Source organism: Pelophylax lessonae, assembly GCF_965119305.1.
Source record: "Pelophylax lessonae genome assembly, chromosome: 3".
Taxonomy (NCBI): Eukaryota; Metazoa; Chordata; class Amphibia; order Anura; family Ranidae; genus Pelophylax; species Pelophylax lessonae.
Window position 1 is genome coordinate 437,377,072 of NC_138770.1, and position 288,358 is coordinate 437,665,429.

The following is a 288,358-nucleotide window of genomic DNA, read 5'->3' on the forward strand; positions in this document are numbered from 1 at the left end:
ACAGTCCAGTAGGGCCCACAGAGAGTCTGCTAGGAGTATGACTATGTTTGAGAACCACTCCCTCCTGTGCAAATTCAGGGTAATGAAAATCATCGGAATGCCTTTCCTTTTTGTCCTGTGATGCAGATGAGGCAGGAGCTTGAGAAATGCATAATTCAGTTTGACCTGACTCCATGGAATGACTATGACATATTCTCTGAAGGCCTAAGGATCCCTGGACAGAACTTGTCCCGTCTGGACGCCATTAAATCTACATCTGTTGTCCCACTCCAAAGAAAGAGCTGGTAAAACTCCCCCAATGTAGATGGACCACTCTTTTGAATCCAGATGCTAGGAGCTTAGGAAGTCCACTTGCCAATTGTCCATACCTGGAATGTGTACCACGGACAAAATTGAAATACTGAGTTCTGCAAGTCAGAATGATCACTTCTTGAAGAGCAGCTTAACCTTTGGTACCGTCTTGATTTAAGTATGTCACTGCTATGATGGCATTGTCCGACTGGATCATGATTGGCAGTCCCGGAATCAGGGGTGTCTAAAGGAAGATTTGAATCACTTTGAGATCCAGAATGTTTATTAGTATCCAAGCTTCCTCTGATGAACATATCCCCTAAACTAACAGGGGATGCTGGAAGTCTGGCATCCATTGTCAGTACCTTCAAAATTACAGGAAGAAAGGATCTCCCTGAATCCAGCATTGGGTTGGATAACCAAGCACTGATGAAACTGAAATATAGGGAAGTAGAGGTAGGCATTCTTGATATTCACTGAGGCCAGGAAATCTCCCAGACAGAGGGATGGAATTACTGACTTTACAGATTCCATATGAAACTTTTGAATATAAAAAGAACTTATATAAAGTGTTTTAGTTTCAGAACGGACTGCACATTGCCATTTGGCTTGGGCACCCCGAACAGATAACCTCGAAACCTTTCTGATTCTAGAACAGGGGCAATGACCCCTGAGAGTGCAACTGGTCCAGTGCAGCCAACAGGACTGCTTTTTGTGTATGGTGCAAATTGCCAAAATGAGCCACACACATGGTAACCAATGCAGCTTACAGGCTATCCCTGTTTTTCCAATGGGGTCCACATACGGTCAAGGGACTGATTCAGAAAACAGCTGCTGCTATAACACACCAAGGCTCAGCAGAGAAAGACAGTTTAAGTAGAAATCAATGCGTTTAAACAGAAAATGCTCTCTCAGCAAACAGGTTCATCACCTATGGATACTAGCAAAAAATTGAGGCAATGCTAAGAGTGGGAGGGGTTATGCTGAACATTGTCAAGCTTTGATACTTGCCAGTGTCCAATCACCTGGAGGTTGAGCATAAACCAATGGCCTAGGAATTAACACTCCGTGCCTTGCGATGTACGATAAGAAATTCAAAATTATACTGCAATGCTAAGCACTGTTAAGCTTTCATATTTGCCAGTGTTCAATCACCTGGAGCTGGCCCATAACCCAATAGCCAAAGAAATATCTCTCCTGTGTCTTGTGACGTATGATTAAGAAAATTCAACATCATACCTCAAACTGGTGCCTATTATTACAACCTTTCCTCAGGTAAGTGAAAGTACTGCAAAACAGAACACTTAAGCCCATATCCAATTTTCAACAGACTGGGAGAAGATTAGAATCTGTCATTTTTTTTGCTGTCTGTTTCCCTGTTTCGAAGATTATACATTACTTTACATTTGATAGAACAGGAAGTGAGAGAAAATCTACCTACTTCCAGTATATTTGGCACAACAGACATGAAGTGAGGGAAAAACCTCCCCAAGGGACACACATACAGTAATAAACACATTTTCTAGCCAATTGAGGATAGAACCTAACCCTTGGTTGGGGAGTGATTGCTGCCTGATTGCCCTGTTGGCTGTCATACACAAAAAATGAAGGGAAGAGAAATTATCTTTATGAAAAAAACAGAAAGCATTTAAAATCAGACAAAAAAAATAAATAAATCTTAACCACTTGCCGACCGCCCACAGTATATTTACTGCGGCAGTCAGCCCCTCCCGGGCAAAGTAACGTAGTACTACGTCGCTCGCCCAGGAGCCTGCAGGGGGCGAGTGCGCGCTGCCGGAGGCGCGCTCCCGCTCCTGCTCGTTCCCCTGCATCCCTGCGCATGTGACCAGTGGACCCGATGTCCGCCGGTCACTCGCAATCTCCCGGTGGAGAGGGAGAAAGGCAGGCGGCTGATGTAAACAAAGCCGCCTGTCATTCTCCCTGGTGTAACAGCAGAGATCATACGATCCTGCTATATAGGATCGTATGTCTCTGTGGTTACATCAAAAGCCACACCCCTTTATAGTTAGAAACACGCCCCTAGGGACACACTTAATCCCTTGATCACTAATAAAATTAACCCCTTCCCTGCCAGTGTTATTTTTACAGAAAACCGTGCATATGTATAGCACTGGTTACTGTAGTAATGTCACTGGTACCCCTAAAAGTGTCAAAAATGTCAGTCAGGGGTCCGATCTGTCCGCCGCAATGTCGCAGTCCCGCCAAAAAAAAAAAAAAAAAAAAAAAAACAATCGCAGATCGCCGCCATTACTCGTTAAAAAAAAAAAAAAAAAACAATAAAAATGACATAAATCTTTCCCTTAGTTAGTAAACGCAATAACCTTTCCGCAAACCAATCAAAATACGCTTATTTTTTTTACCAAAAATATGTAGCAGAAAACAAATTGTCCTAAAATGTTGAAAAATTTAGATTTTTACATTTTTTTGGGGGGAATTTCATATAAAAAAATGTGAAAAGTATTGTTATTTTTTCAAAATTTTCGCTCTTTTTTGTTTATAGCGCAATAAGTAAAAATCGCACAGGTGATCAAATAGCACCAAAAGAAAGCTCTGTTTGTGGTAAAAAAGGGACGTCAATTTCATTTGGGTACAGCGTCACACGACCGCGCAATTGTCCGTTAAAATCACACAGTGCCGAATCGCAAAATAGGCTCTGGTCTTTGAGCAGCCAAATCCTCTGGGGCTTAAGTGGTTAAAGACACACACAATTATAAAAGTCTGACAAACTTAAGTTTTCTCCAACCTATTCTGACCTATAAACACCTGTAGATCAACATACCTGCCGTTTGCACATTATCAACTTCAAAAGCTATAATTGGATTCCGAGGAAGGTTCTCGATACTGTTCGCTTCATTATTTAGCACATCAAGTTTGGTTGGTTTAGTTCCAACAGGCAAATTGATGATCTCTTCAAAGTTGTTGTTTGGTGTACATAACCCATTTTCATTTGGTTGCTGCTCTGTGCTAAATGGTATAAGAAATAGAAAAAAATGTCAGGGCAATTGAGGCTTTAATTAACACAGCATTTCAAGACCAGACCATGTACATAGCTCTAGTTTAGTGGTTTTCAAGTTCATATACACTGGTGTCCTGCAATTTGGCTGACAGCCCCCCAAAGCAAGGCTTATATTTCTCACAGGGTCTCTGCAGAGGCTGGCAAAAGCCAGAGAGCTGCCACGCTACCATAACTAATTTATTTAGAACCTCTACCAAGTTTTGAGTGCAGCATTCCACCACCCATATTCCAGGAACTTTACTTTAGGGGGTGAAAACTGAATTATAATGTTAATCCTGATCAAAAAAGCTTGGTTTGGCTAAAAATGACAGTAACCTATATATATTTTACATAGGTGTCTCACAATGATGACACAATGAGTCAACAGAAAGAGCAATTCATATAATATTACTGTTTCGTTGGCCGCATCAAAGTTTGGTTATGGGCAGTGCTGTTGGGGGCAGCATGCTTTATGCAGGGCAGGTACCAGCCTTAGAAGTCTCACCTGTCAACAGGTAAAGTCTGTTGAAAAGTAATAATCCTTGGTGAGGAAGTCAAGGATTCTCCATTGCGAGGAGTTTCTTCTGTACCCTGGAGGAACGCAGGTTCTTGTTCCTCTGGTAAAGACGATGATGTGATGGCTGCAAAAAAACAACAACCTACAGTTACCAAGCTGCCTATCTCTGCTACCTGATGTATAATAGTTAAGACTTATATTGAGTTTAAACATGTAAACACATTCTATCTTTGTTTTGAAATGTTCTAGTTATCCTTGCTTTGAAAGTGCAGATTTTATATTTAAAAGAGAAATATGGGGTTTCCTTTTTTTCCCCATTTATACTTACCTAGGTGGATGCAGCATCGGTCGGATGTTGCATTTGTCCCCAAGTGCCTCTACATTGAGAACCGAGCGATCAAACACGCCAATCACTTGGTTCTGACAGCTCCTCAAGCAGAGAGCTGCCGACTATTAGACAGCAGCTCTCTGCTCTGCCCCCTCCTCGCTCATTGGAGCGGTGGGCTGTGAAGGGGCAGAGAGCGGCCAGCTCGGGCTCTTAGCGGTTTGCTGAGAGGCTGAGCCGGGTGCACCTGGCCAATTTCCGGCTTTGTGGTCATGATGACGTGGTGCCTGGACCAACATCTGTGATATCAGCAGAAAGCAGATTTCAGCCTGCTCTCTGCTAAGAACGGGTCACAGGAGCGCAGAACAAACTCCTGTGATTCATAGGAGATGTACAGCCAAACGAGCTTTGGCTGTACATCTCCTTCAATTCAAAAAGAGTTTAAAAAATGTAAAGAAAGTACAGTACTAATGCAATATTTATCTGGCACATCCAACTTTGCATTGTTTATGTGCTTAAGAGGCTACTGAACGCACCCGACTCCACAGCCCAGAAGTTGGCAGGAGGCTGATTCTCCAAGAAGTTAGGACTTATATGCAAGCAAAAAGCTTGGACAACTTAAGCCAGAGGGCTATAGATCAGGTTGTGCCAGAGTACAAGGAGCAAGTTTGTAGTATGTATGGTGATGTAAGCTAAAGTCTATTTCTCTTTAAATAAAATATAAAAATATGCAGTAAATTTAGCAACAACATGAAAACCTTAACTATTTAATTTTCCTTCAACTGAAATTGATTAAGCAATATTGGAGAGCCAAAACAGCTTGTTCAGCTACAATTGTATACCTAACATATATTGAAAATCATATATGACAGATTAACTAGTTACACATGCATTGCTGTTTGTTTACCTTTATATAATTTTGTCCCTTCCTCACTCTGTAGGTAGGAGATGCTCTGTATAGCCAGCCCCACCCTCTTTTCAGCATGTCTTTAGCTTCTGTTCTGAGCACAAGTAAGTGCTGGAGATGGACATACTATGATTTTTTTGACCTATCTGAAGTTCATCTGTGAAGATCTGCACAAGTTTTCGATTTAAGCTGTCTACGATCTGCAAGATGTCTATTGGATGAAGTCACTGTCTGCCAATGCTACTGAGATTGCAAGTTATAGCTCTCCGTGATTTGTCAAAATGGTAAGTCATGGTTACTGGGATGTTAAAATAGCTACCTGTATTCTCTATTGTTTTTGGTATTTCTCCATTACTTTGAACAGTGGATTGCTGAAAAGAAAAAACACAGTTTTATTATTCAGCAAATACTAAATATATTAGCTTAACAAGATTTTCAGATGGAGACCAACATTTCTTATTATAGGCAATGTTTCCTACAGAATGGCAGCACTGAAGGGGAGTGTAATAATTTTTTTATAATACGACAATCTGATTGCTATAGTGAATCGTTTAGTCTGAGGATTGATTAATTTTAACCCATGACAAAGGCAGAAAATACAGAAAAAGAATCATAGGAGAGGACCCAGTGTGGGACTTTGAAGAAGGACCTCTGAATTAAAACACTTTCACAAACTGATAAGGGGAAGGGGTGTTTTTGTTTAAACTACATTTATTTCTAAAACACTAACCCAGTTTTTTCATCACTTTCCATTGGATCATTATGTAATCTTCACTGGGCAGGGGTAGCAACATTCCTACTTTAGAGAGGCAGTGGCGTAGACAAGCTCAGTGACCAATCAGCAACATGGCGTTTTGAGAGAAGAACAGTTTAAAATCTTCTCTCAACTGGCTGGGGATACTGTCATGATAGATATTCAGAGAACTGAGTGGGTACCTATGCACTTACAGTAACCAATTAAGATTCTTGCATGCGTGCTCAACCTGTAGCCCTTCAGCTGTTGCAGAACTACAAGTCCCATCATGCCTTTGCATTTGGGAGCCATGCTTATAACGCCTCATGGCTTGAGGGCCATATGTTGAGCACAGGGCCGTAGATATTTTTTTCTCCTGGGGGGGGTTTCAGCCTTGAGCACCCAGAGAACAATAATTAGCACATCTGCCACGCTGTGACAAATTGTGGTGTGTATATATACAGTATATACAGAGCCCCCAGCAGGCACATCTGTTAATGAAGCAAATAGTAAACATGGCTTCAATGTCAGCTGGGCCCTGCCTGTCAGCCTTGTGGCTAAGACAGGTGGTCTTCCCAGTAGTAGTGTGGCTCCCGCAGCTGATAGGCTACACTAGCCTAGCTGCTGTGAAATTGACCGATGCTCTGGGGGGCTTTGGAGGACCCCCCTGACCCCCCCCCCCTTATCTACGCCTCTGGTTGAGCACCATGGGCAGGAGTGCTTCCACTTCTCAAGGCCCAAGAGCCATAACATTTTTCTATAATATTTGTTAACAGTAAAATGTAGAAAGATTCTCAGTTAGGTTTGACTTCTGTCTGAAAACACAGTGGCAGGTCACCTGCATCTACTGGATGCGCCAAAGGAATACATGGAGAATACAATGGAAACGGGAAGAAGTGCTAAGAGCAATACCATGAATGTCTTCAGGACAGGAAATGAGGAGAACCATCCCAATTGGGACACAAACAGAAATGAGAACAACTTGTAACCCTTCCCACTCTATCCAAAAGTTAAATATAAGTGTTGGATAGAGATCCAATAGAGATTGCTGCAATAAACAACTTCCACAGCACACACGTTCATGGGTTTCCATGACATGCAGCACTCATTGAAAACATAAGTTCCAATAAGGCTATGTGTACATTTTAAGTGAACATTAAAGGTAACAAGTAATCTACATATTCATTTTTTACCCAGAAATTTGAAGCACTGGTATTTTAGCTGGGTCTTTATGTAAAATTATTCTACCTTATCCCCAGGTTCACTTCGTCTCGTTCTCTTCATGATCTCCTCCAGTCGCTGTAGAATAAAACAAAGTAGTCTGGTTAAAAACTCTGAAAATGCCTTCTCAGAATCACTGAATTCTATGAATAATGCCTTCAAAATTAGGCAGTTAAATTTGTGCTTGTAAGTTTACATACCTGTGGCAGAAAACAGGAGTGATCAGACCAAACACATTTCTTTTATTTTTAATGTGATCCAAATTGAATTATTAGGCATCACAGAATAGCACAGTCACAAACCATGGCAATAAAATAAATAAAATGGTTCTCTTCAAAAGTTTACAAACCCATAGTTTTTAATATTCTGTATTGTTGTCTTTAGCACTAAATATGAGCTCCAGTCGTTTTGGTGTTTATTAAAAGTCAGCAGCTACAAAAAGTGTATCTGCGGACTTTTAATAAACACACACTCGCCTGTCCTAGGATCCAGTGATGCGCTCACCAGAGCCATCGCTTCTCTCCCCGGCGCCGGCATTGAAACTGTGGACACCCGGGTGTGACAGCTTGCGGTTTCACAGCTGGGTGTGCACTGCGCATGCACAAGTCGTGCTGCTTGTTCTGAATGGTCCGGCAGTCAAAAATACACAGTTGAGCCATCCACTAACCACCCACCTTAAGCTGCAGAGGACAGGAGTGTTTACATCTGTCACAATGCTCCATGTCCACTGCAAACTTTTACCCGGCATATAGCTACACACTCAAGCAAATGGGTAAAGCAAGTAGTAAGGAGGCATTGTATTGCTTCCCCACCTCCTGTCGGTAACCTCTAAAGCGCGATCTGAATGCGGATCAGGCTTTACAGGAAAGGGAGATTTAGACATACGTCTAAATCTACCTTTAGGGTTCATTAACATGGGCACCAGACTCATAAGCAAGTCAACAGTCTCTTCTCCCAAACAGCCTCTTGTAAACAATAGATAGCCCCTCTAGCAACTGTTGGGGCTCATGTACATGGGCACCAGACTCATTAGCAAGAAAACAGCAGTATAAGGGAAAGCGTCTTGCTTTTGAGTCTCTTCCTGAGACTAAAAAATCTGCTCACCACTGAATTACACACAAATTGGGACATAGTATTCTTCGAGAGATACATTGTGGCAAACATGGTCCCGAGGAGTCTACGTTGGGAAGTTTATCCCCAAAGTGACCTACTGGACATCAATGATTGGTACCAGTTTTTCAATAAAGCAGGGTTGAGCCTTATGAACTTCATGCTATCTAAAAAGAAGCAAAAGTTACTGAAGTTGGATACGGAAATCAATTCTATTAAAGAAAAGCTTAGTGTTTTTAAAGACAAGGAGGAATATAAGAAAAAATCAGATTCTCTAAAGAAACATCTAGAGAAAGAGGAGTTGGAACAAAAAAACAAAAAAAGGAAAAAGTACGCCAGAGATTGTGGGGATTACCAGAATGGTCAGGTTTTTAAATGGCAGCAAAGCAACCTGAATTTGACATCCACTGATGGATGGATGTTACTCCAGCCCCCCCTCCTGTCACCCCCAGGTTGGCTCCTAGTAGGGGAAACCTTGGGGTGTCGCCGGCCCCTAGATCTGGCCATGTGACACACCGAGGCCGCGGGAGAGGTAGGGGTAGGGGTAGAGGCCACCCATCCCAATCTCACAATCAGGGAGGATATCCCTCTGGTGGTAACAGGTTTTCACCTTTGAGAAACTTAGTGGAGCCTGAGAGATAGATATATTACATCTCACCCCTCAGGTCCCAACATGGCCGACAATGGGAGGGGGGACTCGTATTTCTCCCAATACAACAATGGGTATTATCCCCCACGATATAATCAGGAGGAAGATTATAGAAATAGGGCCCCCTCCAATCAGGGTTAGCAACACGAGGATAGACAACAGGTTTTTCCCCGGGGCACCCCGAGATTAAAAAGGCCAAAAAATCACGGAGAGGCACCAGAGGGGGGAGGAGGATCAGAACGAAAAAGAGGGCGATTCTGAAAGACAGTGGACTATTTAACCTAAGTTCTGCGGTCCTTTCTAATGAAGAGAAACACGTTTTAACCCGGGGTCTCAAATTTGCACCCCCAAAGACTCTTAATAAATTCGAAACGTTCATTGATCTTCAGAAATATGTCCGCAAACTTAGTATAAAAAGGTATTTTATTAGTAATCCGATTCGCCCCAGGTTGGAATATACTATGGGGGTAAGGAACACTTCTTTATGCAATTCTTCCACGTTCAACCCCCCGGGTCCTCTGGCCCCTTCATTGTCTGTATTCCGGGACCTTGTGGCGAAGGATTTGGACGAGTTGGTATTAAAGAAACCTAGGGTTACCACCACTTTCCAAAAGGGATTAAACTCACTTAGGGAAAGGAAGGACATAATAGTCCGCCACGCTGCCAAAGGGGGGGGCATCGTGATCTTAGATGCCTCCGCCTATGATAATGAGATGAAACGGCTATTATCGGATCGGAATACTTATGTTCCTTTACCCAAGAATCCCACATTCAGCTATAAGAATGAGCTTCAGGTGTTGGTGGACAGGGATTTTCAGCAAAAACTACTGACCGAGAAGGAAAGGGACTTTTTGGTCCCCTCGGATCCCGGTGATGTATTACCTACCGAAGATCCATAAATATGTGCTGAACCCACCCGGGAGACCTATCATCAGTGGTATCGATTCTATCACCTCCCGGGTGGGTAAATACATTGATAGCTTTTTGCAACCCCTAGTGGTAAAGACACCTTCCTTCTTGCGGGATTCTACACAGGTAATTAATGAACTAGCCCAGATAACATGGAAAGATAGCTACATCTTAGCAACGGCGGATGTGACTTCTTTGTACACTATCATTTCACACCAGCACGGTATGGAGGCAGTTGCCCACTATCTGGGACAGGATACCTTGCTGAGCTTTCAGAGGGAGTTTTTGTTGTCCCTACTAGATTTCGCCATGCAACACAACTATTTCTGTTATGATAACATCTATTACCGGCAATGTCGTGGTGTTGCTATGGGTGCGAAATTCGCGCCCAGTATGGCCAATCTATTTATGGCCAGATGGGAGGAGGATGTTGTCGGTGATGTTCCTGTGCCGGGGTTGGTCCTGTGGCGCAGGTACATCGACGACATCCTCCTCCTATGGGATGGAGATTCCGACTCCCTGAGCCATTTTATGTCCACCCTTAATACCAACGACAGGGGTATCTCCCTACAATTTGAGTCCAGTAGGTCTGAGATACACTTCCTGGATCTCAGAATAAGAGTCCTGGAGGGGCGTTTAGTCACTTCGACCTTTTTTAAAGGAGACTGACAGGAACGGATTTATTGAAACAACCAGCTGCCATCATGCGGCGTGGTTGAAATCCGTTCCTGTCAGTCAATTCCTTAGGTTGAAGCGGAATTGCTCAACGAGGAGTGATTTCCTCAACGAGTCTGTGAGCGAGCGAGCGGTTCTTGGAGAAAGGATACTGCCAGGAGGAGTTGGATAGAGCCTTTCTTAAGGCAGATCAGAGAGAAAGGTCTGATTTGTTGAGACCGAAACCGAAGGCTAAGAATGATGCTTTCCAGCATGCATTTTTTTCCTCGTATTCGGTGCAACATTACTCTGTCAAGAAGATCCTTAGGAGACACTGGCAAGTCTTACGCAATGATAGTGTTTTGGGCCCCTCTCTTCCTGAGGCACCCTCGGTGGTGTTTAGAGGGGTACCGCCATTGCGTTTACAGATAGCGCCAAACATCCAAAACCCACTTTAAAGGTTTCCTTTTTCCAGGAGAGGGGAGGATATTATCCCTGCAGGAAATGTAACATTTGCAAAATAAATATTGCAGGTGGTAGAAGAATTGAGTCCTTTCAATCATCAACTACGCAGGAATCTCATAAAATAAGACCGTTCATCTCCTGTTGTACTACGCATGTAGTATACCTATTGAGGTGTCCATGCGGTAAGGATTATAGGCCGTACCATTCGCCAGCTTCATGTTCGCTTACAAGAGCATGTTGCGAACATAGCCAAAGGGTTCCCGAAACACAGTGTATCCCGTCATTATGACTTATGTCATAATCGGGATCCTAGAGGTACACTGTTTCTGGGGATAGACCGCTTTGAGGCGAATTGGAGAGGTGGTAACAAGACGAGAGGTGTCTCTAAGCTTGAAACCTCCTGGATTTACAGGATGAAGTGCTATGTCCCTTTCGGTTTGAACATCGAGTGGGATTTGAATGCTTTTATTAATAACTCATAGCATCTCCTACTCTGGCGTAATTTTAGTATTTCTTTTTAACACCTCCTTGTGTATATGTTCCTCCATAGAATGTCAACATATGTAGAGTTATTGTGGTTTTAGGTTGAGTATTATGACATCAAGATAGTGTGCTAGTTATTTAGGCACCTAAATCTATTGTTTACAGGCCTCAGGCCATTGGGATGTCATTCTTATAATATGTTAATTATTATTTTTTAATATGTAATACATGTATTTTGTGTTTTTAAAGTAGCGATGCAATGGGTTTCTTGGCCACAAGATGGAGCTGCTTCCCAGTTTTGTGCCTTTTTATTATAAAGAATTCATCCCTAATTTAATTTGGGATGTTTTGTCTATCTGATAATGTTATAAGAGGACCGATATATGGTAAAATGTTGCCATTATCCTTTTTCACTCGTATTTGTCTGCCTTTCGTGGGTATATATAGGCTGCAGACAGCTGGGAGTGATGTCCGGCCTCTATGGTGCCTATGAGAGGCGTCTACTTCCGGGCTAAGTGTCACGTCCGGTTGTCATTAGGCTCCTGTGATGGGCGGACTTCCGGATTACGCCCGATCATCCCGCCTCCCTCTGCTATTTATTGGCGAGCGTCTCGGGCCAAGCCACACCCCTGACGACGTCATCCTCTGACGAAACGCGCCGGGATTGGCTGGTGCCGAGACGCATGCGCAGACGAGGGACGCGGCGGCCATTTTGTCGGTTAGAAACCCACGCTACCGATGTGCGATGTTATACTCATGGAGAATGTAAGCTGCTTTTTTATCGTTTGAAATAAATGTTTGTTGAACATGCTACACCATGAGGGGATTTGTCTCTTGTATTTTCCGAGTACCTAAAGGAGGAATCGGGGGAACCCGGGTGTAAGAGCATTGGAAAGAGGCTTTTGGAAGCGGTCTTCCCTGTCAGTGTCAGCATCTTTATCTGGGCTTGGTTTGACCCTCATGGGTCTATGCAGCTGGTAAGAGTACCCGGTCACTCTGCTCGGTGGTGGTCTTTCTCTGCTTCACATTTTTCATCAATTTAGTAGATGTGGACTCTGCCAGCACTTTTGGGACTCACCTCTTTACATTTATCAGCTTGCTCATCAGCACTGTTGATTATAGACTAGCGCGACACCATTTTATAAAATTGTTTTGAGTTGTCTGGCTTGCTTGTAAATTGCTTTCCAAGTTGCTTATGCATGGATATTTACTTGTATGGGTTAGGCAGTCTGGGTGCAATATCTGCTTATTTATTTGTAGACTGCTATTACCAAATTAAGCCACATGGGAAACATAGCTATTGTACCCACTAAAACCAGGGAATTGGAGAATGGACAAGAGACTATTTTTTTTGTACGTAAAAAGAGAAAAGCTGGTTGCTATTTAAGCTAGAAAATAGGATTTTTGTAATTACCATAAAAAACGTTTTGATGGATTCCATCGAGGGACACAGGAAATCAGTAATTCTAAGACACATTTAAGTTATATGCTACCACCTACAGGAGGTTTGAACACCAGCAAACCAACTATGGCCTCACTGGGGACCCCCAGAAACAAAAGGGTGACCTGTAAAGGTGCTCCATGGGCTGGAGAAAAAAAAATGTATAATAAAAACCATACACAGGTTTGTGTGTGTGCTTCACAGACTGGCTCTGAGGAAGAGGGGATCTCCCCTCGAAACGTGTCAGCCATTTGGAAGGTGCTGGAGGTGCTGCGTGCTGGACATGGTTCCGGTGACCTGGTCACTTAGTGTTCATTGTGGACTGGAAATGCTTTTAAGACTTTTTTGTTTGCGAGTATATTCCTTTTCTCTTTTATCAATAAACACCACTTGGGTAATGCGCAAGGTTGGTGCGCCCTCTTTTTGTTCTTTTTACAGTGTTTCCATTAGGTATCCCCTGACCCTAGGAGGGCAGCAAAATATGTGCATATAACCAGAGCCATAGAGATTCACCGCAGCATCATCACTTTCGAGCGCAGGAGAATTTTTTTGATCTTATTCTAGTAACAAGCAGTGTCAGAAGTATTAAAACTCCATTGAGGGGTGGGTGCTGTGCCGTAAATGAACTCAGAAAATTATTTTATAGAAAGTACAAAAATCCTATTTTCCCTTTCGTTCGTTAAGGGACACAGCGCTCCATATTCAGAACCATAGGGACCTCCCCAAGCAGTGCCAAACATGAGCGGTGGGACAGCAAAAAATCCCAAGGCTAAACAAGAGCAAACCAGGTTTACAGGAGCTGAACAAAGAACAACTGGAGCCCAACCTGAACACTACAACCCCAAAGAGGGAACAGACCCTCTGAACAGCAGCCTGCAAAACCTTGCGGCCAACGGAAACCTCCACAGATGCCAACACATCCACTTTATAGAACTCAGTGAAAGTGTGCACCGATGACCAAGTGGCCACCTTGCAAACCTGGGCCACTGACGCCTGATGACGAAAGGCCCAAGAAGCACTATGCCCCTGAGTAGAGTGCGCCATTACAGGGAAAGGAGGAACCTGACCCTTAATAGAATAGGCCTGAATCACTGTCTGTTCCATCTTGAAATGGTCGCAGAAGAAGGACAGCCCTTTTCTTGGCCTGTCCCTGATCACAAACAGAGAGTCTGATCTCCGTGGCTGCCAGATACACACGGGTTGCTCGAACCACATCCAAGGCATGAAACGCAATTGCTTGGGATGGGTGGGCCTGGGACACAGGGAAGGCAACATGATGTCTTCATTCAAATGGAAGTCAGAGACCACCTGGTGTAGGAACGACAGGAATGGTCGAAGAACCACCTTATCTTTGTGGACCACCAGATAGGAGGTATGATAACACTACCAGTTCCGACACCCTGCGAGCAGAGTTGATAGCCTCCAAAAAAGCTACCTTCTGAGACCGTGTAAGAAGGTGAATCTCCCGAATATTTTCAAAGGGAGGCTTTTAAGAACAGAGCACCAAGTTCAAATCCCATGGCGCTAAAGGGACTGCACCGGTGGAGTCAGGTATTGAACCCCTTGAATAAAAGTACGCACCAATGAATGCGTGGCCAGGGGTCGCTAAAAGAAGACCACCAAAGCAGACACCTGGCTCTTGATGGTACTCAAGGCCAACTTCTGCTCAACCCCTCGTTGAAGGAAGGTCAAAATCCGAGCCACCAAAAAGGAACGAGGGTTTACATGGATCGACTCAAACCACGAAATGTGCGCTTTCCACGTACGATAGTAAATCTTTCTAGAGGTAGACTTCGGAGCCTTCAGCAGTGTCAGGATAACTGACCCAGGCAAACCTCTGACCTTCAGCACCTGGCTTTCAACAGCCAGGCCATCAAAGCCAGCGACTCTAAAGCAGGATGGAAGATTGGTCCTTGGGACAGCAGGTCCTCCCTGAGAGGCAGTCTCCAAGGGACGTTGGTGACCAATCACACTAGGTTGGTGTACCAAGACCGGCGAGGCCAGTCCGGATCCCCCAGAATGACCGGAATCCCTTCGGCCTCGATCCTGCGCAGAAGCCGTGGGACAAGCTTGAGAGGAGGGAAGGCAAAAATCAGATAATACTGGCCCCACACGTCTGTGGCATCCGCCAGAGGATCCCGTGACCTTGCCACAAACCTCAGTACCTTTCTGTTGAGCCAAGACGTCAACAGATCTACCTCCGGGGTGCCCCACAGCAGACATATCAGATTAAACCTGTCCGGATGAAGGGACCACGCCCCTTGGTCTAACACCTGCCGACTGAGATAGTCCGCCTGCCAGTTTTCCACTCCTGGAATGTGTACGGCGGAGAGGGCTGGAACGAATCGTTCTGCCCACCGGAAAATTACGGCTACTTCCAGAGCGGCTAACACACTTTTTGTTCTGCTGTGGTGATTAACATAAGCCACCACTGTGGAATTGTCAGACTGCATCTGTACTAGGAGTCCCCTGGAGCTTATCCGTCCAGTGATCCAGGCACAGACTGATCGCCCGAAGTTCCAAGACATTGATCGGTAGTCTGGACTCCTCTAGCTTCCAACAACCCTGACCGGCGCTCAGTCCCAGGACTCCGCTCCACCCAGACAGACTGGCATCCATAGTGAACATTGTCCAATATAAGAGGAGAAAGGATTTGTCCTGCTGAAGAGCAAAGCCACCAGACCAGGCTCAGTTGAGAATCCGATTGTCCAGAGACCTTGGACATTTGTCCCATTTTACCAGGATCTCCCTTTAGGGCGAGCTCATATGGAACTGTGCAAACAGAACCGCATCTAAGGTCTGGAGGGAGGACCACCTTCTGGACAGCAATAGATGAACTGCAGCATGCAACTTCTGGAGTTTGTCCAGAGGAAGAAACACTCTGGCCAGAGCTGAATCCAGAGTCAGACCCAGGTAATCCAATTTCCTAGACGGACCCAGGGCAGACTTCTGGTAGTTTAGAAGCCAACCAAACTTCTTTGGGGTCTGTATAGGCAGAAGAGGACTCCGCTCGCAAGAGGACATCGTACAGGTAGCCCAGTACTGCAATCACCTGACGTAGCAACCCCGGAACCGGGGCCAACCTTTTTGTAAAGACTCGAGGAGCCGAGGCGAGACCAAAGGATAATGCCACAAACTGACAGTGTTCCTCTCTCACAGCAATGAGGAGGAAACGCTGGTGTTAGGCACATACTGGAATGTGCAAGTAAGCATCTTTGATGTGGATAGAGGCTAAAAAATCCCCCTGATGAATGGACTCCAGTCTGAATTTCTGTACCCAGCAGTTCAGGGCCTTAAGGTCCAGAATTTGACAGACCTTGCCCTCCTTTTTTGGGACCGTAAACAGGTTTGAAAAAAAAAAAAAAAAAACTCTGAGACCAGGACAATCACTCGCGGAAGCAACAGGTACTGCACCGCCCCGAGGAGAGCTTGCAAGTGGTCCGGGGACAGGCGTCCATTGGAGGGGGAAGAACCTTTCCGGAGGTCAATAACGAAATTCTATCTCGTAACCGGACAGGATCACTTAGTGGATCCTTTTGTCGTTTACCAAAGAAGTCCACAGGCCGAAAAAATTTAAGACGTCCCACCCACCCCAGGCATGGATGAGGGTGCACTTTCATGCTGAAGGAACCTTGTTTGCGAGTCTAGAGAATCCCGCTCTTGGCTTGCCAGACCAGGGCTGCTTGGAACCTCACAAGGAGGGCTTGAAAGGTTTTGAACCCTTGTCAGTGGACCCAGAGGGACGCAAAAAGTGTGTGCGCTGAGAAAGAAGGGCCACGTCTGCAACAAGGTTCTTTCTCCTTTCCAGACTGCGGAAGAAAGTTGCTCTATCCCCCCCATGAGACTCTTAATGTCGTCACTAAAGGTAGCCCTAAACAGGCGATCACCTTGAAAGGGTAAATCAGTCAGAGTTTTTTTTTTTTTTTTTTTAGAAGTCTGGTCCGCAGACCAACACTTAAGCCACAAAACACACCTAAGCACCACTGCCGAAGCAGCTTAAAATCAAGGAAGCCACATCCAAAGGGGCATTGCAGACAAACTGAAGCCCCTGGACCAATTGGTCGGAAAACTCAGCAAAGGCAGGAGAGGAATCTGCTCACCCCCCAGATCATGGCGCAAAAGTTTTGCCTACTCAGTTCGTGTTTGCGACACCAGGGCACTGGCCACTACCAGCCTCAGCGCCAAACCAGCAATAGTGAACATATTGTGGGCCACAGACTCCCCCTTTCTGTCAGACAGATCCTTAAAGGCCGGAGATTCCTCTACCGGAATCATGGTTGCCTTGTTTAACCTGGAGGGGGAGGTCCATCACTTGTGGGAAAGTCCACTCCTTGAGGAGTGACTCTTCAAAGGGGTACCTCACCGTAAAGCACAAAGGGGCATTTTGGACTCTCCCAGTCCTTCTAGATAAACCTGTCAAAATAGGATGGATAAGGGAACACTTTTGCTGTGTGAGACGGCTTGTTGGTGCCAAAGAGGATGGCCACCTTCGCAGCAGCTTCAGCTGCATCCTCCATCTTCAAAGTTTCTCCCACGGATGTAATCAGTGCGTCAACCAGCGCCTTCTCGTGAGTGGCTACAGGAGTGGAGGAGTCATCCTCACTATCTGATAGATCAGGGAGCGTGGCTACAGGCCCCAGTGGTGGTCCACGTCCGCCGAGCCAGATTCAGTATCTGACGAGACAGGTGAGGCAGGGACGGCACATTTTGCTATCCCGCCGCCCAAAGACCACCTCTACCTGGGAAACAAAGGCGTCCAGGACCGCCGTCAGTGCATCAATAGGGGCTGGGACCCCAAGGGACCTGCTGCCTCCGAGAGGAGGTCAGATGGGGAAACATGCTCCTGAGACTTCATAAGGTAAAGGAGGAACCCACCAACAAAAAGCGTCTAGCACCGCTAGGGGGCTCATCCACCTAAGGCACTGCACCTGTATCTCCACAGAGGCAAATGAAAGCAGGGCACCACACAACCTGCAGCAGAGAGAAGAAGGGACACCACCAGAACTCGCCACCCCACCAGAGTAGCACCGGTCTGCACCAGAGATAGCTTGTATCAACGTGCGGCGTCAAGAGGAGAAAAAACCCAGGAGTCAGCAACAGGGGAAAAGGAGGAGCCCCCAGAGTCCTTTTCGCCACCCAGAGGCTCAACTGTAATTGCCACTACTTCGGACCAACCAAAAATGACCGCTGGACTACAGAAACATGGCCACCGGCCATAGAGAATCACACAGGCCCCAAAGTAATGGCGCCGACCACAGCAAAATGGCCACCACACACAGCGTCCACAAGGCTTCCAGGGACCCAGGAGGGACCCCGAATCCGAAAAAGAGGGGGGGGGGGAATTCGGGCAGAGGACCATCATAACAGCCAACGACCACCCCAGCCAGGAAGACCATTTCTCCGGTGCCATGACAACCCCCCCCCACAGGTACATAGCAAAAATGGCCAACTTAGGGATCACCACATAAAGGGGGGACTGCAAGGGGGGGTGGAGGGGAACCTACGGGTCAGACCGTCCCAGGCGGGGGTCCCCGTGTCCACCCCAAACCACATCCAGGGGGAGAGGGGGGGGGGACATGTACTCACCATACCAAGAACCAGGTGGGAACCACTCCAGACAGAACCTCCTCACCACCCAAATGGGGGGGGGGGGGGAGGGTGCTATCAGCCAGGAGGAACGCTGGGACTCAGGCCAAGACCTGGGCGTATGCAACCTCACGAGGCATTTAACCCACAGGCCAGCCCCCGTCCAGTGGGGCTATGTCACGGCCGACCCAGTGCTGAACTCTTGTCTGCGTGCGCTTGCTGGCTAGACTTGGGGGGGACCGCTGGATCTAGATATCCAGCCCCTCGCCCAGTCCGGCAGTTGATTGTAGATCTTACAGGAAAGAAACCAGGAGAAAAAAAAAAACATTTAAAAAAGGAAAAATTGCCAGGACCAAGGATCCCCGCATGGAACTAGGTCCTTACTCCTTACCATCTTCCGCACTGTCGGCTCTCACTGCTGTCAGTCTGCAATCGTAACCAGGAAGACTACCCTGCAGTAGAGCAATCTGAAAGTGAGGCAAGAAGCAATCGTGGAAAGTAGTATGGAAGGGTAGACATCAATGGGGGTGCAGAGGATGGTATATGTGGAAAGCTATACCCCCGATGCCTGCATACTTAGATGTGCCTCTTTTAATCATCAACCATGTGAGTTGCTAAATGTTGTACCATCATTAAATGTAACCATATTGCTACACTTGAGACACCTCTCTTTTCTTTTATACGCCGTTGTGACATGAAGCTACTTGTATATCAAGATATCGCTCGTTTATCAAGTCAAAATTTATAAATAAAAAATCTTGCTGGTCTTGCAAAACATTTTTAGACCAAGTTAATCTCAATCGAAAGTTTTACTGTACAAGGAAAAACATATGTGCTTAGGTCACCTGTAGTAGACAGGGGAAGAAAACAGTGTGTGCACAGCACTCCACCTAGCATATGATGTCAGTGCTCAATCCCAAACCCTTACAGCAATGAAAATAATGGAGGTGGGAAATTTTAAAGATGACACCTAAGGGTACAAACTATGAGGTAACTCCTATTGCTTTAACCTGACAAGCCTTGTTCACTAGATTCACTAGAGAGCCTTCTTAGACAGGGTCATCATCCAGCACTCTGCAGTTAACTAACATAGTAGACAAAGGACTGGAAGGCACCATAATGGAGAGCTTGAAGGTAACATTCCAGTCCAAGATACAGCCTCCAAAGCTGTTGCTGAGGATAAGCCAATCCAGACAGCTTCTGTGTAAAGACCAGCTCACACAGCTTTATTATAGTCTTGATTGATGTCACCAAAAACAAAAAATATCTATTTTTGACTTACCATAAAATCCATTTCTCTGATGTTCATTGACGGACACAGTACCCACACCTCTATGGAGTTGTAATACTTCTAACAATGCTTGTAACAAAACTTAATACCTATAGCAGAGAGGGGGAGCACACCTTCTGGGACTGCCCATAGGTGTAGTCAAGTTCTTTTTCTGCCTAATTTCCTACTCCAGTAGGAGCAGTATAACCCAATGGTCAAAAAGATCAGGAGCTGTGTCCGCCAATGAACATCAAAAAGATCAGGAGCTGTGTCCGCCAATGAACATCAGAGAAAGGGAGATTTTACGGTAAGTCGAAAATCCCATTTTTTTCACTGAAACTTAGAGGACTACTAACTATTAAAGTGGTTGTAAACCTGAGAAATTAAATCTGAACAAAGCACATCCTTCTATACGGTGTACGGGTCTCTATCTAGAGCATCAAGTGTGATTTCTCTCTGCTGCCTGGTTTCTGTATTATCTGTATGAGTCACTTCTGACAAGTTTTCTTGACAGCAAGAGGTAAAAAGGTGACAAGGAGGGGGGCTCCAGCACACAGCTTATGATGTATCACCTCAGCTCTGTTCTGTGTGTGTGTGTCCGTACCTTGATCATCCAACCAGTTCTCAGAGCTCTTTTCACTTTAACTTCAGCTCCTCACCCCCTGTTTTCTGGAAGCTGGGACAGGCTGTGTAAATTCTGCACTTTGAATAGATGTAAAGAAGAGATAGCTGCAGATAAACAGTCCGACTCATGATGGAGGATTTGTTTAATCTCTCCGTTTCACCAGAGGCCAGTCACTTCACTCCCTCAGCTTTGAAATTTCAGCAGCAGAAAAGAGGCCTGTCATCACTGCACAGAAGATTTTACCGAGCTTCCACCTGCCTGACAGATATGTGACATACTTCATTACAGGTATGTGGTGCGACTGCAGCTTTAGGAGCAAAATAATTTTTTGACTAAACTTCAAAGGGTTGTAAAGTCAGAAGGTTATCTTAATGCATTCTTTGCATTAAGATAAAAAGCCTTCAGTGTGCAGCAGCCCCCCTAATACTTACCTGAACCCATCTAGATCCAGCGATGTTGCCGGAGTGTCTCGGCTGCCCGAGACTCTCCCTCCTCATTGGCTGAGACAACAGCACAGGGTCATTGGCTCCAGCTGCTGTCAAAGTCAGTCAGCCAATCAAAAGAGAAAGGGGGCGGGACCGGGTCGCAGCTCGTGTCTGAATGGACACACAGAGCTGTGACTTGGCTAGGGTGTCCCCACAAGCTGCTTGCTGTGGGGTCACTCAACAGGAGCACTGAAGAGGGACCCGGGAGAGGAGGATCCGGGCTTCTCTGTGCAAAACCACTGCACAGGGCAGGTAAGTAAGTATAACATTTTTTTTCTTTTTTTTTTTAGTTAAAAATAATAAAGACTTTACAATCACTTTCAGTTTTACAAAATCCTGCTACTGACACACAAGAATCAAAGGCTCCACTTACCTTCTTCCTCTCAGAGCGCTCTTTTTCCTCATTTTGGAAATGTTTTTCACGTTCTAATCTTATGCGATCTGCTTCTTCTTTCTAATTAGATTATAAAGAGACCATTAAACTCTGCCTAGTTTTTGTTTGTACAGAAATAAAAGTATACTATAAGGAAAGATGAAACGTACTACTACCCTACGTTTAAAACCCAACACATCCAAACCACCACCACTACCAAAACATAATCCCTCCCTAAGTACTATATATCAAACCATTAATCCAAAAGCATAAAGTATTAAACACCCTAACCAAAGGTACAAGGGCAGGATGCAGTCTCCTTGTCCCTCTCTGATGCAGATCGGATAGGATACTAATGTATTTTTCACATTTTCTAGGTAGCATTTGAAGCAGATTTTTCCTTATCTCACAAAAATGTTGTTGTTTTCTAGCTAAATCTGATGTGATCAGATCAGTCCTTCAACACTAAGATTTTGGTATTACCCTCTTCAGTCTATTAGTGGGATGAAAGCCTGAAAAGTTTTAAAAATAATCCCAATCAGTGTTATTACAATAAAAAACATTTCTCCTGAACTACAAAAAAAAAAAAAAAAAAAAAAAAAAAAAAGAATTGCAGTCCCATTTCATAGTCAATAACTACTTAAACCTGAGTTGTGGAGAAATATAAAAAGACACTTTTTATTCCCGTTATAGATTCATTTAAAAAAAAAAAAAAAAAACATTATAGGAAATGTAAAGTTGTTCTGTACACAACTCTTCCTTTTGAACCAACTTGTGGAGCTTAAAGCTAATCTCCAGGTTTCCTGTGATTTTAATTGGTGAATTTGGACAAAACTGAGTGGCGCTCAGCCATTCATTAGCAGCTTTGTATTCTGTGAATGAATGTAAAGCTTGCCATGATTGGATGAGGGGGAGGCCGGTGTACCACATAGTGAAAGGAATAGTTCATTTGGAGCTTACATAAAAGATTTAAAGTCACAGGAAACCTGGCGATCACCTTGGCTCTGTTTATTGTTCTCTGATCTCTTAGTTTGCTTCTTTGATATATAGCCTGTTTTATTAACTCAATACCTCAAACTGAAATTTACACACACTAATAAATGATTGGATAAAGAAACGAATCGTCTCTTATCAGATTGCTAAAGTGGAACTTCACTCTCCCAATCAACATTGATTATTTTTAATCCTCATGCTGCTAGCATTAGTAAATAGATAGGAAAGTGTATCATATTTACTTGTTTTAAACTTTTTTTTTTACATTTCTTCAGTTACTTTCTTGTTTCTTGCCTAGGCAAATTATGTCATACATCCCAGGAGTCTTCAGGAGGGAAGGAGAGGAGGAGGGTTTTCTCAGCTAAGCACACTCTCCTGCCTGCATGCTGGAGCTAAAAGCAGATGGATTCCAGTAAAGCCCCGTACACACGCACAGATTGTTGGCCAACTGATCGGCCAACTTTTGTCCAGTGTTGTTTGTTGGTTGAAATGTGCTCTAGACTTGCACTGGACTTTTGTTGGCCAACAAAAACCAACTTCAGAAGTGATGTCATGTTCTGGTTGACTTTCAGTGTGTTTTTTCTTCTCTGAGCATGCCCAGTCTTGCTCATCTGATTTTTGTCTGCCGAAATCTGTACTGACCGAGGAACAATCGGCCGTTCTTTGTTGGCCAACAAAAATTTTATAGCATGCACACTAGATTTTTTTCGGCCGAAAATTTGCAGTTGGTTGTCGGAAGCATCATACCAACAAGTCAACAATCGGCAGATCGGACGTTGGCCAACAATTTATGGCCAACAATCGTGCGTGTGTACGGGGCTTAAGTAAATTCTACATGAATCATTTTCCCTTACTCAAAATGGCCATGGCCAGAAATGCTAGGGGGCTGTGTTTAAAACTGATTTCTAAAAAAAAAAAAAAAAAAAAAGTATAAAGACATTAAATGGATGGAGGAGATTGCTTTGAATATTAAAATAAAATACATAGTGTTTTTGGTTTGTGGTGTTCAAATGCATTGAAGATCCGCTTTAGGTCTGAATATTCAGTCAGCTAAATCATGGCTTGAAAGCAGGTAGCATCAGTTGTGCTATCTATTTAGCTATAGTGCTTTCGGAATCCTTTGTCATGTATTAAATATTTGTAAAAGAAACATGGATCGTAAAATTTGGGTTTAACATGCTTCTGAGAAAAGGTTTTGAAGCCAGCTAAAGTGCAAATTTTCCTGCTTAGGTAAGCATAAACACAAATTCTTTTTTTCATTTTCAAAGAGTTAAGTGTGACCACCTGGCAGCACCCATGGCCTAAATACAGCCATATGGCATTACATGTGACTTATTTCTACTACCCCAACAGAGTCTTTAAAGCTGAAGTAGAGATAAACAGGCAAACTCGCCATTCAGCACTTGGTTACACAATCTATTTCTTTCATAGTAATATAGCTCACAACTCACCCACTGACATATTACGGTATATCTCTGAGAGACTCCAGCTTTCAGATGGGTTCTACCTCCCTCATAGAGGCAATACAACTGCTAAACCTTTGTGTTATTCTGTAGCAGTATTATAGTACACTACATCTTAATCACATATATCCACTGTAATACAAGCATCTAATGTCAGATTAGGCACTTTAGAGTGCCTGCAGCAGGGACGTACTTGTTTCTGCAGACGCTCTGCTTCCTCACGTTCCCTCTGTTCTCGCTCTTCTGCTTGCTGTTTATGAATCTTTTCTCTTTCTTGGAGCTCCTTTTCCTCCTTCTGTTTTCTCTCTTCTTCCTGCTGTCGTGCCTCCTCTTCTCGTTTAGCTCGCTCTTCGGCTTTCCGCCGAGCTAATTCCTCCTTCTTTTGCCTACAAAATTATATTAATTAGTATACATGTTCAATTCATTGATGCCAAAAGAAAAAGTAAAAGAATATTTACCGTTCTTCCTCCTCTTTTTCCCTCTTTTCCTGGTCTTCTCGCTCCCGTTGTTCTCGAGCAAGTCTCCTTTTTTCTGCAAGAATTCTGGTTGCTTCTTCTGGGTTAGTGGTCCCAGCAAATTGCTTATTAGACACTGTAGGTGATGGTGTAACTGGTGTAGATGGCAACGCTGTAGAATGATCAACAGGATCAAAAGGAAAACAGTCACATCTATTATAAAGATATTAGGATTCACTAGTACAATGTTCTTCATAGAGCACTGCAAATTATACGATTTCAAATCCATAAAAAAAAAGTCCATATAAGTGCTGTATTTAAGCTTCTGTGGTGCAGAGACGAATAAACAGAAAATGTTTTTTTCTAATAGGGTCAGTGCAACAAAAAGTGATAGTTTAAGGATAGGTGGAGGTCATTAAAGCGAAAATTCACCCAAAAGGAGGGGGAGTGGGTACCTAGTTTTGAACCGCTACCCTAGGCAATTGAGTCCGCAGACTTGTCACAGGTCCCAGAAGGCAGTGGGACCATACACAAAGCGCATGCACAGTGGGAAGTTGGCTGTGAGGCTGCAAGGAGTCACAGCCAGCTGCCCACAGTTACCAGGCTGGTGTCGGCACCCGAATGGTGGTGAAGCAACTGGTTCGGATGAGGATAGCGCTGGATCCCTGGACAGGTAAGTGTCTGTTTATTAAAAGTCAGCCACTTCACTTTTTGTATCTCATGACATTTCATTTTAAAAGAAATGACTGAAGCCCCTCTTAAGCTACATTCACACTAGCGATTTAAGCTGCGTGAGTGGCTACGTGCAGCCACCGGCCCCACTGATTATTATGACAGTTGGCTGGCGGCCAAAATTATTTGTGGCAGTCCACACAGCCAGCAATCATCCCAGGTAAATGCTGGATGTGCAGAGAGCTGCTAATAGCTGTGGCCGCTGGCCACCTGTCATAGTGAATGGGGCTGGTGGCCGCACCTAGCTGCAGTGGGAATCAGAGGATTCCTTCCATTATAATTCACGCCGTGCCTAAATTGTTAGTTTAAATGTAGCCTTATAGAGCTTAAAACTGGATTTTTATCTTACCGTAAAATCCTTTTCTCTGATGTTCATTGATGGACAAAGCTCCATATCTTCTTGACTTATGGGTTTATGTTGCGCTCCATAGGAGTAGGACACTAGGTGGGAAAAAAATTGTCCACGCCTATAGGGCAGTCCCAGAGGGTATACTCCCACTTCCTGCTATAGGACTTTAGTTTTGTAACGAGCAGTGTCAGAAGAACATAAAACCCAACTCAATAGAGGGGTGGATGCTGTGTCCATCAATGAACATCACAGAAAAGGATTTTACGGTAAGACAAAAATCCAGATTTTTCTTTCGTTCATTGACGGACACAGCTCCATATCTTCTTGACCGATGAGACGTCCCAAAGCAGTGTCAATATGAAGGGGTGGGAATAACACAGCAAGAAAAAACACACACACTTCCCAAAGGCTAAACATGGCCAACCAGGCAAAACAAGAGCTCAACCAGGAACAACTAGAACTCACCTGACAAAAACACACCCTCAAATTGAACTAAACTTCTCCAACAGCGGCCTGCAAAGCCTTGCGGCCGAAAGAAGCATCCGCAGATGCCAACACATCCACCTTCTAACATTTTGTGAAATGTGGCCGCCTTGCATACCTGCATCACTGATGCCTGATGATGGAAGGCCCAGGAGGCACTAAGCGCCCCCGCAGAATGTGCCTTAACAGGGAAAGGAGGATCCTGACCCTTAATGGAATAGGCCTGCACCACCGTTTGTCTGATCCATCTGGAAATGGTCACAGTAGATGTGGCCATACCCTTACAGTTTCCATCCATAAGATCAAACAAAGAATCTGATTTCCAGAACGACTCAGTCACCCCCAGGTACACCCTGATTGCCCAAACCACATCCACAGAATATCTTTAGGATGCTTAGGGACACAGAGAAGGCAACACAATGTCTTCATTTAAATGGAAACCAGAGATGAATTTAGGAAGGAATGACTGACAGGTATGAAGCACCACCTCTGTGAACCACCAGGTAAGGTCAACGACAGGACAATGTAGCCAGCTCCGACACCCTGCGCACAGAAGTAATAGCCACCAAGAAAGCTATCTTATGTGTCAAAGTGAGCAGAGGAATCTCACAATTATTTTCAAAGGGCGATTTCTGAAGAACCGGCAGCACCAAATTGAGGTCCCACAGAGGCAACTGAGACTTCACAGGGGGAGCCAGGTGACGGACCCCCTGAACAAAAGGTTTGAACCAAGGAATTTGTGGCCAACGGGCATTGAAAGAAAATCACCAGTGCCGATATCTGGCCTTTGATGGTACCCAAGGCCAAACGCTGATCTACACCGCTTTGGAGAAACTCCAAGACATGAGACACCGAGAAGGAATGGGAAGAAACCCCCCCCTCCCCCCCCGAGACTCATTCCAAGTAACGTACGCCCTCCAGACTCGATGATGAATTTTCCTAGAAGTAGATTTTCTAGCTTTTAACAATGTAAGAATCGCTGATTCAGACACCCCTCTATGCTTCAACACCTGGCTTTCAATAGCCAGGCCGTCAAAACCATTGACTATAAAGCAGGATGGAAGATCGGTCCTTGAGTTAACAGATCTTTTCTAGGAGGGAGTCTCCAAGAGACATTGGCGACCAGCCGTACTAGGTCTGCGTACCAGGACCTGCAAGGCCAGTCTGGTGCCACTGGGATGACTGGAATCCCTTCTGCCTCGATCCTTCACAAAAGTCTCAGCAGAAGAGTCTGTGGAGGAAATGCGTACATTAGATGATATTTTGCTCCAAGAAGCTACAAAAGCGTTCGTGGCATTGGCCAGTAGATCCCGAGACCTTGCACCTTCCTGTTGAGACGAGAGGTCAACATCGGGAGTCCCCCACCTGAGGCATAGTTCATGAAACACCTCCTGGTGGAGAGACCAGTCTCCCTGATCCAACTTCAATCGACTGAGTTAATCCGCCTGCCAATTTTCCACCCCTGGAAAATGCACGGCAGAGATGGCTGGATTCTGCCCATCTTAGAATGCCGGCTACTTCCCAGGCCGCTAAGGCACTTTTGGTGCCCCCTTGATGACTGACATATTCCACAGCCATGGCATTGTCTGATTAAATCCTCGCCCCTGCAGACGATCCGTCCAATGAATTAGGCAAAGCCTGATTGCCCAAATTTCCAGTATATTGATCGGCAGACTGGACTCCACCCGAGTCCAAACCCCCTGAGCCGGATCCATACCCAAGACACCTCCCCATCTGGAGAGGCTGGCATTCATTATGACCACTATCCAGTACAGGGGAAGAAAGTATTTTACCTGTCAAAACCCCGGAGAGCAGAGCCACCAGATCAGGGATCCACTCGGCTCAACAGGATCAGATTGTCTAGAGACTGTGGATTCTTGTTCAATTTGAGGAGGATCTCCTTCCGTATAGACCTGGTATGGAACTGAGCAAATGGAACTGCCTTGAAGGTGGAGACCATCAGGCCCAGCACTTGCATTACAAGTCCTGAGGGATGTTTGCCGAATGGACAACAGGAGCCGTGTCGCATCCTGTAACTTCTCGGGTTTCACCTCCGGAAGAATCACCTCCGGAAGAAACACCCGGGCTAAGTTCGTGTCCAAGGTCAGGCCCAGATAGTCAAGTTTTGTGGATGGAACTAGACCAGATTTTTGGCAATTCAGTTTTCATCCGAACTCTTGCAAAGTTCACACCGAAATGTCTAGATAGTCTTTCAGGGCATTCGGAGACTCTGCTCACAGAAGGCGATCATCCAGGTACCCCAGCACCGCAATTCCCTTCTGCCTCAGTAAAGCCAACACCGGGGCCAACACTTTTGTAAACACCCGAGGGGCTGAGGCGAGACCAAAGGGTAATGCCACGAATTGATAGTGCTCTTCGTCCACAGCAAAGTGAAGGAAACACTGATAAACGACATATATTGGGATATGAAGGTAAGCGTCCTTGATAAATCGACAAGAGGCCAGGAAATCCCCTTGATGAAGGGATGCTACCACCGTGCGCATGGATTCCAGTCGAAATTTCTTAACCCGCACAAAGCCGTTCAAAGCTTTCAGATCCAGAATGGGAAGGACCTTGCCTTCCTTCCTAGGAACAGTAAACCGGTTTGAATAAAACCTCTGAAAGCATTCCGGAACCGGTACAATGACCCCCTCTGAGAGCAGATCCTGTACCTCCCCAAGAAAACCTTGTAGACTATCTGGGGACAAAGGCAGATTGGAGAGAAAGAACCTTGCTGGAGGCAAGGACTGCAACTCAATCTTGTACCCAGACTGAATCAATTTGTGGACCCATTTATCTTGAACCCAGGAGGTCCACGGATCCAGAAGAAAGTATGCGTGAGGGCGCTCCTTCAGGCAGAAGCAAGCTTGTCTGCAGTCCCGGAAGGACTTGCTGCGGGGTTATGGGTGGATTTTGATGCCTGGTCCTTAGATCCCGAAGAACAAAAGAACAGCTTATGAGCCAAGAAGAAAGGACCACGCTTGCGATGAGTCTCTACTCCTGGCAGACTGCGGAAGCAGAGTACTCTTACTTCCTGTAAGACCCTTAATGATCTCCTCCATGGAAGCACCGAACGAGCAGTCCCCTACAAAAGGGAAATCAGTCAATATCTTCTTGGAAGCCTGGTCCGCAGACCAGTATTTCAGCCATATAATGCGGTGCACTGCCATCACGGACACCCTGCAAGCTAGGGGGGCGGCATCCAGAGAGGCATCACAGATTTACTGCAACCCCTGCACCAACTGGCCTGCCAGCTCCGCCAGGTCATGAGGAGGTTGTCCACCTTCCAAATCCTGGTACAGGAGCTTAGCCCATTCCGTTAATGTCTGTGAAACCAAGGCTATGGCAAACACTGGCCACAGAATAATACTGGCAAAGGTGAAAAGGTATTGTACCAGATATTCAGCTCTCTTGTCAAAGGGGTCTTTAAAGGACGGAGAGTCCTCCACCGGAAGGAGGGTGGCTTTATTCAACCTGAAAACCTGAGAGTCCACCACGGACGGTACTGTCAGTTTCTTTAGCAGGGACTCTTCAAACGGATACCTTCTAGCAAAGCGCTTAGAGACCCAGACAGTGTGTTTGGAGGAACTCCACTGACTTGCGATAATGTTGTCGAAATAGGCGGAAAAGGGAAATACCTTTGCCTGCCTTGGAAGTTCTGCGGACACCAAACTGCACCTTCGCAGCCGACGCAGTAGTAGCTGCGTCCTCCAATTTTAAAGTTTCCCCCAATGATACAATCAATGCATCCACCAGCGCCTTTTCAAGTGCGACTGTAGTGGAAGAGGAATCATCCTCACTATCAGAACATGTGGACGCAGACCCAGTAGGGTGACTCGTGTCCGTGGCAGTCAAATCCACCTCAGAATCTGAGGATGCAGGTGAAGGCAGAGGATGCTTTTTAAGTCCTATTTTGGAGGGCCAAATCTACTTCAGACACCAGTTTCTGCAGGACGGCAGTCATAGCAGACAAGGCGGACTGGGACCCCGCAGGTCCCGCAGCCTCAGAGAGGGGATCAGGTGGTGATACAAGCTCCAGGGACTCCATGGGTTAACCTGGAACCGGCAACAAAATGTGTAAAATTGCTGTGACAAAATACCAACCCACCACTGAACCAGCGGTACTACAAGTCCCAGTGCACCAAAATCGCTATAACAGCAAGACAGAGCTCACCACCCTCATCACAAATGCGGAGTGTCAGGCTGCACGCCATGCGGTGATCAGAGATGAAGAGGAAGTTCATAGAACTGCCACTAGAGGCCCAACGCCGAATCACCTCCCCATAGTCTCAAAAAACATGGCTGCCGCTTGATAGTAATGGGAAACTACAAGAAAATGGCCGCCGGACTACACAAACATGGCCGCCGATAGATACAGCAGCCATCCACAACAAAATGGCGGCTGTATGCGGCACCCACACAGCTCCCGGGACCCTCCAAGGACCACTGGGTCCCCCCCAAAAAAAGCTGCATTTGTGCCACTGGCGGCAACCAGGGGAGAGGGTTGAGAAGGTACGGGTGAATGGTCCTCAGAGGGACCCTGATATGGAGGGGGTGTAAAGTGCGAAGGAAGGGCATTCGGTGCGGGTCCAACCAACCCAGGGAGGGGCTCACGTCTACCCTGAGGGACCATCAGAGGGGTGGGGGGACACTACTTACCACACCATGGGATAAGGTGGGCACCATTCCAGACAGGACACCCTCCATCCTGGCATGGGGGTGCTGCGGGCCAGAGGTACGCTGCGCTCAGGTCATGACCAGGATCGTGACCAGGGCTATGTCTCCTCGCGAGACATTTAACTCGCCGGCCAGTCCCTGTCCAGTGGGGCTATGTTGCGGCCAACCCAGCATGGAGCTAAGGTCGGGTCACGTTCGCTTGCAAGACTGGGAAGACTAGGATATCCAGTCCGTCGCCCAGTCTGGCAGTTGATTATAGTTCTCACAGGAACAGAAAATAATAAAAAGAAAATTATTTCTTAATGGAAAAAATGATAGGGCCAGAAATCCCAGCACAGAACTAGGTCCTTACTCCTGACTAGGCAGAAAAAAAAAAAACTGAAGTCCTATATCAGGAAGTGGGAGTATACCCTCTGGGACTGCCCTATAGGCGTGGTCAAATTTTTTTCCTATGGAGAGCAGCATAAACTCATCGGACAAGAAGATATGGAGCTGCGTTTGTCAATAAAAGAAAGAGAAAACTTAATTAGGGAGATTTCTCGGTTTTAGTTACCAACACTGTTCCTGTTCACAAGGGAATTTGGGGTGTTCCTACCCACCCATGTGTGTTCCAGACTCTCATGGTATATTCTCCATGAAATAAAAAAAAATCAAAAAAAAGAAGAATGGATTGTCTCAGATATCGCACGAACAAGGTTCAAAGCGGTAAAAGAAATTGTCAGGTGGTTTATAGCATTTTTCACAAACGTTATATCCATTTCATGTGGACTGCAATGAATGAAGTTACCTTTTTCCTCTATATAATTCCTGTCATTCTTTTATCACTGACATAATTAGGAAGACATAATTAAAAAGAATCCAAGCATAACAATGGAATATAAACCTCTCATGTATACATGAGAAAAAAAAACAAAAAAAAAAAAACATCCAAACTTTACGTAGGCTGTTTTTGGACATGTAGCCTATTTACACTTTTTTTTTCATTTGTTCCCCATGTGCTCTAATCCTTATGACGACTTTGGAGGTGGGTACGTATGGTAATACACCCGACTATGATTAAGGTAATAGGGCACCTGATAATTCTGGATATGCGAACCAGCAAAGGCAAGGTTTTTTTTCACAGGAGGATTAAACCCAAAAAGAGGAATGGAAAGAAAAGGAGGCACCAGAGGGGGGAGGCGGATCCGCTCAAAAAAGGCGGCGGGTCTGTGGAGCCAGGGCCTTTTTAATCTAAGCTCAGCCCAGTTGTCTTTGGATGAACAATTTGTCTTAAATCACGGTTTGAAATTAACCCCGCCACGACCCCTCAATAAATTTGAGACCTTTATGAACTTTCAAAAGTTCATAAGAAAAATCAATATTAAGCGATTGATTATGATGCCACAAATCCCTTTCGTACTAAGGCTATGGCCTCCACTGAGATGAAATTTACTCCTCTGTCAAATGCTTCAACATTCAATCCCCCTGGGCGGATTGCCCCTTCGGTCACGGTTTTTAGAGACCTAGTGGCTAAGGATATTGAAAATCTAAATATACGGAGGGGAAGAGAGGAGCTCAGCTTTAAGAGAGGTCTTGCATCTCTTAAGGAGAGGTCAGATGTAGTAGTGCATCCTGCCGATAAGGGAGGTGGGGTTGTAGTTATGGATAAGGAGGCCTAAGCAACTTAGATGCAGCGCCTCATTTCTGACACAGATACATACGCACCCCTTGTCGGCAACCCTACTGTTAAATTTAAGAAGGTACTTACTAATTTGGTTGAAGAGGGTTTTTAAGAATAATATCACCAAAAAAGGAGAAGGCATTTCTGGTACCCTCATCACCCAGAGTGCCGATAATTTACTTTTTACCCAAAATTCATAAGGGCCACTCCCCAGGGAGGCCAATAATTAGTGGGATTGACTATTACATCGAGGGCTGGGAAATATATAAATTTTTTCTTACAGCCTCTGGTGTTAAATACTCCCTCTTATTTAAGGGATTCCACGCAAGTGATTTACGGGAAATACAGTGGAGGGAGGATCTCATCTTGGTGACGGCTGATGTTTCCTCCCTTTACACTGTAATTTCCCATGAACACGGATGAGAGGCGGTGGAGTTTTTTTCTTTCGAGAGGTGCTTCATTACACCCTAGGCAATGCCAGTTTATATTGTCTTGGCTTGAGTACTGCATGTCGCGTAGCTTTTTTTGGGTTCGACGGGAAGTACTACTTGCAAATCAAGGGTGTGGCCATGGGCGCCAAGTTGGCACAAAGTATGGCAAACTTGTATATGGCTAAGTGGGAGGAGGATGTCATCTATGGTAACCCCAGACCGATGTGCGTCTGTGGAGGAGGTACAGAGATGATGTCCTCCTCCTATGGGAGGGCACTGTTGACAACCTGCAGGAGTTCTTTTTGGAGCTTAACAACAAAAGTAGGGGTATTGATCTACAGCAGTGATGGGGAACCTTGGCACCCCAGATGTTTTGGAACTACATTTCCCATGATGCTCAGCTACACTGGAGAATGCATGATCATGGGAAATATAGTTCCAAAACATCTGGGGTGCCAAGGTTCCCCATCACTGATCTACAGTATGAAGCTAGTGAGAAAGAGGTGCACTACCTCAACTTAAAAATTAAGATTGAAGGAGGCTCTTTCTCGACATCTACCTTTTTTAAGGAGACGGACAGAAATGGATATTCTGGATACCTCCAACTGTCACCATCCGTCTTGGCTCAGGTCTGTGCCTAAAAGTCAGTTTCTCCGGTTATGCAGAAACTGTACACATTATAATGACTTCCTGAGAAAGTCTGAGGTTTTAAAATCATGATTCTTTGAAAAGGGTATGACCAACAGAAGGTAGATCAGGCCTGTATGGATGCTGGCAGTAGGGACCGTAATGAGTTACTGGACCCCAAAAATAAGGTGATTTATAAGAGCTTTGACTTTTCCTCTCTCATTAATTATTCTAACCAACACTTTGCAGTTAAGAGGATACTGCGCAAACACTGGAATGTGTTGCGGAATGATGTGGTTTTAGGACCACAGCTTCCTGACACCCCTGTGGTCATCTATAGAGGAGCACCCCCACTGAGGCTCCGGGTGGCCCCTATTATTGTTAATCCACCACGTAAACCATCATTTTTCTTCCAGAATTTGATCGTTTTTTCCCGTGCCGGAAATGCCCTATTTGTGTGTTGAACGCATATCGACCTAGAAGGGTTACCTCTTTTGAGTCCTTTTCTACCCGTAAAAAAATATTAATAAACAATTCATTACGTGTATAACTAAGTATGTAGTGTATGTTATCTGTTGCCCTTGTGGCTTAAAATACATTGGCCGTACCAATGTACAAACGTATGTTAACTTAACGAGCACGTTCCCAACATACGTAAGGGTTTGCCTGGCCATAGCCTCTCTAAACATTATGCCCTTTGCCACAATAGGGATCCCAAGGGGACTGTGTTAATTGGAAATGAGAACTTTGTGGTAGATTGGCGCAGGAGTAATATTGGTCAGGGAAATTTCACAGTTAGAGGATGGATCTATAGGGCAAAAACATACGCCCCACACGGTATGAACGTTGAGTGGGACGTAAATGCCTTTATAGCCAATAGTTGATTAATGTTCTTTATATCCTCATTTTTATGTATTCATTTTTATAATATATTTTTATATGTATTCTGTAATTTGCCCTTTTATGGTGCACTCTAATTGATGTTGTATCATTTAAATGGATTTGATTTTTATACTGTTTTTTACTTATTTTATTTATTTTATATATGTATATTTTCACTCGATTTGGTGATACGATCGGATTGGTCAAATGTAATAAAATTTAAGTTTATTTTCTGCAGGAATTGCTTTGGGTTTTTCCTGTAATTATTTATCTTTTTATGTAGCCTATTGATTTGGAACGCTGAGGGGTAATACTGTTTGTCTTCCGGTTTGGAGGCTGGCCGCCTTCGCTGGATGTTCCGCCCCTCGGCTGAAGCCGCTCGTTCCATCCTGTATAAAAAGGAGTGCGACGCGCCCGCAGACCACGCCCCTGACGACGTCATCGTTTGACGAAACGCCACGTCAGGCGGGATCAGGAGTTGACGTCATCGCGCTCGGGACGCAGCGGCCATCTTTTTGGTTAGAAACCAGAGAATTTACATGCGCTGACACTGCTCTGCAAATGTGAGTTTAACAGCCTGTTATTAATAAAATTTTATTTGAGTTCAAATATACTACTCTATGAGCGATTTTTCTATCTTTAGGGCTCCTTCGGATTGTTCTCCTCTGGGAATCTGAATGTCCTCCTTTGGGGATCTGAAAGTTTGGAGTTACCATCTAATCCATGAGAGTTTGATCTGGGATTAAGGATACCAGACGAGCCTGATTTTGGATATGTGAAAATGCTCTAATGACATCGGCCGGATGGTAAGAGGCAGTGTGGTTGGTGGTGTTACTCACTTGCCCGATCAGCTGATCTCTGCCTAAGGACTTCTGGACTGATTGGACTTACCTATAGCGCTGCACCTCCCTTTATTATTCCATGTGCTCTAATGTTTAACATTTGCAAAAGAAATTGCTCTAATTCATTTTTTCAAAGTAAACCAGTAACATTGATATATTATGAGGAATGTATCATAGTTCACCTTCGATATGAATGTTGGGCTTGATCCACATGATCATGAAGAACTGAAAGCATTATGCATACTAACTGGCCCAGGCAGCTGCTCCACTACCAGTTATTAATTACCTGTTAAAAAAATTGTCTCAGTACCTTGTACAGTTTCGTTTGTAACAGGACTTGGGCTGCGAAGCCTTTCCTCCTTGGGTAGCTCTACATCTGCTGTTAAAGGATCCTTAGGCTCTGTGTTTTCCTTAGCTGTTACCTCAGCCTGTTTGTCTTCAGTCTTTTTTTTACTTTCCTTTTTTACTGGTCGGACATTTCCAGGTGATGGTGGGCGCTGAGGGGTAGTTACCACTTTGGAACTGTTAGATAGGGATGGTGCTGGCTTAGCTGCACTAGATAAAGTGACTGATGACTTCTGCGAATGTCTGAAATCAGAAAAATTGAAAAGCCAAAATGCAAAAACCAAAATTTAACATGGTTATTCTAATATTCCTTTAAACCGAACAAAAATACATCAAAATTGTAGCTCCTGTCTCTGCAGTGGTATGCTCAACAGTAACCACCACTGACTGACACATAATTGCTCATGTTATTTAGGAGTGCTTGTGCAAGTGATACACAAACACCTTAATGTAGCTGTCATCTTTTAGGTTGTACCTATGGGGAGGGGGTGCACATGACCTCTCTTGGGGGAAGCAAAAGCAATATGCTGGGGAAAAAAAAAAAAATCAAACTTGGTTGATTGCCTTGGGCTTGGTGTGTCTGCATTTGTTCAGTAGAATTGGTAGACATGCAACCATAAAAGGACTGATGGGAATAATATTGTCTGGATATTTGCCAACCGAAACCGAGGGTACTCGCCTTACATCTGCAATAGCGGTAACATACATAAGATATCTAATGTTTATGGGAAGAAGTAAAATCCTGGCCATGAAGCCAGTGAGGGGAAAAGGTAAAGTACTTTTCCAGTAAAACTCTAAAATAATTTTACTCATTTTTGAAGCAGGATTGTTCAGTAACATACACCACATCTCTCATTATCTATCCTAAGACCTGCTGTTTATTCTACAGATGCCCACAAACCTGAAAATGTATCTATGGCAGTGCTACCCCTAACAAATGGCCTGTCTTAGCATTGCTACTTTTATATAAGAGCTCTGGATTACACACAATCTATGACTGCATAGGGAAATATGACATTGTCGTGTACATTCTAGCCTATGATGCTGATAAAGTGACTTCTATACATTCTTTACAAAAAATGTGCAGATCAGGTGGTATGACCATCATGGAGTGCATATTTGTTCCAGGTCAGTGATTAAGAAAGCATGAGAGGTCTACACCCTTCTCTCCTAAGGAGCCTGAAAATAAAGGGGAGTGGGCTGGGTGTGCTGACATGATCCGACTACCCCTTTGGCACCTGTAAGAAAGGAGTGCTCTATAAACAGGAAAGTTTGGCATGAAACTCCTAATGGAGAGGGGAGTGGGTAGGAAGCACGTATTGATGTGGAATAATACGAATTATCCTAATTTATCCAATTAATGCTACCGGGAAACCATTGCTCAGAACAAGAATTACCAATGTACTGTGTTTACAGCATAACTACAGTGCAGTTCAACCAATGCTTGCCTCTGCAGTCTGTCCTAAAAGATAAACTGAATGCAATACCTGTTCTGCTGGGACTGATTGTATTTATTGTCGGCATCTAGATGGGCATATAGAAAACACTGCAGTTCTGATGAAGCTATTCCTGAGTACTACTGGAAAACACCTTTTAGAGATAAAAATGGTGCTCTTCATTGGGCTAAAGAAGCAGCTCTTCTCCTGCCTTTCAAAAGCACCATTCTAAGTGCAGTTACAAGCAATTTCCTTATTAGCATAGCAGACTGACTATATGCATAACACTAGGAGGCTGCAAGCCAGTTTGCCAAACATACTGATTACCTGCAACACAGGTAATATATTTAACCATTTTGGTAGAGGCTAGACACTGCTAGATATTCTGTAGTGAAGTTTAGTAATCATTTAATGTTGAGTAATGTACATATAACAAAACATCAGGCATGGTGGTCTGGATAAACAAAAAAAAAAAAAATCACAAAGGCTACATTGCCAAAAAGATGCATCTTTCGGACATTTTGCCAAGTGTTTTAGGGCCTGCCTCATGATGGGATTTTACTCGCATCATAGGTTTTTCTCTTCCCACACAAATCAAAGGGAATGCAAAAACAGCAATATAGAAGTTGATGCAGCTTAGAACTAAGTCAAATACAGATTGAATGCACCCATTGATAAACTCCAAAGGATCCTAAACATTCTTCCACCTGATTTAAAATGAAGGCTGAATGCACGTGAAATGCTGAATTTGCCCGTCAACACAAGATGTAAGATCTTCAACACAACAGATGATTACATCTCTTTGCTACTGTGAGATTTACCTACTTGTCCAATACCACATTAACAGACCATTGCTAACAAGTAAACAAACCTCTCAGTCACACACTGAATAGCCAGTGTAGGCTACATTTCACACAGATATGACTGACCAGAATCCCCCTTTTAACAAAATGTTCTCTATAGCTGTACCAACTCAGAGCAAGCAATGTATTGCATTTTTGCTTACATTACTCCCTCTAGATTTAAAGGCATGTGTAGTGTATCTACATACTGATTTCTTAAAGAAAAGTCTTGTTGCTGGTACCCTTATATTTTGAGAGAACCATCTTTCCTCTTATTGAAATATATGGTGGTGTATTTTCAACCCCACCAACACAATTTTTTTTTTTTTTTTTAATGCCCTCTAGACCAAGTGATCATCTAATGCTGTAGCACCCTCAGAGAGCACTGGCCTGTTTATTCTACAGGGCATACAAGAGGATAGTGTTTAGTTTATTAAATCACCCACGCCAGGAATCTGGTTTATGTATTACTGAAGTAATGAATGAGTAAAGCAAAAAAAAAATATAATAATAAACAAGGGGTAAGAGCAGCTGCTGTGACCCAGGCCTGCGAAAGCCAAAAAAAAAAATGAACAGTAGTGAGGAGAAGCGCTTGCTATAGATTTAAGTAGGCATGTGCAATAATGGGTACCAGAACTAATATTGTTAGCTGAATAAGTATCCTCTATATAATGAGGGATATATAAATAGTGGGAGGGGTTGTTGTATTATATTAATAAATAAATTAAGAAAGTAAAAATGGTGGACTAAATCAGTACCCTATAAATAGTCCGAGATATAAGAGTAATGGAGAGAATTATAATGTAAACAATTAGAATATAAAATAAAATTAATGAATGATATATACACCTATAAAAAGGTGCCCACCAATCCAATAAAGTGCAAATGTGCAATAGCAAAAATATACAGCAATATTGAAGAATATATAAATATATAACACCTGTAAAAAAATGTCACCCAAAAAATTTTAAATGCAATGAGTGAAGGCAAAAATACAAAAAATTGTATCCAGCAATGCCAATTGTGACAAAAAGAGTCCAAAGTCTAAATATGGTCCCACTGGATTGGTAAATAGAGTAGTGTAAAGCCCCGTACACACGTACCGATTGTCGGCCGACGACCGATCGGCCGATTGTAGGCTTGTTAGTATGATGCTTCCGACAGCCGACAGCGCATTTTCGGCCGAACAGAATCTGTCGCGCAGGCATTAAAATTTTTGTTGGCCAACACCAGAACGGCCGATTGTTCGCCAGTCAGTACAGATTTCGGCCAACAGACAGCAGATTAGCAAAACTGGGCAGCATGCTCAGAAAAGAAAAAAGACAAGGAAAGTTAACCATCACTTGACATCACTTTTGCAGTCAGCTGTTGTTGGCCGACAAAAAAATGGATTTTTGTAAAATCTTACCATAAAATCCTTTTCTCTTAGCTCATTGACAGACGTAGTCCTCGGTGATTCAGCACCTTCGGGTTATGTCGCCTCCACAGGAGTAGGACTAGACAGGAAATAAAATGCTCTGGCCACACCCTAGGGGCAGTCCCCGAGGGTATATCCTCTCTCTCTCTGCCACAGCAAATCAGTTATGTCACAAAGCAGTGTTTAGAGAATTTAACCCAACCCAACTCCAAAACAGAGGGGCGGGTACTACGTCTGTCAATGAGCTAAGAGAAAAGGATTTTACGGTAAGATTTTACAAAAATCCATTTTTCTCTATCGCTCATTGACAGACGTAGTCCTCTGATTCAGCACCTTCGGGACGTCCCAAAGCAGTACCACAAATGAGGGGTGGGAGAAATGGAAATTAAATCCAATCTAGAAGGCCCAACCGGTGCCAACTAGAAGTTTTACAATGCTCATCCTCAATGATGAGACTCAACAAAAATCTTTCAACAGAAAAAATCCTCGAGGTAGACCTCCGGTCTCCTCAAATTGCGGCCTGCAAAACCTTGCGGCCAAATGAGGCATCCGCCGATGCCATCACATCAATTTTATAAAATTTTGTAAAGGTATGTACTGACGACCAGGTGGCCGCCTTACATACCTGGACCACTGACGCCTGATGGCGAAAGGCCCAGGAAGTACTGAGCGCTCGAGTGGAGTGCGCCCTAACAGGAAACGGAGGACTCCGACCCTTAATAGAATAAGCCTGTACCACCGTCTGTCTAATCCATTTGGCGATAGTCGCGGCAGATGCAGGCAACCCCTTTCTGGGGCCATCCGTGATCACAAAAAGTGAATCCGTCTTACGGAACGATTCCGTAGCCTTCAGGTATACCCTGATTGCCCGAACCACATCCAAGGAATGCAACGCATGTTCCCGATGATGATTGGGCTGAGGACACAAGGAAGGTAGTACAATATCTTCATTCAGATGAAAATCTGAAACCACCTTTGGAAGAAAGGATGGCTTAGGATGAAGTACTACCTTATCCCTATGAATCACTAAGTATGGGGAATGGCATGATAATGCAGCCAGTTCTGACACCCTGAGTGCAGAAGTGATAGCCACCAAGAAGGCTACCTTCTGGGATAAAGCTTCTGAAAGAAGATTGCTAATGCTGAAACTTGACCCTTGATGGTGCTTAAGGCTAGTTTCTGCTCAACCCCTTTTTGCAGAAAGGCCAATATTCGAGTCACCGAATAGGTACGTGGAGGAATCCCTAAAGATTCGCACCACGCGATATAAGTCTTCCATGTGCGATAATAGACCTTGCTGGAAGTCGCTTTCCTTGCTTTAATAAGGGTAGGAATAACTGAAGCTGACAACCCTCTGTCCTTCAGTACCTGGGTCTCAATGGCCAGGCCATTAAAACCAGCGACTGTAAAGCACGATGGAAGATTGGTCCTTGAGACCGCAGACACTCCCTGAGACGAAGTTCCCAAGGAACGTCCGCGACCAGTCTGTCCAAGTCGGCCAGACCGGCTAGACGAGGCCAGCCTAGAATTTCTAGGACCACTGGCGTTGACTGGATCTGAACCAGGCGGCCCTAGAGCTATCTGGCCCCGACCATCAGTCTGCTCATTCTCTGTTCCCACACATTTATCAGACACCCGATTCCTATCAGGAACGGTGATCTCTTCTGGTTGAACTTCCGGGACCGAAGTCACCTGGCTAGAGGCTTCTTGGCCTGTCTGTTCAACCGGATCCGTTTCTTGTGGGGAACTGAGACTAATTTTTGGAAAAGGTAAAGGAAAAGATCTGTTCAGGGAACGGTAACTGCCACTCCCTGTAGTACTTAAATGTTGGAAGGGAAGAATCGCACCGGTAGCAGTGATCGATGCCCGATCCAATGCCCTGAATACCGGTGAAGACGTCCCCCCACCCTCAAACCGGGTGGGGGCGCACCTTCAGGCTGTGTATGCTTCGGGTTTGGCTGAGTCGGTCTTTTGTTTGTCCGATCAGCCCTTCTTGAACCCCCCTGGAGGAGCCTTGCCTTTCCCGCTAGTTCCAGCCGGGCGTACGAACCCTTTATGGGCAGTAAAGAAAGGTCCTCGCTTGTTACGAGGTCCCTTAGCTTTAGCCGCCTGTGGCAAGAAAGTGCTCTTGCCTCCAGTGGCATCCTTAATGATCTCATCTAGGGTGGCCCCAAATAAGCGATTCCCCTGAAAGGGGAGATTCGTTAAGGTCTTTTTGGAACCTAGGTCCGCTGACCAGCACTTCAACCACAGCACACGTCTGAGGATTACCGCTGACATAGATGCATGCCCCAATAGGGGGGTAGCATCCAAGGCTGCATCACAGACAAACTGTAGTCCTTGTATGATTTGTTCCATTAATTCAGATGTTCCCTGGGGGATATCTTTCCCCTTCAGGTCCTGGCGCACCAATCTCGCCCATTCCGTAAGTGTCTGGGAAACTAGACCAATGACAATTACTGGTCTAAATGCTGACCCTATCAGGGAAAAAATAGTGCGGGACTCCGCTTCCACCTTCCGATCCACCGGATCCTTAAAGGACGAAGTGTCCTCTACTGGAATAACCGTGGCTTTATTCAGTCTGGAAATAGGTGGGTCCACCACTGGTGGTACCGTCCATTTCTTAATGAGGGATTCCTCAAACGGATAGCGTCTAGCAATGCGTTTGGAAATAGTAAAGGTACGCTTAGAATGCTCCCATTCTTCTTTAATTTTATTACCAAAACACTTGGGTACAGGAAAAACCTTCACCGTCTTGGTGGGTTTGTTAGTACCAAAGGGAATCTCTGTTTCAGTTGCCTCTGCCGGTGAAACCTCAAGTCTTAAGGTTTCCCGAACCACCACAACTAGCGCGTCCACCAATGCTTCTTCCCGAATTATGGCGGAAGTATTAACGTCCTCCTCACTGTCTGAGGGAACTTTACCTGAGACAACAGCCCTTGCAGAGGGAGCTGCAATGACCATCTCAGACTCTGAGTCTGAAGTGTCCGATAATATAGGGGTAGGCGGGGGTCGCTTTCTTGACCCCCGTCCCTGACAGGCCGTCTCCACCCGAGCCACCAAAGACTCCAAAGCTGCTGTAAATGCATCCATACTCTGTGCACCGGCGGGTCCCGTGGCCCCCTCGAGGGAAACAGGTGGGGGTACTTGTGTGGCAGGGTCCATGATTATTCCAGTAACTACCCGGAAAATTCAATCCAAACTTAAATAAAAAAACTTTTTTTTTTTTTTTTTCCCAGACCCCCAGCGCCACAAAAGCCCCTCAGTGTTACCTGCTAGGGATCCCTATCGAGCGAGAGAGAGAGAGATAGACCCCCAGGCTCACCACTTGATGCTCAGAGTTCACTGCAACAGGTTACAGCACTGTCTCCACAAACAGGAAGTCTTTTGGCTGGCTGCCCGGGAAGAAAGGAGGCGGCTCCGCCCCTCTGCACGCCTTCCGGCGCCTCCCCTAGCTCCACGAGGTGTTTGAGTCACCTCAAACATGGCCGCCCCCATGCTGCAGACACGAGGCTATGCCAAAATGGCGGCCTCGTGCGATCTACGGCGGTCTGTTACAGCATAGCGGCGTCCTGCAGAGTAACTAGGCATCGCAAAATCTTTCTCTCATGGAGATCAGCTTGACCGGCGGTACCGAACCCTGGCGGAACCGCGTGGCCGTCGGGAGACATGCTTCAGCTGGAGGAATGATCTGGCAAGCCGCATACATGTCCTGTGACTTCTGACAGGTAGGATACTTCTATTATCACAGTAAGATTCCAGTGCTGCCACATATTACAATCATTTAAACATACTTTGTAATTAGATTGTCAGCTCCCAAACCAAGCCTGCTGGCTTTTTGTACACACAAATCACACTCAATATAGGGGGATCTGTGCTATGTTATAGGATAGAGGGGAACCCATCCTTACCATTACAGAGAGGGGCCCGCGTTCACCACAAGACCCGTCAGGGGGAAAGGGGGAACATACTACTCACCATACCGGAACCAGGCGGGCGCCAACTCCTGACAGTACCCCTCTCCACCGAAGTTGGAGGGCTGTCGACCAATACGGATGCCATGACTCATGGTCCTTGACGTTTAACTCGCAGGGTCAGTCCCCGTCCAGTGGGACTATGTCGCGGCCGACCCAGCGCGGAGCTATGGCCTGCACGCGCTCGTAGGCTGAACTGGGGTGACCACTGGATCTCAACATCCCGCCCGTCGCCCAGTTCAGCTTTCTTGCTTGAAGATCTCACAGGAACACTGGAGAAAAAAAGCTGTCTAAAAAAATCTTTTCTAAGAAAAAAATCCTGCCAGGACCGAAGATCCCAGCAAGGTATCTAGGTCCTTCTCCTGACTAGACAGAAAAAAACTGATTTGCTGTGGCAGAGAGAGAGAGGATATACCCTCGGGGACTGCCCCTAGGGTGTGGCCAGAGCATTTTATTTCCTGTCTAGTCCTACTCCTGTGGAGGCGACATAACCCGAAGGTGCTGAATCACCGAGGACTACGTCTGTCAATGAGCGATAGAGAAATTCGTGTGCAGTCTTTTGCAGTTTTCAACAGACACGACAGCCCTGGACAAAAGACGGCCGATCGTTCGGCCGACGATCAGTACGTGTGTACAGGGCTTTAATCCCAAAGGAGATAATAAACCATAAGTCCATGCAGGGATTAGAGGCCAGGATTACCAAGTGTGCACGGGAGCTGTAGATCAAACTCACCAAATGAAGTGGATCCTCTCTCGTCTTACTGCAGGGGGATCATTCAGGCTTAGGCGGTCTCTGTGACCAATGAATCTGCGTCCGGGATCGACCTCCCTCTCCTCTTTCCTCTCGTATCCCGGATGGCTCAGTGCATGAATGGAAAAGAATGGATCCTATTCCTTTCCATTCCAAAGGATATATATCTATCTATATATCTATAGATATATATATACACTTATTTAGCTACCCAATACCCAGGTACCCAGGTACCGCTGTATCTGTGGGATAAAGTATATTTACCTTCTCCACACTACTGTTGATACAAGAGGATAGGTTTAAAATCTTGCTCCATTTTTCCCTTTTACAGTGCATCCAGAAAGTATTCACAGCGCTTCACATTTTCCACATTTTATGTTACATCCATATTTCAAAATTGATTAAATTCATCATTTGCCTCAAAATTCGACAAAAAGTACCCCATAAGGACAATGTGAAAGAAGTTTGTTTGAAATTTTTGCAAATTTATCAAAAATAGAAAACCAAAAAAATCACAGGTACATACGTATTCACAGTCTTTGCCATGACACTCAAATTTAAGCTCAGCTACATCCCATTTCCACTGATCACCCTGGAGATGTTTTTAAAACTTAATTGGAGTCCACCTGTGGTAAATTCAGTTTATTGGACATGATTTGGAAAGGCACACACCTGTCTTCATAAGGTCCCACAGTTAAAAGTGCATGTGAGAGCACAAACCAAGCCATGAAGTCCAATGAATTGTCTGTAGATCTCCAAGACAGGATTGTATTGAGGAACAGATCTGGTGAAGGGTAAAGAAAAATTTTGGCAGCATTGAAGGTCCCAATGAGCACAGTGGCCTACATCATTCGTAAATAGAAGTTTGGAACCACCAAGACTCTTACTAGAGCGATCGGAAAAAAAAAAAGGCCTTAGTCAGGGAGGTGCCCAAGAATCCGATGGTCACTCTGACAGAGCTCCAGCGTTTCTCTGTGGAGAGAGGAGAACCCCATAAAACAACAACAATCTCTGCAGCACTCCACAAATCAGGCCTGTATTGTAGAGTGGCCAGACAGAAGCCACTCCTCAGTAAAAGGCACTTTACATTACGCCTGGAATTAGCCAAGAGGCACCTGAAGGACTCACAGACCATGAGTAATAAAGTCCTCATTGGCCGGAATGGCAAGCGCCATGTCTGGAGGAAAACAGGCACCACTCATCACCTGGCCAATACCATCCCTACAGTAAAGCATGGTGGCGGCAGCATCATGCTTTGGGGATGTTTGTCAGCGGCTGGAACTCAGACTAGTCAGGAATGAGGGAAAGATCAATGTAGCAATGTACAGAGACATCCTTAATGAAAACCTGCTCCAGAGCGCTCTGGACCTCAGACTGGAGGGGGTGAAGGTTCATCTTCCAACAGGACAACGACACTAAGCACACAGCCAAGATAACAAAGGAGTGGCTACAGGACAACTCTGTGAATGTCCTCGAGTGGCCCAGCCAGAGCCTATACTTGAACCCGATTGAACATCTCTGAAAATGGCTATGCACCAATGCTCCCCATCTAACCTGATGAAGCCTGAGAGGTCCTGCAAAGAAAAATGGGAGAAACTGCCTAAAAATAGTAATGTCATAAGTCATTTTTATTAAATTTGCAAAGATTTTAAACAAACTTAAACTTCTTTAACATTGTCATCATGGGATATTGTTTGTAGAATTTTGAAGAAAATTATGGATTTAGATAATCCATTTTGGAATAAGGCTGTAACATAACAAAATGTGGAAAGAGTGAAGCACTGTGAATACTTTCCGGATGCAGTGTAGATAAGATGGCACTATGTTACTGGTACGATGGTCTTAGCCGAAAACCAACTACATTTTCAAATTTTTGAAAGGGGGGCACACAATCTGACCATTTTTAGGCAAGAATCGCAGAATGCTGTGACCTAGGGTCTAGTGGCAGCATCACTACACAGTTCACCTAAGGACAACAAACTCGTTTTCTGTGAATGTTGTGACCCCCTAACTCCACAATGCCCCAGTCTTCTACCATTTCCACACCTCCAGCTGCTTCTATGCAGCCACACTTCTTCTAAGCTCTCCTGCTGTCAGTTAGGAAATAACACTGCATAGAAGACCCAGGATGTTGTTGCTTCACTTCATCATGTTTTGTATTCATGAATTTGTGGCACGTCAATGTGGACTGTCTATGTAAAATCTGCACACTTACCCTCCAGATAGAGCTGCTAGTGATTTTGCTCTTGGGATACTAGAATGGACTCTCTTGGTAGTGGAAGTAGGCGTTAATTTATTTTCCTTTTCATCCTCTCGTTTTTCTTTTTTTTCTCTCTATGTTCCAATAAAAATAAAATGTCAGTGTCTTGAATATTGACTGTTTGTTTTTATATATGATAAAATGGTGTTCATGGATTCAGAGAATGCAGCATGTCTATATGGAATAAATGTTTAGATAACTAGATTTGATTTTAATATGGGTCTTGGTCCTTAAAATGGTACTCTATGTATATATTTTCCAAATAAGAATTGTTGACAGTCACATAGCTTAGACACATCTGGATAGTGATTTGTTTACGGTCATCCCTAATATTTTTCAAATATATAAATCTCTTAATTGAAAATGCAGTCTTACTTGACCACAAGAATTTGTGCACAATTATATAACACTTGTTGATCAGACCTAAACTTCTTGATTGTGTACATAGGGGCATCCCACTAGCTGCTATGTACAAGCTGTCTTGCAGATGTAGCAGTTAAGAGTGTTCAGACAAACCATTTAGCAATGACAGCTGTGCTTACTATATATATATATATATATATATATTATATATTATATATATATATATATATATATATATATATATATATATATATAAAAAACAGTTTGCTGTCACTATAATGTGTTGGTTGGGGTTTGGCCTCAATTTCCTAATGTCTTTTTTAAACTGCTTGCTTACCCGCCGCAGTATATATACTGCGACAGGGTGGCTCCTACAGGCACAGGCGGGTTTCAGGTGCCACCTTAACCACACCGACTGGCGCACGACTATTTACGGCGGCAGTCAGCCCCTCACAGGCAGAGTGACGTAGATCTACGTCGCTAGCCTGTGAGAGTCTAGGGAGCGAGCGCGCGCCCCCGGAGGCGCGCTCCCGCGTGGTCACGGACACCCCCCCCGCGTGCGTGTGACCGGCAGACCCGATGTCCGCTGGTCACTCGGCGATCGTCGGTGCAGAGGGAGAAAGGCAGGTGGCTGATGTAAACAAGCCGCCTGTCATTCTCCCCTGTGTAGAAACAGTGATCATACGGTTCTATGTAGGACCGTTGATCACTGTTCCTATACCTCAAGCCACAGCCAATCACAGTTAGAATCACGCCCCTAGGGACACAAACAACCCCTCCCTCTCAAAAAAGTTAACCCCTTCACTGCCAGTGTAATTTTACAGTAACAGTGCATATGTATAGCACTGATTACTGTAGAAATGTCACTGGTAACCCCAAAAGTGTCAAAAATGTCAGTCAAGGGTCCGATCTGTCCGCCGCAATGTCGCAGTACCTCAAAAAAAAAAAAAAAAATCGCAGATCGACGCTATTACGCGTTAAAAAAAAAAAACAAAAATGACAAAAAGCTTTCCCTTTGTTAGTAAACGCGATAACTTTTGCGCAAACCAATCAAAATACGCTTTTTGCGATTTTTTTTACCAAACATATGTAGCATAAAACAAATTGGCCGAAAATGTTAAATTTTGATTTTTACATTTTTTTTTTGGGAAATTTCATATAAAAAAAATGTGAAAAATATTGCTATTTTTGCAAAATTGACGCTATTTTTTTTTTTATAGTGCATGATCAAAAAATCGCACAGGTGATCAAATACCACCAAAAGAAAGCTCTGTTTGTAGGAAAAAAAGGACGTCAAATTCGTTTAGGTACAGCGTCGCACGACCGCGCAATTGTCCGTTAAAGTCACACAGTGCCGAATCGCAAAATAGGCCCTGGTCAGGAAGGGGGTAAAATCTTCCGGGGCTTAAGTGGTTAAGAAACACTTTTTTAATTGAATGTGTTTTATAGCAGAAAGTAAAATGATTATATATATATATATATATATATATATATATATATATATATAGGGGTGCGCTAAACAACAATGATGAGGACCCAAACAATTGGGATGAATAACTAAAAGTTATATGACAATTACAAATGAAAATAAATAGACATCAAGGTTGATAACTGATACAGTGACACAAAAGTGATCCGTGAGTTATATCAACTGGTGCATAAACACAAAAGTTCATGAGTGTCCATTGATGAAGTGATGATTTACACTGAAGATGAAGGAAAATAAACTTGCTTGCAAATCCAAAATAAATCCACCACCAAGTGAAATTTCTCCTTACCGGACAAAAAAAGTAAGGTGCCACTACTAAACATGTGTGCTGAAAAAAACCAATTCCCGTAGTGATCCAAAACCACCTCGTGTGAAAAACCTGAGTTAGCCTCTTACCAGATGGAAATCAATAAACGCTTGAAACTGAAGGAACACTATCTTCCCCGTCTCCTTAGATCCACATATGTCTCTCCAGCAAGCCACACTGCCGATCAATCAGTGCTCTCCGCTGATCTTCATTGTTGTAGGAGGACCCGCACCGTTCTCATGTACCCTACAGTCCTGGTCTTGCATTGTACATGATGATGATGATGAAGAGCTGCGAGGCGCAAGCAGGCATTGGCTTCATGAGTGTAAATCATCACTTCATCAATGGACACTCATGAACTTTTGTGTTTATGCACCAGTTGATATAACTCACGGATCACTTTTGTGTCACTGTATCAGTTATCAACCTTGATGTCTATTTATTTTCATTTGTAATTGTCATATAACTTTTAGTTATTCATCCCAATTGTTTGGGTCCTCATCATTATTGTTGTTTAGCGCACCCCCATACACATTTACTTATATCACATATTCACAAAGCACTGAATACCGGGAGCAGCTTCAACACCCTATAAATGCACCCATCCTCCCTAAAACACACACACACATTATATATATATATATATTTTTTTTTTTTCCCCAGATTTTTGGTCTTTTTTTTTCTATGATATAAAAAGTATAAAACCGAGTGCTGATCAAATACCACCAAAAGAAAATTAGATTTGTGTGAAAAAAAATTATGTGTTTCATTTGGATACAGTGTTGCATGACCGTGCAATTGCCAGGTAAAGTAGCGCAGTGCCAAACAGCAAAACATGCCAGTGTCATGAAGGTGATAAAATCTACTGGAGCTTAAGTGGTTAAATCTGCTAGTACATCCGACACTCCCCTCCCATCAGACTTACAATGTTGCTGTCAAAAGGTGCCTCTGTGCTCCTTCATCCACAGTGTAGACACCCTAATACATTCGGTGCTATTTTAGTCATGAAAAATTACATTAACATAATGCATCCTAGCTGTAAAAAAATCCTCTGAATTATTATGCAAGATGAAATAGCCAAGACAGGAAATTTTTAATTTAACACCAAAAACAGGATTTCTTGAACTTACCATACATTCTTTTTCTTCGCGTTCAATGAGGGGCACAGAAATCAGACATCTGCGTTATACTGCCACCTACAGGAGCATTAGGGCACTGATATACCCCTCCCAGTCCCAGCATGCCTCAGTGTTGAAACAAAGCAGTGACAATAGTAAGACCATAAATGAGTAGGGGGCCTGTGTTCCTCAATGAACTCCCATAAAAAGGATTTTACAGTGAGAACAAAAATCCTATTTTCGCTTGTTCATTGAAGGACACAGGACACTTGGGACATCCAAAAGCAGTCCAAAGGAATACAGAAAAAAAAAAAAAAAAAAAATCACAGCAGGACCACTAATATACAAAATAAAACATAATTATATATATATATATATATATATATACATATACATACATACATACATACATATACATACACACACACACACACACACACACACACACACACAGTGCCTTGCGAAAGTATTCGGCCCCCTTGAACTTTGCAACCTTTTGCCACATTTCAGGCTTCAAACAAAGATATAAAACTGTAATTTTTTGTGAAGAATCAACAAGTGGGACACAATCATGAAGTGGAACGAAATTTATTGGATATTTCAAACTTTTTTAACAAATAAGAAACTGAAAAATTGGGCATGCAAAATTATTCAGCCCCTTTACTTTCAGTGCAGCAAACTCTCTCCAGAAGCTCAGTGAGGATCTCTGAATGATCCAATGTTGACCTAAATGACTAATGATGATAAATAGAATCCACCTGTGTGTAATCAAGTCTCCGTATAAATGCACCTGCACTGTGATAGTCTCAGAGGTCCGTTTAACCACTTTACCACCGGAGGATTTTGCTGTCTTCCGTCCAGGCCACTTTTTGCGATTCGGCGCTGTGCGACTTCAACTGACAATTGCGCGGTCGTGCGACGCCGTACCCAAACGAAATTTACGTCCTTTTTTTCTGATAAACAGAGCTTTCTTTTGGTGGTATTTGATCACCTGTGCGATTTTTACTTTTTGCGCTATAAACAAAAAAAGAGCGTTTATTTTGAAAAAATAACAATATTTTTAACATTTTTTTATATGAAATTCCCCCCAAAAAAGATGTAAAAACCAATTTTTTAAAAATTTTTGGCCAATTTGTTTTCTGCTACCTATGTTTGGTAAAAAAAATCACAATAAGCGTATTTTGATTGGTTTGCGCAAAAGTTATTGCGTTTACTAACAAAGGGAAAGATTTCTGTCATTTTTGGTGTTTTTTTTTTTAACGCGTAATGGCGGCGATCTGCGATTTTTTTTTGTGGGACTGCGACATTGCGGCGGACAGATCGGACCCTTGACTGACATTTTTGACACTTTTGGGGTTACCAGTGACATTACTACAGTAATCAGTGCTATATATATGCACTGTTACTGTAAAAATGACACTGGCAGGGAAGGGGTTAATTTTATTGGAGAGGGAGGGGTTAATGTATGCCTGGTGCTTACTGACGTGTAGGGGGGGAGGGGCCTGAGTGAGTCATGGACAGATCGGATGTCCAGCTATGCTGAACAGTCCGATCTGTCACTATGGAGATCCGCCCGCTGTGTTTACACACAGCGGGCGGATCTCCACACTAGATCCCCGGCGATCGGGGCAGAGCAGCGGCGATCGCCGCTGCTCCTCCCCTGGCCCGACTCCCGCTGTGAATGAAAACAGCGGGAGCGAGCCTCCGGCGGCGCGCAAGCGCCGCCCAGAAGGGGGAGTGTCCAGTCACGTAATACTACGTGACTGGACGATAACGAACCACTTTGCCGCAGTACTATTACCGTACTCGGTCGGCAAGTGGTTAAAGCGCAGAGAGCATCATGAAGAACAAGGAACACACCAGGCAGGTCCGAGATACTGTTGTGGAGAAGTTTAAAGCCGGATTTGGATACAAAAAGATTTCCCAAGCTTTAAACATCCCAAGGAGCACTGTGCAAGCGATAATATTGAAATGGAAGGAGTATCAGACCACTGCAAATCTACGAAGACCTGGCCGTCCCTCTAAACTTTCAGCTCATACAAGGAGAAGACTGATCAGAGATGCAGCCAAGAGGCCCATGATCACTCTGGATGAACTGCAGAGATCTACAGCTGAGGTGGGAGACTCTGTCCATAGGACAACAATCAGTCGTATACTGCACAATTCTGGCCTTTACTGAAGAGTGGCAAGAAGAAAGCCATTTCTTAAAGATATCCATAAAAAGTGTTTAAAGTTTGCCACAAGCCACCTGGGAGACACACCAAAGATGTGGAAGAAGGTGCTCTGGTCAGATGAAACCAAAAATCGAACTTTTTGGCAACAATACAAAACGTTATGTTTGGCGTAAAAGCAACACAGCTCATCACCCTGAACACACCATCCCCACTGTCAAACATGGTGGTGGCAGCATCATGGTTTGGGCCTGCTTTTCTTCAGCAGGGACAGGGAAGATGGTTAAAATTGATGGGAAGATGGATGGAGCCAAATACAGGACCATTCTGGAAGAAAACCTGATGGAGTCTGCAAAAGACCTGAGACTGGGACGGAGATTTGTCTTCCAACAAGACAATGATCCAAAACAAAGCAAAATCTACAATGGAATGGTTCACAAATAAACATATCCAGGTGTTAGAATGGCCAAGTCAAAGTCCAGACCTGAATTCAATCGATAATCTGTGGAAAGAACTGAAAACTGCTGTTCACAAACGCTCTCCATCCAACCTTACTGAGCTCGAGCTGTTTTGCAAGGAGGAATGGGCAAAAATTTCAGTCTCTCGATGTGCAAAACTGATAGAGACATACCCCAAGCGACTTACAGCTGTAATCGCAGCAAAAGGTGGCACTACAAAGTATTAACCTAAGGGGGCTGAATAATTTTGCACGCCCAATTTTTCAGTTTTTTATTTGTTAAAAAAGTTTGAAATATCCAATAAATTTCGTTCCACTTCATGATTGTGTCCCACTTGTTGATTCTTCAAAAAAAAATTACAGTTTTATATCTTTATGTTTGAAGCCTGAAATGTGGCAAAAGGTCGAAAAGTTCCAAGGGGGCTGAATACTTTCGCAAGGCACTGTATATATGTTTATATATAAAAAAAAAAAAATGTGTCCGTGAGTACCGGGAAGCTTGCCAGGGGTCTGGAAGGGGACCACTCCAGCGGGCTGTCAATGGACAGGTCAGCACACAGTCAGTGAGAAAGGGGGTGCCAAGTTAGACCCTGAAGAGTAATCTAAGCGAGAGTACATATTCTTTATTCTTCACTTCAGTGGCAAGGTGAAGCAGTGGCCTTGCCGCATTCTACAGTCAGTTGTCCTCAAGAATTGTGCACAGTTCAAGTCGGGGTATCCCACTCATCCCTTCTCCCATCCAAGTTCCAAATAAAACACAAAAAAGTAAATCCCCTGGACTGTTCATTGTCTGAGCCAAGTGTTTAAGTGATACATTTCTATAGACTGTTGCTACGGGTAACCCAGGGGAATCCAATCTCAGCAGCTCTCTAGGAGGCAGTGCTACACAAGTAAAATAAAAGTACTATTAAAAGTAAAAGTACAGATTTACAGTAGGCTTCTGTTATTGGGAAAATAGGTATATTAGCAGAAAACAGGCAAAGTTTCAAATTAGGATTAGCTTAGAGTGATACTATTGTGTAGAGTTGGCTAAATCTGGGGTTTTATTTAAACAGTAGAGCTAACTCTTTAAGGCTATAAGGCTTAAACAATGGTGGGGACCATATGGCATTACAAAGTAAGAATCTGTTCTTATAAAGAAAGAAGTTGCTGCGAGGTATACACAATTACTCATAAATTCCCTTCTGATGTACTGGAGCCAAAAGAAAAGGGATGGACGGACAATGTCCTGGTTGAAGTCAAATGCTAGGCCTCAGCACTACCTAGTCTCTATGTAAGCCAGAAAAAGTTCAGATACAAGCTTTGTAGAAGTGATGGTAACAATGAAAACAACCTTGTGAGCAACTGCAATATCCTTAATAGGTTCAAAGGGCAGATTTTAAAGTGCTTAAAGAACCACATTTTGATTCTACAGAGAGATGAATGTAGAGGGGAGACACATGGGAGACACCCTGTGAAAGTCTTAAAAAAAAGAATACAAGGCCAGCTGTCTGTGGAACAGACCTGAAAACACTAAACTCTGACTCATGATAGTATTCCGGGCCAGCTGCAGGCTCAAACCAAATTTAAAAAAGCTAAGAACACACCCCAGAAAATATTTTCTAGTGGTGAAAGTTCTTTCTTTGCACCAAGCAAAAACAAGGATCCATGTGTGGTAGTAGAGCTTATGGGAGGTCGAATTGCTAGCTGTTAACATTGTAGTAATCATCAATTCAGAGAGTCGAACAGACCTGGGTTTCAAGAGTCATTCCCCAATAAAGCAAGTGACTGTGGAGCATAACGCAAGCAGGTCCTTGGGATAGAAGACCATGACAATGTGGAAGAGCCCACAGAGCATCTGCCAGGAGTCTGAACAGGTTGCAGCACTACATCCAACTAAGCCATGAGGATCACCAGAATTCCCTCAATCTTAATCCTGCAGAACAGACAAGGAAGTGGTTTTAAGGGGAGGAAAAGCATAGATCAGGCTGTTCCGTTCCAAGAATGCCACCAGAGCATCCACTGCTTCCACTGGATGATCTTTGTACCTGGAGACAAACCTATCCAGGATGTTGTTGAACCTAGAAGCCATAAGGTCCAAAATCCAGCATCCCCTACCTGAGACACAGGTGCTGAACTACCTTCAGGTGTAGGACCCCTTCCCCTGGATCTAGGAGCTGTCGGATGAGGAAATCCACCTGCCAATGCTCCTAACCTGGAATGTTAACGGCATACAAGGATCGGATACGAGGTTCTGCCCAGGACAGAATTCTTTCTACCTTTCTCTGCAGCACGACTTCCGATTGTTGATGTATGACACTATCGTGGCATTGTCTGACAGATGACCCACAAGTCGGAATGTCAAAGGTTGCAGGAGGCTGCCATCAGCCCTATGACACTCATGCAAAAGCGAGGAGTCAGTTGACTCTTGGACATACGAGTCCAATTATACAGGAGAGTATGAAATTCTTCTTAGGGAATACAAAAAATTGCCTGAGCTGTGTCTAGAATAAGGCCCCAGGTATTCTAAGCAATTAGCCGGCTCCAACAATGAATACTGAAAGTTCAGGATATTACCAAACTGTTGTAGGTTTTGAAATGTCCACATTAAATTGCTAGTCCAAACTTGTGCTTCTTCGATATTTTGGAGGTCATCCAAATATTCCACAATAGACATGCTCTGAGAGTGTAACAAGGCAAGCACAGTGGCTAGAATTTTTGTGAACATTCAGTGTGCAGAAGAAAGGCCGAATGGTAGGGCCATGAGCTGACATTGTTGGGTACTGACAGCAATGTGAAAAAACTCATGGAAAAATGTGGACATGCAAGTAGGTGTTCTTGATTTCTACAGAGGCCAGAAGGTCTCTCAGATGGAAGAAGGCTATGACAGACTTAGGGAATTGCATGTGGAACTTTTGGGACTGAAAGAAGACACTTATAACCTTGAGATCCAAAATGTGATGAATACCTGGTTTTGGTTTGGGAACTGCGAAAAGGTTGGGATAAAATCCCTAATACCTTTCTGCTAAAGAAACTGGAGCTATAGCCCCCTGATCCAGCTTGAGGCCTAGGTTTCTATTGCTGGGGTATAGGTGTACTCTTACCCCGCCAGTGACATCCATGTTTAAGGTGTCTCAACGCAGCTCTGCAGAGACAATTACCTTCAAAGCTCATGTGCCGAGGTCTACTCTACAGACCAACATATTAAATAAAGAGTTCTCTGTACACTCAGATAGGAAACTCATTTCGGTAAGAAAGCGGGAAAAAACTACAAAGCAGTCTATGCAGTAGTGTAGGGCAGCCAACAGTAGTGTGGGGCGCTAAGTGCTCTATGAATAGATCAGCAGTATGAAAGGAAACTGGATCATTTCAGGAGTTTAATCCACTCCCAAACGTATGATAGACTAACATCACAGCTACGGCAAGATGCAATGCACTACTAGAGAAAACAAGCTTTTTTTTTTTTTTTTTAAGAAATGTCCAAACGTTTATCTTTGGGATCCTTAAACACTGACACACCCTCTACAGAAACGGTAATGCTTTATTAAGACATGACACTTCTTAAAAAGGCCTCCTCAAGAAAATCCTCCCAAAAATTCTATATTATTTCCGATCCCTTACTATCCCTGCCAAATTTTCATGCAGATAAATTTGAAACCTAAAAATTTCATTTTGATTGGGAAAAAAACCTAGGGTGGCATTTTTAGTACTAACTACCACTAAACCCTCAGGAGGCATTGGATTACCAGATATTAAAAATTATTACTATGCATCTTTATTGGACCATATGAAAACTGGATTTTTGTAAGAACTTACTGTAAAATCCTTTTCTCTGAAGTTCATCGACAGAGGCAGCTCTGCTTAATCAGACTATAGGGTTATGCTCCTCCCACTAGGGATAGGCAATAGGCGGAAAAAAGGCTTGTCCATGCCTATAGGGGCTGCCCCAGCAAGCATAACCCCTCAGGCTCTGCTATACTCAAACAGTTGTGTTGCAAGCAGTGACAGAAAAAGACCCCATACACACAGAAGTAGAGGGGCGGGTGCTGCGTCTGTCGAACTTCAGAGAAAAAGATTTTACGGTAAGTTCTTACAAAAATCCAGTTTTCTCGATCGTTAATCGACAGACGCAGCTCTGCTTAATCATAGACTATAGGGATGTCCCAAAGCAGTAAAAACATGAGGGGTGGGAACAAGACGGGAACAAAAAACCTGAATGCCCCAATGGCAAAACGTAGCCAACCAAGTAAAACAGAGCTCAACCAGAAACAGGAGCTCTCCCGGAATGAACGAACCCTCAAAAGAGAAACCAAAAAAAGGGGGTTCTCTCTTAAACTGCAGCCTGCAAAACCATGCGGCCAAAACACATCTCTACCTTGTAGAATTTTGTAAAGCTATGCACAGATGACCAAGTTGCCGCCTTGCAAACTTGTAGCACCGACGCCTGATGTCGAAAAGCCCAGGAGGCGCTCAGCGCTCTAGTAGAATGCGCCTTCACTGGAAAAGGAGGAATCTGACCCTTCAGTGAATAGGCCTGTACCACCGTCTGTCTGATCCATCTGGAAATGGTTGCAGCAGACGCAGACAGTCCCTTATGAGGTCCATCCGTAAGGACAAAAAAGAGTGTCCGATTTTCTGAAGGACGCAGTGGTCTCCAAGTAAACCCTGATAGCCCGGACCACATCCAAAAAATATAAAGCATATCCCTTAGGATGCGGAGGTTTAGGGAAGGCAGTACAGTGTCTTCATTTAAATGAAAATCAGAAACCACCTTGTGAAGGAACGACTGATTAGGTCGAAGTACCACCAGATAAGGTGAGTGGCAAGACATTGCCGCCAATTCAGATACTCTGCAGACAGAAGTGATCGCCACCAAGAAGGCAACCTTCTGAGACAAAGCAAGCAGCGAAATCTCCCAAATGTTCTCAAAAGGGGGCTTTTGAAGAACAAACCGCAACAAATTGAGATCCCATGGCTGTAACGGGGATCGCCAAATGGCGCACACCTTGAACAAATGTCCGGATAAGGGCCTGCGTAGCTAATGGGCGTTGAAAATAGATAGCCAAAGCCGAAACTTGGCCTTTGATAGTACCCAAGACCAACCGCTGTTCAACCCCTTTCTGTAGAAAAGCCAAAACCCTGGAGATAGAAAACAAGCGAGGGTGCACTTTCAGCGATTCGCACCATGAAATGTACGATTTCCATGTGCGATGATAGATAGATGATGGGGGGGACATGTTACTCACCATACCGCGGTACCAGACGGGCCCCACTCCAAACAGATCACCTCCCACTCAGGATGGGGGTGCTGTTAGCCAAGGGGAGGCTGCGACTCAGAGCGTTCCAGGTCGTCTGCTTCCCAGCAAGATGATCCACTCGCAGGCTCATCCCCATCCATCATCCCCATCCATCGGGGCACTGTCGTGACGAGGCCTAGTACTGGCTTATAACCTGCTCACACTCGATGACCAGGCTGGGAGACCTTAAGGATCTATATTATCTGAAAAAACAGAGCCGGCTGTTGCTTGTAGCTCCTCTGGATCTTGGTCCTCAGGAACTAACTAGAAAAATAAAATCACAAACTTTCCCTGTTACAGCTAAGACCAAAGTCCCAGCAGGAAAACTAGGTCCTATCCCTGTCACTAGGCAGAACAAACTGTTTGAGTATAGCAGAGCCTGAGGGGTTACGTTTGCTGGGACAGCCCCTATAAGCATGGACAAGCCTTTTTTCCGCCTAGTGCCTATCCCTAGTGGGAGGAGCATAACCCTATAGTCTATGATTAAGCAGAGCTGCGTCTGTCGATGAAAGATAGAGAAATTCTGTTTTTCCTCTCCCGAGGCTAAACAGTGAAAGAGAGGTCACCTCAGGCTATGACCTATTTGCCTTATCTATTGCTAGCTAAGTACTTAGCAAAATTAGCACATCTAATTTACAAAGCATCAGATCCACACTAATAGCATGAAAACACATATCTAAAACCAAAGCTAAAAACAAAAACGGAGCCAAGGTATCAATTCCAACAAAAACTATAGACTATTGCAAAATTTTCTTATCAGTGGGAATCTGGATTCAACAAGGTCGTTTTTTTACTTTAAAAGTTTACCAATACAATATATGCGCACAGTATTAAACAAAATTACCAAACACTCCCGCTTAAAAGTGTTTAATCCCCATAACCCCTTAGAAATTCCTCTAGGAATTTGGCAAAATTTTGCTAAAATGAATGAAGTAAAAGAGAAAGGAATCCCCTTTTTTACGAAATATTAGCCTTCCAATCTAGTGAAAGTAAAAAAACACATAATCTAATGGTAGAAAGACCTAGATCAAGAGTTTTCCTGGAACCAAAGGCAAAATACTATAAAGATATCCAGTAAAGCCACCTCATGTATTGTACACTGGGACAACTCACAAAAAATATTAAATAGATGGTATTTGACCCCATACAAACTATCAAAAATAAACCCTTCCACATCTCCTATTTGTTGGAGATGTAATGAACAAACTGGTAACCTTTACCACACTCTATGGAGCTGTAAAAACCTACATAGTTTCTGGATGTCTGTATCTTCCTTCATAGCTACAGAGTTCGTGAGTTTGAAAAAAATACACCAGTTCAGCCTATGATGTGAGTTTGTGTGTGTATTTATGTCAATAGTACATTGAATACCCCTGTATGTTGTGATCGTTAAGGTGCCTGTCATAGTTTTTTGAAACTTTCGATGCTCCCTGCTGATACCACTGCTTGCGGAAGAGAATTGCACATCCTTACCGCTCTGACAGTAAAGAACCCTTTACGCTGTTTAAGGTTAAACCACTTCTCTTCTAATTTCAGTGAATGGCTGTGTGTCTTTAAATTCTCTCTTGCTGAAAAGTTTTTCCCTATGCTAGGGTCACGAGTATGGTGTTTGTACATTGATATCATATCCCATCTGAAGGCTGAATATAACCAGTTTATGGAAATCGAATGACGCACCTAATCTATCAAATGTCATTGCTAGAGTAAATTTCCAAGCACAATATAAAATTATATTAGCTTAAAAAAACTACTCTATCATCACTTAAAAAAAAAGTCAAGCTTTGCTATCTCACCCTAGAGCCTATAAATACTTAAAAGAACATATCCCCGAACATCTCTCTTAGGTCTGAATTTTCGCTGTGATTCATTACCTAACACTACATTCTCTGTTCTCAGCTTGAACCCAATAGGGGTAGGCAGGATTTGGTTATCAAGAATTATATCAACATTTGTTAACCCTTCCTTTGTTGCAAACGGTTCTTACTATATGTGTTTATTCTACCATTAAGACCAATCTTTTATAGTTATAATCTATGTTACCGAATTTTTGTAACGATGTTCATTATAAATAAAAATTTATAGGCCTCCTTAAATGGAAATAAACCTGCAAAATGTTTGGGAAATGTGAGTAGTTTATCATGTGTTTCCCAGTCTCTATACAGAACACCTTGGAGTAGGGTGTCTACCAGAAACATTTTTGAAAGTCTTAGGGCCTCTATGGGATCCCAGGCTAGCAACAGGGCTTGTAGAAGCTACCAGCTTTTTCCCCATTTTTACGTGGCATGCACTGCATCAATAAAAGCCAAAATTGTGTTTCTAAACCTAGGAGCTATGGCAAGATGCCTGCGAATCTTCAAGGACAGTATAATCTAGCAAGGATTTTTTAGACTGTTTTACAGATAGAATGTCTCAGAGCTTAAAGCTGCAGATCCAATGATGATTAGTAGGGGAAGTCACTGAGGTATGCTTACAGCCTCTTCAGTTATAGTCAGCAATCAAAGCTGCAATATATTCCATTACATTCTGCATCACTGTAGTGAAATCCTTCCTGGATAGGGCCAACACTTCACAGAGCTAAGGAAGATTCCAAGGAATGTAGTGACTAAAGCAGGGGATAAGGCCCTTGAGAAAGAGCCCTGCAGACTGCCTCCCGAACTGTTCGTGGATTGTGAGCTAAAGGAAACCAATACAGCAGGACTGCTCCTGTGTTTGGGGTCTGACATGTTGCACTGCTTGGCAGGGAGGGAGAACTTAACGGAGAATACTAGCTAAAATCTGGAGGTACTCACAAATTGGCTGCTAAGGGTAGGAAAGGTTAAAATGACTGGAGGTGACCATGTCGCTGTAGGTGACATCAAGGGTCAACCAAGGTAAAACGGCGTGTCTGTAGCAATTAGGCGCAGTGGTGGCAAATTGCCACCCCACGCTGAATAGCAAAGTGTGGAGCGCATGACACTCCAAATAGTAAGGCTGCACTTAACGTGGAATTGTAGTCTAAAAAAATTCCCTCTTCAATGCAATAAACTTTTATATTAACCGCTTTCTGGATTGCTAAATGCCAGATTGGAAATTGTCCAATCCATACATTCAGCAATCCTCCGCTCTTCCACTGACAATGTCTGCATACAGGCACTTCCTCATACATTTGTCAGTGTTTGTTCTCCCAGCCATGCTCCACCCCCCCCCCCCCCCAATTGGTCAGGTCACCTGCTCTCTCATGAAGGACAAGCGACCTCATTTATGAGAGAACTCCAACAGGGGAATCAGCTCCTCCATTCATCCTAGCCTTGCTTTGGCTTGTGGGAGTGACCGAGAGCCGAAAGTGAGACATGCCCACCGGCTGCTCTCAGGCTCAGAAGGGAGATGTATTGTGGTCATGGACAGGCAAGAAATCACCCGAAATAAAGGTAGGAAAACAGCAATTTTTGTATTTTGGGGCACGTCAGTTAGTTTATATTACATGAATGACCACATTGGAACTATTAGGGTGCTATAAGGGTTTATGAACACTTTAATTCCCCAGAAAATTAGAAAAATATGATTAGTAATTGCGCCCAACGGTTCTAAAGGGAAAAAAAAAAAAAAAAGTATTCCTTGAAGCTCAGCCACACAGTTTACTCATAAATGAGGCAGGGTAAACACCAGATGCAGTTGCACAGCACAGCCCCAGACCTGGGAAAGGCTCTGCATCTAGCACAGTATGCAAAGGACTGAAAAATGCCACAGTGTGCAAAGCCCAGTGCCCAAGGTCAAATAAAAGGCAAGACTTGCAATTGTCCAGTCTAGCAAAGTCCGAGTATGGTCTCAAAAGCTAGAGCTGAGGATTTGCCCATCCAAACAGTTGCATAAAGGTACTAGCTCAAACAGCATGAAGCAAAGAAAAAATTGTCTTAATGGCTAGTTAAAATGGTTTACCACTTCCAGCTGGCCGTACTCATAAATGCGGTCTCTCGCTGGGTGGGCTTTAATGCCGAGAGGCTGCATATACAGTGGGTACGGAAAGTATTCAGACCCCCTTAAATTTTTCACTCTTTGTTATATTGCAGCCATTTGCTAAAATCATTTAAGTTCATTCTTCTTCCTCATGAATGTACACATAGCACCCCATACTAACAGAAAAACACAAAATTGTTGACATTGTTGCAGATTTATTAAAAAAGAAAAACTGAAATATCACATGGTCCTAAGTATTCAGACCCTTTGCTGTGACACTCATATATTTAACTCAGGTGCTTTCCATTTCTTCTGATCATCCTTGAGATGGTTCTACACCTTCATTTGAGTCCAGCTGTGTTTGATTATACTGATTGGACTTGATTAGGAAAGCCACACACCTGTCTATATAAGACCTTCCAGATCACAATGCATGTCAGAGCAAATGAGAATCATGAGGTCAAAGGAACTGCCTGAAGAGCTCAGAGACAGAATTGTGGCAAGGCACAGATCTGGCCAAGGTTACAAAAAGATTTCTGCTGCACTTAAGGTTCCTAAGAGCACAGTGGCCTCCATAATCCTCAAATGGAAGACGTTTGGGATGACCAGAACCCTTCCTAGAGCTGGCCGTCCGGCCAAACTGAGCTATCGGGGGAGAAGAGCCTTGGTGAGAGAGGTAAAGAAGAACCCAAAGATCACTGTGGCTGAGCTCCAGAGATGCAGTCAGGAGATGGGAGAAAGTTGTAGAAAGTCAACCATCACTGCAGCCCTCCACCAGTCGGGCTTTATGGCAGAGTGGCCCGATGGAAGCCTCTCCTCAGTGTAAGACACATGAAAGCCCGCATGGAGTTTGCTAAAAAAACACCTGAAGGACTCCAAGATGGTGAGAAATAAGATTCTCTGGTCTGATGAGACCAAAATAGAACTTTTTGGCCTTAATTCTAAGCGGTATGTGTGGAGAAAACCAGGCACTGCTCATCACCTGTCCAATACAGTCCCAACAGTGAAGCATGGTGGTGGCAGCATCATGCTGTGGGGGTGTTTTTCAGCTGCAGGGACAGGACGACTGGTTGCAATCGAGGGAAAGATGAATGCGGCCAAGTACAGGGATATCCTGGACAAAAACCTTCTCCAGAGTGCTCTGGACCTCAGACTGGGCGGAAGGTTTACCTTCCAACAAGACAATGACCCTAAGCACACAGCTAAAATAACGAAGGAGTGGCTTCACAACAACTCCGTGACTGTTCTTGAATGGCCCAGCCAGAGCCCTGACTTAAACCCAATTGAGCATCTCTGGAGAGACCTAAAAATGGCTGTCCACCAACGTTTACCATCCAACCTGACAGAACTGGAGAGGATCTGCAAGGAGGAATGGCAGAGGATCCCCAAATCCAGGTGTGAAAGACTTGTTGCATCTTTCCCAAAAAGACTCCTGGCTGTATTAGATCAAAAGGGGGCTTCTACTAAATACTGAGCAAAGGGTCTGAATACTTAGGACCATGTGATATTTCAGTTTTTCTTTTTTAATAAATCTGCAACAATGTCAACAATTCTGTGTTTTTCTGTCAGTATGGGGTGCTATGTGTACATTCATGAGGAAGAAGAATGAACCTAAATGATTTTAGCAAATGGCTGCAATATAACAAAGAGTGAAAAATGTAAGGGGGGTCTGAATACTTTCCGTACCCACTGTATGCGAACACTGTGCTGAGAGAGCCCTCCCTGCACGCTCCTAGCACAGTAACTGGCCGGTACCGGAAAGCTCCTGTTGCATACTTGCAATCGGGAGCTTTCTGATCATGTGACCGCTGTGACTCCCAATCACAGCAGTCACATGATCGGAATGCCTGCCTCTGCCTTCAACCATTTAGAGCCTCTTAAATGGGCTGGGAGGGGGCGGGAAGGGGTTAAACTTCTCAGTAGAGAAAATGCGTCAATCCTCCTAGGACACAAGCAAAAAACTGAAGCATGCTAGGAATGAGAGGAGTTATTCCAGGCTGGTCACTCTCATTAGCCAGTGACCAAATCCTCCTGTAAATGGCAGTTAAGTTCTCTGAATCCAATGTAACTCAACATAAGAGAAAAAAAATATTCAAATTCAGTGTATATTGTATTGATCTGAGAAACAGTCTTCTATACTTACACTGCCAGATCCTACCATGTGCGTGGTTCTCCGCCTAGCTACAGCCTCTGGAGTTGTAAAGAAAGTCTTGGGTCTCTCTGAACTTTTAATTGTTGGCGTCTTTTGTGCCTGAGGGCTTATGGGGCTGCAAGATGCTGAACGAGGACAAATGGGGATAACTAGGGTGTTTTTAATAGAACATAGATGGAGATGTATACAATGAATAAGACAACAGCAGGAAGCATGAGGCAGGAGGAAAAGATTGAAAAGAAGAAAGAGAATGAGCCTGTTAATATCAACAGGAAAATGTATTCCAAGCCAAAACCATCACAGTAACCTGTTTTTCTTTCATTTTAATTTTTTTTTTGTCATTTGTAACCTAAAAGCATTGTCAGGGACTAAATATCACTGAATGAGCAGTTAGGTAATAAAACATTTTAGCCAATTGGGAAACATGAAAAAATGCCATGATGCGCAATTTAAGCTCCTTTACAGAATCCCCTCTGCAAAGGATTCTGATTTGCTGAGACGGTAACAAAGTAAAAATGGCATCAATTAGCAGTGATGGATCTGGAACTGCTTTTATAATCACAAACTTTATCCCACAGTAATTACAGAATCACTGACTAGTGAAGGTAGTAATCTCAAAACCTTTTAGATTTTAATGTCTGCCTAAAACTGATATTTTGGTTTATGCAGACATTGGCAGGCTACATCAAACACTTGGTCTTCTGGGGGGCCCTAGCAGCAACACTCTCCCACAGGAATTTATGCTTCTGCCCACTACACCACTATATTCCAGATACCAATTTGAATCTTTCTGCAGCAATCTCCATATAGGAAAACATATGGGGAGTCAAGATTGGAGAATAATCGCCAATGAAATGGCAGCTGCAAATAGGCAGAGTGAGTCACTGCTGGAGTCCACTAGAGATGGGTGATATAACTCACCAACATCAAAGAAAGTAAGTTTTGAGAAGACTTCCTCTTAAAGCATGAAGAGAAGTGAAGAGAGAAAATACTATCTAAAGACCACCATAAACACAGCTATAAAAGTGCAAAGCAGGCAGAAAGGCAGAGCATAAACATGTAAAATACATAATCATTACTGTTTGCTACAAATATAACACTTGTATAATAAAACACATTATACATTTCTAGAATTCCTCAATTCCAAAACAGTTTAGTTAGAAATATGCACAATAAGGTCTCCTTCAAGTGGAACTTTACCCATAGCAGCTTGATGAAAAAAAGAATGTACTTTAGCATGGAACACACATTCCACATTAAGAATTATGCTACCAAAATAAGTGTGTGCTGTAAATTGCCTCCAGCCTTGTTCCTGTGTCTTCTTGCTGGAGGCTGCCATTTTGTTGAAGCCCAGAGCCTCAAAGCAGCAGTAAACCATAAAGCGGAACTAAACTCATTGATTTAATGGTTTCAAAAAACAGTTACATTCCTGGAATACCAGGATTGTTAGATGTCACATTTGCTTTCGTTCTCAACCAAACTGTCAAACGATCAAATGGCTGGTGTCATTACTGATCACATGTGCAGCACCATGGCAGCTGCAGATCAAACAGAAGCAGCTTCCTTGGCTGTAAAGGATAGGAGGGTTTAATTCCGCTTTAAGGCTGTCAGCAGATTGGCCTCTACAAACTCTGCAGTGCCTAAAAATGGAGAGCAACTGAGCATGTGCAGAAAAAGGTGAAACAGTGCATTACTCGGTTTTAAACAGCATAGGCACTTTTTTTTGTTTTACCTTAAAAAAGGTACCAGCCTGAAGTGATCTAGCAGGATTCATTTTCTGACTAAAGTTCCACTTTAAAGAATAAACTTATTAGCCTGCCAATAGATGTTCTGGGCCAGCAAAAGCTCAGGTCAAACCATAAAAACTCAGTGAACAAGTGAGATGGTATAACACACTGCTACCATGTAAGCAGCATATACCCAGATACCCAGTTATCCCTTATTCCATTTACAGAATGGATAATTTCACAGTAATGCATTGAGATATGTTTTTTTTTTAAACAATTTGTTGTTTATTACTTTTTTTCCTTGCTTTCAAGGTTTATAAAATAGTTTTTTGGAAAAATGCATCAGCCATTTAGTAGAAAAAGGAAATTAAATTGTAATCTTTGTTCTTGAAAACATTTTCATAATGTAAAATATTTTTTTTTTCAAATGTATTTTTTTTAAACTTTATTATACAGAAGGTTTTTTTTTCTCAAAAACAAACAACTGTATTTCAGGCATCATTTGAGGGATGAGAGCCAGAACAAAAGATATGACATGCTAGTGGATACACACAGGATACTATTCCATATTATCATTAATTCCTTTTCAAACACAGAAAGGTCAGGTATAATGGAAAATCAATCTAAAAAATGCATGTAGCAAATCCAAACCAAGCTGTATGTTCAAAAACAGAACTTACAGCATGATAGCCCTATCAACAGAGAGTTCAGTGATAAAAGCAGCAATAAAATCAATCAAATAAGATCACGCACCAAGCCATTTGCCTTAACATTTTACCTGCATCTCCAGATAAAGCAGCTGTGCTTTTACTCCTTGCCAAGTATGAATGTGTTGGTGTCAGCAGTCTTGACACCACACTGGACTCCCATGGGCTAAGCTGTGGTCGCCGACCTAGATGACAAGCATAACATCAGACATAAGTCAGATCAATGTAAAAAGCACAGTGACCCATTACACAAGGACACACACTTAATTCTGTCCCAAATTCATGTAAGAAATAGAGTTCTCTAATTAGAAGATGTTACTAATTTTATTACAGTAATTTAAAAATAATTTTATAATAGGACTAGCATTACTTCACTGGGAATTTAAAGATATATCTAGAGAATCCAGCATATTGCAATATGACCTGATATTTGCAAAGTTGTTTACCTGTATTTTAAGGGGCCAGTAAAGCTTATCAGTCCTCAGATTATGTTGCTACGCTAAAGGCAAAACCTAACTAATGGCCCGTACACACGTTCCGAAAATCAGACGAAAAATAACGCTTGTGAAAAGATCGGACGATAATCTGATCGTTAATACACAGCTTACGAGAGGCGATCACGACAGTTCGCCCGATATTATCCGGTCGTGCAAGCATAAAAATTTTGATCGTATTATAACACATCGTACGATAATCGTATTCTCAGTATGTTGTTCGTCCGAAAAAAATGGTGAGCAGTAGACAGCGCATGAGCAGTAGACATCATTTTCCCTCACACGCTACAGCGTGGCCACGAATACACGAAGCTTTTGAATCATCGTCCGAGGAAATTTGTATCGTAAGTATCCTCTCCCATTTGCAAATATAATTGAGAATTCCTAGCAACCAAACAAAAACGGACAGAACGTCGTCCGATTTTCGGATCGTGTGTACTGTGCATTACTCTAAACCTTTTCCCACCCCCATTCTAAACCTAATCTATCTAGCCCTCCGGTCTGGTTCCAGGCTGAGCTGTCAGTGGTGGCTTCAGTGTGTAGGCGAGGCGGCCGACAATTGAAGCCACATAAGTCAATGGGTGAGATCACTTTCCAAGCATTTTCCAGCTGTTGTCAGCTTTCTCCTGCACACAGAAGGTGTCGCTTGAGACCAGACCAGAGCGGCTTCAGAACAAGTATAGCAATCTTTTCTTTACAGGGTTAGATTGATTAGGCTTAGAATGGGGGTGGGAGTAGGTCTAGGTTTTACCTGTACTTCCACTTTAAATTTTCTTTTTTTTCAGGCTGAGGACATGTTTTAGCAAGTACAGAAACCACCCATTGATCTTGTCATGGTCACTTCGAGTGACCCTGACAGAAAACCAAGGACTTTCTTCTTTAGGACTCTGTTACACCAGTGAGTTGCGGGAACGCATGCAATATTGTGCGCTTTCCTGGACCTTAAAAAATTCTTAAGGACACCCTCACGCATATTGCAAGTGCACATATTTTCATGCTCACCAACGCATGGTAATGGAGTACCATGTGGTTTGCTGTGGTGCGATTTTAAAAAACATGAAGGCACCTTTGTTGTGAGTTTCTCGTGCATAGGGCAGTCCACTAAATTGAATGGGCTGCGCTAAACACGACACATGGGAACACACAAAGTAGAGCACGCTTAAACACACCTCCTGGTGTGAACCAAGCCTTGAACTCGTCTTACTATCTAGTACTTATCTCTGCATCTTCAAAGTAATATGGATTTAAAAATCCAGACACATGTAAAGTCCAGCCAGGGTAGCAACCATAGCTTCTTCTACAGCTACAATGGAGAAAACAAAGGAACAGAGCGCACACCGCCCTAGTGTAACACCATTTATTTGAAGTAAATAGAAGTCATAAAAACAGGTACTCACAAACAGATAGGAAGTCATGCATGGAAATAAATATCTCCCGATGATGTTTACAGGGCTCTCTCCTCCTAGCCTCGGCGGCTCAGCTGTTCGTCCTGCACTAGTCAGTGAGTATCGTACGGCTAAGCCAACTGCCTCGGATTACTCAAGGAGACTCGATGTGGTGAGCCTGCGCACGGTCCAGCCGCTGCCGCACACCCTCCAAGAGCCGGATGCTATAGCCGCTCAGAGAAACTGACAATGCGGTTAAGCAGAGGGAGACTCCACGATCGGGACCCAGAGCATGACTTGCATGGGGTTGCTAAGGACAACGTTTCGGAGGCGTAGCCTCCTTCTTCAGATCAGGTCAAGCGTGCAGCTGCCAAGATGCCACTTGCCACCAGTTTGGCCATATTTCAGAGCTGCAACATCACTGGAGTGCCCAAAAGCACAAGGTGTGCAATACTCAGAGACATGGCCAAGGTAAGAAAGGCTGAAAGACGACCACCACTGAACAAGACACACAAGCTGAAATGTCAAGACTGGGCCAAGAAATATCTCAAGACTGATTTTTCAAAGGTTTTATGGACTGATGAAATGAGAGTGAGTCTTGATGGGCCAGATGGATGGGCCCGTGGCTGGATTGGTAAAGGGCAGCGAGCTCCAGTCCGACTCAGACGCCAGCAAGGTGGAGGTGGAGTACTGGTTTGGGATGGTATCATCAAAGATGAGCTTGTGGGGCCTTTTTGGGTTGAGGATGGAGTCAAGCTCAACTCCCAGTCCTACTGCCAGTTTCTGGAAGACACCTTCTTCAAGCAGTGGTACAGGAAGAAGTCTGCATCCTTCAAGAAAAACATGATTTTCATGCAGGACAATGCTCCATCACACGCGTCCAAGTACTCCACAGCGTGGCTGGCAAGAAAAGGTATAAAAGAAGAAAAGCTAATGACACGGCCTCCTTGTTCAGCTGATCTGAACCCCATTGAGAACCTGTGGTCCATCATCAAATGTGAGATTTACAAGGAGGGAAAACAGTACACTTCTCTGAACAGTGTCTGGGAGGCTGTGGTTGCTGCTGCACGCAATGTTGATGGTGAACAGATCAAAACACTGACAGAATCCATGGATGGCAGGCTTTTGAGTGTCCTTGCAAAGAAAGGTGGCTATATTGGTCACTGATTTGTTTTTGTTTTTGAATGTCAGAAATGTATATTTGTGAATGTTGAGATGTTATATTGGTTTCACTGGTAAAAATAAATAATTGAAATGGGTATACTGTATATTTGATTTTTGTTAAGTTGCCTAATAATTATGCACAGTAATAGTCACCTGCACACACAGATATCCCCCTAAAATAGCTAAAACTAAAAACAAACTAAAAACTACTTCCAAAAATAGTCAGCTTTGATATTAATGAGTTTTTTGGGTTCATTGAGAACATGGTTGTTCAATAATAAAATGAATCCTCAAAAATACTCATTTGCCTAATAATTCTGCACTCCCTGTAGTCAGTGTGTGTATGTGCAGCTGTGGGCTGGGAAATGCCTCATTGCCTATAATTGGTGGTGTGCAGTGACAGCTTTCTGGCGGGTACAATTCAAACAGGTCTGAGCCTATCCCTATTTGAAACCTACAAGCTAATGTAACTGAATGCAGACATAGTACCCATTTTGTATGTAAAGTAATTAATAGAATTTTTGTAGAGAAGTGTGTCTTGACCATAAAGGTCACAGGTCTAAATGGGGATTCCCTAAATCCAACTAGCAAAAGTGGAGCAAGGAGCTAGCGCACCCTTGCAAGACCAAGGAATAACAGACTGACAAAAAGAGGCTGTAGCTGAGAAGGCAAACTTGAACAGTGTGTACAAACAATGAAAAGAAATTTCCTTAAAATGCTCAGATGCAGGACATATGGTGAAGATGACAGACCAAAACAACCTTGGGAAGGAAAGAGGCCCTAGGTCTCACAATCACCTTTAATTTTATGCAATAAAAACAAAGGCTCTTTAAAGGACCAGGGCACAAACTCAGAGACTTGGCTTGCAGAGGTGATTACGACCACAAAGGCAATCTACTGAGTAAAGATAGACAGTAAAAAACCCATATGAGGTTCCAAGACTTGTCTTTGAACAACAAAGAAACCAGACTGACATCCTACAGTGTGAGCCACACTCAGTACAAAGGCCCTCACAGCTTCTACAAAATAAATAAGGTCGAAATCTGACCCTTGAGAGTACTCAAGACCAAACGTTCATCTAAACCCGAATGGAGAAAAAATACAGGATTCGCCCCATGGAGTAGTTCTTGGGATGACACCAAGTGAAGTATGCCCTCCAAGTGTGATGATCGAGCTTGCAAGATTCAATTTCACAGCTATTAGCAGCATGGGAATAACCATATCTGATAGGCCCCATTCCCCCAGGGACTGGGACTCGACAGCCAAGCTATCCAAGCCTACAATTGAGTAGCAGGGTGGAAGGTTTTTCCTTGGGACACAAGGGCTTAACAATCAGAAAGGGCCCACAGATAGCCTGCCAGGAGCATCACAATGTCCAAATACCACAGCCTCCTGGGCCAACTTGAATGTAATAATGATCACCAGAACTGCTCTCCATTTTAATGTTGCGAAGGTGACGAGAAAGAAGCTTCAGAGGGGGAATAGCATTAATTGGCTTAACTAACTCCATTTTGAAAGTCCGGGGATCCCTAATTCTAGTGAAAGATATGTTAAGTTGTTTGACCCCAAGAGGTCCATTGCTCCCACTCACAACAGGGAGTCTAAAACTTCCAGGTGAAGAAATCATTCTCTGGAGTCCAGACTGACTACTGAGGAAGTCCCCCTACAATTTTCTTCCTGGGATGTGCACAACAGACAAGCCTGAAATGTGACCTTACACCCAGCCAAGAATCAAGTCTGCTAACTGCGCAACTTCTGGTGCCTTTTGGTGGATGTAGGTCACAACTGTGGGGTTTGACTTTTGGCTTCCTCAAGCGACCATATTCCCTGTACCGAGAGGGCACCCTGGACTCAGGTTGGGCTGACATCGGTCATACGCCCACTCAAACCCCCCGGAGAAAAGATTCTCTGATTCCTGCTTCAAACTGGACAGGCATATGGGGCAATCTACAGAATGTTTTTGTTTGTCCAATGCTGCCAGGTGATTGAGCTGCAACCGTCTGAAGTGAAATTGAGCATACAGGACTGCTGAAAAGGCCATCATTAAGGTCAGAACCTGCATGCAAAAGTGAATGGTTGGGCAGCGTTTGAACCACAAGATCAAAATGTGAGCGCAGAGAAGCTGAGACTTCTCCGGAGGAGATAAAAGACCCTGGACAGGGTCGTATCCAGCACTAGGCATAGGTATTCCAGGTGAGGAGTCTGATCCAACATGAGCTTCTGGAGGTTTGAATCCATCCAAATCTTTACAGAATCTGCACCATCTGTTAAACATTGGCTGACAGAAATTGTGCTGACTGTTCCCTCAGCAAGAGGTTGTCCAGATATCCAATACCAAGAATTCCCTGAGAGCAGAGCAGATGCAGAACAGATCCAGAAGTGGGGCAACCACCTTGATCAACACCCGAGGTGCAGTGGAGAGACCAAGAGAAGAGCAACAAACTAATAATATTGCACTCCCACCACAAAAAATTGATTTTTGTAAAATCTTACCGTAAAATCCTTTTCTCTTAAGCTCATTGACAGACGTAGTCCTCCTTGATTAATATCAACTCGGGTTATACTGCCCTCTACAGGAGTAGGACTAGACAGGAAAGAAAACGTTCTGGCCACACCCTAGGGGCAGTCCCAGAGGGTATATCCTCTCACTTCCTGCTACAGCAAATTAGTTATGTCACAAAGCAGTGTTTAGAGAATTTAACCCAACCCAACTCAAAAACAGAGGGGCGGGTACTACGTCTGTCAATGAGCTTAAGAGAAGAGGATTTTACGGTAAGATTTTACAAAAATCCATTTTTCTCTGTCGCTCATTGACAGACGTAGTCCTCCTTGATTAATATCAACTCGGGACGTCCCAAAGCAGTGCCACAAATGAGGGGTGGGATAATGGAAATCAAAATCCAATCTAGAAGGCCCAACCGGTGCCAACTAGAAGTTTTAAAGGCTCATCAATCACACGATGAGACTCAACTGAAATTCCAACGGAAAAAAACCCTCGAGGTAGACCACCGGTCTCCTCAAATTGCGGCCTGCAAAACCTTGCGGCCAAATGAGGCATCCGCCGATGCCATCACATCAACTTTATAAAATTTTGTAAAGGTATGAACCGACGACCAGGTAGCCGCCTTGCACACCTGGACCACTGACGCCTGATGGCGGTAGGCCCAGGAAGTACTGAGCGCTCGAGTGGAGTGCGCCTTAACAGGGAACGGAGGATTCCGACCCCTAATCGAATAAGCCTGTACCACCGTCTGTCTGATCCATTTGGAGATAGTCGCGGCAGATGCAGGCAACCCCTTTCTGGGACCATCCGTGATCACAAAAAGTGAATCCGTCTTACGGAACGATTCCGTAGCCTTCAGGTATACCCTGATTGCCCGAACCACATCCAAGGAATGCAACGCATATTCCCGAGGATGATTGGGCTGAGGACACAAGGAAGGTAGCACAATATCTTCATTCAGATGAAAGTCTGAAACCACCTTAGGAAGAAAGGATGGCTTCGGATGAAGAACTACCTTATCCCTATGAACCACAAGATATGGGGAATGGCATGATAATGCAGCCAGTTCTGACACCCTGCGTGCAGAAGTGATAGCCACCAAGAAGGCCACCTTCTGGGATAATGTAAGCAAGGGAATCTCCCTGTTATTTTAAAAGGGAGGTTTCTGCAGAACCGACAAAACCAAATTAAGATCCCAGGGCGGTAAGGGCGCGCGCACTGGCGGAGCCAAGTGCCGCACCCCCTGGATGAAATTCCGCACCAAGGAATGAGTAGCCAGCGGCTTCTGAAAGAAGATTGCCAACGCTGAAAACCTGACCCTTGATAGTGCTCAAGGATAGTTTCTGCTCAACCCCCTTTTGCAGAAAAGCCAAAATTCGGGTCACCAAATAGGTACGTGGGGGAAATCCCAACGATTCACACCACGCAATATAAGTCTTCCATGTGCGATAATAGACTTTGCTAGAAGTCGCTTTCCTTGCTTTAATTAGAGTAGGAATAACTGAAGCTGACAATCCCCTGTCCTTCAGTACCTGGGTCTCAATGGCCAGGCCGTTAAAACCAGCGACTGTAAAGCACGATGGAAGATTGGTCCTTGAGACCGCAGATCCTCCCTGAGAAGAAGTCGCCAAGGAGCGTCTGCGACTAGCCTTCCCAAGTCGGCGTACCCGGCTTGACAAGGCCAGCCCGGAATTACCAGGATAACTGGAGTTCCCTCCACCTCTATCCTGCGGAGAAATCTCAGCAGTAACTTGAGAGGGGGAAAGACATACAGTAGCTGATACTTCCCCTACAGGGCTCTCAGCGCGTCTGCTGCGTCCGCTAGAGGATCGCGGGCGCGAGCCCTGTTGAGCCAACCTGCCAACAGATCCATATCCGGGGTGCCCCAATGAAGGGACAGCTGGTGAAATACCTCTGGATGAAGAGACTATTCCTCTTGATCCAGAATCTGACGGCTGAAATAATCTGCCTGTCCACCCCCGTGATAAATATCGCGGAGAGAACTGGAACAACTGTTCCCCCAATAAAGAATGTTGGCCATTTCTATGGCCGCCAGGGCACTCTTGGTGCCCCTTGGTGATTGACATAAGTCATGACCGTGGCATAGTCCGATTGGAGCCGAACCGGACTGCCCTGGAGCTGCTCGGTCCAGTAAATCAGACAAAGTCTGATCGCTCTCAGTTCCAACACCTTTATCAGTAACCTGGAATTTATCAGAAGAAATGACTTCCCCTGGCTGAGCATCGGAGACCGAAGCCACCAGACCAGAGCCTCCCTGGTCTGCTCGCTTAATCGGATCCGATTGTCCAGGGAATCGGGATTCCGATTCCATATGAGAAGAATCTCCTCTTTGGAGAATTCGGGTATGAGACTGGGCAAACGGTACTGCCTCTAAGGAGGCGACCATCAATCCCAGCCAGTTGACGGACAGCAATATCCGAATCATTGACTGAATCTTCTGGAGTTTCTCCGCCTGGAGAAACACTCTTGCCAAGGATATATCCAAAATTAGGCCCAGATAGTTCAGTCTCCTGGTGGGAACCAGGGATGATCTTTGGGAAAAGCAAAGAAAACGCTGATGTCCTGCGAAGATGGGGATATGAAGATAGGCATCCTAAATGTCTATGGACGCCAGGAAATCCCCCTGATGCAGGGAGGCCACCACTGTATGGATGGACTCCATCTCTTCCAAGACCAGAATTGGACGCACCTAGCCCTTTTTCCTGGGCATTGTGAACAGGTTCGACTAGAACTCCTCCAAGGAATGGGAACTACCACTGCTTGTTGCATCAAGCTGTCCCCCGCAAAGCTTTTTAAGCGACCCGGGGATGTCGAATATTGGAAGGGAAGAATCGCACCGGTGAAAGTGATCGAACTCGATCTTGTATCCCGACCATATGACCTTGCGAATCCCTTTATCCGGGATTCTGGAAAGCCCTGGATCCGGAAACCGGTGAAGACGTCCCCCCACCCTAGAGATGGGTGGGGCCCATTCTGTCAATCCAGCGAGATAACAGTGGCTTTATTTAGTCTGGAAATCGGTGAGTCCACTATTGGTGGTACCGTCCATCTTTGTAATGAGGGATTCCTCAAAATGATAGCACCTAGCAATGCGTTTGGAAATCGCAGGGGCTCTTTTACGGACGACCCCATTTGGGCAAGGGAAACCCTTCACCATTTTGGTAGGCTTGCTAGTACCAAAAAAGGAATATGAGTCTCAGCTACCTCTGCCGGTGTAACCTCAAGATTTAAGGTTTCCCGGCAATGACAAGCTCAGAATCCGTATCTGAAGTATCAGATGACATAGAGGTAGGCGGGGGTCGCTCTTCTTGACCCCCGTCCCTGACAGGCTACCTCCACCCGGGATACCAAAGACTCCAAAGCTGCCGATAATGCATCATCACAAGTGGGGTACTGGAGGGTCCTGCGGCCACCCCGAGGGGATCAGGTGGGGATACATGAGTGGCAGGGTTCATGTAACAAGACACTTGCCAGCAAACACAAAAAAATTAATTGCAAGAAAAAAAAAAAAAATTTTTTTTTTTCTTCAACTTAGTCCCCCCGCGCAGTAGCGCCCCTCAGTCTACCTGCCTGGACCCCTCAGAAAGAGAGAGAGAGAGAGAGAGACCCCAAGGCTCACCTGATGCACAGAAGTTTCTTATCAAACTGCTTCCAGCACTGTCTGTTACAGACAAAGTCTTTGGCTTGCTTTCCCTGGGCCAAGGAGGCGGCTCCGCCCCTTTACACGCCTTCCGGCGCCTCCCAATTACTCCACGAGGTGTTTGGTCACCTCAAACATGGCCGCCCCCATGCTGGAGACACGAGGCTACGCCAATATGGCGGCCTCGTGCGATCTGCAGGAAAATGGCGGCGGCCTGTGTAGGATAGCGGCGGCTTGCAAGCTAGCAGCGGCCTGCGGGATGTGTGCATTCGGCCTGTGCGGCCTGCGGAAGTGCCTCGGCCTGCGGGAGGCTGTGTGGCCTGTGGAAGTGACCGGCTTTCTGGAGGGATGGCGATCTGTGGCTGCAGTAACTCAGGCATAGGCATCGGCCTGTGTACACACTAGACAGGTAGGATACCTCTATACCTCAATAGTAATGCCTCTTAGTAGTCTGCCACTGACTTCAGTCACCCTTACAGTCATATAGTGACTTTTAGATAGTCAGCTCCCAAACCAAGCCTCCTGGTTTCTATTCACAAAAATCACACTCAAATTGGGGGATCTGTGACCTGTTATAGGATAGAGGGGAGACCCAGAAAACCGAGTGTCCGACCATGCCAGAGAGGGGCCCGCGTCCACCAACAAACCCGACAGGGGGAGAGGGGGAACATTCTACTCACCATACCGGAACCAGGCGGGCGCCAACTCCTGACAGAACCCCTCTCCACCGGGCCAGGGGGGGCTGTCGACCAATACGGACGCCGTGACTCTGTTGGTCATTGGCGTCCAGGCGAGACGTTTAACTCGCAGGGTCAGTCCCCGTCCAGTGGGACTATGTCGCGGCCTACCCAGCGCGGAGCTATGGCCTGCACGCGCTCGTAGGCTGAACTGGGGTGACCACTGGATCTCAACATCCAGCCCGTCGCCCAGTTTCAGCGTACTTGCTTGAAGATCTCACAGGAACACTGGAGAAAAAAAGCTGTCTAAAAAAGTATTTCTAAAAAAAAATCTTGCCAGGACCGAAGATCCTAGCAAGGAATCTAGGTCCTTACTCCTAACTAGACAGAAAAAAAAACGAATTTGCTGTAGCAGGAAGTGAGAGGATATACCCTCTGGGACTGCCCCTAGGGTGTGGCCAGAACGTTTTCTTTCCTCTCTAGTCCTACTCCTGTAGAGGGCAGTATAACCTGAGTTGATATTAATCAAGGAGGACTACGTCTGTCAATGAGCGACAGAGAAATACAGGTAGCAGTGATGTGCCAGAAAGATGGGAATATCCTTTATGTCCTTAGAGGTCCAAAAATCTCCCTCATGTAGGGAAGCAAATGGAAGTTTTGAGCTTGCAGGTATCTCCTACGGAGATACAAATCCAGAATGGGACAAACATTCCTTTTAAAGCAACAAGATTGATGAGAGGTTGGCAAGTTTGACGGTATCGTGTCAAATTCTCATAAACCACACTGTCCTCTCCTTCCAGGACAAGAAGCTCAATGAGAGGCAGAGTAAGGTCAGGAAGAGACTCTGGAGGAGACATCTAGGGGCTCACTTATGGTCCCTGCAGTCAGAGACCTCTTTTTATCCAGATAGCTTTCCCAAAAACTCAGACACAGTTGGAGAAAATTCCTCACTAGACAAATAGGAGGAGGCAAGTGTCCCTGAAGGAGCAGAGGACAACAGAGAGGCCAACCATACCATGTCAGGATCGCTAAGTAGTGTGATGCAAACTCCCTCTGGATCACTAGGTGAAGGAGAGCCAGCAGATCCTGAAGCCCCAGCTGCCCTGCACTTTTGATCTACCATGCGTCTGAGGGGAATGTCTGAGGGGAATCTCCTTAGGGATGCTCACAACAGAGGTGGCAGCAGGGGAGAGTGCCTTGTGTGCTCAGTAGGGGTCTTAATGCATCTAGAGATCACTTTGACGGTTCTGTGTTCAGTTGCTGGGAATGGAGAGTAGTTGCTCAATGTGTGGGAACCCAGTCAAAATAGCATGCACATGCGCAGAACTGTTACAAGGAGAAAGGCTGTGCAGGTGCCACAGCCTGCGCACAGAGAATGTGCCAAATCCAAATGAATAACTGTACTGAGCTGCTTTCCACTGTTGGTTGGAGCCCAAAAGAGCCGCAGCCACTGCTCTGCATTAACCCAAATAGGCTTTGAGCACAGCAGCACACTGTGCACCAAGGCAGGGCATAAGTCCAACTTGAATCCAGTTTCAGAGACCACAACATGAATAGTGGTAAACTTAAAAAGGACAAGCCCCATGCAAATCGTGGCCTTTGAGGCTCCCCCAAAAAGGGAGGCATCAGGGACAGCTCTCCACCAGCTGATGGACCTTGGACCTGGACCTGTATAGCACCCGGTGGCTAACTCAACATGATGCACTGTGTGCCAAGGTGAGCACCAGATGAAGGATCCAATGCTTGAAGCGATGTTAGAGGCTGGCCAGGCATTCTTTCGGCAGGGGGGCTGGTACTGTCTCCCAACACACTACAGAGGAGTCAACTGACCCAGAAAGCTCCCGAGGGGTGCCAAAATAGGAATGTAGCAGCTAGGGGCTAACCAGAAGGAATCCATTGAGAAAATATGCAGAAAATGGAACAAGCTCTGAGGGAGAGATGTTCACCCCCTGAGGATACTAGAGAAAACTAAAGGCATGCTGGGAGTCAGTCACTGAGGACTTAAAAATCCTTTACATGGACCCACCCCTCATTCCCCCTTTATATTACCCATTAACCCCCCCCCCCCAAACTCAACTGCTTTGGCAATGCTAAAATGTATTTGGTCCTGCCAATAAAGCTTATTTGAATTGAATTGAGATTTAGGTAGAGATGTCTTTCCAGCTTCTACTATGCCAGTGTCAAACCACCTCAAAGTAGCTGCTACACCCATTAAATGCAAAAAGCCAGCACCCATCTGTGGGTTTCTACAATCTTCTTAATAAAATTAAAGGATAAAAACAACGCCACCTCCTTTGGCTGAAATGCATTCGCATGATCCTGTTGTGTTTTTAACCTGTGATTTAATAAAAAAGTTTGTACACACAGATGGGTGCTGGCTTTTACATCAGCTGGAAAGGTTTGCAGACACCTCAGCCGTAGCACCATTATATGCACATGGATATCGGATCCACCTGATAGAGCATGGTCAGTTTCTTTTCTTGGAGATGCTACACTTTTTGGTGAAGGAATTATCAGTCTTTTTTTTTTTTTTTTTTTTTTTTATTATTAAATAAACAAACATGCTATACTTACCTGCTCTGTGCAGTTGGTTTTACACAGGGCAGCCGGAATCCCCCTCTTCTAGGGTCCCTCTTCGCTGCTCCTAGCCCCTCCCTCCTGTCGAGTGCCCCCACAGCAAGCAGCTTGCTATGGGTGCACCCGAGCCGAACTGCAGCACCGTGTGTCCATTCAGACACGGAGCCGTCGTTCGGCCCCGTCCCTCTCTCTCCTGATTGGCTAACTGATTTTGACTGACAGCCACGGGAGCCAATGGCTCCACGGTTGTGTCTCAACCAATCAGGAAAGAGAGTCCCGGGTGGCTGAGGGACTTGTGGACATCGGTGGAAAGAGATGGGGCTCAGGTAAGTAGGGGATGCTGGGGAGGCTGCTACACTCATAAGGTTTTTATCAATGCATAGAATGCATTAAGATAAAAAACCTTCCAACTTTACAACTCCTTTAATTAGCTGATTTGATGTACAGCATGAAATTATGCTATTCTATTTTTCCAAGGTACACATCAACATTTGATAATAACTTGCTCGGATTTGTTACATGTTTGTATCAAAAAAAGCTTATTTTGTACTGGACTGTAAATCCTGACAAAACAACAAACTAAATAATGTGTTGCAACATGACAAATAAATTACTTTGTACAAAGGGATATACGATTTACTTTGGGAAAGGCAGAATCGCACAATACAAAATACATTAAAATACACAACACACATTTATTGCACTCAGATATGAAGCACAATGATAGTAATGGGCACTGTCACAAACAAACACAAAGAAATGCATGGATGAATATGGGAAACGTGTATACAATTTCAAGGACAAGCCATATTGACAAAAAACTGTAGCGTCCTTGGCCCTGGCGATTACGTATATGCAATGTCAACTAGGATACTCTGAATGTACCGAAAATAGTTGTAACCAAGCAATAAACTTTGTTAAAGGGTCACCTATTTTTAACCTCAAACTAAAACTTAAAATCAAAACCTTAACTGCTGTAAAAAAAATTAAACGTTTAATTTAGATACAGGAGCTTTCAAGCAGAACAGTATAGAATAAATGGGGGGAATATTTTCCAATGCACCTGTTCAGTAATTGCACTAAAACAGACTGCTGTCATTTTAGTTGTTCTTCCTAAAATGGCAACCAACTGAGAATAAGGCTGCACATCAAAATTAACTGTCAAATATCTAATTTCTATGTGCATGAATGGTGACTCTTACATGTGTATTCATGAATGCCAATTACAAGGTCTATCCTTTGGGGATACCAAATGTGAGCTAAACGTTTGTAAAAATGTTTTTTGCAGTAAGTTCAAATTATGTTAAAATTATATATAATTAACTTAACACTAAAGTTAGATATTAGACTAGTTATTGGTTGTGGATAACATAAAGAGAACTTTTTCATAGATGCTCCATTATGGCGGATACAATGAAGTTCACCACTACACCATTTTGTTTATGACACTGTACCTCTGTCTGGAGAATTAAGTAATGTTGCGGAAGAGGTGGAGAGTCGCTTGTTAATAACTGGATCAACATGTTTCGAAAGGTTCATTGTTGAAACTGACCTCCTGTCTGGATCTAAAACAAATGGAAATATTGCGAATTGGCAGCACTTCAATAGGTTTTCCAGTAAGGGTAAACTAGGTATGCGAGTACTGTTTCTAAACCTTCTCTAGTCAGACTAGCCGGTATTAAAAATACCATCAGCAAGAAGGATGGCAAACATACTCAAGTTGGGTCACTACTTAGAAAATTATTGTATGGTATACATTTTATCTAACTACTAATTCATTCTCATCCAATACACAATTTATATTCTCAATTAAAAAGACTGGAAAAAAAGGATAAAACACAAAATGTGGCATATATAAATAAGCCTGGGAACTTCGTCAACCAGCACTTTTACAAATCTTTTTTGCCTGGTCAGCTTTTACTATCGACCAGTGACTTTGTCTATCATAGTGGTGGGCCAGCAGTGGAGTGCAGGAGGGGCTCTCGAATGGGGAAGGGGCTTAACATTTGCATACCGGAGTACCCTGGTATTCCGGCCCCTAAGGTGCTCTACAAGAAAGCAGACAATGCATGCAGGCACCTCCAGGTCCTCTACTCTATTATACCAATGTAAAGTTACTTCCGGTAACTTTACCTGGCAGCCAGGTGGTTTTGTTTTTAAATGCTTCTCTTTACCTCCAAATGAACCAATATGGATTGCAACCAAACAGTTTAATTTTCACAGAACCTCAGATATTCGTTCCAAAAAGTCTCCAGTTTATCTAGGTATTGTGGTGCTTACTTTAGATATGCATAGACTAGCATAATGAAACCACAGTAAATTTCCTATTGGTGATTTGGCTTTTTAGTAATAAATGCCAAATATTTTTGTGCATGTAACAATGTACAGTGAAATGGTGCACCACCATTCATGTAACAACTAAAATTCTATTCTTACAGTTTCTCTGCAGTGATGAGTTTCTTGGCCTTACAAAACTTGCCCTTACTTCAAACAGTCCTCCTTATAGGGAAGATTTTAGGGCAGAAGTATACAAGAGCGGATACTGTTTTTGAGGGTGCTTTCATCCTCATCCTTTCTGATGAATCAGCTGAAATTTCTGCAGTAGGTGGCCATGTCTGCTGTCTCCCATCTGTCATCCCTTGGATTAAAAATCAAAGGAGCCAGGTAGAAAAAGCCAAACGGCGGCCATATTCAATCAGGCTTGAAGTTCTCAATGGCGTTGTTGAGTGATATGGTAGTTCATTGATTCTTCCTGTCAGTGTGTATCTGCCTGCCAGGACAATGTACAGGTAGACCGCTTACACTGACATTCTGCAGGAGTACTGCTTGGAATCAGCGATCTGCTTTCCAGGCTCCTAAAAAAATATGTGCATTTATTTTTTTAAAAAGGTGACCTTATCCTTTAACAACTTTAGCCCCGGAAGGTTTTACACCCTTAAGGACCAGGCAATTTTTTTCTATACCGCACTGTGTTATTTTAACTAACAATTGCGTAGTCGTGCGGCGCTGTACCCAAAAATAATTGAAGTCCTTTTTTTCCCCACAAATAGAGCTTTCTTTTGGTGGTATTTTATTACTTCTGCGGTTTTTATTTTTTGCGTTATAAACAAAAAAAAAGAATTTTGAAACAAAAACAATATTTTTTACTTTCTGCTATAAAACATAGCTAATAATAACATGTAATAAAAAATCTAATTTCTTCAACAATTTAGGCCAATATGTAATCTGCTACACATTTTTGGTAAAAAAAATCCCAATAAGCAAATATTGATTGGTTTGCGCAAAAGTTATCGCGTCTACAAACTATGGGATATTTTTATGGCATTTTTATTTACTTTTTTGCTAGTAATGGCAGCGATCAGCGTTTTTTAGTGCGACTGCGATATTGCAGCGGACAAATCAGACAACTGACACTTTTGACGCTCTTTTGGAACCAGTGACATTACTACAGTGATCAGTGTTAAAAATATGCACTGTTACTGTAAGAATGACACTTGCAGGGAAGCAGTTAACATTAGGGGAGATCAAAGGGTTAAGTGTGCTCCTAGCTGGAGCTTGCTAACTGTGGAGGGATGGTCTAACAGGGTGAAGACATAAATCAGTGTTCCTGCTTAGCAGATACACAAGATCTCCATCTTCTTCCCTGTCAGGACTGGGATCAGCCTTGTTTACATAGACAGATCGCCATTCTGCCTCTCTGTGGAACGATTGCGGATGACCAGCGGATATCGGGTCCACTGGACCTGTTGATTGACATCCCTGTTAGCCAATCATGGCGCGATAGCGCCATCTAGTGGTTATTGCACAAAATTACGTACATGTACATAATTTTGCGCAATAGAGTTGACCTGCCACAGTAAATGTTGGTTAGGCGGTTGGCAAGTGGTTAAAGGATAAGTTCACCTTTCATACCATGTTACACATTATACCCATATTCAGGGTGTAACATGTAATATGTTATGAATGCACCAGCCCCATGACCCCCCCCCCCCCCCGATCCCCACTATAACAGCAGACCGGATCTTCTCCCTGTGCCTGCTGCCAAAATGAAAAAAAAAGAGACGCGGCCAGGGGTGGGCTGTGAATGGAAAACTACAAGGTCCGGCAGGCTTTGCAGCTTTTCAATGAACTACCATGGGGCTGTGAGCGCTGTAGTAATTAATGGAGTCTTCCTGTATGAACGTATCAGCTTCCTCGTACGAGGTACAAGCAAGCCAATACACTGACAGATCTGCAAGAGACCTGCATGACATCAGTGATCTGCTGATCGCTGGTACAATGCTTTACAGGCTCCCAAAACAAAAATAATAAATGCACATTTTTTTTACCTGCAAAAAAATGTGCATTATTATTTTTTATCAAAAGGTCAACTTTTCCTTTAAGCTCTAAACTCTATTCTTGAAATGAAGCCCATCAAGCCAATTAAGTTCTGATACAGGGTATCATCATCCAATCACTGATCAACTGGAAGAGTGTCCAAATGTTCATATATGCCACGCTTCGTGTTTAATTCTTTTTGCCAAACTGTTAATTCAATAAGTAAGCTATACAATAAATTGCAGAAAAAGTCTGTTCCCTACAGAGTTTACTTTTTTTGTTCTGGAAAATCAACATAGTATATAATTTGACTAGTAGTGCCCAAACTTTTGTACTTTATTTTTTTTTTCAGTCATTTAGCTTATTCTGCACAACTGAAGGCACCTACTGACCCAGAGAAGAGCTGTAGATATGGGACAAACAACTTTCTATCAATGCTCCATTCCAGGGTGACTAAAACAACCACAATGACAACACAATGCAGGAAAAACAACACATAATGCAGAAGAAAAGGCTAGAGAAGGACTACATCACATTTAATGCAAACTTTTACAATAAAAACTTTTGCAGTTTTTGTGCAAGATTCCACAAAATGATACTGCATAAGGCAACTGCCATTTCAATTTATGCTACGAAATATGAAATACCTATCACAGACCAAGCATATGGACTGTTGCCATAGGTTTGGACTATACACGGTATAAAACATGTTTACCCCTTTGAAATCAATACTAATAAAATGCTTTGAGTGGTTATAAAACAGGTTCTATTTCACAAAATCACAAAAGCAGAGGTAAGGAAAGAAGGGTCACAAAACAGTGGTGTAAGTACCACCTCTTCTAACATAACCCTTGGCTTGGAAATGGAGAGCCAGGTCAGATAAATCGATATTGGTGAAAGATGAGTCAACAAAGTAACCTAGAAACAGAACATGCAGAAATGAAGTAAAGAAAAAAATTAAAATAAAAGGTTTGTAATTGAAGATGGGATGGAAAGAGCAATGAATTTACAGTACCAGCTGAGCACTTTTTGCAGTTCTTGTAAATTTAACATTCACATACTAACAATAAGAAATGTACACTAAAGGAACATGAAAAATCAGATTTATGTAAAAACTGTTGCTAACTTAAGCACTGTGCATGTAAAACACATTACACTTGCTCTATTATGAAGTAGAACAGTACCTTTAATATTCTATCTGTATAGCTCTAATACAACATTAACCCCAATTATCACCAAATAATACAAACAGCATAGCAACAATTTAGCAATCTTAATTACAGGGCTGTACCTATACTATAGAGTAGGAGGCAAAAGCAAACATCTTTCATTTTTCCAGCTGCCAAATCCAATAAAAAGCTGATTGATAGCTATGGTCATGGTTCTGGCAGTCTGGCTTCATTCGGTTTTACCTGAACTACTTATACTTTGGTTGCTTTGCAGAGAGCCTCCCCAAGACCATCTGTTGTTCTTCTGTCTTGGCTTCTGACTCCTTTGTATTGTACGCCTCACTACTGCTTCATGGCGTTCCTTCAAAAGAAAACACAGCAAAGCTAGCGGACATCCTGAAGAAAAGAGGTCAGCAGTAGAAATGCAATGGAAATACAGTAATGAGCACAAAAAGATTTTTGAGATGTGTCTGAGATGTTACAGAATAGGATTTTTGTATTCACCCCAATATCCTTTTCTTGGAGTCCATTGAGGGACACAGGACATTATATACTTTGGGGTTATACTGTCACCTATGGGAGGATTGGACACTGACAAACAGAAAAATCTGTAGGCCAGGATAACCCCTTGTGTTACCAGCACGCCTCAGTTTGTAGCAAGCAGTATCAGGAGCATGACTGTAAACACAGAGGGGTGGGACCTGTGACCTTCAATGGACTACAAGAAAAATATATTATGGCGAGTACAAATAAAGGAATTTTGACTTTGCTGTAAATTCTATATCTTGGAGTACAAGACACAGGCAACTTATTCATACACCATGGGTTATAGGCTAGTACCTTTAGGTGATTAGACACTGGCAAGGTTTTAAAGACACCCACAATATAGAGCAAAGAAGAACAGTTATAGAGGATGTTCTGTACTGTAATTCAAGATATGGATTTCAGAGGCAAGTCAAAATTCCTATTATGCTAATCTCATAGTAAAAGACACTGGGCTCTTATTCATACATCATTGGACATTCCCAAGCAATGAATACAAAGTATGGGCAACTACTAGGTAAATAGATCTATGCCAACAGGCCCAAAAACCAACTGGAGTCAAGGACCCAAGTTCAGAGTGCACCATAAGAGAACCAGAAGGCCAAAAGCTGCATGTGCATAAGCTTGGCTACCACCACAACCTGGTAAAGCTTTGAAGTATGAAGAGAAGACCAGGTGGCAGCCTCACACAGTCGGCAGAGGCTTGGTGCCTAAAAGCCCAGGATACTCCTACAGACCTGATGAAGTGGGCATGCAACCGTGCAGGAGAAGGTTTTTGTTTGCAAGATGTTATGCTTTTAATTATGTTCCTGATCCACCATACCATGGTGGATTTTGAAGCAGGGTCCCCTTTGCGAGGTCCTGAGGAAAGAACAAACAAAGAATCCGTTTGTCTAATGGAAGCAGTAACTTTTAGGAACACTCTAATGGCTCTTACTATGTCCAGGCAATGTAAAGAGAATTATTTTGGATGCTGTGGAGCAGGGTACAAGGATGGTAGAAGAATCTCCTCATTTCGATAGAATGCTGAAACCACCTTTGGGAAGAATGGATGGTCTTGGGTGTTATAACATTGTTGTGAAGTATGTGGAAAGGTTCATTACAGGAAAGGCCTGCCAGTTCAGATACAGATGACATAATGGCCACCAAAAAAGCTACTTTGGTGCCAGGAATCTCCAAGGAAATATCTCTGATGAATTCAGAGTGGCTTTTGCAGGGTAGACCGAAACAAATTAGGGTCCCAGGCAATCACAGGGTGCTGCAAGGGAGGCTTAACAGGAGAAACACCTTTGATAAAGGTTTTCACAAAAGCGTGCAAAGCCAGAGTCCTTAGAAAGCCAGAAGGTGAGTTAAGAGTAATCACTGGTCCTAAATTGACTGCGCTCCCATCAGGCAAAGTAAGATTTATAGGATTGATAACAGATCCTTCCAGAAGTGGCCTTTCTGACTGTCCTTGGACAGTTTTTAGGTGATTTGAAAGAAGAAAGCAATGAGGCAGTAATTTCTGAACTGTATCTTGTGCCCTTTTGAAACCACTGATTGAATCCATAGGTGTGGGATGTCTGTGACCCAGAGGTCTTCCCTTAAAGGGCATACGTGTGAAGCTCTACAGTCAAATTCTGCTATTAAAGCCTTTACCCATAGGATTATGCGCATATGAACAAACTATCCAGTCTAGATATTTGTCTCATGACTTTTTCCAAGGTATCTACTCAAAAAAGCAGAGCAGAAGGCAATTGTAATTTCTCTGTAACAGCACAATCCTTAAAAACAGTGTCATGTTGGTTATTCATTTTCCAGTTAGCTGCAGTTTGAAACACAGATATAGCAGAAAAAGCTGGTTGTCAGGTAAAGAGAGCATTTCAAATTTTCTATCAGCAGAATCTGTGAAAGAAGGAACATCTTCAATAGGTACAGTCATATGTTTGTTTAGAAAAGAGATGACAGGCTCAACCACAGGAATTGCCCACATCTTTGTAAAGGCTTTTCCCACTGGAGAGAGTTAAGCAAAGATTTTTGGAGGAATGAAATTCCTTTCAGGTGTTATCCAATTGTCAGGCTGCACATTCTATCTGTTCGTGAACAGGGGATTTTTTGGAAAGTTTTTGTGTTCTCTTTGTGCTCAAAGTGGAATGAAGAGACAGAGGAAAGTCAATCTGCACAATGCCAAGGCATTTGTAAGCATAGGCAATAAGCTATTCAACGTTAGCAAGCCTATTGTGTGAAGCTCCCTCTTCATTATAGTGACAATGTTGGTGAGAGAAATCTTCTGCAGTTTCCTACAACATCCTCTTTATTCCCTTCTGATTTGGCTTTCTCTGGAACCGGCATACTGGGATCCGACTACAGTTGCAAAATGTAAGAAGGAGAAGCAGGTTTTTTTCTGAGCCCTGGACAAAGATGGCAGTATTAGGGCCATAATATCCCAAGAAATTGTGATAGCTACAGAAAATTATGCTTTTGTCAAGTAGGCTGCTTGTAGCATATCTGAAATAGAGCTAGAATCGGATGCTGAAAGCAACGTTAATACTGGTTCTTGCTTTGGGGCAACGGAACACATCGTCCCTAAAAGATGAATGTTGTGCGGACCTTCAGCAGAGCAAATGTTTGCCTGCTGTTTTGAATTGACTTCTTTTCACCTGGTCTCCGCCATAGCTACAAGTGAGGGGGTTCACCTGTGGAGTTCCCATGGAGTAGAATGCGGGAGATAGGGTAATTGTGTCAGCAAGGAGCAACCCAGGTATAGACCATGGTGCAAAGAATTCGCCTGACGAAAGCACCTGAGTTCCTTACAAGGGCTCTAGGAGGAAGTGGAATTAAAGTGTGCAACCAGTGATGTGATGTAATACTTGGTCAATTCACCTAAAACTGAGCGGAGTGGTTGAAATTTAGCACCAAGTTTGAAACTTTGCACTGTGAAGTGAATATATTCCAAACAAACTGGATGTTGGATTGTATAATGATTTTGAGCTGCATATAAAGTCCAGGCTTTGCCTATCACAGTGGGCATACACCCAAAAGAGATCTTCAAAAACTGGGTTCAACAGCGATGGATCACAGGCCCTGGACCTGTATAGCACCATGTGGCTAACTCAATGCATTGCAACAATTGCCAAGGTAAGCAGCCCATGCAAGATCCAGTGCCCAAATCAATATTACAGGCCATCCCACAGTGTGGGGTACGGATATGGCTCCCAAAGTTTTACCAAGGTTGCACCAATCCCCATAGACTGCTTTTGTGCAGGCATTAGAAGACAGTAAGGGTTAATTAAAGAATAGCAAGAAAAAAAAACACAAAATAATAAAACTAGAGAAGTTTGTTTCTCTGTGAAGTAAAAGAGGTCCATTACCTTCAGACACTAGAAAAAAAATGAGGATTCATGGAGTGGGTTAGGATTAGGGGAGAGGTGCCCTACAGGGGGTTTGCCTTCAAACGCTTGCCTGTGGTCAATCACCTGAAGGTACGAGCCTATCACCCACGGTGTATGAAAAAGTTGTCAGTGTCCTGTACTGTATTATTAAGAAATCCTATTTTTTTTTTTTCATCAAGCGATATAGAAAGTCAAACTTTTAGGACATCCAAAAGCAGAAGCCCCTTAACTGATAATAGGAAAGGCAAGACTAGGTAGTAAGTAAAAATGACATCGCATGGGGGAGAAACCCCAAATCAAAATACCATAATGTAGAAACTGGTCTACCTGATAGAATCAGAAGAGTGGAACACAAAAATTATTTCCCAACAGGGAAGGACTCACAGCCTTAAGTTTGGTCAATAAGTCCTGAACCCCCTTACAGAATCAAGGGTTGATCCCAGGGAGTCAGCATGAACAACGGGGTATGTTACATGGGAGTTTCCTATAACAAGAATCAGGCAGAGGATAGAAGGTAGATTTTCTCCACAAAATTGACAAGAACGAACACAGATTTGATAGAGCTGGTTATCAAGTTTTTCTCCACTCTAACCGCAACAAGGCACCCCTGGGCAAAGCTCTAAAGAAGTTGCCTGAAAAAAAAAACTGTCAATCCTGGATCCTTGCAAAGTCAGAGGACTAGAAATACTCATGATTACCCACAGTCAACAATGCATCAGAATCCATGGAGCAACAATCAAGAATCTTATCAGGACAGCAAAAAAACACTTTATGGGGTAAGCAGAAAGCAAGGACGACTTCCAGAAAGGCTTTCTTCTTGAGTCTACAAAACTATATAGAAGGAAAGGCCTAGACCAAGGTGAATGGATTCCAAAAGCATTCAATACTTTAATGTCAAAGATTTCCTTAGTCAGTAAACTAGCTTGTTTAGCATGCGAATGACCCAAGAAACCATGGGACCCACCGATGATACTCTCCATCTACAGCACTGGATCTGGAAAGCAATTTGGTGCACAGACCACTCTGCTGTGTCCAAAAACAACCAGTAAAAAAAAGAAAAAAAATGATATCCAAAAAAATTGCACTAAAAGGGAGCAAAGTGGAAAGGACTGAAAAGCAAGGTTTAATTCAAATCAGAATTCAAACTATTGTCATTGTCAAAACAAGAACTCCTGTTCCTCCTTGATGGTAATGGCACGCCAGTGCCTAGACACTGTTCAACATATTAACGTGTCCATACCGGGAGAAATGACCAGAGAGTAATTCTGCAATGTAGGAGGAAACGCTGCTTCTGGAACTTCAGGATGTAGCCCAGGAGAAGAATGTTCTTCAATACCAGGATATTCCCCAAGTTGGGGAGAAGTTCTCATCACCCCGGGCATGGCAGACTCATCAGGCCATGAAATACCTGATCCTTATTGGCAGACAAATTAGTCTGCTCAGAAAATGTATCCCTAACAGCAGAAGGAAGGACTAGGATAGTCTAAGAAGAGACATGAGAAAAGGGTGTGGAGCAGCGAGAGGCGGGTAACTTCATGACCAAAGGAATGGACATAAAAGCAAACATGCTGCAGTTCTTTCTACTACAGAAACATACTGGTGTAGATTGTCTGCAGGCAATGAAAAGTTTCCAGCCCCAAATCCTGAAGGAACATGATCCAGTCAAATTTACACCATCAGGAAGACATTGTCCATTAGGGCTTACAGCAACTGTTTTCTCCACATGAGGTCCTCTGAGTGTCCCACATTGGTGAATTCACGAGAAGGCACTAGAGCAAATGCTGGAGCCAGCACCACTTGGAATGATTGGGGTGAAGGGGCAAGACTTCGGAGTCAGAGCCCTGGAGGACAGGGATCGGCAAGTACTTGTCCTAGCTGACTGTGCAGGTTAGAGGGTTTCTCTGGGGAGGGGCAGGGGTGGTGGCATTATTAGATACCAAGCAAAACTGATGGTCTTACATGTCCCATATGAGATAAATGATTGCTCTGGGGAGAGTGTAATGACCAGGAGGAGATACAGCTCCTGAAATCAAACTAGGCCAGAACTAGAACAAGAATCGTTAGGCCCATAAGACCCCAATAGAACAGAGGTAGTACGTCTGCCAATCTGTATAAGGACATAGGCAGGTAGAGCAGCTGGGGAGAGCGGTGGTGGCAAGAGATCAGTCTATAAACACGAAAGGGCACTCTCTGCAGCTGAAAACCTGAAAAGCAGAACAACTCCAGAGCCTGCAAGAATTAAAGGACATCTCCCCACTTGGAAAATTAGGGGTCCACCTTCATGCTGAAGGCTTCCCTGAGGGTTTAGCAGTTTTTTTTATTCCCACTTCTTATGCTGAATTTTGTCGGCTCTCTCTTTATTGTAATAGTCTTGATGAGAACATCAAGGGTAGGTCTGAAAAGAGGTCATGCTTCAAAGACAAAAGAGGTCAGGTGCTCCTTGGATGCATCCTAGCACTTTAACCAGAGTACTGAGCATTTGCAAACACAACAGACCTATACGGGAAACAAATGTAGATTCTTCTAGCAAGTCATCAAAGCTGAAGAGCAGGAATCCAGACATCTGTTTCATATGCTCTATCAGGAAAGGAATAACTGTCACAGTGTAGAGACCATTCCATCCGTTTTGCAAAATTAAGGACACAGCCAGAAAAGGGCCAAGGGCAGAGAGCTCACCAGTGAGAACAGTGTTTTAAGGCAGGATTCTAGCTGTTGGGCAGTAAAATCTCTGAATACCCTCTACTTCTAGAGGAGTCTGTTAAGGCGAGTCACTGGCAGATCCAAAGTGCGTCTAGACCACTAGTCAACATCTTTTCCAAGCAAGAACAAATCCAGCAAGCACTCAGGGGGTGTCCAGGACCCAGCTGCGTGTTCCCAATCACAATAGAATAATGCCTACAAGAAAAAGTATAATGGAAGATCTTTGCAGCTGTAAGAGCTCTGAAAGACCCAAGAATAGAGACAGTAGGCAGATCCAGATGCAGAGTAATACGTGCCACATCAAGAAGAGCTGAAAAGGTCTCTTGCCAATCTGAGGTAATCGCAGAAGACTGCAATTATTCAGAAACAATCTCATTAGGGAGAGACCATCAGGACCCTAAATCAGAGTCAGAGTTGGTCACTGCGACCGATGACCAAGCTGCCTTTAAGGCTGCAGGCAGATCAGAAATTGACTATCTTCAGAAGGCACAGAACAAATGTCCCCGGAACCATTAGGGGAGTGTGAGCTGGGGTTACCTGTTGTAGTGGGACCATCCCCTCTGTGTCTAGGAACAGACACAGTTGTTGTCATCGTGTGGTGGTGATGCAACTACGCTCAGGGTACAAAGCAAGGCCTTAGGCACTCACAAAAATCCAGATGGTTGGTAGTCACTGAGGGTTGGATAGACAGAGGTGACCAAAGTCACTGTAGACAGGCAGTGGGAGTGGAATGGAGTTCTATATGGCTCTTTGCAAAGCAGGAGCAGCACCAGGGAGATGCTTTTTTGATACTGAAAATATAAGAGCACAGAGCGCAAACGCCACTTTTATGGAGTGAAGAAAATTAGTGTTCATTGCTTCAACATTAACCCCTAATGTTGTGAAATTATGGAACAGTGGGAAATAAAAAAAGGTGTTTAGCAAGTGAGTTATCTCACACAGGGCAAGCACTGAGGTAATGCCAATGGCTTTAGACCAGGACAGCACTTTCCGCAGCCAAGATGTTATGAAAACAGGGTCTGGAAAGCATCTAAGCAAGAACTTAATGTCCAAAAGGTCACTTCCAGCCCTGCAGCATCAAGTATGGATAAGGCACTCAAGGTAGCATGAGGAAAGGCCGCTTGGGATAGCTGCAGTTGTAGAGACCACCTCAGGCAGTAAAGCAGCAAAGAAATGTGACTGAGGGGAAAGAAGGAAAAAAATACTAGCAAAAAAATAGAATTTTTGACTGATCAATAAAATCTATTTTTTGGAGAGCAATACGAAACACAAGATCTTTAGTCTTTACCATGGGTTTTATGCAGCTACCTGCAGGTGAAATTTGCTGGAGCATCCCCTCTACATCCCCTATGTAACCCCTGTGTCTTGTGATCCTGTGTCCCGTAATGTATAACTAAGAAAATGGGTTACACTTTTCCCAGCAAAGCTGAGAAGAAAACCTCCATCCTCCCAGGATTTTAGCAAAAAGGCATGCTTGTAGTAGGAGTTATCTTGGGCTGGCTTAAAGATTTTTGGTTTCCCGATGTAGGCAGCACTATAACTCAAATGTATGTGACTTCTATTGTCCCCCCAATGGATGCGAAAAAAATAAATAAATACTTGAAAACTCTGAAAACTAGAGATTTTTAGGCTTACTTAATAACAAAGGTTTCAAATAAGTTTGGGCTCAAACAGCCAAATCTTTTCTTAGTGCGACACCTGAGCATTGATCAGGCCATTTACGGCTATCCGTGGGAGTGATGGTGATCAATTCACAAAGCTTTTCCATACTGTAGAACTCTAGTGACCTGACCGGTCCTTTTTTCAGTGAGAAGAAGGAAATCGTGTATTAATTGTGCATAGACCATTTCAGTGTGTTGGGTGAGTCACAGGACAAACTGTTAGATCCTAGCAATTTGATTATGTAATTCTCTAAAAAAAAGTTCCTCTTAGACAGACCTCAACTGAGAGAAACATTGATAGGATTTGAACAAAATATTTTCTGTAATTTCTCTGTAACTGCATATGTGATCAAGTGCATATTGTCAGACGTCATAATATTGCTGGACTCTAGTAAATGAATAGCAAGAATTTTCAATCACATTGCCAGTATCTGTGTGATCTGGGAGTTGTGAAGCAACAGTGGAGGACATATATAACAATTTGGAGGGTACACATAAAAAGCCTATGGGGTGGACCGCAACAAGACAGCTGCCCTTCAGGACCAATAATTATAAATTTGAACCTATAACAAGCACATTTTTAAGAAAATAAAACACTGTCTGTTAAGCACAATTGTAAAATACAAAAACAATTCAAAAGCAGTTTGAGCTCAGACTTTTTATCATACCCTCAATTGCACCAATATTTATCTGTGACCCACTGTCAGTACTTTCATTGATTAGAACAGGATTGTACAGTACGTTACCAAATCACCTTAAAGTAAAACTGTAGGCAAAACCTTTTTGTTTCATTTTGGATAGTGCAAGGGATTATTAGGTTATGACCTCGATCAGGTTTTTTTCCCCCCCTATCTGTGGCTCATTGGGGAGACTTCCCTTCACTTACTAGTGTCTCCATTGGAGGATTTCCCCTCTATTAAATTTTCCGGGAACAACCCAAAATCTGGGATTTTCTTTTACATTCAATGAAAATGGTAAACTGGAAAAGTAGAGAGGGTGAATCTCGTTAACGGGGGCACAGACAGCAATAAAAACTGACCAACCATCTAATCACTCTCCACTCTTTTCAAAAAAAAAAAAAAAAGAAGTTTTGCCTTTAGTTATACATTAGGCTCCGTTCACATTATAGCGTATGGATCATGGGCAGAACCGCCGCGGTTCCGCCCGCGATCGGGAGATTATTGCAAATCGCGGGACGCCTGTGCGTTGCCCGTTGATTTGCAATAGACCCCCAAACGCTGAGCGATGTTGCCGCGATTACCGCCTGCTGAATCGCGGTAACATCGCGCAAAAAAAATCGCGAGACGCAATACGATCCAAAGAAGCTCTTGTACTTTTTTGGTCGTATTGCGTCCCGCGATTTTTTTTTGCGCGATGTTAGCGCGATTCGGCAGGCGGAAATCGCGGCAACATCGCTCAGCGTTTGGGGGTCTATTGCAAATCAACGGGCAACGCACAGGCGTCCCGCGATTTGCAATAATCTAACGATCGCGGGCGGAACCGCGACGGTTCTGCCCGTGATCCATACGCTATAATGTGAACGGAGCCTAAATGAAACTATGCCGCGTTTACATATATTTCCAAATGTAGTCATATCAATTTTTGAAACTAGAAATTGATTTGGTGTGTACTCTTTATTCATTTGTAGGGTGCATAATGAGGATAATTTATTTTATCGGTTTTCTGTGTCTGTTCTATTTATAGCATTCAACACCAAAAAAAAAAAATTTGAGAAAAGTTTCATGGCAAGCCAAGTGACCTACTTTTTCCTCTTCCAGTCTCTGTCTCCGCTTCTCATCCACAGCGGCGCGCCTTCTTTCTTCTTTGAGCCTCTGTTCCTCTAGTTTTTTCTTGCGTTCCTCCATATGCTTCTCATAGTGCTGCCGTGCTCGAATTTCCTTCTCTAACCATAGATGCTCCCGTGCAGCTAATAATGAAAAGGCATATAATCGGATATGAAAAATGTGCCTAGGTAATACACATTGTTCTGTAACTTCAGACATTTTTCTACTAATTGGTATGATTCACACAGCCGGGTCATTTAGCTGACAGTTTCCTGCAGTTATAGAAAACCTCTAACAAGCACTGCCTCTGCAAAAATAGAAATGCTTTTTTGACTTGAACTGAAATATCTATTTTGGTTCAGCATTTACTTCTGAATGATGGGTGCATATAAGCCACAATGCCTTTTTATTTTGCAGGAGCTTGTTTTGACACAACTTAATAAAGTATTTTTCATATACTGTACAGGGTATATTCAGGACAAATATATCTAAAAAAGTAATGTCTGTTTACCAGACATTAGTGCTACAACATATTTTTCTTTATTCATAAAGCACAAAAACATTAAGGAGCAGTGCTGAGGCTGTCAACCACAGGCTCTGTGCAGGGACCGATGTAAATGCACATAATATATGTAAAGTACTGAATAAAATGACCATGATATACAAGTACCTGTAATAAATAAGTACACACTATAAAGGGATATGCTTTGTTCATAGTTCATGTCTGAGATTTACAACCACTTTAATAGCACATTAAAAATGTTTTTTTTTTCCAGGCCAAAAAGATAAATGGAAAGAAGAAAAGCATAAATGGAAGGGTTAGGTTCATAAGAGTGAGAATTAGAAACTGCTCTCCTAAAACTCACAAGCAATTTACCAACAGCTAAAACCAATTGACACCAATTTGTACTCCTATTTCTGGACCTTTTGGCTGCCTTGGATAGGGTTTACCACCCCCTCCTGCTCAAAAAACTTTACTTCTTTGGTCTCTGTGACTGTATGCTTCACTGGTCCTACTTCTTTGGTCTCTTACTGTATCCTTCACTGGTTCTCATTCTACCTATCCTACAGCACCTTCAGGGTCAATTCCAATTCTACTTCCTTCTCTTTTCTCCCCCCCCCCCCAAGGTTCTGTTTTTGGACCTCTACTATTCTCGATGTACACCTCTTGGAATTTGCAAAAGCCTCCTTTACATTAAAAAAGATTTTAATATTTTGTTGAAATTAATGGTCTGGGTTAATTTAAGGTATTTTTTAGTTTTTGGAACCTGTACTTTTGAAACAGTATGCAAAGTGAGCATTCAGCATTTTCCCTTTACCAAATCAACATCAGTATGTGGTGTAATGGTATAGGCATTGATCAATCTAGACTGGTTCCCACTATATCCGTAGGGTGAGGGTCCCTGGAATTGGCAATATACCTATCCAGTGTAATATTGAATATGGATGCCAGTAGATGCATATCCAGAATCCCTCACCTGTGTCAAAGGAAGTTCAGGTCAGAACTGCGTCCTAGCACAACTGGATAGCATCTTTTGTGAAAACCTTTCAAAATTCAGAAGGAAAAGGTTTCCCCAACTCCAGTGCCACGCTGGAAGTCCAACACTCTAGGGAAAGTAAGCTGTTGGTGGTTAGATGCATAAGGCAGTCCAAGGACTAAGTCCACTTATACAATGCGGCAACCATGAATTGAGGGTTCCTTCTTGGCCTGGAGGGCCCTGGCACGAGAATGAAGGGATAGAAGTTTTTCCTGAGGCAGAAGGGTCCTGGACAGGGGCGTGCCCATCGTCAGAGCCAGTTATCCCGATCTGTGAGATTGCTCCAGTGAGGACTTTGTTTAAGATCCAACTAAAGCTCTGCAGAGTCTCTACTTCCTGTTAGATGCTGGCTAACAGGGAGGACTGGTCCAATAACAGGAGATCATCCAGGTACCTCCACAAAATGAATCCCCCCCCCCCCCACCCGAGAATGGAGCAGAGCCAGAACCAGGGAAAGCACCTTGTTGAAGACAAGCCTAAAATAAGGGCAAAAAATTGGTAATGTTGAGCACCCACTGCAAAACCCAGGTAGTGTTGACAGAAAGATGGGAATGTGCAGACAGGCTGGACGTCTACTGAGGCTGGATATCCCTCGGAAGCAGTGAGCCAATGACCAACCTGTCATTTTCTATTTGAAACTTTTGGACCCATAGGAACAACTGAATTTTGACTTACCGTAAAATCCTTTTCTCTTAAGCTCATTGACAGACGCAGGACTGATATCTTGATATCCGTAGGGTTATACTGCCCCCTACAGGAGTAGGACACTAGGCAGGAAAAAAGTTCTGGCCACACCTATGGGCAGTCCTGGGGGGTATATCCTCTGTCTCCCTGCTATAGGATGTCAGTTATGTAACAAAGCAGTGTCAGAGACTCATACCAACCCAACTCAAAAATAGAGGGGCGGGTACTGCGTCTGTCAAAGAGCTTAAGAGAAAAGGATTTTACGGTAAGTCAAAAATCCAGTTTTCTCTGTCGTTCATTGACAGACGCAGGACTCCTATCTTAATATCCGTAGGGACGTCCCAAAGCAGTGCCATAAATGAGGGGTGGGATAATAGAAATAAAATCCAATCCAGAAGGCCAATACAGAGCCAACCAGAAGAACAGAGGACTCATTGAAACAAGAAGAGGAGACCCACCTGAAAAAAACAAAACCCCCGAGGTAGACCAAAGGTCCCCTCAAACAGCAGCCTGCAAAACCTTGCGGCCAAAAGAGGCATCCGCCGATGCCAGCACATCAACCTTATACAATTTTGTAAAGGTATGCACCGACGACCAGGTAGCCGCCTTGCAAACCTGAAGCACCGACGCCTGATGGCGGAAGGCCCAGGAAGCACTAAGAGCCCGAGTAGAGTGCGCCTTAACAGGGAACCCGACCCTTAATAGAATAAGCCTGCACCACCGTCTGTCTGATCCATCTGGAGATAGTCGTGGCAGACGCAGGCAACCCCTTTCTAGAGCCATCCGTGATCACAAAAAGTGAATCAGCCTTACGAAAAGAGTCAGTAGTAGCCAAGTATACCCTGATCGCCCGAACCACATCCAAGGAGTGTAATGCAAACTCCCGAGGATGACTGGGCTTAGGACACAGGGAAGGTAACACAATATCCTCATTCAAGTGAAAGTCGGAAACCACCTTAGGAAGGAAGGATGGATTCAGACGAAGAACCACCTTATCCCTATGAACCACCAGATAGGGGGAACGACAGGACAACGCAGCCAGTTCCGACACCCTGCGTGCAGAAGTGATAGCCACCAAAAAAGGCCACCTTCTGGGATAAGGTAAGCAAGGGAATCTCCCTAATATTTTCAAAGGGAGATTTCTGGAGAACCGACAACACCAAATTAAGATCCCAGGGCGGCAAGGGCGTGCGCACACCGGAGGAGCCAGGTGCCGCACCCCCTGGATGAAATTCCGCACCAAAGAAAGAGTAGCCAGTGGCCTCTGGAAGAAGATCGCCAATGCTGAAACCTGGCCCTTGATAGTGCTCAAGGTCCCAGGGAGGGGCCCGGGTCCACCCCAGAGTCAGCCATGAGGAGCAGAGGGGGAAGCATTTACTCACCATACCGGAACAGAGCGGGCGCCACTCCAGACAAAACCCCTCACCACCCAGTGGGGGGGGGGGGGGGGTGTCGGCCAAAAGAGACGCTGTGACTCGGCCGTCGACCGGTCGTATGCGACTCGGCAGGACGTTTAACCCGCGGGCCAGTCCCCATCCAGTGGGACTATATCGCGGCCGACCCAGCGCGGAGCTGGGTCTGCACGCGCTCGTAGGCCGGCTGGGGTGACCACTGGATCTCAACATCCAGCCCGTCGCCCAGATCCGGCATAATTGCTTGAAGATCTCACAGGAACAACTGGAGAAAAAAGAGAACTAAAAAAAGATTTATCTAAAAAAGCTTGCCAGGACCAGAGATCCCAGCAAGGAACTTAGGTACTTACTCCTGACTAGGCAGAAAAAAAACTGACATCCTATAGCAGGGAGAGAGAGGATATACCCCCTGGGACTGCCCATAGGTGTGGCCAGAACTTTTTTCCTGCCTAGTGTCCTACTCCTGTAGGGGGCAGTATAACCCTACGGATATCAAGATATCAGTCCTGCGTCTGTCAATGAGCGTCAGAGAAAAGATGATAGCCTACAGATTCAAAATGGGTCCAACTCCTTCATTTGGTTTGGGAATAATTAAAAGGTTTAAGTAGAAATCTTAAAAGCATTCTCCTAGTGGAACTGGGGTAATGGCCCATTGAACAAGAGCTGCGGGCAGCTGAGGCTAGCTGGGAGTGGGAGGGGTTATATAGGGCAGTGTTTCTCAACTCCGGTCCTCGGGGCACACTAACAGGCCAGGTTTGCGAGAAAACTGAAATACATCACAGGTGATATAATTTGCTACTCAGTGATTGCAGTATTCTAGTCTGCATCTCCCCACGGTAATGCTTAAAATCTGACCTGTTAGTGTGCCCTGAGGACCGGAGTTGAGAAACACTGATATAGGGGAATATCCCTGCAGTCTTTTTTTTTTTTGCTAGTGTCCAATCACCTTAAATGTAGCTGTATAAAACTTATACAGTAAAACCTTGGATTGCGAGCATAATTTGTTCCAGAAACGTGCTTGTAATCCACAGCACTCATTTTTCAAAGCAAATTTCCCCATAAGAAATGATGTAAACTCAGATGATTCGTTCTACAACCGTTTATTCATAAGTCCTTCAGTCTATAGTCCATATAAAAAGATTAAAGCAATGTGATGAATTGTGTAACTATAAAATATCCATCCACAAATGGCAGCCTCCACAAGGGGATTAGAAACAGAATCCAGCAGGAGCTACAGAGTATAAAAGAGAAGAGAAGCGCCTCGAAGAGTAGGAAGATGGTTACATTAAATGAAGGTACAACATTTAGCAAGTCACTTGGTTGAGGATTAAAACAGGCACATCTAAGTTTGCAGGCATCCGGGGTAAAGCTTTCTACATAGACCGTCCTGTGCACCGCCGACTCTCACCGCTGTCAGTCTGCAATCGTGACCGGGAAGACTACCCTACAGTAGAACCATCAGAAAGCGAGGCTTGAAGCGCTCGTGGAGGAAGTAATGACATCGATGGTGGTGCGGAGGACCGCCTATTTGGACAGCTTTACCCCAGATGCCCGCATATTTAGATGTGTCTTTTTTAATCATCAACCATGTAAGTTGCTAAATGTTGTACCTTCATTAAAGGTAACCATATTGCTACACTTAGGCGCCTCTCTTCTCTTTTATACTCAGCTGTGAAATGACGCTATTTATAAAATTTATATAAAAAAATTGATCGTCTGTTCAACACTCGCAGATCAAGTTACTCGCAATACACATTTTTACTGTAGTTAAAGAGACTGTATTATGTACTGTATGACTAGGAATATATAATTTTACCAAAACTCTTAATTTTTATGGTCCTACTCTAGTAAAAAAAATAGCAGCTTTACATAAGATAGAAAACATCCAAGAATACATTCCTGTATAAGGTGGCTTTTGGATGTAATACTAAGGCCTCATGCACACTGGTTCACTCTAAACGCTGTTTCTCCTGACAGGAGAAAACCAAAGTTACAAACTCACCTAAGCCGTGTTTTTTTCACACCATTTAGGTGAGTTTAGTAGAGTTTCGTGCTTGGGCGTTTATTTAAATAAGTGTGCCCCAGCTCGCAATGCAGCGGGTTCACACAGGTACGGGGTGGCTGGGGTCTGCATTCCAAAGGGGTCCTGTGCATTTTTGGGCCCGGTCCAGGTGCGAATTCAGGCAAAAATTCTGACCTGATTCGCAACTGAACCATTGAACAAGGACGCACCGGACCCCATGCTGGGACCCATGGCCGCACATGTGTAAACCCAGCCTAAATACTGAAATTTGCACCTAAAACTGTAATTTTGTAACTTTTGGAAATGTCAGTAAAAACTTGGCTGTGCCAGTAAATTTTGGGTGTCGTGTTAGTAAATTTCAATCTGGTAGGTTGGCAACACTGACTTATACCAATATCTTTATAGCATATCTTGATGGTTTTGTGAGATATAGCATATAAAGTTGCAACTGCAATAAACCGTGTACAGTAGTTCCAGTATAGAGCCTGTTCTAGGTTTCAAAACAAATCTGAAGAAAAATCCATGCAAAAGAAACCTACCCATGACTTTTTCCTGTTCCTCTCGACGCTCCCGGGCAAGTCTTTGTCTCTCATCAACCTTCAAGACAAGATGAGGTTCTGGAAAAAGCATGAAAATGCAAATATCTGTCAGCAAACTTCTGTTAATCTATAGCGAATAGAACCTGAAGGGCATATGATTTCAGCTGATGGCCTCTGCACTTGGAAAAATAAACATCTCTGTACATACAGTTTTTTACATCGTAATTTATGCCTAGCATCCTTTTGTAAGACTTGTGATCTCTAGATGTCCAATATTCAGCCAATTCAAGGTAAACACATATATCATTATATAGTTTTACTTAAGCCCTCGTTCACACTGGAGTGACTTGTCGTGCAATTTAACAGGTCAAATCGCATGACAAGTCACATCCTATTGTCGGCAATGGAACTGTTCTATTTGCATCGATTTGAAAAAGTAGTTCCTCCACTACTGTTGGTGATTTCAGGTGCAATTTGCATTGCATAGACATCTGTGCATGAAGCCGCGCAGGTGTATTCCAAGTCGCATTCAATGTGAACGAGGGCTTAGAAAAGTATACAGTTTCCATCTTTGTTTCTCACAGCAAAAAATGTAATTCTATTATTGTTTTTTTTTTTTTAATTCTTTTATTGTTTCTACCTACCTATCAAATGTTGACAAGGTAAATTCTATATGCATGGTTAGTACTTGCTTACTTTGAAATAGAGGATAATCTGTTCCCATTCTTGAGTCATTCATGGCAAAAAATCACAAATTCACAAACATTTTATACCAACTGAATGTGTGCAACAGAAAACAATGGCAACAAGCCTTGTATAACCATTGGCAAAAAATAGTAGGTGGCCAGTCACAGACAACTCTTGTTGATTAACATAACATATAGATTGCCTAACATTCAAAACTGTATGATATGTCCTTGAAGGACATTCCCTTTCCTGTCACTGTCCTGTCTCTTTTTTATGGTTTATTTTTCTCCCAGCCAAAGATAGTCTTCACTCTACATTTTTTTATTTTTGTTTTTTTTTCACTCTATTGGCACCATCTCTTTGGGTATCATCTTTAATTGAATCATATAGGACATTGCGTCTATACCTTGCTTATACACTTTTAATTTATTCTACAGCAGCACATTTGAGATATTTGTTTCTTTGCTGATTTATTAGGGTGTACCCCACAATTCCCAGATGTTTATCCAGTGGTGGTTGTGTTGACCTCCCACCGCAATCTCTTTGCCACAGCTCCCGGAAATGGGTGATATTCCCTATGCACCTTCAATCTACCTCATGCGATTTTTGCAACCTTAGGTACTTTGCAAGTGCCAACAGGTATATCCCCCTCCCCTCTTCCCCCTCTTTTCCCTTCCCCTTCCCCTCCCCCCCCTGGTCTTTTGTTATATTATACTAACAATTATGTATCTTATTATCGACACACACATATTTATACATTTCGCATCTGCTCCTGATGATTGGTTACAACCATGAAACGCGTAGAGCTGTTTTGGATGCCACGTTATGACTATCATGTGTCTACTATCTTTTTATGTATTGCAACAAATTTTAACCCTAAATGTATTAATTTATTATTTATCGTATATGCTGGTGCCAGTCCAGAGTATCTAATAGGACATCATTGACATCATTATGTGCAATCGTATCATGCTATGTTGTAATGGGCTGACTTGTATGCATTTATTAAATGTTATCAACTAGTAATGATGTATCAATGTCATTATGTTGTGATGTAACATGTATATTTATGAATTAAATTAGATATTATATGTTTATACTGCGTTATGAATTTTATGTATATATATATATATATATATATATATATATATATATATATATATATATATATATATATATATATGCGCAATACCTATGTCAGCTCATTGATATATTTATTGATATCTTTTCTTTGATGCAGCCACGTTACATATAAAGTCCAAATTTCCAATTGTTTTATTTCTGTCACTGTACACATCAGAAAGAAAAGTTACAACACTAGATCTTTACAAACATGCCCAATATAGAATGGAACTCCGAACTAAACTTTTTTGCAGTCTTAAGCTGGCCATACACTATACAATTTTCTTATTCAATTTCCTTTAGATTTACCTTAAACTATGTAGTGCAAGGGCCTGCCAGATTGCATACAAATTGAAAGTGTTTAGGTTTGACCCTATATCACATGGTTTTGGTAAATCTTAAGCAAAGTTGAACAAGAAAATTGTATAGTGTATGGCCAGACTTAGGCTCATCATACACGTTACAATCTGACTATGCAATCTATGGACAATCAACAATAGGTCTGGCAAAACGATAAGAATCTATCTATACTATCTAATCAAATTTTATCCAATCAGGTCTACATACAGTACAGTGCCAAAGTTTTAGGCAGGTGTGAAAAAAATGCTGTAAATTAAGAATGCTTTCAGAAATGGAAATGTTAATGTTTTATTTTTATCAATTAACAAAATGGAAAGTAAATGAACAGAAGAGAAACCCAAACCAAATCCATATTTGGCGTGACCACTCTTTGCCTATAAAACAGAATCCATTCTTCTAGGTTTTCGTACATAGTTGAGTCCATAGCAAAATATGAGACAGGACTTAAGTCAGTGTGGCACCGCATCCCAATGTGTCATTTACAAATAAGAGAAAGGTGGCGGGACTTTATAGGTAGCCATTGATAACCCCATTAAAGAACTCAAGTGCTAAATCAGTAAATTATCAGTTTATTGTAACACCATTAAAATGGTATTTACAACCAATTCATGAAACCACATACATGAAAAATACAAAACAATATCTCCCCACTGTGAGAAAAAATCTCCCCAGTAAGAATACAAATACAACAGGGAGACCTGCGAAATTACCCGTTCTAAATGTAAACGCAAATCTTGCAATAGATTTTGGAAGTTATCGGGGTCTCACGGGTATCTCAGATTGCTATTGCTAAAGATTTACAGATCGCTACGTGTTTCGCTTAAAGGTTTATCAGGGAATCCTGTTATTGCTAAATCCCAGAGGTGGCGGGGGGGGCGTGGGGAGAGGAAAGAGCATGGAGCACCCCGGAACCATATAATGGCAAAACAAGGGGGATCCCAGACACACAGACTCCACCCAGAAGAAAGGAAGAGAATGCACACACCACGAATATCTCTTTAAGTCCCGGTTCCCATTTCTACGATGCAGGAACATGGCGAATATACAGCGTGTTCCCGCATGGCATCCGCACCCCTGGCAGTTCACACTGCCATATGCGATATGCTGGGGGTGTCAATTAAAAGTTAACGAAACCCCCAGATCAGATTGCATATCGCAGTGCAATCTGAAAGTTCGCACAGAATCGTATCGCACTAGTGTGAACCACCATGCGATCCGATTCTGCTGCGGACCAAAAAAAGGGTCCTGTGCGTGTTTGGTGCGATTGCGGTGCAAATTCAGCCATACAAACTGTATAGCTGAATTTGCACAGAGATCGCATATAATTTTAGAAGCAGTGCGCTCCGAATTACATGCGATCTCTGTGATCGCACAAATGTGAACCGGCACTTCGATCACTTCAGGAGTGTCATTCTGGAGCCAGTAACACTTTTCAATAATGATTATCTTGGAGTAAACAGATTTCGATTCCACATAGTAGGCGATGATATAGTTATCCTTACAAAGTGCTTCTCTCTAGCAATGTGCTGATCCCTTGCTGCATGATACCTCTCTCCTAGGTGGATCCGGAATGCATCCATTTTGTCTCACAATGGGGAGATATGGTTTTGTATTTTTCATGTATGTATTTTCATAAATTGGTTTTAAATACATTTTTAATGGTGTTACAATAAACGGATATTTTACTTATTTAGCACTTGAGTTCTTAATGGGGTTATCAGTGGCTACCTACAAAGTCCCACCACCTCTCTCTTTTTTCTTCTTTGTACAAAGTTGAGTTGCTTAGCCTTGTTTAAATGTCCTATGCATTAAAACATAGGAACTGGGGAGCAGAAAAGTGGCAGCAGGTGCTCTGGACTGCGAAGTCAAAACTTGAAATATTTTGCTGTAGCAGGGGCCAGTTTGTTCCCTAAAGGGCAGGAGAGTGGCACAATAATGAGTGTCTGCATGCAACAGTGGAGAATGGTGGAGGTTCCTTGTAAGTTTAGGGCTGAATTTCTGCAAATTAAGTTAGAGATTTGGTCAGGATTAATGGCGTCCTCAATGCTGAGAATTGCAGGCAGATATAGTGCATACAGAAAGTATTCACAGCACTTCACTTTTTCCACATTTTGTTATATTACAGTCTTATTCTAAAAGAGATTAAATTCATTATTTAATCTTTTTATATATTCAATACCCCATAATGACAATGTGAAAGAAAATAGTTTGAAATCTTTGAATATTTATTAACCGCTTGCCGACCGCCGAAAGTAGACATACTGCGGCGGTCAGCCCCGGCCAGGCAAAATTACGTATATATACGTCACTAGCCTGTGACCGGTTTGTGAGCCAATAGCGGGCGAGCGCGCGCCCGCCGCGGCTCATTCAGGGAGGAGTCCGCGCGTGTGACCGGCGGACCCGATGTCCGCCGGTCACACTACGATCGTCGGTAGAGCGGGAGAAAGGCGGGCGGCTTATGTAAACAAGCCGCCTGTCATTCTCCCCTGTGTAAAAACGGAGATCAGACGGTTCTACTATGTAGAACCGTTGATCTCTGTTTTTACAATAGGAGACCTGTCCCACTACAGTTAGAATCACACCCCTAGGACACACTTAACCCCTCCCTCTCCAATACAGTTAACCCCTTCCCTGCCAGTGTCATTTTTACAGTAACAGTGCATATGTATAGCACTGATTACTGCAGTAATGTCACTGGTAACCCCAAAAGTGTCAAAAATGTCAGTCAAGGGTCCTATCTGTCTGCCGCAATGTCGCAGTCCCGCAAAAAAAAAAAAAAATCGCAGATCGCCGCCATTACTCGTTAAAAAAAAAACACCAAAAATGACAAAAATCTTTCCCTTTGTTCGTAAACGCGATAACTTTTGCGCAAACCAATCAAAATACGCTTTTTGCGATTTTTTTTTTACCAAACATATGTAGCATAAAACAAATTGGCCGAAAATGTTAAAAAATTTAGATTTTTACATTTTTTTTGTGGGAATTTCATATAAAAAAAAATGGGAAAAATATTGTTATTTTTGCAAAATTTATGCTCTTTTTTTGTTTATAGCGCATGATCAAAAAATCGCACAGGTGATCAAATACCACCAAAAGAAAGCTCTGTGGGGAAAAAAAAGGACGTGAAATTCGTTTAGGTACAGCGTCGCAGGACCACGCAATTGTCCGTTAAAGTCACGCAGTAAAAAAAAAAAAAATCGCAAAAAACCCACTGGTCGGAATGGGGGTAAAATCTTCCGGGGCTTAAGTGGTTAAAAAAATAAAAAACAAAAACAATCAAATGTGCATAAGTAATTACAGCCTTTGAATTGAGCTCAGGTGCATCCTGTGTTCACTGATCATTCTTGAGATGTTTCTACATTATTGGAGTTTACCTGTGGTAAATTCAATGATTGAATGTGATTTGGAAAGGCACACACCAGTCTATATAAAGGTCCTACAGTTAACAGTGCATGTCAAAGCACTAACCAAGCCATGAAGCCCAAGGAATTGTCTGTAGACCTCTGAGACAAGATTGTATCAAGGCACAGAACTGGGGAAGGGTACAGAAAAATATCTGCAGCATTGAAGGTCCTAATGAGCACAGTGGCCTCCATCATCCGTAAATGGAACTTTGAAACCTCCAGAACTCTTCCTAGAGCAGGCCGCCCAGCCAAACTGAGCGATCGGGGGATAAGGGCCTTAGTCAGGAAGGAGACCAAGAACCCGATGATCCCTCTGACAGAGCTCCAGCATTTCTCTGTGGAGAGAGGAGAACTTTCCAGAAGAACAATCATCTCTGCACCACTCCACCAATCGGGCCTGTATGGTAGAGTGGCCAGACAGAAACAACTCCTCAGTAAAAGGCACATGGCAGCCTGCCTGGAGTTTGCTAAAAGGCACCCGAAGGACTCTCAGAAACAAAATTCTCTGGTCTAATGAAACAAAGATTAAACTTTTTGGCATGAATGGCAAGAGTCATTGTCTGAAGGAAACCAGGCACCGCTCATCACCTAGCCCAATACCATCACTACAGTAAAGGATGGTGGCAGCAGGATCATGCTGTGAGGATGTTTTTCAGGGGAAGGAACTGGGAGACTAGTCAGGATCGAGGAAAAGAAATGAATGCAGCAATGTACAGAAACATCCTTGATAAAACCCTGCTCCAGAGCGCTCTGGACGTCAGACCGGGGCGAAGGTTCTTCTTCCAACAGGACAACGATCCTAAAAACACAGCCAAGATAACAAAGGAGTGGCTATGGGACAACTATGTGAATGTCCTTGAGTGGCCCAGCCAGAGCCCAGACTTGAACCCAATTAAACATCTCTGGAGAGATCTGAAAAGGGCTGTTCTCCAAGGAGTCCAGGAAGTGATGATTTGGCCCCCACAGAGCCCTGGTATCAACATCCCATTTGTCTGGGATTAAAAGAAGAGACAGAAGGATTTAAGGAAGCCCACATCCACAGAAGATCTGTGCTTAGTTTCTCAAGATGTTTGGAACAACCTACTTGCCGAGTTCCTTCAAAAAATTTTTGCAAGTATACCTAGAACAATTGATGCTGTTTTGAAGGTAACATTTACTTTCCATCTTGTTAATTGATAAAAATAAATTATAAACTATTTTATTTCTGAAAGCATTCCTAATTAACAGGATTTTTTCACACCTGCCTAACACTTTTGTACAGTACTGTGTATATTATCCAATCAAACGGACCACAAAGGGAGTGAGAAGAAAAAAATCTCCAATAATAATACAGGTAGCAATAAAGAAATAAAAAAACTCAGTGACATTGTAAAACGTCCCCACTCTATGCAGAACTAAATAGATTTTGGTTCAGTTGACAAAAAGAGCAGAGAGGGTGCACAGACCTTGTAAATTAATGGAGACACATTAATTATAATAAAAACATATGCTGTATTTTCAAGGGCAGCAAGGAAATAGCGCTTTCAGTATAGTCAACATATAGTCCAACAGTATAAGACAACTCTCCGTGGCTGGCAGCAGGGCTCATTGTTATAATAAAGGCACTTAGTACACTAAATATTAAAATATTGAAATAATTATAAAACTATTAAACTTGAATAAAAATTCATGAAGGGCCAGTCAGTAAAATTTTCTTCCAGCTGAAGCCTGAATCATTTGTTTGACTCTCAATGGCACCTCTGCACAATCAGAAACGTGGTGCGTTTTTGCAAATGCCACACCACATGGTGCCACAGTACCATGTAGCTTGGTATGGCACAATAAATGAAAAAATAAAAAAAAAAAAAACGGTCAGGGACTTCTTTTTCTGGGTTTTTGCTTTTAAGGCAGCCCTCTGAAATAAATGAGCCGCCTACACACACAACGCTGTATGCAATAATGTGAACCTAGCCTCCAATCCTTCACATCACTATCCTTTTATTACATCAGTGTTCTCAGTCCCCCTGCACATCACCCCCCTTCCACATTACAGTCCTTGTCCCCCTTTATATCACCTTCCTACTTCAAATTGCAGTTCCCAGACACCTTCATATCACCCCCTTCACATTCCTGTCCTCACCCCCTTTATAGCACCCACCCTTCACATTCCTGTCCTCATCCCCTTTATAACACCCCCCTTTACATTCCTGTCCTCTCCCCCTTTATAGCACCCCCCTTCCAATACCTGTCCTTACCCCCTTCATAGCACCCCCTTGACATAACCGTCCTCACCCCTTTATAGCACCCTCTTCACATTCCTGTCCTCATCCCCTTTACATCACCCCCTTCACATAGCCGTCCTCATCTCCATTAGAGCACCCCCCTTCACATAACTGTCCTCACCCCCTTTATAGCACCTTCCATCACATTCCTATCCTCACCCTTTTTAAAGCACCCACCTTCACATTGAAGAACCCAGCCCCTCCTTCACATTCCTGTCCTCACTCCCTTTATAGCACCCCCCCTTGACATTTTTGAACCCCCCTTTACACCGCAGTCCCCAGCCCCCTTTCACATTCCTGTCCTCAAACCTTTTGTAAAACACCATTCCCCTTCATATCACTCCCTTTGCATTCCTGCCGCTTTTATATCACCCCTCCTCCTTCATATTACAGTTTCTGATCCTACCTTTACATCGTGCCTAGATTCCTTCATAACAATAACAGTGCCCTCTTCCCTGTCCTACGTTACACAGGGCGGAGGCACAACAACTGACATCCGAAGTGCAGCAAAGCAATGGACGGAGTGGCGGGACCTGCCCTAGTTAACTGATAGATTAACTATGGTTGCTAAAATGCAGGGCCGTTCTAGAAACCAATCAGTTAACTGGGCTAAGCCCTGCCCTCTGTCCATCGCTGTGCTGCTGATGTCAGATCTGCAAAAACAGGGCTAGCGGCAGCTGGGGGTAAAAAGCTGATCCTAAATGGCACGACCGTAGCGGGTCTGGACAAAACATTGACTCGGTCCAGACTCTGCCCAGACTTGGTCGCCGCGGTCCGCCATTTAGTGGTGCCTGCACTAAAGCCTAGTACAAACAATGATATTAAAGGGCGAATGATCGTCTGTTTTTATTTTGCATGCTAGTCTCCAGATCGAAAATAAGGAGGTTACTAAAGTACGAAAATTCTTGTACGAAGAAAAAAAAAAAAAAAAAAAATCGGAAGTATTGTCATGTGTTGTGTTATTTTTATTGTATTTTCGGACAAAAACTGTACTGATGAAACAAAAATCGTACCATCTGGTATTGTATGAGAAAATTTTCATGTTTGTCCCTTCAGAAAATTTTGGACAAAAGCTGTGTCCTAACAATCAGAATATCATACGATCGCTTGGAAAGCGGTATTTTTTGTATGATTTTCTGATCGTGTGTACGGGCCTCAAGTCTGTGCATCCTCTCTGCTATTTGATTTATAATACTTTTCTCTTCCACTGGGAGAAAAAAAAAATAATAAATTTACCAGATTTTGATAAAGCATGGTCTTTTCTAGGACGACTCAACCCCGCCTTCTTCTCTTGGCTTTTACCATGAGAACTATCAGAATCTGAAAAGCACATAAAAGTGTGAAAGAGACATTAAAATGTATAGTAAGCAACTGTCAATATCAAAAGTACACAAACTCCATTTGATCAATAGAAGGAATACACAGTGGGACAGTAGGGGGTTTTTTTTTTTCCCCATCACAGACACTTGTAGAATAGCCACAAGAAGGAACTTTGTATTTTACCACAATTGCTCACCTTTCCTGCTTAGAATGGCAGAAAACCCCCAATCCATGTGTGCAAAGCTTGTCACGTCATACCCAAAAAGACTCAAGGCTGCAATTGCAGCCAAAGGTGCTTCAACAAAGTACTGAGTAAAGGTTCTGAATACCTAAAGTGTAAGTTCACCCTAACACTAAAATCCCTACATCTACAGACATCTCCGATCAAAGTCTAACCTACTGTATCTAGCCCTGTAAAAAAGAAATCAGTATATATAGCCGATCCAATCTAGTCTCCAGCAGCATAAAATCTGCAGAGGAGATAGCCGACAATAGATGTGAAATGGGAAGTGACATCACCCATACACTTATTATGAGGCTTCCGTTGTCGGTTGTGTCCTCTGCAGCGAAGCCGTGGCTGACGGCTCAGCGTGGGATCGGGTCGGATCGGCTTCAAAAAAGGTAAAGATTTCTTCTTTACAGGGCTAGATAGGTTAGTGTTATATTGTTGATGTCTATAGATGCAGGGATTTAAGTGTTAGGGTGGACTTCTTTAAGTTGATGTGATATTTCAGTTTTTTCTTAATAAATTTAGACATTTCTAAAACTCTGTTTTCATTTTGTAATTATGGGGTACGGAGTGTAGATTAATGAGAGAAAAAAAGAAAAATCAACAACTGTAGTATCAAACTGCAGCATAACAATGAAAAACTGAAGGAGGTCTGAATACTTTATGAATGCACTGTATACACAAACATCAGCACACACTAATTATTATTATTATACAGGATTTATATAGCGCCAACAGTTTGCGCAGCGCTTAACAAAACGAGGGCAGACATTACAGTTACACTACAATTTGGAACAAGAGGAATCAGAGGGCCCTGCTCCTTAGAGCTTACAATCTAAAAGGGAGGGTCAATTGATACAAAAGGTAATAGCTGTGGGGGATGAGCTGATGGAAAAAGTGAAACAGTGTTATTAGTTAGTAGCCGGGTAGGCTTCTTTAAAGAGAAGGGTTTTCAGGGATCGTCTAAAGATGGATAGATTAGGGGACAGTTGGACAGATTGGGGTAGAGAGTTCCAAACAATAGGAGAAGCTCTGGAGAAATCCTGGAGGCGAGCATGGGAAGAGGTGACAAGGGAGCTAGAGAGTAGGAGGTCTTGGGAGGACCGAAGAGAGCGGCTTGGTTGATATTTTGAGATCAGGTTAGTGATGTAGCTGGGGGCAGAGTTGTGGATGGCTTTGTAAACTATTGTTAGCACTTTGAATTTTATTCGTTGGGTGAGTGGAAGCCAGTGAAGGGATTGGCAGAGAGGGGTGGAGGTCACTGAACGGTTGGTAAAGTGGATAAGTCTTGCAGCAGCATTCATTATGGATTGAAGGGATAATCTATGTAAGGGTAATCCAATGAGGAGGGAGTTGCAATAGTCGAGGCGAGAGATAACCAGGGCGTGAATTAAAAGCTTGTTGGTGTCATTGGTTAAACAGGGCCGTATTCTAGTGATGTTGCGGAGGTTAAGGCGGCATGATTTGGGCAGGGATTGGATGTGAGCCTGAAAGGAAAGTGCAGAGTCCAGGGTTACCCCTAGTGATGATGTACATCAATCTGCATTCTTCTACATAGATGGGTAAAGAAACTGAACATGCCACACAATCCTGTTTAAAAAAAAAAAAAAAAAACTAGAAAAGCACCGGGATCCAGTACATGCTGAGCTGAGAGGGTAAAGTCCTTTATTATAATATAACAGGTATGCAACTACACAATGGCAAAGACTATACGCATTCAAATACTGTTTTGCATCTTAGTTAACCTTTAAAACTATAACAACATGCAAAGCACGCTAACGTTTTATTTTTTTAAGGCCATAGAAACTACTGCTGAACACATGGTACTCTGCCCCCCCCCCCCCCACTCAAAGCTGAACTAAAAAAAATAAAACAAAGAAAAACTGCAAAACTTCAATTAATTCAATTATGTCTCCCTGTGTAGGTTTCCTCCAAGTAATCTGGTTTCCTCCCACCCTCCAAAGACAGTGGTAGGTTAACTGGCCCTAGTATGTATCAGTATGAATGTAAATTAGAGGCCTTAGATTTGTGAGCTCCTTGAGGGCACAGACTGATGTGAATGTAATAATATATATATATATATATATATATATATATATATATATATATATCACATATACATACACACACACACATATATGAAAATCGCTACGTAAATTCATGGCACTATACAAGTACCTGAAATAAAGATGTACCTCCTTTAGGCTCCATTCACACTTGTGCGACTTGTCATGCGACTCTGCACATTAAAGTCCCATGACAAGTCGCACCCCATTCTTTTCAAAGGCACCTGTTTAAATTGGTGTGACCTAAAGTTGCAGCGACTTTGAAAAGGTGCCTGCACTACTTTGGGGTGACTTAGATTCATTGAGTGTAAAGTTGGATCAAAATCATGCGACTTTTGAAACGCGCTAATGTGAATGGAGCCTTAACCCACTATACGCTCCTTGAGGGCAGGGACTGAAGTGAATGTACAATGTATATGTAAAGCGCTGCGTAAATTGACAGCGCTATACAAGTACTTGAAATAATAAAATAATAAAATTAACGATACAGCAGACAGGGAGGGGGAGGGGCAATCCTTTTACATTGACATTTGCCAACAAGTAACAAGCTGACTGACAGCAGGAGGAAATGATTTCATCAGTAGGAGTCTGCTCTTTTACAGACTTATCACAAACGGGAGGCGACCTGGTATTGTAGCTAAATTGCAGTAGAAATAGGTCAGCAGTTTGGCTATGCTGTGTGGCTGGGATGCGTTTTGACAGGTAAGAAAGCTCCCATCTATATACATCAAACGTGGCATTCAGCTGTAAGATATTTACCTTACATTCTACACAAGTACGCCCAATGGCAGCTCAATAAGGATGATATAGTAGCTGTAATAATGATATATCAGAAGGTCTGGTTTAGGTTTTAGATAAAGAATAGATTAAGAATCACACAACATACTAAATAAGCCAACATTCCATTACCAACAATTATGTTTTGGTTGCACAAATTGAATCACAAAGATGGCCTTATTAAATAACCCAAACCAATATGTGTCAAACAGAATGTTTCAAACATGTCATTCTGTAGGTTTATGTGCGTGATAAATAAAACACCTTAATGCAGAACAAAACCTTCCTATCCTTTTAAGCCAAGGAAGCTGCCATCTTAGCCTCTGTTTAATCTGCAGATGCCATGGTGCTGCACATGTGATCAGTCATGACGCCAGCCATTGGATGTTTTTATTGAGAGCACAAGCAAACATGGCAGTTAGAATTCCCAGCATGTTAAACTGATGGATTTAACTCCGCTATAAATAATTAGAACAACAAAAAGAATCTTGGAAAACAATAAAAGGAAATGTTACAGGTAGGGCATGGTGTGTGAAAATAGTTTTCTAAGCAGAGACCCTAGAGAAAAAAAATGGAGATTGTTGCAATATTTTTTATCACACCGTATTTGCTCAGCGGTCTTACAAATGCAATTTTTTGGAAAAAATTCACTTTTTTTTTAATAAAAAAAAAAAAAAAAAAAAAAAAAAAACAGTAAAGTTAGCCCAATTTTTTTCTACAATATGAAAAATAATGATATGCTGAGTAAATAGATACCCTCTAAGGCCATAGAGTCGAGTGAGGGCCATTTTGCCCTCACTCGACTTCCTGCCTGAGGTGACAGATGACCGGATCGTTTTCTCCGCTACCGGCGGGTCTGGCAAATGTGCAAAACGACCGAGAAGCGGCGGGAGGGCACTCCGCCTAATCCACCGCTGGGACCACTCTTATTTTAAAGTGGACCGCCCGCAGTTTAAAAAATTACTGGGGTTATGGCAGCAGATAGTCATGCGACACTGTACCCTAATAAAATTGATGTCTTTTTTTTCTACTATTTGATCGCCTGTGAGATTTTTTTTGCGCTATAAACAAAAAAGAAAAGCAACAATTCTGAAAAAAATAAATAAATAAATAATAATAACTATGTAGCACCCTCCTAGGTAGGTGCTAGGAAAAAGCATCTATTGCTCCTGCTGCTTATCAGGGGAGGTTGATCCATTAGTTTGTCTGTCGCATGTTTCCAGGTGTGATTCACTGGGTCTGAGGGAGTGTCCCCACTGCATCCAGTGAGGGAGCTTGTTGGACAGTGGAGGGAACTCAGCCAGTAACACATCAGGTTTTATTACAGTCCCAGTGGGAGGGCATTCCTGTAATGCATCCTGGGATTGATCATAAATACCGAGGGGACATGTGACAGGGCGTCTTTGGCGGGAAGCAGTGTCCTAGGAGGAGGTGGATGCCTGTCTCTCCTCCTGCAGTGTGAGAGGAAGGTGGTCTTAGGCAGTTGGCCTAGTGAACCAGGTGTGGAGCTGAGCGGCAGAGGATCCAGAGTGCTGACAGAGGAGCTGCTGGCAGAGTCTCCCGGGAAAAACAGTGTCCGTGAGTACCAGGAGATTTGCCTAAGGGTCTGTCCAGGAAGGGGGACCACTCCAGTGAAGTCAGGGGATCAAGGAGCTAGCTCACACAGACTATTACAGAAAAGGGGGTGCCGTATAGATAACCCTGACGAGTAGGGACAAGGGGTGCCAGGAAGGACCCTGAAGAATGTTCTGCAGTACAGCCAAGTTTACCTCAATAGTTCATTAACTACTTCTTCACCGCTACTGACATGGTGTAGCAGTGGCTTTGCCGCATTCAGCAATATTCAGTCATCTCAGCAGATTATGCATAGTTAAATACCCAAGTTCCCAATAAAAACCCAAAAACCAAAGCTACTGGACTGTTTCCTGACTAAGCTAAAACACTTGGGAAAATGTTGAACTGTTATGTTGTTGCTAACACTAACCCAGGGGAACCCTTAACCAGCAGCTCCCAGGGGAGTAGTGCTACATTTGGGGGCTTGTCCGGGATGTCGCCCTGGGCTAATGGTAACGGCAGAAGAAAATTTTCAGAACAGCCATTTTTGCTTTCAGGACTTTGTTCTAATGCTCAATACAAGTGTGAGGCCTGCTCCACAGGAGATAGGGAGAGTGGGATGAAGAAAAAAATGCACAATGATGGCTGCCTATGGCAATCGCGAGGATTCCAGTCGAAATCGCAATCTGTACCTAAAAATGGCGGAGAGCTTTTGTCTGAGCTACAAAATGTACACTCCTTTGAAGTATTGGGAGGCAAGAGAAAAGCATCTTTATGTGAATATGTGATAGCATCCCATTGATGTCTATTGGGACACGTGGCTGCACAGACACAGCCGCCGTGTCCAAATATGACATTGCAGGTGCGGATCCCCAAATGCACACAAGGTGAGTTCGGGGACCTGCACCCACATGTCATATTGTGACAAAGCGGCTGTGTCCATACAGTCACCGTGTCCCAATATGACATGCAGGTGTGGGTTCCTAGGAAAGAAAATTGAGAGAAAAAGAAAGATTAAGAGAATAAAAGAAAGAAAACTTTATTGTGATTTAGACTTAAAGTAGAACTATAGGTTAAACTTAAAAAAAAAAAAAAAACATTCAGATAGATTAAGGGAGGGTCATAATACGTCCGTTTATTTTTTGGGATCAGTGTTTTATTGGGGAGTTTTACCTTCACTTCCTGTCCCATAGCCAAAACAGGAGGAGGGAGGAAATCCCTGCAAAGTGAATTCCTTGCCCCCCCCCCCCCCCCTCCTGGTGCCCCAGAAAAAGTGTCCCCATTGGAAGATTTCCCCTGATATGATAATGGTACACAGGGCACATAGATAGGGTAAATCTCCCCAGCGAGAGCACAGACAGCAATGAAACTGACAGGTGTTCTAAATTCTAATCAATCTCCCTCTCTGTCCAAAACTAGAAAAACAGTTGTGCCTTTAGTTATACGTTAAAAATAACTCCAGAGGATCCCTTAACAAGTAAATGCAAGCTCAACTACAGTGCCTTGAAAAAGTATTCATACCCTTTAAAATTTTTCCACATTTTGTCATGTTACAACCAAAAAAACGTACCGGTAAATGTATTTTGTTGTAATTTTATGTGATAGACTAGGCATGAAAAAAAAAGATTAATCGATAATGTTAATAGTTGTCAACTATTATCATAATCAATTAGTTGGTCAGCATACAGATTCACTGTATTTCCTAAAATGTAAACAAATAATGCAAACACACATACAGCTCAGTACACTGTTCACAACCCTTGGAAGGAAGGATGGCCATGGTCGCAGGACCACCTTATCCCAGTGAACCACCAGATAGAGAGGACAAGACAAAGCGGCCAACTCCGACACCCTGCAAGCAGAGATGATAGCCACCTTTTGTGACCGCGTAAAGAAAGGGAACTCCCGCATGTTTTTAAAGGGAAATTTTTAAGAACTAACAGAACCAAGTTTAAATCCCATGGTGAGAGGAGAACTTACAGGTGGAGTAAAATGATGAACCCCCTGAAGGTATGTACGCCCCAATGAATGGGAAGCCAAAAGGTCTTTGAGAAGAGACTGCAGAGGCAGACACTTGGCCTTTAACGGTGCTCAAGGCCAGTTCCTGATTCAACCCCGTTGAAGAAAAGCCAGAATCTTGAGCCATCGAAAAGGAACGAGGATGGACTCCAAGAACCTCCCACCAGGAAATGTACGCCTTCCACATCCGATGATGAAGCTTTCAAGATGTAGACTTCCTCGCCTTCAACATGGTTGGAATCACCGAGCCAGACAAGTTCCTGTCCTTTAGCACCTGGCTCTCAAAAGCCAGGCCGCCAAGCCAGCAAAGACCAGCCCTTGAGACAACAGATCGTCCCTGAGAGGAAGCCTCCAGGGGAGGTTGGCAACCAGTTGCACCAGGTCGGCGTACCAAGACTGGCAAGGCCAGGCCAGAGCCGCCAGAATCCCTTTGTCCACGATCCTGCGTAGATGTTGCAGAGAAAGATGTAGTGAAGAAAGGCGTAAAATTAGATGGTACCGGCTCCAAGGAGCCACCAGAGCATACGTGGCATCTGCCAGAGGATCTTGCGACCTGGCCACGAACCTCGGCACCTTTTTGTGGAGCCGGGACGCCAACAGAGTCACCTCGGGGGTGCCCTACTGCAGACATGTCTGCTGAAACATGTCTAGTTTAGGCCTAGGACCCCTCCCCACCTAGACAGGCTGGCATCTGTCATGACCACCATCCAGTACAAAGGGGAGAAAAGACTTGCCCTGTAGCAAGGTTGGGGAGCGGAGCCACCAGACCAGAGAACTCTTTGTCGCCCGACTCAGATAATTACATCGTCCAGCGACTTGGGACACTTGCCCCATTTGACCAGAATCTTTTTGAAGGAGTCTCGTGCAAAACTGTGCAGACGAAACCACCTGGAAAGTGGACACCCTCAGGCCCCAACACTCGCATACACGTCTGAAGGGATGCCATTTGTGGTTTAAGAGTTGAATGCAACTTCTGCAACTTTCCTAGAGAAAAAACACCCTGGCTAGAGCAAAATCAGGGTCAGCCCCAAAAACTCAATCTCCTGGTCTGAACCAAGGCAGACTGATATTCAGAAGCCACCTGATCTCCCACAAAGTCTGGAGAGTACTTTTCACATCGGCTATCAGAGCAGACGGAGACTCTGCTCGCAAGAGGAGATCGTCCAGGTATCCCAGCACAGCAATCACCCGCTGATGAAGCAACGCTAAGACCGGGGCCAACACTTTCGTGAGGAACTGAGGAGCCGAGGCTAGACCAAAAGGTAATGCCACAAACTGACAGTGCTCCTTCTCAGAGCGAAGCAGAAGAACGCTGATGCTGGGTGCGAAAAGGAATGTGCGTGTAGGCATCCTTGATGTCTAAAGAAGACAGGGAACTCCCTTGATGCAGGGACATCACCACCGTCCAAAAGGACGTCATAAATAATAGCACCTGCACAAAACGGTTCAGAGCCTTGAGGTCCAGAATAGAAAAAATCTTGCCCTTCTTCCTGGGAACCATGAAAGGGTATGTATAAAAACCCCCAAAAATGTTCTGACACTGGAACCAAGTCCCGCCCTGCCCACAACAGAGCTTGCAGCCAAGTCCTGGCAGGTGCACATTGGAAGGAAAGACTATTTCCGGAGGACAAGAAACGGAATTCCATCTTGGAACCGGATATAATTACCTCATGGACCCACTGGTCACTGACCCAGGAGGTTCACGGTCCGGAAGTGGTTAAAGACTCTGTACAGGGAAGTTCAGCATCTGAACCCATAGAAGGTGGAGGCTGATGGACTGGAGGTAATATAAGGCATTACCATTACATTTAAAGTAAACTTTTTGGAAAGGGTCAAGGACTTTTTTCAATGCAAAACTGTGCTTTTTTGGTTCAATAGACTAACAGAGAAGCTGCAGAAAAGCATGTAGTGCATTTTTCCCGCGATTTGCATTTTTTAATCTGCGCAAATCGCAGTAAAATCATGTGTGCAAAAAACACAAAATGCATAACAAAAAGTACTGCAGAAACGGAGCAAAAGCGAACTGCATAGATGTGAACCGAGCCTTATGCTGTCATACAAAATATATTACAGTTAGTTCTCTCTGCAAATCAGTCTTCAATTTTCTTTTTCTTTAAATAAAAAATTTGATCTCCGAGTCTGATGATATTTACCAGATTTAACCTCTAATATTATATACAGTATATCTCTTCTGTCTGTTATTCTCAGAGTGAAGTAGAGATTTTGCTCCCCAACCATATACAGTAGTTGGTTATTTATATTAATCACTGCATATAAATATTTAAGAATAAATTGGCTTTTCTTTAAACTTTAGATAACAACTAAATTACACACCGTACTAAGCCCCCGTTCGCATTGCCGCGATCGACTTGGGGGGGGGGGGGGGGTGTGGGCGACCGAGGTCGCGGTGCGAGAAGCCGCCACGGACTTCATAACATTGAAGTCTATGGTGGTCGCCTCCGGGTCGCCCCAAAGAAGCTCCAGACCCTTTTTCTAAGTCGGAGCGACTTGTGTCGCTCCTATTAGAACGGGCCCGCAGCTTCCCTATGGAAGGCGACCTGTGAGGTGACCAGGTCGCCTCACAGGTCGCCTTAGTGTGAACGGGGACTAAAGGTAATCTGATTAATCGAAACAATATCGGCCAACTAATCGATTATGAAAATAATCGTTAGTTGCCGCCCTATGATAAACCAACATAAAGTGGAACATAACTAAAGTGGAAGGAAAATGATAAATGGTTTTCAATATTTTTTACAGATAAAATGTCTGAAAAGTGTGGTGTGCATTTGTATTCAGCCCCCTTTACTCTGATACCCCTAACTAAAATCTAGTGGAACCAATTGCCTTCAGAAGTCACCTAATTAGTAAATAGAGTCCACCTGTGTATAATTTAATCTCAGTATAATTACAGCTGTTCTATGATGCTCTCAGAGATTTGTTAGAGAACCTTAGTGAACAAACAGCATCATGAAGGCCAAGGAACACACCAGACAGGCCAGGGATAAAGTTGTGAAGAAGTTTAAAGCAAAGTTAGATTATAAAAAAAATATCCCAAGCTTTGAACATCTAACGAAAATGGCACAACTGCAAACCTAGCAAGACATTGCCGCCCACCTAAACTGACAGGCTGGGCATCATCTTTGAGCAGGACAATGACCCTAAACATACAGCAAGAGCTACAATGGAATGGTTTAGATTAAAGCATATTTAGATGTTAGAATGGCCTGGTCAAAGTCCAGATCTAAATCCAATTGAGAATCTGTGGTAAGACTTGAAAATTGCTGTTCACAGACACTCCCCATCCAATCTGACAGAGCTTGAGGTATTTTGCAAAAAAGAATGGGCAAAAATGTCACTCTCTAGATGTGCAAAGCTGGTAGAGACATCCCCAAAAAGACTTGCAGCTGTAATTGCAGTGAAATGTGTTTCTACAAAGTATTGAAGCTGAATACAAATGCACGCCACTTCACAGATTTGTAAAAGATTTTGAAACCATTTATCATTTTCCTTCCACTTCACAATTATGTGCCACTTTGTGTTGGTCTATCACATAAAATCCCAATAAAATAAATTCACGTTTTTGGTAGTAACAGGACAAAATGTGGAAAATTTCAAGGGGTATGAATACTTTTTCAAGGCACTGTAAAATAGAAAAATCCACTTGGGTTGTTTTCTTGCACTAGAGGGCAGTATATGCCTGCATTTATTATAGGATATTTTGTGGTCATTAATGTTGTAGCCAATCAAGAGGATGTTCATGTGACAGAACTGGCTTCAGACCACAAATTTACTCTGTTCATACTCTGCATATCAGGTCTTACTTTAACTAACCAGGCTATCGGTTTAATCCACTTCCGGGCTCTGCACTAATCAGCGACATGTCATATCATTATAGGATTTACTTCTTGCTCCAATATATTCACTACACTAACTTGATTAACCAGTTCTACTATGAGCATACAAATATCTTAACTATTAGGCCTCATTCACACGTTTAGCATTTGTTTTCCTGCCTCTAAACGCCCCTGCATGTTAGATTTTGTGTCCATGCACACATATGCATTTAGAGAAATTTAGAAGCAGGGACGTTTATAGGCAGAAAAAAAAAACAGTGCGTCAGAGCAGCACAGCTTTGGCTGAAGAAAATGCTCTAAGTGCATTTAGCACATAGGCATTCATTTATTTTAGAGTCTATTCACACTTGCGTGACTTATGCAACTTTGGACCCCAGAGTCAAATGACAAGTCGCACCCCAGGTTTCCCAATGATAACTGTTCACATTAGTGCGACTTCAAGTCGCAGAAACTTCAAAGTACTTCCTGCACTACTTTGGTCCGACTTGAGGCCCCATAGACGTCAATGTAAACCCTCATAAGTCGCATCAAAGTCGCACCTGTATGATATAGATGCGATTTGGGTGAGACTTCTGCACAACGTGTGAAAAAAATGCCCGTCAACAAAAATTTGAAAAGAAAAAAAACAAAAAAAAAAACAAAAAAAACGACGTGGCCCCCCCCCCCCCCCAAAAAATACATACCAGACCCTTATGCCAGCATGCCGCCCGGGAAGGTCAGGAAAAGGGAGAACCCCCCCCCCCCTTCTGAACCATACCAGGCCACATGCACTCAACATGGAGGGGTGCTTTGGGGCAGAGAGGGCTCTGTCTCCCCCACCCAAAGCACCTTGTTCCCCTGTTGATAGGCATAAGGGCCTCTTCCCCACAACCCTGGCCGGGTCTGTGTGTAGGGGGGCTTATCTGAATCTAGAAGGGGGCCCCCAGAACCCCCCCTTGTGAATGAATACCTAAAAAAGACCGTAGGCAGTTTTTGACAATTCCATTATTAAAAAAAAAAAGTCCCCCTGGTTAAGATCCTTTGATTTTTTAAATAAAGGAATTTTCCAAAACTTGTGTTGTGTATTCATCTACTTTTTACACGTTTTTATTGAAGGAGTAGGGGTATTATGTACCCTATACTAATTCACATGGGGGGGGATCTTGGGGCCCTCTTGTGCGCCGCATTATCACTTAGAAGCTGCGGGAGGGGTGCCCGTCATGCTGTATTGAGGTCCTCTCATGCTGTATTGCTATTGCAAGGGGATGTTTACATTTGGGCGGCACAGTGGTGTAGTGGTTAGCACTTTCCCCTAGCAGCAAGAGGGTCACTGGTTCGAATCCCAACCACGACAATACCTGCCTGGAGTTTGCATGTTCTTCCTGTTCCTGCGTGGGTTTCCTCCGGGTACTCCGGTTTCCTCCCACACTCCAAAGACATGCTGGTAGGTTAATTGGATCCTGTATAAAATTGGCCCTACTATGTACAGTATGTATGAATGTGAGTTAGGGACCTTAGATTGTAAGCTCCTTGAGGGCAGGGACTGATGTGAATGTGTAATGTATATGTAAAGCGCTGCGTAAATTGACAGGGCTATATAAGAACCTGAAATAAAGAAATGAATAAATAAATACATTTCTTGCGATAGCAATAAAAGTGATAAAAAATAAAAGGAAAAATTTAAAAATAAAATCGTGGAATAAATAAAATATTTTTTTTCTTATTTTAAAGCGCCCCTGTCCCCATGTGCAGTGGCGCATGCATACATAGGTCACGCCCACATATGAAAACCGTATGAGGCATCATTGCGAACAAATAATGCAAGCACTAGACTTCCTCCCTAACTGTAGACTGGTAACCTGTATATACAGGTCCTTCTCAAAAAATTAGCATATTGTGATAAAGTTCATTATTTTCTGTAATGTACTGATAAACATTAGACTTTCATATATTTTAGATTCATTACACACAACTGAAGAAGTGCAAGCCTTTTATTGTTTTAATATTGATGATTTTGGCATACAGCTCATGAAAAACAAAAAATTCCTATCTCAAAAAATTAGCATATTTCATCCGACCAATAAAAGAAAAAAGTGTTTTTAATACAAAAAAAGTCAACCTTCAAATAATTATGTTCAGTTATGCACTCAATACTTGGTTGGGAATCCTTTTGCAGAAATGACTGCTTCAATGCGGCGTGGCATGGAGGCAATCATGCTGAGGTGTTATGGAGGCCCAGGATGCTTCGATAGCTGCCTTGAGCTCATCCAGAGTGTTGGGTCTTGCGTCTCTCAACTTTCTCTTCACAACATCCCCCAGATTCTCTATGGGGTTCAGGTCAGGAGAGTTGGCAGGCCAATTGAGCACAGTAATACCATGGTCAGTAAACCATTTACCAGTGGTTTTGGCACCGTGAGCAGGTGCCAGGTCGTGCTGAAAAATGAAATCTTCCTCTCCATAAAGCTTTTCAGCAGATGGAAGCATGAAGTGCTCCAAAATCTCCTGATAGCTAGCTGCATTGACCCTGCCCTTGATAAAACACAGTGGACCAACATCAGCAGCTGACATGGCACCCCAGACCATCACTGACTGTGGGTACTTGACACTGGACTTCAGGCATTTCCCTCTCCCCAGTCTTCCTCCAGACTCTGGCACCTTGATTTCCGAATGACATGCAAAATTTGCTTTCATCCGAAAAAAGTACTTTGGACCACTGAGCCACAGTCCAGTGCTGCTTCTCTGTAGCCCAGGTCAGGCGCTTCTGCCTCTGTTTCTGGTTCAAAAGTGGCTTGACCTTGGGAATGCGGCACCTGTAGCCCATTTCTTGCACACGCCTGTACACGGTGGCTCTAGATGTTTCTACTCCAGACTCAGTCCACTGCTTCCGCAGGTCCCCCAAGGTCTGGAATCGGTCCTTCTCCACAATCTTCCTCAGGGTCCGGTCACCTCTTCTCGTTGTGCAGCGTTTTCTGCCACACTTTTTCCTTCCCACAGACTTCCCACTGAGGTGCCTTGATACAGCACTCTGGGAACAGCCTATTCGTTCAGAAATTTCTGTGTCTTACCCTCTTGCTTGAGGGTGTCAATGATGGCCTTCTGGACAGCAGTCAGGTCGGCAGTCTTACCCATGATTGCGGTTTTGAGTAATGAACCAGGCTGGGACTTTTTAAAAGCCTCAGGAATCTTTTGCAGGTGTTTAGAGTTAATTAGTTGATTCAGATGATTAGGTTAATAGCTCGTTTAGAGAACCTTTTCATGATATGCTAATTTTTTGAGATAGGAATTTTGGGTTTTCATGAGCTGTATGCCAAAATCATCAATATTAAAAAAATAAAAGGCTTGCACTACTTCAGTTGTGTGTAATGAATCTAAAATATATGAAAGTCTAATGTTTATCAGTACATTACAGAAAATAATGAACTTTATCACAATATGCTAATTTTTTGAGAAGGACCTGTATTTGTAAAGCATTGCCTATGGAGAATTTAAGGTACCGTAGATTGGTGCCATTCCACGAGCATGTGTAATTTTAATGCGTGACAAGTTAGGCATCTATTTACGCGGCATAACATATTTCATATTACAAAAAAAATTGGGTTATATTTTATGGTTTATTTTTTTTTCTATTGAAGTGTATTTTCTCCCAAAAAATTGCGTTTGTATAACTGCTGCGCAAAAAAACGGACATAAAAAATTGCATTGACCGCCATTTTATTCTCTAGGGTCTCTGCTAATATATATAATGTTTTGGGGGTTCTAAGTAATATTCTAGCAAAAAATACTGATTTAGTGCTGGATTACACTGGTGCGATGCGGGAACCCTGCAAATCTACTGCGGGGTTCCCGTATTGCACCCGTAGGCAGTGTTCACACTGCCATATACGAACTGCTGGAAGTGTCATTACAAAAGTTAATGACAGATTAGTTGGCATATCGCAGTGGGAACTGTCAACTGGGACAGGAATCGTATCGCACAGGTGTGAACACCCATGAGATCGGATTATGGTGCGGACCAAAAAAAGGGTCCTGCACGACTTTGGTCCAAATGCGATGGGAATTCAGCCATACAATCTGTATGTATCACAGATGATGACATAAGGGGCGGGGCCTCCAGGTGACATGACCGGGAGGCAACGCCCCAATGGCTATATAACAAGCTGCATAGACTGGAGCCGGCATAATCACCGGAGAAATCGTCGGAGGAGGACCGGAGGAAGAAGACAACCAGAGGGGAGAAGACCAGAGGAAGATTTTTAATAAAGGACTTCTCAAAATGTCTCCTGTCATTATTTACATACACTGCCTTTTATGGGGTTAATGGGTAGGGGTACAATATGGTCCAGGGGGGGTGGGGCCGCTCGCTCGTCCCCTCCCCTTTCCTGACCTGCCGGGCTGCATGCTCGGATAAGGGTCTGATATTGATATTGGGGGGTACCCCAAACCGTTTTTTTTTTGGCCCGGGGCTCCCCTCAAAATCCATACCAGACCCAAAGGGCCTGGTTTGGAACCTGGGGGGACCCCCACGCCGTTTTTTTTCCCATTTTGGCATGAAGTTCCCCCTCAAGATCCTCAGAGTACAAGTCGCACCACAAGTCGGATCATCCTGATCCGACTTGTAATGTGACTTCCATTCAAATCAATAGGCTGAAAGCCGTATCAAAGATGGCTCCTAGGCAAACATTGATTTTGAATGGAGGCAGAAAAACGCTACTAAAAGCCAATGTGGCCAAACGTCCAATAACAGCAATGGAAAAAGCTACTAAAAGCACGTTTTTACAGTTGCTTTTTCCTGGCATTACAAGTGGCTCTGCAGCTCGTTTTTTCTGACGCCCTGTGTGCATGGGGGCTAAATATAAATTCATCAATCATCTCAGACTCTGAGTACACCATATTAATGCACACAAATTACACAACTGATGCTTGAAAAAGATTTAAAGGGAGCTATAAAACAGTTTTAGTTTTTTGAAATGTATAATTTAATTTGAATTACTCTTCTGTTTTGATTTTTTTAGTCATGTGCCCGGCAGAACACCAATCAGGGTTGTGCAGACACAGACTCATACTGTAAAGATCAAAGATCAGCAGAGTAATCTAAGCCCCTCTCAAAAATCTTTCCCTTTTTCTTTTTCCTTTCTTTCCTCCTCCTCTCTTCCTCTCCTCCCCCCACCCCCTCCCCCTTTCTGCCCCCCCTTTAACTTTCCCCTGGTAACCGGTACCCAGACCAGTTACCTCCCGCCTTACGCTCTTAAGGTCCTTTTACACGGACCGTTTTTTCATCCGCTCCAGCACTTTTTTTTTTTACGGACACGGATGACACTTGTGTCATCCGGTCCGTATGTCCGTTTATCATCCCATCCGTCTGCGGATGATAAACGGAGATAATGTATGTCAATGGGATTGCGGATGTCAGCGGATGACACTGCTGACATCGGTTTTTGCGTCCGTTCCGTTTTTTTTAAACGGAAGAAAAATAGGGTTCTCTTCCGTTCCAAAAAACGGAACTGATAGGAAAGGACGCAAATCGGATGTCAGCGGATGGTCATCCTTTGACATCCGCAATCCCATTGACATGCATTTTGTCCGTTTTTCATCCGCAAAAAAATGGGATGAAAAACGGACATACGGACCGCCCGTGTGAAAGGACCCTTACGCTTTCTTCTATTATACCACCTTTTCAGATGGTACTTGGCACTGTTTGCTGAGATATTGGTGAAACTAAAATTTCAATACAACCATTTAAAAAAATAAATAAATCTTTCCCTGCAGATGCTAAAGAACAGGGAAGGAGCATGTGACCACACAACAGCGCTGCGCAAAAAAGGTACTTGTAGGATTTAGAAATAAAAACTACAGTGGCATGATATATACAATTTATGTGAATGAATTATGTTCTCTGTTTAGTACCACTTTAATTCAGTTAGTCAGTGGAATCAGTTGGCTCCAGCTCAGAAGCTTTGCCTTTCTTGCTTACCGATTTCCTCTATATTTTAGCAGGAAAGATCGCTATCAATGTACACTGATGTAGGTCTCGTTACCAGTTCCGGACCGCCCGCCGCATATTTACTATGGTAGGGCGGTCAGGCTTCGCAAAATCTCGTACATGTACAGGATTTTGTGCACGCAATCTAGAGGGAGTGCATGTGCCACTGGAGTGCTGCTCCCGCTGTGATTGGACGCAGGGGGAGCCAATCAGCAGGTTCCGCAGCCGCAATGGCGGCCGGGACCCGCAGATCCTTCGGAGGAATGACAGAACGGCCTGCCTACGTAAAACAAGGCAGACTGCTGTTCTGTCAGGGAATAAAAGAGAGATCATGTGTTTCAGCCAAGTTGAAACACAGATCTCTCTTTTCGTCCACTGCATCCATTAACAGTTAGAAAGCACTCCCTAGGAGCACACTTAGCCCCTTGATTGCCCCTGTTGGTAACACCTTTCCTCTCAATGTCATTTATACAGTAACAGTGCATTTTATTTATCTCTGATCACTGTATTGGTGTCACTGGTCCCCAAAAAGTGTCAAAAAGCTGCAATGTTGCAGTCCCGCTAAAAAACGCTGATCACTGCCATTACTAGTAAAAACAATAAAAAAATAAATAAAAAGTTAAATCAACCCCATAGCTTGTAGACGCTATAACTTTTGCGCAAACCAAACAATATACACATTTTTTTTACCAAAAATATGTAGCAGAATACATATTGGCCTAAATTGATGAAGAAATTTGATTTTTTTTAAAAAAATTTAAATCGGGTATGTTTTATAGCAGAAATTACAAAATGTAATTTTTTTTTTTTTGTTTATAGCGCAAAAAATAAAAACTGCAGAGGTGATCAAATACCAACAAAAGAAAGCTCTATTTGTGGGGTGAAAAAAAGACATCAATTTTATTTGGGTACAGCAGCGCAATTGTCAGTTGCGGTATCACAAAAAATGGCCTGGTCAGGAAGGGGGTAAAACTTTCCAGAGCTGAAGTGTTAACATTGGACATTTGGCCCCTGTGCCTGAGATTCCTGGGTTTTCATGGAGGCAGAAAATCACAGGAGAACCGTTCAGCACCGCTGCCAGCCTATGAGAGACTGAAAGCTGCTGCGTCTGGACACTGTCCCAAGTGAGACAGACTAACATTCAGGGCCATATGCGCCTAGGGGTAAATTCCCAGATCGCAGACTTCTTGCTTTGACATGCTGCAAGTAGCAGGGCTGGAGGGCTGAGCCTCCTGGGCGCACTAAATGCCAAGTTTACAATTTGCATACAATAATGCTTAGCACCCATGCCATGTGACTTTAAAAGTATTCAGTTTCCATACGTTTTGTTAAAAAAGAGTTTTCGTGATGGAACTGATGACACTTATGTGAAACGACCTTAGGGGTGCTTTCACATTAGTATCATTTGTTCTCCCCTGAAAACTAATTAAAAAGAAAATACATGAAAATGGAATCTTTTACCTAGATGTGCACAGAATGGAAATTTTGGTGCCGAAACCGCAGGATGCACTTGGCCGAAAACCCGAAACCAAAAATGACTTTTTTAAAAAATATTTCTATTTTTATATATCATTGTATTATATTCACCTTGTTAAAGCGGAGTTCCAGCCTAACCGCAAACTCACCTGTCCCACGGTTCAGCGATGCGCCGTCTTCTCCCTCTCTGCTCTGCGGCGCCGGCATCACTGATGTGGGCACCCGGCTGTGACAGTTTGCGGCTTCACAGCCGGGTACGCACTGCGCATGCGCGAGTCGCGCGTCGTGATTGGCCGGCAATCTTCTGGGACCTCTGACGTGTCCCAGAAGATTGCAGGGGGGGAGGGAGAGCGGAGAACTTCCGCTCAGGGCGTCGCAGCGCTCCGAGCGGAAGTGGGAGCGGGTACATGTCAAAACTAGGTACCCGCTCCCCCCCCCCCCCCAAAAATGACATGCCAAATGTGGCATGTCAGGGGGTAAGGACTATTTAAAGCGGAAGTTCCACTTTTGGGTGGAACTCCGCTTTAATTAAGAATATGAATTTAAATGAATAGGAGTTTGTCGGCCATGATTGGTCCCTTTAGTGCAAGAAAAGCGCAAGAGAAAATGTATCCCTTTAAATTCTATGTATGTCCTCACACAGGTCCATTGCACTTCCGTTGTGGGGTGGGTTCACACTGGTGTGATGCCAGATATTACAAGTGACTCATTAACTTTATAATGACCCACGAAGTTTGCAGAGAGCAGTGTGACCAGCCTGAGAGTCCAATGCGATGCGGGAACCCACACAGGATTTGCTGTGGTTGCCGCATCGCACAAGTGTGAACCCAGCCTGAAAATCTTGCTTGTATTTTTGGTCAGTTAAAAAAGACCTCACCAGAAACGCACCTCCCTGTTGAAATGCATTGAAAATGCAGCAAGAACGCATCAATAACGCACCACTGTTACGTTTTATAGTCACATGACCTATGAAAAACTATAAGCCGAGTAAAATCGCGGCAAAATCAATGCAAAATCATAGCAGAATTGCGTGCGGTTTCGGTGCCATTATCAACACCTTTTTCTCTTATCAGGAATATGCCGATAACACCATTTTTGGAAGATATGTTTCGGTGGCTGGAATTTCAGCGCATCTCTACTTTTTACAGCTACATTTTCCCATGCAGCGTAAAAACCTAGTGTCACATAATGCGTACAGCTTCCCTTACCCAATTATTATTCTTATATAGGATTTATATAGCGCCGACAGTTTACACAGCACTTTATAACTTGAGGGTAGACAGTACAAATACAATGCACTTTTAATACAGGAGGAATCAGAAGGCCCTGCTCCTTAGAGCTTACAATTACATCTATGGATGGCTGTATGCAGCTCTAAGAAATCTCAGGCATCAGAAATGCGTAGTATCTGCATAGGTGAAGCTTATGTCTGCCGACATCAGTTTATGCATCCATCTTCAGTTCAGTTCAATTTAAAACAGTTTAAGGCCTCCTGGACACGGTACTGATGTTTGAGCTCCTGGACGTCATTTTAGTTTGTTTTGCACGAATTTGGGGGCAGAGACAAACAGAAAAAAACAATACACTGATCTTCTCAGTTAAGTGCTGTGTGTGTCAGCACAAGTCTTGGACACTAAAAAGGAAAGGCAAACTGTGATCCTAGCACATCCAGAAAACTGGCCACACAGGGAAGGATGTGCTTCTATGCCTAGCATGGTCAGTTTGAAATAGGAAAGCAAAAGGACTGGCAGGAACCCCTCCCCCACCTTTTTTTCACAGGAAGCAATAGAAAGAGAACAAGATACTTTTTAATACAAGTACATGGTACAACAGACACATATCAGGAATACGAAATGGTGGGGTAACATACACTTTAAAGCGTTTGTTAGCCCAAAACTTCACATTCCTGATATGCGCCTGCTGTACCATGTACTTGTATGAGAAATATTTGGTTCTGCTTCCTTCATGTCAAATCCCTTTCCTATTGAATACTGACCACACTAAGCATGAAAGCACACCATAGTCAGTTCTCTAGCTGTGCTGGGAACTGGGAAGCTCTGTGTGCAGCTGCTTCTCCTCCCCCCAGCCCTTATGCAGCTGAGAACAGAGGGCATGTGATCACTGATGAAAAAGGAAAAAAAAAAAAGAAAAAAGAAAGGTATTTATGTTTTTTTTTTTACACAAAAATCTACACAAAAATGTTTAGCCTTTCATTTCTATTTTAAACGGAATAGGTTATTTTACAAGATGATTGTTTTTACAGCCCCTTGAAGCTCAACTAAATCTCTGTCAAACGTTAAATTCAATAATAAAAATACAGACTCTGCATGTCTTAGAGTAGCCATCAGTGGCTTCATTTTCAAGCCATGGGCTAAGAGAAAACAAGGCAAATATTTTCCCTACTCACAATAAAAAGCATATAAACTGGAATCTTCACTGCTGGATATTGTAGTTGGGCAGCCCAAATATGCTGGCGAACAGTGAAAGTATCTGAAAGGAAGCAGTCACAGTTCTGCTGAAATTTGGTCGATCTATGCCTAGCTTTCATTTTTATGAAGCAAGTTTCCAAAAAAAATAAAAAATACATAAATAAATAACATAATTCTCTTGGCCTGTGGTATTATTGTATAAATGATATGCACAGGCATACAGATAATAATAAAGGAACCTTACTTTTTCAACAAAGAAAACGGAATTTTTGTAAAATCTTACCTGTAAAATTCCTTTCTCTGAGTCCTCCGACAGTCGCCGCCTCTTCATATTCGTCACATATGGGGTATTAGACTTTGCTCCGAAGGAGTAGCTAGGCAACAGAATATGTTAACAATAAAGCTTTAACATATCCCACCCTCAAGGGGTGGTCCCCTCAGTCAATACCCTCCTACTTCCTGCAACCATATCTCAGTTTTAGTGGAATAGCAGTAGAGTATACATTCAAACCCCAAAAGAGGGGCGGGGGCGGCGACTGTCGGAGGACTCAGAGAAAGGAATTTTACAGGTAAGATTTTACAAAAATTCCGTTTTCTCTTACGTCCTCCGACAGTCGCCGCCTCTTCATATTCGTCACATATGGGGACGTCCCAAAGCAGTGCAAACATGAGGGGTGGGAAACGCATCCGCGCCGAAAGGCAACGCAGTCTCCACGTCAAAGAAAGGAACCTTACCAAAGGAAGGAAACCAGCTGGGCAACAGCAAAAATAAGTGCTCAACAGGAGCAACAACCCAGGAAAAGACAAAAAACCAGGGGATACAAAAAACTATCCCAACAGCCAGGAGTCCCCAACAAGGGACCCTATGGAACAGCCGCACTAAGAACCTTGCGGCCAAAGGAAGCATCCGCCGATGCCTGAACATCTACTTTGTAGAATTTCGTGAAAGTGTGCACGGTCGACCAAGTCGCCGCCTTACACACCTGGGCTACAGAAGCCCCATGACGGCAGGCCCAAGACGTACTCAGAGATCTAGTAGAGTGCGCCTTCACAGGCACAGGGGGAACCTTCCCCTGCAAGGCATAGGCCTGTTCAATGGTCTGCCTGATCCATTTGGCGATGGTAGAGGCCGAAGCCGCCATGCCCTTTCCGAGGACCCTCTGGAAGAACAAACAAGGAGTCCGTCTTACGAAAAGACTCAGTCGATTTAAGGTAAACCCTTATCGCCCGAACAACATCCAGAGAGTGCAATCTCACCTCCTTTGGATGTTTAGGCTTCGTGCACAACGAAGGCAAAACAATATCCTCGTTAAGATGGAATTCCGAAACTCGTTTCGGCAGAAAAGAAGGATTAGGTCGCAAGACCACCTTATCCAAATGAACAACCAGGTACGGAGACTTGCAGGACAAAGCCGCCAGTTCCGACACTCTGCGAGCCGAAGTGATCGCCACCAAAAAGGCGACCTTTTTGGACAACATAGACAACGAGATCTCCCTGATCTGTTCAAAAGGAGCACGTTGTAACACAGATAGAACGAGATTCAAGTCCCAAGGGGGCAAAGGATCCCTCCTAGGAGGAACCAGATGCCGCACACCCTGAATAAAAGTGCCAACCAAGGAGTTGGAAGCCACGGGACGTTGAAACAGAACGGCCAGCGCAGACACCTGACCCTTTATCGTAGCCAGCGCCAAACGCTGATCGACACCCGTCTGAAGGAAAGACAGCACACGGGAAACCGAGTACGTGCGGGGTGAAAACCCCCTGGACTCACACCAGGCAAAATAGGCCTTCCAAGTACGGTAATAAACCTTTCCCGAGGAAGACTTCCTCGCGTTGATCAAGGTATGAACGACCTCTGGAGAAAGACCCTTCTCCTTCAGGACCTCGGTCTCAACAGCCAGGCCGTCAAAGCCAGCGACTGTAAAGCAGGATGGTAAATCGGTCCTTAAGACAGTAGATCGTCTCGAAGAGGCAGACGCCAGGGGGCGTCGACCGCCAGATTCACGAGGTCTGCGTACCAGGACCGGCGAGGCCAGTCCGGTGCCACAATAATCACCGTGCTGCGTTCCGAGTGTAACCTGCGAAGGAACCTGGACAGCAACTGAATCGGTGGAAACGCGTACATCAGCCTGTACTGATGCCACGGGGCCACTAACGCGTCCGACGCGTCTGCCCGAGGGTCGCGCGTCCTTGCCACGAACCTCTTCACCTTGTAGTTGAGGCGAGACGCGAACAGGTCCACATCTGGAAGACCCCACTTCGCGCACAACATCTGGAAGACAGCCGGATGGAGAGACCATTCCCCCTGATCCAGGGTCTGGCGACTCAGATAGTCCGCCTGCCAGTTCTCCACTCCCGGAATGTGAACCGCCGTTATCGCCGGGACATGAGTCTCGGCCCAAGACAGAATGTCGGCCACTTCTCGAGCCGCTCGGGCACTCCTGGTGCCCCCTTGGTGGTTGATGTAGGCCACCGCCGTGGCATTGTCCGTCTGCACCCGAACCGGGCAGCCCTGCAGCCGGTCCGTCCAGCGATGAAGACAGAGCCTTATTGCACGCAATTCCAGAATGTTGATCGGGAGGGAAGACTCCCCCTCCGACCAGGTCCCCTGGGCGGACAGAACGCCCAGAACACCACCCCAGCCCGACAGGCTGGCATCCGTGGTGATTATCGTCCACGAGATCGGACGAAACGAATTGCCCCCGGACACCAACGGGGACTGGAGCCACCACAGAAGGTTTTCCCTGGTGCGATGACTCAACGAGATCTGAAGATCCAGAGATTGAGGTCGCCCGTCCCACTTGGACAGGATCTCCGCCTGGAGACCCCGCGTGTGAAACTGCGCGAAAGGAATCGCCTCGAAGGCCGAGACCATCAATCCCAGACATCTCATACCCGTCCGCAGAGACGAGTGTGGAACGTCCCTGAGGGACCTGACTTCCTCCTGAAGAGTCCTGAGTTTGTCTTCCGGCAGGAAGACCTTCGCCTGCACCGAGTCCAGTATCATTCCCAGATAGGGAAGACGAACCGACGGACTCAGTGTCGACTTTGGAACATTTATCGTCCAACCGAACTCCTGCAGAGTTTGCATTGTGACAGACAGGTCCTTCTCCAGACCCTGACTGGTCGCAGACCGAAGCAGAATGTCGTCCAGATACCCCAGGACAGAAATGCCCTGGGCCCTCAATAATGCCAGAACCGGTGCAAGCACCTTGGTGAAGACCCGCGGAGCCGAGGCGAGCCCAAAGGGCAACGCCACGAACTGGTAGTGATCCTCCGCAATGGCAAATCGAAGGTATCTCTGATGACCCTCGAATATGGGGATGTGAAGGTACGCATCCTTCAAATCGATGGAGGCCATGAATTCCCCCGGAACCAGGGCAGCTACCACCGAGCGCAGGGATTCCATGCGGAACTTGCGAACCCGCACAGAGCGGTTCAGAGCTTTCAAGTCCAAAATCGGACGAACCTTGCCCTCCTTCCTGGGCACGGTGAACAGATTGGAATAAAACCCCCGAAATCTGTCCCGATGAGGCACCGGAACCACCACTCCCTGGGCCCTCAGGTCCCGCACCGCCAGGTGCAGATCCCGCAGGCGCTCTGGAGACAGTTGTAGATTTGAGGGAAAAAATCTGCTCTCCGGCCGAGAGAGAAACTCGATCTTGTAACCAGATCGAACGATTTCCAGAACCCATCTGTCCCGCACACGGGCCAACCAGGGCTGAAGAAAACCGAGCAAGCGTCCCCCCACCCCAAAACTGGGTGAGGGCGCCCCTTCAGGCCGAACTGTTATGGGCCGCAGGTCCGGATTGGCCGGACTTCTGTTTCCCAGACCAGGGCTTCTTCTGAGAGCCTTGGCCTTTGAACGGTTTGCCCTTGTAGTGCGGCCGAAAGGCACGAAAGGACCCCTGAGGGGGCCGAAAATTCGCATGCTTCTTCCCAGAAGCCCCCTTAGCCTTGGGGAAATGGGGCAAGAGAGTGCTCTTACCCCCGGTGATCCCCTTAATCAACACATCCAGGGACTCCCCAAAAAGGCGAGACCCATCATAAGGCAGATTGGATAAGGTCTTACGTGAAGATTGGTCCACCGACCAACATTTCAACCAAACCAGGCGGCGAGACAACACCGCCACGCTGTGCACACGTGCAGCCAACGGAATCAGGTCCAGGTCCGCATCACACAGATACATGACACCCTGGTGGATCTGATCCACCATATCCAGGGTCGCCGCCGAGGCCGAATCGGCCACTAGGACGCGCCTAAGCATCTGCGTCCAACTTGCGATCGCCTGGGCCGCCATGAGAGAAGCCAACAGAGCCTTAAGCATAGAACCCGTAACAGAATAAGTATGACGGGCAAGAGACTCCAGTCTCCTATCCGTGGCATCACGGAAAACAGGGGATCCCTCTGCAGGAATCGCAGTGGCTTTGTTCAAAACCGCAATTGCATGATCCACTGGCGGAGGCACACACCACCGTTCATCAGTGGCAGGTGAGAAAGGATAACGCAGCTTGAATTTACTTGGTACCGCAAAAGGCTTGCGCAGATCGCGCCATTGATCCTTAACAGCGCGCTGAAAATCAGCATTGCAGGGAAAAACCTGCGGCGTCCTGCGTTTTCTCTGCGTCCCATAAGCCGCCAAGGCAGCGGGGGGACACACTTCGTCCTGCAAACGTAGCGTCTGCTTAATGGAAGCAATCAACTCATCCATGATTGCAAGCTCTTCAGGCGAGCCAGGGGGAGAATTATCAACCCCCTCAACTTCAGCCTCTACCTCAGACCCCACTAGTTCAAGAGAGGAGCGGGACCCCGATAGGGGGGTCCCTGCCAGAACAGCCCCATCACCTTCACCCTCAGAATCGGAGGACAGAGCAACTCTGGGCCGTTTAGTAGATTGAGCAGCCACTAGCATTTGCACCTGGGCAGCAAGGCCAGCCACAATAGTGGCTAAATCCCCCCCTGGGGGGGAAACAGCGGTCCCCTGGCTTTCCACCAATACTGTGGGAAACTTGCCCTCCTGAGAATCCATTGCCCCTGTATGCCAGACAACCAAGGGTTAACTGCCCCCTTTCAGCAAGCGCGGCAAGCGCAGCCCCCCGCACCACACTCAGGCACAATGAGACCCCCACAGGGAATATACAGACTGAATACAGGCAATGGACAACAGGAATAGAAGGATAAAACCTGAGGAGACCCCGCTGCTGCTGCTGCCTCGATCGGTGTTCCAGGAAAGAGGAAGTGATGCTGCCAGGGCGCTCTATGTAAGCCTATGGAGGCTACAAGAAAATGGCCGCCGTGCATGTAAACCATGCGGCCGGAGCGGGCGCCGGTAAAATGGCGTCGTTTGGCGCCGAAATCGCCGCTCCACAGTGCATAAAAACACACACAATTTCATCCCATTATATGGATACATGTTAGATCGCCGCAGCGATCGCTGTATATGCCCCAACATGCCATTAAAAACATGCCCCACAGCACACAGCTTCCCACACTGCCCAGCCTGACACACACAGTGTCATACAGCTCCCCCCCCCCTTGCAGCCCACAGCATGCAGCCGAGAGATAGGGAGACAAGCAGTGTGATTAAAGGCAGGTTACACAGTCCCAGACTGAGACCCCCCCCAGACAGACAGGTCCCCACATAGATACACTTACCTCACATGGCGTGGGGAACCCGCACAGGCGAACAAGCCGCTGCACATGAGGCAGGGAGAGTCGCAATTCAAGACGCACACAATGGCGGTTAAGAAACCGCACAGCGTCCGGTGAGGTAGCCACCTCACCAATCATCCCTGCACCGAACAGGGATGGGTCGTTCACTGTGCCAGGAGCGTTACCTGGCTGAACGCTCGATGGCAGACTGGGAAGCCACTGACCCACGACCTGCGATCAGGGGGATCAGCCCGAGACCCAGTCCGCATGATCCTCTTCGTCCGAAGAACTAACTAATGCTGACAAAAATAACAGCTAAGTAAAGGTAGAGAAAAAACTCAAACAAAATATTAAAAAGAAGAAAGAGTCTGGGACAAAAAGTCCCAGCACAGAGAGAGCCAGCCACTCCTGACAAGCTAGACATTAAAACTGAGATATGGTTGCAGGAAGTAGGAGGGTATTGACTGAGGGGACCACCCCTTGAGGGTGGGATATGTTAAAGCTTTATTGTTAACATATTCTGTTGCCTAGCTACTCCTTCGGAGCAAAGTCTAATACCCCATATGTGACGAATATGAAGAGGCGGCGACTGTCGGAGGACGTAAGAGAAATGTTGCTTTTACAGCTGGTAAATGATCTCAAGCAAAATCCATGGTTTGGCAGGAGTTGGATTTAAATGTAGTATATTCTTTGTCTGAAGAGTGCTACATATGGTGGATGATGTCAATAAAACTGGGCATGATACACCTTTAATAGAAACAACCTTAGCTACAATTATATAAACTTTTTATGAGCTAAATTAGATTTGTTGCCTAGTAACTTTTCTACATCACTCTTTTATTACTACCTGCTGGATCTCAGTTTTACATATTAGTATGGCATTACTCTACTAGAGGAGATAACTTCAAACTGCTTGATCCTCTTCTTTCAGTAGAAACCAAGCAACCAAATGCCTAGACCTGCCTAGAACCAAATGCCTAGGAGGTATATGGATGGCAGGGAGTGCCTTGTCCTCCCATGGTATGGGCTTTGTGTGTGTTACTATTGATGCACACAGTGTAAGGAGACACAACTCTAGTCCTTGCATGCAAGGGTGGCTAAAAAGGATGCTGCAAGAGAAAGGAGCCACCCTGAAACACTGAAACAGAAAACCTGGGAAAGAGGTCATGGCAACAGCTTAAGGCGGTTGAATCCCCCCCCCCAAAAAAAAAAAAAAAAAACACAAACTCTGCAGGACAAAGGCATAATGTGCTAGTATGCATCGCATACTAGCACACTATGAAATACTTACCTTAGAATGAAGCCCCGACGCGGTCGCCCAGACACCACTGAGGCAGCTGACATGTTCCCTTGGCGTCTCTCCCGGGTTCGGCGGCTTTGGCGCTGTGAGTGGCCGGAGCCGCAATGACGTCACGCCCGCGCAAGCGCGTGGGACTTCTTTCCGGCAAGGAGCCGGACCTTCAGAGCGCATGCGCCGCTGGTTTCAGCGGCTGCATGCAGGGTGAATATCTCCTAAACCGTGCAGGTTTAGGAGATATTAATTTTACCTACAGGTAAGCCTTATTATATAAAAGTTAAAATGTGGAGTATACTACCGCTTTAAAGTGGAACTAAAGTAAAAAATATTTACTTGTGTTCCAATAGTGCTGAAGGTGATGTGCTGGCACCTTCCAGATTCTGTTCTTTGGTCGTTTTGATTAACCAGCGCAGGATGACGTCACTCCAGAGCATGTACAGGAGTGCAGTCATCTCATTACACAGACACTGTGCCGGAATGTAAACTGAGCTGCGCATGCACAGTTCTGCGTACTGCGAACAATTGCCTGCTGGCATTTTTTTTTCAACTTTAGTTTTGCTTCAAAGCAAAAAAATTTGCAAGTAATAAAAGATAAAGAAGTTACATACTCAGTAAGTGGTTAAAACAGCTGCTGAAAGTGCAAAAAAAGTCAGGGTTTATAAAGTGTTTGTTACCTCAACACTTCATATTCCTGATATGTGCCTGCTGTACCATGTACTTGTATGAGAAAGTCTCCTCTTCTCTTTGTATTGCTTCCTTTGTGGGAAATCCCTGGTGTTCCCGTCAATCCCTCTGCTTTCCTATTAAAAACTGACAACACTAAGTAGGAGAGCACACTGTGGTCAGTTCTCTAGCAATGCTGGGAACTCAGTGAGCTCGCCTCCAATGATCAGACTTGTCCTAACACTTCCTCGCTGCAGCCATTCACTGGGAAGCTCAGTGTGCTGCTGCTTCTCCCCCCCGCAGGTCTTATGCAGCTGAGAACTGAGGGGATGTGATCACTTATAAAAAAAGTTAAAAAAAAGGTATTTATAATCTTTTTAAATCTATACAAAAATGTTTTGCTTTTCATTTCTATTTTAAAGTGAATGGGCTGTTTTACAAGGTGATCAGTTACAATCACTTTAATATCACTTTAGGAGTCAACATGGTAATGGTAATTTCAAAAGTAATTCCCTTGTTCAGGCACTTCCTTTTATAAGGGGGCAGTGTTCGGTCCCGGTAAACTAGTTGTGCTCCTCTCTTGTTGCCTAGTCACATGATCTTCATCTGAAGACTACAAGTAGCCGTTTCATTATACATTATGGAGGTATGATCCACTGTTGTAACCATGGAGGAAATGTGCAGTAAGAAATGCCATGCAGCCGTCACTGAAGTGCATATAGATAGGATGCGTCCGCAAAGAAGCTGCAGAAGATCAGTGTAAAAATAAAATGATACTTGTTCATATTATGCAGTGTTTAATCAAACTAAATGATACTCAGGATTACCATAAAAAAAAAGTACAAAAGTAACACAGATCACATAACCTGCAACATCAGATCAGCCCTTTAGTCTATGTAGCAGGTTTGCCATTGTTACCAGTTACTCCCAGCACATTTAAAGCAGTAGTATACTCTGCTATATGACTTTTACCTACAGGTAAGCCTATAATAAGGCTTACCTGTAGGTACAATTAGTATCTCGATTTAGGAGATATTCAACCTGCATGCAGCCGCTGACGTCTGCGGCGCATGCGCTCTGAAGGTCCGCGGATCCTTGCCGGATCTTGCCAGAAAGTGAAACGTCATTGCGGCTCCGGCCACTCGCAGCGCTGGAGCCACCGGACCAGGAAGAGACGCCAAGGGAGCATGTCAGCTCCCTCAGCGTTGTCCAGACGACCGTGCCGGGGCTTCTTTCTAAGGTAAGTATTTCATAATGAGCTAGTATGCGATGCATACTAGCTCATTATGCCTTTGTCCTGCAGGGTTTGTTTTTTTTTAATGAGTTTACAACCGCTTTAAGTTGTAACTCCAGGTGTGAACTGGGACAATGACAAGTCCGGCATCTTTGGTTTGTGTGTTTTATTATGTTTTGGGGATAGAAGAAGGGAATGAGTGGGATACTCCTCTGGCTCAACTAGGTACAATTTCGGGACTCTTCTAGAGAAAAATGCCTGTTAGCGCTGTCTTGACACCAGCCGACGCTTCCTGACACCTGGATACACTGTAACACTGAAAACTGTGCTGGAACCTTAACCCTAAATCGAGAAGATCCAGGACTGTAGAACACTTGACTCCGCTTTGCTCAAAAGTCACTGAATAGCTCCCTCCAGCCCTGCGCTGGCTTGAGGTAGCTCTTTGTAAATACCTGTGCTGCTACAACTCTAAACTGGTACACTCCACACTGGCTCTTCAGGGCCCAAAGTGCAGGTACCTACTCTATACTTCAGGGTCCTCAACCTAGGCACCCCCTTTACTACTAGCCAACTCCTGGATCCCAGAACCTTCCCCAGAGTGGCGCCCTCTGACACTAGGTAGACCCCCAGGGGCAATCCACAGTACTCATGACCTTTGTAGGCTTTCCTGGGACTGGACCCCCCTCTCTCTCTCTCTGCTGCTTCTCGGCACACCGGATCCCCTTCAGCTCAAATCAGCACCCTCTGGATTCTCAGGCAGCACCCAGAGACATCCTTTTCCTCTGACAGGAGGAGAGACAGCCGTACTCTCCTTCCTGGGACTCTGCTTCCCGCCAAAGACGCTGAGTCATGCACTCCCCTCAAACTTATACCCACTCCTGCGCTGATGTGATTTAATGGACGATAAAATAATATCTGACTCTCGTTAAGTGAATCCCCACAGTTCAAATGTTCCAGTGAGACCTGCAGTTTGACAGAAGTCAGTGAGCTGTCAGGTATAACGTTGGCACTGCTGCGTTGGACCCGCTCAGCTGGTATGTATGTGCAGTGTCACCAGCAGTCTATGGAACCTGATGAATGTACTCCTAATCTTCAATTGTTAACATGCGGATATGATTACTTTATTCCTTGCTCTCCCAGTATGCGGGGTTATCCTCCACTGTCGGACCTGGTCCTGCATTGTAGAGGATGACCACAAAGATCTGCAACTGGGGGACTGGGAGACCAGTTGCCCAGAAGAAGGAAGCCTGCAGGAGCGTGGAATAATGTAAGTATATCACCCGATTTATAATCTTGGGGGGAAGTACACCTTTAAGAGAAATGAAACCTTAATCAGAATTCCTAGTTGCTGTTCAGGGAAATGTATATCTTTCCACATGCTTGTCATATTACAACTTAATAATGACAGATGGCAAGACATACAACCTTTGCACTGAAATTCAAGGTTCTCCATCCGTAAACTATTAGTCTTGTTCTTTAATGTATAAAAAAAAAAATCCAATAAAAATTGCCATGGTAGATGGGCTGGTAATTCACCCTCAGAAATAAGTCAAAAGGTGATTAAAACTACAGCTCCCTTCCGGCGCCGCATGGAGTAGGTGAGCGCTCTCCAGCTCCCGCGGCGAGTCCCCCAAAACCTGCCTAAAAAGCCTGCCCACAGCCCAGGATCGGCCCATACCCCTCACCGGAGGTCCATCGATCCCCAGGGACCCGGCGGCACTACTTTAAACCCCGCCAGATGGAGCGGTTCCTTGAGAAGGCCGCATCCCGACCTCCGCCGTCCCCACCACAAATCGAGGCCCCGGTCTCGGACTGCTCCGGCGCAGCTGCGGAGCAAACAGACATGGACACCTCATCAACAGCCGGGCACACCACAGCAGCCCTCTGCACTGACTCTCTCCCTCGCATCGCAAGGTACCTCCACAGAGCAGATTGCCCAAGCAGTAGTGGCTTTATTAACTCCTACCATCTCGGCCTCTGTGGAGAAAGCTGTGGCTGCTGGCATGGCCAGCATAAAGAAGGAGCTGGAGGCACATTCCAAGAGGCTCAATGAGGCTGAATCCCGCTTATCAAATGTTGAGGATGAGCTATATCAGATGCAGGGATCTGAACAGACTCAGGACAAGCTTAATCACATCATAATGGATAAACTGGAGGATCTGGAAAACAGATCGCGTCGGAGCAATCTGCGATTTATAGGGATTCCGGAGAACGTTGCCCCCTCTGCCATACCTGAAAAAAAATCCCCGCTGCTCTGGGGCTGCATGGCACATGTGTGGTCGAACGGGCTCATAGGATGGGGTTGTACTCCAAAGATCGTAAGACTCCGCGCCCGATCATTGCGAAGTATCTGAACTACGCGGACAAGTCTGCTATCTTACAAATTTCGGCAAACTTCCAATTTCCAAATTGAGGGCATGAAGATTCTGATATTTGCAGACTATTCTGTTGATGTTGCAAAAAGACGCAAAGCCTTTCAGACCATGTGTTCAAAACGGCATCAGGAACACCTGAAATTCACCTTGGCCTATTCGGCGACTCTGCGCCTTCGTGCACCTAACAGCGACCAAATGGCATTTCAGGATCCAGAGGAAGCAGAAGCTTTTGTCCGCTCACTCCGTCTAGGGGACCAGGGCCCCTCTTCATCTGCCAAAGCCCTTCCCTTTTCCAGACCGTTAGATCAAAGGAGCCCCAGGAAGGAATCTCCCAAACGCCAAAGATATGCCGACATGGTCAGCTCTGGTCGCCCGAACGTTCCGCGCTGACAGGACCCCCTCACGGTTATCTGTGATCTGTATTTCTAGGTTTCCACTTGGGACTGTTCCCACTAGGCCGTGTGCCTAGAGGACTTGTGGTGCTCCCGCCATTCTCTCAGGTTTGCTGTTTATGCTGGTTTTTTTTCCTTTGGAATGTTGATTTTGTCTGCACCATTGCCTAGGTCTATAGTTCTGTACACCATTTCTTTTACCACTATGTGCTCACGCTCTATTTCCGCTCTGTATACCTCGGCTGCCCATTATACCAAGATCGGCTGGGAACCCGGGCTACCTTGACCGCTCGGACCATTCAGTGGGTCTGGACATCCCTGCTCGACTCAGGGGGCACGCTTGGTGGGCTGGGCTCCGTGTTGTACACATGCGGAAAAAAAAGAGAGGTTCTTACTGTATGTACTATTGATCTGCTATGTTACATTATGTGTTTATTCGCGGTTCCATCCCATTTTCCCACCCATCCCATTCTCACCCCACCCCCCTATGAAGGTGTGCTTCGAGATCCTCTACGGGTCTGCAATCCCACTTCGGTCTACCCCATTACGCTGTCCCCGTGTATAGCTGGGTCATACGTGATTGCTTCTGGTCTTAAATCCTTCTATCCAATCCCATGCCTATAGTAACTTGGAACGTCAAGGGCCTTCGATCCCCGGTTAAGAGGATGAAAGTCTTATGCCACCTTAAACGGCTTAAAGCAGACATTGCTCTCATCCAGGAATCGCATTTGCTTGCGGAAGATCTGAAGCGCATAGAGAAACTCTGGGTGGCCAAGGTCGTAGGATCACCCGCCTCCGGCCGCAAAGCCGAAGTGCTGATCTTATTCCACAAACGCCTCCCGGTGGAAATCCTTTCCACGGAAGCGGATAATGAGGGGCGGTATGTATCTGCGCATATACGGCTTTATAACACTGAGTTAGTCATATCAAACATATACGCCCCTAATGTCTTGGATCGTTCCTTCCATGCCGCAATTGGGGCTCGGCTTCTCACCCTTCCCAATGTTCCCCGTATTGCTGGCGGTGACTTTAACGCGGTAATGGACCCTGTTCTAGACAAATCATCACCCCGTCAGGGACCATATACCACCCCACGAGACGGCCCCACTCCACTGGCGTCGGTAATCGAATCACTCTCCATGACAGAGGTTTGGCGGCATTCACACCCCACGGATCGGGAATATTCCTTCTACTCCCACCCCCACAAACTATTTACTAGAATCGACTACCTGTTTTGCACTGACTCCCTCCTTCCCCTCCTGCGCGACACCACCATACATGACATAGCGATCTCAGATCACTCCCCAGTTTCCGTATCCCCAACACTATCGGAATCCCCCCCGACCCCTCTTATCTGGAGATTCCCCTCCTACCTTAAAAACAACTAGGATTTTACCTCATACCTACATCGTGCGTGGGAAGAGTACTCGGCGACGAATTTGCAACACAGCAGCTCCCCTCTCCTCTTTTGGGAGGCGGGGAAGGCCTTTCTGAGAGGCCGTATCATTTATTATGCGGCGGCTTTTAAGCGTCACACAAATAGCGGATACAAAACGGCCAGCGAACGGTTGACAATTGCCCAGCGGGCACTAGTACAGGCGGATACCCCCACAGCGCGCACAACATGGCTGGCGGTCAAGCAGGAATTCGACACTTGGGCCGACAGGGTAGAACTAATTCATAAAGGCGCACCTCGTGACGACACTACACCGCTTCGGTAACCAGGCCGGGAAATTGCTGGCCAGGTTGTGCAAGGGCCCTATGTCCACCACCCACATTGGCTCGCTACGGAACAAATCGGGAGTGGTAGACTCTACCCCACGAGGGGTGCAAGGGATCATGCGCGATTTTTACGCCTCGTTATACGCCCCCGAGACATGGATAGCTCTGTGGCTGATTTCTTCCTGTCTGGTACCGAACTTCCCAAAATCTCCGGAGATCACTTAGAATCACTGAATGCCCCGATCACGGCGGACGAGATTGCGTCGATGATAAAACATCTTGCGGCCAATAAGTCACCGGGCCCCGATGGTCTATCTGGGGAATTTTATAAGACAGCCTCCCCCAGTATAATTTCGAATCTAGTCGATGTATACTCCTCCATCTGGAACGGCGGACCCTATCTTCCGACGGGCAACCAAGCCATCATTAAGCTCCTGGCAAAAAAGGGGAAAGATCCACTGGAGGCGGGCTCATACAGACCTATATCCTTGTTAAATCTCGACGTCAAGATCCTCTCGAAAATTGCAGCCTCCCGCCTAGCCAACATTATGCCCCATCTGATACATCCTGCGCAATCAGGGTTCACCAAGGGTCGCTCGGCCACTGTTAATATAAGGAAAGTCCTGGTTGCATTAGACCAAGCTCGTATACATCCGGACCGAGACATGGCCATTGTAACTCTTGACGCCGAAAAGGCATTTGACAATGTCAACTTCCAGTGGCTGAGTCGTGTCTTGGACAGCATGGGCTTTCGTGGACCCTTCGTCAACCTTATTACCTCGATGTAGCTCTCGCCTTCAGCCAGATTGTGTGTAGGGGGTGACCTCATGGACGACTTTAGACTGTACAAAGGCACTAGACAAGGCTGCCCCCTCTCGCCGCTCTTATTCAATCTCGCACTCGAACCCCTCTCCCGATATCTACTAACTAAAGCCCCTCTCCATGGAATACAAATAGGCTCCAAGGAGCTGCGCCTCTCCCTCTTCGCGGACGATGTTCTACTATTTACCTCAAACCCCTCGGCCGATATCCCAGTGATAGTCTCCGCATTTGACAGATTCAGACAGTGCTCGGGTCTCAAGATAAACTACTCCAAAAGTGAAATACTCCCATTGGGAGTATTTCCCCCCGTCCATGGGAAAAGGAATCCCCGTTCATGATAGCATCTAAACACATCACCTACTTGGGTATTAAAATAGGGCGCACCCCGGCATCAATTTATACACTAAACTACCCCCCCCTATTCTCCAAAATAATGAAGGAACTGGACAATTGGATGGAACTGCCGCTGTCGCTTTTGGGGAGATGCCACCTCATTAAGATGGTCAGCTTTGCCCGCCTCCTTTATCTCCTACAAACTCTTCCTTTACTAATCAGACATAAGGATGCGCAAATCCTGCAAAAGGCTTTCTCCCATTTTCTGTGGCGGGGAAAGAGACCAAGAATTTCATATAAAAAACTGCAGGTATCATTCTGCCTAATCTGAGAATGTATAACCTATCTTGCTTGCTCAGGGCAGCATTGGACTGGGTATCCCAGACCTAACACTACTCCAACTACGAACTGGAGTCTCAGATGGCCAGTCCACTCTCCTTAACTGCTCTTTTGCATACTAAATGGGCGACACTTTGCCCTGAACTCCGCCACAATCTACTTCTAAAAGACATTGCTATAGCATGGAGGGAGATACGCAAACTCTTGAAACTGCCACTGCTTTTCTCCAAATTCCTTCCGATCCGGGGTAATCCCACCTTCATTCCAGGCTTAACCCAGTCCGTGTTTTACCAATGGGAGAGGAAGGGTTTGTCGACCTATGGACACCTGTGTCATATAAGTTCTGGTATCCCCCATCCCTTCCATGTCATTAAGGACAAATTTGATCTACAGGACAAGGACACTTTCTACTGGGCGCAATGCCTCCATTACCTCTCTTCAGCAACTGGGAAGCCAGAGACCCGCTTCAAAACGTCCCTAATAGACTCCCTACTGGATTCTAACACCTTTACAATCTCTTCGATCTACAAGCCCCTTTTGAAGCAATGCCCGCCGGCACTGTTCACCTCAACTGCCTCCAATTGGCTTAAGGACTTTCCAGGCAATGACACCCTACCCAACATGATCAAAGGTCTCAAAACCACCCTTGCTCTCACGCCTAACTCAATATGGAAAGAGACCCAATTAAAGATCTTTCACCGTGCACATATTCCTTTTCTCTCGGATAAAACTATCCCGGATGCTCACAAATGTCCTCTATGTGCGGCAGAAAGGCCCTCACTACACCACAAGTTTTGGTCCTGTCCCGGTACAACCATTTTCTGGGATCAAGTCCTATCATTCATAAAGGACGTGACCAAGATCAGCCTACCCAAGGACCCTTTGTTACTCCTGTTCGGCTATTGGGACAAACGCCTTCAAAAATGGTCTAGCACACCTGTGAAGCCACCCCGAATGTGGATCCTGTCTTGTCTACTAATCGCCAGGAGAACTATCCTAAGCAACTGGATTTCCACATCTCCTCCATCACTCACTCGGGTTAGATCAGAGCTCTCCACACTTTTCACCATAGACAGTACCAACACGGACTTCTCAGCACCCTCTTCACGGGAATCCTTCTCCGAGAAATGGGACAGTTACATCACATATACTTTCCCTCGGACTGACCCCACTATGGCTCATCATAGGTTTAATTTTCGAGTCTCGCCCAAATCACCACCCCTGATCTCACGTTCACCTTCCAGCCTCTTGAATCACTGAGGCGTTTCCCCCCCCTTTCCCTTTTTCCCACCCCCCACCCTCCCCACCCACAGCTCTCTTCTGCTGAGGGTACCCCTTTACTTAGAGTATAAGTATATTTTTGCTATACAGGTTATATTTCATGTGTTGTATGAAAAAATTTTAAATAAAAAAAAAAAAAAAACTACAGCTACTTCACCAAAATGCAATTATCACCTTTGGCCTGATTGGCCCTTTTATCCACCTCTAAAAGTCCTTTAATACTTGTATGACTTGGGATCCGACTAGTGAAATTCAATTACTTTGAGAGCTGTTCCTACTGACACTACAGAAGTCACTGAAACTTCAGAAAAGGTTTCTGAACTACTTTGGTCCGATTTGATGAGACTTTGGTCCAGAGAATGTAAAGTCAGATCAAAGTTGCAATGCAAGTGTGAAAGGAGCCCGGAGTCCCTAAGCCATCAAATCCTGAAAGAAGAGCACCAATCTAAGACTGCAATTTATTTCCCGGAAAGGGTATTTCGGTAGGTGTATACTAGAGCTGCACGATTAATCGTATGAAAATCGCGATCTCGATTCACCCCTCCTGACGATCTAACCCTGAAATATGCTCGATTCTTTGCATAGCTGCATAGCAGAGAGAACAGCTGTGGAAAAAAAAAAAAGCCTCCTGGCAATCAGCAAAGTCTCCCAGTAACTATAAACAAAAATGATTACATTGTATCTTTTCCTTCCCTCTGCCAGGGAGAAAGGAAGTTTAACCTCTTAAAGACTGGATCTTTTTCTGACATTTGTTGCTTGCAAGTTAAAATCATTTTTTTTGCTAGAAAAGTACTTAGAACCCCCAAACATTTTATATATATTTTTTTTAGCAGAGACCCTACAGAATAAAATGGCGATTGTTGTAATATTTTATGTCACACTGTATTTGCGCAGCAGTCTTTCAAACGCAATTAATTTGATTTGATCGCCTGACGAAGGAGCACGGATGCTCTGAACGCGTGCAACCCCTATTTTTCTCCTGCCAGGAAGTGATGTCATCAGGGATCAGAAGTCGGCAGCCGGAGCCCTGTTGTGCATGCTCCGCCGCGGCCAGTGACAACTAGCAGCCCCACAGCGGCTCGGCTATACCTCTGGAACCTCACCACCTTCTCCTATGACCACTATCCTGGAAGAGGAAGATGGATGACCCTAACAGTCTTTGTGTACCGGTCTCACCCAACCTCGGACAGTGAGTCACCAATTTTAACAGTGTTAAATAAACTTGTACTATACTAAGCTGGCGCCGCTCTCTCCTTCTGTGTGCAGCAGCCTCCCTCCTAATACTTGCCCGAGGCCCCTCTCGATCCAGCGATGTCCTCGACTGTGTCAGCCATCCGGGACTCCCCTCCTCATTGGCTTAGACACAGCAGCGGTGCCATTGGCTCCTGCTACTGTCAATCAAAGTTAGTTAGCCAATTAGGGGAGGGGGCGGGGCCAAACCCTAGTTCCGTGTCTGAATGGATACACGGAGCTGTGTCTTGGCTCAGGTGCCTCCATAGCAAGCTGCTTGCTGTGGGGGTACTCAAAAAAGGGAGGGAGGGACCTGGAGAGCCGAAGAGGGACCTGAAAAGAGGATCCAGGCTGCACTGTGCAAAACCAATACATAGAGGAGGTAAGTAGAATATTTGTTATTTGTATTGAACAAAAAAAAAAAAAAAAAAAGGCAAGACTTTACAACCACTTTAATTCCAGGTAACAGGCTAAACACCTGTATGTAGAAGGAAATCATACACAAAGCAGATTATAGAGTTCTGCTGGAATGTTAGACTTGTCTGTTACATACAGACCTGTGATAATGAAATACTGTCAGATCATATCAGTTTATATAAGATACACAAACTAATTCATTCAGAATGTCATCAGCAGCACTTAGTTATTGGAAGCCCAGAAGCCTCTAGTATCCTTTTAAAAGGCAGCTCAATAAATCTAAGTGCACTTGGAATATGCAGGAGACAAAGCCAAGCTATGCCACTTCCCAATTCTTTTCATTAATTCTATCGTTCGTTCCATGACATTCTTCTATTGTTCTGTATACATTCTCACGAGGAGTATTAATTTTAACCACTTGCCAACCAGCCATCGTACTTTTACTGCGGCAGGTCAGCTCTGCTCTGTACCTATGTGTCGCTCCGTGAGACCGCTAGTGTGGGGGGGGGGGGGGGGGTAGGGTGTGCACACGCCCATCAGCAACAGGAGGAGCCAATCAACAGGTCCGGGGGGGGGACCCTCAATCAGAACGGTGGTCTGCCGATGTAAACTTGCAAGATCGCGGTTCTGTCAGTAATGATCACAGGGATCCTGTGTTCCTCCTATTTAGGAACACAGGTCTGTGTGTTCATGGAGCAAGCCCATCCCCCCCACACAGTTAAAAAGCACCCCCTAGGGGTACGCTTACCCTTTGATCATCCCTAGTGCTAACCCCTTCCCTGCCAGTGTCATTAGTACAGTAACAGTGCATATTTTTAGCACCGATTACTGTAGTAATGCCACTGGTCCCCCCAAAAGATTGTTAGGTGTCCGATCTGTCCACCGCAATGTCGCAATCTCGCTAAAAATCGCTGATCGCCACCATTACTAATAAAAATAAATAAAAATTACAAATCTTCCCCTAGTTTGTAGATGTAATAACTTTTGTGCAAACCAATCAATATACAGGTATTGGGATTTTGTTTACCAAAAATATGTAGCAGAATACATATTGGCCTAAAATGATTAAAAGAAATTAGATTTTTTTCTTTTTATTGGGAATGTTTTATAGCAGAAAGTAAAATAATATTGAATTGTCGCTCTTTTTTTGTTTATAGCGGGAAAAAAAAAAAAAAAAAAAAAAAAAAAAAAAATCGCACAGGTGATCAAATACCACCAAAAGAAAGCTCTATTTGTGGGAAAAAAGGACATATATTTTATCTGGGTACAGCGTCGCATGACCTCGCGATTGTCAGTTAAAGTAACGTAGTGCGGCATCGCAAAAATTAGCCTGGTCATTAAGGGGGATAAAACCTTCCGGTCCTTAAGTAGTTAAAACATTGTGTTACACAGTTACTGATAACACTCATGGAAATGCAAGAGAAAAGTAAATTATTTTTAAAGTGGCTGTGAACCTTCACATATACCCAGTGAAGTGACTGGCCTCAGGTGATACACAGAGATGAAACAAATCTTCCTACATAAGTTGTACCTGTTTATCTACAACCGTCTTTCTCCTACATTGATTCAAACTGCAGAATTTACACAGGATCTCACAGCTCTGAAGAGCAGGGGGCGGAGAGCTGAAGTTACATCAGTGAGAGCTCTGAGAGCTGATTGGATGGAAGAGACAAACCCCCCCCTCTACTCAGCACACATGAAACAGAGCTGAAGCTGTCAATCAGCTGGACCTTCCTCCCCTGTCACTTTTTTTCTCCTAACTTCAGGAAAACTTGTCAGAAGTGACTCATGCTGATAACAGAGGAACGACGGAGCGGACAGAAATAACACTCAGTGCTCTAGATTGAGACAAGTACACACTATAGAGGGGTGTGCTTTCTTCATATTTCATTGTCTGAGGTTTGGAACCACTTTGACTTTAAATAAAACTAATTACGGTAAATAAAGCAGATTGCAACAAATATCTAGACACTCATACAACAGTCCGGTGTTCTGTCAGATCTCCCTACCCCATCAGAAATCCATACCCTCATTTCCAGTTCAGATCAGCTGTGGATTCGTCATGCATCAGCTGTATGCATCAGCTGTAGCAGCATCACACGTCCTAGTGCGCATGCGGGTCGGGCAGCGGGCAGGGAGATCCATGCCCCACACTGCACCAACCCGACAATGGGACAGTGCAATCTCCATGCCCCACACTGCACTGACCAGACAATGGGACATAGCCATCAAATGGACAGTGGGCATATTGTCCCATTGTCGGGTCGGTGCAGTGTCATGGAGATCAAATTGATATTTGTTATAAGAGATCTCCCTGCCCGCTGCCCGACCCGTTGCCGCACATGCGCAATAGGATGTGTGCCCGACCGTTGCGGTATTATCAAATTTCTCTACCTATTGCGCGCATGCGCACTAGGACGTGTGACGCGGCTACAGCTGATTCATGACGAATCCCCAGCTGTTCTGAACCGGAAATGCCAAGGGTATGGATTTCTGATGAAGTAGGGAGATCTGGATAGAACACTGGGTCATCACAATGCTGCAAAATGAGCATAAAGACTTCAGAGCTGGTAGATGTTGGGCTTGAGTTTCCAAGCCGAGTCCTTATGAACCCTCAAATCTCCCTGTACTTTTTTTTTTTTTTTATCTCTAATTGTATCTAAAAATGTTATATGATCAATTAGGCTCCATTCACATAATGGCGTCTCGGATTGTGGGCAGAATAGCGGCAAGAATCATTGCAATCACAGGACACCCGTGCGATTCCCATGACTTGCAATGGCACCCCAAACGCGGCATGATTTTGCTGCGATTTTCACATAATCTGAAAAACTGACAGGCGGACCCGATCTGTCCATGGGTGTGAAAGGGACCTTTAAGGATAAGTTCCTTTTTGTAACTTGTTACACCCATATCAGACAAATGATCGTTCGTTTTTTTTGGATGCTAGTCTCATATTGAAAACCAATAGGTTACCAAGTTACCAAAAATCTTATAACAGAATACAACGTAGTCTTTCATTTCTGAGCATGCGCAGTCTTGGGCTTCCAATTTTTTTTTTTGACGAATATTGTACTGATTTAACGAAAGTCATTCATTTTTGTATCGTACAAGACATTTTTTGTGTTTGTACCTTGGGATAATTTTGCATGAGATGCATCAGATTATCGCACGATTGCTTCAAAAGCGGTATTTTTGTCCAATTTTCTCATCATGTGTGCTAGGCTTTAGATTTCTTCTTTTCACATGATGATCTGAATTATATTCTCTTGCTAAAAATGGGCCCTGTGGGTCAAAACCTTATGGTTAATGGTTTTCTGAGTCAGCAAGGGTTGTGTGACATTTTCAAACCTCACAGAGTAGGTTACTTATTTAATGGCCTATGTTAGAAGGCCATCATAATAAAAAATCGAAATTCACCAAACTGCTATACTGTATCGAAGCAATATTTACCTAAGCATGAGGAAATCAGAATTGTGGGAGGGTGTGACCATGACATAAGCCATTAATTAAGGACTATTTATATCTAGACAAAAGAGAATAAACACCACTGACAGGTATATAGACATAAGAAAGACCGTTTGTTTTCTTTTTAATTGAAGCAGTGACTACAGCATACGATGACTGGACTTTGCTTCTACAAGTTCCAGCATTCAATGCCCTGGAGAAAATGCTCTCTAGCCTTTCCCCCTCTATTGGTCCTGGTCCCTGCCCACCTGTTAGCGGATTGTCTGAGTCTTAGTTGTTATCGCTAGAGATGCACCGAAACATATCGGCTGAAAAATGGGATTTTTGACTTACCGTAAAATCCATTTCTCCGATGTTTGACGAACACAGCTCCTGAACTTCTTAACCATTGGGTTATACTGCCCCCTACAGGAGTAGGATACTAGGCAGAAAAAAAGTCTGACTATGCCTATGTCCCAGGGTGTATACTCCCTCTCTCTGCTATAGGCACTCAGTTTTGTTACAAGCAGTGTCAGAAGAATTACAGCTCCACAGAGGGGTAGGTGCTGATTCAATGAATGAACAACAGAGAAATTGATTTTACGGCAAGTCAAAAATCCCATTCTCTTTCGTTTATCGACAGCTCCTGATCTTCTTAAAACTTGAGGGTTGGGAACAGTGAAAATAGAAATTCCCAAGGCTAACTATAGCCAACCAGGTAAACAGGAGATCATCAAAACAACTGGAGCTCACCTAAAAAAAAAAAAAACAATACACCCTCAAAGAGGACCAGGTCCTCTGAACAGCAGCCTGCAAAACCTTGCGGCCAAAGTAAGCATCCCAAGATGCCAACACATCCACTTTATAGAACTTAGTGAAAGTATGCACAGACGACCAGGTGATCGCCTTGCAAACCTGCATCACTGACGCCTGGTGGAAGGCCAAGGAAGCACTAAGCGCGCCTGTAGAATGCGTCTTAACAGGGAAAGGAGGAACCTGACCCCTAATCGAATAGGCCTGCACTACTGTCTGTCTGAACCATCTTGAAATTGTCACGGCAGACGCCGCCAACCCCTGCGAGGCCCATCTGTAAGGACAAAAAGGGAGTCCGATTTCCTAAACAGCTCTGTTGCTATCAGGTACACCCTGGTCGCCCAAACCACATCCAGAGAATGCAAGGACATCTCCTTCGGCTGCTTAAGCTTAGGACACAGGGAAGGCAACACAATGTCTTCATTCAGATGGAAACCAGAGACAATCTTAGGAAGGAACGACTGACAAGGACGAAGCACCACTCTCTGTGAACCACCAGATAAGGTGAACAACAAGACAAGGCTGCCAGCTCAGACATCCTGCGTGCGGAAGTAATTGCCACCAAGAAGGCTACCTTCTGGGACAATGTAGGCAGAGGAACCTCGCAAATATTTTCAAAAGGCGGTTTCTGAAGAACTGACAATACCAAATTGAGGTCCCACGGAGGCAACGGAGCCAAGTAGCAAACCCCCTGAACAAAAGTGCGAACCAAGGAATGCGTAGCCAAAGGACGTTGAAAGAAAAATCGCCAAGGCCGAAACCTGGCTCTTGATGGTACCCAGGGCCATTCGCTGTTCCAAACCTCTTTGGAGGAACGCCAAAATGGGAGCCATCGAAAATGAATGGGGAGAAACCCCCAGAGACTCGCGCCAAGCAATGTATGCTTTCCAAATGCAGTGGTAAATCATCCTAGGAGGTAGATTTCATAGCCTTTAACAGCATGGGACAACTCCCTATCCTTTAGCACCTGGCTTTCAAAAGCCAAGCCGTTAAAGCCAGCGATTGCAAAGTAGGATAGAAGATCAGCCCTTGGGCTAACAGGTCTTCTCTGAGAGGGAGTCGCCAAGGGACATTGGTGACCAGCCGTACTAGATCCGCATACAAAGACCGGCGATGCCAGTCTAGGGCCACAAGGATAACCGGAATTACTTCTGCCTCGATCCTCTGTAGAAGTCTCGGCAGAAGCTTGAGAGGGGGAAAGGCGTATATCAGACGGTACTGGCCCCAAGGAGCCACCAGTGAGTCTGTGGCATCGGCTAGAGGATCTCGACACCTTGCCATGAATCTCTGCACCTTCCTGTAAGACGAGAGGCCAACCGGTCCACCTCAGGAGTTTCCCACTGGAGACACAGCTGATGAAATACATCCGGATGAAGAGACCACTCCCCTTGGTTCAAGGCCTGTCGACTGAGGTAATCCGCCTGCCAATTTTCTACCCCCGGAATATGCACAGCCGAGAGAGCAGGAACTTAACGTCCCACCCACCTTAGAATGCCGGCTACTTCTCGAGCCGCAAGGACGCTTTTTGTGCCCCCTTGGTGATTGACATATGCCATGGACATGGCATTGTCGCATTAAAAAGGTACCGGACACCCCTGAAGACGAACCGTCCAATGGGTCAGACAAAGTCTGATCGCCTGAAGTTCCAGTACGTTGATTGGTAGTCTGGACTCCTCCAGAGTCCAGACCCCCTGAGCACAATTCATGCCCTCCCCACCCGGACAGGCTGGCATCCGTGGTGACCACTGTCCAGTATAGAAGTAGAAGAATTTGAAGAGCCGGAGAGCGAAGCCATCAAATCAGTGACCCTCTTGTATCCCGACTCAGGAGGATTAGATTGTCTCCAGCACCTGCATGCAAGTCCTGAGACGACCGACTGTTGGACAACAGAAGTCAAATAGCATCCTGCAGCTCCTGGAGCTTGTCCAGTGGAAGAAACACCCTGGCTGAGGCCGAGTCCAGAGTCATACCCAGATAGTTCAGCTTGGTGAATGAAACCAGAGCAGACTTCTGGAAGTTTAAAGTCAAACCGAACTCCTACAGAGTACACACAGTAATGTCCAGGTTATCCTGTAGGGCAGTCGGAGACTCCGCTCGCAGAAGATGATCGTCCAGGTACCCCAGCACTGCAATCCCCTGCTGTCACAAAAATGTAAACACTCAATGAGCTGAAGCAAAGGGTAATGCCACAAATTGATAATGCTCCTCGCCTAGCGCAAAGCGGAGAAAGCGCTGATGTATGACGTCACAGGGACAGAAATCAATAAAATAGGGAACAAATCAGTTTAAAAAGGAAAAATAGCCAGGACCAGAGAACCAAGCAAGAAACTAGGTCCTTACTCTTGACTAGGCAGAAAAAAACTGAATGCCTATAGCAGGAAGTGGGAGTATACTCCCTGGGATGGCCCCATAGGCATGGTAAAGCTTTTTCCTGCCTAGTGTCATACTCCTGTAGGGGGCAGCATAACCCAATGGTCAAGAAGATTCTGAAGCGGTGTCCATCAATGATCGAAAGCGAAAGATACATTTTCTAAAAACTGTAAATATCGGTTTCGACCAAGTGCATCCTGAATTATTGGTTTCGGTACCAACATTTTTTTCATTTAGTGCACCTCTAATTGTAGCCCACATGTGCAACGACAGAGCCAGTTTATTGCTCTTCCATTCACCATGGTTTAGATCGAATGTTGTGTGCGAATGCCGCTAAAACTCTTCAGTGCGTCCATCAACTGGCGGGTAGTCTGGGCTAGGCTCTTTACATAATGGATTTTAAACTAAGGTGCAGTTGTCCTTTAACTTAAAATAACCCTGAGGTCCCAACCCAAACAATAAACCTAACCTTCAACCTCATGTGAAATTTTACTTAACAGTGATAAATACTATATTGCCCCAGTCATAAATATGAAGGCGACATTAGTAGTGAAAATGCAATTGAATAGAAAAACATTATGTAATAAAATCTTTGGTACGTATTTACAAAGTGCCAAATTAATAAGCACCAAACACTTGTGTGCTATATATCACCGGCTTCCGAGCCAAGCATATATCAGCTATTTGCACTCCGATTGCGACAAGGTATCCAACATGCCTAAATTCTCATGACATTATGCAGACCCCTTGACTTCAATATGACACCATTATTGTATACCCCTGACAAATGCTAGTCAAAACTGATAAAGTTTAAGATATGCACAACTTTCCAATAGACGAAAAGGCAACGGTTCACCTAAATATTCAAATATGAATTTGCACATAGCAAATTCTCTTTATTTTTTTATGAATACAGCTGTATTTGAGCAAGTTCCCGGTTTTCAAGCTATAGCAGTGTTTTCTAAATGTGAACTCACCACTTTGCAAATCCATTGCATATAAATCCTATAACACTAGAAAATGAGCTCGGGGCATTCATCTCGCAACACTGACTACACATCACCCCAGAGAATTTCATCTGCCAGAGGATAACAGGCTCAGCCATGTGAGCCTTGATGAATGTTAAACAGTCTCCAGATACAAGGAAACATGAAATATAATGGGACACAAGAGCAAAGCTTCTACAGGGAAAGATACAGATAAATGCCATTGCAGAGAAACGTACTAAACGCACAATGCAATCAAAAAGCTAAATAAAGCCACATAAAGTTCCAGGAGTAATACAGGTCAGGTGGTCCAGCAGGTTTTAGATCAGTACCCTCAGAGTTCTTACACATGGGTCACAGTATTTTAGGAGGCAAGTCAAAGAAATCCTGTGGGAGATAGAATATGCAACACTAATACGTATTCCACTGTATAGGCTGAATGATCACGGGGAATTCAATCAAGCATTTACAACACTTTATCTGGAGGTAGGGTCCCTTTAAAATAACTACTAATTCAAGAAAGCCTTGAGACTGCTTTGTTTGCAGTCTCAACATGTGTGACCGATTCTGGTAGATCTTAATGGCACCACTTTAGGAACTTGCCGCTATAACTGCTACAATTTAAAAAGAATAACTGGCAGTTTATGATTAGGAAAGTGACAGTAATTAAGACCCACTGTGAGCGTAACCCACTGTGTACGTAAAGATGCCAATGCTCAGAATGGGGCATGTACAGTACATGTTGGGAAGCAATCATGAATATGACAACTTCCTGCACACAGCCCGTGGGTTGCTAGGATGCCGGTGGCTGTTGAAGTCCTGGCAACCAATAACTTAGCAGGATAGCAGTGCAATGCAGTTGAAGCACGAAGAAGAATGCCAATCATGGGCTCTTATGGAAGAGGATGGCACAGTAAGCCACAGCCACTATTCAGCCAAAGAGAGGCTAAGGAATCCAACCACTGCTGTCATGCACAATAGTGGCAGACCTGATGTGGAACTAGTCTCTGGAGTTCCCCATCAGGCTCTGCCCACCCCGGAGTAAACTCCTCGGCCATGTGCCTGTCTCCGCAATGGGGACAGAGGACTAGCAGAGAGATCAGTAACAATGAGCCAGTGATATGAGGTTTAACCTACTGTGCTGACCCAGTGCTCACCTTCTGCAACAAATACCCATACCTGTTCCTGAACATTGTTTGTCATGTGATGGTGCAACGGAATTCTAGTGCCTGCGACACTCTATTTGTTCCAGGGAAAGCGAGTTGTTAAATGTGCTATGTATTTGGGACCTCTCTGAAGAGATGATACAGTTTAAGTGGAATTCCAGCCCAAAGTTTTAAGCTTTGCATACAGCAAAGGAAGATTTGAACATGTCATGTCTTAGGGACAAGGAATAAAGAGAAATCTAAAATGTTCACAGCTGTTACAAGAGCAGGAAGTGAGGGGAAATCTAACTGAATCACCAGTTCTGGCAACCAGTGTGAAAGGTGGGTCTCCTGACTTTTTCTTGCTACTGTAGTAAAGAGCTAAAGAGAAATCTCTCCAGTGGGAACACACTAGAGCTGCACCATTCTGGATAAAATGAGAATCACTATTTTATTGCTTAGAATAAAGATCACAATTCTCTCAGAATTCCCAGCATAACAATCTTTTACATTATACAAAAAAATTGGTCTAACTAAAACGGTTTAGTTTTTTTTTTTTTTTTTTAATTCATTAAAAGTGTATTTTTTTCCCCTAAAAATTTGCTGGAAAGACCGATGCACAATTACAGTGGTGTCCGTTTATGAAACGGAGATGAGCAGTGATTCTGCTGATCGCAGCTCATCTCGGATCATTATCGGTTTATGAAACAGAGATGATCGGGGTAGAACATGTTCTCTGCTGATCATCTCCACACACGGAGAATCTGTAATTGACTGACACAAAAACGGTCAGTCAGCCTGGAGGTGGAGAATCGGGGAGAAAAGACAGAATCTGGGGAGAACTGAGGGGGAAGAAGGAAGATTATTGACAGCCTTCTTCCTCGATCAGAAGTCACAGTAAACATGTCCCCCTGCCATATTTATTTATGTGTGTGTGTGTGTGTGTGTGTGTGTGTGTGTGTGTGTGTGTGTGTGTGTGTGTGTGTGTGTGTGTGTGTGTGTGTGTGTGTGTGTGTGTGTGTGTGTGTGTGTGTGTGTGTGTGTGTGTGTGTGTATATATATATAAATAAATAATGTGTGTATACAGTGGCATTTTTCGTGTTTTGTTGCCTCACAACCTGGAATTAACATGGATTGAGGATTTGCATAATTTATTTTACAGAACATGCCCACAGACATCCCAAGTCTCCCGCAAGTCGCGGGAGACTCCCGCTTTCCGCCCTGAGCTCACGGACACCCGCGAGCTCAGAGCAATATCCCGGCTCTGTGTGTGAGTCAGATGACTCATCGATGCAGGCAGAAGAGTGTGTCAGCAAGCCTGCACGGAGCCGAAGTAGATCCGGCTCACAGGCGGAGTGATATGAGTCATGCACTCCGCCTGTGGGAGGAGCTGCAGAGAGCAAGCAGAGGCTTTGCTCTCTACTACAGCCACATCGTCTACTCCAGGAGGCATTTTGGCGCGCGGGGGGACCAATCATCGTGACACCCCACTCTGTGACAGACACGTGACCTAACCTGAGAGCAGCACCAGAGAGCCAGCACATGAGACCAGTACCAGCAAATGACCAGCACCTATGACCAGGCCAGTACCAGTGACCAGTGACCAGGCCAGTACCAGCACCAGTACCAGCACCAGTGACCAGGCCAGTACCAGCACCAGTGACCAGGCCAGTACCAGCACCAGTGACCAGGCCAGTACCAGCACCAGTGACCAGGCCAGCACCAGTGACCAGGCCAGCACCAGTACTAGCACCAGTGACCAGGCAAGTACCAGCACCAGTGACCAGGCCAGCACCAGTACTAGCACCAGTGACCAGGCAAGTACCAGCACCAGTGACCAGACCAGCACCAGTACCAGTGACCAGACCAGCACCAGTGACCAGGCCAGTACCAGTGACCAGGCCAGTACCAGCACCAGTGACCAGTACCAGCACCAGTGACCAGGCCAGCACCAGTACTAGCACCAGTGACCAGGCCAGTACCAGCACCAGTGACCAGGCCAGTACCAGCACCAGTACAAGCACCAGTGACCAGGCCAGCACCAGTACTAGCACCAGTGACCAGGCCAGTACCAGCACCAGTGACCAGACCAGCACCAGTACAAGCACCAGTGACCAGACCAGCACCAGTGACCAGGCCAGTACCAGCACCAGTGACCAGGCCAGTACCAGCACCAGTGACCAGTACAAGCACCAGTGACCAGTACCAGCACCAGTGACCAGACCAGCACCAGTGACCAGGCCAGTACCAGCACCAGTGACCAGACCAGCACCAGTACCAGTACAAGCACCAGTACCAGTACAAGCACCAGTGACCAGGCCAGTACCAGCACCAGTGACCAGACCAGCACCAGTGACCAGGCCAGTACCAGCACCAGTGACCAGACCAGCACCAGTGACCAGGCCAGTACCAGCACCAGTGACCAGACCAGCACCAATGACCAGGCCAGCACCAGCACCAGTGACCAGGCCAGTACCAGCACCAGTTACCAGGCCAGTACCAGCACCAGTGACCAGACCAGCACCAGTGACCAGGCCAGTACCAGCACCAGTGACCAAGCCAGCACCAGTACCAGCACCAGTGACCAAGCCAGCACCAGTACCAGCACCAGTGACCAGGCCAGTACCAGCACCAGTACCAGCACCAGTGACCAGGCCAGCACCAGTACTAGCACCAGTGACCAGGCCAGCACCAGTACTAGCACCAGTGACCAGGCCAGTACCAGCACCAGTGACCAGGCCAGTACCAGCACCAGTGACCAGGCCAGCACCAGTACTAGCACCAGTGACCAGGCCAGTACCAGCACCAGTGACCAGACCAGCACCAGTACCAGCACCAGTGACCAGGCCAGTACCAGCCCCAGTGACCAGGCCAGTACCAGCACCAGTGACCAGGCCAGCACCAGTACAAGCACCAGTGACCAGGCCAGTACCAGCACCAGTGACCAGACCAGCACCAGTGACCAGGCCAGTACCAGCACCAGTGACCAGGCCAGTACCAGCACCAGTGACCAGTACAAGCACCAGTGACCAGGCCAGTACCAGCACCAGTGACCAGTACAAGCACCAGTGACCAGGCCAGTACCAGCACCAGTGACCAGTACAAGCACCAGTGACCAGGCCAGTACCAGCACCAGTGACCAGGCCAGTACCAGCACCAGTGACCAGACCAGCACCAGTACAAGCACCAGTGACCAGGCCAGTACCAGCACCAGTGACCAGACCAGCACCAGCACCAGCACCAGCACCAGTGACCAGGCCAGTACCAGCACCAGTGACCAGGCCAGCACCAGTACCAGCACCAGTGACCAGGCCAGTACCAGTGACCAGACCAGCACCAGTGACCAGGCCAGTACCAGCACCAGTGACCAGGCCAGTACCAGCACCAGTGACCAGGCCAGTACCAGCACCAGTGACCAGGCCAGTACCAGCACCAGTGACCAGGCCAGTACCAGCACCAGTGACCAGGCCAGTACCAGCACCAGTGACCAGACCAGCACCAGTGACCAGGCCAGTACCAGCACCAGTGACCAAGACAGCACCAGTACCAGCACCAGTGACCAGGCCAGTACCAGCACCAGTACCAGCACCAGTGACCAGGCCAGCACCAGTACTAGCACCAGTGACCAGGCCAGTACCAGCACCAGTGACCAGGCCAGTACCAGCACCAGTGACCAGGCCAGTACCAGCACCAGTGACCAGGCCAGTACCAGCACCAGTGACCAGGCCAGCACCAGTACTAGCACCAGTGACCAGGCCAGTACCAGCACCAGTGACCAGACCAGCACCAGTACCAGCACCAGTGACCAGACCAGCACCAGTGACCAGGCCAGTACCAGCCCCAGTGACCAGGCCAGTACCAGCACCAGTGACCAGGCCAGCACCAGTACAAGCACCAGTGACCAGGCCAGTACCAGCACCAGTGACCAGACCAGCACCAGTGACCAGGCCAGTACCAGCACCAGTGACCAGACCAGCACCAGTACAAGCACCAGTGACCAGGCCAGTACCAGCACCAGTGACCAGACCAGCACCAGTGACCAGGCCAGTACCAGCACCAGTGACCAGACCAGTACCAGCACCAGTGACCAGACCAGTACCAGCACCAGTGACCAGGCCAGTACCAGCACCAGTGACCAGACCAGCACCAGTGACCAGGCCAGTACCAGCACCAGTGACCAGGCCAGTACCAGCACCAGTGACCAGGCCAGTACCAGCACCAGTGACCAGACCAGCACCAGTGACCAGACCAGCACCAGTGACCAGACCAGCACCAGTGACCAGGCCAGTACCAGCACCAGTGACCAAGCCAGCACCAGTACAAGCACCAGTGACCAGGCCAGTACCAGCACCAGTGACCAGACCAGCACCAGTACCAGCACCAGTGACCAGCACCAGTACCAGTGACCAGGCCAGTACCAGCACCAGTGACCAGCACCAGTGGCCAGACCAGCACCAGTGACCAGGCCAGTACCAGCACCAGTGACCAGGCCAGTGCCAGCACCAGCACCAGTGACCAGGCCAGTACCAGCACCAGTGACCAGACCAGCACCAGTGACCAGACCAGCACCAGTGACCAGACCAGCACCAGTGACCAGACCAGTACCAGCACCAGTGACCAGACCAGCACCAGTGACCAGGCCAGTACCAGCACCAGTGACAAGACCAGCACCAGTGACCAGGCCAGTACCAGCACCAGTGACCAGGCCAGCACCAGTACAAGCACCAGTGACCAGGCCAGTACCAGCACCAGTGACCAGGCCAGTACCAGTGACCAGGCCAGTACCAGCACCAGTGACCAGCACCAGTGACCAGACCAGCACCAGTACCAGCACCAGTGACCAGGCCAGTACCAGCACCAGTGACCAGTACCAGCACCAGTGACCAGACCAGCACCAGTACCAGTGACCAGTGACCAGGCCAGTACCAGCACCAGTGACCAGGCCAGTACCAGAACCAGTGACCAGGCCAGTACCAGCACCAGTGACCAGGCCAGTACCAGCACCAGTGACCAGACCAGCACCAGTGACCAGGCCAGTACCAGCACCAGTGACCAGGCCAGTACCAGCACCAGTGACCAGACCAGCGCCAGTGACCAGACCAGCGCCAGTGACCAGGCCAGTACCAGTGACCAGGCCAGTACCAGCACCAGTGACCAGGCCAGCACCAGTGACCAGGCCAGTACCAGCACCAGACCAGCACCAGTGACCAGGCCAGTACCAGCACCAGACCAGCACCAGTGACCAGGCCAGTACCAGCACCAGTGACCAGGCCAGTACCAGTGACCAGGCCAGTACCAGTGACCAGGCCAGTACCAGCACCAGTGACCAGACCAGCACCAATGACCAGGCCAGTACCAGCACCAGTGACCAGGCCAGTACCAGTGACCAGGCCAGTACCAGCACCAGTGACCAGGCCAGCACGAATGACCAGGCCAGCACCAATGACCAGGCCAGTACCAGCACCAGTGACCAGCACCAGTACCAGTGACCAGCACCAGCACCAGTGACCAGCACCAGTGACCAGGCCAGCACCAGTACCAGTGACCAGGCCAGTACCAGCACCAGTGACCAGGGCCAGCACCAGTGACCAGCACCAGTACCAGCACCAGTGACCAGGCCAGCACCAGTGACCAGGCCAGTACGAGCACCAGTGCCAGCACCAGTGACCAGGTATACTGATTACATTTCATTTCATTATTCTCTGGTAGTGTTAAATTGGAAAGGGGGGGGGGTGCGGCGCGTGCGTGTGGGGGGGGGGTAGCGGTGCCGTGGGGGGGGGGCTCACCTCCCTGAAATGAGTTTTTGCAGGTTGGGATGTCTGTGCCCACAGCTTTGAAGATGTGTTTTTTTATTGTGAAGCAAACAACAAAATAACAGAAAAGGTTAATGTGCATAACTATTCACCCCCCTACAGTCAATACTTTGTAGAGCCACCTTTTGCGGCAATCACAGCTCCAAGTCGCTGTGGATAAGTCTCTATGAGCTTGCCACATCTTACCACGGGGGTTTTTGCCCATTCCTCCTTGCAAAGCTGCTTCAGCTCCTTCAACTTCTTCAAGTTCAATTTTATTCTCATCTGACCAGAGCACCTTCTACCATACATTTTGGAAGTCTCCCACATGCCTTTTCGCAAACTGAAAACGTCTTTTTTTTTTTTTTACTGAAAGTAATGGCTTTCTTCTGGCCACTCTGCCATAAGGCCCAACTCCATGGAGCGTACAGCTTATTGTTGTCCTATCTACAGATATTCCAGTCTCTGCTGTGGAACTCTGCAGCTTCTCCAGGGTTACCTTAGGTCTCTGTGCTGCCTCTCTGATTAATGCCCTCCTTGCCCAGTCCGTGAGTTTTGGTGGGCGGCCATCTCTTGGCAGGTTTGCTGTTGTGCCATGTTCTTTCCATTTGCTTATGATAGATTTGATGGTGCTCCTGGGGATCAAAGATTTGGATATTTTTTTTTTTTTAATAACCTAACCCTGACTTGTACTTCTGAGATTACAGGCGGCCCTTTCACTTGTACACAGATCTCGGCCATTTTCAGAGGAACTGAAACTCAAAACTTCTCCTCTGTTCTCCTTGTGAGAACTGAAGTTCTCCGCTTCATAAACAGGGTGCCAGAGGAGATCATTTTCTTCTGAGAACTGCCGAGAAGTGAACGGAGAAAAAAATTCTCCGTTTCATAAACGTACACCAGCGTGACATAAAATATAGCAACCACCGCCATTTTATCCTACAGGGTCTTTGCTGAAAAAATATGTTTGGGGGTTCTGTGTAATTTTATAGAAAAAAATACTGATTTTAACTTGTAAGCAACAAGTGTCAAAAAAAGGCTTCGTATTTAAGGTGGTTAAAATGACCTCATTTGCAGACCAAAGTTCATCCACTTTGATGTCAGAAAGAACCAAAAGATACAAGGTTTCTTTTTATCTCTCAGCGCTGAGCAATGTTTTGATAAAATTAGCAGGCTGCTATTTTTTTTTTGACAGCTGTGAGCAGAGAACAGCTCTGCACTTACATTTAGGGCTCTTTCACACGGGCGATCCGATCAGATCCGCCTGTCAGTTTTTTAGGCGGATCTGATCGGATCCTCCATGCAGCTCTATGGGGAGACAGCGGAGACACCTCCGCTGACACCCGCTGCCATCCGTATCCGATCCTGTCCATGAAATCCGGACGGATGGAAACCCTATTTTTCCGCTCTCATCCGATCCCCCATAGAGAGCAGCGGGGGTTGTGACAACTCCCTCTCCGCACTGCAAGCGGAGACGGAGCGGTCATCCGCCGGCTCAGCGGGGATCGGCGGATCGTGTGAAAGAGCCCTTACAATTACATGAATCGTGGAAATGCTGGATTAAGATCGTAAGTGGGGTTGAATCAAGATCATGATTTTTTTAATGATTAATTGTGCAGCTCTAGAACACACACAGTAATGAAAACTCAAGAAATGTTCTAAGCCTTACTTCACCATACCAAAAACAAACAAAAAATGGTTTTGGTGAGAGAAAAAAAAAAAAAAAAAAAAAAAAAAAGGTTATTGCCTTAAAGCTAAATTTAAGGCGGACACTAGCAATCATCAACGAATGCAAGCTATATATGTATTCAATTATTAAATGTATTTTAAATGCAACCAGTATACATAGCAGAATTTGACTTGCTTTCAGCAGCTGAGGTGTCCTACGTATCCTCACATTCTAACAAGGCAAACGATGAAAGAAACTTTTCACGATTCTCATCTTCCCTCTCTTTTACAAACCCAGATAGCAGTTATCCCTAAACCGGGGAAAGATCCCTCTATTTGTAATAATTACAGGCCAATCTCTGTTGAACACCGATTTGAAATTACTGTATTTTCTAAAACTATTGGGAACCGTCTTTCTCCCTTACCTCCCAATATTATTCACAGGGACCAGGTGGGCTTAGTCCCTGGCTGTGAGGCCAGGGACAATACCACCAAAACACTCCATCTCATAGCATATGCCCAACGTAACCACATTCCAACCTTCCTTCTTTCATGTTGATGCAGAAAAGGCCTTTAACAGAGACACTTATCTAAATAGGCTTAGGCCCCATAATGCTTTCCCACATCATGTCCCTATACTCTGCCCCTACTGCCACGGTAATGGTTAAAGGGATTCGCTCGGAAAAATTTCCTATAACAAAAACGGAACTAGACAGGTTTGTCTCCCCTACTCTTCGCCATTGTTAAAGAACCTCTAGCCTAAGCTATTAGGTCCAATCCTTCAATCAATGGAATACATAGCCCATCAGCGCACTGCAAATTATCGCTTTACGCGGACGATCTTCTTCTATGTGTTACTCAACCACACATCAGTATCCCATTTATTTTAGCAGAAATACATAGGTTCCGTGTTTATAGCAACTTTAAGCTCAATCTTACCAAAACGGAAGCTCTAAATATCTCTTTACTGCACAGTTCTCTCTCCACTTTTCAGTCGAACTTTCAATTTTGCTGGCAATCCACTACCTATTTAGGCACTGCCATACCAGCATGTTTATGGGATTTATACGCTCTCAGCTATAGCCCACTTCTCACAAAAATGAGAAGGTCGATTAAATTGTGTCAGGAAATCAGTGTCTCCCATAGACCTTCGAGCACTGTTATGGGGCCACAGTGCCTCGTTTAAATCATTAGCTCTCTCCCCTCTGACAGTGGCAGCGCTCCAAGTCAGGTACCGTAGGAAAGAGTTTTTAACTCTCCTTCGACCTGGGCCCACTGACTCCATTATTTGATAATCCAGCCCTTTTGGAGAGTAGAGAGGTGTTTAATTTTGGGTCTTACGATAGATCCTCGTGGCCTACAGCCTGTTCTTATATGAATGCGTCTCTCGGAACCTTCGTAGCTCACCCTGATGCCACATCATCTTCGTTAAATTGGCTGACAAAATTTCATCTGTCTGCCTATTGTAAGTTGTTACATGCCTCAGGCTTAATTCATAGGCCCCATATTAGATTTTGAGCGCATGTGTATCCTCCTAGAGGTGCCTCACCACACTATATCAGCGATCAACCAATCAATATTGGCTCACACCCATAGCAAACTGCTTACATTCACCAAATTATGGTCCAGAGAGCTAGGGACTGAGGTTCCCCCTGATGATCGCCAAAAGAGAAAGAACCAGCGCTCTCCAGATGTTGGTATTATGAAGAACTGTAAAAGCAGCGAATGCATATGAAAACACATTTATTGACAAGAAGCAATAAAATATGTAGGACACAATCAATAAAAGGAAATCAAACCAGTCTAGTTCCAAGCCGATCATGTAGGTGGTGGTGGGTGATGACCTTCGGGAACAACTGAGTGAGGAGATCCAATCACTAGGGTAAGCTGGAACAACACCATCTAGAGTGTAAATGCAAGCTGTGGAACACGAAAGCAGAGCCGGACCAGCCAGCACTCAGCGCGTGGCGTGTATAGCAATGCAGAGTGGAGCACGTTGCCGTGATGACATGTTTTGCGCACATGCGCTTTGTCAAGTCACGGGAAAATGGCAACGGAACCATTTAAAGCAAGGATGGGGAGTGGGTGGAACCACCCAGTGTTCTTAAGGATTATTAGCCCCTCACCACCCACCTATATACACACATATATAGATGGACTAAAACGGTTATAATATAAGGCATATTGAAATCTATTGAACCATGTTAAATATATTAAAAACTTATTTAAAAAGGTGATTGAAAATATAACTCTCCATATGCTCTAACACAGCAAGATGTGGATCACGAGATTGGACAGACAAATGGTAAAAATTAGTGGACAAAACTCAGGAAGGGGGGGATATAAATTATATGTAATGACTGTATGCACATACATACATATATATATATATATATATATATATATATATCACACACACACACACACACACACACACACACACACACACACACACACACACATATATATATATATATATATATACACACACACACACATATATATACACATACATACACACACACAAAATAATTAAAACAAATATACGAAATTAATACCCAACTAAATAACCTTGTGACAAAAAATGATAATTAAAAAAAAAAAAAAAAAAAAAAACATAGATTGATGTATATATGTTTTACAACCATATGTGCAGTGCTAATTTCGTCGACTGAAACGACTAAAATGTTTTCGTTGACTAAATTAACACAATTTTACTCGACTAAAATATGACTATAACAATTCAGATGACTAAAATACGACTAAAACTAAAATGGCATTTTAGTCATAAGACCAAAATACGACTAAAACTAAAATGGCATTTTAGTCATAAGACTATAACTAAAACTAAATTGAAAACTGACATCATCAAAATTAACACTCCTCTGCTGGCCATTTCTAAATCAGCAACACAATTCCATCCAGAGCCTGTAAAATTAGCACATTAAATACCATAAATAATAACATATTCGATTTTTCACTCCAGGACCAGCAGCAGTACATATGAGTTTGGAAATTGTCGAGAAATGCTTAAATAATGCATTACAAATTACAATTGAACTACACCCATTCGATTATAGATGAATAAAATTAGTCAACTACAATGTAGGACGTTTTAGTCGACTAAAATGTACTGGAGTTTTAGTCGACTAAATACAACTAAAACCAAAACACTTGCAGAAGACTAAAATGGGACTAAAACTATAATGCCATTTTAGTCCTAAGACTAAAACGAAATTGAAATGTGCTGCCAAAATTAAAACTGCATATGTGATATTGATTATGTAAGATACAAAAAGAGAGACACGAATATGTACAGCAAGTGAACAGTGAACCGCACAATGATCAATGTCACCGTTGGTAACCCAATTTGATCAAGGTCCTTCACTACTGCGAGGGACACTAATAGGAATAAAAATTAAAATAAAAAAAAATAATAAATGATAAAAGTGGATTGATGAAGTTAGACGATGGTATGTACTTCCAGCTCCTTGTTGAGGCCACCCAGAGTCAAAGACCCGAATTTAAAAATCCAAAAAGTCTCTCTTTTACATAAGAGGAAACTTTTAGTTGTCGGTCAGAGTACCTTTGGGAATGGCCTCAATTGCCATAACCTCCAGACTCCTTAGGTCCTTATTATGTACTTGTAAAAAAATGGCGGGGAACACTGTGCTTATTGCAATCTTTACTAATAAATCTGCGATGTTAACCAATTTGTGTCCGCATGGTTCCAATTGTGCGACCTACATACAATAGACCACATGGACACTCCAGCACATATATTACATACTCCGTTGAACATGTAATGAATTGTTTGATCCGAAACTCATTCCCTCTGGTGTTTCGAATCCTAGACTGTCCATGCGTTCTAAATTGGCAACCTCTTTTTTTTTTTTTTTACATTGGAAAACCCCTGTCCTATTGTCAAAATAGGCTCTGATGTCTGATAGGGGCCTAACCATGGTGGTTTTAAGTTTGCTCGGTGCAAGAATGTTATTAATGGTTCTCCCCTTCAAAATGTAACCTGTAGAGCTGAAGGCAAGGCTAGGGCCAGTCTCTGATCTAGTTTTAAGATGTTACAATGTTTGTGGATAATTTTACAATGCTCCCGATGATTGGCAAAACTGCATTTCTTTTTACTCATAAATCATCTATCTCAGATTACACTTTTAGGAGAAAAACTTTACACTCCTATCCAGGTGGTATCGTGATCCAGGCACTATCAACCGGATATTCCCAACAGCCACAGACAGATGCTGTCACACGGAGAGGAACATACCTGCACATCAGGTAGGAGTGTGACTGAATTTGTCCTTTTTGGTTACAGGTCTTTCAGATTTACACAGAGGTCTATGATGAGCCCCTTACCCCTTCCCCATCCATAGCTCTGTTGTCTATCTTCGAAGGCACAGTAGGATCGCAGAAATCTAGTCTGCTTAGATTCTTCCTCTCCGCAGCCAGACAGTTAATTTCTAGACACTGGAAGAGTATATCCCCCCTATCCTTATCTTTGTGGGTGACCAAAATAACCAACATAATGCTCATGGAGGAGATGCTAGCTAAGGTGCTTGATGGATGGGAAAATGTATTAAACTCTGGAGCATTTGGATGCATTATTCCTCATCTGAAAAATTGAGCAAAAGATTAGGTCAGTAAACCCATATCTCTTTTTTTATTTATATTTATCTTTCTCTCTCTAAAAGAGAAGAGAACTCGTCTCTACCCCTTCTTTCTTTAATCTTTTCCCTCCTTACCTTTATCTATACTCTCCTCTTTTTCATAAATGTGATTGTTTCATTACGGGTCTCCTGATAAATTCCTATATTCTGGGCAGTGCTAAAGGAAACACCTTTGTTCTTTGTTTTTGCAATTATTTTAAAATGATAAAAGTTATTTTTTGCTAGCCTTTGACTGCGTTTATACACACAAACAATTCCTTGTTAAGGCCCCTTTCACAAGGGCTGTCAGTTTTTCAGGCGGACCTGATCGCCTGCTCCACGCAACTCTATGGGGCAGCGGATGTCAGCTGAAACATGTATGCTGACACCCGCTGCTCCCCGTTCCAATCCTGTCCGTGGAAACCCTATTTTTCATCAGTCTGGAGGTTCAAATCGGATGGGATAGGATGAAACAGACATGCGGTCCGTTTTCATCCGATCTCCCATAGAGGAGAGCGGGGCTCTGACAGCTCCGTCTCTGCAAAGTAATCGGAGACGGAGCTGTCATGCGCCTGCTCAGCGGCGATCGTCGGATCAATCCGCGCTGAGAAAAACAGTCAGCCATACGCACCGCTCATGTGAAAGGACCCTAAGGATATAGACCCCTTTTACGGAGCATTTTCATATCGCAATTTACTTAATGTTTTACTGATAATCAGTAATGTTTTACTGATAAACCATCCTCTCCTTTTACTGATAATCGTCATGTGTATTTGTGCTTATTTTTTTGAGTGCTTGTTTGTGTAATCACCTGCAATTTTGTTTATAAAATTATATTCAACCTTAACGTGATCATATACTTTTCTTAGTTGAATAATTGACTTGGAGAGCTTGGGGTGAAGAAACACCAGTACACTTCCCAATGAAAGGCTGTGCGTGGAAGCACAAGTCTGAACATTGGAGGACAGGCAGACTATTTCCCCAGAACCGCCAAAAAAGTGATCATGCTGGCAAAGATGAGCTTCTTTGCTTAGTGTGGTCAGTTTGAAACAGGAAAGCGGGGGGATTGGCAGGAACACGAGGAATTTCACACAAAGGAAGCAATACAAAGAGAACCGGATACTTTTTAACACAAGTACATGGTACAACAGACACCTATCAGGAATCTAAAATTTTGGGGTAACATATTCTTAAGGGGAAGACATTATCCCATGAAGCTACTGAGTGCTCCACACCTAGCTTAAAGTGAACTCCTGTATCGGTTTGTTGGTACCTCAGGCCAATAAGAAGTGGGACTTTTAAGGCAGGTATGGGGTATAAGATAAAGTACAAGCAAAAATTGCTAATAGTAACTAAATGATAATAATGATAATAATATTAATAATAAATGTTTAATTTCTTATAAGAAATTAAACATTTATTATTAATATTATTATCATTATTATCATTTAGTTACTATTAGCAATTTTTGCTTGTACTTTATCTTATACCCCATACCTGCCTTAAAAGTCCCACTTCTTATTGGCCTGAGGTACCAACAAACCGATACAATACTCAACCAGGGACGACGGCAAACCCGACTACACATAGGGTCATAGAGATCAAAAAACCCCCTCTAAAGTGAACTCCTAGCTCTAACTTTTACCAATAGGTAAGCCTATATAATAAGGCTTACCTAGAGGTACTGTAAATATCTCCTAAACGTTCACCATTTAAGAGATATTTAATGTACATGCAGCTGGAGATGTAACCAGCCACCCAGGTCATTCCTTCAGAGTTCTGTGTCATAGGTGTTGGCTCCCACGCGCATGACGCCATCGCGGCTCCGGCCACACAGCCGGAGTCGGCGAACCCATAAGATAGGGTGAAGACTGAAGATGGAAGCCCTCTCAGCGGTGCCAGCATGGCACTGGAGGGCTTCTTTTTCAGGAAAGTTTCACATAATGTGCTAGTATGTGATAAGATCCTAGTACATTATGGCTTTACCTTGCAGGTTGCAAAAAAAAAAAAAAACACCCACAGACACTGCGGTTTACTACGGCTTTATACACTGAAATAAAAATATTACTTTTAGGAATGGCCAAATACCTAAAGGAATTTCACTTGCCAGTTCTACAATCCTGTTTTGAAAAACAGCAATTTTTTGGAGGCTTACATATAACTAGTTAGCAACGAAAGTTATTGAACCAACTTAGAATTGGGCTAACCTACTACTAAGCATTATCAGAGCTGCATCTGTTAAATTATGAACGTGATAGACTTTGGAGGACTGAGCCAATAGTCATGATACAAAAGTCTATTAATTCATTGTCACATGATCTATGGCTTAAGGGCCTTGCATATGTCAGCTGCAAAGCCTGCCAATGTTATAACAATATAATTTGTATACAATAGGAGCATTGGAAAGATTTTACATGCTCAAAAATCAAATTTAAAAAAACTACAATCTATTTGTTTACTTCGTTTTGTATAAAACTGTTTGGTAGACAACTCTAGGTGCATGGCAAATATGACTGGGCTCAGTAATTCCAGTTTGTGGTTTACATAAAGAATTATAACATTTGCAGGCAGTCCTCTAGTTACAAACATCTTATAAACGGCTTATAAGTCTTTAAAAGACTTACAAAGGACTTAAAAACAGAGGCAGCGTGAAGTCACACTGGTCCTGGAAACCACTGAGCGGCCATCTTGCTGCTCCCCGCATGCTGCCACCTACTGTCCGGCGGACCGGTCAGCAATCCAACATCGCTGCATGGCCAGTTAACCCTTCCCTATGCTATTCAACCTTTTTTTACTTTACCTTACTCCTTTCCGTAGAAATAAAGGTTTCATCATGTCATTTCTTACACCGATATCTGATATTTCAGTGTTGTTGCAATGCATGTGACTTCTTAAAGTGGTAACAATACCTAACAATGCTCATTCCAAGTCCAGATCACTGCTGAGTAGTGTAAAAACCAGTTAAAATTATACTTTAGCTAGTAACACTGTACTTCTGGAGCTGTGACTGAGAGCTGTGGCTTTCATACTCAGAAGCTGCAGCGTCATTTCATTGCCCCTCTTATTCGAACACCTTAAATTATGTGAATGGTAAGGCAGCTCTTTTATACTATTTATAGAGGTGGGCTTCAGATTGTTCCAAATGCCTTTTCATCACTGGTTCTCTTTAAAGTTTTACTTTAAATCATCCTCTCCTTTCACTCATCGTCTATCTACTCTTTCTTTCTGTAAAATTGGTTTACTGCACAAATAATGAAAATCTGTTGTAAGCACATGGAAGTGTCACAGCCTGATCTTCCATGAGTCCATTTTCTCTTATGTGAGTTGGGGAGGTTACAAGGATGGTGAGCATTTAACGAGCTGGCATCATTCCTAAATTTTGAGTGGAGGACTGTATTAAAGGTCCGCCCTGTATGGTTAATGCTATAGCTGCCTTGTACAGAATAAAGCGGTTCTAAAGGCGGGACATTTTATACCTCAATGCATTCCCTGCACTGGGAATTGTGTGAGCAAAGACCAGTGAACGCTCATCTCTCTGTATTCAGTGAGCAGAGAGCCAGGGACTGTCAGTAACCGGTTCTCTGCTTTTCCCCTCCAGTGCTCACTGGGGTGCCAGACTCTGGAGGGGGTGGGGGCAGCTGCCCCCCTCAGGCATCTGGGGGGATCCCAACATTAAAGTTAGGACCCCTCTAGAGCCTGGAATGGCTGAGTAACCTAAGCCGACAGAGAAGCGGACTTTAGCCTGCTGTCGGCTGAATACAGGTCTCAGGAGTGTAGAACGCAGTGCACTTCTATGACCCACAGGAGAAGTAGGATCAAAAGAGCTCTAGCCCTACTAATCCTTTCAGGTCAGAAAATGTCCCATTGATTGCATCACCCCCTCATCTCCCTTTACTCTTACTCAAGTTCTATCTCAATTCAGCGCTGTGCCTAAGTGCAGCAATGCTGCTCTCTCTTCCTCTCATCACAAGACTTGGGTGAGGCAGGAGGAGAGCCCAGTGTCCAGAAAAATGCAGCTCTTGGATGCAGGGTTTACAAAACATTTATCAAAAATATGTTTTTAAAATATTTTTTGAACCCTTCATCAAGAGTTGCATTTTTCTGGACACCGGGCATTCCTTCCTCCTCACCCAAGTCTTCTCACTGAAAACAACCACAGAGAAGTAGCAGCTCAAGAGGGTCCACTGCAACCTTCCACCATTGGGCTCAACCCACTAGAAGTGATTCTTTCTTGACTGCCCACAGAGCCACCTATCTTCCACCGATCCAGTCAGTCCAGCCCAGTCTCCAGCTCAAACCAGATACTTCACACAGTCCTCAATGAGAGTCAATCAAATCCTGTAAGGATGGAGAAGGGGGTGGGGCTGAGCAACGCAGTGTGTGTTTAAAGATGCACACAGCCTGGCTCAGGAGCGAGCCCGCAGTTGCACCTCCCAGAGGAAGCGGCTTCCTATGGTGGCGCACTGAGAAGAGGAGGAGCCAAGAGCACCAGCCATAGACCCCAGAAGAGGATGTTTGGGGCTGCTCTTTGTAATACCATTGCAACAAACTTGTTGAAGCAGAGCTCCACCCAAAAGGGGAAGTTCTGCTTTAAGGCCTCCTCCCCACACTTGTTTGTGAAATAGAGCTTTTGGGGAAGAGCAGGGGAGCCGGTACCCCATTTATACAGGTACCCGCTTTAACTTCGACCACCTAAGTGATTGGAAGTTCTCATTCCCCCCTCCCTCCCGAATTCTTCTGGGACACGTCAGGTCCCAGAGGACTGTGGGACTAGTCAAAGTGCATACACAAGGGGCACCCGGCTGTGCAGCTGCAAGCTGTCACAGCCGGGTTCCCATAATAAAGATGCCAGCAAAAGAGGACACAGGGAGGAAATGTCTGGGGTGAGCACACCACTGGATTGTGGGACAGGCGACTTAAATTTTCACTTAAGAGACTGGCGCTCCTCTTTAAATTAGAAAACAAAAAATTTAAGCTTTACAATCACTTTAAATAGTATGCGCAATAGTAAACAAGAATGCAGAAAAAGCATGTGGTGTAGTATGTATCTCATGGAATCATGAAGCAGCATGCCCAGGGCACAAAAAATGAAGAAAAACATACCAAGAACTACAATAGGGAAACAGATTTCAGAAGCAGCAAAGAGTCCTCACAATCTTGCACATGCTTTAGTAGTAAAAAGTTAGGAAAGGTCATTTAGGAGTGTGACCATCTCAGGTAGAAACTGTTCTGGTTATTTGGCTATACACCAGACCTTCCACTACACCCACTGTAAATCATATACATGAATGGATAAAATCAACAAATAATAACTGCAAAATCCTCAAGAGAAATAGGTCTACAGCAGACATGACAAACCGTGGTCTATGGAGTGGCAGGTGATTTCTATCATGACCATACATGTTCAGCTGCCTTACACAAATACCGGGATGACAGATAAACATGAAATGCGAGGCAATCATTTTAAGTTAATCAATGAAACCACTGACAGATATTGTCCCAGGGCTTTGTTAACCGTAACATTCTAACACTTAAAAAGTTGATTTTAGAAGGTACCAATATGCAGACTGCACTAAATTAAAATTACAGGACCTTTACACCTCTTATACGGTAATTACATTTGATCAATGCTCATGTAAAAAATTATTGTATGGACTTATGTCTGTATAGCTTTAAATTTTACACAACTAAAAATGTCACATATTTATGGTTTTGCAGCTGGTATTTTTCGTACATATATACATAATCAGCTTACTGGATTTATGGCAGGATCAAATGGGTTTTTTTTTTTTATTACAAATTGAACACAACAAAATTATTTCCATTGTATATTTAACGTATCAAAATGTAGCAAGTAAGACAAGTTCATTGTTAGGTTTTACATATACTTTCAGGGCCAATTGCCACTATTGCGCTTCGTGCATCACATGCGTAGGTGCTGGTCATGTACCCTGCTGATGGATGTGCATTGTAGTGCACTGCAACACACTAATTGGCCCGTACACACGATGAGAAAATTGTGTGACAAAACAGCACTTTTGAAACGATCGTATGAAAATCTGATCGTTCGTACACAGCCTTCGGGAACCAATTTAGACAGTTCATCTGTTATCCGATAGGACAAGCACGAAAATTTTCTGGTACGATACCAGATCGCACCATTTTCATTTAATCCGTACAGTTGTTCTTGAAAAATACAATACAAATATATTACATCACTTTTTTCTGCTGTCGTACGAACATTTTTGTCACATTTGTAAACTCATTCGTCCGATAATCTCGTTGTTTGTACCAGGCATAAGTGCGCTGCCAGAAATTGATACAGTGCCATGAATGGGCTGACTTAATATAATGCATGTTAAAATGCAGCATAACGAGTGTTAACGCACAACAGAGTGGGCAGTACAGTGGCTAGCACTTCTGCCTGACAGCACAAGACTCGTTGGTTCAAATCCCATATATGGCACTGTTTGCCTGGAATTTGCATGTTCTCCCTGTGCCTGCGTGGGTTTCCTCCAGGAACTCAGCTTTCCCCCCACCCTCCAAAGACATGGTGGTAGGTTAATTGGCTTCTGTCCAAATTAGCCCTAGTATGTGTATGTATGAATGAGAGTTAGGCTCCTTTCACACGGGCGCTCCGTGTGTCCGCAAATCATCCCATCCGTTTGCGGATGATTTGCGGACATAATGTAAGTGAATGGCACTGCGGGTGTCAGCGGAATACCATCCGCTGACACCCAATTTTCCTCCTTTCAGTTCTGTTCCGTTTTTACAAATGGAACAGAACCCCATTTTTCCTTCCGTGTAAAAAACGGAAAGGAAGGAAAATCGGATGTCAGCGGTGTCATCCGCTGACATCCGCAGTGCCATATACTTACATTATGTCCGCATATCATCCGCAAACGGATGGGATGATATGTGGGCACACGGAGCGGATGACAGAAATGTCATCCGCTCCGTGGAAGAAAAAAAAAAAAAAGTCCCGCAGCGGACCTTTCACACGGAGCGGCCGTGTGAAAGGAGCCTTAAGCCCCGTACACACGTACCGATTGTCGGCCGTAAATATTCGGCCGCCGACCGATTGTAGGCTTGTTAGTATGATGCTTCCGACAGCCAACAGCGCATTTTCGGCCGAACAGAATCTGTCGTGCAGACTTTAAATATTTGTTGGCCGTCACCAGAACGGCCGATTGTTCCTCAGTCAGTACAGAATTCGGCCGACAAACAGCAGATTAGCAAGACTGGGCATGCTCAGAAAAGAAAAAACACACGGAAAGTTAACCATCACATGACATCACTTCTGCAGTCGGCTGTTGTTGGCCAACAAAATTCGTGTGCAGTCTTTAGCACTTTTCAGCCAACAGGACAGCACCGGACAAAAGACGGCCGATCGTTCGGCCAACATTCGGTACGTGTGTACGGGGCTTTAGGGACCTTAGATTGCAAGCTCCTTGAGGGCAGGGACCAATGTGAATGAACAAAACATATGTAAAGCACTGCGTAAATTGACAGCGCTGCATAAGTACCGATAATAATAATAATAATAATGTGAATAGCCCCTCAGAGATTCAATCTTAAAATCTTCTAATGCTTGCATAGTAAAGGTATTTTGATTACAAACAACTGAATGCTATTTACTATAGCTATGCTCTTTATTATGTTTTATGAAGGGCCCAATGAACAAAGTCATTTGTTGAAAAGGTTACTTAACAAGTATACAGTTTACGAAGGACATTAATAATCTAGATGACAACAGCGGGCAATAATTAATGAGAGACACATATTTCCCCCTTGTTCAGTGAACAAGCTGCAAGGAGATCAAAGTCTATGTGAAAGCACAGAGTGGCTGGTACAGTTGTCTGACACTGCTGGCAAACAGAAAACAAATAGATGTCTGGCAGCTGGTGCAGCTTTACTGCTCATTTGCATGGAACTGCGCCTATTTTACAAGCAGCTAATGAAAGACAAGCGATTAGGACGCCTCTGATCACAGAATCCGGTGCATGCTTATATAGTCAGCAAACCATATATAAATAGTATTCCTGCATACCAAACAAGATTTTATCATTTTAAGAGAAAAAAAATCCATGGGAAGCATAAATATGCTCACTCTGGATATTATAGCGTTAACAGACATAAAGGTGGAATTTCAAAGATATGATTTGCCACACCATTGTTGCGAACACGAATGTTTCTGTGGGCCAAGAGTGCATGTTCATGTATAGCATAGAAACATCTGGTCTTGGTGGTATTAAACCCAATACCAAAAACGTAATATATTGCAACTTACCAATCATTAGTGTAGCAGGTTTTCCAGGCATTGAGCCTGATGTGGGTCTGCCATTGTTACCGGTTACCTCTCCAGCCTGTGTGAGCTGCGACCCTGGGTGTGAGAACTGAGACATTGACAATTCCGGCATCATTGTTTTGTGGTTTTATTGTAGATAAAAAGGGATGGGAGAAGGGAATGAGTGGGATACTCCTAAAGCCTAGTACACACGCAACGAATTTCTGCCGACCGGTCGTCCGTCTTTTGTCCAGAATTCTGTTTTATTGGTTGGAATGTGCCTAGACTGCACACGAATTTTCTCAGCCAACAAAATTCTACTTCATAAGTGATGTCATGTGTTGGATTGCTTTCTTTGTGTTGTTTCTTCTCTGAGCATGCCCAGTCTTGCTCATTCGATTTTTCCCTGTCTAAATCTGTACTGACTGCACGAAAATCGGACGTGTTTTAACGGAGGGCAAAAATTTTATAGCCTGCACACCGACTTTTCGGCCGAAAAAATTCTGGAGTCGGTTGTCGGAAGCATCATACTAACGAGCCGAAAATCGGCAGATCGGTCGTCGGACGAAAATTCCCGGCCGAATTTCGACACGTGTGTACGAGGCTTTAGGCTCAACTAAATACACTTGGGTCTTTATCCAGGAAAAATGTCTGTTAGCGCTACCTTGACGCCAGCCGACGCTAGCCAACGCTCACTGACTCTCAGAACACACTGTAACTTGATAGAAGTGCTGAATCCTCGACTTTAAGTCCAGAAGATCCATGACTGTGGATTATAGAACTACTGACACTGCGGTACTGCAAAGTCACTGGCTACTCCCCCCAGCCTTGCACTGGCTTGAGGTAGTTTGTTGTAGGTTCCTGTATGGCTGCAACTCTCAACTGACACTCTGTACAATCCAGGGCCCAAACTGCAGGTGCCCCCTTTAACCTTGAACTCTTCAGGGTTCACTGACAATGTACCCCCTTGGTAACTTCAGGGTAGGTACCCCCTTTCCTCAGCTAGCTGACACTGGATCCTAGAATCTCTTCTGGAGTGGTCCCCTCTGACTCTAGGCAGACCCCCAGGGGCAATCCTCAGTACTGACGACCTGTGTAGGCTTTCCTGGGACTGGACCCCTCTCGCTCTCCGCAGGTTCTCGGCACACCGGATCCCCTCAGCTCAACTCAGCACTCTCTGGATTCTCAGGCGACACCCCAAGATATCCGCTTCCTCAGACAGGAGGAGAGCCGTTCTCTCCCTCCTGGGACTCTACTCCCGCCAAAGACGCTGTTCACGCACTTCCCCCAAACTTATATCCACTCCCAGAATCCTTTGCGGCATAATCTGCCTTCTGGGGTAGTTACAAGCTTGAATGTGTCCCCTGATTGGGCTTCCTCCACTACCCTATGAGAAGCCTCTCACAGGAGCCAGTGGGGAGACTAGCAAACACATCTGGAACTCATGACACCCTAACTAAAAGAAATCATGTTAGGCAGACAAGGCCCACTATACATTTACCTAGCACCTACCTGTAGGGTGCTACATTAGATGTGGTGCCTACATTAGTTTTCCTAAGTTTTTTTTCCCCTCTTGCGGCCTGTAACACACCTCCTGTATTAGAGTGCCCCTGTTCTGCTGAAAACTCCAACTTGCCGAGAACTCCAACGATGTTACGTCCGGTGAGTATACATCATGAATAATTAGAGATTTGGACCACTTGGTGTTTTCACAGAACACCGGCAGCCTTTACACTCTGGTACATGCTCTAATGAGTGGACAATGTTAGTATGACCGCTAGTTGTCGCCACCTTGGAGGCAGCCATGTTTGGTTACTAGCGGGCGGTCTAACAATGTCCACTCAGTGTGTAAAGGAATGTATACCCTGCAGCCTGTTCTGTGAAAACAGCAAGTTGTCGAAATCTCCAATTATTCATGATGTACAGTCACCAGAAATGACGTGATTGGAGTTCTCGGCAAGTGTGAGTTTTCGGCAGAACACCCCCATTCTAGATGAAGGAGCACAGGGGACACCTTTGGACAGCAGCATTGTCAGTCTGGGGGTAGGGGGTGTTAGATGTACTAGCAGATTTAATTACACTGACAAATTGAAACTAAATTCCAGCTCACACTTTTATAACCGTTACAGCAAACAGTGTTTTCCTTTTGGGATGTCTGTTTACGCCTACCAACATCCAATCCGATCCACCAAAACAGACGGATGGGAATCGGATAGCAGTCGGGTGTAAACGAAAAGGCGGTCCATTTACATCCAACCACCCATAGAGGAGAGGGGACTGCATAAGCAGAGCGGACACAGACCAGCCATCCCCCTGCTCAGTGGGAATCAACAGATATTTTCCTCACTGAGCAGGTTGACTCCAAAGAAGCCCATCCCATGTGGAAGGAGCCAAATGCTCAAGTATTTCCAAATTCTAATATCAATAGATCCAACACTAGTTGCAGATTAAACTCTGCAAAATTGTGTGCCTGCCTACCTGCTCTTTTACATTATTCTGACTAAAAGCGCAGCTTACTTCCTATTATTTCTAGGAAAGAAAATACTGGATTGGATCTGAGGAACCATATCCATCTGGGCCAGTCCAAAGAAATGTGGATCACTAGAATGTCCCCCATCACAACTCTGCAGAGCAAACAAAAAAGAAGTTTCAGGGGAGGAAAGACATAAATAGATCAGGGTGTACTGATCTTACAGAGTCACCAAATCATCCACTAGAAGATCCTGGTACCTGGATATAAACCTAGCCAGTTTGCTGTTGAGCCGCAAAGCCAGAGAATCCACCTTTGGTATCCCCCATCTGCAACACAGGTCCTGTAACACTTTTTGGGTATAGGGACCACTCCCCTGGCTCCAGACGCTGTTGGCAGAGAAAGTCCACCTGTCAGTTTTCTATACCTAGGCAGAAAAAGCAGGAACATGAAGTTCTGCCTGCAACATCTGACATCTGATTCCTCCCTGATAGTTGATGCATGTATGCCACAGCCATGGCATTGTCTGACAAACCGAATCAGATACCTACTAGCAGAGAATGGGCCTAAACTACAGTCTCAGCCAATTCAGTCGAAATTCCAAAATGTTTACCAGGAAACAATATTTGCCCATAGCTCCCAGCCTGACAGACTATATCCATCAAAAGAATCTTCCAGATCATTAAAATTAGGAAAATGACCCTGACTCCAAAGCCGACTTCCTGAGCCACCAGGCAAGGGATAACTTGGTACTCGGTGCCAAACCATTCTGTCTAGGGACCTGAAAGACTTGTTCCATGGCAACAAAAGGTTGTGTTGTGGGGGTCTGGAGTGAATCTGGGAAGTGGAACTGTCTGGCCCGGTACTCGCACGCAAAATGGGGATTCAAATGACTCCTGAACTGAAAGGCTCTGCAGAAATTGAATATTTACCTGTGAAAGAAACGTTCACCTGAGCTGTGTCCAGGACTACACTCAGAATCCAGCCGAACTGCTGCAACTTCTAGACAGTCAAGGTTATGTTGTCCAACAGAAGCCCACATTGACTTCGAAGGATGCCACGAGATCACAACAGGAGTATTACTGTGGCTAACAGTTGGTGAACACCTGAGATGCAGATGAAAATCTGATGGGCAGGGCCACCAACAGGTAGAGTAGGGGCTCCTCAGCAAAAACTAGGAAATTCTGATATCCTGGAAAGATGAAAATATACAAACACACATCCTTGTCCACAGAAGTAAGGGGAGGACCTCCTGGTGAGGTAAATAAGTATATCATGGATTCCCTGAGGATTCCTGGATCCAATGAAGACATCCAGAACTTGAAAGCCAATAAGGGGCAAATGCACATTTTGTGTATGGGAATGTTGAACAAGCTGGAGGTAAAACGCCTTAAAACATTCACCAGAGGAACTGTGGTAATGAAACCTTGAGTTAGGAGGCCTTAGAAGGCTCAATAGAGATCTGTAAATTGAGCTACCATCTCCTGCCCCTAAGTGTAAGAAATGCCAGTTATACACACGTACCTTCCCCCCAGCACCCAATCTTTGCAAATGCAAGTAATCCAAACATCCACTCTGGGAAGCACCTGCATACAGAGGAATGCTTGCCTAAGGATTTGGCAGACTTTGAATGCCAGGCCTTGCAGGCAGACTGGAGACCTGACCTGCACGGTCTAAATGAGGAACGGATTAAACATAAGGAATGTTTTAAACAGTAAGATAGGGGGAAGACATAGTGGTATATTCCTTAAGCTAGGAACACAGGCCGAAAATTGTCCGAAAATGATTGGTTTGGCAAGAACGGGCCGACTTTCAGCCCATGTGTACAAATCCTACAGATCCTGATGACAATGCTCCAGGGAACGGAGTGGGGCACGTTAGGGGCATGGCCTGGAGGGAGCCCAAGCAGAGGTGGTCTCTCTCTCATACAACACCATAGGGCTCCATGGATGTGCGGCACCAGGGATCTTTCCTCTCTTCTATCCAATGTATGCTGGAAAACTAGCATCTGATTAGTGCTTGCAGCCATTGGCTATTCTGAGGTCACTGTGATCTGGCGGGGGGAGGGGGGCAGTCCCTGTCACAGCACAGTAGCTCAGTGGGGAGTTCGCAGTAATAACATCGGATGTGTGCACCTAGCATTAGGCTTTATCTGAGGAAGTTGGGTGCTATTACCCTCATACCGTAGATAAATAGTATCTAGTAACAAGCTAAAGAGATGTTGTCCCTCAAAAGACCATGCAGAAAACACATCTGATACAAAAAATTCACAGTCCAAAAAATTCACAGTCCAGCACCTTAATCAGAATGCCCATACATGATTTCTTGCAGGAAAACAATAACAAAACCAGGAAGCTTTTCATTAAGACTGGCACATGCACCCTTTTGGTGTGTAAGCAGCCCAATCAAATCAATGGTCTGCTTTAACACAACACTTGTTTAGCTGCGTGCATCATCAACAGTGTGAATATGCCATTACATTTTTAAATTGACTCCAAGTGGGTGACAAACAAATTAGCTCAATTATGCAGCTAACACATTTTAAGCAGTTACAACAAGTTTTTTTTCTTGTAAAAAAATGTAAACCATAGAAATAAAAAGCGGTTCATCAAGCACTCCTGCCCTCGTTACACAGTTTGTGCCAACATGTTTAAGGGTCCTTTCACACGGGCGTTCCGTATGTCCGTTTTTCCTCCCATCTGTTTGCGGATGAAAAACTGACATAATACATGTCAATGGGATTGCCATGCATTATTGACATGCATTATCTCCGTTTATCATCCGCAAACGGATGGGATAATAAACGGACAAAGGGAATGGACCCTCCAAAAGTGCATCCGTGTCCGTTTAAAAAAAAATGTCACTGAGCGGAGGAAAAAAACGAACAGGCCATGTGAAAGGACCCTAAGGCCCCTTTTACATGGGATTTCTGGTCCGGTCAGTGTTTCAGGCGGACCTGATCGGATCCTCCATGCATCCCTATGGAGCAGCGTATGTCAGTGGTGACATGTCCACTGACAAACGCCGCTATCCAATCCGATCCTGTCTGTGAAATCCAGACGGATGGAAACCCTATTTTCCATCCATTTGGAGGATCGGAACCGAAAGGATCGGATGAAAAACGGTCAGGCAGTCCCTTTTCATCTGATTTCCCATAGAGGAGAGCGTGGATCTGACAAATCTGTCTCTGCAAAATAAGCGGAGACGGAGCTGTCATCCGCCTGCTCAGCGGGGATTGGCAGATCGATCCTCGCTGAGCAAAACGGACCCTGCCGGGTGGAAAGCCCGTGTGAAAGGACCCAAAATGAAACTTTTGCTGGACATCTCTTGGTCCATTACAGAAGTGAAAAGTAAAGGATCTACTGGCAGGATCAACAGGTAATAAGTTATATATTAAAAGTGAACTAGGAAAATCAGAAAACTGTTGTATTATTGCAGACTGCAACATACATGTCATTCTTTATATTACCAATAATTCAACTTTAAAGGAGGCGGCATAAAGTCCAATCAGCCACGTGCATAATCCCTAAAGGCAGAATATAGAGTATAAGGTTGTTTCTATGGAAATGCCACCAAGACTGTGGAAGTATTTTGTGTAAGAGGGAGATCTATGCTAAGAATGTTTCATTGCTTGAATAAAATTGCAAGGCCCTTTTCACATATGCCAATTATAACTATTTGACCTAAATTAAATGTGTCTACTCTCAAAAAAACTTACTTCTTGGTTCAAAGAGTAAAGAAACAAAATGGCTACATGGATATGAAACAAACAACAATCTTTGCTTTTTAGTCAAATGACGGACTTAAAAAAAAAAAAAAACATTCCTGCTACATCTTTTTACTTGGTTATATAAAAAAATAAGCACAGAAATTAAAGTAAACTGAGGCCCTGTTCACACCTGAGCATTTTTCAGCTCTTAAAACGCTAATCTCTGAAGTCTCAAAATGCCCAACAAGCAAAATCACATTCATTTCAATGGTCCCTGTTTACATATGAGCGTTTTGTAGCCTAAAGCTCAAAAAAGTACAGTTACATAGTTACATAGTAGGTGAGGTTGAATAAAGACAATAGTCCATCCAGTTCAACCTGTGTAGGTGTGTGTAACTGTAATCATCTTACATAGCCCTTAATGTCCTGATCCTTGAGATGTAAGTCTAAGAGTCTTTTGAAAGTCACCATACTTCCCGCAGAAACCACCTCTTGTGGTAGAGAATTCCACAATCTTGTAGCCCTAACAGTAAAGAACCCTCCTCGTTGCCTGAGGTTAAAACGCTTCTCCTCTAATCGCATTGTATGTCCTCGAGTCCTCATGCAATTCCTTTGAATGAACAGCTTTTTTTCTAAGCTGAGATCCCCATTAAGATATTTATAAATTGCTATCATGTCCCCTCTCAGACGTCTCTTCTCCAGGGAAAATAAATCGAGCAATTGCAGCCGCTCTTCATAGTCAAGGTCCTCCAACCCCCTAATCAGTTTAGTTGCCCTTCTCTGGACTTTCTCCAGCTCCAACACATCCCTCCTGAGGACTGGCGACCAGAACTGGACAGAATACTCCAGATGCGGTCGGACCAGAGTTTTATAAAGTGGAAGGATTATAGTCTTATCTCTGGAATACATTCCTTTCTTTATGCATGCTAATATTCTGTTGGTTTTGGAAGCCGCCGCTTGACATTAAGGGGTAGGAGAATTGCATGCTGTTGCCTAGTCTATCATCAACCAAGACTCCCAGATCTTTCTCCGTTTTTGATTCCCCCAAGGGCTCCCCTCCTAACGTGTATTGTGTTTTTAGTCCCCAAGTGCAGAACCTTACACTTCTCCACGTTAAACCTCATTTGCCATGTCTTTGCCCACTCCGTAATTTTGTCCAGGTCATTCTGTAGGATATCTGCTTCATGCTGTGCAGTTACATGAGCTTCTATTTTGGCAGATAACAAGTGTTTTTGTTCATACATTTTTGGTCAATGCCTGACTCTAAACACCTGCAAAAAACGCCTGAAAAAAAGCCCAAAAACACCTGAAAACGATACGCTCAGGTGTGAATGGAGCCTAAATGGACGTTTCATTATGCTTTAAACAGAACAAAACTTATAAATATTAAAGGTGTGCATATCCAAAGCCCCACAAATAAAACTGACAGATCTGGTATAACCTCAGGAGTCCTCCCCATATTATGGCAGATCTGTCAATTTTACAGATCTTATACCTTGACAATTATCTTAACCCAGCCTTTCTCAACCCTCTAAAGAGGAAACCCTAAAACTATTTTCGGGTTCAGGAAATCCCAGCTTAAATTATATTCACAGCACATTATAAAAAAAAAAAAATATAGTAAGGTTTGCAGATTTGACACCCAGCGCAGATCATTCTGTAAGTCCCGGTTCACACTACCGCGACTTGTCAGGTGACTTGGCCGCCCGCCAAGTCGCGGTCCATTCAGTGCTATGGGAACCGTTCTAATAGGAGCGACTCAAGTCGCTCCGACTTAGAATATAGTTCCTGCACTACTTTTGACCGAAGTCGGAGCGACTTGCATTGACTTCCATTATGTGAAGTCCGTGCAAGTCGGGCCGAAGTCGCGGTGTCCGGCGACTTCACTAGTTGCCCCCGAAGTCGTGTCGCCATAGTGTGAACCTGACTCCAATGCCCTTTTCAGTAATAGTAACAAAATGAAATAACTAAAATGAAACCATAAATCTGCAACCATAAATGAGAATTTCCATGTTTATAGAAAAACCTTTGTATACAATTAGCTAAGTGCATCACAATTTAAATCCCGGTTCATACTAGTGCAACTTCTGATAAGAATTAAGTCACACAGAATTGCATGATAAGAGAAATCTCATTGTTTTCTGTGGTGCCAGTTCTAATCAAAGCAACTCAAAAAGTGAAATTTTGGAAAAGGTTCCTGCACTACTTTGGTGTGATTTACAATGCAACTTGTCCCCATAGAATATGCAAAGTTGCACCACATAATCGCACTGTCGATCACATCAAAGTCCCATTGCAGTTGTGTGAACTGAGCCTAAGCAGAAAAGCTGACTGTATGCAGGCTGGTCTTTTCAAGTGGTCGGTGATCTGGTTTCCTAATGTTACACGAGTGCATTGCAACATAGGTAGTATCATTTATGATGATGGCTGCCTTGTTCTGAGCGATGGTCTGCAATTACAATGAAGACAGCAGACTAGCCAATTATAGACAACACAATGTTTACACTGAAATGAACATGGTTATCATGACTCAAAAAGCACAAGGGAAGATTGATTCTCACATTTGCAAAGATGCTCCGTTTCTCTGGATTTATCAAAATAATGAACGCACTAATACAATTCTCCTTGGAGTTGTTCTCAATTATTTTGTTAATTAGCACATGACGTACACCTACACAGAAATAGAATATACAATAACCAATATTTTGTTGTTTAACATACATTTTGCTATATAAAGGCATTTCCTAAAATGTTATCAGGTCAAATAATTGACATAAAAGAATGACAACAGAAAGGCCTAAAAATACCACAGTCTCTCAGAAGCACAAATCCACTATCGCACACCAAGAATTTCATGCTAATCTTCTTAACATTTTCTCCTTTCCCAAGCAGTCGGCCATGAATACAGTAAAAAGCAGGGTGGAAGAACAGCTGTCGACTGTCACGTGAGCTGCAGATATGAAAAAAGACCTGTACTGGGCCATGTCAAGTGCATGCATTCTATCTATGTAGTGGTTAGTACCTTTCAGAAACATATATTATATATATATATATATATATATATATATATATATATATATATATATATATATATATAAAAGGATAGATAGAGATAGAGGTAGGTTTTAAATATAAAGATATAAAGATAGAGATAAGATAGATAGTAAAAGCCCTGGATCTTCAATCTTTGAAAGCAAGCCAGCAATGACAAAACCCATATTGCCAGTTTATACTCTGTAGTATTGCCTTTCAGTTCTGCACAGCAGCAACATAAAAAAGAAAAAATATAGGAAGTGGAGAGGGGCTGTGGAGCTGGGTCAGCACAGACAGTAATTAGGGACTCCCAGAATAGTAGAGGGCTATGACATGGAAAGAAGAAGGGGAATCTGGCAAGAAACTGCACCTAATCACATGGAGTGTCAAGTCAAATATGAATTTTATCAAATATTTTGAAAATTTAAATACCAGAGACATAAAAGAACATGAAGCTTGCTATCCACTAACATCGCCAAGTACCTAAGCTCAACATGGGCAACTTCTAGACATTACAGAAAAATGATCAGACAACAGTATAGAAGTCTAATATATACTATATAAAAGTATAAGTAGATAAGGTTATAACACATGGCCTTTAAAACCAGTGGGTATAACCAATATAATTTTATGTTATGAAGCTTATAGAAAACAAAAGTCAGATATAAATCCTTATTTTAACAACACTAAAAAGTGCAACCCAGCTAAACTAAACCATTGACTAATAAACTACTGAAATCCAGTTGCTATCGGTAACTGCCTCATACATACATTCTGACGTATGCACAAGATGCTTGCTTTACTATGAAATTAGCAGCAATCAAGCACATGCCCTACAATCTAGATATGGTCCCCCTAACTGTCTAATTGTCTCAAGAAGTCAAACATCAAGTAACACAACTAAACACCACAAAATGAACTCCTAGTATTATATTGTTATAGTATATCATTTGACTTAAATACTGTACCACGCATTTACAACATATTCTAAACATTGGTGCTGATCATATGGGTTGGGATACCAAAATTGAAGGCAACAAAAAAAAGGAAAAAAAACTCCCAATTTTCATGGACCACACATTTCATGAAATACAGCTCCCAAATACTGCACTGCTTTCAGATAATGGAGTAAAAACACTATGGCTATGTATTTATTTACAGAACAGAAAGAAGGGCTGCTGTGTTAATTGCTACTAAGCAAGGAAGGTCACTGTCCGTAAGTTCTCTCATTATTAAACAGGGTTTAATATAGGGCCAACAGTTTGCGCAGCACTTTACAGCGTGAGAGCAGACAGTATGGTTACAATGCAATTCAATACAGGAGGAATCCGAGGCCCTGCTTGCATTAAAAACAAATGAGAAATTTTGATACATAGGTAGTATATTGACATTAAGGGATAATATTCTATTTACGCACTAAGCCCTCAGACATCTTTCATTAAATTAAGCAACCAACAGCTCTATTTATTACCAAGCACAGTTTTTAGTGATGCAGACAATATTAAAGGTCAGTCATTCGAAAAAAATTAAAATGAGACCCCAGCATGCGATAAACCTTTACAGTGAACACCCAAACCCCTGAAATAAATCAAAACGACATTTCAACCACTTGTTACAGAAAGAACCACAACATTAAAGCCATAAAATCAAAGTACCAGCACATTTCAGATCTTACCCATCTTTTCAGTCATTGATTATGAGTGACTGCTGAGCCATAGGAGATTCCAGAACTGTTCTTAGACATCCAGCATGCTTCTTCCGCAGATCACAACCGTTACATCTTTCACAGTAGAACAATCTAGAAAATCTTTAATAACAGAGGTAATTCCATGCCCGAGCCTTCACAAAGGTCAAGAGAAACAGGTGAGTGGCAAATCCTGAAGCCACATGTTAGCTAGGTGAGCCTGTCATCACACCACACTTCCAGAGTGGCCAAAATGGAGCTGGTCACTTCCACAGCAAGAGATTAGAGGGCTGGGGAGGGGACAGGGGCGCCTCTGATCACCTTCTCTGAAACGCTGCGTCAATGTGTTGAGCTGCTTATCTTATACTAAGCCCAAAGCAAACTGGTCACTGGTGCTGGCAGCTGCTTCCCCTCATGGCCTAATTCCTCAAGAGAAGTCACAGCAACAGAAAATCCTTTGCCTGACACAGGCCTCCTGAAAATATCCATTGTCTATAAACCACCAACATAAAGGCTAAACGTTTAACAAAAGATTGGTGAGTAAATAGTAATCTGTGTGCGAACCAAAATGGGATTCAGATGTTGCCTTTTGGACTAGAATTTCCAACATGCTTTGCCATGAATCCTAACAATTTGATGGAAGAGACACCGAGACACGATCAATAGAACTTGCTTAGGAAATTGAGAATCCTCACATATACCAAAGATCCGACTTTCAGCCAAGATGCACAGAAACAGAGTAAGCTCCCAAAATCATTGGAATTTTATTCATCTATATGTCATAGCTCCCAACTGTCCCTGATTTCGAGGGACTGTCCCTGATTTGAACAAAGTCCCTCTGTCCCTCTTTTTGGTCTGATCTATATAGTTGTAAATAAAATGCACTATTTATCTTTCAAAAAGTGTTTCCCAATGCTAAGACCCCGTTCAGACAGGGGCGACGCGACTTGCTGGGGCGACCTGTGAACTCGGCGCGACATGCACGGACTTCATATCATTGAAGTCAATGCAAGTCGCCTCCAGGTCGCCCCAAAGTAGTACAGGACCCTTTTTCTAAGTCGGAGCAACTTGTGTCGCTCCTATTAGAATGGGTCCTGTGCTAATCAATGGCAGGCGACCCACCGCGACTTGTTAGGCGACCGAGTCGCCTGACAAGTCGCGCTAGTGTGAATGGGGTCTTAATCTTTCATTTGATTGCTGCATTTGTAAATGTCAAAAGTCAATATACAGGAAAAGAAGTGGTAAAACAAGCACTTGTGGGTTTAATAATGATTTTTTTTTGTACAATTCTCCTTTAACCACTTGACCTCTGGAAGATTTACCCCCCCCCCCCCCCCCCTTCATGACCAGGCCATTTTTTGCAACACGGCACTGCGTTAATTTAACTGACAATTGCGCAGTCATGAGATGCTGTACCCAAATAAAAACGTATATCCTGCTTCTCCCAACAAATAGAGTTTTCTTTTGGTGGTATTCATTCACCTCTGCAGTTTTTATTTTTTGCAATATAAACAAAAATAAGATAGACCATATTATATATATATATATATATATATATATTTTTTTTTATTTACTTTCTGCTATTAAACATATCCAATAACAAAATGTAAAAAAAATCCAATTTCTTCATAAATTTTGGCCAATATATATTCTGTTACATATTTATGCGTATTTATATTTATAAGCGTATATTGATGGGTTTGCGCAAAAGTTATAGAACCTACAAACTATAGGATATACTTATGGAATTATTTATTTTTGAAACTGATTTATTTTTTTACTAGTAATGCCAGCGATCATAGACTTCTAGTGGGACTGCAATTTTGCGACGGACAAATCTGACACTAAAGCCCCGTACACACGCACAGATTGTTGGCCGTAAATTGTTGGCCAACGTCCGATCTGCCGATTGTCGGCTTGTTAGTATGATGCTTCCGACAACCAACTCCGACTTTTCGGCCGACCAAAATCTGGTGTGCAGGCTATAAAATTTTTGTTGGCCAACAAAAAACGGCCGATTGTTCCTCAGTCAGTACAGATTTCGGCAGACAAAAATCAGATGAGCAAGACTGGGCATGCTCAAAGAAGAAAAAACACAGGGAAAGTCAACCATCACATGACATCACTTCTGAAGTTGGTTTTTGTTGGCCAACAAAAGTCCAGTGCAAGTCTAGAGCACATTTCAACCAACAAAACACTGGACAAAAGTTGGCCGATCGGTTGGCTAACAATCTGTGCGTGTGTACGGGGCTTAACTGACACTTTTTTGGGGACCAGTGACAAACAGTGATCGGTGCTAAAAAAAAAATGCACGGTCACTGTACTGACACTGGCTGGGAAAGGGTTAACGTCAGAGGTGATCAAGGGTTTCCTGTATGCTTAGCCATCTATTTTCTCACTGTAAATGAAGCTGCTTTTACTATGGAAATGCATAATTGGTATTTCTAAAATTACAAGTGTCCGCTGGGCTCAAACGTAGCGGTGGTGGCAGAGAAAGGGTTAATTGCTTAAGTAACCCGGTGACAATCGCTCTCAGCTTGCGGCATCTAGATTGTGGTGTGCAGCTGAGAGTGGCATTATTACGCAAGTGGCGGCAGGGTGTAAGATTGCCTGGTCCTTGGTCACGAGTTGGATGAGAATGCCAGGGGTCTGATACCCGCCACCTTCACAACAGGTACTTTTGCTTGTATTTGAGATCAGATTGAGTTGCTTCCAAGCTCCTTCTAAGATGATTCACAGGTACTTCAAACCTGCAGTTAACCTCCGTCTCAACTGCATCAAACTGATTCTGAATGCTAATTGACTTGCATGGAGAAAAAAAAGCAGCTCTGATACAAAACCCATCAACATTGGCTCTTGCTGGTTATCCAACATGCATTTCAGATCAGTTTGGTACACTTCCGAGCTCCTTAACAGGTATTTCTGGTCTGCAATTGACCTTCTTCTGACTTGTAGTTACATCAAAGTTACTTTTTCATTCCCATGGACTAGTATGCAGACAAGCAGTATTGATGTAAACCTATACCTTTGACACAGGCCCTTTTAAAGGCTTGTAGGACATCATTCTAACTTGCATTTAAAGCCCAACTCAAGGAAATGTAAAAATTTCCCTTTGCAGTGAGGCTGTGCCCGCATTGCAAGTTACTTGCTCATTTAGGTCCAGGGGAGATGTAAAAAAAAAAAAAAAAAAATCAATCATCTACTTACCGATCCTCCATGCTGTTAGATCGGTTCCTGCAGCATCTTTTTCCCCATGCTCCAGCGTTCTACGATCCTGACATCTAGACCAGCCTTTCTCAGCCAGGCTTCCTCTAGAGTTTACTAGGGGTTCCTTGAGCAATGAGCAACTTCTGCTTCTTAGATAAGCAACCACTGACAACAATGATCTTTTTAGCCATCTGTAAGTGGGGTATTCTTCCCCATGACTACAAACATAAGGAGCATTCTTCCGAATGACCTTTACACTAAATGTACTGTGAGCTGTAGATATAGATTTATTAGTAAGGGTTCCCTCGGCCTGGAAAGTTATTTCAGGGGTTCCTCTGTGTTAAAAAGGTTGGGAAAGAAGGGTCCATAGCCCTGCTTTAGATGCGATGATGCTGAGAGACAGCCCAGTGCCAGAGCTGGGAACTCCAGCTGCCAGGGGGGCAGAGGAGCGGGTAAGTTAAAGTGCTTTTACTCTCTCCTAGACTAACTGAGCAGTTAACCCTTGGAATGTGGGCACAGCCCCACTACAGAATTGGGCCTTAACATGGCAGTAAGCTTTAGCATATACCAAAAAAAAATACCCTGCAAAGCAATGGCATAGGGTGCTAGTATGTATTGTATACTAGCACATTATCAGGTTCTTACCTTAGAACAAAGTCCTTCAGTGGTGCACTGTCACTGCTGACAGGGCTTCCATCTTCACCCCGGTCTTCCTTCTGGGTTTACGGCCCCACCTGTATGAGAGGCTGGGGCCAGGATTTTGTCACACAGCTGCAGCATGGAACTCTGAAGGTCAGACATAGTATCCCAGCCTTTAAGGCTCGGTTCACATCAGTGTGATGGCAGACATTGTATGCGATTCGGAGCGCACTGCTCTGAAAATCACATGCGATGTCTGTGTGATGCCAATTCACCCATACAGATAGTATGGCTGAATTCTCATCTGATTTGGCACAAACACACACAGGACCCTTTATTGGGTCTGCACCAAAATCGGATCGCATTGTGGTTCACACTTAAGCGATCCGATTCATGTCCGAATGTCAGTTCAGACTGCGATATGTGAACTGATCTGGGGGTGTCGTTAACTTTGAATTGACACCCTCAGCGATTCGCATATGGCAGTATGAACTGCCTGCGCTGGGAATGCGATGTGGGAACCCGCAGTAGATTCGCAGGGTTCCCGCATCGCATAAGTGTCAACCGGGACTCAGAGTTCAGGCGGTGGTGACGTCACCGCCTGCATCCAGTGTGAATATCTCCTAAACAGCACAAGTTTACGAGATATTCACTGTACCTACAGGTAAGCAGGTACCTCTTTAAAGCCTCATGCACATGGGCACTTGTCTTTAGAATGTAAATCCTGGGAGTTTATTTGGGTGCCTTAGAGCAGTCTGTCAAAATCTCTGACAGGCTGTAAAACTGGGTGCCTAAAAATTGGGAGAGCAAACCCTGAACATGTATATCTAAAGCCGGTGCAGCTATGAACCAAGTGACATGTATATTAAAAAAGAATAGCGCACACATGCAAAAGAAATTAATATCAAATATGGAGACAATCCATAAATAAAAATGTGGATTTGGTCCCACCATATGGCCATATCGTGCTCAAGCCCACCACTGCGTCAAAGTACCCCATTATCAGTGGGTCCTACACTATCCATAAAAAAGGGGTGAATCCAGCCTCTCTTACCCTTGGAGACAACACTCCTTCCTGCTGGGAAAGATGTGCTAATGCACTACAAGCGACGACTCCTATATCTACTTGATAGTGGACAATTGATAGAGTACAGGTGTGTGTGGGGGGGGGGGGGGGGGGTGCTCAACCTCAGAAGTCTGGTCAGACCGAATACATAATAAACAAGCAAAAAATTGGGGGAGATATTTATACACATTACGACATATACATGTCGCTTGGTCCATAGCTGCACCGGCTTTAGATATACATGTTCAGGGTTTGCTCCCCCAATTCTTTGCTTGTTTATTATGTATTCAGTCTGACCAGACTTCTGTGGTTGAGACCCCATCCCCCACACACACCTGTACTCTATCAGTGTCCACTATCAAGTAGATATAGGAGGAGTCCCTTGTGGTGCATTAGCACATCCATCCCAGCAAGGAGTGTTGTCTCCAAGGGTTAGAGAGGCTGGATTCACCCCTTTTTTATGGATAGTGTAGGACCCACTGATAATGGGGTACTTTGACGCAGTGGTGGGCTTGAGCACGATATGGCCATATGGTGGGACTAAATCCCCATTTTTATTTATGGATTGTCTCCATATTTGATAGTCCTTTCTTTTGCATGTGTGCGCTATTCTTTTTTAATATAAAAGCACCCAAGTGCATGCGGCCTTAAGGTCTCCTTCACACGGCTGATTACATGCAGCCACCAAATTCCAGTGGCAAGAATCAGCCGATTCTTGATACTGCAACGAACGGCACATGCGAATAGCAACGGCCGCTCAGCCTATTTTACAATCTCCGGACCGCCCGCTGTGTATTTAGGTTGCTACTTTGACGATAAATACCTAAGTTATGGCAGCAGATAGCTGCCATAACCCCAGTATACTTTTACACAGCAGGAGGTTCGCTTTACCATAAAAGTGGCCACAGTGGCTGATTCACCACCGGATCACTTTTATGGTCGGCAGGAGAGAGGCCCACTCCCCTCCAGCCGCTTCCCGGTCGCTTTTCCCCTCTTGTCGGTAGTGGGGAAAACGATCCGATCCCCTGTGCAGATGGGCAGGAAGTTAAGTGAGGGCAAGATGGCCCCCACTTGACTATGCCATTGGAGGACCAGAGCAACGGTAAACATCACTTCCACCCTCCGGCCTTTTTGACCCCAGATCTCACATTAAAGAGGCCCTGTCCTGCTTATTTCTATTACAAGGGATGTTTACATTACTTGTAAAAGGAATAAAAGTGATCAAATTTTATTTTTTTTAAAAAGAGACAGTGTAAAAATAAAAGCCCCCCGTCCCTCTGAGCTCACGTACAGAAGCGAACGCATATGCAAGTTGCGCCCACATATGTAAATTGTGTTTAAACCACACATGTGAGGGATTGCCGCTATCGTTAAGAGCGAGAGGAAGAATTCTGGCACTAGACCCCCTCTGTAGCTCTAAACTGGTAAACTATAGAAATGTTTAAAGCGTCACCTATGGAGATTTTTAAGTACTAAAGTTTGTCGCCATTCCACAAGCGTGCACAATTTAAAGCATGACATGTTCGGTATCAATTTACTTGGCGTAACATTATCTTTCACATTATAGAAAAAAATTGGCCTAACTTTATGGTTTTTCTTATTTTTTAATTCAAAAGTATATTTTTTCCCCAAAAAAATTGCGTTTGAGACCGCTGTGCAAATACGGTGTGACAAAGTATTGCAACAATCTCCATTTTATTCTCCAAGGTCTCCTCTAAGAAATATATATATTTGGTGGTTCTAACTAGTTTTCTAGCAAAAAATGCTGATTTTAACTTGTAAACAACAGATGTCAGAAATAGGCTTGGTCCTTAAGTGGTTAAACTAATGACAGGCTGACAGCTGCGCCCCTGTTCACTCGTAGCCCGGTTGCCTGCGGTTTATGACAAGATGTCTAATCCTGGATGTGATGGACTGCATCCAGGTTTGGCCATCTATCCCTGCAAGCATATAACCTCTCTATGTGAGGCTACATGCAGCGACCGCTGCCAGCCTGTCATTCGTTTAAATAGGCTGAGCAGCTGCTGCCATTCCCATGCAGCGGTCATTCCAGCCTCAAGAATCCGCTGACTCTTGCCAATCTGGTGGCTGCATATATATGGCTGTGAAGAATGTGCACAGGACAGGAAGCTTGGAATAATAATATTGAATAAATATAGTGTGTGTATAATTATATATTGCTTACTCTTTTTTGATTTTATTTTATTGCTTTTTGTTTGAGTTTTTTTATTTTATTTGATTTTGTTTTCAGATTTTGCATCAGTTACTGTACGAGGGTTATCGAGTATATAAATAAGGTGTTTAAATGTATTTCTTCCATTTGCGAATAATCGCTCCAACAGTTGTCTCCTTCTCACCAAGCTTCTTGCTGATGGTCTTGCAGCCCATTCCAGCCTTGTGTAGGTCTACAGTCTTGTCCCTGACGTCCTTTGAGAGCTCTTTGGTCTTGCCCATGATGGTGGGTTTTGAATGGAAGAAAGATTCTGTGGACGGGTATCTTTTACACACATAATAAGTTGTCACTAGGAGCACCTTCCTACATTGACAGGACTAATCTATGTATCACAAGAGCACATACTGTAGCCAGTCTGTGGGAGCCAGAATTATTGTTGATTGGTAGGGAATCAAATATTTTACTCACTGAACTGCAACTCAATTGTTAACATTTGTATTGTGTATTTTCTGGATTTTTGGTTAATATTCTCTCTATCATTTAAAATACAATGGAGCTGCATGATTAATTGTATGAAAATCGTGATTTCGAATAACTTCCCCCCTCCCATGATTTCAATCCCCAATTTTCGCGATTTTTAGAAACAGGGGGATAAGCGTTGTGTGTCTAGGTATGACACATAGCCAGACATCCCAAGTCTCCGGCATGCGGGCTGCATCTGCCTGACACTCGGGCGATATCCCGGCTGTCAGTGTCAGAGCTCAGCTGTCAGAATGGAGCCGATGCTTCCTGTGTAGTTCTGACTCTGTTCTGTCACAGGCGGAATGATATTAGATGCACTCTGCCAGTGAGGGGAGACCAGAGCTACAGGCAGCATCAGCTCTGGGGTGCTCCTCACACTCCCTCTTCGCCAGAAGTACCCACCAGCCAGCAGTACCAGCCAGCAGTACCCGCCAGCCAGCAGTACCAACGAGCCAGCAGTACCCACAGCAGTACCAGCCAGCAGCACCCAGGGGTAATCCATGACAGGGGAGGGGAAGGGGTAATCCTAGTCACAACTTTATCTCAAATGGTTAATAAAAAATAAAAATATATAAATATCCATAAAATAAAAAAAATGGACAATTGTGAACTTCATTCTAAGCAAAAATAATTGCGATTCTCATTTTTGCCAGAATCGTCCAGCTTTAAAATACACCTATGATAACAATTATAGACACACTTTATTTCTTTGTAAGTGGGCAAACTTACAAAATCTGCAAGTTATCAAATTATTTCCCCCACTGTATTTAGCCTATTCCCCTATTAATATCTCTATGTTAAATGTCAGCCGCCATCTAAATACATCTAGTAGGAAAAAAGCCAATAATAACTACTGGTCATTGTGCAATGTAAATGGAGTATGAGCTAATGACTTAAACCACACTGGTTTTGCTATTGGGCTGAGACAAGGACAAATGTCTGTGTGACATTCGGCGACATCCCCGTCTCTTGCTGGAAAAACACTGGCATATATTTTGTTAGGAATAAACGGCACGAGAGGTCACAGAGGGTGCAGAGAATAGTATAAAATGCAGTCGCCACCATAAATCAACAAGGAAAAAACGTGAACACTAATTATTGAGAGAAAGAGCATTTAGATTACCGGCTCAAGAAAGAATGATGAGAAGTGCACAGTTATTTAACAGGATTCCCTACAGATGCAAAGTGCCTTTCTGAACTCAGGTTAACATTTAACCTCAATCCACTGTTATTTTTAGTTGTTAAAGAACTAAGGCTATCTCCCATCTCTGACAATATTAAAGGGCTCATAGCCCTCATATAAAGGAGCTGGGAATCAAACACCGTATTTATATTCCCGATAACCATTGTACTGTAACTGATGAAAAATCTGAAACCGAAATCAAAAGAAATTTGTAAAAAAAAAAAATAATAAAATAACACGAAACAAAAAAATAAATACATTTAAAAAAAAAAAAAAATAAAAAAAAAAAAAAAACCTACAGATATCAGATTTTATCATGCATGCTCTACCCCAATGGTATATTTACCTTCAAGTTTTTATGAATATCAAAAAAGATGATAGTATGTAGAAATAACTGCAGCGCATTCCCACAGCATCGCCTCATTATTCATGGATCTGGTCATTGGGCTCTCCAAAAGAAAACAAACCTTTTGGTTCAAAAACGGGATAATCCAATCCGGATCGTTAAACATCCTGCCAGCGGACAGGATTATTCAACTGTAGGAAATCCAGGCCACAAAGAAAGGCTTGCTCTAGCCAAATGAGCTAACAGGTACACAAACCATAGATGCAAAAGGGTCACGTGTAACTCAAAGTGTAAAGTGTGTTTTTTATTCCTACTTTGAAAGTCATATATACACAGCTATGCATGGAGGACAAATTCTCAACAGTAAGAAAATGCTGTTTATATTTAAAGGTACCACTTATCCATAGGGGCTGTTCAAACCAAGCTAAAATTTAAACAGTAGCATTCTGGTGCCATGATCACATCATAAGGCAGGTATAACCGGCAACATATAGGTGGTTTGTCAATATTTTAGTTATTATGTCAGGACTAAAAATGGGATTTTTGTACTTACAATAAAATCTTTTTTTCTGAGTTCATCAACGGACACAGAGCTCCATATCTAGTGCCTCCTCCAGGAGTAGGACTAGGCAGAACAGTCCTAGTCAGTCTTATGACTAAAACTCTAGTTTTAGTTGTATTTTAGTCATCTGAATTGTTTTAGTTTAGGTCGTATTTTGGTAGACTAAAATTGTGTTCATTTAGTTGACGAAAATATTTTAGGTGGCGAAATTAACACTGCTCCCACCTGCTAGTCTAAACGAGGGCTCAAGATTCCCCTTAGAGCCGGTTCACACTGAGGCGACACGACTTCGGGGGGGCGACCTGTGAAGTCGCGTGCACCACGACTTCGGCGCGACTTGCAGGGACTTCACATAATGGAAGTCTATGCAAGTCGCTCCAAGGTCGCCCCAAAGTAGTACAGGACCCTTTTTCTAAGTCGGAGTGACTTGTGTCGCTCCTATTAGAACGGGTCCTGTACTACTCAATGGACCGCGACAGGCCGCGACTTGTCAGGCTGACAAGTCGCGGCAGTGTGAATGGGCTCCTTAACCCCCATGGCTTCAATTGCTGAGGTTTCTAGATGACCCCATTAGAACTCAAGCAAAAATGAAACACACAATAGACGTACATAGATAAGGGGGTTGTTTTACCTGTCAAAGGATTTATTTTTTTATTTCCCTCCAGTTCTAAGAAGTACACAGCTCTGACAAACTGTACAACCAAGTTTCAGCTCAAATAAAGCTAGGTCCTCCTTGCCCCCCCCCCCCCCCCCGCCTCACACACACACCCCCCATGACTGGACAATGGAGGAGCAGCAGCAACCCGACAACCACATCCATGTTTTCACTCTATTCTCTTGTTGGGTCAGCACATGTTCATGCAACACATGTGATTGGTCACTAGTGTTGCAATATTGGTACGGAGTCCTATCCAGGTACATACACTAGCTACATTTATTAATTGATCAGATAATAAAATACTGCATTAATCGTTTGTCATATCTGCATGGACTTAAACTTTAAAGATGAGCTCCAAAAGCAGCCGAAAGTCTACAATGTATTTGCATGATCACACAGTACAGTATTTGCAAATACTCTGTAGCAAAAATGTTTTGTATCTGGTAGGATCTGTCTGGGTTCTGAATGTTCAAATAAGTACCTTAGCCCAGTGTTTCGCAATCTTTTTTTAGTCAAGGCATCCTTTAATAACTTTGGATAATCTCGAGGTACCCTTTAAAAATTATGGACGCCCCATTCTAAAATGTAAAAGCTTTTCTAACAGTTTTACATAATGCAGCAACATCCACAAGTTCATGTAGGACACTCAACATTCAAGGTGATTACTTCTTCCAAAGCAAATATACTTTTGCAAACTGGTACGGACTAGTATTCCAATGTTTCTCTCCTCCCTCAGTTTTTCTCCATCACTCAGCTAATGCGATGCCAAAGCTTATGGGGAGGGCCAAACAAGGATGTTATGCAGGTAACTGACATCCTCCTTATCAAGTGATGATGCAAACCTGTGACTTAATGTAACTAAAAGGGCAGACTTTATCCACACGCTGGCTCATACAATTTTTGGGCAATTTTTCGGCATTTTGCCAAGGCACCCTTGAGGGAACCTCAGGACATACCAGGGTACCTGGGCACCCTTGTTGAAAAAGGCTGCCTTAGCCATCTCAACAATTACAATAATTAGTTGTTGATTTCCGACAGCAAGAAAAGCCTTCTATTATCTGGATCCCCACCTTCCAATATTGCTCCCAATACTGATGCAGATCACATTCTTGTTTTAGGCATCTCACCTCTAGACAAGCGCCACCTGTTTCACACCCAGCAACAAAACCCACTCCAGCAGGTACAAACACCCTTCTGATAATCTCTCTGCCTTTCAGATTACACTCACATAACATTAGGCTTTATTTACACAAGACATTAGAAAAATTGGCAGCTAGTAACCCATGTTTAAAAACGCCCGTTTTGGCACTTTTACATGCTACATTTATGCGCTTTTTATGAATGTTTTGGTTTAGAAGCGTTTTCTTGCAGATAACTATGCTCTCACAATGCAGTATCTCTCTCTCTGTATTTTTTCCATATTTAAAATAGACAGCAATGTTTCCCCATTAAAAACGGCTATAAACAAAAACACTTAAAAAGGCGATTTACTGCGTTTGCACGCTGTTGCAACCATTTGGCGCTTCAAATGCCAATAAACTTACGTTCTGATCGCAATTTTTTGCTTTCAAAAAAATGCCACAAAACACAAATACCCAACTTGCTCCTAAACGTCAGGTTATCAGCAGTAGTGTACATGAGGCCTTATAGCGCCTCTAAAAGGCAATAAAAGATATTCCTTAGCAAGACTATGAAAATGGATAATCAAACAATCAAGCATTTCAGGACCCTGAAGCTGAGCCACTAGTGTGCATGCACGGTTTAGCGTGTTGCTCTGCCATGTGTGCAGGCTCCCTCCAGTATTCATCTGTGGTTATTGTGAATGGCATCCCCCTCTAGTGCGCATATACAGTTGTGACTTTGGCTTAGACAGCATCTATTGCACATGCACAGGTTTTGTGTTCACAGTTTTCTTAAGCACTTTAGCCCCGGAAGATTTTACCCCCTTCCTGACCAGGCCCTATTTTGCGATTCGGCACTGCGTTATTTTAAACGGACAATTGCGTGGTCGTGCAACGCTGTACACAAACAAAAATGTACGTCCTTTTTTTCCCCACAAACAGAGCTTTCTTTTGGTGGTATTTGATCACCTGTGCAATTTTTTGTTTTAGTGCTATACACAAAAAAAAGAGCAACAATTTGGGGGAAAAAAAAAAAATATATATATATTTTTCACATTCTGGTATATGGCATTCTCAAAAAAAAAAAAAAAAAAAAAAAAAGAAAATCGCAATAATCGTATTTTGATTGGTTTGCGCAAAAGTTATTGCGTCTACTAACTATGGGAAAGATTTATGCCATTTTTATTTATTTTTTTTACTAGTAAGGGCGGCGATCTGTGATTAGTTGCAGGACTGCGACATTGCGGCGGACAGATCGGACCCCTGACTGACATTTTTGACACCTTTGAGGGTACCAGTGACATTACTACAGTAATCAGTGCTAAAAATATGCACAGTTACTGTAATAATGACATTGGCAGGGAAGGGGTTAACACTGCTGGTGATCAAAGGGTTAAATGTAAGCCTAGGGGAGTGGTTCCAACTGTGGGGGGGGGAGTTGGGCTTGTGAAATGATCACAGAGACAATATAGCAGGATCACATGGTCTGTGATCATCCCAAGGAGATGGACGGTCGGCTGTATTTACAACAGCCGACCGTCCTCTCTCAGCGGGGAACGATCGCGGGTGTCAGGCGACAATTGGAGCCGCATGATACACGCACCGGCTTACCCGCTGACGAGCGGGGGCGGGAGCGCGCCACCACCGGCGCGCACTAGCCCCCTAGACTCGACTCCCCAGAGTGAGCGCCATACATGAACAGCAGTTTGCTTGGGAGCGGCGGGCAGTCGGCAAGCAGTTAAAGTGGTTGTAAACCTCAGTCATGAAATCTGAGCAATACGCATCTATCTGTAGTGTTTATGGTACTTATCTCTCTCCAAAGTGCTTAGTCCCCATTCACAGCGGTGCGACTTGTCATGCGATTTGACAGTTCCAACCCTCGTCAGCAATGAAACTTAATTGGTGCAACTTTGCGGTGCCGTGCAGATTTGAAAAAAAAAAGTTCCGGCACTATTTTTTGCGATTTCAGGTGCAACTTGCATAGACATCTGTGCATGAAGTCGCACAGATGTCAGGCAAGTCACACCTGAAAGTGCAAGGACATTCGGGTAAAGTAGCACGATTTCAAAATCACATTCAGTGTGAACAAGGGCTAATGGGCCATACACACTATAAGATTTTCTGAAGACTTTTTCCTTTAGATTTACCAAAACCATATAATATGAGGTCAAACCTAAACTCTTTCAATTTGTATGCAATCAGGCAGGCCCTTGTACTACATAGAAAAGGTAAATCCGAAGGAAAAAGTCTTCAGAAAATCTTATAGTGTGTATGGCCATTAAGTGTTGTCTCTCTCTCTGATGCTTGGTTTCCTCCGTTATCAGCTTGAGTGACTTCTGAGAAGCTTTCACTACACAGGAGATAAAATTTGTGCTTGTGTGGGGGGAGCTCAGAACAGAGCTTGTCCATTCACAACAGTTCTTCTGCTGTGTGAAGGAGGGTGTGTGCCTTTCCTCCAATCAGCTCTCTCACACTGTAACTGCAATCTCTCCACCCCCAACTCTATAATAACAGATAGAGAAGGATTTTAACACCATCTGCCCTTTTGAAGGGGTGTAGAGAAGAGAGGGCTGCAGATAAACACGTAAAACCTATACAGGATTTGTTTTATCTCTGTGTATCATCTGAGGCTGTTCACTTCACTGGGTATATGTGAGGGTTTGCAACCACTAAGTGTGCAAGCACAGTGGTCCACCAACAGGTTAATGTCATAATGTGCTAGTATGCACCGCACAACACATTATGACAGACAGACTTATAAAGTGGATCCCTCCAGCTGATTCTGTCCCTGCTGACAGGGCTTCCTTCAGGGTTCGTGCACTCCGGCCGTCTGAATGGCCAGGCCATGATGACATCTCAGCCGTGCATGCGCACAGGAGTCCCAAACGCAGTACAGAGCTCTGAATAAATGGCACACTCGAGTGATGTCACCAGCAAATATCTCCTAAACAGTACACGTTTAGAAGATATATTCACTGTACCTACATGTAAGTCTTATTACAGGCTTGCCTGTAGGTACAAGTGAAAAAGCAAACATTACTAACATTTTAAGCAAACCTTTATAAAAGGTTAAGTCAAAATACTGTACATTTTAAGTTGAAATCCAGTTCATTTTCATGTGACTAGGTGAACAGGGAAGCCAGCAGGGCATGTGAAATGGAGTCTGAGATCTAGCAGAACACTGCAGCAAGGAGGCATCAGTGATTGAGCGCCTCCATTCCGACTCCCCCGGCAGCCCTTGGCTCAGAGCCCCAGGCAGCAGCACATCGTGGAGCAAGCATTCAGCCTGGTGGATGGGATTACTCTGGCGCTATATTATATATATATATATATATATATAATATATATATATATATATATATATAGTGACAGGAATGTTGTTTACTGCAACCATGGCGGTGCATCTTTATATTCGTTTTGTTGTGTCAAAAAATGGAGGTTTTCCACTAGGTGAGATCTTCACTTGTTTTTTTCCCTTCCTATCTTCCGGTACAGATTGCAGCCCAGACCTTGTAGGTAATCTTTTTTGGAGAGCTGAACCTACTGAAGCTCTAGCAATCAATGAATAATTAGGTTGAAGAGCACAGGATTAGAATCTTTTTTTCTCATGGTGAAAAGTTATGTGATTTCTCACATCTGCACCATGGAAAATCCCCGTTTTAGGCTCCTTTCACACGAGCGATGCGCCCGGCAGACTCCGTCTTGCTCAGCGGGTATCGGTCCGCTGATCCCAGCTGAGCAGGCGGACGACAGCTCCGTCTCCGCTTACTTTGCAGAGACGGAGCTGTCAGATCCCTGCTCCCCTCTATGGGAGATCGAATGAAAACAGACCGCCTGTCCATTTTCATTCGATCCTACAGACGGATGGTAAATAGGGTTTTCATCCGTCCGGATTTCACGGACAGAATCAGATCGGATAGCAGCAAGTATCAACGGACATGTCACCGCTGACATCCGCTGCTCCATAGGGATGAATGGAGCATCCGATCAGATCCATCTGGAAAACTGACAGGTGGACCGGATCAGAAAGCCCGTGTGAAAGGGGCCTTAAGGACCAGTTCAAAGGAGGAATCGCACATGAAAGATTCACACACAGTGTAATTTGAGCCTATACATTTTAAAAGGGATGAATGGCACTGACCGCAGCAAAAATAGTGCATGCACTAAAAACACACTGCAATCAGATTACACGGTTTTTAGTTAACATATAATCCAGTCAGGGTGGATTTGATTTAAATCATGATTTTTAAAGAGCAACTGTCATCTCTGTCTCCCGCACCGGCTCCTCCTCTGTTGACTCACCGACAGTCCCTTTCACTTTAATGGGACGGCTGGTGATGCAGCAGCGATACAACAAGGTGAGGGACGTGGCAGCAGGTGAATGGATGCCCGCTAACAGGCGCTGCCATGATGGATCTGAAATGACAGGTGCTCTTTAAAAAGTAAGGATTTATCCTTGCTGGTAGTTAGAATCTTAAATATTAGCAAACAAAATGAAGGTTTCCTATTTAGAATAATAAGCTGTCAGGTTAGTAAAACAGCGATATCAGAACTAATTCAATCATACAGTTTATAGTGTACATAGATTTGCAAAACAATGGGATAAAGGAATATTCCTGAACTCTGTTTTGTCCAATGGTTACTGTGAAATTGTGTGAATGCATCAATGCAGTGCGTGTTATCTCAGCTTGCAGAGCTCGGATTCACTGAATGAGTTTACCAAAAATGTAAATATTGCAGAAGATACAGCCTCATGCTACATCATAACTAGTAGTTCCACTTTAAGGACAGCAAACGCATGTCCCAGAGAAATACAACACATTTTAATGCACTCCCTGCATTGCAAAAAATGGTGCAAGTGCGATTTTTATAGCAGTCTGTAGCGTTGCCAGCCCATTCACATGCTCAGAAGTTACCACAACGCACCAGACCGTCACATTGTGAAGGGGTCTTATTAGATGTTGAAAAATGTTCATCCGTCAAATCAACTCCGGTCAAATTTGACTCTGTAGAGACAGATTTAAAGTGGTTGTTAACCCACTGAGACAACTTCATATAATCCTGTGTGTTTCCTAATGACAGGTGCTCCGGTCTCTGTGTTTTATAAAAAAAAATGCCGTCTATACCGGATTTCAGGAGCGCCACTCTCTCCTCTCCCCGTCTGACAGCTGCAGCAGGCGGGTCCGAGATTCCCCCGCTGATGTCAGTCAGGAGGCGGGAGCCAGCCAGTCACGTGAGCACCGCTTTCAAATCAGGTATAAAGGGACTTTTTTTTTCATTAAACAAAGACAGGAGCACCTGTCATTAGCAAACACACAGGATTATTAAAAGTAATTTCAGCAGCAGGGGTAGGGGGGCACTGACACAGAAGCAGACAGGGAGGGAGGGGAGGGGAGAGAGGACAGAGGAGGACAGGGGTCTGCGGATGACGGAGGCACATAAACTGACCATGGGGTCAGCGCTCGGCAGCCATGATAAACTGTGGTCAGTTTACAGGGGGGAGGGCAGAAACTGGCAGGATCAGCCAGGTTTTTTTGGTGATAAGGTGGGCCAAATTACACAGCACAAGCACTGTGCTGTATAACATGCTTTAACCTGCCTACACCTGCACTATAGCCGAAAGACGGCTACAGCGCGGACCTAAATTGCCGGGAGGGCGTACATTGGCTCCCTGCGGAGCGGCCCAGCTCACTCTGATCAGCGAGTCCATGAGACTCACCTGGTCACAGATCGGAGTAAGGGGGCAGTCCCGCCCCCTTACCACATGATCAGCTGTCAGCCAATGACAACTGATCATGCGATGTAAACAGCAGCCAGTGATCAGCTGTTTTTTTTACTCCTCAGACTAAGTGTGAGGAGAAAAAGAAAACAATCGCCAGGTGCTGTCAGAGGGACATTGGTCCCAAAGAGGAGAGGGCAAATGGTGCCCACCAGTGCCACCTACCAGTGCCACCAGCCAGTGCCCACCAGCCAGTGCCCACCAGCGCCACCTATCAGTGCCAATCAGTGTCCCATTATAAGTGTCACCTACCAGTGCCTATCATTTCCCATTAGTGCAACCTATCAGTGCCACCTATTAGTGCCCATCAGTGCTGCCTATTAGTGCTCTTCAGTGCAGCCCATCAGTGCCACCTCATCAGCGCACATTAATGAAGAAGAAGAAAAAATTACCTGTTTGCAAAATCTTATAACAAACTATAAAAACGGTTTTGTTTTTTCAAAATTTTCGTTTTTTTTTTGTTTGTTCAGCAAAAAATAAAAACCCCAGTAGTGATTAAATACCACCAAAAGAAAGCTCTATTTGTTTGAAACAAAAACGATAAAAATTTGAGTACAGTGCTGCATGACTGCGCAATTGTCATTCAAAATGCAACAGCGCTGAAAGATGAAAATTGGCCTGGGCAGGAAAGGGGTTTAAGTGGCCAGTAGGCAAGTGGTTAAAGAAACAGGATTTTCTTTTTAGGGTAACAAACACTTTAAACCTGCCAGCAGTGATGTAGAAGATGAGAAGCCACACAGGAATGGTGTATCTTTGTAACGTTCTATCTCGAAAAGTGAAAGTTTAAGTCAGGGCTCAACAAATGTTGCCATGGTGACTAGAAATTACATACTGTTGGCACCATTAAGACCCTCCTTACTGCTGTTGTCCCCTGTGCACTTATCTGTCTTATGCAACATTATTTGCTGCGCCGCTCACGGTCGCTGGTGTGCATCTCTATACACTTGAAACATCCCTACACAGTCCTGGAAGCTGTGTAGAAGTATAATCTTTGCTGGACATTAGCGTGGTCATGTGACAGCACTGACCAATGAGAGTCTGTACCTTCTTCCAAGACAAAGGAAAAGACTCATTGGTCAACACTGTCAAATGACCACACTAACCAATGGCCAGGAGTCTTTGCAAAGAATATACCTCTATACAGCTTCAAGGGCTGTGTACGGATGATTCAAGTGTATAGAGATGCACACAGATAACCGATGTTACACAAGACAGATGAGTGCACAGAAGTTTCCCCCCTATAACTAGGCTAAAAAAAATAAAAATGGCAAAATTTTTTAGCTGGCTCGTAGATTCAAAGCAAAATTTGTCTAGCCCTGGTTGAGGTCCACTTTAAATTTGTCATCTAGGCTGAAGCTTAAGACATTAAAAGGAACAATATTAAAGTTTAAAACTGATCAACGCCTGCCCATCCTCATTGGCTGGATATGAATTTTCTTATATATAACAGAAAAAAACATTCTATACATATTCTAAACAGGTAACTTACGTGGTTAATGCTTTTCATAGGTGTGTTGTCAGGGTGTCACATGGTATGCAAAACGAAAACTAATCCTCCTTTAAAACATAGGTGGAGGACACAATGTCTATTTTAAGTATATATCAAGCAATCATTTGATGTGTGTGCACTATTATTAGACATAAATGGGGCTAATCACTTCAACATGAATCTCGTAGATCTATGCACATCATATACCGTACCTAAAATCAATGCATTATATCCTCCACACGCCACAATTCTTTCTACAACACTAAAACAATGGCTGAAAGCTGAATGCGTCCTTTGCATACAGATGTCAAAGATTGGAAAGAATGCAAGTTTGCAAATTTCTAGAAGACTAAGAAAAAGGTCCTAGCCACAGAAAGGAAAAAATTAGGCTGGCTTCACACAGGGGCGGCTTCAAAGTCGCCCGACTCTGAAGCCACCCTGTGCAGCGCGACCTCAGCGTGGCTTGCAAACGACTTCTCCGTAAGAAGTCAAAGCAAGTCGCCCCCAAAGTAGTGCAGGAACCTTTTTCTAAGTCGGAGCGACTTGAGTTGCTCCAATTAGAACGGTCCCATTGTACCGAATGGAGCGCGACTTGTCAGATGGCTAAGTTGTCTGAAAAGTTGCCCCAGTGTGAACCGGGACTACCTGACATAAGTATGATAATACTTTCTGAAATCCTGAATTATATTGGACTTCTATCTTCATAACCAGTTGCCGACCGCCGCAAGTACATATACTGCGGCGGTCAGCCCCGACCAGGCAAAGTGACGTACCGGTACGTCACTAGCCTGTCACTTGCTTGTGAGCCAATAGCGGGCGAACGCGCGCCCGCCCCGGCTTGTTCCCTGGGAAGTCAGTGCGTGTGACCGGCAGACCCGATGTCCGCCGGTCACTCGCGATCGTCCGCCGTGAAGGGAGAAAGGCAGGCGGCTAATGTAAACAAGCCGCCTGTCATTCTCCCCTGTGTAGGAATGGTGATCAGACGGTTCTACTATGTAGGACCGTTGATCACTGTTCCTACACCAGTAGCCATGTCCAATCACAGTAAGAAGCACGCCCCTAGGGACACACTTAACCCCTCCTTCCCCAATAAAGTTAACCCCTTCCCTGTGTCATTTTGCAGTAACAGTGCATATGTATAGCACTGATTACTGCAGTAATGTCACTGGTAACCCCAAAAGTGTCAAAAATGTCAGTCAAGGGTCCGATCTGTCCGCCGCAATGTCGCAGTACCGCAAAAAAAAAAAAAAAATGGCAGATCGCCGCCATTACGCGTTTAAAAAAAAAAAAAACACCAAAAATGACAGAAATCTTTCCCTTAGTTAGTAAACGCAATAACTTTTGCGCAAACCAATCAAAATACGCTTTTTGCGATTTTTTTTTACCAAACATATGTAGCAGAAAACAAAATTGGCCAACAATGTTAAAAAATTTTGATTTTTAAATTTTTTTGGGGGAATTTCATATAAAAAAATGTGAAAAACATTGTTATTTTAGCAAAATTGTCGCTCTTTTTTTGTTTATAGCGCAAAAAGTAAAAAAAAAAAATCGCACAGGTGATCAAATACCAACAAAAGAAATCTCTGTTTGTGGGAAAAGGAAGACGTCAAATTTGTTTAGGTACAGTGTCGCACAACCGCGCAATTGTCCGTTAAAATCACGCAGTGCCGAATCGCGAAAAAGACCCTGGTCAGGAAGGGGGTAAAATCTTCCGGGGCTTAAGTGGATAAACAAAAGCTGAAAATGTAGAAATGCCATGATAAGGTGACAGTTACAGTGTCCTTGAAGTGACACTAAACTCTGGCTTTTAAATAAAAATGTTATTAACCACTAGACCTCTGGAAGATGTCCTTTTTCAGGACCAGGCCATTTTTTGCGATACGGCACTGCATTATTTTAACTGACAATGGCATGGTCGTGCGATGCAGCACCTAAATAAAATTAATGTCCTTTTTTTCCCCACAAATAAGAGCGTTAGTTTTGTGGTATTTGATCACCTCTGTGTTTTTTATTTTATGCGCACAAAAAAAGACAGACAATTTTGAAAAAAAAAATACATTTTTTTTTTACTTTTTCCTATAAAACATATCCAATAAAATTTTTGGAAAAAAAAAAAAATCTAATTGCTTTATAAATTTAGGCCAATATGTATTCGGCTACATATTTTTGGAAAAAAACAAAATAGTCTCAATACGCGTATATAAAATTGTTTGCGCAACAGTTATAGTGTCTACAAACTATGGGATTTTATAGTTATCTATTTTTTTTTTATACTAGTATTGGTGGTGGTCAGCGACTTATAGTGGAACTGTGATTATGCAGCGGACAGTTTGGATACAGACACTTTTTGGGGACCAGTGACATTCCTACAGTGATCAGTGCTAAAAAAAATATGCACTGTCACTGTACTAATGACACTGGCTGGGCAGGGGTTAACATGAGGGTTGATCAAAGAGTTAAATGCGTGCCTAGCCAGTGTTTGTGCACTGTGTGGGTGCTTTTACTAGGGAAAGGTATGGATCCATGTCCCTGCTTTGCAGAAACACAGGATCCATGCATTCCCTACTGACAGAAAGGCGATCTGCCTTGTTTACACAGGCAGATCGCCGTTCTTCCCCCAGTAACGAACGATCAGCGGGTGACGGCAGACACAGAGTCCACGGCACCCCTGCCCCCCGCTGGGCTACCACTGTGTGTGATCACAGTGGGAGTGAGCCGCCACCGGCGCGCATGAGTGTGTCCTACATGGAGGAGCCGGATCACATACATACACACACACATATATATATATATATATATATATATATATATATATATATATATATATATATATATATATATATATATATATATATATATATATATATATATATATATATATATATATATATATATATATATACACACACCTTCCTCAGTACACAGGTGGTGATTAACCGCCTCAGCTGTGCATGTTTCCCCATGAGACTGTGTGGTGGGGTGGGGGAGGGGGTGGTGTCCTTTGCCACCACTGAGGTCTCCGATTACACTCAGTTCTCTTCGCCAAGCCCTGCAGTGTATGAGGTTAGATCCACGCCCCTTGTCTGCTTTAGCTGAGAAAAAGCCTTTGATTTGTGCGTTTTAGAAGGCTGTATTGAAGAGACCGCTGCAGATAAACAAATACAACTTATGAAGGATTTGTTTAATTTCTGTGTATTACCTGAGGTTTTTCACTTCAATGGATACTGTATATGTAAGGGCATACAACCACTAACTAAATAAAAAGTACCTTCTATTGCGATCAGTCTCCTCCAAATTCCTTTTTTTTTTTATTTTGCTGCTGTGATCTGTCTTTTCTGTTAGAGGGTGGAAACATTTGTTTTCTATGGTCGCACTGTATGTAGGATTGTAGCCACTCTTTCTTGCTCACTCCCAATATGGACCAGAGACAAAAGGCCCGTACACACGATAAGAAAATCTGTAGGGAAAATTTGTCCGAAGACCGATCTGCCGATTTTCGTATTGTTAGTATTGTGCTTTCGACAGCCAACTCTGACTTTTCGGCTGAAAAAATCCTGATGTGCAGGCTATAAAATTTTTGTCGTCCATCATACTACATCCGATTTTCATCTCATTAACCGCTTGCTGACAGCCGCACGACTATTTACTGCGGCGGTCAGCCCCTCACAGGCAAAGCGGCGTAGTACTACGTCGCTAGCCTGTGAGGTTCTAGGGAGCGAGCGCACGCCGGAGGGTGCGCTCCAGCTCCCGCGCGGTCACGGACCCCGCCGGGCACTCGCGATCGTCCGTTACACCGGAAGAAAGGCAGGTGGCTGATGTAAACACAGCCGCCTGTCATTCTTCCCTGTGTAAGAATGGAGATCAGACGGTTCTGCTATGTAGGACCGTTGATCTCTGTTCTTACACTAGTAGCCACAGCCAATCACAGTTAGAAGCACACCCCTAGGACACACTTAACCCCTCCCTCTCCAATACAGTTAACTCCTTCACTGCCAGTGTCATTTTTACAGTAACAGTGCATATGTATAGCACTGATAACTGCAGTAATGTCACTGGTAACCCCAAAAGTGTCAAAATGTCAGTCAAGGGTCCGATCTGTCCGCCGCAATGTCGCAGCACAGCAAAAAAAATTAAAAAAAAAAAAAAAAACGCAGATCGCCGCCATTACTCGTAAAAAAAAAAAAAAAAAAAAACCACAACAAAAATGACAAAAATCTTTCCCTTTAGTTAGTAAACGTGATTTGAACTTTTGCACAAACCAAATCAAAATACGCTTTTTGCTATTTTTTTTTTACCAAACATATGTAGCATAAAACAAATTGGCCGAAAATGTAAAAAAATTTTGATTTTTACATTTTTTTGGGGGAATTTCATATAAAAAAAAATGTGAAAAATATTGTTATTTTTGCAAAATTGACGCTCTTTTTTTTGTTTATAGCGCATGATCAAAAAAAAAAAAAAAATCGCGCAGGTGATCAAATACCACCAAAAGAAAGCTCGGTTTGTGGGAAAAGAAGGACGTTAATTTCATTTTGGTACAGCGTCGCACGACCGCGCAATTGTCCGTTAAAGTCACGCAGTGCCGAATCGCAAAATAGGCCCTGGTCAGGAAGGGGGTAAAATCTTCCGGGGCTTAAGTGGTTAATACAGAATACGGAAAAAACTCTTAAGGGCAAGACTAGGCATGCTCAGAGATGAAAGAACACATACAACGCAATCCAGCACATGACATCACTTCTGAAGTAGAATTCTGTCGTACGGGAAAATTCGTATGAAAATAACCTCTTCACTTTCCACATCAGACTAGCATGCCACAAAAAACGGACGACAGATCGTTCGATAATCTGATCGTGTGTACGGGGCTTTAGGACTATTTGTAGTGTGCATAGAGCAGTGTACATGACTGCAACTAATAGGCACTGCTTGTTTCAAACAAATGGAAGTGACAGTGAAAAGGATAGAATAAGAGCATAGTTTAGTGTATAAGAAGTATGTGATGACCACTGTCGCAAAGACAGAAAATGAGGAGAAATTAAAAATGTTTGAGTCTAAACCAGTGCAAGAGGTGAGGGGAAAACCATCCAATGGAGACAACTGTTTAAAATGACAATTCCCCTTACTTTGGGGAGATTTCCTCTCCTTTCCTTATGTGTCTCCTAAACAGAGAAGGAAGGAAAATCTCCAGGCCAGGACAAACCGTACACAGCAATAATAATGTCTTAAACCTTTCCTACATTACCCAAAGCTACAAAATAAAATTGGCTATATACAGTATATACTTAAAGTAAACCTAGAGAAATCAAACGATAAAAAATAAATAAATAAATAAATGCATGAGCCGAGATAACCAACACAGAAAGCCAAAAGTCAAAATGACCCATAGAGTTAGAGGCTCAGACAGAGTTTCAATGCAAATGTAAACTTTGCCCCATGCCATTATCTGCCCTTTAACCCCTTCACTGCTACCAACCATTACGCAAATTTGACACATTTAGAGTTCATTTACTTGGTGCAACCTCATTTTACAAAAAAATGTGTATTATGTTGTGTTTGAGTGCACTTCAATTATTTGAGTTCAAATATAGATTTGATAAACTGTAGACATAAAAAAAAATGCTACTGGCACCATTTTATTCTACATGGCCTCTGCTTTTAGAAAATATATAGTCGTGGCCAATAGTTTTGAGAATGACACAAACAATAATTTTCACAAAGTCTGCTGCTTCAGTGTTTTTAGATCTTTTTGTCAGATGTTACTATGGTGTACTAAAGTATAATTACAAGCATTTCATAAGTCTTAGCGCCGGTTCACATTACCGCGACGCTACTTGCAGGGGCGACCTCCGAGATCGCGGTGTGAGCAGCGCGCCGCGACCTAGGAGCGGCCGCCACGGACTTCATAGCATTGAAGTCTATGGCGGTCGCCTCCTGGTCGCCCCAAAGAAGCTCCGGACCCTTTTTCTAGGTCGGAGCGACTTGTGTCGCTCCTATTAGAACGGGGCCGCAGCTTCCCTATGGGAGGCGACCTGCGGCGACCTGTGAGGCGATCAGGTCGCCTCACAGGTCGCCCTAGTGTGAACCAGCACTCAAAGGCTTTTATTGACAATTACATTGAGTTTATAGTTTCAGTGTTGACCTTTATTTTTCAAGACCTCTGCAATTCGCCCTGACATGCTGTCAATCAACTTCTGGGCCATATCCTGACTCACGGCAGCCCATTCTTGCATAATCAAGGATTGTAGTTTGTCCGAGTTTGGGGGTTGTTTTTGTTCACCTGCCTCTTGAGGATGGACCACAAGTTCTCAATGGGATTAAGGTCTGGGGAGTTTCCTGGCCATGGACCCAAAATTATGATGTTTTGTTCCCCAAGCCACTTAGACATCACTTTTGCCTTATGGCAAGGTGCTTCATCATGCTGGAAAAGGCATTGTTCGTCACCAAACTGTTCTTGGATGGCTGGGAGAAGTTGCTCTCAGAGGATGTTTTTATACCATTTTTTTTATTCATGGCTGTGTTCTTAGGAAAAATTGTGTTTAAGCCCACTCCCTTGGCTAAGAAGCAACCCCATACATGAATGGTCTCAGGGTGCTTTACTGTTGGTATGACACAGGACTGATGGTAGCGCTCACGTTTACTTCTCCGTTTTTTTTCTGGATGCCCCAAACAATCGGAAAGGGGATTCATCAGAGAAAATGACTTAACCTCAGTCCTCGGCAGTCCAATCCCTGTACCTTTTGCAGAATATCAGTCCGTCTCTGATGTTTTTCTGGAGAGAAGAACCTTCTTTGCTGCCCTTCTAAACACCAGGCCATCCTCCAAAATGCTTCTCCTCACTGTGCGAGCAGATGCACTCACATCTGCCAGCTGCGATTCCAGAGCAAGCTCTGCACTACTGGTGCCCCGATCTCACAGCTGAATCAACTGTAGGAGACAGTCCTGGTGCTTACTGGAATTTCTTGGGCGCCCTGAAGCCTCCTTCACAAATGCAGTGGAAATGTTTTTTATGGGATTAAAAGTGAGATTTTAAAGTCGCTTTTTTTTCCCCTATAAAAATAACAAACATGTTATACTTACTTCCTCTGTGCAGTTGGTTTTGCACAAGCCACCCAGATCCTCATTTCATGTCCCTCTTCGGCTCTCCTGGCCCCTCCCTCCTTTTGAGTGCCCCCACAGCAAGCAGGTTGCTATGGGGGCATCCGAGCTGAGCTGCAACTTCATGTTTTCCTTCAGACACATAGCCCCGTTTCGGCCCTGCCCCCTCTCTCCTGAAGGGCTGAGTTTAATGGACAACAGCGTGAGCCATTGGCATCGCTGCTGTGTCTCAGCACATCAGGAGGAGAGTCCCGGACGGCCAAGGAACTCGTGGGCATCGCTGGAGAGAGATGGGGCTCTGGTAAGTATTGGGGGGCTGCTACACACAGAAGGCTTTTTATCCTAAAGTATAGAATGCATTAAGAAAAAAACCTTCTGACTTTACAACCACTTTAAGTTCATTTTCATGGCAGGGCTTTGCAATTAATCGCAATTTATCTGATCACTTGTCAAAATTCTGGAGTTTATGCAAATTGCCATAATAAAAACTTGAGGCAGCAGACTTTGTGAAAATTAATATTTGTGCCATTCTCAAAACTTTTGGCCACTGCTGTAATGTGTTGGAAGTTTTAAGTAATCTCTCGGCCTAAAATGTTAAATTCTCTCACCTGTTAAAGGGCTCTTTCACACGGTCCGCCTCCGTAGGCGGATCCGTGCTGCTCAGCGGGGATCGATCCGCTGAGCCGGCGGATGACAGCTCCGTCTCCGCTTGCAGTGCGGAGAGGGAGGTGTCACAGCTCCCGCTGCTCTCTATGGGGGAATCGGATGAGAGCGGACCGCCTCATCCGATCAGATCCGATCCCTGAACGGATGGAAAAAATGGATTTTTGTAAAATCTTACCGTAAAATCCTTTTCTCTTAAGCTCATTGACAGACGTAGTCCTCCTTGATTAATATCAACTCGGGTTATACTGCCCTCTACAGGAGTAGGACTAGACAGGAAAGAAAACGTTCTGGCCACACCCTAGGGGCAGTCCCAGAGGGTATATCCTCTCACTTCCTGCTACAGCAAATCAGTTATGTCACAAAGCAATGTTTAGAGAATTTAACCCAACCCAACTCAAAAACAGAGGGGCGGGTACTACGTCTGTCAATGAGCTTAAGAGAAAAGGATTTTACGGTAAGATTTTACAAAAATCCATTTTTCTCTGTCGCTCATTGACAGACGTAGTCCTCCTTGATTAATATCAACTCGGGACGTCCCAAAGCAGTGCCACAAATGAGGGGTGGGAAAATGGAAATCAAAATCCAATCTAGAAGGCCCAACCGGTGCCAACTAGAAGTTTTCAAGGCTCATCAATCACACGATGAGACTCAACTGAAATTCCAACGGAAAAAAACCCTGGAGGTAAACCCCGGTCTCCTCAAATTGCGGCCTGCAAAACCTTGCGGCCAAATGAGGCATCCGCCGATGCCATCACATCAACTTTATAAAATTTTGTAAAGGTATGCACCGACGACCAGGTAGCCGCCTTGCACACCTGGACCACTGACGCCTGATGGCGGTAGGCCCAGGAAGTACTGAGCGCTCGAGTGGAGTGCGCCTTAACAGGGAACGGAGGATTCCGACCCTTAATAGAATAAGCCTGTACCACCGTCTGTCTAATCCATTTGGAGATAGTCGCGGCAGATGCAGGCAACCCCTTTCTGGGGCCATCCGTGATCACAAACAGTGAATCCGTCTTACGGAACGATTCCGTAGTCTTCAGGTATGCCCTGATTGCCCGAACCACCTCCAAGGAATGCAATGCATAATCCTGAGGATGATTGGGTTTAGGACACAAGGAAGGTAGCACGATATCTTCATTCAGATGAAACTCTGAAACCACCTTAGGAAGAAAGGATGGCTTGGGATGAAGAACTACCTTATCCCTATGAACCACTAGATATGGGGAATGGCATAATAATGCAGCCAGTTCTGACACCCTGCGTGCAGAAGTGATAGCCACCAAGAAGGCCATCTTCTGGGATAATGTAAGCAAGGGAATCTCCCTAATATTTTCAAAGGGAGGTTTCTGAAGAACTGACAACACCAAATTAAGATCCCAGGGTGGTAAGGGCGCGCGCACTGGCGAAGCCAAGTGCTGCACCCCCTGGATGAAATTCCGCACCAAGGAATGAGTAGCCAGAGGCTTCTGGAAGAAGATTGCTAACGCTGAAACCTGACCCTTTATAGTGCTCAAGGATCGTTTCTGCTCAACCCCCTTTTGCAGAAAAAAAAAAAAACAAGAGTCGGGTCACCGAATAGGTACGTGGGGGAAAACGCCTACGATTCACACCACGCAATATAAGCCTTCCATGTGCGATAATAGACTTTGCTGGAAGTCGCTTTCCTTGCTTTAATTAGAGTAGGAATAACTGAAGCTGACAATCCTCTGTCCTTCAGTACCTGGGTCTCAATGGCCAGGCCCGTTACAGCCAGCGACTGTAAAGCACGATGGAAGATCGGTCCTTGAGACCGCAGATCCTCCCTGAGAAGAAGTCTCCAAGGAGCGTCTGCGACTAGCCTGCCCAAGTCGGCGTACCCGGCTTGACGAGGCCAGCCCGGAATTACCAGGATAACTGGAGTTCCCTCCACCTCTATCCTGCGGAGAAATCTCAGCAGTAACTTGAGAGGGGGGGGAAGACATACAGTAGCTGACACTTCCCCTACGGGGCGCTCAGCACGTCTGCTGCGTCCGCTAGAGGATCGCGGGCGCGAGCCCTGTTGAGCCAACCTGCCAACAGATCCATATCCGGGGTGCCCCAATGAAGGGACAGCTGGTGAAATACCTCTGGATGAAGAGACTATTCCTCTTGATCCAGAATCTGACGGCTGAAATAATTGCCTGTCCACCCCCGTGATAAATATCGCGGAGAGAACTGGAACTACTGTTCCCCCAATAAGAATGTTGGCCACTTCTATGGCCGCCAGGGCACTCTTGGTACCCCTTGGTGATCGACATAAGTCATGACCGTGGCATAGTCCGATTGGATCCGAACCGGGCTGCCCTGGAGCTGCTCGGTCCATTAAATCAGACAAAGTCTGATCGCTCTCAGTTCCAACACATTTATCGGTAACCTGGAATTTATCAGAAGAAATTACTTCCCCTGGCTAAGCATCGGAGACCGAAGCCACCAGACCAGACCCTCCCTGGTCCGCTCGCTCAACCGGATCCGATTGTCCAGAGAATCGAGATTCCGATTCCATTTGAGAAGAATCTCCTCTTAGAGAATTCGGGTATGAGACTGGGCAAACGGTACTGCCTCTAAGGAGGCGACCATCAATCCCAGCCAGTTGACGGACAGCAACATCTGAATCTTCTGGAGTTTCTCCGCATGGAGAAACACTCTTGCCAAGGATGTATCCAAAATTAGGCCCAGATAATTCAGTCTCCTGGTGGGAACCAGGGATGATCTTTGGGAAAAGCAACGAAAACGCTGATGTCCTGCGAAGATGGGGATATGAAGATAGGCATCCTAAATGTCTATGGACGCCAGGAAATCCCCCTGATGCAGGGAGGCCACCACTGTATGGATGGGCTCCATCTTTTCCAAGACCAGAATTGGACGCACCTAGCCCTTTTTCCTGGGCATTGCGAACAGGTTCGACTAGAACTCCTCCAAGGAATGGGAACTACCACTGCTTGTTGCATCAAGCTGTCCCCCGCAAAGCTTTTTAAGCGACCCGAGGATGTCGAATATTGGAAGGGATGAATCGCACCGGTGGAAGTGATCGAAACTCGATCTTGTATCCCGACCATATGACCTTGCAAACCCCTTTATCCGGGATTCTGGAAAGCCCTGGATCCGGAAACCGGTGAAGACGTCCCCCCACCCTAGAGATGGGTGGGGCCCATTCTGTCAATCCAACGGGATAACAGTGGCTTTATTTAGTCTGGAAATCGGTGAGTCCACTATTGGTGGTACCGTCCATCTTTGTAATGAGGGATTCCTCAAATGATAGCGCCTAGCAATGCGTTTGGAAATAGCAGGGGCTCGTTTACGGACGACCCCATTTGGGCAAGGGAAACCCTTCACCATTTTGGTAGGCTTGCTAGTACCAAAAAAGGAATATGAGTCTCAGCTACCTCTGCCGGTGAAACCTCAAGATTTAAGGTTTCCCGGACAGACACAACTAGTGCTTCCACCAACGCTTCTTGTGCTATGGCGGAGGCAGAAGCGTCCTCCTCACTGTCTTGAGGAGACCGTACCTGAGACAACAACCCCAGAAAAGGGACTGCAATGACCAGCTCAGAATCCGTATCTGAAGTATCAGATGACATAGGGGTAGGCGGGGGTCGCTCTTCTTGACCCCCGTCCCTGACAGGCTACCTCCACCCGGGATACCAAAGACTCCAAAACTGCTGATAATGCATCATCACAAGTGGGGTACTGGGGGGTCCTGCGGCCACCCCGAGGGGATCAGGTGGGGATACATGTGTGGCAGGGTTAATGTAACAAGACATTTGCCAGCAAACACAAAAAAATTAATTGCAAGAAAAAAAACTTTTTTTTTTTCTACTTAGTCCCCCAGCGCAATAGCGCCCCTCAGTCTACCTGCTTGGACCCCTCAGAAAGAGAGAGAGATCCCAAGGCTCACCTGATTATCAACTTGCTTCCAGCACTGTCTGTTATAGACAGGAAGTCTTTGGCTTGCTTTCCCGGGTCAAGGAGGCGGCTCCGCCCCTTTACACGCCTTCCGGCGCCTCCCAATTACTCCACAAGGTGTTTGGTCACCTCAAACATGGCCGCCCCCATGCTGGAGACACGAGGCTTCGCCAATATGGCGGCCTCGTGCGATCTGCAGGAAAATGGCGGAGGCCTGTGAAGGATAGCGGCGGCTTGCAAGCTAGCAGCGGCCTGCGGGAGGTGTGCATTCGGACTGTGGGAGTGCCTCGGCCTGCGGGAGGTGTCCTCGGCCTGCGGGAGGCTGTGCGGCCTGTGGAAGTGACCGGCTTTCTGGAGGGATGGCGATCTGTGGCTGCAGTAACTCAGGCATAGGCATCGGCCTGTGTACACACTATGACAGGTAGGATACCTCTATACCTCAATAGTAATGCCTTTTAGTAGTCTGCCACTGACTTCAGTCACCCTTACAGTCATATAGTGACTTTAGATAGTCAGCTCCCAAACCAAGCCTCCTGGTTTCTATTCACAAACTCACACTCAAATTGGGTGATCTGTGACCTGTTATAGGATAGAGGGGGGACCCAGAAACTGAGTGTCCGACCATCCCAGAGAGGGGCCCGCATCCACCAACAAACCCGACAGGGGGAGAGGGGGAACATTCTACTCACCATACCGGAACCAGGCGGGCGCCAACTCCTGACAGAACCCCTCTCCACCGGGGTGGGGGGGCTGTCGACCAATACGGACGCCGTGACTCTGTTGGTCATTGGCGTCCAGGCGAGACGTTTAACTCGCAGGGTCAGTCCCCGTCCAGTGGGACTATGTCGCGGCCGACCCAGCGCGGAGCTATGGCCTGCACGCGCTCGTAGGCTGAACTGGGGTGACCACTGGATCTCAACATCCAGCCCGTCGCCCAGTTTCAGCGTGCTTGTATGAAGATCTCACAGGAACACTGGAGAAAAAAAAAAACTGTTTAAAAAAGTATTTCTAAAAAAAATCCTGCCAGGACCGAAGATCCTAGCAAGGAATCTAGGTCCTTACTCCTAACTAGACAGAAAAAAACTGATTTGCTGTAGCAGGAAGTGAGAGGATATACCCTCTGGGACTGCCCCTAGGGTGTGGCCAGAACGTTTTCTTTCCTGTCTAGTCCTACTCCTGTAGAGGGCAGTATAACCCGAGTTGATATTAATCAAGGAGGACTACGTCTGTCAATGAGCGACAGAGAAATAGAGTTTCCATCCATCCAGATTTCACCGACAGGTGTCTCAGCTGACATCCGCTGCCCCATAGAGCTACATGGAGGATCCGTTCAGATCCGCCTAAAAAAACTGACAGGCGGATCTGATCGGATCGCCCGTGTGAAAGAGCCCAAAATTCTCTCACCGGTTAAAAAAAAAAAAAGAAGTTATATTCTCACATGTGCAAAAAAATTAAAAATTGGCCCTGGCAGCGAAAGGGCTAATGTGATATCTAGTTGAATAGACAAAAAAAAAAAAAAAAAGGAGGATAAAGGGGTGGGGACTTTCGTAAATTCTGCAAAGGACATTGGAATTTCCATATAATTTTAGGCTGCCTACACCAATCTACATTTGGCATTTGCCTGCTACTGCAGATAACTTCTGCCAAATTATTATTTTAATAAAATGATTAGTTTAAATTGCTTACTTTTGTAGAAAAAAAAAATACTTTCCAATTGGCCTGGTCTGGGAGATCGAACTTTTACATTTAATGTAAATAGTGTAATTATGCCTAACATGCCTATTAGTCAATAGCCCACTCTCCCAGATTTTAGGTTAGAACAACATTTGTTGAACTGTAACACTGATCTCTGGACAGTGCTGTGTCAGCTTATGAGCCTCATCACCATGGGACTGTTTTTTTTCTAGGTCAGCATATAAAGCGTTCTGAAAGTCCCTTCACTGGTGTATTAAATGAGGTACATTTCCGGCAATGCTCCCTGAAAAATGTACGTATTAAGACTCTTCAAAGGAGAAAGAAATTGTGGGCTCATGGCACTTGTCAATCATGGGCTGATAAGGCGCAACAGCTAAAACAAGCGAAGGGATGCGGGAAAGCAAATCCAATTGCCACTTAAATAATAATGGCCCTTTACGCATGTCATGCATGTCTTTTCTGCAGTCCTGAAAAACATCCAGGTAGCCTGGAAAACTGGGGTGCTCCATTTTGTAAATCACTACTAGTTCTAGTGATGGTCAGCTTCGGTCTGCCCCACTCACATCTCTCTACTACAATGACTATGTGGCATGTACTCATAGGAGAAGAGGATTATTTGTATATATTTTCTAAGAAAGAATGCTTGAATTTTACCTCTGTGCCCTTTAAATTACAGTGAATGAAAGTGTAAATCCAGTCGAAACACTTTGTCAGGTTTTTATTGTGTCTGCGTCTCCATTAGAGGAATATATTTTACCTCTATGTTGCAGCAATGGGGTCCTTGGTTTTATCTATCCAAGTCCTATCTGCATGTACCCCTGTGCCTGTGTGGGTCTACCTTGGGTACTTTGGTTTCCTCCCACACTCCAAAGACATGCTGGTAGGTTAATTGCCTCCTATCAAAAATTGGCCTGAATATCATATTCTATTGATCATGCCCAAGATGCAGACCTCACCATCTGACCCAAGAGCAGATAAAGTGCTTCAAGCGTCAAGTAAGAAAAGTTCTAAAGAATCATTAAACTGATACTGTAAAGTGCTGCACAAACTGTTCACGCTATATATTGTAAATCCTGTATAATAATAATATTTCCTTTCCTTTCCAGGTAACCACTGTCAGTGGGGCAGGAAATCTCCCTAATGAGGAGGAGGTTCTAACTTTGCTCCACTTGTCACTTGCATAGCGATGTCAATGCCGTTCTCTGCAGAATTCCCCTATGAGCCCAGAGCACCTCGATGGTGCAACCCCAAGGAATGATTCAATGACACAAGCACAGAAAGCAAGTGATGCTAGGTTTCATCCAACCCAAAAGTGGACAAGCACTGGTCCACGGAGTGGGGATATCTATAGGGGACAATGCCAGGGAATAAGATATTACAAAAAAAAAAAAAAGCTGGCTATACATTGACAGAAATTCAGCCAGTGCAGCAGGCGCCAGTCGAATTTTGATCAGTAGGTAGCTGTCCCCACTCGATCATTTGATCAACTTCCGTCAAAGGGACACATTGGAAAAATTGGACTAGTGGTTATGATATAAGAAAATGTTAAGCATAAAAAAGCAGACCACACAGAAATGTTTATAGTGGTTTGCAATTTCCAGTAATAACCCGAATACACAGCAGCACAGAAGTCATTTATAGTTCCTGGCATCAAAGAGATCAAATTAAACAGACATGATGAGCAGATGCCTTCTTGTTCTCATTTCTCCTTTCCAGTTCAGTGACAGTGAAGACACAGACAAGCTAAACAACAAATCAATGTTTTTTAAAAGACCGTGATGACAGATCTCAAAACCAAAAGAAAAGGCAAAGGGAAGATTATATGTATAAAATTGCTTAGTATTTCTGCATATATTAAAAGATCAGGTGCAATATTCTATGCGAATCTTACCCAGCAAAAACATTATCCTGAACACAGCCTCAGGGCTGTCAGATGTAAGATTTCAGGGCTGCGTTCTGAATCTAGTCTCAGATAAAGCCAACGTAGTGGTGAGGGCAGCAACAGGCAGCCCATGGGGGTAAAAATCTTCCCTTGCAGTAGGGCTGCTCCCTCATTTATATCTGGGGTACCAGATAAAGCAGTTTTATTGACCTGATTCCCACTCCCCTAAGCTCCAGCCATGGACTGTCTATGGACGAGGACCGGTGTCTGCCGCAGCTTAGGGGAGAACAGGCTGCAGGGACTGGTCTCGCAGCATGAAAGAAGCCTGCGGAAGCGGTGGTTCAGGTGTATACGGTAAGCTTTTATCTGGTACCATAGACCTAAATGACCATTTATCCCATTAGCCACACTGCGTGGGAGGATTTTTGTTTTCTGTGGAATTCAGCTTTAACTAGTAAAATGACTATGGTGACAGGGTCTCTTTAAATAAAACCCATCATTCCACTTTAGGCTAGGGTTGTACGGGTGATTGAATATCTTTGTTACTAAGAAATGTAGCGGTTTGTTCAGAATTCTGATTAGACTCCCATAGATTTCAGTGTGCTGCAAATGAAGTGACTACCAACAAATGGGTACATCTCTCAGCAGCAGCGATGAGCTTGGGTGTGTTGGAAGTAGGATCTTAACCCATTTATGCGAGCCCACCAGGAAGCGGTCACCTGGCGAGCCAATCATCTGTGCCCACAGCATTCCCTTCCCCACAGCCACACATATATGTGCTATGGGTGCAAATGATTGATCCATACAGGTGACAGCTTTGTCGCTGGCTTGCGCACATGGGAGGGGATCCTAGTTCAAACACACCCAAGCTTATCACTACTCAGCAGCAAAGATTTCATTGCCACGGTAGATCTAGTCCTAGCCATACACAAAGGAAACATGCCATTGCAATTCAAGGAACTAGCACACTTCCATAGAAAAATACATTTGGTTTTTAGTAAATACATACCTGCATTAAAATTGTTTTTATATCTGCTTTAAAAGGAGAAGTACAACCAAAGCTTATTCGTTCTGCACCCTTGTGACCCGTTTTCAGCAGACAGTGGGCAGAGTTCCTGTCTGCTGACATCACAGAGCCGTCCAGGCTCGGGCAAAATCGCAACAATGGAGTCGGGATCCACTCACATGCCTGGACCGGCACCCAACACAGCCTCTCAGCGAGCCCGGCCCCTTCACAGCTCAGCACTCCAGTGAGCGTGGAGGACAGAGCTGTTAGTCAGCAGCTCTCTGCTCAGGGAGCTGTGAGAACTGAGCGATCTGCAGTGTTAGATCGCTCGGGTTCTCAGTGTTCGAGGTCTCTGTGGACATATGCAGCATCAGAGCGATGCTGCATCCACCTAGGTAAGCAAGATCCTTTAAAAAAAAAAAAACATACATCTTTTTTAAGGCTGCATTCACCCCTGAGCGTCGCATTTTGGAACGTCTTTTCAGGCGTTTGTATGTGCATTTTTGTACAGTGTTTTGTAAGTGTTATGGAGCTTTGGCATCTTTTTTATCCAACAGAAGAAAATATGTTTCATCATTTGCTGCTGTGCTTTTAAAGTTCCACCCCCCCCCCTTCAAAAATTAAAATTCAGCAGCTACACATACTGTAGCTGCTGACTTTTAATATTAGGACACTTACCTGTCCTGGAGTCCAGTGATGTCAGCACCACAGCCAATGTTTCCATCAGCTGTTGGGTGCTGCCGCCCCCATTGCCAGTAAGGGACCCCGGTAGTGAAGCCTTGCAGCTGCACTCGGTAATTGGCCACGAAGCAGAGGGAGGAGTAGGGGGCCAAACGTGTGACGAACCACGCCGCAGCGAGGTTTAACAGGAGTGGGGATAGGGTACCTGTCAAAATCAGGTAGCCGCTCCAAAACCCACCTCCCCCCCCCCCCCGCCTCCTGAAAGGTGCCAATTGTGGCACCAGAGGGGGGGAGGAGACAGACAAGCGGAAATTCCACCCACTTAATTAATATACTAGCTCATTATGCCTCTCTCTTTACAGGGCTTTTTTTTTTCTAGTTTTTTTTTTAAGTGACACTACTTCCTCTTTAAATGTATGTATTTTGTTAGATTAGGGCTATGGATTAATAATAGAGTTAGGGGTTAATATTAGGGTTAGGGGTTAACATTAGGGGTAAATATTCGGGTTAGTTTTTTCAATTTTTTTTATTTATTTATAGATTTTTTTATCTTATTTATTTTGAATGATTTTTTTTAGATTTTTTATTTTAAGATTGCATTTGAGCAGAAAAATTCTCAAAAATGCATGACAAAACACACAAAAACACCATAATCAAGCGTTTCAATGCATTTCTATAAAACAAAAAAAAATGTACCAATCTGCCCGATTCGAGCTACAAAAAAATTCTGTTTAGCCACCTGTTGGCCTTAGGTACTCTGTCACACTGCATGACCAGGTCTGCAAACTCACTTTTTCGTACTTCAATAAAGGTTTGGTCGCTGACCAACAACAGCCTAATGATTAGGAAAGCAACACCACATTGCTGTTATCTTTCCGTTCTCCTGCCAGCAATCTTTTAGTATTACACTGACAGCACTGTTCAATACAGTAGAGCCCAAATGTCTTCTTTATAAGGAAAGGCCAAGTCTTATTTATAAGGAAAAGAAACCTAATAACAGAATTCAGATCACTAGGTCACCTGCATATATCAATTTTAAATATTTACATACCAGCTATAAAAGCAAAATTTCTGATCTCTGTATGCTTGAGGGACCTTTTGCATGGAGCGGACCCTGCCTGCGATCTGTTCGCTGATCCCCACTGAACAGGCAGATGACAGGTCCATGTCCGCTTAACTGACACACAGTGGACATGGACGCAACCCGGTCTCCTCTATGGGTGATCGGATGTAAAAACGGACCATCTGTCTGTTTTCACCCGACTGTCATCGTATCTGATCCACTGGACGGAAGGGGAACAGTCCCCCATTCCTGTTTTTAGCAGAGCTGACCACTTTAAATCACTGAAGTGGTCATGGTGGTTGGAGTGTTCCTTTTATCTCTCTCAGAAGAAGTAAACAAAGTACACACAGGTCAAATGCCGAGCAACATCAGCCGGTTTATTAAAAACTGGCCGCTATTTAGCCCGTGTGCATGGCAGACGGTCCGACAGAAGCCAGCCATTCGACATGCGCGAAAAAAAAAACTGGTTCCTAACTTTTAGCAGGCTCCTAGATTTCAAGCAAATTTGTCAAGCCCTGCTTTAGGATTATGTTCCTGTGAGGAGTGAAATGCGTTAGAGCCGGTTGTGTCTAATGGACTGTTGATGCATCAGTTTGCTTCAATAACCTAAAGATGTACTTGACAGAAAGAGCGTATCTCCCTTTTCTTTTTGAATCACTAAAGTGATGAATGGTTAACGGCTCACAACCGTAGGAGGACCTGCTTCCAGATCTGAGACAAGTAGAGTCGTGCAGCCTGCAGCCGAATGTTATTTTCGCTATTACATAAATGAAAAGATGTAGGGCTACGTTGCTCCCTTAGAGTCTTTGATGTATTGCAATAACTGAAGGACTAAAGTATTCTAAGAGTATCGGGAAATGCTGGAGCAAAAAGTCTTCTAATCTGTTCATAAAGCAGAACTTCACTGCATCTGAGCACCACAAACCAAAAACGCTGTTTATTTATTTTAATATCTAAAGCAAATTCCCCTATATCTCCGACTCTCCGTGCTTAATTTTGCTAAGAAATTACATTGAAAATAGAGCTGCACGTTTCTGGATAAAATGAGAATAATGATTTTTTTAGAAAAAAAAAAAAAAAAATCACGATTCCTGCAAAACTTCTTTCACATTATACAAAAAAAATTAGGCTAACTTTACTGTTTATTTTTTTTTGTAATTCATTGAATTGTATTTTTCCCCAAAAAATTGTGTTTGAAAGACTGATGTGAAAATACAGTGCGACGAAATATTGCAACGACCGCCATTTTATTCTCTAGGGTCTCTGCTAAAAAAAATATATAGATTATTTATATAATAATGTTTGGGGGTTAAGTAATTTTCTAGTAAACAAATAAGTTCTGATTCCAACAACTGTCAGAAAAAGGCTTTGTCTAAATGGTTAAAATCATTTGTAGACCGAAGTTCAACCTTTTGATCTAAAAGAATGAAATATTACGACATTTCTTTTAGGCTACATTCACACCTGAGCGTAGCGTTTTCGCGCGTTTACCGCGATTTTTACTGCGATTTACAGGCGTTTTTTGTGCAGGCGTTTTTAGATTGAATAGAAACCAATGGAAAACGCCTGTAATCTGCCCAAAAAGAAGCTCGTGTACTTTTTTGAGTGTTGGGCGTTTTGCTTACAGTGTCAAAACGCTCAGATGTGAACAGGGGCCATTGAAATGAATAGGATTTGTCTTGTTGGGCGTTTTGAGAGCTGATCCTAGAGCAGAAAAACTCCCCAAAAACGCCTACATGTGAACGGAGCCTTAATCTCTCAGCGCTGAGCAATGTTGTGATATATTTTGCCGGCTGTTTTTATTTTTTTGACAGCTGTGAGCACAGAACTGCTCTGCACTTACATGAATCGTGGAAATTCCGGATTAAGATCGTGAGAGGGGGTGAATCGAGATTGCAATTTTTTAACGATTAATCGTGCAGCTCTAATTGAAAAACAGCCACAGAATTTCTAGCTGTGGCCATCTTTATTAAGAGAGGATGATTCATGTAGCCTTTACTTCCTGGAATCCATCTTTCTTTAGCTCAGGCATACAGGCAGGAGGGTGTGCTTAGCTGAGAAAACCCCTCCTCCCCTCCTGAAGACTCCTGGGATGTATGACATCACTTGCCTGGGCCTGGAAACCAGGAAGCAACTGTAAAAAAAGTTTAAACATGTAAATAATGATAAACTTTCCTATCTATTTATAAATGCTAGCAGCATAAGGATTAAAAATAAATAGTGACTGTTGGTTGAGAGAGTGAAGTTCCACTTTAAATATGAAAAAAACAGTTGTTATTCCAAAAAAAAAAAAAACTATCAACCTCAGGATAAAAGATGCACATTGAAATGAAAACGAGAGGTGATCTGATGTGTGTCTATAAAACAGAGTCATTGAGGAGGACAAGGACAATCACTGGCAAGTTAGAAAAACTTTTCTGATAAGTATTTTTTTCATGAACAGCTGGCACCATCAAAGCTTCTCCCTCACCCAGGTCCATAGGCACAACAGTTGTCTGATGTAAGTATTCCTGCTTTAGGGACACACCGCTCAGCAAAAAAGTCTATAAAAGTTTGGGATCACACCTGTAATGTTCATCTACCCTTTAATATCTATAATACATACACTGTCAGCTTAAAGCAATTCGGTGACAAGAAATTCCAAATCTTTTTTGGCCCACTAAAAAAGAAAGATAAGCAAAAGTATACATTGCTCTTTTTCTGTAACAGACAAGGCAAAATACTGTACACCCACTATCCAATGCACAGATCAGCAGATGAAGGAGCAATATGGTCTTTACTGCTTGAAAAAAGTGCACATTTATAAAGAAGGGTTTACACTATCCATGTGGTCACGGGCAGAAAACGTATGCAAAACTACACCATACAATGGTGTTGTACTCATGTGCATTGTACTGCAAACAAAACACAAAAAAACTGCAACAGTACAGACATTGAATGAGTGGAAGAGTGATGAAACCTATTCATTATGAAAAGGAAGTCCAATGCAATGTGCTGTAATGCATTTCAATGCACCAAAACGCTTGCACTGCTGCACATTGCAATTTGGTTTGAATTGGCCATAACTGTGCTTAGCAGTAGCACTCCCCTGGTTCTTGGACACTAAGCACTATTATAATCAAAGATAAAAAAAAAAAGGAAGTGACTTGTCAAAATCATGTGACCAGTCTCTCCTCCAATCATATATTACACTCCATGGGACACAACCATATCAACACAGCAGCCTGCATTTTAAGAATGGGCCATAAAATTAAAGCTGTGGTATGGACTAATTGTGCAGTATTCAGTGGAAAGCAGATAGCAATATATGGCCCTCTCTTATATGCTCTCCAAAGTTTCTCTTAAAGCCCCAAACACACAGGCAGAATGCTGGGAGATATTTGAGGGACAAAAAAAAAAAAAAAAATGTCCGACACTCTGCCCATGTGTACGTTGGTCTGCCTGAGTCAAATGGCTGGCTTCTGTCAGACATGAATGTTGGAAAACCAGCATATGACCGACTCCCTATCAGCGCTTCCAGCCAATGGCAGACAGCGCTGTTCCGAGTGTTCTGGCGGGGAGGGGGGGGGTCCCCCTGTCAGAACACAGCTCAGCGGGGGAGACGCTGTTCTAATCTTGCATCCGACCAGAGCTGACAGTTTTTTTTTCATTCAACCTGCGGGGGTGAACAAAAAAAAAACCTAATAGTGTGTACCAGGCTTTAGGTTTTTCTCTACCAAATTGCTCCACTAGATACAGAACAAGGGTTAACACACCTTCTGTCAATGACCTTGACTGTTTAAACTATTTTGTTCAGTATATATCAATGTAAAAGGCTGTGTATGTTTGCTAAATACTATATATGATGATTTAGATAAAGACGAGATGTTGTTCCAGAAGCTATTCATGCAGAAAACCAGAAACATGAAGAAGAAACCTAGGAGTTTTTTTCCTTCCCCCATGCAGTGGGGCTGTGCCGAGATAGACTTACCTAATCCTCCGATGCACCGAGTCCCTGCCACTCCTAACACTGGCGGTCCTGTGCAGTGGACTGTTCCTGACTTCCTCACACCCGTAGACCGACACTGGACATGAGGACAGCAGGAACAGTCCACCACTGGACGTGGGGGAGCGCCGTTTTCTGGAGGAGTACAGCCGCACTGCATGGGGAAGAAAACATTTTCCTGGAGTTCTGCGCTAAGGGCTTACAAACGTTTTCCTGGATCTCTACTAGGCCTCGTATAGAGAGTAAGGGGGAAATCTGAAGTGCTGCTCATGGCAACTAAGACCACATGCACACTGCTGATCCTAAACTGACGTTTTTTGGGCTTTTGGAGTTTTTTTTGCAGGTGTTCATGCACACATAGGCTTATAGAGGTGTTTAGAGGTTGTCAAAGCTCCTTCTGAATGCAGGAGAATCGCATTCAGGAGAGAAGCTTTTGGGCATAAAAAAAAAAATAAAAAAAAATAAAAAACGCCAGAAGCTGTTAGACCAGTGGTTCTCAACTCCGGTTCTCAGGACACACTAACAGGCCAGATTTTAAGTATTACCATGGGGAGATGCAGACTAGAGTACTGCAATCACTAAGCAGCAAATTATATCACCTGTGATGTATTGCAGTTATCTTGCAAACCTGGCCTGTTAGTGGGTCCTGAGGACAGGAGTTGAGAACCACGGTGTTAGACGGATTATATGCATCTAAGCACATTTAGCGTTTGGGCGTTTATTCATTTCAATAGCCAGAATAAGTTAGAATTCTGGGCAATGAAAAACGCCCAAACACACCTAATGGTGTATGGGAAAAAAAAAATGCAGCTTAGATGTTAACGCTGTGAGACACAGCATTTTAGGGATGCACCGAAATTTCAGCCACCGACATTTTCGGCCGAAAATGAGCCTATCCCCTTTCGGCCGAAAATGGGTTAAAAATGCCGAAATTAATGGCCGCCGTGAGGAAGGAGGAGGGCGCAGCACAGGTTAGAAAAGTCCCGCCTCTGGCCGGCCGCCCGCCTCTCAATGATGTCCCTACTACTATGATGTGTATGAATGAACTGACACACCGGGCGGGAGGGTGGGCGAGCAGCCGCTAATAGCTAGAACTATGTGAGCGCTTCACTTCCCTGTCATGCGGGTATCTCCTCTGACAGGGAAGTGAAGTGCTCACATAGTTATAGCTATTAGCGGCTGCTCGCCCACCCGCCCGCCCGGGGTGTTAGTTCATTCATGCACAATTGCACAGATCGTAGTAGTAGTGACATCACAGGGAGGCGGGCCGTCGGCCAGAGGCGGGTCTTTTGAAAGGAAGGACAGTGACCGGAGGAGCAGAGTGAGAGTAAGGAGATTGCATCCTTGGGATGGGGAATGGGGAGGGACGCTGAGGCAGGGGGGGGGAGGGGGAGCTGAGGCGAGCTTACCAATGGTATTAGTATTATGCAGCATGAGGGGGTTAATATATTGCCACTGCTGGTCACTGATGCATTAGTGACCGACCAGTGGCAGTTAATTAACCCCTTTGTGCTGCATTAGTGCAACCAGTATCAGTGCAACCAGTGTTAACACTGATACTGGTTGCACTAATGCAGCACAAAGGGGTTAATTAACTGCCACTGGTCGGTCACTAATAGATGAGTGACCAGCAGTGGCAATACATTAACCCCCTCATGCTGCATAATACAAATACCATTGGTAATTAAATTAACCACTTGCCAACCCATCACAGTCCATATACTGTGACAGGGTGGCAGCGACAGGTGTACGTCACTGCCTGTTTTTGGTGTATGCCCCTCTTCTATCTAATTTAAAATTATTTGGGGGAAAAAGTCATTTTCGGTTTCGGTTTCCGGTCAAGGGCATCCTGAATTTTCGGTTTCGGCCCAGAATTTTTCATTTCGGTGCATACCTACAGCATTTACAAAAAAAACAGTGTGCATGAGGCCTAATTCTAAACCATACATTTTCTAGCACAGGTCATGATGTGAAAACACACAGTTAAGGGTCACACTTCCACTCTCCTATGTGTTTTTAAAGGGTTACTAAACCCAGGACCCTGCATTCACTATATCTGGTCTCCCACAGTACACAGAACATGGAAATGAAATTATATTAGTAAATATAAACTGCTAAATACCTTTTGTCATCAGCAGTATATAGCAGTCTTGTGACTACTATCAGTGTCTGGTAAAAGCTTGTAGGAGGAGTTTTCCTTCTCCTGTGATTGTCCTATGAGGCTGAAGGACCCCTGACCGAGTGCTGATCACATGGCCTCTCCCAACAAACAAAGAAAAAATAAAAAAAACTCTACACTGGAACACTGGAAGAAGGGCAGGAACAGAGAAGACAGGATTGCTCTCCCTGTGCCTGCGTGGGTTTCCTCCGGGTACTCTGGTTTCCTCCCACACTCCAAAGACATGCTGGTAGGTTATTGGATCCTGTATAAAAAAAAATTGGCCCTACTATGTATGTATGAATGTGAGTTAGGGACCTTAGATTGTAAGCTCCTTGAGGGCAGGGACTGATGTGAATGTACAATGTATATGTAAAGCGCTGCGTAAATTGACAGCACTATATAAGTACCTGAAATAAATAATAATAATAAACAGCCTTTTTCACAATGCAGAGGATTAACCCCTTAGGTATCACAGTGGATTATAACAAGCATGTTTTACTGCATATACAGACTGATTTTACGGTTGTGAGTTTAGTAACACTATAATGAATATGCTGGTTCCAAGTATTCTTGTTTAAATGCACTCTTACTCTAGCTATGCTTATCCTCTGTAGAACAGTACTAAGCATGCATGCTTATGATTCATCAATGTTGTATGTCATTTCATATATAGCAGTATACTTTTCCAGAGATGTACATTGCAAAAACGTCAATAGTATATGACTGCCACTAATGATGAGATCAATAGCCTAGAGAGTTCCCTGATTACAAATTGCCATGGCTGCAGAACACTACCAGAGCGATGGGCTTTTATTCTAGCAATGTCTTGACCCTGTACAGCTCCCTCCTCTCTGTAGGCCATCAAAGCTGCACATTGGGGACGTGTGCCTGCTGCGATTCTAGACTGTAGTCATCTATCAAGGTCAATGGAGAAGACCGATTAGTGTTCCTATATAATTGTGCTGTAAGAGTGCCGGATTTCCAAGACATCTTCATTTCACTGATTGCAATAAACTGACTGTGGGGGATGATGGTTAATGAACGCATCCTTGAAATACTTGTATACGTTTCCTAGGTTTCCTCTTCTAGCTCATTATATCCAGTGTTATATTCATGATCATGTGTGAATCAGACATACAGACACGTATGCCTATTTAAACCTATTTATAGCCTCCTCTGTGGGCTCTATATTAGTTGGCAGTGTTAATGACTATGGGCTAGGTTAATAATGGATTATCTTTATGTGAAGTTGTCAGTGACACCCTTGACACTCCTCAGCTGTTTGGATAAAATACTGTAACAGAATGACACAAGGATTTAAACACCCCTACGTTACACACACTACATGACATTCATTCCACCGCTGGACATGATCACTGTAGTACGCTGTCCTATCACATCGCCTACCAGCCCATATCTCTCTGCATAAGGAGGGCCCTCTCATTTCTCAAAGATCTACTACATTCTGCATAGTGATTCCAAGCAAGGCCTCAGAGATGGATGCAATCAACCTACACTTCTGATAAATCATGCCATAAAATATAGAATAAATAAAGACAGATCATTGACTTAAATATTAAGCGCTGTGGTTCCAAGCAAAAATGAAATTTCAGCACGGTCATCCTAAAAAGTCATATTGTACGGCTATGCAATGAGCAACTAAATAAAAAATAGATTGGTGGCAAAGACTCAACAGAGCATGTAGCAAACACCATAATGGGGCAAGGTACGGCACATATCTGCATTGGTAACTTATCAGGAAACACAGAACACGGAGCTCTAAGCTGGGTACAGGTTTGAGGCTGCCTGCACCTGCCCTGCAATAGTCAATAGCTCTAAGGGATATACAGTGCCTACCTTTTACCTTCTTGCTGCTGCCATTCTTTTGCTGTTCATCTTCCTCGTTTATAGTAAATAAAACCGGGGGTGCAGGCCGTGCCCCTGATTTCTTCACCCGCTCCTGCCGGGCAGCTTTATTCGATCCTGGCATGTTTTTTGCCACCTTTCCCTTCTTCCTAGGTCTCAGGAATATAAGCATGTATCCTGCTCTTCTGCGGCAGTTCCCCAGGAAGAGCCTGTCACTAGGGTAGCGTGGACATCTAGGAGCTTGTCACCGATCTCTCCATGGGTAATGGGAGAAAGCCAGGAAGGATGAACAGTGCCAAAATCCCCCTCATGTACAGGATCCAATGGCTGATGTGAAAATCACTAGCTGGTCCTTCTTGCTGGCCCACGGCCAAGCAGAATCTGCTGCACTACAGCACCTTTCCCTAATCCCAGTGCCGGCAAGAGCACACTGAAATATTCAGCATGCAGCACAGAGGGCGAAAATATGATACGCCGCTGTTCTCAGTTGCCCTGACAACAATGACACTGCCTAATCAAAGGAAAACTACGTAGTACCGTCTCTTCAGCTGGAGCCTGCTGGAATGCCTTCCAGCTCCTGTGCTTCCCACAAGCATTACTGAGCAGGCTGGGCTGTGCCGTCTCTCAATGCGGGGCGGTGGATGATATGCTTACATAATGATGCTAAAGACACACCAACCTCAACTGCTTTTAATAAAAAGGTAGATATATCCAGCTGCTGTGGAACTACAAGCCTCAGTAGGTTCAAACATCTTTTGGGCGATTTGTAGCTGGTAACATTTTACAATCGTATGCTTTGAATGTAAGATATTTATGGCAATGGGATTACTCTCAGTATAAAGAAAATTGCTTGAGAAAGCCAGCAGAAAAATTCTGAACCTTTTATTGTACTAATTTAATGAAATCTGTTAACCATTAAAGACAATACGGAAGGAAAAGGAGGGGTCAGCTGTAAGGGGTGAGTGACAAGTGCCATGGGCACACTTGGTTAGCCCCGTGTCCCCAGCAGGAATTTGAACTGCTTTAAATGACAGAGATCCAGCTGCTGTGAAACTACAAGTCTCAGTAGGCTCAACTATATTTTGGGTAACACATTTTATATCCTCCTTTTTTCTTACAATCTTATGCTTTTATTGTAAGATATTTAATACAATGGAATTACTCACAGTATAAAAAAAATTAGACCATTATCTTCCAGAAATTGCCACAAAGATTTGGATTGCACAGTCTTCGAGATCATCACAAAAAAACTTTGCAGAATTGTGGGTTCACACCACACATGCTAGAACCCGCTTCTTATAACTTATCCAAGACAGTTTCTCTCAACCCTATTCAATTGTTATGATTGGATCTAATGTAACCCAGCAACTCCTAAGACATCTGACTCCGGCAATATGTATGGTAAGCTTTATACACCGTTTACTGGCAGATCATGCTGGGAGATCTACTTGTTGCCTATCACTGGCTAAAAAGTATGGACAAAACCTTATACTCACCTAGGTTGATGCAGCATTGATCCACCCACCAGCTCCGCACTGAGAACTGAGTGATCAAACACTGCTGATCACTCAGTTCTCCCCCTCCAAAACTGTCAGTCAGGGGCTCTCTGCTCTGCCCCTTTGGTGCTCACTGGATCTCTGGGCTGTGGAGGGGGTGGGAAGGGCTGGCTCAGGCTCTCGGTGTATCGCTGAGAGGCTGAGCCATGTGCCAGTCCAGGTTTTTGGGAGGATCACAACCATATAATCAGGATCTTTTCAAAGTTTGTACCAGCTCTGTGATGTCAGATGACAGTCAGCTTAAAAAAAAAAAAAAAAGGGTCACAGAGTGACTCCCAGGAACTAAACTCATGGGATCCATAGGAGAATGACAGTTAAAAAGCAAATTAAAGGTTAAGATTCCATCTTCACGTAAAAGGAAAAGGTGAACTCCGAAAATTTTGGTCTGCCCTTCAGGGGCCCCTGGGGTGACATATAGGGTTTTCATTCACACATTTTTATTTACACTTTACATTCCATGGGTTTCATGAACTAACCCTGTTGGGGGATGAATGATAGTGCTATAAGAGGGAAGGATGTAGTACCTCAGCCACACCCCTAGAGGGAGGGGCCCCCCAAGATCTGAGGGAGGGGATTTGAGCAATGCATTGCTATTTAAACTGATGAGAAAGTCTTAAAACAGTGGCTCTGAGGAAGAGGCTGAGCCTCGAAACGCTCCAGCCGTCATCTCATCGGATTATGGACTAACTTATGGACTACTCCTGACACTGGAGCAACTGAGCTTGATATGATTTTATTTCACCTGTGTTTGTGAGTAGCCATTTTATATGTTGCATGAATAAAGCCTATTAATGAGGATAATGCGCTAGGTCGGTGCGCCCTTTCTTTGTTTCTTTTTGCCTCCAGTCCTGTCAAAAGCCTTTTCGGCATATTCAGACAACAGGCTGTTATGAGGACGGCTCTTCTGGGTACTCACTCAAATCAGGTGCAGGGTTCCTAGAGAACTAGCTCTAGCTTCTCTGCCCATGATAAACCCTGTTTGATCAGGGTGGACTATGTTTTGCAACAGGTGTTTTAACCTATTTTTTGTATTTTGGAAAGAATTGACATTTTGCAGAGGTTGGCACACTGGGTAAAATGTTTGACCTCCTCCGGTAATAAAGTGATAAGAGCCAAAAGGGTTTTTGGAGGAAGACCACTACCATTGGTCAGTGGGTTTAGGGATCTGCTCATGTAAGGGCTGGATTTTTTAAAAATATGTTATGTTGCAAATGTATGGCCCCAGGCTTTTCCACCTGGGGAGACCCTTGATATCAGATTCAATTTCATTGTGAAAAATTGGGCAATTTAATTCAATAACCACATCTCAAGGTAATCTTGGGTATCTGGCATCAGCAACATACTGAATACCAGCCAGTGTCGGTCTTTTTTTTCCTACACCTGGCTTTTCAGATGCAACATGCAAGCAAGCCTCAAGTAGCAACTCAAGTGTTCGACCCCTTTCGCACACCCATCATCTGTTCAGTCACAGCTTTTCTAAGAAAAAACAGATCCAGTTTGCACATCAATTTTCAGTTCAGTTCACATCAGTCTACATCCATTTTTGTAGGTAGGAGGTAACCAGACAGGTTGGGTTCCAGTGAGCGCTGGAGGGGCAGAGCAGAGAGGCTCTCTCCAGGCTGAAGTTTGATCGCTCATTTCTTGGTCTTAGAGCCGGCAGGGGACAGCTGCAGCTGGGATCGGAGCTGCAGCCATCTAGGAGAGTTTGATTTTTTTCTTTTTCCCATTCCCATACTACTCTCATACAGTTTTCCAGCACAAGCTGACAAATTAAAAGCTACCAGCTAGTATCAGCTGGGTTGCCACAGGCAACAGCTCCACTTACTCTATCTCTTTTCGCCTGATTCAATAAAGAATCTCGTTAATTACTGTACTTTCAGCATAAAGAATAAATTATTGCAGAAAAAAAGAACTTGTCTTCTGTTTGGCAAAAAAAAAAAAAGAAAACATAAAAAATATATTAAAAAAAGAGTATGTCTCAAATAATAAACCATCTTGCTTGTATCCAGGTGCAGTAATACAATACATTACAATTATGTTGTTTTCTGCAGTCCAAAACTTTATTTTGTTTTGTTAGGCTGTGCCCAAAGCTAATGCAATTTATATTTCTGCATTGGGAAAATTTATTGAGCAACCTCAGCAGAAATTATGGGGAGAAGCATCAATTACCACTTCGTTACACTGTCCTCCCGTCTGACTAATCAAAACTGTACGTCATAAATCTACATACTGGCTGGGTGTAAACACCTTTTAAAAAATATGGCTATTACAAAACACAACCCAACCACAAACGATCAGAATATATTCAGGACAGAGCTTTAGGAAATCACTTGGCGATAACTCCCTTATATACATCAAAACTTTTCAGAGAATGCAAAAAATAAAACAAAAACTGTTTTGAACTGGATTGAACTGCTTTTGCAGGGGCGGAGGGTACAAAAATGCAGCTCAACCGCCTGGTTTTACTGCCCCCCAAGTGCAAGTGTATACAAGTGTGTTTTAAAATTCTGGAAAAAAAAAAAAAAAAAAAGAATACCCAGAACAAACCTATAGTAAAAACTATTGCATCACTTAAGACTTGCCCCTCCTGCCACGCAAGGACAACCCTGGTGTCTGCTTGCATCTCCGTTCTTCCTCAGACAAAAAATATACAAACCCCAGGCCTATCTTAGCTCATCTTTCTGTATTTATTTGTCAACAAAATGACTGCATACATTGGGGGGGGGGGGGGTTATTTTTTACTAAGGCTACATTCACACCTGAGCGTAGCGTTTTTCGCGCGTTTTTTACCGCGATTTTAACGCGATTTTTGCGGCGTTTTTTTACCGCGATTTTACCGCGATTTTTACCGCGATTTTTGTGCAGGCGTTTTTAGATTGAATAGAGATCAATGGAAAACGCCTGTAATCTGCCCAAAAAGAAGCTCATGTACTTTTTTGAGCGTTGGGCGTTTTGTATACAGCGTCAAAACGCTCAGATGTGAACAGGGGCCATTGAAATGAATAGGATTTGTCTTGTTGGGCGTTTTGAGAGCTGATCCTAGAGCAGAAAAACGCCCCAAAAACGCCTTAAAACGCCTAGATGTGAACGGAGCCTAAAACTGGAGAGTGCAAAATCTGGTGTAACTGCATAGAAACTAATCAACTTTTATAGCGAAAGCTTAGTTCATTTGCAAGCTGATTGGCTGCTATGCTCAGCTGCACCAGATTCGGAGTGCACCTAGTTTAGTAAATCTACCCTATTGTGTCTCAAATCTGAAAACCAAACATTTTTCCTCAACGCGTTTCACTTCTGCTAGCTTGCTCACAAGGATAGGTGGCGACCTCTATCTGTGTGAGCAAGCCAGAAGTGGTAAAACACATCAAAGAAGGTTGGTTTTTGGGTAGCGATACAATGTATGTAGTCACTTTGCTGACAAAGAAATACAGCCAGAAGATCTAAGATTGGAGTGCGGGCGATCTATTTTTACCCAGAAGAAACTGACACAAAAACACTGAAAAATTTCCATATGGGTGGGTTTTGATTTTGGGATCCAGAATTGTAACCATTTAACCAGAGGTGGACACATTTTGAAACTATTCTGGAGCCAATATATCCAATCCAGGAACCAGCGGCTTTTTATTTTTAGAAGCCAGCTCCATTGTCATCAACTAAAGAAAGCCTCAACAGTTCGGCACCTGCTGTAATTTTTATGGAGCATTGCCTACCTGGCTCCTGGGATCAGTCCAGCCCTGTGTTAAACACAATTATAATAGTATAGAGAATTAAAAAAACACAATGATTCTTCTTCTGTATTAGTTCCTTTCACTCAAATGTACTGGTGGGGCAGCAAACACATAAACACAAGAGCCAGTCACCTCTGTTAAAGAAAATACACATTAGACATCCTTGTTCACAGGACGGACTTCATTTACACAAGGTGGGGTGTAATTGAGCGCCTCTGGGCTGTCAGCGGTCATTAAATGCATAAACATAGCTATATAAACATATTGGATTTGAAATACAGTGTATGATTGGTACACTACTAGAAACTTAATTGCCTTCTGCAGCCTCCTTGTAAATACATTGTTTGTATGATTGAAGTCTGTCCAATGAGATATAATGATACAAGCAAACTGCCATTAAAACTGTGCAACCAGGAAATATTAAAAGACTACCAGAAGGTGGCGATGCAAGCGCAACCTATTACTAGAGGTTTCTGGCCTCCATACAGCCCAAAAGCTACTAGGGGGTGAGGATTCTTGTGTATTAGTATAAGGAGTTATTCAATTATCTGTTTAAAAGAGGAAATTATATGTAAAAACATTATGAGAAAAGATTCCTAGGCCGCCATTTACACAAGGTGGGGTGTAACTGACTAGCCTCTCGAATTGTTCTTGATTGATTGTTATGCTGACCCACTACCTTTAACACCTGCCGACCACGCTATTGCCGAATGATGGCTACAGTGTGGCCGGCTAGTTCTGGGAGGACGTCAAATGACGGCTTCCCGGGCACGCATCTGGAAGTATCCATGATTGCTGGGTTCACGGGACCCAGTGCATCACGGATCGGGGTAAAGGGCCAATCACAGCTGCCCTTTACCACGTGATCTCTCTATCCAATGATGTAACAAGTTTGACAAGTTTAACTATTGACAATGCTACTTTCCTGGCTGTCACTTTGGTCTCAAAGCTTCCGGTTTTTCATCAGTGACATTGAACAAGCATACAGAATAAGAGCTGACTTCACTAGCTGCATGCTTCTTTTTCAGCAGTTTTTCAGAAAGTTTTGATGACAAATACAGGCAACTATATATGACAAACGTTTTGTCTGCGGCAACTGACATCTTTAACCACTTTAAGACCGGAGAATTTGGCTGCTAAAAGAACAGGCCCTATTTTGCGATTCGGCACTGTGTGATTTTAACAGACAATTGCGAGGTCGTGCGACGCTGTACCCAAACGAAATTGACGTCTTTTCCCCACAAACAGGGCTTTCTTTTGGTGGTATTTAATCACCTGTGCGATTTTTATTTTTTGCGCTATCAACAAAAAAAGAGCGACAATTTTGAAAAAAAACAATATTTTTCACATTCTTTTATATGAAATAAAAATAAAAAAAAATGTGACAAAAAAAAAAAAAAATTAAAAATCAAAATTCTTTAACATTTTAGGGCAATTTGTTTTCGGCTACATTTTTTTTTTTTTTTTTTACCAAAAATAACACACAATAAGCGTATTTTGATTGGTTTGCGCAAAAGTTATTGCGTTTACTAACTACGGGAAAGATTGTCGTCATTTTTATTGGTTTTTTTTTACTAGTAATGGTGGGGATCTGTGATATTTTGCGGGACTGCGACATTGCGGCGGACAGATCGGACCCCTGACTAACATTTTTGACACTTTTGGGGGTACCGGTGACATTACTACAGTAATCAGTGCTACAAATATGCACGGTTACTGTAAAAATGACACTGGCAGGGAAGGGGTTAACAGTATGTGTGATCAAGGAGTTAAATGTGTCCCTAGGGGCACGATTCTAACTGTGGGGGGCGCGGCTTGTGAAGTCATCACAGAGACATGTGATCCTATATAGCAGGATCACAGGACATCTGTGATCACTTCAGGGAGAACTACGGACGGCTGTGTTTTCATCAGCCGTCCGTCCTTCTCTGTCAGCAGGGGGGGAGATCGCGAGTGGCCGGCAGCCATCGGAGCCGCCTGCCACACTCACTAGCTTCCCCGGGAGTGAACCACGTTTGGCAAGTGGTTAAGGGATAAACACGTCCGCTGCACAAGATGAAACACACATAGGGTGAAACGAGTGGCGTATGATGTTGTACACCTGCTGTTGATCCCTAGTGTGCTGTATTTTGCCTGTGTCAAAGAAAAACTATATGCAACATTTTTTTTCCCCATTTTAGATAAGAGTAAGGGAGGGTTATAACCCATCAGATTTTTTTTTTCATCATCTGTTTCCCATTGAAGAGATTTCCCTTCACTTCCTGTCCCACACCCAAACAGGAAGTGAGAAAATCCCTGCAAATTAGGGGCATTTGGAGACCCCAGGTCATTAGAACTTGTGTCCCCAATAGAAGATTTCCCCCTTAATACTTTTCTGAGGACAACCCAAAAATTGGTATTTTCTTTTACCTTCACTTTTAATGATAATGGTAAACAGGCCAAATAAAGGAGGGTAAATCTCCCTAACGGGGCACAGGCAGCAATAAAAACTGACAGGTGTTCTAATCCCCCTCAGCGTTATCAAAACCTGGAAGAAAAGTTTTGCCTTTAGTTATACTTTAAGCCTAGCACACACTTAGTTTTTTCCATTCAACCCAGCAGGGCTGAACAAAAAAACAAAAAAACACTGACCGCTCAGGAGGAGCTGTTGTACTAACAATCTAATGTTAGGACAGCGATCTCCCCTGCTGCGCTATTGTGTTCTAACAAGGGGATGGCCCCCCACCAGAACACTCCTGACTTATCGGGAGCCGGTTGGCAGACCTTTTTCGGTCATGCCTCTTTGAACAGCCAGCTTCTGTCCAACCGGCTGCAGTACACGGGCCGAATGTCAGCCGGTTTCTATTGAACCAGCTGATGCCGCCCGACATGCGGCCTGTGTGTACTAGGCTTTCCTCTAACTTTTGTGAGTATGTCTACTTTTAATAAATCATGTGGTTTTAGCATACTACACTATGGTCATTTGTTCTTTCTCCTACCCATTATTACTTTGGGAGGTGCTGGCTTTGGATAAGGACCATGGAGGCGATAAAGTAGTGGTAGCTCGAGTGGTGGCACCCAATTGGATGGTTTCTGCGCTGTTGATCTCTAATCATTTGGAGAGCATTACTGTTCGGTAACAAAACTGACACACTAGTCTGTGATGTGGTTCGGGATTCTTACACGTGGACTTTCATCATTTTTAACATTTCACATTTGGACTTTTGCATATTTCTCTTTGAGGATTCTTTTTTTGTTATGCAGAAGTTACTGTATAAGTTATGGGCGGATATTGCACTATTTTATGTACATTGTTCATTATGGTTTATTATAATCTAACTTTATTTCTTTACACACGTTTGTATCAATACAAAGATATTTTATTTAAATTTATTACAGGCACTTCTATAGCGCCGTCAATTTACGCAGCGCTTTACATATATTATTCATTCACATCAATCCCTGCCCTCAAGGAGATTACAATCGAATGGCTTGTTTCCACTGAGCAGTACGGTACGCTATTTTTGCCGTTTCCATTGTGAATGGTACCCTAATTCCGTACCGTACCACTTTTTTGGGACCCTTTCGTTGGGGTACCAAGCACATTAGTACCGTACCAACAGGGTGGAGCTACACTACAGAACTTTGATTGGTTGACAGAGAATCGTCTATCACAGCTTTCCTGCTACACCACGCCTATCATGAAAGGGTACTATTGGCAGTGGAAACGCAAGGTGTACCGTTCCGAACCGAAGCGTACCGTACCACTCAGTGGAAACGAGGAATAAGGTCCCTAACTCAGATTCATATACAGTCAGGTCCATGACGACCCTAGTGCTGCTAGGCAGAAGAGCTAACCACTTAACTTTAGAAAATGTTAGTAATTCTTTTGTGCCTGGAATATATAGGTTGCAGCATTACTTTTTGCACTAAGCACAATTTTCCTGTGTTTTTACAATGTTTTGACCCTAGATCTCCTTTACTATAACTAAAAAAGCAGTTGCCTGTTCCACGCAGGATATTTGCAGTTCCTGTATAAAACGGTATTCAAGGGAAGCCAAAATCTAGTAGGTTCAATTTCTTTTTTTTGCAGCTTCTAAAGTCTTTTTGCGGCTAAGGATGGGGAGTAGTATGAAATCGTCCTTATTGTATTGGTATTTAGTGATTAATACTAGAGTTGGCTGCATATAGAATCGGATTGAATCCGAATCTCAGAGTCATTATTTATTTATTCATTTATAACGAGCTGCGGCATATTAGAGGAATCCTCCCACTCGGATACATACGTGACAGCGCATTTATCACCCCACTATTTTTTCTATTAAGAAATCACACAACACACAGCCACAAGCACAGGGATTCTTGGTATTGAGAAAACATATCTTTTAGGCTCCTTTCACACGAACAATCCGATCAGATCCACCCGTCAGTTTTTTAGGCGAATCTGATCGGATCCCCCATGCATCCCTATGGGGCAGCGGATGTCAGCGGTGACATGTCCGCTGACACCTGCTGCCATCTAATTCCGATCCTGCCAGTGAAATCCAGACAGATGGGAATTCTATTTTCTATCCGTCCAGGGGATCAGATCAGATGGGATCGGATGAGAACGGACAGGCAGTCCGCTCTCATCCGATTCCCCATAGAGAGCAGCAGGGCTCTGACACCTCCTGTGTGCGGACACGGAGTGGTCATCTGCCTGCTCAGTGGGGATCGGCAGATCGATCCACGCTGAGCAGAGAACGGACCGCAGCACGCAGCGCAACGTGTGAAAGGAGCCTTAGGCTCCATGTACACTAGCAGCTCATAAACTTGAGTTAAGTAGCTTTTTGTTTTTTTTTGCCAAAGTTCCTAAACTCAACTCCATAAAAGTCTATATGTCCATGTACTCCTAGGCTTTAAGGATCATTTAGGAGCTTCTGCGGCTAGAGGAGGTTCAACCTCCCCCCTCCTGAACGCGGAAGAATCGTGTTCAGGATAGGAACGGTTTGACCACTGGCTGCAAAATGCACGAAACTGCGGCGCAGTTTTGCGTTTTCTTGCGGCCGGTGGGCAAAGTAGTTCAAGTGTACATGAAGCCTTGGGCGCTTCAGCGTCTGAGAGCAGAAAAAAAAAATTGTTTTTGTAGAGTTTTTCCAGCAGAAAAAAATGCTGAATGCTACTTAACTAGTTACTAAAATGCTCCTAACAAATGTCTGCAACTAATGTGCACTGCTCGTTCAAAACAAACATAACTTAGAGGGAAAAGGAGAGGTTTGGGACTCGGAGCCCATTAGGGAAGTTACAACAAGGTAGAAAAAACACAGTAAGAAACAATTTAATAAAAAAGGATTATAGGGCTACTACATGGTGGATGTGTATGGATTATTTTTGGAGAAAAAAAGTGTCAAATTAAAGAAGTACAGCCAAGGCTTGGCTGTACTTCTCCTTTGGAGAAGAACAAACTGCACTCCTGTGACCCATTTTCAGCAGACACCGAGCTGGTCCAGGCTTGGGAAAGATCGTGACCACAGGGTTGTGATCTGCTCACATGCTTGGGTCAGCGAGCACCTGACACCCTGAGCTGACTGCTCACCTCTCCACAGCCCAGTGCTCCAGTGAGCATGGGGGGGGGGGGGGGGCAGAGCAGAGCACCAGTGACTGACAGTCACCAGCTCACTGCTCACGGAGCTCTGAGAACCGAGCGATCAGTGGTCTTTGATCGCTCAGTTCTCAGCCTTAGAACCGGCGGGGGACAGGTGCTGCATTCGTCTAAGCAAGTAGGATCCCCCCCCCCCCCAAAAAAAAATAAATCCAATAATTTTCTTTTAAGTGCAAATCGCACATAAAATGCGAGAGCATGTGCAATAATACAACAGGCTCAAACAAGATGGTTGATCTGAAATGTAATCTTTCATTTCTACCACTCAGAAAACCACACAGGCTGTGAGCTAGGTTCTCAAGGATACTAATAGATTTACAAATTATATATACACAGTATGTAATCAGGCAATCTACTTCTACACCAATGAGATATCATCATATATAGCATTAGGTCTTTGTTACATAAAAACACACACAAACACAGAAAATAAAAAATCTAAAAACAAAAGGAATGTGTATGCATTTTATGATATAAATTCTATAGGTACCAAAAAAAAAAAAAAAAGGTTGTAGCATTCTGACCAAATATGTTGCTCTACTAGTACTAAAGAATTCAATTCAACACAAAACGCAGGATTAAAAAACAAAACATGTTGCGGTCTTTAATTCGGCTTGTTAAAGTTCGAATTATCTACCCCCAAAGTAAATACGTTTACAATCAGAAACAGAAGTGAATGGCTATACTTGGCTCTACTCTACAGTAAACAATTCTTTCTTACATCGGCAATTATCCACACATGTGTGTTTGACGTATTCCACAAAATGTAAAACTTCCATATGGAGAACATGTCATACACGCATGCACAGGTAAATGCCTATGCAGGAAAGCATGACTGCTTACAGCCATTCACTTCTTTGGCTGGCTTTATGAGCCATTTGCATCTACTGGGCATTTGAAAATGCCAGGCTATTTACCCCAAGGGAGATTCACATCTGCAATTGTCACTGTACATGAGACCACACAGTGTGAACTATTAAAAAAAAAAACTTGTTTTGTGGAAAACGTGTCATCAGAGTAATTCACAAAACCTGAAAGGTGAAACCTAACTGGTTTGTCTAAAGCAGAGATAGGCAACCTTAGAGGTAGAGATCTACCTGAATAGCATTGGAGAAGTCAAGGATCACCGGGTACAGTGTCGTCTCCTCACATCTGATTTAAACCTCCAATTGCCACACTACCAAGTCAAAACCGCATGGATTGCATGGCAATCATGGGTTTAAATCAGATCGAGTTTTAGAGAGGAACAACAGTGCCGGTTGCACTTGTGAATAAGCCCTTCGTTGCATTCCACAGCGGCACCCTTAGGGGGGTTGTAAACCCTGAAGTTGAGTTTACCGCCCCAATCCCTACCCCCTTTGGCTGCTGTGTACACAAATCCAAGCAGGTATTAAATCTCCTATTACTTTTGGTGGTTGTTTCAGCCTGCCAATTACAACCCATCACAGTAAATGGGGCCACTCTGCAAGTACGTCGCAAATCACATGCTTCTGTGAGGTCCAAGGGATTAGGGCAGGTGGTGAGAAAGCAATTTGTTTGCTGTACTGCGCAAGGTTGCAGGGCACTTGCAGAGCGGCCTCATTGACTTGACTGGGTCATGCTTGGCAGGTGCTACACCTACCATCCATGACAGGGCGTATAACTCCTGCTGTGGCCTGTGTGCACACCTAGCAACTGCAGCTAAAGGGGGTGGTAAACACATGTCTTAACCATAGGGTTTTACAACCCCCCCCAAACTGCAATTGTATATGAACCCTTACTGTTCTGAGCCCCATATAAGGCTGCTTTCACACTGATTTTCTGCGATTTACCTGCACTGCGGGTGCAGCACAGTGCATTTGTGACTTTCCTGGCTTAGCCGCACAGAGCCATAGACTTCTATCACATCCTGCAGGTGTGGTGCACTTTCTAAAAGCACACCAAAACTCCTGAATGCAGGAAATCTGCAGGTATCAGTGTGAAAGCAGCCCTATACTATTATCCCCGGTGTATTACTTCCCACTGATGATCTCTCCTTTCCTGCTGCCGGCACTCTGGAGATCACTAGCCGGGATAAGAGGTGGAGTGCAGTTGGTATCACTCTGCATGGGACAGAAGCAGGCACTACAGAGGAGACATTGGCTTATGCGGCTCTTGCTCCCTACTACAGCTACAACATTGCACTCTGATGTTCAGAGATGGCGGGACAGCAAGCCCAGACTGCGATCTACCATTTACCTGGCCACGAGCCACAGGTTGCTGACCCCATCTACAGCCTGACAGCCTGGTACACACTGCTAGTTTTTTTTTTTCGTTCAATCCAATGTTAGTACAGCAATCTCCCCTGCTGTTCTATTGTGTTCTAAAAGTTCCCCCCAAGAACTCTCTGGTCAGCGCTCTCAGCCATTGGCAGACCTTTTTCGCTCATGTCCCTTCGCCAGAAGCCAGCTGTTCGGCCAGCTTCTGTTGGACTGGCTGAGGTACAAATGGACCAAATGTCGGCCGGTTTCCATTAAACCGGGCAATGCCTCCCGAAATTCGGCCTGTGTGTACAGGGCTTAGGGCTGGCCACAGACAATTCAAATCTTGACGGGTTCAGCAGGATCAATCAACTTGGGTACATACCAGCGTGACTGGTATAGCCGCTAGCAATAATCACTGGGTTCTCCCAGCGTAGACGGCTGCCCTCACTGGGAGATCACAATGGCTGTGGGAGGGATGCCCCTGTCAACACGGTTTTGTGTTGACGGGGAAAATGAGTGGTTGCGGGAAAGAAATTCTCTTCATGTATGGCCTGCTTAAAGAGGAGATCCAGCTGTGGAAAAAAAAAAAATGTAAAGTCAGCAGCTACAAATGAGCGGAAGTTCAACTTTTGGGTGGAACTCCGCTTTAACTGCTGGCTGACCCAGGTTTGTAAATCAGGCCACAAAATTATATCAGACATTCTTCTCAATCATTATTAGTGGCTTTTGTGGTGCAAATCAGAATGCTACTTTGAGACATGATGGTAAAAAGGCACAAAGTAAAGGGGAGAAGAAGGAGTTACACCAGTAGAATAAGTAAAATTTCATTAGAGATTTTAGGTTTATGAACATTTGTTCAATTGAAGGAGTGGGATGGAATTCTTTTTTAAAAGAAATACATTTCTAACAGTGTATATGGTTTTTGTTCAGGAAAATTACATTCATTCCAAAATTGAATGTTAAAAGCGAAAGAAAAATTTAAATAAACAATGTTTTTCCATTCATCAAATGTTTGCAAATCATGAAAAAATTGATTTTTGACTTACCGTAAAATCCTTTTCTCTTAGTTTCATTGACAGACGCAGTCCTCTGATGCTTATCAGCCAAGCAGCCAGAAAACGAGGTCCCAGCCCCAGGTAGGCCCAAACAGTCCCCCGCGCGGAGGGAGTCACAACAGGACAGGAGGGAAACCCAGGAGTGTGAGGGTCCGGCCACCCCAGGGAGGGGGCCCGCATCCACCCGAAAATCCGCCTAGGGAAGGGGGGGGGCGTTTATTCACCGTACCAGGAACACAGCCGGGCGCCATCTCATGACAGGACCCCTCTCCACTAAAGTGTGGGAGCTGTCGGCCAAATAGGAACGCTGCAACATAGGCCTAGACCCTGTCGTGTGCAACCTGGCGAGACGTTAAACTCGCGGGGCCAGTCCCCGTCCAGTGGGACTATGTTGCAGCCGACCCAGCGCGGAGCTACGGCCTGCACGTGCTCGCTGGCCAGACTGAGGTGACCACTGGATGTAGATATCCAGCCCATCACCCAGCCCAGCATAGTTGCTTGAAGATCTCACAGGAAAAAATTCAGGAGAAAAAAGGCAAGCTAGAAAAAAATCTACATAAAAAGCTACTTTTATGCCAGGACCAAAGATCCCAGCAAGGAACTAGGTCTTCACTCCTGACTAGGCGGATTAAAACTGGCATCCTATGCAGGAAGAGAGAGGGTGTACCTCCCGGGGACTGCCCATAGGCGTATCCAGAAATTATTTCTACCTAGTGTCCTACTCCTGTAGGGGGCGGCATAACCCTACTGATATGCTACAGAGGACTGCCTCCTTCAATGAACGATAGAGAAACTAGCTTATAGCCAGTTTTAGTCACAATGAGAAACTTCACATAAATTACCTTTGGAGTAGGAGCAAAAGCCTCTAAACCCGGTGAGATACATAGAGAGATGAAAAACCTGACCGAGGGATAACCCTTCCCCATTCTATTAGAAAAATGAAACATTTGTCCTGGTGGTGGACTTTAATGATTTGAGCCAGCCAAGTCACTGCAGGTGCTAAGGTCACATACTGGCTTAACGTTCCATCACACGCCCCTTCCTTCTGTTTATCTTACTCAGACTGTGTATTCCATGTTCACAAGTTTCTCTGTATTCAGCAAATATGTAATTAGGGCATGCAGTCCACTGCCAGCGTTACGGGAGACTGCATTAGTTTACAAGATTCAAACAACAACCTTTCTTGGCACCTTTATGAACTGAGTACTTTAGAATACAATAACATAATACAACATGCTGAGCTAAAGACTAAAAGGTAGAAACACCTTGAAAAAAGTGAAACACAGATTTAATCTAGACAAATCCTAATGGCCTGGTATTTCAGAAGTACTTCTCCATCACTATGGTATTCGGTTATCAATACAAAATTTTGCAGTAATACTGTGACAAGTTGTAATAGTTTGCATGAAAAGCTACATATTACACATGTGACTCCCTGAGATTTGATGGCCAAAAATCATCTGGACATCACATGAGCTTAGATCTGGACCTTAACTGCCGACGGCTCCTTTGTATATGCAAGACATGTCTGGAATATGTGGCATGTGACAATACAAGTCAACCACTTTGCATTGCCAAAGCCTGTGCAGCCAGGGCCATATACACCGCTGGTTACTATTAGGTACACCTGTTCAAATGCTAATCAGCCAATCACATGGCAGCAACTCAATGCATTAAGGCTAGATGTGGTGAAGATGACTTGCTGAAGTTCAAACCGAACATCAGAATGGGGAAGAAAGGGGATTTAGGTGACTTTGAATGTGGCATGATTGTTGGTGCCAGACAGGCTGGGGTGAGTATTTCAAAACCTAATGATCTAGTGGGATTTTCATGCACAACCATCCCTAAAGTTTACAGAAAATGGTCTGTAAAAGAGAAAATATCTAGTTAGCAGCAGTTGTGTAGACAAACATGCCTTGTTGATGTCAGAGGAGAATTGGCAGACTGGCTTGAGATGATAGAAAGGCAACAGTAACTCAATTATCCAATCATTACAACCAAGGTATGCAGAACACCATCTTTGAATGTACAACACATCAAACCTTGAAGCAGATGTGCTACAGAAGGAGAAGACCACACTGGGTGCCACTCCTGTCAGCTAAGAACAAGAAACTGAGGCTATAATTCACACAGGCTAACCAAAATTGGACTATGGAAGATTGGAAAAACATTGCCTGGTCTGACAAGTTTCGATTTCAGCTGCGACATTCAGATGGTAGGGTCAGAATTCGGCATAAACATGAAAGCATAGCTCCATCCTGCTTTGTATCAATGGTTCAGGCTGGTGGTGGTGTAATGGTGTGGGGGATATTTTCTTGGCACACTTTGGGCCCCTTAGTTAGGGATGCACCGATCCGATATTCGGATCGGATATCGGCGCCGATATGGCCATTTTGGATGGATCGGGGGGGGGGGGGGAAATCGGGGATCGATCCACTGGCCAATCCAGTTTTTGCTGAGTAACGGCTCAGCCATCCCTTACTAGGTGCAGTACTAGTTTGGGATGGGAGCTGCTACTTCCTGTATAGGTCCGGCTCACAGGCGGAGTGATATCAAATGCATCCGCCTGTGAATGGAGGAGCCACACACATGAAGCAGCAGCTTTGCTCTGTACTGCAGCCGCTTGCTTTGTGTGTAGCTCCGGACCAGTTCCGGTATCGGTAGCAGCGATTTCACAACGCCAGATATCGGTATCGGGTACAAAAAAGTCGGATCGGTGCATCCCTACCCTTAGTACCAATTGAGCATAGTTTAAATGAGTGTTGTTGCGGACTACAGTGTACACATCTTCTGATGGCTCCTTCCAGCAGGATAATTCGCCATGTCACAAAGCTTTAAATCTTTAAATGGTTTCTTGGAACATGACAATGAGTTCACTGTACTCCAATGGCCTCCACAGTCACCAGATCCCAATCCAATAGCACCTTTGGGATGTAGTGGAACTGGAGATTCGCATCATGGATGTGCAGCCGACAAATTTGCAGCAATTGCGTGATGCTATCATGTCACTATGGACCAAAATCTCTGAGGAATGTTTCCAACACCTTGTTGAATCTATGCCAAGAAGAATGAAGGCAGTTCTGAAGGCAAAAGGGGGTCCAACCCGGTATTAGCAAGGTGTACCTAACAGTGTTAATTTCGTCGACTAAAACGTTTTCGTCGACTAAATTAGCATAATTTTAATCGACTAAAATACGACTAAAACTAAAATGGCGTTTAAGTCATAAGACTAGAACTAAAACTAAATTAAAAAAATTTACATCATCAAAATCAACACTCCTCTGCTCGGCAACACAATTCCATCCAGAGCATGTAATAGTACATCAAAAGTTTAAACATGTATTGCACCACCGCATACGCATAAGTAAGGGGCATCTACTAAGCTGCTGAAAACTAAAAAATTAAGAAAAACGCTTTTCTTATATTTTTCCCTAATATTTTATGTTGGCAATATATTCAGGTAATATATATGTGCAATGACATTACAGCCAATGGAGTTTACAGTTTTTTGTATTTTAAAGTTGCACTTCGGTTTGTCAAAAAGCAATATTTCTGTTTGTTTATGAAACTTGGTTTCATTTGTAAAGATGTTATATATCACAATGGCTAAGAGCCGGTTCACACTAGCGCGACTTGTCAGCCTGACAAGTCGCGCTCCCTCGCGGTCCATTGACTGCTACAGGACCCGTTCTAATAGGAGCGACACAAGTCGCTACAACTTAGAAAAAGGGTCCTGTACTATTTCGGGGCGACCTCAGAGCGACTTGCATAGACTTCCATTATGTGAAGTCCCTGCAAGTCGCTCCGAAGTTGTGGTGCAATGTAATGCACAAGTCGCCCCCGAAGTAGTAAGGAGTCGTGTCGCCTCAGTGTGAACCGGCTCTAAATCTGTGTCTGTAGTGCGTGTTCAAACCTTATAACATATTATTAGATTTTCACTCCAAGAGTATACAATTCCTTTGGAAATGCTAGAGAAAAGGTTTAAATAATGCATTACAATTAACCTAAACCTATTCGATTTGTAGTTGACTAAAATGTATGAGATTTTATTCAACTAAAATGTGCTGGAGATTTTAGTCGACTAAAATATGACTAAAACTAAAATCACATTTTAGTGAAAAGACTAAAATAGGACTAAAACTAAAATGGCATTTTAGTCAAAAGACTAGAACTAAAACTAAATTGAAATTGGCTGCCAAAAATAACACTGGTACCTAATAAAGTGGCTGGGAGTGTAGATACCCTTTATTTCTGCTGCAAGCTGATAAAGGAGGTACCTACCTCAAAAGACAAGTGATGCCATTTTCCCCTTTCACAAATTCATCTTCAGCTACTAAATTTCCCAGCAACTGAATGTGTTTTTTTACACCCTTTCCATGCATCCTTCTCTAAAACCTGTGGATAACTATCAAGCCAGCAGCTCAGCTATTTATTCAAGTTTTTTAAGGTGGGGTTTGCACTGACACTTCACAGAAATCATATATAACAATTTGCAATAGGAGAAATTTGCAGTGAGACTATCCAATTGAACAGAGAAGATAGTGGATAGAAGATGTTGGAGGGCTGATGCAAATTACTGTTTTACTGTCTCTTTAGAACAGTGGTCCTCAACCCTGGCCTACAGGGCCCACTAACAGGCCAGGTTTGCAAGATAACTGAAATACATCCCAGGTGATATCATTTGCTGCTCAGTGATTGCAGTACTCTAGTCTGCATCTCCCCAAGGTAATACTTAAAATCTGGCCTGTTAGTGGGCCCTGAGGACCGGAGTTGAGGACCACTGCTTTAGAAGATTAAAAAAAAAAAAAAAAAAAAAACCTGTCTGGCTACGCCTATGGGCAGGTCCAGGGGGTATACTCTTCTCTGCTACAGGTACTCAGTTTTGTTACAAGCAGTGTCAGAAGAATTACTGGGTGCTGTGTCTGTCAATGAACATCAGAGAAATGGATTTTGCGGTAAGTCAAAAATCCCATTTCTCTTTTTTTCACTGATGGACACAGCTCCCGATCTTCTTAACCATTGGGATGTCCCAAAGCAGTGTTAAACATAAGCTGTGGGAACAGCAAAAAAATTCCCCAGGCTAAACTATAGCCAACCAGGTAAACAGGAGCTCAAACAAAACAATTGGAGCCCACCTGAAAAAACAATACACCCCCGCAAAGAGGACGAGATCCTCTAAACAGCAGCCAGCCAAACAGATGCCAACACATCCACTTTATAAAAGTATGTACCGACAACCAGGTGGCTGCCTTCAAACCTGCGTCACCGACACCTGACGGAAGGCCCAGGAGGCACTGAGCGCCCGAGTAGAGTGCGCCTTAACAGGGAAAGGAGGAACCTGACCCTTGATGGAATAGGCCTGAAACAGCGCCTGCCTGATCCATCTGGATATGGTCACAGAGAAAGCAGACAACCCTTTCCGAGGCCCATCCATGAGAACAAATAGTGAGTCGGACTTCCTAAAAGACTCTGTAGCTGCCAGGTACACCCTAATCGCCCAAACCACATCCAAGGCATGCAAAGCAATTTCCTTCTGATATTTTGGCCTGGGACGCAGGGAAGGCAAAACAATGTCTTCATTAAATGAAAATCAGAGACAACCTTTGGAAGGAACGATGGACAGGGACAAACAACCACCTTATCTCTGTGAATCACCCTGAACGGTGGACGACAGAATAACACCGCCAAATCCGACACCCTGCTCGTAGAGGTGATAGCCACCAAGAAGACCATTTCTTGGACAGTGTGAGCAGGGAAATCCCCTTGGAGATTCTAAAAAGGAAGCTTCTGGAGGACAGAGCACCAAATTGAGGTCCCAAGGTGGCAACGCAGACAGCACTGGAGGAGCCAAGTGCCGAACTCCCTGAAGAAAAGTACGCACCAGGGAGTGTGTGGGCAAGGGCCGTTAAAAGAAGACTGACAAGGCCGACACCTGGCCCTAGAAAGTACTCAAGGCCAGTTTCTGCTCAACACCCCCCCCCACCCCCACCCCCAGTTGAAGGAAAATCAAGATCCGAGCCACTAAAAAATAGCGAGGATAAACCCAGAGAGACTTACACCACGCTATGTACGTCTTCCACGTACGATGGTAGATCTTCCTAGAAGTAGATTTCCTAGCTTTTAACAGCGTTGGAATCACCAACTCAGACAAACCTCTATCCTTCAGTGACTGTAAAGCAAGATGGAAAATCGGCCCTTGGGGACAACAGATCCTCCCTAAGAGGAAACTTCCAAGGAACATTGGAAAAGCAGTCGCACCAGATCGGCGTACCAAGCCCAGCGAGGCCAGTCCGGGACCGTTAAGATGACCGGTATCCCTTCTGCCTCGATCCGGCGTAGAAGACTTGGCAGAAGCTTGTCTAATGGGACTGAAGGGAACCCGGGGGTTCGACCGTCCCATGGAGGGGCCAACCACCCCAAAACCCTCCAGCGGGAGAGGGGGAGAGTTACTTACCATACCAGGAACCAGGCGGGCACCACTCCAGACAGAACCTCCTCTTTATCAAAATGGGGGGCTGTCGGCTAGGAAGAACGCTGCGACTCAGGCCAAAACCTGGTCGTATGTGCCCTCGCAAGGCATTTAACTCACAGGCCAATCACGGCCGACCTAGCGCGGAGCAGTTGATCTCACAGGAAGAAAAAAAAAAAAGAAAATCTAAAAAAAAGGAAAAAATTGCCAGGACCAAATATCCCAACAAGGAACTAGGTCCTTACGCCTGACTAGGCAGAAAAAAAAAAAAAAAAAAAAAGAGTACCTATAGCAGAGAGAGGAAGTATACCCCCTGGGACTGCCCATAGGCGTAGCCAGACTTTTTTTTTCTGCCTAGTGTCCAACTCCTGTAGGGGGCAGTATAATCCAATGGTTAAGAAGATCAGGAGCAGTGTCCGTCAAACGAAAGAGAAATTTTGGTTTCCACATTGTTGTCAGAAGACCAATGTCAGTAAGCATGCATGCCGATAAAAATTCTATCCAATTTAGCATTCATCCCTATTGAGAACTCAACAAAGCTTACAAAAATCTGTCATATTCTGCTTTACCAGCAGTATAGAGAAAATGTCAATCGACTGGTCAGCTACAACATAGCACCCTTAAATTTACAAAGTATAAATGAATGAGATATTTTTCTTTCCATGCATTTTATGGCTTAGTTTAATAATCAAACTTAAAGTGATTGTAAATGATCACCTTGTAAAACAACACATTCAGTTGGAAATAGAAATGAAAACGCAAAACATTTTTGTATAGATAGAAAAAAAAAAAAAAATATATATATATCTTTTTCTTTTTTTTATAAGTGATCACATTCCCTATGTTCTCATCTGCATAAGAGTTAGGGGGAGGAGAAGCAGCAGCACACTGAGCTTCCCAGTGAATGGCTGTCAGGACAAGTCTGATCATTGGAGGAGAGTACACGGAGTTCCCAGCACAGCTAGAGAACTGACCACACGTTCTCCTGCTTTAGTGTGGTCAGATTTTAATAGGAAAGCAGAGGGACTGGCAGGAACACCAGGGATTTCACATAAAGGAAGCAATACAAAGAGAACAGGATACTTTCTCATACAAGTACATGGTACAGCAGGCACATACCAGGAATATGAAGTGTTGGGGTAACAAACGCTTTAACTACATGCATTACAGCATGCTTTAGATCCGTGGTCTCCAAACTGTGGCCCGGGTGCAGAATGCGGCCCTTTGGTTGCTTTTATCTGGCCCTTGGGATATTATTCCCTCCCTGCCATTTTCAGCAACAGTTGGGCATAACTCCTGCCTCTGACACCAATGGCAGGAAACCATTTCTCCCATTGATACCAATGTTGGAGCTCTATTCCTCTCACTGACATCAATGATGGGATTCTATTCCTCCCTCCGATACCAATCATGAGGCACTATTCCCCCACACTGACACCAATGATAAGGCACTATCACCCCCTCCTAATACACTGACACCAATGATGGAGCACTATTGCTCCAGCTAATACGAATGATGGGGTTTGGTTTACTTCCACTGACACCAGGGCATTTTCTTCTCCCACTTGCCACACTTCAACGCCCCTAAAGTTTGAAAAACAGCAAAGTGGCCCTTTGTTTACAAAGTTTGGAGACCCTGGCTTTAGATGAATTTAAATGTCTGTGTCCAGGGGCGCACATCTGTAGGCATATTTGCCAAAGCCGTATCCTGTAGTTGATTTCTACAAATAGCTGTAGCATCACCTGTAGCTACCAGGCACCCAAAAACAACCCCATTACATCTGTATTCATGAGCCTTACATGTCACATCTAAGTATTCTAGTGTATACCTAAAAAAAAAAAAAAAAAAAAAAAAAAATCAATAAATAACTGTGGAACATACTGGGCTTTCTAATAAGAAGGCCCAGCAGCCTCTAACTTTCAATCAATCTCCTAGCATTCTTCCTGAGATATATCAAGATACTTTTTTCATGCTGCCTGCAGGCCTACAGTCCTTACTTTCCAGTATTCTGGGTAGTTGGCAAGTCTCTTAGGAGTGGATGGTGCCGAGATTTTAAAGTGCTGTCAGGGAACTGTAATTTACACATTATACCTGCTTCCCACTAAGCTGCCTAATTATTCTTCCTGGAATCCTTAAAATAGTATTAAGCCCTAAGCGTTTTTTTTTTTTTTTTTAGCCTGACACATTGAGAACAATGAAAAAAAAAAAAAAAACATTCCCCAATAAACTATTTATTTAAATTATTACCCCAGCATGCAGTTTAAAACTTTCAATATCATAGACTGATGAAGAGGAAATGTATTGCCTCAAAACCCATATCCCATCATCTCTTATGCTTGTCCACTGAAGCAGTAATCCAGAGAGGGGAGTCCAACGGTGGCCAGGACAAGAGCATCTTTTCCTTATACTGGTTGACGTTTTGTAGCCCAGTGGCGGCTCCTTCCACATCCTCCACACATCATGTTCTGGACTTTATATCACGGTTCACTGATGCTTCATAAGACCTCCCGCTGTGAGTGAAATAATTTGCTTTTATTTCACTTTTAATAGAAGACGGTATTATGCTAGAAGGCTTCCTCTGCCCCTTTCTCTCCCTTGTTTTATAACTTTCAATGCTGCTGGCTGCTTCTCTCTTAGCACTGCTTCCCTGAACTTCCAGTCTTTGCAGGAAACAGTGGACAGTGTAGCCTCCAGTTAGATTGTTAGCTTGGGGAAGGGAAGGGGAAGAGGATGAAAGAGCAAGGAAATGCCTTATAACAGAGAGAGATGCGGCACATCCAGAGTAGTAAAGAAGTCTTTGGTTCATTGGTATTCCATACTCACAGGCTTAAAACATGACACACAGGAGAACCACAATGTTCAGCAGACGCGTTTCACACAAAGTGCTTATTCATTGCTAATGAATGAGCAATGAATAAGCACTTTGTGTGAAACGCGTCTGCTGAACATTGTGGTTCACCTGTGTGTCATGTTTTAAGCCTGTGAGTATGGAATACCAACAAACCAAATACTTCTTTACTACTCTGGATGTGCAGCATCTCTCTGTCTCCGATATGGACGTTCTGGGTTGCGGACCTCAGCAGGCACCCAGGGTGGTTGCCACAAGTAGTGTTGTTATACTCCACACCTGCAGATAACTTTGGAGCGGTGTACATCTTTTGTCTTTCTGCCTAGGGAAATGCCTTGCCATCCTATGTTACAAGACTGTGTGTTTCTATTGATGCATACAGTGTAGGGAAACAAAACTCTGACTCTATAGGATGCTAAATGTAAAGAAAAGAAGGAAAACCAGTGCACTGCCAACAATCTGATGTGATGAAACAATATTGCAGCTGCTGCAATCACAAAATATGTGTTCCTCACATGGGCTACAATAAATAATATAAAAACTGTCTTGTCATGACAAATACTAAGTACATATAGAATAAAAGAAAATGACAAATCAAAAACACTTATGTGAATCATCTATATATGCAAATAAATATATTGAACTCCCAGTGATGAAACTGCAAATTCTACTAGGAAGTGATACCACACTGCGCAATGTAGTCCAGTGATAAAGATCCAAGACACAGTACTAGGAGTGTGGTATCACTTCCTAGTAGGATTTGCACTTTTATCACTGGGAGTTCATTGTATTTATTTGCATATATAGATTGTTCACGGTAGATTTAGAGCCCATTCACACTGCCGCGACTTGTCAGGCGACTTGTCAGCCTGACAAGTCGCGGTCCATTGAGTAGTACAGGACCCGTTCTAATAGGAGCAACACAAGTCGCTCTGACTTAGAAAAAGGGTCCTGTACTACTTGGGGCGACCTCGGAACGACTTGCATAGACTCCATTATGTGAAGTCCCTGCAAGTCACGCCGAAGTCGTGGTGCAGACGACTTCACAGGTCGCCCCCCAAAGTCGTGTCGCCTCAGTGTGAACCGGTTCTTACCATACTAATTTCACATAAGTGTTTTTGATTTGACATTTTCTTTTATTATATATACTTCGCATTTGTCACAACACAGCAGCGCCACACGTTTATATATTAGACTTCATAGAATACTGCAATAGAAAAGAAGCCACCCTGAAACAGGGAACCTGGAGCAGCAGCCATGATACCAGATGAAGCTGGAACATAGGCAAAGATTAAAGAAAAAAATTAAAAACAAAAGAAGCTGCATATTCAGTAAATAATAAATCAGCTGCCGAACGGCTTAAAAACTAAGGGTTTAATATCAAAAACTAAGGGTTTAATATCAGTTAGTTTAACACATCTGTCAAAAAAACTCTCTCTCTGCCTGCTGGGAGGGGAGGCACTCACAGGCTCTACAGATGGAGCTCCAAGGAAAATGGAAGTTCGCATGGATAAACGTCCCTTCCTCACATTTTCATTCGGGTTATGTTCATTGACGAAAAAGGAATTGATTTTCGTTAATTGAAGAAAATGTGGTGTCATTTTCGTTTAGTTTTTGTCACTAGAAATATGCTGCTGATTTAAAATGACAAAAATGTTTTTGTCGATGAAATTAACACTGCCAAGCTGACTATAATTGAACATTTTCCTGTTCTCAGAGATTGATGTGTGATGGAGCATAAAAAAAGAAAAAAAAAAAAAAAAAAACAACAAAATAGAAAGCGCAAAGCCCATTTTGCTTTTATTAAATTTCATTTTCAATTAGTGTTATGATAGAACTGTAGCCCACTAGGCTAAATCTCCTTAGACTATATCTTATTTTTCCAATAAATGCGTACACAGGTTTTACTAAAACTGGTGCAGCTGTGCATGGTAGCCAATCAGCTTCTAACTTCTGCTTGTTCAATTAAGCTTTAAAGAGGTTGTAAACCCCCAAAAAATGTTTTTTCTCTTTTTGTAACCTGCAAGAGGAACACATAATGAGCTAGTATGCGTCGCATACTAGCTCATTATGAAATACTTACCTTAGAACGAGCCCCCGCCGTGCAGTCCGCTTACCTGCATGACGGGCGACATGTCCAGTCGCCCGTCTTCTGGGATCGCGGCATCCGGCCATCTGATTGGTGACTCTGAAGGAAAGGCACCAACGGCTCCTTCAGAGCGCATGCGCCAGTGATGTCACTGGCTGCATGTAAGGTAAATATCTCCTAAACGGTACATGTTTAGGAGATATTTACAGTACCTATAGGTAAGCCTTATCATAGGCTTACCTATAGGTAAAAGTATCAGAGGAGGGTTTACTTCCTCTTTAACAACAAAACCTGGAAGCGGATTGGTTTCTATGCAGAGCTGCATCAGATTTTGCACTCCAGTTTTAGTAAATCAACTGGACTCTGCAATCAATAAAGCTCACATTTCCTACCAATTGCACAGCTATAGACTTCACTTAGTGGGGCAGGGTGTATGTGACGGGGATGCCGGGCAGGGTGTATGTGACGGGGATGCCGGATACCCTTTCTCCCCATTTAGGCAAGATGAAATGCTTGGAGCAGGGCATGTCATCCTCAAAAATGTTTCCCTTACAGTTAACCTAACCTCTCCACTCAGACAATAAAATATAACTCAACTTTAGCAACCAATCACCTGCTACTTAATTTGAAGCCCTGCCCTCCATCAGGAGCTGTACTGCCTCCGATATCAGCCTCATGCCTCCCGCCGTCCATGCGGAGCTTGATCAGGATGGCTGAACGGGCTCCTAAATGGCAGGACGGCGGTCGGTCCGAATGGAACAGGGACATGGGCCAGACGCGGGCCGCCATTTAGTGATGCCTGCCCTAAAGGAAACCTGTGCTAAAAGAAATCCAAGCTCTGCCATTTCCAATCTCACCTTCTGAAAATACTAGCTGCCAGGATGTCATTCCAACCTTCAGACTTCAATACTTTCCAAATCACTGACCTGGGACAAAATGTAGAACAGAACTTGTGACTTCAGTTGTGCTTGATGTATGTGCTACATGTATGTGTTAGATTCCTGACTCATAAAAATAAGAAATTTAGAGGATCAGAACAACAACTAGGCAACCTGGATTTTCAATGGCAGATCCTATATTTAAACGTGAAAAACTTTCTGCGCTATCCCTGTGTATTACCCACCTATTACTCAACTATAGGAAGCAGCTAGCACCACTATGCATCCAACCACCTGTACAAAAGTGCAGCGCTCTCAAATTCTAGTGCATAAATAAATATCTAAAAACAGTGTAAAAATCATCTATATATAATAATGAACGGGAGTCCATCTTTTCTTTTAAATATACAGTACAGACCAAAAGTTTGGACACACCTCAAAGAGTTTTCATTATTTTCATGACTATGAAAATTGTAGAGTCACACTTCAAGAGGTTGTCACCTGAAATGGTTTTCACTTCACAGGTGTGCCCTGTCAGGTTTAATATGTGTGATTTCTTGCCTTATAAATGGTGCTGGGACCATTAGTTGTGTTGTGCAGAAGTCAGGAAAACGAGTGGCCATCATTACTTTAAGAAAAGAAGGTCAGTCAGTCCGAAAAATTGGGAAAACTTTGAAAGTGTCCCCAAGTGCAGTCACAAAAACCATCAAGCGCTACAAAGAAACTGGCTGACATGCAGACCGCCCCAGGAAAGGAAGACCAAGAGTCACCTCTGCTGCGGAGGATAAGTTCATCCGAGTCACCAGCCTCAGAAATCGCAGGTTAACAGCAGCTCAGATTAGAGACCAGGTCAATGGCACACGGAGTTCTAGCAGCAGACACATCTCTAGAACAACTGTTAAGAGGAGACTGTGTGAATCAGGCCTTCATGGTAGAATATCTGCTAGGAAACCACTGCTAAAGAAAGGCAACAAGCAGAAGAGACTTGTTTGAGCTAAAGAACACAAGGAATGGACATTAGACCAGTAGAAATCTGTGCTTTGGTCTGAGGAGTCCAAATTGGAGATCTTTGGTTCCAACCACTGTGTCTTTGTGCGACGCAGAAAAGGGGAACGGATGGACTCTACATGCCTGGTTCCCACTGTGAAGCATGGAGGAGGTGGTGTGATGGTGTGGGGGTGCTTTGCTGGTAAAGGCATAATGAACCTGCATGGCTACCACAGCATCTTGCAGCGGCATGCTATTCCATCCGGTTTGCGTTTAGTTGGACCATCATTTATTTTTCAACAGGACAATGACCCCAAACACACCTCCAGGCTGTGTAAGGGCTATTTGACCAAGAAGGAGAGTGATGGGGTGCTGCGCCAGATGACCTGGCCTCCACAGTCACCGGACCTGAACCCAATCTAGATGGTTCGGGATGAGCTGGACCGCAGAGTGAAGGCAAAAGGGTCAACAAGTGCTAAGCATCTCTGGGAACTCCTTCAAGACTGTTGGAAGACCGTTTCAGGTGACTACCTCTTGAAGTGTGACTCTACAATTTTCATAATCATGAAAATAAAGAAAACTCTTTGAATGAGAAGGTGTGTCCAAACTTTTGGTCTGTACTGTACATACAGTCCATCAATAAAATGATTGAATGTCCGTGAAAAAAAGGTTGCAGTCCCATACACTAGAAACTCTTCAGTAATTGCCTCTGATCAGCACAGTGCCCTTCACTCCACCAATGGGTGTCTTCTCATGTGCTTGAATGGACCTCACTAATTAAAAGGAGGTCTATATGCACTTTGCAGTGTTACAAGTGGCAGCAGCTCTCAGCATGGTGTCACGGTGACATAATCACGCTGGGACTAGGTGGAGCTGTGTATGCAGAGGACTGTATTGTGAAATGCTAGTTTTTTACTTTTGAAATGTAAGTGGATTTTTAAATGGAAATACTTTTTTTTTTTTTTTTAGCGATTTGCACTGTTTTTTTTCCTCTTGCCTCCTATATGATGGACACCACGCTGAGAGCTGACACACTTCTCTCCTTCCCTTCTAGTTGTTGACCTATAATTGACGTGTAATGCAATTTTCTGGTCCCCATTGACAGTTTCCCCAGCAGGGAAGCAATGTAATGCAATGCAGGGATCGACCGATTATCGGCAACATCGAGGGCAGATATGAACTTTCCCCGATATATAGGAATTGGCCCCGGAAGTTACAAATACTGCAGATATTGTGCGCGGTGCACATGCGACGTCATTCTCCGATGCACTGCACATGTTTTGCCTTCTAAGACCGCCTCCAACACCATTCTCCGGCACGCTGCACACGTTCTGCCTTCTAAGACCGCCTCCCACAGCCTCGTGTGCAGCCAGCTGCAGTCCGGTCATGGTGCCAGCCAGCCACCCACAAGCCCTGGCCTCAGCCACCCACCCACCAGGGTGCCAGCCAGCCACAGCAGGGTGCCAGCCATCGACCCACAACAGAGTTCCAGCAAGCCAGCCACCCACAGGTTGACACCAAGTCAGCCACCCACAACAGGCCAGGGTGAGTGACCCCAAGCCAGCCAGCCACCCACCCGCAACAGGGTGACACCAAGCCAGCCACCCACCCACCACAGGGTGACACCAAGCCAGCCACCCACCACAGGGTGACACCAAGCCAGCCACCCACCACAGGGTGACACCAAGCCAGCCACCCACCCACCACAGGGTGACCCCAAACCAGCCAGCCACCCACCACAGGGTGACCCCAAACCAGCCAGCCACCCACCACAGGGTGACCCCAAACCAGCCAGCCACCCACCACAGGGTGACACCAAGCCAGCCAGCCACCCACCACAGGGTGACACCAAGCCAGCCAGCCACCCACCACAGAGTGACACCAAGCCAGCCAGCCACCACCCACCACAGGGTGACACCAAGCCAGCCAGCCACCACCCACCACAGGGTGACACCAAGCCAGCCAGCCACCACAGGGTGACACCAAGCCAGCCAGCCACCACCCACCACAGGGTGACACCAAGCCAGCCAGCCACCACCCACCACAGGGTGACACCAAGCCAGCCAGCCACCACCCACCACAGGGTGACACCAAGCCAGCCAGCCACCACCCACCACAGGGTGACACCAAGCCAGCCAGCCACCACCCACCACAGGGTGACACCAAGCCAGCCAGCCACCACCCACCACAGGGTGACACCAAGCCAGCCAGCCACCACCCACCACAGGGTGACACCAAGCCAGCCAGCCACCACCCACCACAGGGTGACACCAAGCCAGCCAGCCACCACCCACCACAGGGTGACACCAAGCCAGCCAGCCACCACCCACCACAGGGTGACACCAAGCCAGCCAGCCACCCACCCACCACAGGGTGACACCAAGCCAGCCAGCCACCCACCCACCACAGGGTGACACCAAGCCAGCCAGCCACCCACCCACCACAGGGTGACACCAAGCCAGCCAGCCACCCACCCACCACAGGGTGACACCAAGCCAGCCATCCACCCACCACAGGGTGACACCAAGCCAGCCACCCACCCACCACAGGGTGACACCAAGCCAGCCACCCACCCACCACAGGGTGACACCAAGCCAGCCACCCACCCACCACAGGGTGACACCAAGCCAGCCACCCACACTGTCAGGCGTCAGCCACCGACCCACAACAGGGTGCCAGCCAGCCACCCACACTGTCAGGCGTCAGCCACCAACCCACAACAGGGTGCCAGCAAGCCAGCCATTTTTTTAACCTTATTGTCCCTTTCAAATTGCAATGGAGATGGATGAAGACAGAAAAAGTAAAAGTGTGGTCTGGGACCATTTCTCGACTCAACCATCTCCAGGAAAAACAGCATTGTGCAACACATACACAAACAATAGAAGCATGGGATCAGTAACTGCAAAAAACAAAAATACGTCAAAATCTTTAGGCCCATCTAAGAGTTCATCATATTGAATTATATCATGCAGCACAGAAAAAACAAAATGAATATCAATCTGATTTTGAAATACCTCCTCCACTATCCCAGGCAACAATAACAGATATATCCCAACTGCTGGACAGAGTAATCACAGAGATGATGGTCACTGACAACCAGCCATTTACAATGGTGTCTGACTCAGGATTTAAGCAGTTGATGTCCATACTTGAGCCAAGGTACACACTGAAGAGTGAGAAGTATTATCGAACAAAAATGCTGGGAAAGATTCCCCAAAAGGTTGTTCAGAAAGTAAAGGCTATGCAGAAAGTAAAGGCTATGCTGCAACCACAGAATGCTGGCAACTCACTCTCATGACTGACTGCTGGTCAGGACAAACAGAGTCACTACTGATCCTTACATGCCACTTCATTGACAGTGGATGGACAAAAAAGCAATTGGTGTTCAATACAAAAGTGATGCAAGGATCCCAAACTGAGTACAGTAGAGAAATGTTTCTAGGCATGCTTGAAGACTGGGGAATCAAAAAAGACTGAGTGATACTTGTGCTCCTTCAAGACAGCGGAGCAAACATGCGGAAAGGAATGCTTGCCGATATGTCAGGACCTCAGTGTCATGGCACACAACACCTTCCAACTTTCAAATGATGGTCTGTCAAGACAGAGAGCTTGGATTGATATATGTTTTGAGAAGTATGAAGAGATTAAAAATGTTGTGCTGGCAAGTCTTTTGAATCCTCAATACAAGAACAATGCTTTCTCTTCTGATGATGTATTGGCCAAGGCCAAACAATGGCTGACAGAAGATATTCAACAGGAGGTTACTGAAAAGACAAGTCCAGAACAGCAAACTTTAAATGTTCAAAATATCGGCCGATACCGACATGCGTTGGCCAAAATATCGGTATCGGCAACGAGAAACCGATATCGGGCGATCACTAATGCATGTCAATGGTCAACCGCATGGAATTGTTTTAATCATTCCAGAGTTTGTTCCCAGGTTTATGTATTTTTATATATGTTTCAGGGAATAAACTTTGGATTGTTTTGAGAATTTTTTCCCCTTTTTTTTTCTCTTTGTACTTTCTCTATACTCAATTTTCATATATTTTTTTGTCTATTATTGCCCTTAAAAGTCCCGTTATAGAGGGGTTCCATGTTGTACTAATGCAATGCAATGTGCATTGCATTACATTCAGTTAAGCATAGGGGAGATATGCAGAGTCGTTTAGACCCTGGATGTCCCATTAAAGAGAACCGGTCACCAAAAAAAAAAAAAAAAATCACCACATACATTTTTGTCCCCTATATGATGGAAAGAAAACAGTAAAGTTAAAGTGGATTTAAATCTGATTGATGAAATTTGAAATCTGTAATGTTTTCTTATCTCTCTTCAAAGCCCTAAGTTCTGTAGCTTTCTCCAGCTCTGTTCTTCGGTTATCAGCATGATAACTTCTGACAAGTTCTCATCAACTGAGATAAAACCAGGCTGAATTTTGTGTTGGGGTGGGTGCTATAAATAGATTATCAGACCGCTGGTCAATCACAGCACAGCTCTGCATGTTTCGGACAATGTAAGGAGGGGGTGTGTGCGCCTTTTCCTCCAATCAGCTGTCTCACACTGTATGGCCAAACTTCCCTCCCACAGGTGAATAAGGAAGAGAAAATTCTATTCTAACAAGACATGCACTTTCTAAACCGTATCAAAAGCTGAAGATAGCATATATACATGTAAAACCTATGCGGGGAGATTTGTTAACCTCACTGGGTATATGTAAGGGTATTTACATCCACTTTAAGTAAAAAAATTTTTTTCCATAATTGTAAAAAAACTAAGTCACACCCAAGCACAAAAAATCCCCCCCCAAAAATAAATAAATCATTGAGGCCCCCCACATATATGCACGTACAAACGTAAGAGGATGCGGTGGGGCACCTATGCCTGAAAATGTTGATTGCGATACACATGTTGCACGTGCACGCCGGAAGGACAGCAATAATTCTAGCACCATACTTCATTCATAACGCTAAATGGATGACTTCTAGGGGGATTTTTAATTGTTGCCTATGGAAAATATAGGGTACTGACATGTTGGATATCCATTTACTCGGCGCAACCTCTTTCATATTTTACCGAAAATTTACTAATTTATTGCATTTTTGTGCCCCCTAAAATCAACTGTTAATGAGTTTTTTTTTCTAAAACTTTGTGTTTCCTAGACCTTTCCGGTAATATCGTGTGACATAAAAAATTGGAAGTAACCACAATTTTATTCTCTACGGTGTCTACTTTCAGAAAATATATAATGTTTGGGGGTTTTATGTAATCTTTAGGCCTAAAATTATTTTTTTAAACATGTGCAAAAAAAAAAAAAATGCAAAAAACAGCTCCGGTTGTGAAAGGGTTAAAGAAGGACCTTCGGGGACATGTTAAATCGGTAAGCTTTGTTAGTTAAAAAAAAAAAAAAAAACTGGCTTCTAACTTTTGCAGCCAGCCCCTAGATTTAAAGCAAATTTGTCAAACCCTGCTATAAGTAACTACTGACACCTGTTGTATATATGTTGTTACTGTATATTTAGGGATGTGAACGTATAGCACATCCAGTCTGGGTTTGCAATTGCATAAAAGCACTGACACAATGATCTATTTAGCGGTTTGTAAAGGAGGTACTTTGGCCACTGTCCAGGTGGAACCAGGCATTTTTCACACTGACCCCCAATGTAAGCAGGTACCTCTCCCTCTGACCACCAATGCCAATCTAACACTAACCACTAATGTAAGGGGGGCCCTTCTTCCACTAGTTACCAATGTACAGGGTGCTTTTACCATGGACTATTAATGTACAGAGCTCTTTTCACAGCTCGCCGATAAGATCACCAATGTGGGGGGCCACCTTTACCACTCATGTACTGAGAGATGGATATCATTTTTAGTAGTGGTGTCTCATGACATAAAATTATTGCAAAGGTTCATTAATTTATCCATCCATTTGTAGAGAAAATAAAAAAAACTCTTTAAGAGTGGGTTCACACCGGTTAGGGTGCAGTGCGACTTATCCATTTAGACACTGTTTTAAAGGTGCGCTACCATTGACTTCTATTAGACTGTGCATTTTCATGAAAGAGCATAAAGTTCTTGCATGCTGCATCTTTGATGCTCTTACAGAAAAAACACAGTCTAATAGAAGTCAATGGGAATCATATGTAAAACATGGATACAATCACACTGGTTGAATCGCACTGGTGTGAAGTTGCAATAAGCACAGATGCACACTGTTGCAGTATATTAGTGAATGTCATTACAGGTTCATTCAGGCAGCCTATTCGTTTTAACTGGATTATCATTGCGCCTCAATGTAGGTTTGATCACACCTTCACCTTTTTTCTTAACACACGGCACCAAAAATGCACAGATGGTTCACGCTTGTGTGTTATTGTGCATTGTTGTAGGTGCTGTGGGATGCCATTCAAAGTTAGTTTTGCATTACCACAAGGCACAAGTTTAATTCCACGATGACTCCCTTCATTCCAGTGTTTGCATTTAAAGGATAACTCCACTTTAGTGGGGAAAAAATAATATACAAATTGCTACACAAGGGATATTGTAATTGAAGGTTTTTAGAAAAATTACCTCTCCTTTTCAATCTGTAGCCCTGTAATCTTCTGTAAAATGCTATATGGCAACCTGAAGGCAGTCTGTACACAAATGGTATACAGAACGCCCCGCAGATATGTCATTTCCTGCTTGTGTGATTGGCTTACTGATTTTCCCCGAAGTCTGCACTAAGATACAAGTCAGATTTTGGGCATCCCCTGCAACAAATTTGTCATTTTTGGTGAGATGTTCCCAAAGGGAAATCACATCTAAAGGGATGCAGACCCTGCCAATTCCCTTATTAGAGCCCTGCAGGTGCAGCAGCTGATAATTCTAAAATCCTTCATATTCACTTTTCTTATGAACACAAACAAACAGCCATTTCTTCAGAATAACAAAAGGTAGAAATATGCAACAAAGTATGTTACAATCCTTTCAATGTCCATAGATCACCCAGAGGAAAGCCAGCATTGCTGCAAAGGTTAAAGGGATGGGGGGGGGGTCAGCCTGTCAGTGCTCCGACCATACACCGCACACTGCATCAAATTGGTCTGCATGGCTGTCATCCCAGAAGGAAGCCTCTTCTAAAGATGATGCACAAGAAACCCACAAACAGTTTGCTGAAGACAAGCAGACTAGGAACATGGATTACAGGAACCATGTCCTGTGGTCTGATGAGACCAAGATAAAATTATTTGGTTCAGATGGTGTCAAGTGTGTGTGGCGGCAACCAGGTGAGGAGTACAAAGACAAGTGTATCTTGCCTACAGTCAAGCATGGTGGTGGGAGTGTCATGGTCTGGGGCTGCATGAGTGCTGCCGGCACTGGGGAGCTACAGTTCATTGAGGGAACCATGAATGCCAACATGTACTGTGACATACTGAAGCAGAGCATGAGCCCTTCTCTTCAGACATTGGGCTGCAGGGCAGTAGTCCAACATGATAACGACCCCAAACACGCCTTCAAGATGACCACTGCCTTGCTAAAGAAGCTGAGGGTAAAGGTGATGGACTGGCCAAGCATGTCTCCAGACCTAAACCCTATTGAGCATCTGTGGGGCATCCTCAAATGGAAGGTGGAGGAGCGCATGGTCTCTAACATCCACCAGCTCCGTGATGTCATCATGGAGGAGTGGAAGAGGACTCCAGTGGAAACCTTTGAAGCTCTGGTGAACTTCATGGCCATTAGAGTTAAGGCAGTGCTGGAAAATAATGGTGGCCACACAAAATATTGACACTTTAGGCCCAATTTGGACATCGTCACTAAGGGGTGTACTCACTTTTGTTGCCAGCGGTTTAGACATTAATGGCTGTGTGTTGAGTTATTTTGAGGGGAGAGCAAATTTACACTGTTATACAAGCTGTACACTCACTACTTTACATTGTAGCAAAGTGTAATTTCCTCAGTGTTGTCACATGAAAAGATAGAATAAAATATTTACAAAAATGTGAGGGGTGTACGCACTTTTGTGAGATACTGTATAATCAATACACACACACACGAAACCTAGAACAGTTGTGGGTGGAGAGCAAATCACAAGACATTGGTGCAAGCGGACTAAACACGGCTGTGTGTGTCTATTAAACAAGGACATGCACAGTTAAACCAAAAAAAAAAAAAAAAGTGCAAGTTTAACCTGTTTACATTTTACAGGTAACGATTTACAGGATGGCTCAGTGTCAAATCTACGTGTCTGTGACACACCCAGGTCCGCCCTGTCTCTAGAAAGATACCAGGACAATACCGCATCCCCCACCCCTCTACAGACATGGAGAACTGAAACAAACACTTGCCTGGTACCACACCTTTATCCTCAATGTCTCCCATTACAGCCAGCACTGAGCCTCTGGGGATTAGAGGAAGTTGAATCGTCATCCATCTGATGTACAAACAGCTGTTCATTGCTGTACACATCCCCAACCATTCTAACAATGACGAGATGTGCCATAAATGTACACATAAGCAGAACACTAAGGCCTTATGCACGCTGGACGTAAAAAAACGCCATTAGCTTTGTAGTGAGTTTTTCAGCTTTTTTGCATTGGCGGTTTTCAGCGTTTTTTTTTTTACGTTAGCGTTTTTTTGCGTTTTTAGTTAGAAAAAACACCTCTGTGCTATTCTAGTAACTCCCAATTTCCCACAATGCATCTCTGCATAGCCTTTGTTAATTGTTTAGTCGCCATTTTCAGAGCAGAGGGAGCACTGCATTGTTCAGCAGTAATTAGGTGTGGAGAAAAAGGGTCCTACAACATTTTGGTGCAAATGTGATGCAATTTGAGCCATACAAAATATGGCTTAAATCGCATCGCACACACATCACATGTGATGTGCACAGGAATACAGTGCGTTTATGGTAAATCGAATGCGGTGTTCAGCATGCACCAGTGTGAACCCAGGCTATGTTCCATGAATGACACCTCAAAACAGAACCTAGGCTGAAAAAAGCAATGGAATCAGAAACATCCAAAAACACCAGTTAGCAGCGTTTTTTGGCGCTTATCGACGTTAGAGCGTTTTTACAGCTGAAAAACGTCACTCAAAACCCACTAGTTTTCGGGGTTTTTTACAGCGAGAAAACACCCCTGCCAAAAACTGCTGAAAAAAGCCTATGTATGCATGGACACATAGGATAACATGCTAGGGCGTTTATTGGCTTTAGAAAAAAAATCGTCTGATGCCAAAAACAGCAGCTGTAAAAACGTCCAGTGTGCACAAGGCCTTAAAATGTAGGGAAAGGTGCACCCAATTACGCTCATCTCTAGCCAACCAGACATCAGACTTTTCAAGCTTCCTTATAGTATTGTTAGAACACAAGTTGGTCCTTTTTACTATTACAATTAGCTATAGAGATGGAACACATGGCTCCTTATGGTGCAAGCTACACAAGTAGCCAGGGCCAGATTTCCATCACCAGAGTCTGCAGCCACACAAAAGGAACACCCCTGTGCTGGAATCATTGCTTTAAAGCAGTGGCCTCCAAACTGCGGCCCTTTGCTTTCCTTTATCCAGCCCTTGGGGCACTATTTCATTCACTGACACCAACAATGGGACATAATTCCTATTGCTGACACCAACAGTGAGGCACTATTCCTCCCACTCACACCATTAAAAGAGCACAATTCATTCCAATGATACCAACGATGGGCCACCATTCCTCCCACTGACACCAGCGATGGGGCAGAATTCCTTCCATTGACACCAACGATGGGGCACGGTTTACTCCCACTGGCCCTTGTCTGGCCCCCTTCAAGTCTGAAGGACAGCAACATGGCCCTTTGTTTAGAACGTTTGGAGACCCCTGCTTTAAAGGATTAATTCACCTTTAAAAATAAAATACTCTGTGCATTCCACGAAGACCCTTCAAACTAATCTAAATTTTGGAAATCAATTTATGCTCCTCCCATACCAGGCAGTGAAGCCTGCCCCAAACTCTTATTATATTTTTTACAGCTCTTTCCTGCCCTTTTCTCTAGGACAGACCAGCTATTAGGAATACTACCCCCTAGTGCCACACAAGTGAGTGCAGTCCTTCTGAGCCCCACACATGCCCAGTGCTATCTTTTGTCACTGCAGGGGACCTCAGCATCTGCAACACTCTCTCTTCTGTCGCAGTTGCTGAGCTCAACTGCTCAGCAGAGAGCACAATCCACATGTGCGAGACTTGAAAGAAGGACAGTGCTCACTCCTGTACTGCTAGGGGTGGTCGTCCTAAAGGCTGGTCTGTTCTAGAGAAGAGGACAGGACGGAGCTGTGGCTTCACTCCATTCACAAAAGACCTACAGGTATGGGAGGAGCATAACTTAAAGCGGAGTTCTGGGCACGAAAACGTTTTTTCAACAAACATACCCCCGGGACAGTCAAGGCTAGTACATTCCACAATGGATAGCCTCTGATCTGTCCCGGTTCGCACTTACCTGCAAGAAGAAATACTCACTTATAAAATTTCTTCTCCGGCGTTGCCATCTCTGTTGTGGGCAGCTGAAGCCGGCGCGATCCTCTTCTGCGTCCTCTTCCGTGTCTTCTTCTCCCAGAATGCACCAGCAACGACCCTTCTCGTCACTTCCGGTGCGGCGCCGCATTCCTCCACAGCTTCTGGGCATGCACAGAAGCTGTTTAGCAGGGAATGCGGCGTCGCGCCGGAAGTGACGAGCGGGGCCGGTGCCGTCGCATTGATTCCTGGGAGCGATGACGTTCAGCTCCCAGGAATCATCGTAAGACAGGAAGTGACGGCGGAGCCGCGGCACAGAGGGAGGAAGTGGAGAATAGGTGAGTATTTTCTATCTACAATTACAAGGTGAGTAAAAAAAAAAAATATATATACCTAACTATCCAATTCCTTTTCAGGTGAAGAAGATCCAGCGGATGGGCACAAAATCGATTAGGTCAATTTTGTGCCCGGAACTCCGCTTTAATATTTAAAAAATTGGATTAGTTTAAAATTGTGAAATGGTATTTATGTACTGCATAGAAATGGGGTGAACATAGAGATGAACATTTTAGGCCTTGTTCACATCATCTCCGATAAGCTACGCTGATCTATATAGATCAAAGAATAAGAAAAAAAAAAAAAAATGGCTAACAGTGCCTCCAAGCACTGTCCCTACACAACAAGCTGACTGGTGTGAATGAGCCTTTACTAGTCCTAACGTGACTCAGAATATTTGGGCACCATTGTTTTTTTTCTATGGAAAAAGGGATCAACCACTCATTGGCTTCAGTGATTTCTGATTGTCCAAGAAAGTATTTGCAGGAAAAATGAAGCATTTCAGAAAATAAATGCAGAAACCGCATAAATTTACATGATCAAGCATAATTCTGCATGTCCTCGAACCACAGCTCTGCATAAAAAAAGAAAAATTGAGGCTTGAAGCCACATGTTTAAATGCACCAAGGAGGGTAGCTGCACTAGGACAGCCTTTGGTTTTCATAGTGAAGTACATCAGTAGAGGTACACAAGTCAAAAGGAATGACCAATAACCTTCCACCCTGCTGTGCCCTTACTTTCAATCAGGGACAGATAGTCTGAAACTAAACAGTTACTGCTATGATCAAAATATCCAGCATCTGTAAACCCTCAATCACACTTGAGCCTAGCATATGTAGCTATTTTTTTTCGTGCATTTTTTTTTGTGAGTTTTTAAGAGTGAAGTGCCATACAGTAGATTCTTTGGCTCACAGACATATTATGGGAGTGTCTGAAAAACCTGTGTAACACGCGTTTTGCACAGATTGACTTCAAAAGGAGCCCACAAAACAGAGACAAAAATGTCCTATTCGGCTTTAAAATCGCATGCGTTTGATGCGATAGGCATTGAGCTACAGGCACCTGAATGCTCAAATGTGAACAGGGACAAAAAAAAAAAAAAAAGGGGGGGGGGGATTTGGCTTGATGAGCATTTTGAAGCTGAGCTACAAAACAACTGTGTCCCTAAGTTTGAGGCTAAAGTTCAAACTTTTTTCTTTTTATTTTGTACCGAATAGGAAATGACTAAAAATCCTGTCGAGTTTTTTTTTTTTTGCAGTGTTCTATTGGGGAGATTTTTCTTCACCTCCTGTTTTTCCTGTCTCAAGGTACAACAGGAAGAAGGAGGAGATCTCTCTGAAGTACGGGTAATGGTCAGTTGTTTCAGTGGCAAAGCTTGTAACAATGACATTTCCCCTTTATCTCCATTCCAGTGACAACTCCAAATTTTACATTTCCCCTTCACATTTTCGTCCAGATTACAGCAGTCATCAGGACAAATAGAGAGGGTTATTCTTCCCAGTAGGGGTACAGACAACAATTTTGTGTTTTTAATGTTCCCCGCTCCTCTTGCGACCCATGGTTTGTGTACGGTTTGGCGCGGGCTGTGTTGCGGTTGAGTCATTTTTGGCGCGGTGGCCATTTTGCTTCTGGTTGGGCAGGCACCTGAGATGGTGGGATGTGATCCAGTGTGCACGGCAGGATGGTGTGTTGTGCACACCATCTATACTCTATATGGGACGCCGTGTTACCTCTGGTGCATTGTGGGAGGAGTTAGGTCATTTTCAATTGGGAGAGGAACTTCCTGACCCCTTTTATATAGCTTTATCCCTGTCATTGGTGGTGGGGTCTTGTGTGGCAGGGTCAGGGACTACTTAACCGAAGTAGTTTGGAGTGCTGTGTTTAACTTGGCAGAATGGAGAGGCAGAGGCAATGCTGGCTTATGGTGGCAGCCCTTGATTTGGGTATGTAATATATGTGTTAGGCATTTAGACTATCACTTTGCTTTGCTTTTTATTCTGGTTCTGTTGTGTCTAAATGTCCCTTTTCCATCTCCTCCCCTCTCCATTCCTTCCTTTTTTTTTTATGTCTTTTAGGTTTCTAGTTGAGATGTGGAGTTATCCATTTTAAAAAGTTACCTTTGGGGTCTTCTATCAAATTTGTCAGCACAATATATTATATATCATCTAATGGATACTTTGGGTTAGTATTCTAGCTCTTATGCCTTAACACTTATGACTTTAAAGTGCTTGTAAAGCCTAAACATGTTTTACCTTATTCCTTGCAACAAGGTAAAAAAGGTTTAGGCATCAGCTTCCTCCCTCTTTTACTTACCTGAGCCCCCAATCGATCCGTGCACGTCTGCAGCTCTCCTCACCCCTCACTTCCGGGTTTCGCTGGCTTTGCTGGGGCACAGAGCCATTGGCTCTTAGTGCTGTCAATCAAAGCTAGTAACGAGGAAGCGGGGGAGTGGGGCACAGTCCCACTGTCTGTATCAGTGGAAGCAGAAGCGGGGTTGGGAGCAAGCACGCAGGAGTGACCCCATGGGAAGCGGCTTCCTATAAGGGCACTGGACAGGCGTGCCAGCGGGGGACCCGAGAAGAGGTGGTTTGCAGCCACTCTGTGCAATTTCATTGACTTGCTGGTTGTTTTAGGATTAGGCAGTAGCAGGCTTAACGTTAAATATCAGGGCGGCTTTATCCCCTATGCTAGGTGAGTGCCCTGGGGTATGGGGTCGTATGGTTACCTGTACTTACATCTAGTAGCTTAGTTTCCTTATTTATTTTATTATGGGATTATATGTATACTACATGTCTTGCAGTGAAGGACTGTGACTGGTTATGAGGTCCATCTGGCCATGCTTCCCATCAGTTGTCTCCTATTTGCCTCCCCACAGCCTGGAGAGCTGTGAACTGGAGAGGTTTTTTTGGCCCTGGTATGGGCTTAACTGTATATGCAAATCTTGGGCACTTTTATCCCCTTCCTGCCCAGGCCAATTTTCAGCTTTCAGCGCTGTCACACGTTAATTGACAATTGAACGGTCATGCAACACTGTACCCATAAGAAATTGTTATTGCTTTCACACAAAATAGAGCTTTCTTTTGGTGGTATTTTTTCACCACTGGGATTTTATTTTTTTGCTAAACAAAAAAAAGAAAGGAAGGAAGAAAAGTGATCAGGTTTTTTTTTTTTTTTTTTTTACAAATTAGTTTTGCTTTTACCAATGAAATTAATTGGTATAAGCAACCATTTTTACTGAATGAAACTGATTCTTTCTGTTTGTAACATTATGATTAGCAGTGATTGTCCAAAGGTAATCACAGCTACAATTGTAAACAATGGATGGCAATGGATGAGTCCTCTATAAATACAAGGTATGTTGATTCAGGCACCAGGCTAATTCCTTTGAGGATGTTATTTTTAAGGAAACGCGTTATCATGAGTGCCTATTTTTACTGAATGCTTCTTACCATCTGACATATTGTAAGTGCAAGTCTTTTATTCTGCAATAAATTTTCCAAATGGTATTATGCTATGGTGTCTTTCTGGTTTATCCCATTATATACTTCTGGAGTGAGGATTCCTAGACATTTCCGTGTGGATCGTTTTTGAGGATTGTTATCAACATCTGCCATCCAGAGATTCTGTGGAGGTTTCCGACCATCCGGTCCTGAGGACATCTACACATTCAGCCCGCATGACCCAATTGCTGTACAGTACTTTGGGTCCATGCCATCTGGTGAGAGCATTTATATCTTTGTGGTGTGGGATTTATCCCCTTTTCAAGTCAGCACCTTTCTGTGTGGGACTCTCTTCTTTCCAGTTATCATTTTTTCACATATATGAACTCTTTGGACTTTTTTCTTTCCTGAATTAATGACCAATGATTTACAAGTGTATATCTATTTGTGCACTATTTTTTAGCGCTGCACTATATATAATCTTTTACATTTGGATGTCATCACTGTCGGTTGGAGTGTTTTTGCTTTATTCCTTTTATAATAATTTTAACTTGGCTGTAACATATATTATAAATACTGGTGGAGCATTCTTGAACACCCGTCATAATTTATTGTATACTTTGTTGGCACATGCAACAATAACAAACATAACATGACAGAGCTTTTGACCCTTCCCTTTAAAAAAATAGTTCTATATAAACTTTATGATCCCTTTCATTCTTCAGAGCTGCAACTCAGTCAAACCAAACTCTGAGATCCCACCTAAAGAAGTGCAGTAAAATGCATGGCATGTACATTATGGTGTGCTGCAGGGTGGGTGCATTGCCTGCTACTAATTAAAGTGCATTGATGATCAAAATGTAAATTTATAATAGGTTCCACATTGTATTTAAATTATTTCTAGCCTACGCCTTTTAGTCTGAATGATTGTGAAGTTTGTAAACTTACTTTGTGAAGATCCCCACACATTTACCTTTTTGAATTCGGTGACACGCAGTCACAATGTCCTGTGGTAAGCACTGCTGTGTCAAACATTTCACAGAGCCTGTGTTTCCTCAGAATCGGAGACCTGTTAGATTAGGTAACAGAAGTGACGTTCCATCAGCTGTTCATGCTCTCTTACTAAACTCAGCTACTTCTTGAATTTAAGGGCTCTTTCACATGGGCGGTCCGATCAGATCCGCCTGCCAGTTTTTTAGGCGGATCTGATCGGATCTTCCATGCCTCTATGGGGCAGCGGATGTCAGCGGAGACATGTCCGCTGCCACCCGTATCCGATCCTGTCCGTGAAATCTGGATGGATGGAAACCCTATTTTTCCATCCGTTCAGGTATCGGATCGGATGAGAGCGGACAAGCGGTCCGCTCTCATCCGATCCCCCATAGAGAGCAGCCAGGGCTGTGACACCTCCCTCTCCGCACTGCAAGCGGAGACAGAGCTGTCATTCGCCGGCTCAGCGGGGATCGCGGATCGATCCCCGCTGAGCAGCATGGATCCGCCTACGGAGGCGGACCGTGTGAAAGAGCCCTAAGAGTCATTTTAGCAATAAAGTGAGCGTATATAAATATAGTATATTGACACCTGGGATTCTGTTTGCATGTTTATTTTGAAAGCCTAAAGGTTTAGCGCTGAACGGTGCGGGGTGTACCAACATGGCCTCTGCCACCTTCCTAGTGCTGACATCTAGCTTCTTTGAAAATGTAACATTCAAAACAGCATCACAGATGTCAACATACTACATCTAAATTGTATACGCTCACTTTTTTGCTAAAATTACTGTTAAATTCAAGACGTAGCTGGGTGTAGTAAGATGTCTGCTGCCACCTTCTTCTGACTGTAGGTGTTCTGCCAGATTAGCAAACCTGGTAGCGGTGGACTAATGTGCAGCAAAGGAACGTCACTTCCGTTACCTAATCTGACGGGTCGCCGATAGTGACAGAGCACCTGCCTTCTGAGCTACAGAGGAGGAGTTTTGGGATGCGGAGACAATACGTAAAATTGGTAGCAAACTCTTGTTTTTCATTTTTACCTATAGGTAAACTTATAATAAAGCTTACCTGTAGGTAAAATGAATATCTCCTAAACGTGCACCATTTAGGAGATTCTAACGAGCAGCCGGTAATGTCACACGTGCTCTTAAGGAATAGCATACCCGTGCTATTACTTCAGAGCCGCGTGTCACCGTAGTGATGTCATCACGGCTTGGCCAGTCAGACGGCCTGGAGTCCGTGAACCCGGAAGGAAGACCAGGTGAAGATGGAAGCCTCTGCAGCAGTAACAGTGTTGTTGGAGGGCTTCATTTTAAGTGAAGTCTTTTACAAAGTGATAGCATGCAATGCATACAAGAAAATTATATTGCCTTGGAGGTAGAAGCTTTTTTTTTGCTCTATTAAAGTTTACTACAGCTTTAGTCACTGATTGGAGGCAGCAAGGTACCATGGGATATTTAGTCCTTGGAAATTGAATGTAAACATCGGAGGAGAAGCTGCAAAGCATGCAGGGAATCCAGGAAGTTGTGGAAAGAAATGACGAGCAGACATTTAACATTATATTGGATTGTCAAAATAACTATTGTTTTTCTATTGCGATGCTGTTGTTCTAAAATGGACGTGTATGCTGTGACCATAGATCTCCTTTACAAAATGAAAGACAAGGCGATAAATCCCGGTTCACATATGTGCGATGACAAACATTGCATGTGATTCGGAGTGCACTGCTCTACAAATTACATACGATGTCTGTGCGATGCAAATTCAACCATACAGATTGTATGGCTGAACTCGCAGTGCATTCTGACACAACCCACACAGGACCCTTTTTTGGTCAGCACCAGAATTGGATCGCATGGGCGTTCACACCTATGCAATCTGATTCGTGTCCAAACTGACAGTTCGCACTGCGATATGTGAACTGATTTTAGGGGGGGGTCGTTAACTTTGCATTGACACTCCAGCGGTTCGCATATGGCAGTGTGAACGCGATGCGATATATATATATATTATATACACACACACACACAGACCGATATCGCTTTCTTAGTGCCGATACCGATATTTTGGTCATCGGATATCGGCAGATATTTTCAGACATTTAAAACATTTTTTTTTTTGTGGTTGAGGGATCTGGGGGTCTAAAAGTCCCCAAACCCCTCCTCTGCACTTAAAAGCATTCAAAACACCAAGTTTGGCTGTTTTGAATGTTCGCATTTTTTTTTTTTTAATTTGCTGCCGAGTACCCGGAAGTGATGTCATGACATCACTTCTGGGTTTTTTGTATGGAGACCCGATCAGAGCTGAATGCGGCTTTGATCGGGCCTCCTCTTCGGCGGCCTCCTTGTAATGAAAGCTGAGCGGCTTCTCAGCCGCATCGTTTGTCATTACAAGACAGCCGACCGTTGGCTATGGACGCCGGTACCGGGGTGATGCCTCTAGCTGCAGGCATCACTCCAGTACAGCACTTTCCCGAAATATCGGTAACCTCAGGGGCCGATTCCGATATATCGGCCCCCGATATATCGGCAATGCCGATAAATCGGTCAATCCCTAAAATATATATATATATATTAGTGTTTCAGTTTTTATTTTTTTGTATCTCTCATTATATATATATATATATATATATATATATATATATATATATATATATATATATATATATATATATATATAGCAGGACTCGACAAATCCCGGGCGCCAGGTCGCATTTGCGACTAGAATTAGTGACCTGGCGCCTGGGGTGCCCTGCTTGAGCTGTCCTGTCCCTTTTGCGCCCCCCACCTCCTCTTCGAGTTCACGGACTTCCGCGCCGTCCAGAAATTTAGTCCCCGGCTTTTCGGCCTTCTTCTGTGAGATGAGAAGCTAGGGGAACTGGCACCCTCTTGTGGTGGCCGGGAGTAATGCATGTTCTCAATGCCTTTTCTTCTCCTTCCAAAGAGGAGAAGAGAGGGAAGTTTTTTAAGGCTTCATCTCTCTGTCCAGTTACCTTTGCTTAAAGGTAAGTGGACAGGGAGTGTGGTTATTATTATTAATTTATTTTTTAAATGTAAAAAAAAATAATAATTTTTTCTTTTTTTTTTAATTATTAAAAAAAAATAAAAAAATGTTTTCTTTTTTTTTTCTTCAATTCTTATTAAAAAAAAAAATATATATATATATATATATATATATATATATATATATATATATATATATATATATATATATATATATATCTTTTTTTTTTTTCCTCATCGCCGTGCCACAGCCGAAGGCCCCTTTCACACGGGCTGTCTGATCAGGTCCGCCTGTCAGTTTTTCAGGCAGACCTGATCGGACCGTTCAGTCTCCTCTATGGAGCGGTAATCTGCCGCCATCTGACCCTGCCCGCCAAAAACAGACGGATGGTGGTTCTATTTTCTATCCATCCCGTGGATCCGATCAGATGGCATCGGATGGAAAGAGACAAACAGTCTGTTTCCATCCAATTGCGCAATATAGAAGAGTGGGGTTCTAGTCGTATTTATGTGTAAATTTAGTATCAGTTTTATTAAATAAAGCTTGGTTGTTAGTTTAAAAAAAAAAAAAAAACTGGCTCCTAACTTTTTTAGCTGGCTCCTAGATTTCAGGCAAATTTGTCAAGCCCTGATATATATATATATATATATATATATATATATATATATATATATATATATATATATATATATATATATACACACACACATATATACACATATATACACATACATATATACATACACACATACAAAAAATAAAAAAACTGAACCAAACATTATTGCCTCCATTTACCATTTAAAATGTATGGTATAAAATGATAAAAAAAAAAAAAAAAAATCTATAGAATTTGAAATAGTAAAGGAAGGCAGCAGAGATAAAGGAGTATAGAAATAAGCAGAGGATATTGGTGCCATAAATAAGGTCACACCTTTTCCGTAGACGAGACTAGAACGTCTACTCAGCAAGGTGAAGAGTACACACAGCACACATCAGGTGATCTCAGTCCAGTGAAACCTGGCTCCTTATAACTTCCTCTATAAACACAATTACTTCTGGCCAAGAAGACGGCAGCTTTTGGCTGCCAGTGTCATGTTCACAGGCTGCCTGTTCACAGGTTACTATGCACCATTGCTAATGAAATGACACACGTGAACTCTTATAAAAGACACTCACTTGCTTTGAAGGCAGCATTTGTATTATAGCTAAACCGTGCCATTGGTCCATTGTATCAGTATAACTGACATTGGTCCAAGTAAGATACGATTGAGTCCAATGGCTGGTACACACAATGTAGTTAACAGTTCCTGCCTGTTTGGATGTTTGGCATGATGATACTTCAATAAATTCAAGCAACTTCATTCCATGACGGAGTGCAACCTTTTTTTTTTCTACAAAACACACGATGCGAAAATTGAATGGAAAAAAAAAAAAAAAAAAATGGAGAGTTCATCCGATAATCTGTTAGTACACAGCTTTCCAGAGCCGATTATTATTATACAGGATTTATATAGCGCCAACAGTTTGCGCAGCGCTTTACAATGTGAGGGAAGACAATACAGTTACAATACAATTCAAAACAGGAGGAACTATAGAGCAGATTACAACAGTTCATGGGAAATTATCCAAAGAGATGAGCACAACATTTTTTCTTGTCAGTTAACCACATAACGACCAGCCGCCACAGATATACTGCAGCAGGCTGGCTCTCCCAGGCAAAGTCCCGTACATGTATGGCGCTCGCCTGGGAGGAGCTAGGGGGCGAGCACGCGCCGCCGCAGGTGGCGCACTCCTGCCCCTGCTCCTCAGTGGGGAAGCTGGCGCGAGTGTCAGGTGGCTCCGATGGCCGCCGGCCACTCGCGATCTCCCCGCGCTGACAGAGAAGGGCGGACAGCTGATATAAACACAGCCGTCTGTCCTTCTCCCTGAGATGATCACAGAGACCATGCGATCCTGCTATATAGGATCGCATGTCTCTATGGTCGACTTACAAGCCCAACCCTCCCACAGTTAGAATCACTCCCCTAGGCTTACATTTAACCCCTTGATCGCCCATAGTATATTAACCCCTTCCCTGCCAATGGCATTATTACAGTAACAGTGCATATTTTTAGCACTGATTACTGTAGTAATGTCACTGGTACCCCCAAGTGTCAAAAATGTCAGGTGTCTAATCTGTCCGCCGCAATATCGCAGTCCCGCAAAGAATCACAGATCGCCGCCATTACTAGTAAAAACAAAACAAAAACAATAAAAAAATGACAGAAATCTTTCCCGTAGACAGTAAACGCAATAACTTTCGCGCAAACCAAGCAAAATACGCTTATTGCGATTTTTATTTTACCAAAAATATGTAGTAGAAAACAAATTGGCCTAAAAATGTTAAAAAAAAAAAAAAATTGGATTTTTACATTTGGGGGGGGGGGGAGAGAATGTCATATAGCAGAATGTGAGAAAAAAATTTTTTTTTTCAAAATTGTCGCCTTTGTTTATAGTGCAAAAAGAAAAATAAATAAATAAATAGCACAGGTGATCAAATACCACCAAAAGAAAGCTCTATTTGGAAAAAAAGGACGTCCATTTCGATTGGGTACAGCGTCGGACGACCGCGCAATTGTCAGTTAAAATCACACAGTGCCGAATCAAAAAATAGGGCCTGGTCATTAAGCAGCAAAATCTTCCGGTCTTAAAGTGGTTAACAGAACTAATGATTTTCGTTTAATCAGCACAGTATTTGTCCGAAAAAAACGTGAGTGACCAAGACTGTGCATGCTCGGAAACATGAAAGCAACCCAGAAGGTAAAGCGCCAACAAAAAACATATTTTACAAAAAAATGCTCCTAATTAAGAAAAAAACATTGTTTTCAGGATAGAAATTTGTTTAAGCCTAAGTTCACACGTGACAGGAATCGCACCGCATACCTGTGCAAATCACATGCGATTCTGTGCGGTGCGATTTGAGCCCATTCATTTTGTACGGCTCAAAATTAGAAAAGGTGCAGGCCCCTTTATTTTGCTGCACTGGAATTAGATCTCGCATGGATGTTCATACCCATGTGATCCGATTCAGGCAAACACACTGCGTTCTGCAACCTGCTTTTGGGGTGTCGGTAATGTACGATTGCTATGTGGTGTAAATCGGCTCTTAAAGCAATAATGGAGCGATACTCTTTTCAGAGGGGGGGTCACACATTTATGGGGGGGGGGGGGGGGGGTCACACACACACGAGTGCTCAGGCACCTGTAACTCAACGCCTGACCTTCCAAGAGCTACATCAGGGGTCTCTAAAAAATGGCCCTCAAGTTGTTCAAGAACTACATTTCCCATCATGCCTAGTCATGTCTGTAAATGTCAGAGTTATACAATGCCTCATGGGACATGTAGGGCTGGAGGGCCGTAGTTCTGAAATCCCTGAGCTACATGAACTACCTTGTGGCAGATTTGGGTGCTTTTGGCCCTATTGACTTCAATAGGAATACCTATAAACTCAAATAGAGCATTTTGAGGACTCTCTAGGCATATTTATTCCTGTGAGAACTAGTCTCCAACTCATTGGCTAAAATAAAGATCTGGAGCTTGAACGCACCCGTAAAATATTTGAAATACACTCAAATAATAAAAAGCACCTGAAAAATCTCTCTGCTTAGCTATGAATGCAACCTAAAAAAACCTAATAAAGTCTAACCTTCCCAAAATCCATACAAAACTAAACAAAGTTGTTTTGCCTGTATATACATTGTAGTATACTTTAAGACCCGTTCACACTGGGGCGACCTGTCAGGCGACCTGGTCGCCTGCCATAGAGAAGCTGTGGACCCATTCTAATAGGAGCGACACAAGTCGTTCCGACTTAGAAAAAGGCTCCGGAGCTTCTTTGGGGCGACCCGGAGCGACCTGCATTGACTTCAATGATATGAAGTCCGTGCCGGCCGCTCCGAGGTCGCGGTGCGAGCTGCGCACCGCGACCTGCGAGGTCGCCCCGGCAAGTAGCGTCGCCCCAGTGTGAACGGGGTCTAAGTGTATCAGACATGGTATGGTACATCGATCAGTAACAACATTATGACCACCCACCATAACCTGTCAAGGCATGGACTCCACTAGACCTCTGAAGGTATACAGCGTTTGTGTTATCCGGCACCAAGACATCAGTAGCAGATCCTTTAAGTCCAGTAAGTTGTGAGCTAAGGCCTTCATGGATGAGACTTGTTTTTCCAGCACATCTCACAGATACTCAACTGGATTGAGATCTAGAGAATTTGGATGCCAAGTCAACACCTCAAAATCGTTATTTTCCTCCAACCATTCTTGAATACATTAAACCAGACCACCTTCTTCCATTGCTCAATGGTCCAGATTTGATGCTCATGTGCCCATTTGTTTGTGGTTATGGACATGGGTCAGCATGGGCATTCTGACTGGTCTGCAGATATGCAACAAACTGCGATGCACTGTGTGTTGTGACACCTTTCTATAGGAAGCAGCATTCGCTTTTTCAGAAATCTGAGCTACAGTTGCTCTTCTATTGGATCAGACTACAAAGGCTAGCCGTCGCTCCCCTTATGCATCAACTAGCCAAGGTTGCTCATGACCTTTGGTACGTCTTGACCACTGCAGATCAGGAACTTCCCACAAGAGCTGCAGTTTTGGAGCTGCTCTGACCCAGTTGCCTAACCTTTACATTTCAGCCCTTGTCAAAGTATATCAAATCCTCAACTTGCTGCCTAATATATCCCACTGTCAGATGAAATTATAACAAGATAAATCAATGTTATTTACTTTACCTGTCAGTGGTCATAATGTAATACATGTACATACACACACACACTTTAGTGAGAGCTTGGAAGTGCAAATCCCCAAGAGTAAGCTTGCAGGACTACATCAAACCCTGGAGTACAAGAACATCAGCTCCCCAGAAGCTAGAAAGAGTAAATGCCAGGCAATTCTATCTTTGCTTTTACCTGGATAGAATGCAGAATATGTAGTCACCTTACCCCTTCACAGCTAAGGGCAAAACAAATCTTAAAGCCTATGTAAAAGTTTGCAACTTTGACATGTGTTAGTAAAACCGTACATATCATCAGAACTACTTTGTACATCCAGGTGAATGATACCTTGTTTTTCCAAGGACAGACTAGGCTTTTATTTAGTAGTAAATGGTTATGTATATGCCCACATTTTTATCATTATCAAAGGAAAACTGGCTCAAAATAGTAAAAAAAAAAAAAAAATATATCTTTTTTTTTTTTCTCAATTTAACCGTACATGTTTCTTGCTACTACCATAACTTTCCACCAAAGAACAACCTAAAATGTATTCTTCTGACAATTGCAGCGATACCACGTGTATGCAATTTGTTGTATGTACCTGTAGTACAGCCCAGAAACAGTATACATTTCTTTTTTTTTGTCATACCTAAACACACTAACACTGATACCAATTTAAAAAAAATCCTGCCCAAATTATATTGACCCTGAACTTTGACCCTTACTGGACCCAAACACTAACCCTGGCACTGACCTAGATCAAACCTTGATATAGGCATTTTTCTTTTTTATTTATTATTATTTTTACACTTTTTTTTATTTTTACTCTCTGCCAGGAGAGTGAAAGATACAATCTCTCTTTCCTCTCCATTCACAAAGAGAAACACAGGGGTGGGCTTCAGTGTCTGATCATTGTGGTAGCCAACCAGAGGCTACCACAACCATCAGGTGACCAGAAATCGGGAGTTGGGAGGTCCGGGGCTCTTGGTGAGACCCCGCTCTCTGTGCTGGTAGCGCACTGTGTGGCACACTCCCAGCACAAAACAGATGCGTATATATGGGGCTCCACGGTAAAAATCCCAGTGCAGTGGAGCCGTATATATGTGTTATGTCGGCGTCATAGGGTTCAATTAAACTTGTTAACATCGCTGAGGTTCTTATAAATAAAGCTAGTTACCAGGCTCTCTCCAATTTCAGCACTTTTTACATTTGTATTTTCATTTCTGTAGAGTATAGGAGGGTTATAACCCCTGCCAGATTTTTCTGCCATCTCTGTATCATACTGGGGAGTTTTCTCTTCACTTCCTATTCTATAATCATAGCAGGATGTGAGAAGAAAACAGAAAGAATGTGAGAAGACATCCCTCCAAATTGAGGGAACCCCTGGAACTAGTGTCCCCACTGGAAGGTTTCCCCTCTATTTTTTGTTCTGGTGGCAACCCAAAATTTGTGATTTTCTTTCACTTTTACTTTTGGTGGTAATGGTAAAAAACGCACAGGACACGCAGTGAAAGCTCTGGATTTATTACTGCTTTAGGCCCCTTTCACACAGGCGTACCGTTCAGATCCGCCTGTTCATTTTTTTGGCGGATCTGAACGGTCCCCCCATGCATTCCTATGGGGTATCAGATGTCAGCGGAGACATGTCCGCTGACATCCGACCCGATCCATCAAATCTGGACGGATGGAAACCCCATTTTCCATCCGTCCAGCGGATTGGACCGGATGAGAACAGACCGACGGTCCGTTCCCATCAATTTCCTCCATATAGATGCATGGGGAACTGACAGCTGTGTCTCCGCACTGTCATCCTCCTGCTCAGCGGGGGGAATCGGCGGATCAATCCCCGGCTGAGAAAAGTGGAGTCCGTTTGACGAACTACAAGTGTGAAAGAGCCCTTAAACTACAACAGGATTTCAAAACTGAGCTGTGAGTGTTCTTGAATTAGCCCAGGTTCACACTAGAAAGTGGTGCGGGAAACCTGCGATCCGTGCGTGTTTTCCCCACTGCTTTTAAATCGCACTACCTTGCAATGTACAGCAGGTACAACGCAGGTAAAACAGTCTTAACAACGCTCCAAATGCAGGTCACAAATGCAGTGCACTAAATCGCATGGTACAAGACGATCATGTGATTAGGATGCATTGCGGTCCCAAAATTGATGCACTAATGAATTTGGTACGATGTGGTGCGATATTAGCCCATTCACATTGTACTCAATCACGCGTGAACTGAACAGGAATGTTGTGTAGTTAAAAGCTAAATATCGGAGACTACTGGTCGGAGTAATGGTGGCCATACCCTGTATGCTTCAAATTTATTATGTGTGATTCAATCAAAATAATCAAATCGGCAAACAATTGAATGGCCATTACTTCCTTTCTGATCAAATTTAAACGGAATTCAATGAAATTGAGTCGATCAGCCAGGGCAGAAATGATTGAAATGTGTTTTATTGATCAACATGCTGCAATGCTTTGGTCATGAATTCAAATGTTTTTCAATTGATCAGGTTATTAGATTACTTGGTGGAAACAGATGTGATTGATAACTCATGATGAGCTATTGATTAAAGTCCAATTCCCCAAGTATGTTATATCTATTGTATGGGCTGTCAAAGGGTGATAAGATTGGCATGTGAGGACTTGGGTCTGAGCCCACCAGGAATTTGTCACCTGTACAGACCAATCGTCTGAGGCCAGAGCATTCCCCAGTCTACACTGGCAGGAGATCACCCAATACAGATGACCCCTGCCTTGTGGGCTCAGATACACAGTGGGAACACACCCAAGCTCATCGTTTAAGCCCTCTCTTCACATTGACTGTGGCTTTGAAATCATGCAACTTTATAAAAAAAAAAAATCACACGATTTCCAAGCTGCATGTCAGTGCGACTTGGGGTATGACTTGAAGACATCTGTGTGTTTCTATTCAAGTCGCACCTGAAATCACCAAAAATAGTGCAGGAAATACTTTTTCATATCAATTCAGTATGGCAGAGTCGGCGTTGCATTGATTTGAAAGCTGCCATTGCCAGCAATAGGATGCGACTTGTCATTTGATTTGACCTTTGAAATCGCATGACAAAAATGGCTCCAATGTGAACAGGGGCAAAGCCCTGTACACACTATGAGAAAATCGATTGATCGGCCAATTTTCCTCAATTTTTTACAGCAAGTCAGAATTGAGGATAGAAATAATGTATGAAAATTTGCATACGACAAAAGCTTTTTTTTGTCATTTGTCGTTTCTGATCATGCACAGTCTTTCGTATCTGATATTTCTCATATGAAAACAGCACACATTCAGGTTAAAAAATAGACAGAAGTCTATCCAATTCAACCAAGAGAGAAAAAAAAAAAAAAATAATATTATATATATATATATATATATATATATATATATATATACATACATACATACATACATATATACACACACACACACACACAACCCCATATCCGCAGTTGATCCAGAGGAAGGCGAAAAACACCAGCAAAGCATGATCCAATTTTCTACAGTAGGGGAAAAAATCCTTCCTGACACCCCCCACAGAGGCATTCGGATATTCCCTGGATCAATATTATCTATAAATATTAGTACCCCGTTATATTATTTACACCTAGGAAAGAATCCAGGCCTTTTTTAAGCAATCTTCTGAGCTGGTTAGAACCACCTCGGGAGGGAGTCTATTCCACATTTTCACAGCTCTTACTGTGAAGAAACTTTTCCATATTTGAAGATGAAATCGCTTTTCCCCTAGATGTAAAGAGTTCCCCCTTGTCCTCTGTGATGACCTTAAAGTGAATACATCAACACCAAGTTCACTATATGGACCCCTTATGTATACATGTTGATCATATCCCCCCCTTATGCCTCGTACACACGCATCGATTATTGGCCAGGAATTTTCGGCCAATGTCCGATCGGCCGATTTTCGGCTTGTTAGTATGATGCTTTCGACAATCGACTCCGACTTTTTGGCCGAAAAAAGTCTGGTGTGCAGGCTATAAAATTTTTGTTGGCCGTCAACACAACGGCCGATTTTCGGTCAGTCAGTACAGATTTCGGAAGACAAAAATGTGATGAGCAAGACTGGGCATGCTCAGAGAAGAAAAAACACACGTAAAGTAAACCATCACATGACATCACTTCTGAAGTTGATTTTTGTTGGCCGAGAAAATTAGTGTGCAGTCTAGGCACATTCCAACCAACAAAACACGACTCTGGACAAAAGTCGGATGATCGGTCGGCCGATAATTGTTGCGTGTGTACGAGGCATTAGACTGGATTTACACAGATGCAGCTGCGGGTCACAGCACGGGGTTCGTTGCATCCCTGTTCTCCGACTCAGGTCCAGATTTTTGCCTGACTTCACACTTAAAACAGAGCCAAAGACATCTGCACATGACCCTTTCCCAATGCGGACCGCGGCCACCCCAGAGCTGTGTGAACCAGCTCCATTGAGAGCCGGGCACACTCTCCTGTCGTATGAATTGGATGCGGGGAAATCTGCATCCCCGCATCCTATTTGCATCAGTGTGAACCCAGCCCAAATCTCCTCCTCTCAAGAGAGAATAAATTCAGTTCCTCTAATCTTTCCTCATAGCTGAGCTCCTCCATGCCTCTTATCAGTTTGGTTACTCTTCTCTGCACTGTCTCCAGTTCCCAGATATCCTTTTTGAGAACCGGCGCCCAAAACTGAACTGCGTGGGAATGATTTACCAGCTTGTCTCCGTTTACATTTTAAGTTCTGGGGGTGAGCTTCACACACACACCTTATGAGTGGTTTTTGGCAGCTACGCAGGGCTCTGGCATCTGCCTTGGTTGGCCCTGCACTGGTGATGTCTGTGTTATTGAAATCGCAATAAAAAATAATTATGAAAAAAAAAAAAAAAACACAACCCTGAGCTGCACATTCCAGATGAGGTCTTAGAGCCGGTTCACACTGAGGCGACACGACTCCTTTACTACTTCGGGGGCGACTTGTGCATTGCCATGCACCACGACTTCGGAGCGACTTGCAGGGACTTCACATAATGGAAGTCTATGCAAGTCACTCCGAGGTCGCCCCGAAGTAGTACAGGACCCTTTTTCTAAGTCAGAGCGACTTGTGTCGCTCCTATTAGAACGGGTCCTGTAGTGGTCAATGGACCGCAAAGGGAGCGCGACTTGTCAGCCTGACAAGTCGCGCTAATGTGAACCGGCTCTTAGGGTCCTTACACACGGGAGTTCTGCCTGGCAGACTCGGTTTTGCTCAGTGGGGAATCGATCCGCCGATCCCCGCTGAGCAGGCGGATGACAGCTCCGTCTCCGCGTGCAGAGAGGGAGCTGTCAGATCCCCGCTCTCCTCTATGGGAGATCGAATGAAAAAGGACTGCCTGTCCGTTTACATCTGATCCTCCAGACGGATGGAAATCTGCGTTTCCATCCATCCGGATTTCACAGACAGAATCGGATTGGATAACAGTGGGTGTCAGCAGAGATGTCACTGCTGACATCGGCTGCTCCATAGGGGTGCATGGAGCATCCGATCCGGTCCACCTGTAAAACTGAACGGCGGACCTGATCGGAAAACTCGTGTGAAAAGGGGCCTTCGGCAACGGGCCAGTGTGAAGACATACATAGAATTTAAAGGGAAGCATTTTTCTTGAGCTTTTCTTGCGCTAAAGGTGTCAATAATGACTGACAAATTCATATTCATTAAAATTCATGGTATTAAAGAGTCAAATACAATTATGTTAAAAAAATAATTATTATTATTTATATATATATATATATATATATACACACACATACATATACACACACATATTATTATTATTATTATTATTATTATTATTATTATTATTATTATTTATATATATATATATATATATATATTATTATTTTTTTGGTTTCAGGTACAAAATTTCAGCTCGCTGCACCTCTAAAAGTTGTGTACACGCTATCAGAAAATCATACGATCTTCCTTGGACGTAAAAGTTCAGCCAACTTTCTTATAGTGTGTATGAGACATAATTATCGACGACTGATTATTTCTAGTTGGAGAGATCGATCGGGAAATACATTTTTATGTATGGCCACCAGAACAATGAATACATTTTTAGGACATGACAGCTCTGCACCTGCTATACACAACTGTCAGCCATGGTCACTGACAAGGTAACACTGAGCACAGGCCAACCAGAGCCAGAGCCTGTGGTCACATGATGATGTCACACAATGTAC

The 288,358-nt window shown here is 44.0% G+C and overlaps 1 protein-coding gene across 1 annotated transcript; it reads right to left on the minus strand.

Moving 5' to 3' along the window:
• Nucleotides 1-615: 615 nt before the first annotated feature.
• On the minus strand, nt 616-232,280 carry MAP7 (microtubule associated protein 7; the record flags this gene model as incomplete). Its single annotated transcript, XM_082250917.1, has 18 exons — nt 231,674-232,280; nt 108,652-108,735; nt 99,582-99,659; nt 93,365-93,528; nt 83,570-83,687; nt 79,295-79,405; nt 65,451-65,564; nt 62,937-63,070; nt 45,635-45,753; nt 34,965-35,242; nt 23,975-24,143; nt 23,710-23,902; nt 21,061-21,141; nt 7,038-7,088; nt 5,376-5,427; nt 3,813-3,948; nt 3,092-3,276; nt 616-782 (listed from the first exon to the last, which is right to left on the minus strand). Exons 1-18 carry the CDS (start codon nt 231,852-231,854, stop codon nt 616-618), a joined length of 2,415 nt encoding a protein of 804 aa, XP_082107043.1. The 5' UTR covers nt 231,855-232,280.
• Nucleotides 232,281-288,358: the final 56,078 nt, after the last annotated feature.